Below are 259,429 nucleotides of genomic sequence, written 5' to 3'. Positions count from 1 at the left end.
TTTTTGGGATAAGTGAGAGGCATGTTTATACCACCGGGCGCTGATTTGATTTTCATAAAAGGGACAACGCAAGGTCAAATCCACTTAGGTCTGGAAAATTTACAGCTGCTAACGTCGTCATCCTGACACAATGCCATGTTTCATTTAAATGCGTATCTGTCGTCAAGACAGCAGAGAGGATGGGCTGCTTTCAAATGGTCCCATGTGACAAGTCACCTGTGTTCAAACATTAGAGTTTCCACCTTATTGTTGCCACCTTGATCTCTTCTCTCAGATTTATTCCTTGCTCTTTGCATTTTTATGTCTCCTGGGAATCTTAGCCATTACTTTGGCTGACTGCTGAGACAGCCAGATAGTATTTGACTGTAGTTGTAATCCTCATCACTGTCTTCAACTGATGGATGTTTTCCTTTAATTATAATAAGATTTGTTTTTTCCCCCTCTTCTTTCTAGTCATCATGTTGATCGTCCTACGGTACTGACTTAGAGGGGGTGAATAATACTTGTGCAAAAGTAAATTTCACTTTAGAATTTAGATTATAGCCTTTTTCATAGATATGCATTTCATTTGATCTTCAAATAGTTGTATGTGTTGGTCATTAAATCTACTTCTATTCAGTATTTTAGCACAACCGTAAACGGGAACATTTCTAAATGCGTTAAATACTTTTTATAGGCACTCATAAGGTGAAGGGCTGATACTTGGTGCAACTTACACTCACCGGCCAAACTCTCAACATTCCTCAGAGAGTTTGGTCCATATTGACATGATCGCATCATGCAGTTGCTGCAGATTTGTCGGCTGCACGTCCACGATGCGAATCTCCCGTTCCAGCACATCCCAAAGGTGCTCTATTGAATTGAGATCTGGTGACTGTGGAGGCCATTTGAGTACAGTGAACTCATTGTCATGTTCAAGAAACCAGTCTGAGAGGATTGGCGCTTTATGACATGGAAGTAGCGGCAGTTCTGTGGGCGCAAAAGCCTTGTTGAAGCCAGAGGTCAGAGGAGAATGGTCGGACGGGTTTGAGCTGATAGAAAGGCAACAGCAACTCAAATAACCACTCATTACAACAGCGCTATGCAGAAGAGCATCTGTGAACACGCATCACGCTGAACCTTGAGAGGGATGGGCTACAGCAGCAGAAGAACACACCGGGTGCCGCTCCTGTCAGCTAAGAACAGCTGGAAGTAGCCATCAGAAGATGGGTACACTGGTCATAAAGGGATGGACATGGTCAAGAACAATGCTCAGGTCGGCTGTGGCGTTGACACGATGCTCAATTGGTACTAATGGGCCCAAAGTGTGCCAAGAAAATATCCCCCACACCATTACACCACCAACACCACCACCAGTCTAAACCGTTGATACAAGGCAGGATGGATCCATGCTTTCATGTTGTTGACGCAAAATTCTGAGACTCATCAGACCAGGCAACGTTTTCCAATCTTCTATTGTCCAGTTTTAGCGAGCCTGTGCGAATTGTAGCCTCAGTTTCCTGTTTTTAGCTGACAGGAGTGGCACTCTGCGTGTTCTTCTGCTGCTGTAGCCAATCAGGTTCGATGTGTTGTGTGTTCACAGATGCTCTTCTGCATACCTCTGTTGTAACGAGTGGATATTTGAGTTACTGTTGCCTTTCTATCAGCTCGAACCAGTCTGACCATTCTCCTCTGACCTCTGGCATCAATCACTGGATATTTTCTCTTTTTGGGACCATTCTCTGTAAACCCTAGAGATGGTTGTGTGTGAAAATCCCAGTAGATCAGCAGTTTGTGAAATACTCAGACCAGCCCGTCTGGCACCAACAACCATGCCACGTTCAAAGTCACTTAAATCACCTTTCTTCCCGTTCTGATGCTCAGTTTGAACTGCAGCAGATCGTCTTCACCACGTCTACATGCCTAAATGTATTGAGTTGCTGCCATGTGATTGGCTGATTAGAAATTTGCGTTCAGTGTTTTGGGATCAAGCTTACTTTTGTGCCAGAACTATTTTACTCAGCTTCGATCAAAAGTGAGTTGCTCCTGATTCTGTCATCCAACATCATCATGCAGGTACCGCATGATTTTAAAAGGGAAAGTGAAAGGTTTTTCATACCGAATTTTAATTACGGTGCGGTATTGATGAAAGGTTACGCATAGGCTGACCTCATGCGTAACCTGGATTATTAGATCCATTCAATCAAAGGTTCAGTTGATGTATTGTGCCCCTGAGAGCTCCATTATTTGCCTCTGGAAAGTTCAGATGCTCCTGTAAATTCAAATGAGGAAAACCTGAGGGCCTGAGGTGTTTCAAGGGTTGTGTAAGGTCAAACACTGCAAACCTGTCTAGACTGAAGAAGTGTGGCCCTTTTTTTAAAAAAAATAGTGTCTCCGCAGAGGCGATAGCCGGGGTTGAAGGTGTAACGTGTTTGGGTTGTCCGCCCATCCGTCCCATTCCAACACCTGGAGGGATTTTCTTGAAATTTGGCCTAAAAAAAGGTCCACTTTCACCTAAGGATGACGTGATTAGATGTTGGTGGTCAACGGTTAAGGTCACTGTAACCTCACGTCTGTCCCATTCTTTTGAACGAGATATCACAAGAGAAAAAATCATGCATTCAAAGTTTCACTTGAGTAAAAGTACAAAAGTATGAACTTTAGAATACATGGTATAAATACCTAAGGTAACAAGTCATGCAGAATGGCCCATTTCAGTTTAATATTGTAATTATTGATGCATTAATATAAGTCACTTACTTGAGTGTTTCAGCAAGTGTAGTAGAGTAAAAAGTACGAGCCTCTGAAATGCAGTGGAGTAGAAGTTTAGAGTAAAATGGAGTACAAGAACCTCAGAATTGTGGACAGTACAGTACTAAGTAGTAAATGTACGTTAATCACTTTCTTCTCTTCAATTGAGGATTTCCCTTTGGCCCCAGCTATCAGTGATGGTGAGCATCAAGCGGCTTGAAGGGCACCGCTGAGATTTCTCTTTGAATAATTGTTAATTGTGACAGCTGTGACAGTTTTTTACGCAATGTCTTGAAATCAGTTTTGCCATATGGACTCATTTGCTCCTGTTCGACTCCAAAAGGAATAACATCTGTGGAGCTTTTTTTAATGTCCCCATTAAAAGTTATCCATCACAGTAAATGGAAAACTTGACAACACATCTGCACACTATTGCATCAGGGCGTTATGTCAGGCGGGGATTTTACATTCTGAAGATGTTCTGCTTATTGCTTTGTCATAAAATCTTTCTTCATAAATGTATTGTGTTTGTATATATATATATATATATATATATACACAAACACAATACAGAACAATTTTACTCAGCATCAGTGACTACGGAGCTATATATATATATATATATATATATATATATATATATATATATATATATATATATTTATATATATATTTATATATAAACACAATACAAAACTATTTTACTCAGCATCAGTGACTACGGAGCTATATATATATATATATATGTTTATATGTATTTATATGAAAAGCAGTTTTATTAATAATATAATAATGAAATATGAATAATTTCCATTTATTTTAAAATCCATCATACCACAGTGCATTTTTTAACCGTTCCCTACCATAAAATTATAAAAAAAAAAAAATGTTTTTATTATTATTTTAACACTTTTTAGATGGAAATGTAAAAAACCCACCATGACCATTTTGGTTCTGAGCTGTTGCCTGGCAACCAGCAGAGCCACCAGAACGCTAATTGACCCCCTAGCTAGCTGTTTCCGGTCTTTTACTAAGCTAAATTGCTTAATAGTTGACAAATATGACAACTGTCGAACTATGACTTTTATGTGTATATTTAGACTTTTTTGGGGGGTCTTAAGTCCAGCCAATAGCGTCACAACATTTCTGCCCGCTGCCCTGGGGATTTTTTAAAGTATAAACTGTGAATGAAACCTCCCCTTCTCCTCCCCTCGTCCAACTACTTCCATCACCGTCGTCGTCTTCGGCGGCTCAGTCTCCCCCTGGCTCTACCGACGAACACCGGCTTGAGTTAAAGGGAAGTATGACCGAGAAACAAGCCTGTGTGTGCGGACAGTACACTGACTGACTGACTGAGGTCATGGTGGGCGGTTCGGTCGTGAACGGTTAGTCGGGACTCCGCAGCCACTTTGTCTCCCGGTGTTCCTGAGAGGACAGCGGACCTGAATGAGCAGCTCAGCCGGGAGAGGGTAAGTGATTTAAACGCTTTAAAGAAGAGCTTGATTAAACTCTGATCCTATTCATTGTCTCTGTTGGGGGTTCACTTGCTGCTGTGACTTCTAATTATCTTTAATAAGGGGATTTGTTGGAGCTTTTTCCTGCTGGCATTTGTGGAAAGATTGAGAAGTTTCTGCTGGCATGATTGTGTCTATTCTTCTTTTTTTGGTTTTGGATCTTGCACTTTTTAAAGACTACGATCATAGTACTGCATTCAAACTGAGCATTCAAGAAAGTGAGCATATACAATGTATTATTTATCACATTTGTCATTGATAAATTGTAGTTGACCCTGATGAATATAGGCTGCAGTGTCACTGACATATTGTAGGTTCAATTCTCAAGCTGATGCCAAAACATAGACAATAAATACCTAAATGAACCCATAACCTAGATAAAAACAGCATAAGCCCATATTCTCCATAATAAAACAATGCTTAACAAACATTTAAACAGCTAGTATATGTTATATTAATGCAGTGTAGAACAGATGTCACTGACATATTGTAGGTTCAATTCTCAAAGCTGATGCCAAAACATAGACAATAAATACCTAAATGAAACCATAAGCTAGATAAAAACAGCACAAACCCATATTCCATAATAAAACAATACTTAACAAACATTTCAACAGCTAGTATATGTTATAGTTTATTTAATGCAGTGTAGAACAGATGTCACTGACATATTGTAGCTTCAATTCTCAAATCAACCAAAGCTGATGCCAAAACATAGACAATAAATACCTAAATGAAACCATAAGCTAGGTAAAAACAGCACAAACCCATATTCTCCATAATAAAACAATGCTTAACAAACATTTAAACAGCTAGTATATATTATATTTAATGCAGTGTAGAACAGATGTCATTGACATATTGTAGGTTTACTTCTCAAACCAACCAAAGCTGATGCCAAAACATAGACAATAAATACCCAAATGAACCCATAAGCTAGGTAAAAACAGCACAAACCCATATTCTCCATGATAAAACAAGGTTACCAAACATTTAAACAGTTAGTATATGTTATATTTTATTGAATGCAGTGTAGAACAGATATCATTAACATATTGTAGGTTCAATTCTCAAAGCTGATGCCAAAACATAGACAATAAATATCTAAATGAAACCATAATCTAGGTAAAAACAGCATAAGCCCATATTCCATAATAAAACAAGAGGCAACAAACATTTAAACAGCTAGTATATGTTATGTTATATTTAATGCAGTGTAGAACAGATGTCACTGACATATTGTTGCTTCAATTCTCAAATCAACCAAAGCTGATGCCAAAACATAGACAATAAATACCTAAATGAAACCATAACCTAGATAATAACAGCATAAATCCATATTCCATGGTAAAACATTGCTTAACAAACATTTAAACAGCTAGTATATGTTATATTTATGATACAGACTGAGGTGGATATGAGCAGTGCACCTCATTTTTCTGCTCAAATGTGTGCAGAGGATGTGTAGAGGGGTTTCCAAATGTTTATTATTCGACCTATGAACCAAAAGTATTATATTTAACCTCTGTCCCTGAAATTCCTCAAGAGTTTTTTATTTTATTTTATCACTCGCCTTGATCTGATTATGTTCCTGTAGAGAGGCTTTTAAAGGCGTTTCCATCTTATAGCCTGATTTTGTTTTGAGGAAAAGTATCCATCGGGACTCCTTTATGAAATAAAAGCCTCTTAAAATCGAAGAAACCGCTAATACAATGTATTTTTATGAAGTTCTCATTTGTGATACCCTCTTGTGGCAACAGCTGCAAAGTGTCATTGTGTTTGGAGGCGTTCTGATAATGAAGTGCAGTTAAATGAAACAATGAAACCCCCTGAATAGACTGAAATGTGCGCTTTAGGGGAAAAATTAACTTACTTGGTAGTGAGATGTGTGTAAATAGCAGCCAAGCCTGATCATACCGACATCTTGAATGTTCTACCATCTGTGCTATGTGATAAATTCTTCAGGAAAAAAAGACAGAATTACACCGGCTTTGCTGTTATTTATCTCTTATCAGACAAACCGCACTGAAGCTCTTTTTCCTCGACGGTCTGCGTGTTGGTTTAATTCCTACGGTGATTTCATTTCAAGCCTGTGCACTCATCACTCATTACTTCGGAAACTGATTTCCAAAAGCTGCAAGTCGCTCATTTGAAATAGAAGATGGAGACGATGCAAACATTGCTTCTTGAATTAAAGATGTTTGTGGTTGGTCGCCCCCGGGTGGAGGTGTCCTCCTGTGACTCTGTGTTGGAAGGATTCCCTCTCTGCTCTGTTAATCAGTTGCTGGTGCTTTTTAATTAATTTTTACATGTTATTATAAAATAAAACACCATGTCAGAGAGTGGATCCTCGCTCCCGCTCTGCATTCCTCTGTATTTAATCATCTTTGATTAAATTGGTGTGCCTGGCTCAACACAACATTTTAACTTTATTTTTTGTGTTTAATTTCTGTCTCCTTCTCACTCACTTAGCGCTCGACTGATACGGGTTTTTTCTTTTGCTGATGCCGATCTTTAGAAATCAGGGCAGAGGATATAGCATGCCGATTGTTTATTAACATTTTTTCCTATGTCCTTCGATCTGATAAAATATAACAGTTTAATGATAACAAATGATCCAAAATTACATGACATGACATTTCTCAACCACCTTAGCCCTAAACTTAACTAGTAAAAACAACAAAATTGTAATTAATACGTAAATTGTAAGTCATTTATTCTATAATTTATTACAATCTAATATATTTTTGAACAAAGAAACCACAAAAGATTGATGAATTATGGGGAAATGTTTATCAGCGTAAGGTACATGATGTTCAATACTATCAAAAGCATCTTCCCAAAACTGCATGCACTCTGTTTTTTGTTTGTTTGTGACACTGTCACGAGGCAAATGGCCCTAATCCAAAAAATAACAATCAACTTGTTTACTCATATTACACATCTAAGTGTGCAGACACCTGCTCTATGTGTTAAATATACTCAGTCTACCTTACTGAGATTAGAAGTCAAGTACTGTAGGTGTAGTATGAGGTGTCCCAAAGCACAGCATAAGTCATTGGGGGGGGCATCATTCAGCAGCTGTTCTGATTACCTGCTCGTGATCCAAATGTCTGTCTTGCTCTTACATGACAAAATATTTCAGCCATGAGGAGACGTCGCTGTCTCCCATTGCTTGGTTGATTGCTCAGCAAAACAGGCCCATTGCCATCTTTTTTTTTTGGGGGGGGGCAAAATAAACTTGCGACGTCTTGTGCATTTCCCAGAATATACAGCCCTGTTATTACATTTCTATGTGAAAGTCACTGGCTGCTCATTAAAAACTGTCAAAAAGGGGAACATGAGGTGTTCTGGGAGTGATAGAGAGTGGAAATGGGGTTGAGAAGTGTGAGGCAACCGTGAATAAATTTGGTCCTAAACTCAGCAGAGAGCTGATTATACTGCAGCTGAACATCCACATCATTCCCAGTGGCCGCGACTCATTCCTGCTTCTCAGTGAAAGATATGAAAGATTTATCACAGGGCAACACGTAGCCTTAGTGGAGACGGGGCAAAATTTAAAATCCTGTGTTGTTCTCCTTTTTTCCCCCAGTGGTGTTCGGGGGCAAAGGAGCCATAGCGCATAATAGACCTGTCAAGTGTCTCCCAAGAGGAGCTTTAGAAGAGGAGAAACCGTGGACTAGACAAGGGGAGAAGGAGATGAGAGGAAAGGACAGAGGGGTGGAGGCTGGAGGATGATATTGAAGGGAGATTTGTGACAGATGACAACACAGGATCACAGGAATCAGTTCATAATCAAATCAAATAAGACAAGAAACTGTGATGCTGTTACACAAAGCGAGGTGATAAGCTTGTTCCTCGCAGGTTAAAAAAAGAGAAGATTACTTCTTAATATTAGAAAAATCACAATGCATGACGTCAATATGATCCCGGGGCATAGCTTTGTTGTTTTCTTTTCATTCTTGGGCAAGTGTGCACAGCATTCTTTCAATTTACACTCTTATCTTTGGCAGACATATTTTTTCATCCAGGAGTGCACAATATAGAGAAACACATTTCCAACAAAGACCAACTTGTGTCATTTCTAAATTAAAATCAGATTTGTGGTCCAGAATGACAAATGATGAAGCAGAGGTACAACTTGAGGCAGTAGTTGGTGTGATGAAGTGACTATTGACCTTCTGACTGAGCTCTTTGTTTCCAGACAAAGGTCATCTAGAGTTCAAAACGACTTATTAAAGCACGAGTGGCTGTTTCCCGACAAAACATCGGGAGTAATAGCTGCTGCAGAATCACTAGAATGAATAGAATCGATTACAAAGCTTGACCGATGTGCCGCTTTCAGAGATTTCTTTAATTAAAAATAAGCAGAAGAGTATCTGCGTAATTAAACATTTGTCAGTTTCTGTTTAGGACGTCTGTGTCTTCCAAGTTTTTCCATCTCTCAAAATACGACCTCGCTTTTGCATGCAACCTCATTTCCTCAACTTCAATTAGTTTCTTTCTCTGTGAGTTCCTGAGTGATGTTATTGCTCTCCGTAGCTCAGACTCAAATTAGACTTTGCTAATGAATGTGAATCTGTACAAAGTAAATTAAGGCTGTAATGAGCAACAGCGCCAGTGGAGTTGCATCCGAATTACTGCTTTAAGCATGGAGCGATACAGTGTCTCACTATGTCGCCTGTTGCTTGGACGAGACAGTGTCGTGAAAGTTTGATAAGTGAACTCAGAAATGCAGGGGACATATTGTGGACACGCTCCCGCGGCACAAAGTGGATACTTTCTTAAAGCTTTTCCTTAACTGCCTTGCAATGTAATTACGATTTAATATGTTTAGTTAGGGTACGGCAACTTGTGCTCGGATTAAAGTTAGTCAAGTAGAAAAATCTTTAATTAGCACTCCGCTTTGTTGGTAACAAGAAAATAATAATTTCCAACCCTGCCTCCATCCGCTGGTCTTCCACCACATTACCTCACTGAGAAGGTTTTTGTCTTTTTGTACATTTGCAGTTTAACACATTCGGTTCCTTCCATAATAGTTTGGGAGCATCTCATCCATGTTTCTCCAAAACTTTATTTTCCTTAATCATGCATGTAAGGGAATAAATTACATTAATGATAACTGAACATATGAAACGCTTGGATGCACTAATACAGCTTTATTTTGGTGCGCATGTGTGGAACTCAATTGACTTCTCACAGCAGGGATCATCGCACCTGTTTTTTTAAAGGAAATCAATAAACTGATATTAAATACATCATTCCCCTTCCAATCAATAAAACCCCAGGTGTCACTCTGCTAATCGAGTGAAACAGTATGTTTATAATGGGAACCACCTTCCAGGAATACTTCACCCTTTAAAATGATCATTTATGGGCAGAGACATCGAGTGCACAAATGTGGTGGACTGGAAACACTGACCAAGAGACCAGCACTAAATATGCCAAGTCTGGCAAGACCAACAGATTTAAATACAGTATCCAGTTAATTTATAAAAAAACAAAATATCAAAGGACGACACTGTTTATTTGTGCAAGGTCCCTTTTCTGAGAGACTGTTTGCCAACCACTTCTTTATAACCTTGTCTCTGCTTCAATGAGCGTCAGAGTTACTGGCATTTTATCCCATTCAGTTGGATCCGTGTGTGTATTTCTGTTCATTGAATGATTGAATATAAAGAGGACAAAATCTTTTGAGCTGCCTATGAAGTATTTTGGCAGATATTTAAAAAGGGAACTGCACTGAGCCGTAAACTAAATGATACAACTGAACTGTGATGAAACATACTAATGCTGGTGTTGATATGTCAACATTTCGTGGGTAGAAATTGGCTCAAATGGCTAACTTGATTTATAATGAAGTTATAATGAAATAAAGTTTCTTAGTTTTATTTTTTATGCCAAAACATTTATATCTAAGGTGTTTATTTACCTTATTATTGAGCACGATATCTCACAAATTAGTGAACATTTCAATTTAATTTAGTTGTGCAACTCAGGATAAATGTCAAAAGTCTTCTATTATCCGACCAACAGTGCAAAACCGAAAGATATATGTGTGTTGTATAAAAGAAACACAATGACTCAAGCAGCTTATCCATCATCAAATAGACATTGATTTCTATCGATCAACTAATCCATTTATCCACTAATAATTTCAGCTCTAATTCAGTTTCGATGAACACATTTTTTGACAATTTTCTCACGAATGACCGTCCTTTAAAAGCTCTGGATTTCCTGTTGTCTGTAGATTTGATTTGAGCAGATCCAGATTACAGTTCACAAGAATTTGCATCCTGGCTGAGTTTTCCCACTCAGAGGACTTTCTAGTTCATTTATTCGAGTTTTTAAAGCAACACACATAAGCCGTTAGCTGCCCAACGATTCAGTGAGGGACACTCCAGTGGCCGCACACTTCCCTTCACAGAGAAACGAAACGAGCTTCTCCATGTGGACCCCGTCCCTCCCCTTCAAGCTGCTGCCTCCTATAGCGCTTGGCCTCACCTCGCAATCCCCTTGATAATGTCTGTGTAAGTCACCCACTGAATCAAATCAATATTTAACCCTGTGAAATCATTATATGTGTCACTAGGGATAACGTGAGGTGCTGTGGCCGCTGTTGCGAGCTCAACGGGCGGTGATGGATTATTGATTTGTTAGGCTCAACTCATCTTGCACATGTGTTGAACAGCAATGCAGATCACAGGTCAGGGCCAGAAGAAGACGGATGATGTTTACTGTAAGGGTGTGATGCACATGGTGGTTAGTATGGCGTGATTGGTGGCGGCAAAATCCTTACTGAATTTATTCATGACCTTGCGACTGACAGGCAAGTTCATACAGGAGAGATACCGCCAGTCCGTTTCAACTTCCTGTCGCTGATAAATATTGTATGCCGCTTTTTGCATGCTGTTATGCAGCCTGGTTGTTGGAGTGTGTTGGAGGGAGCAGAGGGATGGAGAGATAAGAGAGGGGAAGAAAAGTTCTCACATATCCTCATCATGTCTCCTCTCTGCAGAAACATGAATGCCCTTCAGTAGTGGCTTAAGCAGGAATTTGATGTGTTCCTCTGATGGTTTATTATAAATCATGGGTTTTTGGTGTTTCTCTCTATATATCATCTGTCTTACCTCCCTAAGTAAATCTTTGTGAATGCTGCATCAAAAGCAACCTCACACATTTTGCTTTACTTGTGGTCTGACAAATATCAAGAGATGTATGTTTTGGACAAGAAGAGGTTGTACAAAAGATGCTGTACTCTCAAACGAACACCTCCTCATTGTTTGCTCTTTGCTCAGGGTGTACAGTATTGTCCTTTGATTGCAGGGTTGGCTGTTCGATCCCCAGCTCCTCCTGTCCACACGTCGAAGTGTCCTTGATTGCTGCCGTTGATTGGCCATAGGTTGCATCAGTCAAATCAAATCAAATCAATCTTTGTTTTTAAGGCACTTTTTATACTTTTACAGTAGCACAAAGTGCACAACAGAAAATCAAAGCAAAACAAAAAACAAAACAAAACATGAACAACAACAACCTCCCACCCCCACAAATATACACACAGAGATACACAAAGACATACACATACACTAACACACTAACACTACATGAGAGGCAAAAATTGTAGTCCATTTGGTTTTAGATGTTCAAAAAACACAAAAAAAAGCATGTCTGCAGTTCTCTAAATGTCCTATATCTCCTAAATTTTCCACAGAAATCTAAAATGATACTTCATTTAAAATCAACTCTTGTGAGTATCACGCACTTCCCCCCTCGGCAGACTTCACACGTTGCTGTAAATGTTTGTACTTTGCTTCTTCATGCAGAACAGAGGCTGTGGTCAGCCTGGGTTTGACGCTCGTTTTTAGAATCAAAAAGTTGTCATGGTGAAGAAAAGAAGGTTTTAATATGTCAGGGAAAAAATGATTAAACAGCTCCTCCAGTGTAATCAATTTCTCCACGGCCCATCTGTATTCTCAAACGCTTGTTTACCCCCAAAACTACTCTGTAAAAAACCTGCCTTCTGCTTTTTTATTAGCCAGGAGAACTGATTGTCCTTAGCTCACTATTCAAATTGAGTTAAACCGATTATTTGGCATCAATTGCCACATGTAACCCGTGGATTAGAGTTAAGCTTTAATAGCCCCAAGTGACAATTTGGCAAACAGACAGTAGTCAGTGAATAATAAATGCAATAAAGCACAGAGATTAATAAAAAGTGATAGATACAAAGAACTAAGTATGCAGGTTAAAGGTACCCTTAAGTTTAATCAATGAAACAGACTTTGTGAAAAGGTAGTAAATGGACTTGTACTTATATAGCGCCTTTCTAGTCTTCTGACTACTCAAAGCGGTTTCAAGGTGTTTGTCACATTCACCCATTCACACGGGCATTCACACTGATGGCAGTGGATATCTACCATCTAATCTAATGTAACCATTCACACCACATTTACACACCCATGCGCAGCACGGGGAGCAATTCAGGGTTCAGTGTCTTGCCCAAGGACACTTCGACATGTGGACCGGGAGAGGCGGGGATCAAACCGCCAATCTTTCGAATGGAGGACGACCCACTCTTCCACTGATCCCACACACACAGTCGTAGTGACAGTGACAGTAGTTCCATCTCATGAATATGAGTGAGCTCCTTTGAATCCCAGAGCCCCAGGTGCCAAGAAGACCCTGTAGAGATATTTAATCTCTGCTTCAGTCAGTGATACTGTATCTTTCTCCGTTGTCGGACGCCAATCTTTGTTGAATCTATTGTGAAAAGCTAGATTGGGTACACAGCGAGCCATGAACGGGCCCAGGGTCATTAATTTTCTTTCTTGTGTTTGTTTCATCAATTTCCAGCCTGACCATGTCCACTGGAGCAAGATCATGACTTCGCTCAACGAGACAGATGAGACCTCCCATCCCTCCTTCCTTCTCTCCTCCTCTGAGCAAAACATCTCCTTCTTTGTCACACATGACCCTTCATACTCCCCCATATCCTTCCCCACGTCCTCCTCCTCACTGGCGTCCTCTAACTGCTCCAGCTTTTCATCAGCCTCCTCTCCTCCGTACAACTTCTATGCGGTGCTGCTGGTGCTCCTGATCTTCTGCGTGGTGTTCGGTAACGTGCTGGTATGCATAGCGGTATCGCGGGAACGGGCTCTGCAAACCACCACCAACTACCTAATCGTCTCGCTGGCTGTGTCCGACCTGCTGCTGGCCACGCTCGTCATGCCCTGGGGCGTCTACCTGGAGGTGTGTGTGCTCTCCTTATTTATTTTGTTTCTGCATAATCAATTCTCTGACAAAATAAACACCCTCAGCTTGATGCAGTTGGAACTAAAAGCGGATAACATTATGCATTATTGTTGTTTCTCTAAATATTCAATTGAATCACATGCAACCTACTACTACCCCAAAGTTGATACTTGATTATATTGTGCATGCAACATAATTTACTATACGTTTATGAGTTTAAAACCAATTCAGATGTACACAGCCACTATATAATGGAGAGAATTCAGCTTTAGTGTTATTTTCCATAGAGCCCCTTTAGTCCTGACGGGGATGTTCTCATTAATGTGCACAAGATAAAAAAGTGTCTATTGCACTCAGGGGGAGAAGAGCCAAAAGGCAGTGATTGGGATATTTACACCAGACCCCTTATCCAGCGCCTTCTAGTAGTACAAAGAGCAGCAATGGAAAGTACCGTAACTATGGGTGAGTCGGTTAAAAACTGGACTTACACCAAAGAGGCCTGGGTTTTCAAATCCCACATGAAACTTTAGTATTTTCACAGTTTGGTTAAGTTTAGGCATCCAAAACTTCATGGTGAAGCTCGGGCAACAAATCTGCTTGGTTAGTTTTAGGCAACAAAACTACTTGGTTAGGTTTAAGCAACAAATCTACTTGGTTAGGTTTAGGCAACATTTTTTACTCTTTTCTGACATTTCTTAATCAATTACACTACAAAACAATCAGGAGATTAATTAATGGTGAAAAACACAGTTGGTTGTTTTGTCAGTCGAAAACCCAAAGATTTTTTCATCTACCAAACCACACAGCTTGAAGACGGACCAGGAGAAACGTGTCGAGTTGAGGCGTTAAATGTGCTGTATTTGACACTGTTTAAGGCATATGGTTACAGGAAGACAGTGCATTTATTGCAAGGTTGAATTAAATTATAAACAGCCAGCACAATTTTATGTATACATGTATATAATATAATATAATAGTTCTGCAATAATGATCTTAACTGCCAGCTTGTTGTCTGCATTATAATGAATCGTTCCTGTGCCCTGTGCTGTATCCTGCACATTATCGTATCTACTCCCACAGCAACTCACAGTTTCCCAGAGCCTCAGGCGACGTACTCAGATAATCATTTTGTCAAACAGACCAAAACCCAGAGATGATTAGTTTACTCTCACATAAGACGGAGGAAAGCAGCAAGTCATCGCCTTTTAGGAGATGGAGCGAGCCACTGTTTGGCATTCTTTGCACAATAAATGCTTCAAATTATTAATCACTTATCAAAATGCTGCAGACTCATTTAAAATATGTTTATTAGTCTTAATTACTAATTATTTGAGCTCTGTAAAGGCCTTTAGGTGGCTTTCTAATAAAAACAATATCTCATAGACTGAATATTTCATGTTTTTTATACATAAACCCATTATCTTTATGTAATATTGAAGATAACATAAAATATTTAAATTATTTGGGGGTTAATGGAGTCGCCTCAGAAACAAATCATTATAGCCTACAGTGAAGAAGAAATTTAATTAATTATGAAGGTCGCCTGAGTTAACCAGCCTGGTTAATATTAATGCTGCTCCACCAGTAATAAAACATCTTATATCGAACAAAATGAGTGTCAAAATTAAAGCCATTGGAAAGTACAGAGGTTTTGAATGAAAACGTGAAAAGGTGTTTGTTTTGTTGAAGGTGGTGGGAGAGTGGCGCTTCAGCCTCATCCACTGTGACATACTGCTCACTCTGGACGTCATGATGTGCACCGCCAGCATCCTCAACCTCTGCGCCATCAGCATCGACAGGTTCTTCCTCTTCCCTTTTACTTCACCCTTTAGTTTACTCACTTTTACTGAGCGTATTTCTCTTTTCTTCTATTCTGTCCTTTTATTTATTGAACTTATAACACACTCCTACTCAGAGCGTCTTTCTCTATTTTCTTCCAATTTGAGAAAAGTTGTGATTTCTTTACTTCTCCTGACTTTGATCTGGATGGTCAGGCGAAACAAATGAGCCTGCAATAACACTAATAACCCCTTAAAAATGTAAAAATGCATCCGTCACCCAGCTGTCACAAAGCAGCAGGACAGAAACCCTGCATACTGTAGTCATCTGTTTGTCCTTCAGCAGGAAATGACAGGCTTCCACTGTGTCTTTTATGACAACGTCCTCTGCCGTCATTAAAGTTTGTCCTTCATGGATCAGGGAGACTGTGTTGGATGAGTGTTCCACCTGATGCCCTCTTCAAGGGTCCAGGGGGAGTTGACCAGACACCCAGCGGGCAGGCCGTCTGCAGTTGCACCCTAATTACTCGGATAAAGTGACACATTGAGGCTAGACCAGTTTAGACTCTTGTAGTTTGGTGCAATAACTAAAGAGAATAGAGTCTAATTGCTCTGTCAAGCTGCAGACAATAAAATACACAATGCCGTTAGAGAGTTGTCTTGGCTTCATGCTCGAGCAATTTAAAATAAAATTGTGACAAGGTTAAAGTGCTGACAACTCTAATGTGAGGGTGATTACGTTCACAACAGTGTAGAAGTCTTAGTCCTTTTTATCCACAGTCCTCCAACTCTGGGTGCTAAAAAATAATTGGATAAATTAGCATAAACCCAAATAAAATCCTCTCATTTAGTGTTTCTACTGTATAATTAATCTCCAGTATTTATCAGTAAATATGTTTTCATGTGGTTTGACACAAACAGAACATGAACTAACACTGCTCCCTAATGTTTGTCCAGATAGCTCCTAGTCCTGTTTTTTTATTTAAATGATTTAAATATTTAAGTTTTATTTAGTCTCAAGTTTATTCCAGTGTCTTTAAAAACAGCCCACATTAAGTTTTTTTTTTAATTAGAGGTATGGATTTAGATGCATATTGATGAGAGAAAGTAATCTCATCTCATCTCATCTCATCTTCATCCGCTTATCCGGGGTCGGGTCGCGAGAAAAAGTCATAATAGCTGATAATTAAGCCAGTGAGAATAAGGTAAGTTTAGCTTGGTAATACATTTTTTTAAATCTCGTTTAGAAACAGAAGCATTGTCATCGTGACCATGTTAGTCCACTGATGTTAGCATTTATGTGCTGTACGGTAGAGCCTCACAGAGCCGCGTCACTGTCTTTTTGTCCTGTAGCTGTAAACGTCTACAAAATAGAAATCTGTACCTTTTTAGAACAAAAAGTCCTGTATTAGTGTCACAATTACTCCTACAGGACTCAGCTGATATATTCTTAACAGACATGTGACTCAAGTCTCAAGGAAGTCGAGTCGGAGTCATTTTTTCTTGGTCAAGTCGAAGTTTTAGTTGAAGTCAAGTCACCTACCTTACCTTTTAGGAAAAGTCAAGGTATTTGCACCCGTCTAATAATAGGATATTATTTTCCAATTGATCAAATTTCTGTTCTCTTCAAAACGTTCCACAGTGAATGTGTGTTGTAATTATTGATATATTGATATTGAGTGTAATAAACATACTATATGTATTTACTATATATATATATATATATATATATATATATATATATATTTATTAATACAACTACAGTATACGCACCTGCACTTTAAGCAGACGAATCTAATTGGTTTTGACACACTGGTTTGTGCTTTGTGTCCTTGTGAGATGTGAAATAGGAAGTGACAGCGTCTGTCTGTTTGAGGGGAAACTGGGGATTTGTTTGTCTGGGTCTGTATCAGGTGCGTGAGTTTACTTTGAAATATGTGTGAACATGTCGACGGGATAATGAAGTCTGAAGAAGCATCAGTATGTCTGCTCTCTACTTGGCACCATGACTGAGTGTGAGAGAGGCATGCTAATGTTTTGTATGCTTTATTCATCTTTGTTTGTAATTGTGTGTGTGTGTGTGTTTGTGTGTGTGTGTGTGTGTGTGTGTGTGTGTGTGTGTGTGTGTGTGTGTGTGTGTGTGTGTGTGTGTGTGTGTGTGTGTGTGTGTGTGTGTGTGTGTGTGTGTGTGTGTGTGTGTGTGTGTGTGTGTGTGTGTGTGTGTGTGTGTGTGTGTGTGTGTGTGTGTGTGTGTGTGTGTGTGTGTGTGTGTGTGTGTGTGTGTACTATTGTAGATACACAGCTGTGGCCATGCCGATGCTCTACAACACCAGATACAGTTCGAGGAGGAGGGTGGCAGTGATGATTTCTGTTGTGTGGTTCCTCTCTTTCGCCATCTCCTGCCCTTTACTGTTTGGACTCAACAATTCTGGTAACAGCTACATCTGATCCCTCCTCTCATCTCACTCCACACTTAATAGTTCAGGTGATGTGCATGACACATGTCCGTCCTCCACAGAGCTGGGTCTGTCTGACATTCCTGTCTGTTATAGGGAAGGTTTTCATTGCCACCGTACTCTACGGGGGAATTGTTGGGTCTATGTAAATCATAAATAAGTCATAGAGTGTGGTCTTGACTCTTTACCTACTCTGTAAAGTGTCCTGAGATAACTTTTGTTATGATTTGGCCCTTTAAATAAAATTGAATTCAATTCAATTGAATGCACTTCACTCAATAGTCCTCACTGTCTACTTTTAAATGCACATTAATATTGCACTATTATTCCAATATGGCAATACTGTGAACTGAATATGGGTCAGGTACACAGCATATTCCAAATGTAGCATCTCCCAATTAAGACCTGTGGGACATGCCGACATTATTCAGGTTTTAAGAGCATACTTTGGACATGTACATATTGCAATATGTGTCTCAACTGACATTTTTAATGCAGTTTGAACTCAGGAAAATGTCACGTGACTAGCGGAGTATGATCCTTAATTGTCTTTTAACGAACAATGCCACCAATAATTACTAAACAACCACACAAGAGTTTTTTGGGGGGGAAGGATTTTTTATTCAAGAAATAATTTTTGGATCCTCCTTTTCACTTACATTAAAGAGTCTTGTTGCAGCATCTACTATAAGAAAAATGTATTTGGTTTCAGCCTGTATTTAGCGTTGCTGTATGGTATTAAATAGCGCCTTTTGGCCTGTTTCACACTAATGCATGTTAAGTTAATTAATGCTAATTTGGAAATGCAAGATTGGGTCCCTCATTGCTAGTTAAGGACGCAGCTGTTAGGATGTTTTCTTAACTTAGTATTCTGCTAAGCAAGGTGCAATTTAACTCACTAACAGAGCAGCATACACCTTTTTTTATATATATACCACACTTACTTATACATGTACTCTGCAATGTCTTGATCCATCAGTGCCCGAATATGATTATAAGTCTTTGATGAGACAGTAAACAAATCCCACGCTTCTAGTCATTCAACAGACCTGAACATGCACCAAGTCAGCAGACTTCAGATTTAAATAACCCTTAGCATAGATAAACAGACCATTGGGTAATATTCCCAAACAAGAAGTTATTTGAGAGTTTACAGCCTCAGTTGTGGGTCCCAAACATGGCAAGACACTGAATGACTGGAACTGTTTCACTCGTCTCAGTAAGGGCCTGCTTATAGTAAAATTGTGTAATGGTCATTTTCCTCTCTGCATTAGCCACCTGGGAAGGCACCACGTGCAGCTTTGCCGATCCGGCCTTCGTGGTGTACTCATCTGTGGCCTCCTTCTATGTTCCCTTCATTGTAACGTTGCTGGTGTACGCGCAGATCTGCTTGGTGCTGCGCAAGCGAGGCAGGCGCACCGCCCCGCCTCGCAGACACTGCCCGCACGCACAAGGTGGAGCCGAGGCGGGAGAAGGTCACCGTCACAGGAAGGTAGACTCGTAAATTTGGACGTCGACTGAAGTGTTCTGATGATTCATTTTACAGACTTTTTGTCTGTGTTCTCCCTTTTCCCTTAGAGAGATGATGACCCACTGACCTGCACCAACATTGATTTTACCACCCTAAAAGTTGAGATGAAGTCCATAATCAATCAAAATTGAGTGTTTGCTTTCATATATTCCATGTCAGCTTGTTTCCAGCTCTTCTTTGAATCTATAAGATGTTTACACTGAATTAAATACTCAGATCCAAGTCTCAGTTCCGTGAACCACAAATAGTCTAGATGTCTTGTGTGTAATTTCTCCAAAATCCAGTTGAACATATGGTGTTTTGAGAAACTTCAGGATCTCTTCTAGAATCTAAAATACAGTGATGTGGTTTTGAACAAAGTTTGGCTGCACACAATTGGTTAGTAGATCCCTATTTCAAGTAGTGGACACAAAAGGACAAAACAAATATGAGTCTTTTGTTGAATTTATAGCAAACTCTGTTCATTAAGGTCATTAAGAACAGAGATATCTTGACATGTCTTTTCACTGCTGTCCTCATGTCCACATGTTCACCATATTAGCTGTTTTAAGTTAATAACAGATGTCTTGATATTGGTGTATTTTGGCTTAAATGTAACAAAAAAAAACTAATTTAAGGGACTCTTATTTAAAATGTTTGTTTGTGTTCATGCTTTAAAAGAGATGCAGCAAATGTATTTAAATCCCTTTTCTTTTTTGCCCAGCGATATCGGCTGCAACTTCAAAAATTCAGTCCCTGGTGGGCTTTTCCAAAGAAGTTATTTAATGTGCTGCCTCTTTCCCTTTCAGAATAAGTGTACACAACCAGAGGATGTGAAGCTGTGCACTCTGATCCTGAGGCCAGCCACCGCAGGCCCACAGCGCAAGAAAGTGGTGAGTTTCTCAGCATCACAAATGGCCACTCTCTCTTCACTGTCACTTGGTTGTTGTTGTTTTTACAATCTGTTGCCTCTCAAGAGATGATCTGCTTGCTCCCTGTTATCCTTTCTCCTTCTCACATCCTTGTTTCTTTGCTTTTGTTTCGTCTTTACAACGCTTACCTCCCTCTCTGTATGTCAGACCCTGGTGAAAGAGGCGGTGGTTCACCCCCTCGAAGTGGAGCCCGGTCAGTTCCTGCCACAGACCGAGCAGAGCCTAGCTCCTCCTCCTGCTCCCCAAACCTCCTCCCACTCGGGACGGGGCAGGATCTCCCTGGCTATTTCAGTCGGACCTGCTCCGGTTCTTCCCTCCACCGTGACACGATCGGCCCTGATGCCTCGCCCCCCTACCCTCGAGGGCGGCATGAAGGGCCGTGAGGGATGGAGGGAGCGCAGCGAAGGGAGAGAGAAATGGAGCATCACCAAGGAGAGGGTGAGGGGGAGGCTGTCACAGCAGAAGGAGCGGAAGGCGACACAGATGCTCGCTATTGTGCTCGGTGAGCAGAGGGTAGTACAGGGTGACTGATGAGGTCCTCATCTTTAGACCATGTACACATACGTACATAAACAAACAGATCATTTTTATAATATTCACGCCGGTCTTATATTATGTGGGGATGTTTCATATATCTCTGTGCACATATATTGACATAACTGTAATTTGTTAAATCCACCTCACATTACCTTCCACATTTGATACAAAAATCTGAGTTATTAAGATCTTTGATAAGAAAACACTTCAGTAGAGGTTCTTCTTTTCTATCTATTTTTAACTTTTTTTTATAATCCAACACACTTTGTAAGCTGTGCTCACAAGGGCATCCTGTGTTTTATTGTCAGTGTCTTCTTGTAGCAAGGAACACAACAACCTTTGGCTAAATAAGGACAAACACATTTTTACTTGTTTTTTTGTGTTTTCACAAGCATGTTTACGTACTTTAATGTTCAAAAAACTCTTTATTATACTGTCTGTCTGAATAAACCTGTATTCACCCTCTGTCTGAAACGCTGCGTTTAAGTGCCTGTCTCTTTAAGACCCCCCGTTTGAAAAAGCCCAGTCTGCTCTGATTGGTCAGCGTTTTTAAGGGTCCGCAACATGAGACAAACACATGAGGCCTGCCCACATATACTTAACAGGTGTGTTCAGGGTCTTCCACATCTGCGGTCTCTCCGTCTCTGCAACATCATTGTAGCAGGGAATGACTGTAACATCACTGTAGCAGCACTTTCTATCTCTATATAGTACAGCTATGACATCACAACCGTACAGAAGTCCCGACAGCTCGTTTAAAGGCACAGTTTCTGAATATGGACTGTGGGCATTCCTCTGTGGCTCGGATGTTTTGATAGTTTTGCAGTATTTATACAACACCTCGACTGCTTTATAATTAAAAAATACATGGAGAGCTCATTTTTTACAATGTGGGAGCTTTAAAATTATATTCCTGTAAAAAATGGTAAAAGATTAAAACAATGAGCCTATTCTAGATGAATGTTTTACTTTCAGTGAGACTTTCAGTCAAGAGACACATAGTCATATCTGTCAAATCATCAATAGCACCATAATTTATGGCTTTTCACCTCGCTGTATTGTGTTTCTCACGTACCCCAACTGATCTATGATTAATGTGCTGCTGTTACACTTAAGTTGGAATTGACTGAAGCTCTCTATCGATTGATTTATGTATTTTTTTGAGCAGTGTCATGGTTCTGTGCAAATGTAGAAGGCAGAATATTTCACTAATCACACCCCTATAGACATTGTATATGTAGCGCTATATACCATTCATCCTCTAATCCACTGCCTGTCCTTGTTTCCAAGGTGTTTTCATCATCTGCTGGCTGCCTTTCTTCCTGACCCACGTGCTGAAGGCCCACTGCAGGAGCTGCTGCATCTCGCCGTCGCTGTACAGCGCTGTTACCTGGCTGGGATACCTCAACAGCGCCGTCAACCCTGTCATCTATACCACTTTCAACATCGAGTTTCGCAAAGCTTTCATCAAGATCCTGCACTGCTGAGAGCTGAAAAACATCCTGACGTTTACAGACGCTGGTTTGAGATCAGAGGTGAGAGACATAAGTTTGAGTATGAGACAACAGAGTGGATGACTGATGAGTTGAGTAGTCAAAACTTCCTGGGAAATTAAAGACGAGAGAAATGTTACCAGCCACTCAGAGAAAACTGAAGGACAGAAAACATGGCATACAGCAGACAAAAACATTTCCAGACGATCAAAAGAAAAGGGTGTGTGACAAGTAAAAGACAGCTGCAAGAGCACAAACAAACCGGGCTGGAGATATTTGTGGAAAAGAAGACGTGCACTGCGTTGTGTACATACAGTAAAAGGGAAAATGTGAGGACTGATGTCTCCACAACACCCAGACTGAAAGACTCCCTGAGACGTGACTGTTTTTCCAATACTTGTGTCAGACTTTCTCTGTTGTGTTTTCTTGTAATCTTGACAAACAGCATCTCGTTATTGGTGCGCATGTGCTCATCTTTCAAAGAAGGACTGGAGCGAGTCAAGGCAAAGAGAAAAAGAGACGTTGATGAAAGTTTTTTGTTGTTTTTACTCTCATGCCCAGGGCTCGAGCGTTCTCATAGTGAAACCCACTGAAACCCACAAAACCCCACTGAAGTTACATCAAGAGGAATTTTTGATCTGGTGATTGAGCGCACATTCAAAATCAGCCGACAGTGAAGACACCTTTTAACCAACCTGACGTGTACTTTATGTTGCTTGAAATAAGTGTGCATGCTTGTAAAATGTGGTATTGTAAATAATCGTTCTAATGGGCTAGAAGAGCGATTGCAAGCATTGTACAAACCACTGATAATAATAATAATAAACATTTCACTGATTTTGTTAACTTTGTTAAATGCATTCATCCCAAAGGAGTTCTCTTTTTACCCAAAATGCTCAGGATATATATATGTATTTCTACAAATATAGTACAAATTAGTGCAATGCATGAATGAAGTACAACTACAAGTTAGTGCAATGCATGAATGAATGAAAGCACAACCAGCTTTAAAAAACAAGCAATTAACAAATCATTATTTAAAGGTACAAAAGAATGTTTTGCTGAACATAAAGTAATGAAGACAATATAAATAAAAATACAAGGCACTCTGTTTATAAGCTAAATGATATAAGTTTATATTTCAAGCCTACAGGGAACAAACAGTCATATCAAATAACGTATGTAGTATATACAAAAATGCACGCATAGACACACATATATGTAACCATGCATACAGTGTGTCAATGCCCTCCTGAAAAGAAATATCAATGAAATTTAATAACGGACTTAATATATGCAGAGATAACTAAGTTCATTTCAGTTATCAAGTTGGTTATCTAATTCCCATTATGGTCTCATAATGATACAGATAAGTAATGATTTCAGATTACCGGTTTGCAATGTGCATTTTACTCACCCTCTGACGTGGTGCAGAGGTTGTCAAAAAGCATCAAGAGTTACGCAGGTGTTGCACACGTGCGCGCAGTTACAGTAGTATTCAGAAAGAACTCCACTGAGTCTTGTTTTAGCCTCCATCCCTACGATCAAATATCAATATGGTGAAGGATCTCTCCAAGGGTTTTGTTTATACTGAGTTTAATAGATGGTGTGTGTGTGTGTGTGTGTGTGTGTGTGTGTGTGTGTGTGTGTGTGTGTGTGTGTGTGTGTGTGTGTGTGTGTGTGTGTGTGTGTGTGTGTGTGTGTGTGTGTGTGTGTGTGTGTGTGTGTGTGTGTGTGTGTGTGTGTGTGTGTGTGTGTGTGTGTGTGTGTGTGTGTGTGTGTGTGTGTGTGTGTGTGTGTGTGTGTGTGTGTGTGTGTGTGTGTGTGTGTGTGTGTGTGTGTGTGCGCGTGCGTGCGTGCGTTTATCATTCCCCAAAAGATAAAGGCAGGTTGTGTTAAAAATGTATGTTAGAAGATTTGAAATACCTGAAATACCTTTTTATCCCTTTAATGATTACCTTTATGTTCATATCTACAGTAAAAACACATCCTGCCACTGACCATTGATACAAGTTCATGTTTATCCTGTGATACCAATCAATACAAACATAGGGCTGTGGGAACATAGGCATGGACCCATAAATATGAAGCTGTAGCCAGGACATGCTTAGCTTAAGTTAGCTTAGCTTAGCTTAGCTTAAAGACTTGAATCAAGGGAAACAGGTACTGTCTCTGAAGGTGATGCTGCCTTTGCAGGAATATAGAGATATTTCTAGGAACTAGATTTGAAGAGTTTTGAAGGAAGTTTTGTTGCATTAATTATTGATTCAAGCACTCAAGCCCCCAGAAAGTTTGACTACCAAAGGGAAAGGATACAAAAGTTTGGTAACCTGTCTGCGACACCTGACTGACACCTTCCTCACACTGCCGTCCTGTCAGCAAACCCCACTGATGCGCCTGTCGGCACAGGATGAAACAGACGCGATTAAGCTGCAAATACAGCTGCACCTTGTGAGCTGCTGTGGAGAAGTCGAGGTCCTCCTCTCCTCCTCTGACTGTTACCAAAGGGAAGGGAAGCTGGCAGATGAAGCCGAAGAGTTCAGATTGATTGCGAGTTTCCAGTCAGCCCGTACGGAGTAAACAAGAACTCTGACACCAATATGGCAGCAAATGAAGCCTGCACGCTTTATTTATTCATTCATTCAGTCCTGTGCAGATCGGGAAGGTGCTTAAAACTTCAGCATAGGAATGTTTGTGTGCGGTAGTTGTTTTATAGACCATTTATGTGAGGCAACTCTGTAGTGCACAGAAAAGCATTTGACAGAGTGGATAACAAAAATGACACAACAGCAGCTCGGGATCGGCTTAGCAAGGATGAAAACACCGTGCCTGCGAGAAAACAGAAAACTATTGACAGTTTACACAGCTGAATAAAACCTAGAACATTTTGCAAACATTTGTGAAACAGAAAGCGATGACATCTCACAAGAGAGAAGCCGTTTTTACCTATTTTTCTAGTTTGTTAATTCAATTCAATTCAATTCAATTCAATTCAAAGAACTTTATTTGTCCCCGGAGGGCAATTCAGGGCACACAGAGCAGCAAATAACGACAGTGCAACTATACAAAAACATTTTAACCTTTTTAACACAAGAATAAAGTGTAAAAGAAGAATAAGTGTCAGGTTACCATTTAGACAAACCTATGTTAATGTTTCTTTGCTGTTATTGTTTTATTTTTACACTTGATACAAGGCATGACTGCATGTCTTTCAGTCTGTCAAATATTAGCATGCTAACAATGTAAACTAAGATGGTGAACATGATAAACATGTTAGCATTTTCATTGTGGAATAGAAATCCAAGCACGATGTACATACTGTCTTAACTGATCTCCACCTACCTCATGTTTATAAAGCAACCTGTCATTTATTCTTATTCATTCATTAATCTTCAACCGCTTGTCCCTGTCAGGGACCCGGGGAGGGGGGGGGGAGCTGGAGCCTATCTCGAGCGTGAGGCGGGGTCCACCCTGGACAGGACGCCGGTCTATCGCAGGGCACATAGAGACAAACAGAGACAGACAACCATTCACACCTACGGGCAATTTTAGAGTCATCAATCATCACCACGTGCATGTCTTTGGACTGGCGGAGGAAACCGGAGAACCCGGAGAAAACCCACTCATACACGGGGAGAACATGCAAACTCCACACAGAAGGGCCCCAGCTGGGATGCGAACTTGGAACCTTCTTGCTGTGAGGCGACACCGTCGTTTATCTTAATTAACTCATTTTTATGCCTGCACCCTTTGCACTCGCATCAGTGTCAACAATTGTCATTATTGTTGATGGTGTTTTTTCTTATATATGTATTTTTATCTGTACATAGTAGTTCAATGTTTTACCTCTATTCAGCTTTGTCGCCCTGTGTTTTTAGCTGTTAGTCTATTTCTATGTTTGTACATAGAGAGCGACAGAAGTCAAATTCCTTGTATGTGTTCACATTCAAACACTCAGTCAATAAAGCTGATGCTGATCGTGATTTGTGAGCAGGTTAGCATGCTGAAGGTTACCCTTACCTAACGGAGCCGATAGACACTTATTTTCCTTCTTGTAAAAATGTATAAAATGTGTCTTCTGGTGTGTATTTCTGTTTTTTATGTTTTTTATGGAAGCCCCGAGCAGCGAGAGAGAAAAACGAGATTCTGGTTATCCGTTTTCTAAATCAGATCTAAATTGTTCATTCCTATATTTTTGACCACAACTGTTGATAAATATGTTATTCTTTTTTTTCTTTTTGTTTATGGTATACTTTTAACTGGCAACACAGTTTAATTATATCAAGTGAATTATATTATATTACCTGCAGATTAGCGAAGATAAAAAAAAAAATGACAGCCATGTTACACAACATGCTAACACGCACGTGTACCTTGTGTTTAGATTGCATGGAGAGATTAAAACTCACCTAAAACCATTCATGTTTTCATTCTGTGTCGAGGTCTAGATGGTTACCCTAGATTTATAAAAACCTTAACCATTCAAGTTTGATTCCCAACCTTAACCATCTTGCGAGACTTTTGCAAATCTTAGGTAACCATTTAAACATTAGTTCTAACATGAGGTAGTGGTAGCCTCTTTTGGTCAAAATTAGCATAACGTCAACAACAACAAACACTTTAAAAATCAGACTTAGAAAATAGATTTCTTTCTCTCTTGACTACCAGGGCTTCCGTACTTATATATAATGTCTTATTTTTGTTTTATTTATTTGGTTTTTGACATTTTACCCTTTCATTTTGTTTTTGTTTTTTAGTAAATTGTATATTTTTCTTTTATGGTAAGCTTTCAGTTCGTTTGTTGTTGTTGTTTTTTGTAAAATGTTGTTGGTTTGTGTAGTGAAATGTGTTTTGCCATGCTGCAGACAAAGTGACCTACCTGTCCACAGGTAACACGGTCATGTGAACTCCACCATGTTTGATTTTTGAAGAGTGACTCAGCGGTGAAACCTAGAAGAGGCTAAGTAACACCACCACTGTTGTTGCAGCCAGCACCTCGCACTATCTGAGGCAGTAATACGATAGGACAAACAAAATACCACACACGCACACGCACACGCACACGCACACACACACACACACACACACACACGCACACAGACTCCTACACACATTAGGCCTTGTTAGATTCATAAGAGTATGATTATTGTATCTTTCAACTATGAGAAATTGAACCCCTTGACTCTGTGAATGTGCTTCTGTCTGAGCCGTCATTATGTTCCTCAGTACTTGTGAGTGGGAGCAACTCATTGGTTTGGTGTACATTACCCTCTGTTGTTAAACTCTGACCCAGGCTCACAATTATCCCCATGCATATTTCATAGACGCCCGATGACAAGAGTGCACATATCCGTTACTGACCGGACTGCTACAGCCTCGCCTGCTCTGACTAGAGAAGAAAGATTAAGTTGGATAGGGAAGAAGAGTAGACTGGAAGGATAAGGAGGAAGATGATGAAGGGGGTGACACGCTGAAAGGATTAGGTGGTAACTGAAGAGAGGAGGAGGAGAGCCGTAGAAGAGGTGACAAACCGCAGGAACCTGTGCCATCTGAAGAGGAGAGATCGACAGTAACGAATGGAATAAAGCTGCACCAGAGCAGGCGGACGTCAGTGAGGATGCAGCACCGATGCATTTATTTCCCCCACTGTGGTACAAAGGTGGTTTAATAAGTGGAGGAGACACTCGGATGGATAATCCCACGCATGCAAATGAAGCGGAAACATGAAAATCTGTACGCCTGACATTCAGGTGAGAGCGCTTGAAAACATGTTTGAGTTCACTGGTGTGATGGATTTTTTAAACAAAAGTGTGTGAAATCACAGATGTCCTTTCTTTACGTTATTAGACTAAAAATATAACTTTACTGGGGCCTTATTTTGCATTTGCTTGTGAAATACTTTTAGTTTTTTTAGGATCTATAAGTATTTTCCTCAGAACAACCATTTTTTTTTATCTAATCCCAGTCAGACGTTTAATATCTTTTGGGGGGGGAAATCAAATTAATTCCATCTCATTATTTAACCAGGTTTAATCATCAAGATACAATCATACTTTCTCCTTGACAACACTTGAATTTTACAGTGGTGTTTTCAAGATCTGAAAAGTACTTGGAATTTTAATTTAGTACTTGAAACTGTGTAGGTTATATGGAGTCCGAGTCTACTTATAGACAGGTGACACATTTTGAAACATGAAACTTTGTTTGTCGCCCTTCTGTAGAAAGTTCTCCCTAAACATAATTTGGGTTGTTAATACTACACTAACATCTGATTTAATGTGACGAAGAAGTGCAACAATCCCTATACTGTATATAATTTTGCAACGCGTCACAGCTTTAAGGTGCTGGAAAAGCTTGAAAATGCATGAAAAGTGCTTGAATTTGAAAAAAAGTGTAGGAACCTTGAATTTGACTTTTCCTTAAAAAGAAGCAGTTTACAACTCTTTTTTTAGTAAGATAATCTTTTTTTTTTTAATGCAAGATATTAAAATGCACCTTTAAAAGGTCATATTAAACTTGTTCTATATCATGTAAGAATATCAGCACCCAATATCATAAAGTTACTCACTGAAGCATTATTCCAAACCAATGATTTGTTGCCGCTGTTGTTTCTTTTGCAGGTTTCAGGGTTTCCTTCCATGTCCATGTGCCTCCCTTCAGCTCAGCAGATCTTATCTAGACTAACGTGCTGATAATCACACCCCACACGCCAAAGAACATGAACTCTAACTTCAGACAGACTCTGCCTTTTGTAACACCTACCAGCGACTTTACAAGTATGGATAACCAGGTCCAAGCAGGCAGCACCTGCACTTCTGATGCACAGCAGCCAGTTGTTGAGTCAATCTATCCGTCCCTAGAGCACTGGTCATCCACATCTTTCCAAAGTCCAACCAGTCATGAAGTATTGAGTGTATCGTCTCTGGTCCCTTCTACAGTCCTCACACTCATGCCTCACTATGAACCTCCAGCTAATGGAAACTTATACCCAGAGCTTTCATCTTTTTATGGCATCATATCAGAGCCTCAGCTTCCAGGAAGTTCATATTCACCCTCTAGTTGTTTGGAGGCCCAAGATCAAAAAACCCTACCTTCGCAACTTCCTTGCTGTGATAATTCCCAGGACGTTCAGCAGAGGAAACCGTCAGATGGAGCCCCGGTGGAGGCGGGATCAGTAGGTCTCATGTTACCCAAAGATCTCCCTGATGAAGAACCAGGTATGCAAATAATTCAGGGAATTCAATGTGATGTGTTTTCATGCTTTAAATCAACACCAAACCACCGACCTTGTCTCCTAGAAAATTATGTTCCCATACAACAAAACTGCATTCGCCGTAAAACGTATTTGCAACTGCCGCAAGTCATAAAAAAGGTTTTAATGTTTTAAACTTGGTTAATGTTCTTAATTTGAACAAAACTGTTTGCTTAGGTTAAGAAAATATATTATGGTTTAAAAAAGTATGTTTTCTTGCATCATTTAAATGACATACTTAAGTAGGTTACGTAAACAAGTCTACATTGAGTTTTGGTTTCTCATGGGACTCAATCATCGGCTTTGTAGGTGTAAGTCCTCTCTTTGTTTGATCTCACTTCGAATTCCTCTGTAAAAGGGCTTTGGTAGACTTTGACTTTGATAAGAAGCGTTTTTACATCACAGACAAACGTAATCCAGAACAAAATCCCTTTAAAACATAATTGGAGCGCAGTTGTGTTGTAGGCGTACACCATTTTTGCCTTGCACAGCTGCTGAATTTCAATAACACAGGAAAATCCATCTTGTCAGGGATCGTGTTCTAAATGGTAACCCTAGATTTGGGAAAACTTGCAAAAACTCTTGCGAGACTCACAAAAACAGCTAACAACTACTAAACTAACTAAACAGCACGATTTCACCACCAACTATATAATAAAGTCATTAGCTGCCGTGTCAGTTCTTCAAAGTTGTTACTGACCCATCTGATTCATCTCCTCTCAAGAGCTGTTGATAAAGTGTGTTGCCAGCATTTTCCCTCATGGATAAATCATTGTTCCTGTCCCTTTAGGATTGTTTCCATTGTGCACTGGTCTCACACTTCTGTAAATGTCTGCAGTTTCCTTGTGTAAGCTATTTTTCAGCCTCTCAGCCTTGACCCATTGCTTCCACGAAATAACAGTCATTCGTAAGTTACTGACTCCTATTCCCTCTTCTATCAGAGCAGTTTCTTATCAGCTCTCAGATTAGATAAATACAACAACACTTCTCAGTTTCTCCAAAACACAGAGTGCTGAGGAAGCTGCATAGCCTCAGTAATAACACCGTCGTGTAAAAGAGGGCTGGTGTGCAATCTGTTTCATTAAGATAAGATAAGATATTCCTTTATTAGTCCTACAAAGGGGAAACCTCTCTATTACAGCAGCAAAGTGGATAGCACACATAGAAGAAGCATTGATAAGAAACAATAAATTGTAGAAAATATGAATTTTTTCATCATTCATCTTCAACTGCTTGTCCCTGTTGGGGTCACGGGGGGGCTGGAGCCGATCCCAGCTGACATCGGGCGGGAGGCGGGGTCCACCCTGGACAGGACGCCAGTCTATCGCAGGGCACATAGAGACGAACAGAGACAGACAACCATTCACACCTACGGGCAATTTTAGATTCATCAGTTAACCGAACACGTGCATGTTTTTTTAGATGGTGGGAGGAAACCCACGCAGACTATATATATAAAATATAACAGGAACAATATATACAATATTTCTAACATATTTTAAATGTACACTAAGGCAGAGAGGAAACATAAGTATTGCACATATTGCTGTTTGACCTCAAAATGGCCTTTGATATGATTGGTCGTGGTTCCTTTAAAAGGACTCGTGGTGAAGTATTTCTCGCCCTGTTGAATTGCATCACATCTAACAAACAGAAACAAATTGATTTTCTATTGTAAAACGATTTCACCATTTCCCAGAGGTCTATGCTCTGACCACCTGAGGTCCATAATATGTCATTTAAACTGTGCCAATACCATGTCAGCCGTATGGACATGTTTGATTTATGATATAGTTTATAACTAAAGATCTAGGCAGGGTTTGGAAAGGTTGTGGATAGATGGAACAATATTGTTTTGCAATTTTACCTTCAAAATGGGTTAAATTGGCACCATGCTGCATGTGAAGCAGCTCTTCGACAGTTCTGCCCTAACACGATCTGTTAATCTCTTCGTTATATGGAAAAACTTTCATGCTGTCAACTCATTGTCTCTTATTGACACAAAGTGGAGGATAAACCCAGCTTATCCCCCAATTTCATTTGAGGAACAGTGTCTGTCACATTTTTGTTAGTTTGGTATATAAGGGGTCAGAACCAGAGAGGCTTAAGTGAGATTTTATAAATAGATGTTTTTATCTTTGTTAGTGCACTTAGGCCCTTTTGACAGAAACATCAGAATGGGTTTCCACATGTAGGAAATATAGAATAGAAAATTTAACATACAATATGATAAATATACAATAAAATACTTTTACAAATAGTATAACCAAACATGTAAAATATGACTTCCTGTACAGCTTTGTGCAGGATGTGTCAGGTCTTTGGGTTTCTGATTAATAACCATGGATTGGTCAGAATATAACCTTTTAGCAGTAGAAAGAGCTCCTCAAGAGCTTTAATTTAATATAAAAACATTTTTCACCCAAAATGTCACTTATGCCCCTCTGGTTCTCACTCCTCTATATGTTGTTATTAGCAATAACTCTGCTGGTTTGCAGCCTTATTGTTGAGTGCACTTATTGGAAGTCGCTTTGGACAAAAGCGTCAGTGAAATGAAATAATGAAATGTAACTGGAGAGTTTTTCTTCATCAAAAGAAGAGAACGGCTCTGAAGTTTTCTTGATTGAAAAGATGTTTCCTCTCTTCTCGTGATCGGCGATGGTGACAGTTTGATTGACAGATAGATCATCCAGAGAAAGTCACTGTAGGCTATACTCGGTGGAAAAGATGTTTTCTCTCTTCTCAAAACTTTGTTGAGAGTTTGATAGACAGATAGTTCATCCAATCACCTGACGTATGAGGTAAATCACCTCAATCACGTGACATGTACGTTTTGAAAGTGCCTGCCCTTTGCCAAATCAGTTTCTAATGACGCCTTCTCAGATGATTCTGTGAAACGAGTCACTTTACACCATTTTGGGGTTGTAACCACTGTAGCGTGAACTCAAATGTGATTAAAACAGTACATTTGGGTGTCACTGCTATATGGCCAAAAGTATGACACTTTCCGCATACTTTTGTTTATTTTTTCTGTACTTTTGTGTACTTTTGGTCTGTCTGACAGGAGCTAGATCCTCCGGACCTTTCCTCCAGCACCACCATCAGGTTGACATTTGTGATTTTGACGTGAAATGTGTTGACATCTGTTGGACGGATCGCCCTGAGCTTTGGCACAGACATTCATGTTCCCCTCAGGATGAATTGTAATACATCACGATCTCTTGAAGTTTATATGACCAAACAAAGTGACATTCCCATCATCCTCAGCTAATTATTACATTATGTGCTAGCGTTTAGCTCAAACCACCACTTTACGTCCTGAGCCCAGGCCCAGACTTGTCTTCAGTCTGAACCCAGTGCTTCTCAAGTATCACTCCATTATCAATGAATAGTTTTAAATACAGAAGAGATTAAGTAGATGGTGTTCTCCACCTCCACTAGTCTTTCCTGTCATAAAGACTCTTAATGTTACCCATATCACTCTTGTAGAGTCATACAGATATCTAATGGTTCGACAGCAGACTATCACTCAAGTTCTATATTCAACAGTTCAACTTAAAAATAAAAATTGAAAAGTCAAACTTGGCTTTGAGAATTAATGGTCGCCTGTCTTCTTCCGACTGTAAAACTACCGTGCAGTCGACCTTCATGTCTGTGCTTGACTGCGGTTATATTCTGTATCACAAAACTTACGCTGTTGCACGTTGGCACGGTTAGATGGAGCTCGTACAGTCAAGAAGAAATAGCCATCTCATGTTATTCATTCACAAAGCCCTACTTTTATAAATTACATCACATTTCTTCTGTCATTTAGATCTTGGACTGTGGGCGACTGTGGGTCAGTGGTAGAATGGGTCGTCCTCCAATTGAGAGATTGGCGTTCTGATCCCCAACCCACCCCAAACCCCCGTCCACATGTCCTTAGGCAAGACATTGAACCCCGAATTGCTCCCCGTGCTGTGCATGGGTGTGTAAATGTGGTGTGCATGGTTAGATTAGATTAGATGGTCTGTAGATGTCCACTGCCATCAGTGTGAATGTCAGTGTGAATGGGTGAATGTGACAAACACTGTGAAAGCGCCTTGAGTAGTCAGAAGACTAGAAAGGCGCTATATAAGTACAAGTCCATTTACCATTTAGATTTCATAACCGCAGTAGACAACCCACTAATTACTTAACCTTAAATATCCCTCACTGACACTAATGCTGGCAGAACTGGTTTCAGGTACTTTGAACCGTTTAGATGGAGTGACCTACAAACTTCCTTCTGATTCTTGCAACAGTTTCTAATCATTTGCTTTTGTGTGATTGTGTTTTTTCTGTTCTTGTGAATGAATCTTGTTCCCGGGTCTCTCTTGAAAAAGAGATCCCAATCTTAATGAGACTGATTAAATAAAGATTAAATCAATATTGCCTACCCGGCCTTACAAAGCCACTAGATTGGCTGTAGACCCTTAGTGGTGTTTTTCTATACTCTCACATTAAAACACCCATCTGCATCTCTAATACTCAGTTGAAAGCAGCAACATTATTGATCTTCAGTCAGCCTCTATACAGATAATAAATGATCTGGCTAAATTATTCAATGTGCATCTTCATCAAGAATACATAGCCAAGAGCTATGAACTATGAAAAACATAAGAAAGTAAAAGATGAGGTGGTTATGAACTTCATCCGCACAGACAGGTCCGTATATGCTGCTCCCTCCTGGCTGTTCCTGTCTTTTTAACTAATGACATATCAGATGTTTTATCTTTTATAGTCCCAATAGTAAACAGCACGATTTCACCACCAACTATATAATAAAGTCATTAGCTGCCGTGTCAGTTCTTCAAAGTTGTTACGGACCCATCTGATTCATCTCCTCTCAAGAGCTGTTGATAAAGTGTGTTGCCAGCATTTTCCCTCATGGATAAATCATTGTTCCTGTCCCTTTAGGATTGTTTCCATTGTCTCACTTCTGCAGTTTCCTTATGTAATCTATTTTTCAGTCTCTCCTTAGAAAGCAGCCTTGACCAATTGCTTCAACTAAATTACAGTCAGTCATAAGTTACCTATTCCCTCTTCTATCAGAGCAGTTTCTTATCAGCTCTCAGATTAGATAAATACAACAACACTTCTCAGTTTCTCCAAAACGCAGAGTGCTGAGGAAGCTTCATAGCCTCAGTAATAACACTGTCGTGTAAAAGAGGGCTGGTGTGAAATCTGTTTTATTGATGTTTGACCTCAAAATGGCCTTTGATACGATTGGTCGTGGTACTTTTAAAAGGACTCGTGGTGAAGTATTTCTCGCCCTGTTGAATTGCATCACATCTAACAAACAGAAACAAATTGATTTTCTATTGTAAAACGATTTCACCATTTCCCAGAGGTCTATTCTCTGACCACCTGAGGTCTATGATATGTCATTTAAACTATGCCAATACCATGTCAGCCGTATGGACATGTTTGATTTATGATATAGTTTATAACCAAAGATCTAGGCAGGGTTTTGGAAAGGTTGTGAATAGATGGCAAAATATTATCTTGCAATTTTACCTTCAAAATGGTAATTGGCACCATGTTGCATGTGAAGCAGCTCTTCGACAGTTCTGCCCTAACACGATCTGTTAATCTCTTCGTTATATGGAAAAACTTCCATGCTGTCAACTCATTGTCTCTCATTGACACAAAGTGGAGGATAAACCCAGCTTATCCCCCATTTTCATTTAAGGAATAGTGTCTGTCACATTTTTGTTTGGCTTACAGGGATGAGAACCGGAGAGGCTTAAGTGACATTATATAAATAGATTTTGTTTTTGCCTTTGTTAGTGCACTAAGGCTCTTTATTGACACGTAAGTTTTCACATGCAAGGAAATATAGAGTACAAAAATGACCACCCGATATGATAAATACAAATTTACAAATAGTATAACCAAACATAACGCAAATATAACTCACTGTTAAGATGTGTGCAGGATGTGAAGAAAACACCTCAGTGTGCTTTTTTGTCAGGTCTTTTGGTTTCTGATTAATAACCATGGATTGGTTCAAAATATACCCTTTCAGCAGTAGAAAGAGCTCCTGAAGAGCTTTAATTTGATAAATTTTTTACCCAAAATGTCACTTATGCCCCTCTGGTTCTCACCCCTTGATATATTGTTATTGGCATATTCATAGTATACAATTTGTCACAGCAGCAAAGCATCAAACTGATTTAAGTTCCAAAAGCCTGTATTACCTCCCGGAGTTCACTCACTGAAACATTTACCACATCACCGTCAGTCCCCGCCACTGCCGCTGCTTTTGTAAGAGGTTCTGCATCACGCCGAGCTCGTCTGCCTCAGGTGGCATCATCAGTCAAGTGGAATGGATTCAACAATTTTTTACCTATAAGACATTGCAGGCAGGTCATGCGTTAGCTCATTTCATAGATGTGCTCTGTCCTCAATTTACCCAGGTCATCTGAACGGAGCCTTTTGATGAAGTTAAACAGTGTTTGACCCTGGGGCAACTTGCATTTGAACGCTCTCTTGTCTTGAAAAATGACTTCCAACACACCTTTACTGTCAGGAATTATCTTCCTCTGTGTTGTGTGTTATGTATGTGTACCTATTGATGCTGTTATATTGTGTAAATGTGCTTGAATATGATGTACAAATCATTTTAACACTGTTTGCGGCTCCCCTCTGCTTTATGGCGCCTTAGCGATTTTCAGACCAGTTTAGTCTGCTCTGTAAATGTACGCCTACTGTTTTCAGTGAAAAAGCTTTAAAACACACCACTGTACGCAAGCCTACCTGCTCAGCACGGACAGCAGTAAGAGACTAGCTGTTGAGTGGCGCATGGATTAGCTAAAGAGCCAGATATTTGCCTCAGGAGTTGGTAGAGACCAAAAACAGAGCTAAAAACATGACTCGATGAAGTATAATGTCGCACTGTAACTACTGGATGTGGAAATACAAAACTGTTTGCCATATCAACTCAGAAGGGTGATGATATGTCAGTACTTTGTTCACAGCTTCTGTGGCCAAAAGAAATCTCCTACGCAGGTTTGAGATGTTTCGAAAGTTTTACAAGTATAGCTACATTTAATGTTGAAGCTGTACATCTAGAGCCGTTAGTACATTAAAACTTAGCCTATTTGTACCTTTAAAGTTTTTTAATACCATATTTATCACTAAATATTTATGCCGTCGTGTAACTAGCTTAGCCCACTGAAATTAGCCTACAGAAGTTAGCCTACTGAAGTTAGCCCACTGAAGTTAGCCTACTGAAGTTAGCCCACTGAAGTTAGCCTAGCTTGCTGTGACCCCTAAGCTGTGTTATATTGTTATATGTCAGATACTTCCATTACATTTACATGTGTAGTGCGTGAATATTGACAGTCTACAACTTTTTAATGGTGCATTACCGCCACATATTTTCGCCCACCTAAATATCTGCCAGCTTGTTTTCTTACTATCTGTCTTTAGCATAGTGGTAGTTAGTATTAGTTGGCCGGCATAAGAACAACCAGTTTACTGATATTTCTTAGTAAATCATTTTGAACGTCACTGGTAGTTACTAAGACTTGTGTAGTTCAATCCTGTGCCTAGAAATTAGGAGGTTAATCTGGTTGTCTTGAAGCTGAGGACCTTCCATGTGTTTTAAAGTTTTCTTTATTTGTTTATGTATCTATTTGTAGATTTGGAGCCTCAAACCTGTTCATCTCGCGAGCTGCTACCGATTCTGAGCCTCCTTATCATCGTCAAACTGGTCATCACTTCCGCTCTCTTAGGTAATGTACTGCACCTCATATTCAGGTGAAAGGAAACCCAATGTAATTTGTTTTACAATACACCTCAGCAGCTTTCTGGTGTGAATGTATTTAAATGATTCATCAGGGATATATGGAGTCTCCGGTTATTTTATTCATGTGGACAGGGAATCTGTGTATTTGGAGTTTCAATCTTTTAAATTCTGTAATAATTCTCTGATTTATTATTTTAGTTAGTAGTTAACTCTTTTTTTCTGTCATTACATCAGTCAAGTACCTGGTGTTCCCCTCGGAGCTGGATGACTCACCTCCGCTCTGTGGTGTGAAGGGGAACTGCAGTGTCCCAACTCTGCTGTCTTTTCCGTCCAAGAATCCAGTGAACCAGACTGAGAACATCACTGCAGGTAAAATGTAGAAATGACACTGGTTTAGGGCTGTAGGGACTGTAATATTAATGTCATCAATTCTCTTCTTATCTATCATGGACAGAAGATTATTACACTCTCTGACCCGCCTGGCAGTTATGACCATTTGTATGATAGACTCATCATGGAAGTATATTATCGTTCACTATATTAAACTGATAACATACTGAATTCATCTATCTTTGTAGATTGTTATGAAGGTAATTATCTCAACTGTTATTGCATGTATTAGATTTTTCCATCTTTGACTCTTTTCACTTTGCATTCATCCCTTCTCACACCCAGATTGCCCGGCTCTGCTCAGTGATGGCCGACGCATTGTTGGGGGGACGCTGGCGGACGAGGACAAGTGGGGCTGGCAGGTCAGCATGCACTGGAGAGGGAGACACGTCTGTGGAGGAGCCATCATCTCCCCTCGCTGGGTCATCACTGCAGCCCACTGCTTTGTTGAGTAAGACATGGACATTGGGAGTATAATATGTAGCTCCAGGGCCTTGATCAGTGAAGCCAATGCAGATGTGCCTTATATCTGCATTCTCACTAATGCCCAGCAGGGGGCGACTCCACCAGCTACAAACACAAGTCAGATTTCACTTGATTTATTAGCTCAGTAAAGATGTTACTAATGTGAGTTTAGGGTCTCAATCTCTAGTTTCAAGTCTTCTTCAATAGAGTATAATGTTCATGCACTACATGTTGACCTGTCAATCAGGATAGAGTCTCAGTCTCATATCCACGGCACAGTTTGAATTAAAGCTATGGGCTACGTTCTGAAAAGCAGTTGAGCCTCTGAGACAAATTTGAAATCCCCCCCGATGTTGACTCTTCTTTGGTTCCTACGTAGGTCACATTTCTGCCTTTTCCTCGGTCGACTTGCATTGTCTCTAACCTTCGCTGTTTGGGCGAGCAGAGGCCGCTTTCTGCTCTTTTCTTTCTCCATGGTAGCAAAAGCTCTGGTAGCTGAGCTGCTAAGCTAATCACTCACTGCTCAGAGTTTACAGAGAGGGAGGGCGAGAGGAAGGGGACGAGGAGGAGCAGGTGAGACGAGGAGAGACGAGAAGATTGGAAGGAGGGCACGAGCCAAAGGGAACATTTCGAACCGGTTGTGTCTCTTTGGTCAATTTCTATGCAGGCCTACGGCTGATCCACTGAGTGGATTTTTTTGTTTCTTTTTGCTGTTCATATTGTGTAGATCGGGCTACAGCACCATAATCGCTGTATAAACTATGTTATTAATAATTACCAATATCCCAAATCTTAGACCATAGCTTTAAATGGTCTACGATTGAACTTGTTTGCAGTCTTGGTCGCATCACTGCGACTGAGACACACGGTCCTATGGGAGAATACCTCTACAATAAACACACTCTTTAAAGGTCACACCAGTACAGTGAAATAAGCTCCAGGTTTTAAAAAAGATACATGGAGTCACACTACATTCTTCTCTGTTAAGAAAACTCAATTCTTTATACTTGTTTGTGTTATTTCTTCGGACTTTGACCCCCTCACAGCCAGTTTTTTTCACTGCATCAGAATTGATTGCAATGACGCCTAATAAATGTCTTGATCAGCATTCATTGGTTGCACCAAGGTAGTGCTAGTATTATAGATCACCCCCCCCCCCCCCCCCAAACCTCGCCCTTATATCCAAATATGGTCATTTCTGGTTCCAAAATACAGAGATTGCCATGGCCAAATAATCTTGTGGATTCAAAACGGTTGTCCAAAAACCATCAGTAAAGGGGGGGTGGATGTAGTTCTACATGAGGAAGGGCTGTACTCAAGAACAAATTAGTCAAGTCAAATTAATTCTGCTCTCAAGTCAGGAGCAGATAAACTGAGGGCAATGAAATCCTCCATTAGTGCACTTTGCACATTTTGCACAACAACAGAGTTTCTTGAACATGACAGATCTGTCTGCAGGGGCTCTGTACTACACTTGAACATTTAATTTGGACTCTGGGCAATCACTGCACAGATATTTTTTAACACCAGTACCAACTCTAAGCAGCTCATTAAATTGTTTGCAGCACTGAAGCAGACATAAATCACTGTTGACTATAATTGAGTGCAGTGTGGGTATGACTGGCCAGCAGGATTTACTTGCATGAATTAAACAGTTAAAGTAACTGCAATAACTTCCTATTGTAATGATATATTGTAGTAATATTTTAAAGTTAAACTTAATGATTAGAAGTGTAATTTTCTGCTTTGCGACACTCTTTAAACGCTCAGTTTATTATACTTCTATACCTCACAAAGAGCAAATTTGGTTAGAGGAAGCCGTACAGCGGTGCGTGCTTGTCATGCAGAAATTACACTTTCCTTTTCCATTCAGCATCTCGACATGAAAAATGTGTTTGTGTGTGTTGCACACTAATTTATAGCAACGTTTCAAGTACTAATTTATGTCAATATCACATATAGCATATTATAAAGGTTGATTTTAGTTTATAGTGCGATAAAGTCCCACTGCAATTCTTATCTGACAGTCAGCAGCAGTCGACATATCCAGAGTCATCACCATAATCTGTCACAGTATGTTGAAGACAGGCATTGATTCGTGCACACTGGGGCACTTAACTTGAATTCAGTCCACAAACGTCTGTGTCTCACTGCTGTCTCTGCAGGAACAACATGCTTGATGCGGCTGATTGGCTTGTGGTGGTGGGCACTGTCCACATCGCAGTCAGCTCTCTGGGGGAACGTTACAGAGCACTGCAGGTCCTCTACCACCCTCGCTTCAACAGATACAACAACGATTATGATGTGGGCCTGCTGCGCACCATCACTGACATGGACATGAAAGGTAAGAGGAGGGGGATCTATCTGTCGGCAGGGCCAGGGGAAAAACACATTTCTGTTACACTTTATGAATAATGTAGGATAATTGCCCTTTATACATAACACATGTGAAGTGTTTTTTGTTCAAAGGGATGGTTCTGAGTTTGAGCAATGTTCTGCTGTGGGTGGGGGCTGCAAAGGTATTTTAGCCATCTAATAGAAGGTTAAGTGTAGACTATATTTAGGAAGATTTTCACGGCTTTACCTTGCTGTCACAGCACAGCCCTTTCCAACAGGGAACTGAAGCCATTATATCCATCTATGCTCTCATCGAAGCCACCAGACTCCATTGACAAAAACAGTTATTTCATCTTGCAGGACACAGGAGTTGCTGATCTCCTGCTGCCTCAATCGATTGGTTTGTTTGTGTGACTTTGTTGTTTTAAAAGGGTTAGGTTTAATACTTTCTTTTGTGTTTTTCTCAAAGGAGTCTGGGGGCAAGAAATGTTTTATGGAAGCGATAAGGTCTTGAAATTCTGTTTTGAGGAAAAAAAGGGAGTTAAAAGCAATTGAAAATGTGCTATTAAAGACTAAACTAAACATGTCGAACACTGTTACAGCTAAGATTCACAATTCAGTTCACAATATATACAGTTGAGACTAACATGCTTTTAAAAACAAATAAGGTACATACACAATAAAGGTAATGGTGCAACAACTTCCTTAACCCAACTAGTAACTTGTCAGTCTGTTAAATGTATTTAATTTATTCTTACCCAGATTAATGTTAAATACATCAATCGATAAGCCTATCTTGGGAAAAATGAGCTACAGATTGCTCATTGTTTTCACTGGTCTGTATTATCAAGGACCTGGGTGGTGTTGTACCACATTTTTATATCACCGTATTTGCCACCAATGTAGTATTTCCAAATGAAATATTTAATACATAATTAATTTGATACATTGTAGATTTTTTTGATGTACAAATTCTTCAAAAAGGGCCTTTATGCAACTTAATCTACACATTTAAACTTCCACAAATAAATGAGTATGTAGTTTTAAATGCATTTGTATTTCAAACACATCTGGTTAAAAGTATCTCATCTGTGTTGATTATTGATTTGATTGTAACACAATTTCTGTGTTATATGTATAATATCTACAATCTACAGTCCAACTAGCAAAAACAGAATAGAAAACGCCAAAATCTGCTGTAAAAATGTTACGCACCTGTAAGGAAAGCAAGAAAAGTGACACTTAATAAGTATAGCGGAACTTAAAAACTCAACACGTGCGATAACCTTTATATCTTTACTACTTTGCTTGTAAATGTGAGATTACGTTACAGTCAGATTGCTGTGTGTGGTTTGTAGGTGCGGTGCGACCCGTCTGTTTACCCAGCCCGAGCGAGTCCTTCCCTCCTGGAGCGGCCTGTTGGATCACAGGCTGGGGGTATATTCACGAAGGAGGTGTGTAACCCAGACACAGACGCCCTCTGATTGTGCTTTTTGACCCTTTTCACTGTGATAAGTTACTCCTGTCATCAAATTAGGAGTGCAAAAATAAGTTATCAACTGATCCTGGCTGACCCAAACTCTTTGGAGATCTTAAAATGAACCAGCCACCTTTCACAACTTAAACTGGAACAAATCAAATAATGTCCCATTGACCTTAAAGTTACTGTCCTTACGTCTTTCACAACAACTTGCAAACATTAAGAGCAACAGTCAACTAAAATATAAACCAAGGGAGCAAAATTAGATATTCTAAACACAATTCCCTTAATTTTTCTGACACAAAGATACTTGAGAAGAAACTTAAACGATGATACAAACTGACGAGCAGACTTCATCCTTGTAATTTGCTCCTGGCAGCCACAGGGCCTGAAGCAGCTGCTGCTTATAGGAGGGCTCTGTCAGGCCTGTTGGCTGCTGTCTGTCTCATATTGAAAATAAACCCCGGACAAAGAAAATGACCATCCTCAAGCCCCCAGAAATGAGTCCTGGTCTAAGATTTGATACATACTTTAAATCTGGACCCAAAATGAGTTGTTTCTCTTTTGCAGGTTCCATAAATAAACTGCAACAAGTTTGTCTGGGGACTGAATCCCCACATGGCCTCTTTCCGTTTCTGCGCCTTAAAAGTTGTCTCATGGTCCGTCAAGACCCACTGGGGAAACAGCCCTCCCCTCTTTTTCCCCCTCTTATTCTCTCCCCTCAAGCAGACAGACTCCTTTCTTTTCAATCCATCACATCCCCCCCCCCCCATTTTTTATTCCCGCCCTTAACCTGAATCTCCCCTTGCTGTTTATTCCTACTTCTCTCTTTCTCCATCTTCGCTCTCTCAGTTTGCCAGCAAAGTCTATGGGATTCTTTGTAGCAGGGAAAAGGAGTTTGCTGCCGACAGCGTGGGAGATAAAGCATGCAGAGAAACAGGACATTGGCTACCCGTAATTTAGCCTCAGGGATAAGTGAATTAGAAACTGCAGCCTTTAGTCCACTGTTGTGCCAGCCCCAACAGCTTCAGGTGGCGGGGAGTGATGTATTAATCAATGGACAAAGGGTAGAAGCAGGGTGCTTCAATCCATCAGTGTGATTCTACACAAATTAAAAGGCATCCTCTTTACCTCGCTTTGCTTCATTCACACTCACATCACAATTACAATTACAATTACAGCCAAGACTTTCTTTACCCGTCTCCCTTCTTCTTTATGCGCTCTGTCAGGTTATGTGTCAGACGAGCTAAGGCAGGCTCGGGTCAAGGTAATAGCTCAACCCGCCTGCTCCCACCCCAGCGTCTACGGCATGTACCTTACTCCTCGAATGATTTGTGCTGGCACCATGGACGGAGGAGTGGACTCCTGCCAGGTATACACCACCGAGTGTTATAAAAAAATCCATACGAACAGGTTAATGAAGAATAGCTTTATTGTTGGAAACCTTGTGTATATATGTTTGATGCATGAGTCGGTCCTGTTTCAGGGAGACAGTGGTGGACCCCTGGTGTGTGAGACAGCCAGTGGGTCCTGGAGGCTGGCAGGGGTGGTGAGCTGGGGAGAAGGCTGCGGACGGCGCAATAAACCAGGCGTCTACAGTAGAGTTACCCAACTCATCCACTGGGTTAGAAGATATACGGAGGTACGGTATAAAGTGAGGTCCCTCTCTGTCTTTGAATGAATGAATTAAGCTTTCGTTTAGTGATGGTTTGATTCAGTTATAGCTGTGTCAGATGGATCGTTTTTTTGCGCTGCTCTCAAATTTTAAAAGCAAATTAAATCAGCCTCTGAAGCGACCATAAACGAGCTGTGCCCAAAATGTCTTGTTTTTATTTTTGAACCATGAACTCGGGCGGCAGAGCAGTTTGACTTTATCTATCGTGCGTGCTCCCATAAAGCACGTTATCTCATAACTCCTGGGACTGTCAGACAAAATGTACTATCTTTTATGTGCTCGTCCTTCCCGAGCCACTACTCCAAGCAAGGTTAATTCTGAAGTGGGGGCAAAAAAAAACAAACACTTTCCTTGCAAAAACAAATAAACAGAGGGGGCAATAAACAGACATGCTGGATGAGAGGATGTGCTTTACAGACAGGGGCTAACTTTTTGTGTATTGCTGGATTTAAATTCATTCATATATTTAATACATTTCCTCATATAAAAACTATATTTTAGTTTAATGATGACATTTTAACTGCTCTATTTTTTTCACCGCAGGACAAACCAGATGAACTGGAGCAGACCACGACAGCCACGACCGACACCACGCAAGAAACTGACACAAACTGACAATAAAGGCTAATATCACCTGTATCCGCTTGCATGTTTGTTTTTTATGAAATAAAAAAAAAGAAATACAGTCATTACGCTCTCATGGTGATAGAGAACGCGTCCCACAATCAGGGCCTGACCGATATTTGACTTTTGAGACCATTACTGATTTTGAAGGGAATGAAACTAGACCTTTTTTCTGTCCGGATTATGCAAATATGACTCTGCAAAGGTGCTCAGGAGGCCACTTTCCTGAATTTTATTAAAGGTTATTTAACATTATATATACAACATATTACATTTTCAATCAGGATCGCAAACTTCATTTCACCCAGTGCCAGCCTACAGTAGCTGCACCCAACAACAGACAAACCTGGCAACCAGCAATGTCGGCTGCTATTGGCTAGTACAATGTAAAGAGAACGTGACAGAAAGTCTTTGTCAAACCCCTAAAAAAAGAAACATCAATTCAGACTAAATGTTTGTTTTTTTTTATCAAAAAGCAATACTTTCATTCTGAACCCCTCAGAACGACCCATTGGTGTATTATTTTAAAATATAGATTTAGCTTTTTTAGCTAAGACTCTACTTATTCAACCTTTAACTCTCAAATATCAATATATCCACAATAACCCAGTATTAGTTGGACTTTTTCTTCTTCTGAATACTGAATAAAGGTTATTTACTTAGGCTAATTATAGAGATTTTTACATCATTAATACAAATGATCACCTGTGGTCTTTTTGCATGTCAGCACTTTCTTTGGCTGGTATGAGACTTCCTGATCCAAGTGAATGACAACAGTCACGTAGGCCACTGCAGCACAGTCTATGTAGTGTGTGTGTGCGTGCATGCGTGCGTTTATGAGCGCGCGTGGCTGATGCTCGTGCACAGTAATGACCGTCGTCTATGGTAATGACCGTTGTGACCGTGGTGTAACCACCCATGGGTGTAACTGTCATCTGATCCACTGAGACGTGAGGGAGGAGGAAGTATCTATTTTTTATGTATTTATGTCGATGAGTAATATTTATTTATTCATTCATTTTAATTAGTAACATTTATTTATTTTATAATTTATTTTTTATTTTATTTTAACTTATGTCACCAAAGTGCTGTTTGTACACCTTGTAGTTTTGTACATTTAAATTGTTTAATAAAAAAGAGTAGGAAGTTGACCAACTGCCCATTTTTTATTAATACATTTATTTATTTATTTTTGATTATTATTATTTATTTGTTTTTATCATTATTATTATTGTTTTATTTGTACTTTATCTTTTATTTATTTATTAATTATGCCACCCGTTTGTTGTTTGTTATTGTATACCTTGTAATTTTGTACATTTGTTCAATTGAAAAAGAGGAAGTTGACCGTCCATTTTTTATTTATTTATTATTTTTAATAGTATTATTTATTCATTTTAATTTACATTATTTATTTATTTTATTTTATTTGTATTAATTATGTCACAATGTGCTGTTTCTTTTCCTTGTAGTTTTGTACATTTAAATTCAATAAAAAAAGAGGAGGAAGTTGACCAACTATCTATTTTTAATTAATTCATTTATTTTCAATTAGTATTATTTATTCATTCATTAATTTTAATTTGTAATATTTATTTATCTTAATTAGCATTATTTAATACTTTTTGTACCTCTATCATTTATTTATTTATTAATTATGTCACCATGTGGTGTTTGTTTACCTTGTAGTTTTGTACATTTAAAATGTTGGTTTAAAGAAAAGAGGTGGAAGTTGACCAACTATCTATTATTTATTTATTCATTATTTTAATTTTTTTAAAATTTGCATTATTTATTTTATTATTATATTTTTTAATATAATTTGTACTCTATCTTTTATTTATTTATTAATTATGTCACCAATGTGCTTTGTTATTGTATACCTTGTAGCTTTGCACATTTAAATTGTTCAATAAATTAAAAATAAATAAATAAATAAAAAGAGGAGGAGGAGGAGGAGGAGGTTGTCCTGCTGGACTAAGGGGGACTGGGACGGACACGTGTGGTTGCTCAATAACCCAAACACCGATTATGGAAGTTACAGCGGCTGTAAAACAACACTTTTACCTCTGGGTTCATCCAGGGTGACCGCTTCCAGAGGAGCCTGAGCTGCGAGTTTTATCCCCTTAACCTCGAGGGAAACTCGGCTACATTACAGCCCCGCACAGCCTCTCGGGTGACGAGACACTTGTCCCGCTTAGACAGATAACGATCTCAGGAAACGAGGATGTGCTCGGTGATGATGAGCAGCAGGGCGACGCCGCTCAAACGGGCTCTGGCTGCCACGCTTCGCCTCGGAGCAGCAAACACCGAGGGCTCGAGTAGAGCAACGGCCGAGAACAGGCGCTTCTGTCCCGGCGTGAGTGCGGCCGGTGTCCCGCTACGAGCAACCAGCAGGTCGTACTGCTCCAGGATGGCGTTGACCGAAGGACTGCTCTTCAGACAAGTATGTTAATGTTAATAAATGTTGTTAAAGGTTGTGTTGTCAGGTAGAAATGTGTTTTAGATGTAATGTTTGTAAATAAGCTAGCTAACAGGTGAGCTAGCCGGAGTTAGCTAGCCGTTAGCTGCATTATCCTGCTGGTGCACAAACATTCAAAGTATTAATTTGGTTTAAATTTGAACAAAACTATGTTCAGGGTTCGTACAGGTGCTGGAAATCCTTGTAAACACGACAAAAAAGGTTTGAAAGGTGCTTTGATTTTGAATAAAGTCCTTGAAAGTGCTTTGAATGTTCTGTTTTATGGGATTGCATGTTTGATATAGCACAGAGAAAGAAGATTTCCATATTTGAGAGACTGAAAACAGCATTTTCTGACATTTTTGCATTAAAAAATTACTTTTGAAGTTTAACAGATGTTCAAAATAGTTTATTAGGTTTCTGTTGAGTTAGTTTTCCTTTCATCCGTCGTCCTTGTGTAGAAAGCTTTCTCAAATTGTTTATAGGACAATAACATCACATTTAATATGCTGAACAAGTGCAATAATAAGTTTAATGAACACTGAGTGTTGTACTGTATACACAGCTGTAAGGTGCTGGAAAAGAAAGGAAATGCACCTTGAAAGGTTTGAAAAGTGCTTTGATTCTGAATAAGTGCTTGAAAGTGCTTTAAATGTTATGTTTTATGGGATTGCATATTTAATATAATACAGAGAAAGAAGATTTCCATATTTGAGAGACTGAAAACAGCGTTTTCTGACATTTTTGCATTAAAAAATGACTTTTGAAGATTAACAGATGATCCAAATCGTTGATTATGTTTCTGTTGAGTTAGTTTTCCTTTCATTTGTCGTGCTTGTGTAGAAAGCTCTCTCAAACCATCATGTTGGTTGTTTACAGGACAATAACCTCTAATTTAATGTGATGAACGAGTGCAATAATAAGTATAAAGAACACTGAGTGCTGTACTGTATACACAGCTCTAAAGGGCTGGAAAAGAATGAAAATGCACCTTGAAATGTTTGAAAAGTGCTTGAATTTTACTTTGGAAAAGGTGTATGAAAATGTAAATTATTGGATTAATCTTCGGGGATTGTGGTAATGATTTATCTTACTTTACCTCGCTCACTAACGCAATAACGACGCAAAACTTCACTGTAACTAATGTAATGTGAAATAATATTTAAGCGTTGTAGTTGATAAGAGAACAGAATAAAATCCATATCTTGTTATAAAATAAAGTAAAGTGGTGATTTAATATCTTATACATTATATATATATATATATATATATATATATATATATATATATATATATATATTTAATACTAATTATGGAGAAGCTGGGATTATATACTTTTTACGACTTCCCACTCCTTTTCGAATATGTGCGTTTTTTTTATTTTGTATGTTTTCTATTTTTTACATTTTATTGTAAAAAATGCATTTTTGTCTGCCTGCAATGGTGCAATCATTTTTGCTTTATTATTAATTTTACATTTTTTTGTTTTCTTTTTTAATTTTTATTTAAAATTCTAAATAAACATTTCATTACATGAATAATGTAACATAAGCTTCATGTAATTTAATGACTATAACACGATGACACTGCAGTGGACATGAACATGCCTGCTGTTCAGCCTGATGAAGCATTACAGCAGAGGAAAGATTATTTTTTTAGTTGTTTATTGTTGAACTTGGATGCAGCGAAACAAACTGAACTCAAAGTCCACTTAATAAAAGTTTGAACATTTACAACTAAACAAACTCAATCCACAGCTTCAGCACAAGCGAATGAGAGGACCTCGAGTTGATATTGTTTTGTCAGCTAGATGTTTTTAGTTTAGGTTTTCTTAGTAGGTTTTTAACACAAAAGGCGTATTTCTTTGTAACACGTTCCAGGCACGTCCAGCTGGGAGGAGGCCTCGGGGAAGACCCAGGACCAGGTGGAGAGATTATATCTCCACGCTGGCCTGGGAACGCCTCGGGATCCCCCAGTTAGAGCTGGTTAATGTGGCCCGGGAAAGGGAAGTTTGGGGTCCCCTGCTAAAGCTGTTGCCCCCGCGACCCGACCCGGATAAGCGGATGAAGATGAGATGAGATGAGATGTTCCAAATACTTCAGAAACACAAACTCTGCATTAAAAAGACACTCAAGATCATAATCTGCTCACTTTCTTTCTTTCTCTCCATATCACAAACACACTATCAAAAGGACAACATGGCAGACGTGCAGCTTTACCACCTGTAGTTAATCATTTTTTTGCTGAGTCACTCCTGTGCCCTCACCCGTTTGTTTGTTTGTCTTTCCTGTTCAGCTGTTTGAGTCGGAGAGCAGCACCTACACCTACCTGCTGGCAGACAGAGACACCAAGGAGGCGATCGTCATCGATCCTGTACTGGAGACCATCGACAGGGACCTGAAGCTCATACATGAACTGGGGCTCAATCTAAAAGTGGCAGGTATCCGGACGTCCTGTGTTACATATCAGTGTGCCATCTTTGTCATCGTTATATACAAACCTCTTTGGCCTTACTCTTCCCTTTCCTACGCACGTCTAAAGTTACGGATGTGCTAAGAATCCTTCTGTTTTATATAAAAAATAATAAAAAACATCAAATATGTACTAGTGCACTGTCACAACCGACTAAACACATATTCAAAGTTTTAATAAACTATATTCAACATATTCCAGTCAGTAACTCAGCGGGAAACGGGCAAAAGCGCCCCGCCGTAAAGGAACGTGGTGCACTGGATTTATAACACAAGACAAAAAGAGTCCATTATTGTGAAACTGATCGCGGCACAATAATCTATATATCTGGATTTTCTCGTTTTCATAATAGTTTGAAACCAACATCATAAATGAAAATAAAATTCAAATAATTGCCCAGGCAACACGATGACCTCTGTTAAGCCAGGCTCACAGACATCTGTACACTGTAGGGAACTAAAGCTGCAATCAATATCACAATATTAATAATACTGTTTTATGAAACATGACAATAATCAAACAGGTGTTTCAGTGTCTTTTAAAGGTCTTGCCTATTCTTTTTGATGCTTTTAATGTTAAATTATTTCTTCACTTTAAGGGATTGTCCTGTAAATTTAGTTGTAATGGTAAAATAACAATAAAGACAATTCAATTCAATACAATGGCCTTTTTGAACTTGATATTCTTGATTTGTTGCAAGTTCCTACGGTGATCCACGCTATTTTATTGTTCCATTTTCCACAGTAAACTCTCACTGCCATGCGGACCACATCACCAGCACTGGGCTGATGAAGAAAAGGTTGGTGGGGCTGAAGAGCGCGATCTCCAAACTAAGCGGAGCCTCTGCGGACATCCTCCTGTCAGAGGGAGATAAGATCACCTTTGGGAAACATGTAAGAACATATTACTTATTGTATTGTTTGAAATGAATCCATACATATCTATATTTTAGAAAATAGAAAGGAAGGATGCCTGCATCATAGTAGATTTTTCTCAGCATTCTGCATCTTGATTTTGACTTTAGCTTGGTACGGTATATCGACACACACACACACACACACACACACACGCGTATACTTTTTTATTTTGTATCTGAACCAGTAATTTGGATATTTTGGGTCTGTATATGAACTGGGACCTTTAAGTTGGAATGGCAGAATAAAGTAATTTTGACATGCCTCTGTCTCTTGTCCCCCTGTAGTATGTGACGGTGAGAGAGACACCGGGTCACACTGATGGGTGTATGGCGCTGGTGTCAGGAGATGAGCGCATGGTTTTTACTGGGGACGCTCTGCTCATCAGAGGCTGTGGCAGAACAGACTTCCAGCAAGGTAGGCGTGCACTTTACCTTTGTTTTAATAATCTCCCATCACATGCCTCGTTTTGCTTGTTTCCCTGAGGCACTGGCCGAAAGAGAAAGCATTTATTTTTGTAATGCTGCTAGAGGAACACAAGGGGGCAGTATTGTAGCTTTTATTCGTTTGAAATTGACACATCTTTGCAAATACGGTGTCTCTTATTCAGGCTGCGCTAAGAGGCTCTACAAGTCGGTCCATGAGAAGATCTTTACTCTGCCCGACCAGTGCCTCGTCTACCCAGCACATGACTACTTAGGTTGGTTGAAATCTCACACATCTGAATGTTTATGTCATACCTCATCGGTCACTGGTGTGAAAACTGGTTATGCAACTTAACAGATAAGCACCAGCATAGTGTCAAAAAGCAGTTGCCAGTAAGTTCCCACGGATTGCAACCAATTCTGATATGACACACAGAGAGTTTGTGCCAATGCAAGTGCAAACAGGTCAAGCCTTTCAGACATGCCTCTCATAATGATACTTAACCTTTTAACAGTATTCAGCTCTTTTAATGAGGTAAGTAGCAACATTACAGTTTAAAAACACTCTGTTACAACAAGTAAAAGTCCAGCATTCAACAACTTAATTAAAGTACAAAAGTATCCGCATCAAACTTTACTTAAAGTACCAAAACTAAAAGTACTCATTGGGCATAATGGCACTTTTTAAAGTACCGTATTTTCCGCACTATAAGGCGCACCTAAAAACCTTCAAATTACTCAAAAGCCGACAGTGCACCTTATAATCCGGTGCGCCTTATATATGGACCAATATTGAGCCACAACAGGTTTCACAACTATGGTAAGCAGCCGCCGACTCTATTTTCCCCCGTAGAAGAAGTAACGTGCGGTGCATGTTGAGATATACGACTGTGCGAAGCGTGCCGTTTCATTTCCATTTGTGTGTTTGTGCAAACACCCCAAAATGGCTCCTGTTAAGAGACACGCTTACGACGCAGAGTTTCAACTCAAGGCCATTAGTCACGCAGTAGAACACGGGAATAGAGCAGCAGCCAGAGAGTTTAACATGAACGAATCAATGGTGCGGAAGTGGAGGAAGCAACAAGATGACCTCCCCTGACTGTTTTGTTGACATTCCCTTTAGTGCAGCTCCATCTAATGGATGCAGAACGTAACTCCAGCCTCGACTGTAGCGTCTATTCTATGTGCCTTATAATGTGGTGCGCCTTATATATGAAAACATTTTCAAAATAAGCAATTCATTGAAGGTGCGCCTTATAATGTGGTGCGCCTTTTAGTGCGGAAAATACGGTAATTAAAGTAATATATTATTGGGTTAAAAATATTGATGCATTAATATGAACATCAATTTAATGTTGCAGCAGGTAACGGTTAGACTTATTTTAATTCTATACACTGCTAAGTAGCATAACCTATGATAATATGATCCTCATTTATTAGTTGATTTATGTTATATACATCTGGAAAGTTACTAGTAACTAAAGTTATAGGAAATACTCAAGTACCTCAAAACTTTATTCAAGTCCTTGAGGAAATGTAACCAGTTACTCTCCATCAGTACCTTGTAACAGTTTCTTTTTGTTTTTAGTTTGATACTTGTATTAAACTGAAAATAGATCAGAAAAATGCCGTTCCGCAATTTGTGTATCACTTGTTTGCACAATCTGCCAGCACCAAAGGATTTCTCTTCATTTACAGAAAATGATATTGTTCCTCTTAGTGATCCGTGATGTTCAACATCTCTTAAATGTTAAAACTACAGTTACCAACGACGACATAATGGGCAGTATCTGTCTTTGTGTATCAGGTCAGACGGTGTCCACGGTTGGTGAGGAGCGCAATTTTAACCCACGCTTGACCAAGAACCTGGAAGAGTTTGTGAATATCATGAATAACCTGAATCTCTCCAAGCCGAAGAAAATAGGTATCTATAACCGTTTCATGTTGTCCGACCTCCACACATGCATGTTTGTGAACATAATTCCTGGGCCAAAAAATTACATTTTCAAGGTTGTAACACCTCAGTGCAGATTTGTGCTTCTGTTCCTGAAAGGGTTTGCGTCTCTTCTTCCTTTGCAGATATTTCCGTGCCTGCTAATCTGGTTTGCGGAGTACACGAAGTCTGAATGTCCAGAAAAAGGGAGGATTTTGATCAAATCAACTCTATCACAGAATCAGATTCAGCTTTATTGGCCAGGTTTGTGTGTACGCAAACACACAAGGATTTTGAGTTCGCTGTTTGCACATCGCAAAGTGATCAACATTTTTATGTTTGTATCTGAGCAGGATTAACCAAAAACTGCTTACCATAAAGTGCTTTATTGTATGTATTTATGTAAATGTGAAGACGTATATGTGCACCTACTGACGTCATTGTGATCATGCTTAATAAAAATGCAATCCATTCTATTTTAGAAATGAGTGCTAAAGATCTGTACATGATGAAAAACCACTATTTTTATTATCTATTTTGATTAAATCTTAATGTGACTCACTCTCAGCTGTGTTGTTATGAATCAGGAAGATACTTTACGAGAAGGAGAGCTCAGATAGAAATGTTCCATTCAAGGTGTGGTTTAGTATTCATGAATGTTTAACTGGGACGATTGAGTTCTTCCACATGGCCTTTCCAGTGATTCTGGACACACACACACACACACACACGCGCACGCACGCACGCACGCACGCATATACACGCATATACGCACACACTGCTTTCAACCTCAGCCTTTTTGCATAGCAGGAAAATGAAATGATGCTATTTGCATTCAGAGTCTTTGAGGGCCAAGTTTCCACTGACATGTCACTGCCACCATGTGTTTGTGCTCTCATGTGTTCCTCTAGATGTCTTAATAACAAAGGTGTCTACTGACATGTGTATCAATTTCTCAGTATGATGTGAAGGAGAGCATCCATGACAAGTATCAACAAAATGAGGTCTGCTTCTGCGTGTCCAGATGTTCTGTACGTGCAGCGTGCAGCTCGCAGCCTGCGTTTAACGGCTCATCAGCCAGAAAGACAGGTTGGTTTGGGAGTGTCTGCCGCTGACTCAGCCACATGCCTCTGCCAGAAACTTGTATCCTGCATGATGCTGTCAGACTGATCATGAGCTTTCACAGGATGGTATCAAAATGTTTATATTGAGTTTTCAATTTAATCTAAATATTTTCTCCTTGCCAGGAGTTCAAATGAGCTCTCCACTGAGTGTTCACAGTCCACTCATCCTGGGGAATATCGCTCGCCATGTGAAAGCAATTTTGAAGCTTCAAGGTGTGGCGTGTGAATTTAGGATGTGGGTGTTAAATCAACCGCAGAGGAGCTAACAAAGGAAGCTTTTAGTTTATGTATGTGAGACGTCGGTTTCAACAACGCTTTAGGAACTTCACTCACAATGACATGAGGATATTTCTGCCTTTGCTAAGAAGATTTTGACCCTTCTTTTTTTCCTGTCTCAAGTGAATCCCACATCTTTATGGAAGTACAATAATAACCTTTAACTTTAGCAGCAATCCCTAATATCATGTTACCTTGCATATTTACAGATGGGTGGCAAAGGATAAACCAACATAAAGGACTCCTGTATGGAGTCTGGCCACCACAAGCCTCCAGAACAGCTTCAGTGATCCTTCTGAAGTCTTTGAAACTCTTTAGGAGGGATGAAAGTCATTCCTTCACAAGATATTCCCTCATTTATCTGTACAACCTTTGTCTTATGGAGATGGTGATGGAGAGCATTGTCCCACACACTGGTCCAGTATCTTCCCAGGTGTTCAACTGGGTTGAGATTGTCACTGTAAAGGCTGTGGCATTTTAGTCACGTCATTTTCATACTCTCCAAACAGGCTGCACTTTAAATGCATATAACAATGAAAAGTAACGTGCAGGAATTTGTGCGTTTTACACTTGTTTTGTGTGTATTTCTCATGTTTGTTAGTGAAGAAAGCAATGCACTGTAAATCATGTGTATTCCACGTATTAAAAGCATGGGACGTAGTATAAGATGGCAAAGGTTTGGGTGGTGGATGGGTCCCAAAATACAGGACTTTCAACCGGGCAAACAGGGTTCTTTTCCCCGTTGCCGTTCGTGTTCGTGTAATCAGGATTGTACCTAACCAAGTTGTATTAATGCCTAACCCTAACTGACACCAAAAACAACCGCTGTAGTCTATTTCTTATCTGTCGGCTTCTTACAGTTGGCTTCCGTTCAGTGTGTTGTAAGATATATGAATTTTTGTGCGGAACTTTTCGTACAATATCGTACGAACCTGTTGATGAGCATACGTTGCATCAGGTATTGAGCCCTGGTGCATGGAAGCATCTGCATTTGATTCACTCTTAAATGTATCCAGGTTTTCTCCTTTAATTCAGCCCCTGTCTCTCTCTCTCTATATATATATGACTATATATTTATATGTACAAATGACCCTGAGTTTTACACAGATTTTAAATTTGGGGAAAAATAGAGCAGTTATCAGATCGATATATAGTTTCTGCAGAGTTGAGGTATATTAGGAGTGAAGTGTTGGATCCCTGAAGAATAAAAGGCCGGGATTGTCCTCATACACAGTATATCGGTCTGCTGTATTTCAGTTGATCCAGTTCCTCTCAACTTGTTATTGTTATTTGGATGGGTCATTACGTGAATGTCTCTGATGTTTTGGTAGTGAAATGCCTGGAAGGTCGTACAGAGATGTTATAAAGAAGAAGACTTACGAATAAAGTAGAATGTAGGCTGAAGGAAAGGTTATCTGTCGGCTGGTGTTGATCACATGCAAGTTAAAACTACACACACACACACACACACACACACACACACACACACACACACACACACACAGTATCTACCAGCTGTCTCTGTCAGCACTTGCGACAAACAACATGATTTAGTCAGCCTCACCTAGTGTCCGCGCCGACAGACACCTGCATTGTTTTTGCATTCAAAAAAGGTGTGTTTGTGTGACCGTTGTCACTATCATGCTGAAGATATGTTGCTTTAGAGACAGTGGTTTCCATGCAAAATGGTCCTTTTCTCTTGGTCCCTCTGCTGCTGTGAAGCCAAGGTGCCAGCTGTCCTTTCACCCAGTCTGTGTCACCCATCTGCCAGCCCTCTTTCATTCTCGCCCTCCGCCCACTTCCACTGCGCCACCGTGAACCTGCTGCCCATTCTCTCTCACACGTCCACATGTCACCGGAGAGAATCTATTACACTATCAGCTCATTCAGAAAAAGCAGTAAAGAGGCCAGTCGGGGCGATAAAGCCCTCAGAGTGAAGAGCAGATCCTATACCCAACAGACCCTAAAGAAAATACTCCTACAGGGACTTACAGTGTGTTTATGGAAGTACTGAGCCCAGAGTGGTCTCACACTTCTGGAAAACATCTCCTACAATATCAATAACAAGGGAAGAGTTTTTGGGTAAAAAAAAGTATCACTGCATTTGCTACAGGAATTCACGTTGCTCTGGTACTCAGTGGTAAGTTTACAGTGACTGTGTAATACTTTATGGTATTTTAATCTCCAAGACTGCTGTAGGGACTTACAGTGTTACTCATATATGCATGTGTACATACTCTCAGTCATCTAAATCATGGGATTTCTAATAGTAAGTCACACTGCCTTGATGGTCATGTATATCTCATAGTATATTTTACTATGTTTATATTACACTTTAATATCCTAGGGGCACTGTGGTGTGGTTAGCACTGTCGCCTCACAGCAAGAGGGTCCCTGGTGTGAATGGTTGTGCCCTGTGATAGACTGGCGTCCTGTCCAGGGTGTACCCCGCCTCACGCCCGATGTCAGCTGGGATCGGCTCCAGCCCCCCCGCGATCCCCGATAGGGACAAGCGGTTGAAGATGAACAGAGACACAGATATATCTGGGAGAGTCGCTAACAGCCAGATATGGCTAAAACTGATTAGCTTGGGGCAGCACGGTAAAGGTATTATAACGTCTTTTTTAACCACTAATTCTGCTCCAAATAACACCAAACCTCTGCAGTAGCATGAAAAGAGTCCCTACAAATTAACCGAAGCACCAAAAACTTAGTTAGTGAACCCAGAGTTTATTAAAAGAGTGTATTAAAGACTTACCAACTGGCCCCTGTACCAGCTCTCATAGTAAAGTCCATTCAAGTCGTTTACCAAAGTCAATCCAAAAGGAAGGAGCCAGTGGTGCTTCGTTTTCTTTGAAGGGACTCTTCTCCTGCTGCTGCAGAGGTTTGTTTGTGTTATTTTGAGCAGTATTAGTGGTTAAAAAAGCTGTTTTAATGCCTTCACTCTACTGCCCCGAGCTAATCAGTGTTAGCCACGTCCCGGCTGTTAGCTACTCTACAGTATTTCTCCGTTTATAGTTTATACACGAAAAAAAAAAACATCTCCATGGCTTATTTGGTTGGTTATTTGGTACATTATGCATTATCATCAGTTACAATAATGTACCTGTAGGAATAAGTAAAAGAGTACACTACTGATATCAAACCATGTTATAATATAGGCTCCCTTTAATGTTTGGTGACTGTTTCAGCTCAGGACCGGACCAAATGACTTAAAAATATGAAAATATGTACAGTGACCCTGGGCCCTGAGACTCTATTTTGACTCATAAGGTCACCCTCCCACTATATCATTATAATATTAGGCTAAAACATTCCCCTGGGAGCTTGTCATGAAAAGCATTGAAGTGGCCTTTTACTTCCCAGCGTACTGGCAACACGCCTGGATGACTCTTCAGCGGAGCCGCTCCACAGTGAGGAAGCCCCGTCACCGTCCCAGAATAGAAATCCCATTTCGGTGCGGGACTTGAACGGGACAGGAACCGGCGGAGGTGAAGTTTGCTCGGACCAAACGAGGGTACGGCGCCTTTGCTTTCCTTTCCTTTCTTTCACAACACAACACAAAACGCCGCCTCCTCGTCGCCCTCCTACGCGCGCTCTCAGTTCAGACTCACCTGTTGACGCCGACACCAGCGCGTGCAACGCTTCTCTGACAGGTTTTTGTTTGTTTGTTTGTTTTTTTCCTGTGAGGGGTTGAATTAAACCAGGTGGAGGTAAAAGAAAACAGCAGGGACAAACAGTTAGGTAACGTGGCTGTCAGCCTCACGGAAAACAGTCGGGGAGCTCGAGGGAACTTGCTCGTGCGTCTGAAAGTGAAAGCGTTTAAAAAAAAAAAAGTTTGTGACGTTTCGCTACGGTTTGAGTTTCGCGTTTCCTCTTTTTGAATCCGTCTCAGCTTCGCCACTATGTTGTGAAGCGGAGGACCCGCCGCTGTTGGAGCACGTTTCCCAGGTAGGAGCTGTTGTTTGCTCTCATTCCTCTCTTCTTCTTCTTCTTCTTCTTCTTCTACTTCTTCTTCTTCTTCCTCCAAACAACTCACACAAAGCTCGTGCAGTTCATGTGGTAAATAATTCTTCCCACACTGAGACAAAATGCTGAAGTATGCTTGAATGATAGCCATGACATGTATGTGTTCCTGACGTGGGAAAGTTAGGAGTCCCTCTGTTGTAAACTACTTTTATGCACTTGGCTGGGAACTGTAGGGTTGCTGGTTCAAGTCCCTGTGTGAACCATGTATGGAGCGTGGACTGGTGGCTGGAGAGGTGCCAGTTCATCTCCTGGGCACTGCCGAGGTGCTATTGAGCAAGGCACTGAAGCCCCAACTGCTCGGGGTGCTGGTCGCTGGCAGCCCCCTCGCTTCTAACATGTATATAGGTCCTGTGTGTGTGTGTGTGTGTGTGTGTGTGTGTGTGTGTGTGTGTGTGTGTGTGTGTGTGTGTGTGTGTGTGTGTGTGTGTGTGTGTGTGTAACATGATTAATAAGAGTGAAAAAATTCAATTTCCCGGTCGCGGGATAAATAAAGTAATTCTTCATATTGTTTTTACTTTATACAGTCTATGCTCTGCACCCGTAACAACAGGGTACAGCTTCCTGGCGTTCAATGCATTCATAATTATGCTGCTGTGACTGTAAAACAGTTAATTGATCCATGCTTTACTTTTGTCTTGCCCTTTGACCTGAATAATTCACTTTATTCCTTCTTTATCTTTGACTTTCTCTGAGCTAAACTGCTGTTTCTCTGTCAAACCCTGTCCCATGACAATTACTCCCAGCTTACATAAATCCGCCCTTTTGTTTACAGGGACCCTGAGATATCTCGCCCTTTTATCCCTCCATCAGCGCGCACAGGGTAAACAGAGCGGGTGGGAGTGTGAGGTTGAGGCAGGGTTGTGAGGGGGAGATTGCCTTGGGTTGGGAGGGTTTGCTGTCTGGGGAGTTCTGCCTTTAGTTATTGTCCGTCTCTCTCTCACACACACACACACATGCACACATACCTTGTTATGACTGGCTTTGGACAAATCTGTGTCTGAGCCCTGCGTCCCAGGCTGTCATTAATGGATCACTCTTGTCTTGCATCACAATTCCCAGAGATTTGCTCAGGCCGAAGGAATCTGTCAGTGCAGTTGCACCGGCGCTAATGCGGGGAGTTATACACAGAAGCAAGATGGGAATTTAATGAGTTCCTTTAGTGACTTCAGTGAGCTAATTGCATGATACAGAATGCGCTGGTGTATGTCTTCTGTATTTGTCTTTCGCGTGACACCGAGTTTAACTAGCTGCATCGGTGGTGCTTTGTCATACGCTTTGCCACCCAGGTGTCAGGCAGGGTTTGTCACTTTTTCTCTCACAGTGACAGCTGGGTGACAGCCAAGACTCGCTCCTCTCACCTGCTTTTCCTGCTCACAAACTTGTACTGTGACGACAGCTTCCTGGCCCTTGGCGCCGAGCCAGCAGGAGCCACATGCAAGCAGGTCCAGAGGTCGCTTCTGGGTAGTCCACGGCATTTAATCAGTCAAATGACATCGCGCCCTTTGCCAGAACGCAAGAGCAGGTTCGTAAAAATGTCAGCTTGTATCCGTTTTAAGGAAGCATAATTAGTGCAACAGGTTTACACGTGCACACATATAGACGCGCAGCTGTCATTCATTCCCCTTTCATACAACCCTGTGGAGACCAATTAGAAACAATTAGTTTGCTGTAACACAAAGCAAAAGGCTTGCATCCTTGTAAAATGAAAGTGAGATTTTGTGGGGGGTTTTTGAGCCAAAGTGTGGCACGACCAGAGCAAGGAAATGGCAAAACGAAGGGGACTTTGGTGTCTTGATTTTGACAATAAAAATAGGAAAATGACTTATTCTCTGTGGAAACATTGTGTGCATAAGATACGAATGTGATGATGTCAGGCCTGTTTTACAGACTGGAGACTTTGTCTGTGTGATTGAAGCCACAGCCTGTAATTGTGGCCAATAAAAAGACTATGCAACTTCCTAGTAGCTCACAAGGCTTAATAGCTGGTTTGGTCTTATGCCTTCAACAGATGAGAGGATGCCACTCACATACAGCAACCAAAGAGGCATTTTGTCATCTGGATTACAGAGGCCCCTCTAGTCTGTGTCTTGCCTTGTCTTGTGCTTTAACATCCCACTTTATGCTAATTTAGAGGTTTATACTCCACTACATACATGTTTGCATGCTTTAATGTTCAAAACACATCTTTTTTCCTGTACTGTATTTCTGAATATACCTGCATGTGACATCACGACCGCACAGAAGTCCTGACCGCTCGTTTAAAGGCACAGTTTTGTATTCAGTTTCTCAATACAGCCTGTTTGCATTCCTTCATAGACTGAGCATTTTGATACTTTTACACTTTTGTTCAACTTAAGAACATATCTAGAATTAAGTGTTTTATGTCCCAAACGGATCAGGAGAAGCTGATTCATGCTTTCATCTCCAATAGACTCGACTACTGTAACTTCTGACAGGACCCTGCTGCAGCTCGAGTTATAACCACAACAGAGAGATCAGATCACATCTCCCCAGTTCTTAAGACCTTACCTCGGCTCCCAGTCAGCTACAGAACAGATTTTAAAGTTCTGCTACTGGTTTACAAACCGCTGAAACAGTCCAGAATACATGAATGACATGTTAGTAGAGCATAAACCAAGCAGAGCTCTGAGATCTACAGACTCAGGTCAGATAGTGGAGCACAGAGTTCAGACTATGGTGAAGCAGCATTTAGCTGTGATGCTGCACACAACTGGAACAAACTACCAGCAGATCTGAAATCAGCCTCAACTGTGAGCACTTTGAAATCCAGGTTAAAAACGTTTCTCTTTTCATGTGCTTATAGCTGAGCTCTTTTTAATAACTTTAAACATTATCTATTTTCTTTTCTTTTACCTTTTTTATTCTTCTTTGCTACAGCTTTTAACTGTTTTTTTTTCTTTATGTAAAGCACATTGAGTTGCCTTGGTATATGAATAAAGATGCCTTGCTTTGCCTTAGAGTATTTATGTAGCACCAAGACCTTCTGTATAATCAAAAAATCACTTTTCCTGTGTGGGACCTTTAAGGCAATGCAGCGCTTGTACAGTAGAGTTAATGCAGTTAATGTATGTTGTGGTCAGTACGACCGATTTCACAACCTGCTAATCCTCTGAACATATTTGAGTCTGTGTATATAACATGACAGTCAGGTTGAGTAGAGGTTTACAGTTTTATTGTTCAGTCTTTTCAAGGTATGCAGCCAGGACAGGATCTGCACTTGGTCGGTTAAATTCATTTATTACTCTAGAAAATCTTATAGACAGTTGTGCTTCTGATTGTGAAAGAACCAAAAACTTCCTGCACACTGTGCATGACTTTTACTCTTTACTTTATTTTCAAAGTTTCTGTCCTTAGACCTTCATCAGGTGAAATCCATGTAGGTGTTGTTTGCCCGTACCAGTTTTACCAGATGAAATGTCGTAAATAATGTGAGTACAAGTGCATGACACTGTGTAGGATTTAAGGGACAACAAAATGGAGTTTGTGGCGAGATCAATTTCTCATATCGTGTTTGGGAAATTCTGCTCCAGCCTGCAGAGCTAATCACCTATCTGCTGTTTACACTGCAGTGCAGAGTAACCCAGATAGCAGTCCGTTGTCAAAGCTGTGTCAGGTCATCTGTGTTACACGGGCCTACATGTTTCCACATTATTACATGATCCAGTTCTACAAAAAACTCCATTAATAGGTAATAAATAGTAATTTCAGTCATTGATATGAGTGAACTGAGAGCGGCTAGACCTCCAAGCCCGGTATCTGTAGATCTCTTTGACGTTGAACATTGCCTCCCCTCTATCCGGGGCGGTTCTGCTCGCATGCTCCACCTGTGACATGTGTTCTCTACGCTGCCCTGGCATTGAAAGCATCGTGACAAGCTGTAATCGGCTTTCACACCCACACCTAGCATGCCACCGTCAGAGCTCTTTTGTCCTGTGTGGTGATGGTGGAATATAGCTGTTGTCAGTGTTGACTTTATGGTTTTGTGTACACAATGCTTAGCCCCGCTTTTCCTTTCAGCCGGTCGCCAACGAGGGGTCCTGACGGGGACGAGGTCATTTCAGAGTGTGTTTTGTTTTCCTCATCTGGGAGCAGCAGTTTCTGTTCATTGTTAGGTTTATTAGTCAAACTTTAGATATGCTTAGGCCCAGCTCTTACTGCTGATCTACAAACTTCTAACTAGCAACACACAGTGGCTCAGTGGTTGGCACTGTCCCCTCACAGAAAGAAGGACCAGGGTCGAGGCCGGGGTTGTTTGTGTGGAGTTTGCATGCTCTCCACATGTCCGTGTGGGTTTTAGAGCCGTGATTATCTAATTTCTCAAAATTCCGTCTGGCTTGAATCGTCCAGTTTGCGCAAATTTCCCAGTGATTTTTACTTTTTTTAGATGCAGACCTTGTAATCTGTGTAATGTTTCATGAATAATGTATGGGCTGTGTACTGCCGCCATCCTCTGGATTAATAAGCAGTGGAAAATTGGGTTTTAATTGGGCTTAGGCCCAAAATTGCTGCTGTGGTTGGGCTTGGACAGAAACTATTCGGGTTCATGTAACATCGGGTCTGATCATTTTGCGCCCAATCGTAGTTTTAGTGGGTTTCCTCCCACCACCAAAACATGCATGTTAGGTTAAATTACAGTGGCTGCCCACTGTTCCTGACAGGATGGGTCAAAGTCTGATTCTGCATGTTCTGCTATGCTTACATGTATGTGACAATAAATATTAACTTGGGCTTGAGTAGTTGGCACTCCACCAGTGAAAAACAGCTAAACAATGTGTTTTGGATAGAGATGCGACGATCCATTGACTAATCAGCTGGATCGGATATCGACTGAATGAGGCCGATCCAGCTTTCATCAAGTCATTTCTTTATTATGAATATCACACACAGCAATAGAGTTCCAGCGATCTAGTCCCTACAATTCAATGTTTGCAACACCGTTAAAGGTTTTGTATTACATTTAAAATATCTCTGTTTGCAGTGCACTTTACATGGAAGTGTTATTTACTTTATTTCTTAATAAATAATATTAAGTACATTTATATCTGTGTTCATTTGTTAACTTTTTTTTAACACGGCTAAATGTTTATAAGAAGTCTGATGCCTTCACTCACATGGCAAAGTATACGCTTCATTCATTCAACAGTAGTATCGCGTATCGGCCGATACTCTCAGCCCAGGTATCAGATTGGATTGGAAAAACCTGGATCGGTGCATCTTGGGTTTTGGAGAAGGAAATTTAAAACATAACTCTGATGACATATTCAGGTTATTAAGGCGAGACATTAGCTGCTACCAGCATAATGGCACGGTCACACATATCCAAATGGTGACAGACCATCACCTGCTGAGGTGATATTTCATGCTGGTCAAAGTTCGCCAAAGTTTAACTCCACGTGAATTTGCTTTGACACCGGAATTGTGGGTAATGTAGAGAGAAGGTTTTTTACAAGGAAGAAGAATATATGGAATAGGCCCGTGAATGTTCTCATTTGTCCAGGTCATCGTTATCCTCAAAGCAATTTCAGTCAAAAGCAACTGGACTTGGTTATTTGTCTAGGAAGACGTTTCACCTCTCATCCAAGAGGCTTCATTAGTTCATGTACGCATCTGACCAGGCTGGGACTGGACCAGGACCAGGACCAGGACCAGGACCAGGACCAGGCTGGGACTGGACCAGGACCAGGACCAGGACCAGGCTGGGACTGGTCCAACTAACTGGTGTGGAGATCCAGGTATTTAACCTCTCACAAGGCCGATGATGTCACTGGACCCCTTTGTGCTCCAAGTGCCAGCGGCCGTCGTTGGAGTGACAGTCGTTGGAGGGAAGTTGGTTTGGACTTCGTTAGTGCTCTATTGGGTCATAATGACAAGTAGTTGGAGTCACAGGAGGCCATGTGTGAACAGTTCTTCTTTGAGGTTGTTGAATCTCCTGGGAAGGGATGAAAGGGCAGCATTTTAAATATATGGAATGAAAATTTGATTCCTGTTAAGTCTGTTTAATCTCTTAAGTTGGAAACAAAAGTAGTTTCCTTACTTCTAAAAAGCGTTTTGTACAGACAACAGGCAGTTTACCACAAGATATTGCTGTCACGCCAAAGAAAAAGTTTAACATTATATTTTCTTATTAAAAAAAGATTTTCTCCGTATGCCACGCTTTTCTGACGTGCCAACCGATTTCATTGGCATGTGTCACATCGAAAATGATGGTGACAAATCAAAGCTTTCTCGCTCTAACTTTTGTGTCACCATCTTGTTCTGGATCTTGTTATAATTTACTGTATGTGGGAAAGTAACAAACAACATGGCAGCTTAATGTAATGTTCTGGAGATAATCCATCAGTGTGTCTGTATGTGAACACTGTCTCTGTAGAACGTGGGGATTTCTATCTTTGCTATCAACGAGCAGCAGCAGGATTGAAAAGTGCTGGTAAATCTACTGGATCAGTGAGTTGGTTGATTAGTTTTTCTGACTTTGATCTGGTCCATTAAAGCTCAAACACACAGGTGAGATGAATGGAGATGAGTGAAACTTCAGAGTGAAAGAGAGAGTGATGAGCCTTTGCTGGTTTGAGCACATGGCGCGACAATATGACGCACTATATTGATGAACACACACAACTCTCTCACACTGGTCTGACTGTGTTTGTGTTAAGGTGGATCAGCTGTTGCCGGCTATTGCTGATCTGTGGTTGATAAATAACAGTGTGGACTGTTACACGGCCGAGTCGTGAACTCTTAGATTCCAGTTTGAGAGTCGAGGGTTATGTCTTGTTTCACCTCTGGGCAGTCGTTGCATAACTCGTACACATAAATACGCACAAACACACGCACACTGTTCACTCCCTCTGCTATCTTATTCTCCAGAGGCGCTCCCCTCCCCACAATCACGTCCAATTATTTTGGGTACAGAACTGTGTTTTGTTCTCTGATCTGACTCTCAGAATGAACTTTGCCCTCTTTTCTTTTTTTCTGCATGTACTTATTTTTTTGTCCATCGTTGGTGCCTTTATTACTGTCTCCTATACTGTCTCACTCTCTCTTGTTCTGTCATTGCATTGTGTTTGTTTAGCCCTTTGTTTGTTGCAGTTTGACAAACCACTGTGCTGACATGAAAGCATGGACTTTCCTCTCTCTGTTTGTCTCTGTCTCTCTCTCCCTCTCTCTCTCTTTCTCTGTTTGGACTTTAGCTGAAGGCCAGATAGGGAATGCTTGCGCTGATGTTTGTTTGGATGATAATGTAACTCGGTATGAAGCTCTCTCTGCTTTGTTTTCCCCAGAATTTGACATATTTTACTGAACAGCAGAAGGTTGGACAGAATACTGTGGTGACAGTAGCAGTAGCTCTGTCTGTGGGGACTTTGCTTGGGAACCACAGGGTTGCTGGTTCAAGTCCCCATGCAGCCCTAGTATTGAGTGTGGACTGGTACTAGCTGGAGAGGTGCCTTGAAGCGAGGCGCTACATGTGTGTGTATTTTTGACCGGGGTGTGTGTGTGTGGGCATTCCCCTCAGGGATCAATACATTTGCAGAACTGATTTTCCCCTATGATACAGGAGCTGAGGTACATTTGACCTCTGAACTCCTCTGCTTTCTGTCAGTTCAACATTTTACAGATGGACATGTTGCTGTGTATCTGTAAACTTTGTTACAATCCATTTTATTTCAGTCTTTTATAACATTTGGTGAAACCTGAAGAACTTAATTAGACCATAAAAAAACAAAACATTTTGTGCTGTTTTTGACATTTTAGGGTTGTTTTCTCTGACAGTAACACTGCAAAAGAAGATAAAAAGATAAAATACTTATTTAATACAGTATATTGTTATTGAACGGCTGGCATCTGTTTGGTAAAATCATATAAATTCTCATTTGTGTCTGTTTTTAATGCATAAAACCTGCAATTTATTCGGTTTAAACTGAACAGCTCCTTTATAAAAATCTGGGTATTTCTCTGTGGCAAACTATAAAACCAAAAATTACGTCAGTACAAGAGTTAATTCTACTACTGTAGGTCGGTCACACCAGTCGCTCGCTTTATTATTCAGAGCTTTTCCCATAAAGATATATATTTATTTATCTTCCATGGAAAATTAAAGTTATTTGTTTGTCGTGAGGCCCTGTGTATCAGAATCATTTACTGTTACTTCATAGACTATGGAAAATTGCATTAGTCATGGACATTAATGAGGTTTTTCCCCTTTAATGTCACAGTGGCAATGTTTTTAACACCTTCTCTCGGTTTGATTTCAGTACGAGTCATAGTGCGGAAATAATATGTATATAATAGTCTCATTAGAAACAGAGAAGATCAGATAAGTTCTTTATTCTTAGTCCCACCTCACAGCCTATTATATCCGTATGAAGGCAGACATTTCACAAACAGTCAGCCCATGCTCATTTTAAAGGTGCAGAGCGTGGCGCCTGGATGGAGCTAAGGCCCGTACAGTTACCATGAACCTACCAGGCTATATACAGGTTTAAAGTTGAGCGTTTTAACATTGCGGTCTATGGGGGATGGACACCCTATTGGAGCCAGCCTCACTGGCTTCACGAGGAAATGCAGTTTTTGGCACTTCTGTCTTGGCTTCATTTATCAACAGTGGAAGTTGCTGCTGATTGACCTGGACCCATGTTTATGGATCTTAAGGATGCTATTTTTCCTCTGTGGACATTATTGTATTTTCTATCCATGGACGCCTCTGTTTTTTTTAAATATGTTATTAACCTTTAGTTATACAGGTAAAATCTCATTGAGACCCAGGGTCTCATTTGCAAGAGAGACCTGTTCATGTCGGCAGCAGCAAAACACAAAGTTACAGACTAACTGAACATACAGGAGACACAACACAAAACACAAACAGTAAAACAGTAAAATATTACAGTGCAAACTGCAAAGGGCAAAGAACAAGTTAAGTTCAAGTTGAGTTATGTACAAGTGCAGACCCCCACAGCCTGTCTCAACAGCTAAAGCTGCATGTTGCACATTTGGTGCATCCTTAGAAACAAGATTTCCACGTTGACATTTTGCAGTCCACTTCCTGCTGTTTTCTCTTTCCTCTGTCTGTCCATGCCTCCCCCTCTCGCCCCAACCTCTCTCTCTCTCCGTGTCAGTGTGCCAGTCGTTGTTTGGAAGCCCTCACTCATATCTCAGCTGTATATTTATCTCTGTGCTTCTGCATTCCCTGCAGCCTAATAAGGTCTGGATACAAGGGGGAGAGGGAGGGCACAGAGGGCGAGGGAAGATGGTGGGAAAAGGTTCAACAATAGGAATCAGAAGTATGTTCCCACAAATCGGTTTTGGTCCGTGAATGGGTATGTGCTTCTGCTGCTGTTATTGTGTAAAGAGAGACCACACACCAGAGGAATAAAGGGCAGAATAGAATAAAGAGACCAGGACAGTATAGGTCTTTAGGTTGACATATTCCCAAATGTTGGAAAGCACTTTGATGCAGAACAGTGTAAACACACATGAACAGACAGGACAAAAACGTACTGCATAAAAGTACTTCAAAGTCCATTCTGATGTGCTCCAACAGGTTTGTAGGTGATTAATCCTTGTAGTATTTCATTGCTTGTTCTAGTTCCATTCATCATATATTGTCCCAGTGCTGATGTACATCAAAAGCCAGAGGAAGAGGAAGAACAGTCATTTATCACTCAGACTCTTTCCCTAGGAGAGAGTCGCTGAAACACAACCACAAACCATCGCCCACATCCTGAGCTCTCTTTCACTATTGCTTCCTCTTCGCTGTGAGGTGTTTTCTCCATCACTGACTGGTTTCTGGAAGCCGGGGGGATTTCTGTGTTTTAAAGTGCTTATGCAGTACTACTCAGCTGTGAAATCCTCTCTGTGAACTGTCACCTGATCCCCGATACGCCCTCAACCGTGCAGCAGATTAAATTACCACAGTACTCAACAAAGTAAGTAGCTCTCGTTAACTGCCTCCCCTGTCCCTGCCTTTTAGAAATGCCCCAACATAACATGGAGAGCCCCAGGAGCCGGTGGCAGCAGGGGCTGCCGCCGCCGTGGATCACCAGAGTTGCAGGAGGTCATAGCCCCACCTCCTCAGGGGCGGAGTCGGATACAGAGAGTAGCAGCACGGAGAGTGAGAGGGTAAGATGAAGCTAATGATGGTTGTGATGCAGTAGTTTGGCTCCGTCATGTCAAACGAGGTGGTGGTGGCGGCTCAGGAAATCCTCCTCTGTAGCTCCTCTAGCAGTTGAACGGAGGAATCATCCCACATTACAAGACTAAACTGTTTTAAAGCTTACATGTAGTTACTTTTTCTGCTTTTTTTAAATTCCCTTTCTGTCAGTCCTGCATTAAAAAACTGGAGGTGAGCTCACTGAAGGTCATGCCGTCGCCCTCGAGGCTCCAACAGCGAATCACAGAGATCGACCAACAGAAGGAGGAGCTAAAGATTGAAGTGAGCATGTCGGACGAGTGTGGTCGTAATGGTACACGGGCAAAAAAACATCTAATTGTCTCATCACATTTAAAGCTGGAGTGGACATTGTTCTGTTTTTTGCGTCATTGGGTAATAACTCCATAATAATCTTTCAGCATATTGTAATTCAATTGTTCTGAGAGAAAATTCGACTCCAGCACCTCCTCCTGGCTCTGTTTTCAGGCTTTAGAAAATCTAGTCTGTGTTGGGAGACTTTGGCCGATCACAGGTCATTTCAGAGAGAGAAGTTCCTATTGGCTGTTCTACAAATGCATGCACATGAACGTCCGTTCAGATGGTTAAAGTCTGATTAAGTGGTTGAGAATCCTGCAGAAAAAGCTGCTGTTCCAACATTTGCAACAAAGCAACCAAAACAATAAGACGGACTTATCAAAAAGGAGGAAGTCTGACAATAAACACAATAAATTAAGTGTCAATATCGGTGTCAATAACTGTTCCAGAGAAAAGTTGCTCAAAGTTAGGCCTTCTGCTAGCCGTAGTAAAAGACTCACAGCTGATTTAAGTTCATTTTTATTCAGCGAGCTAGAGCCTCCAATCACAGGATGTAGTCTCTGTAGGGGCTTTACAAGTGTGCAAGGAAAACAAGACGGTAACTCTCATAGATTTACGCTGTATAACGGTATCAGTATCACGATCGGGATGATTGACATGAATGATTAGTACTCTGTACAAAAGGGGAGGGGCTTAGGACAGAGAGGGGAGAGCTGCAGGAGGAGGGCTGTATTTTCTTTCCAGAAAACTGCCATCTCCAACTAATTTAGTCCAGTTTGGCATTAAAATGTGTTGTAAACCAATTCATGACTTAAAGCTGAAACAATTAAATAGTTAATCGACAGGAAGTTGACTGAGAGAAAATAAATTGGCAACTATTTTCTAATGACTTCAGTCAAAAAAGAATTTAAAACAGAAATGCAAAACCTTTGCTGGTGCCAGCTTTTCAAATGCAAGTTACTCTGTTCCTTTTTTATTATTGTTTATTTTAACATATATCATTTGGACTGTTTATTGGACAAAACAAGCTAGATCTGAGAAACTGTGTTGGCTTTTTTTCACTGCACACTTTTTTGACATTTCATAGATTTAAGGTTTAAATTAGAAAATAATCTGCAGGTGAATAAATATAAAAACCAAACAAATTGTAGAGGGAAAACTCTAAAATCTTCACCTTTTACTTCATTTAGGGTTCTTTTGACTCACTGTGACTCCTGTAACAAATTAACAGCCAAGACAGTGCGTTCAAGAAAACACAAAAAGGATTTAGTTTGTGTCTCTGCTGAAGTCTGCACATTTTTATCTCCAAGCCGTCTCCAAACGTCGACACAGTCACGGTAAAGGAATGCATATCTGTGACGTGCTCGAGCCCTAGTCAATATGATCCAGCTCAGCAGTGTCTCCTGTCCTTTCAGCTGCAGCTGGAGATCGCCCTGCTGCAGGGAGAGCTGCAGACGGAGAGGGACCATCTCCATAGACACACAGAGAAGCTGCAGGCTCTACAGCAGGAGGCCAGACGGAAGAAGCAGCCCAAACAACAAACCGACAGACAAAAGGTACCATGTGATACACTTAATATCTAAGCTTTCTTTTTTATTCATTACAGACACTGTAAGTTACATTTGTTTAAGTAAGTTTAGATGTTTTATATGATTGTGATCTTCTGTCATGATGCGTGACCAACAGACTAATAGTGTTGATTAAAAAGGAGTTTTACAATCACAACAGAAAAAGGTGGTTTTAGGAGTTTCACATGTAGAAATGGGTGGGCCCAGTAACGTTCCAGTTACATAAACACAAGATCATGCAATGATAAGTCACTTCCCATGAAATAATTGTTTGAGTAGAACTTGTTGGAAGTTTGATGTCTGCTGTCATTCATAACAAACTCTGTAAACAGGGCTGAGAAAGTGACTTGTTACTGTGTCATTTTCTTCTCTTTTGAAACAGTTTTGCTTTGAAAAGTTAAGTGATGACTTTACTCGTGTTTCACTCTTTTCTTTCTTGCCATGCGTATAACCGCAGGAGCGAGAGAGCCTGGAGGAGGAAAGACGCAGGGTGGAGGAACTGAAGGGGAGTTACGCAGAGAAGGCTAAACTGATCCCCGGTCAGCCAGAGAGCCAGAGAGAACAGCTAACACTGCAGCTGCAGCGGGTGAGTGGCTGAGCTGCACACAGCCTCGTAAGGAATGAAGCAACGTCAAAATGAACTTTTGACATAAATCGATGATGTTTTGAACATATCCAAAAGTTAAGCTTTTTTCTTTTCAGTATTTCAGAACTTGCACCATGTCACATTAATATGATGGAAATTTAACATGTCTGAATAATCACCCTGCTCAAGCTACATTTCACATCCTAGTAATCTTTCTATGACCTTGTGAGGTTTCTTAATCACTTTTAGTACATCACAAGTCTGGACTGAATCAATGTAAAGGCTGCAGCAGCAGCAGCACAGGGTAACCCGTGCAGAGATAGAGAAGGAAATGCACGTTTTGTTCTGCCTTCTACGGTCGCTGCAAAAAAAATGTCTCACCTCAGATGCTTCTATAAAAACTATTATCCCCGTGGCAGTGCGAGTTGGGCAAAAAGGTGAAAAACACGTACTACGAGTTTTAACTGGATCAATATCACGCTGCTCTTTCTGTAAATGTGCGGCCAAGTCGAAATAAAACCATTGATGTTAAAAAAAAAACATCTTTATGTCTGAATGACAAAAACACATCACTTTCACAGAGGGATGATGTTCGGCATTCCATGTCTGACTTTACTTGTACAACAATACAAACTACTCATTAAAAATGTAAATTCAACACAAAAAGACTGACAACACAGCGGATCAGTAGAGCTGTATCGTGTGTCTGTTTCCTAGAAATGGTGATAATCAAACTGAGAAAGTGACGTTATCTAAATGCAAAATATATTAGATTAGAAGAACCTCTATTTACTGCTTTTGAGGGGGTTTAGTGTGTGAATCTTGTATTTAACAAGACAACCAATGCGTAACCTTCTTAATATGTCTAAAAACATGTAGGACTTTTTGTGATTTCAAATAGCAGTTGACATTTTTAGCATCAGCTCGTCAGTCTCTATGACATGTGGTGGAGTATCGAATCTTACTGAACTTGTTCATTGAAGCAGAGATGTAATAAACGATGTTGCAGCTATCCGTATGAAATCTAAAACTGAAACTGATACCTGGATCGCTGCTTTGGCTCACGACAGTTTGTGTCCGACACAGGGTGTGTTGGCAAACGACTCCTCTTCATGATGTTTGTTTTTTTTAGTCGCTCAAAGTGGGATTGTTCACTACCTGTTGGACCTGATGTGTCAGTGTGTCAGACATTTACACACAGGTAGTTTGTGCGTTTTTCTTTGTAAATGTGACGGAACAAGACAGGAGACCTATTTGTTTTTAAAGCAGTGTTGACAGATGCGGTGCAGTCCAGCAGCAGGTTGTTACCTTTTGTTGCGACATGCCAGATTTATTTGAAGAGAAAGACCTTTTTCAGAAACTGGTTTGTTACAATTTGCGCAACAGAGAAAACCCACACACGTGCTCAAGAACAAGAGTGCAGGTGTTTCAGTTATGAGACTTTGATGTACTAAAAAGGTTTTGACTCTTTCTAAAACATTAAAACATTACGGCCAGTGCTTATACGGACAAAGCACCAAAATAATACAAATTCCCAAAAGTTGTTTTCTGAATAATAAAAATGACTAAGTCATATCTGATGTCTTCTATCACGTATGCAGTGAAGCCTTTGATTGTGTAGTGAGATAGCTGCCACCTTGAGGCAACATCTGCACGGTGCTGCACGCAAACACATCTGGAATGAAAGACAAACAAAACCTAGAGATTTTCCTGCTATTTGAATAAAGGAAGGAATTAAAGTAACAATATTGGCAAATACAGGAACCAACTTCTCAAATGAAGGTGTAACATATTTGAATTAGTGCTATTTCTATACAAAATTTCCACACCATGGAAATTATAACCTGAACACAGAAAAAATATTTTCACAGTTTTTAATTAAATTTAATTCAATTTTATTTATAGTGTCAAATCATAACAAAAGTTATCTCAGGACACTTTACAGACTAGGTATAGACCACACTCTATGACTTATTTATGATTTACATAGACCCAACAATTCCCCCGTAGAGTACAGTGGCAACGAAAACCTTCACTATAACAGGCAGGAACGTCAGACAGACCCAGCTCTGTGGAGGACGGACATCTGTCTGCACCGGAGAGAGGAAGAAAAGGAGAGAGAGAGAGAGAAAAGACGCACAGATGGACAGAGAGAGACAAAGACAGACACAAAGATAGAGACAGACACACTTCCAGTAACTATAATAATATCTATAGTAATGTGAATATGACTTATATGTTATTGCAGTTAATACAGCAGAATAGTAGAAACAAGCACAGCTAAGGTGATAGATTATAATAGCAGCAGGAAGCGTCATGCAGGACCACGGCAGCAGGCACCACCACGCTCAGCAGAGACCTCCGAGACGACAAAGCACAAACAACTTTTAGAGATTAAATTATTAGTTACATGTTAGATGTTGCTTATCAAAATCTGAGCACAGACCATAACCCATTGGAGTTTGTTAATTTGTTATTCAGAATTTAAAAAAAGTTTACCTAGAGTACAAATTGTAAACAAAGTCTTATTCAAACCGTTAATTTAAGACTAATCGCTCTGTCCTAAATGCAGGAGAAAGAGGTGATGGAGGCGGCAGTTCGGGCCTTCGAGGACTGGGAGTTTCGTGTTCTGGAGCAAGAGAGCGGCATCGATGAGGAGGACGAGAGCACGGTGGGGGAGGAGGAGGAAGAGGAGGAGAGTGAAGGGGAGGTGGAGAAGGAAATCTCGCGTCAGCAGCATGTGATCAACACTGCGCAGGTAATGGGAGGAATTTCTCAGATAATTTCACAGCTGCTCCTGACGTGTTATATGGGTTCGCAGTTTATCTGCTGGTCATGTGCTTCATGTCAGCGTTTACGCCCGCAGTCTGACGTGGGATTAAGCTTCACACAAACTTCCCCTCCAATACAGACTTGTGCTTAGAGCAGGTGGACAAAATAACAGGAACATCCCTCAATCTAAAAAACGTCCCATGAATGAACCTTCAGGCTCTACATGAATAAAGTTAGTAATGTTGTTTGTCAGAGACATGTGGCGCATTTGTTTGGAAGGTGTTCCTGTTATTTTGTCTACCCCCTGAACATGCATACAATGCTATAAAAGATCGCATTTTGTCTTAATAGCCGTGTAAATGTTCACCTCATCTAAAAACACATTCATGATTTTCTGTTTTTTTTTACGTAACAACCAATAATATTGTGGCGTTCATAACCTAAAGATAACTAGAACCTTTTAACAACCTCTACTTCTACAGTTATCTTCTTGCAGTCATCCATCCATCATGTATTCTGATTGAACATGCTATACAAGTGAACGTCCGAGGTGCAAATTTGAGCGTAGCAACGATGTGGATCAACAACGGCTCAGCACAAAGCAATTCTGTCCATGGTCCTGTGAAGACAGCCTGAGAATGTTTTAATCCTCTAAAGAGCAGTCTGCAAAGGGTAAAATTTTGGGTTATTGCTCTGTTGCATTTTGTTTTCTAATAAAACGCTTTTACAAAAAAATAAATAAATAAATAAAGCCTCCACAGAGCTGGGTCTGTCTGACGTTCCTGCCTGTAATAGGGAAGGTTTTGGTTGCCACCGTACTCTACGGGGGAATTGTTGGGTCTATGTAAATCATAAATAAGTCATAGAGTGTGGTTTTTACCTAGTCTGTAAAGTGTCCTGAGATAACTTTTGTTATGATTTGGCACTACAAATAAAGTTGAAATTGAAAATTGAAATCCACCTCTATTACCGTTTTTTGTAACCAGTAACATACAAAAGTATGCACATTCACGACCCAAGAGTGAACCGTCAGAGCAGAGATCCAACAGAAACCTTTACTCAAGCTGCTTTCTTTCTTTATTTTGTGACCTTTAAAAAAAAGTTTTTCTTTCTGCAATGCTTTTGCACCATCCCCCAGTTGTGAGATTAATCTTCTTCGTTTGAGAGTTAAAATAAGGCGAGGGCAGAACTTTGAAGCCACAGAGCTGAGCTCCTTCTAAAAATAATCACAGAGTTGCTTGGATTGATCAACAAAGCCATACATCTTGTTTAGCTTCTATATTTTGCACCAGAGCACTGTAAAAATCAAGGTTTTTTTGGCTTATTGGCCCTGAAGGCCTCATTCTCACATTATTTACAGTATCCTCACGCACACTTACACACACTCTCCTCTCCGGTCACAGTCCATGGTTGTTGTCGCAGGTTAAAGCTTGCGCTCCCTCCGTTAAATCGTGACATGAGAATGAACTCATTGCCTCAGCATCACCCCTGACACTGTCACATGACTGTACAGCAGGCTTAATGACATCAGAGGCCACCATGAGAGAGAAATCAAAAGAGCGACACAGAACAAAAGCAGAGCTGCCCACTCATTTATCCCCTTACATGTCACATAAACGGTGCTGCCTCAGCTTCCAGCGCTTCATGACTCTCTCCGTCCCCTCTGTCTAGCATGGTTCCCATAGGGGATTTTAAATGACTTTTAATAAATCTGGAGAGAGTGTCTGTGGGGGCAAGCTCTTGTTCTTGTTTATAGGTTTAAACAACCACTTTGGCACTTTTGCACTTGTCACTTTATGACGTCTCTGTTTGTATGAATGTCCTGTCTGTCACTTAGTGTGTTATTGCTGCTCCTCTGAGAATGAGACCCCTTGTCTCTATGAGGCATTACCTGTATTTAAGGCAAATAGAAATAAAAAGAGCAGCGACAGCAGTGGAGAGAATGGAAAGATAACACACGGGGGGATTTGGAGCAAGGCTACATCATCATGGCTAAAATTATTTTTGTTTAACGTCGACATCATGAGCATTGAGCATTTTGAATTGGCAGAAAAGTTCCCTGATTATTATTCACAGGTTAATTTTAAATGTTTAAATCAAAAGAAATATTCTTGGCAAGAAATATGTGTCTTCCCAAATACAAAACAATTAAAACTGCCATTTCATGATCGAAAGAACGAGGTTGTGGGTACAAGCGGACGAAATGTTTTCTCGGAGTAGAGCCGCTGCTCCTTTGCGTTGAAAGGAGCCAGTTGAGGTGGTTCGAGCATCTACTAAGGATGCCCCCTGGGCGCCTCCCTAGGGAGGTGTTCCAGGCACGTCCAGCTGGAAGGAGGCATCGGGGAAGACCCAGGACCAGGTGGAGAGATTAGATCTCCACACTGGCCTGGGAATGCCTCAGGATCCCCCAGTTAGAGCTGGTTAATGTGGCCCGGGAAAGGGAAGTTTGGGGTCCCCTGCTAAAGCTGCAGCCCCCGCGACCCGACTCCGGATAAGAGGTTGAAGATGAGATGAGATGAGAGATAAAACTGCCATATCTGCAAACCAATCAAAAGGAATAATTCAAGGCATTCACCTTAAACTCGAATATTTCTGGGAAGCAGGGCCGCGATTGGCCCGACAGTACGTTTTTGAATAGAGCGGGCTCGATATTATTTCTCTACTCTTTCCATGTTTTCCTGACAGCAAGTTAGAGCAGTGTTTGCATTCTGACATATAGAGTTCCCATAAGGCTGTTCACTGATTCCACAAAAACACATGGACAATAGGTTAGATGTTGAAAATAATATCGAATTGTTCCTCAATTAGCTGTAGTATGTAAGAGGAGGAGTGCCGAGGGAGAGAACAAGAGAGGGATTGTGTGAGAGGAATGGTAGTTGACTCAGCTGCAGTGTGGCCAGATGACAGCTCATCTCTATACCCTCCGTCTATCTGTCTGTCTGTCTGTCTGTCCGAATCTATCAAATTTGCTGTTTTAAAGTGCTGATTTAGTCCATAACTTCCTTGCGTTAAGCCCTGCTGACACATGCCCCTCACGTGCCTCTCATTAACTTGCAAAATGGATGTTTGATTTGCATTGTGTCTCTGGCCGAGGAGATCACATCAGGGGTGTTTACCCAGCATTACACCACGACATAATGAAAAGATTAAGTCAACTCGGGCCGGCCAGATGAATCAGATACAGCACATGCCATTTCTTTTGTGGAGGAGAAACCGCACGGCCGTCCACGCTGATGGGAATTGTGTTGTGAATTTTCAGGAGCGAGTCCAGCAGTTGGACAGACAGCTGAAGGAGATGGAGAGGGAGAAAGAGAGGGAGCTGAACGCTTTGAGGAAAGAGAGGAGAGATCTCGTCCACACAAATCAAACGGTAAGAGGGATTCACAACATCGTGGGCTGTCACTATAACCACCATGACTGCTGCTTAACCAAGAGGAAAATTACATTCTGGTGGTTCATTCCTTCGTTCGTCAATCTTTGATATTTGCTAAAAGAAGGGAACCTGGACATTTTACTGAAGATGGCAACTGAAATCTCCCTAGTTTATTTAAGTATTCGCATTCAAAGTATGAAATGGATCCACATCTCCTGTCCTCAGAAATTCACACAATGGAACAAATGTGGTGTTGGTTTGCAGCAGATACAGTAGATGTGTACATTTACTGTTTTTTTAGTCTGCACCTGTCAGTGATGCTTCAAAATGATGATGTATAACAACTAGAATCCACAGTCAACACTTAGATTTACAAGTTGCAGTGTCCAAAATCACTCTATTTACACTTTATTTCATTTCCGCATTGTGTCTGATGTTATAAGTGTGGGCTAGAGGTAGGGTAGTGTATGAAATGTCAGTTCACTCTAAAGTAAACTATATATACGCAAACACATTTACAAGATAATGTTGTTAGTATTTCCTCATCTCGTTAACAATTTTACTTAAAAATGAACGAAACGTGCGAGGATCAGAATGTGAAGCGTCATCCAGATGTCTTGTCTCCAGATATTTGGCGTCACGCAGTTCAGCCACTGTTTTTTCTACATCCTGATATGAATTATATAGAAGAAAAGACAGACATATTCATATCGTTTGACAACATGTATTTGGGCGCACTACAAGTGGATGTGAGGATTTTGATTATAACCGGATTTTGGTGTAGTGGTTAGCACTGTCGCCTCACAGCAAGAAGGTTCCAGGTTCGCATCCCAGCTGGGGCCTTTCTGTGTGTAGTTTGCTTGTTCTCCCCGTGTCTGCATGGGTTTTCTCCGGGTTCTCCGGTTTCCTCCCACAGTCCAAAAGACATGCACGTGTTAGGTTAATTGAGGACTCTAAATTGCCCGTAGGTGTGAGTGTGGATGGTTGTCTGTCTCTGTTCGTCTCTATGTGCCCTGCGATAGACTGGCGTCAGACCCGCCTCACGCCCGATGTCAGCTGGGATCGGCTCCAGCGCCCCGCGACCCTGATAGGGACACGGGTGAAGATGAATGAATGAAAGTTTACTTTACAGTAGATATTCCCTCAGGTATTTTAGATATTTTCTGAGAAGTTAATGTGCCTGTTACTCTCAAGTATTCATAATTTCATCACGATGCAATTTAATTGAAACACAATTTATCATATATTCGATGCTGATCTGCCTCTACAATTTTCCACATTAGGCTATTTTTAAGAAATGTTGATTTTCTGGCAAGTTGTCCTGATGGATTTATGTTTGGTGTTTTGATATCTGCACGTAAAAAATACTACAAGCCGCTGGTTGCTAAAGAAAGATGATGAATTATCGTATTGAGCCCTGTACAGCAAACCTGACCAAATTCTGTTTAAATGATAAACCTTTTGAGATGCATCATCTTGTTCTCAAGAGGGTCCTGATTTACATTTTTACAGCTCCTCATAAAAATGAGTTTAAAATGAATGGCCACTACCTGAGATAGATCTCCATGTTGCTTTCAGCAGTGATTGATTTCAGACTCAAACATAACGTAACCGCGGACAACCCACCCTGCCGTATGTATTATCAGTGTTTATTATGAACACTTGCTGCTCCAAAGTATATGATCTACTCAGTCACTGATTAAACTGTGCTGTGACTTATCACACAGCCAGTGGTTTTCCTTCAATCAGAATTATGACGACACAAGTTAGAATGAGGAGATGAGATCTGGACGAGGAAAAAAGCAAATCAGACATGGAGAGAGAGAGAGGGAGAAAGAGGGAGGGAGCCAGAGGGAGAGGGAGGGAAGGAAAGGGATAGAGGGAGGAGTAAGCAGTGTGAGGGAGGGTTGCTGCTTTTGTGAATGTGTGGGGACATGTGAGTGTGTGTGGATGTGTGTGTGTGTGTGAGAGGGAGAGGGAGAGAAGGCACGCTGGGAGAAGTTCCACATCCTTTCAACAAGCGGTAAGCCCCAAAAAGAAGCTCTCAAATCGATCCGAACGAGTGTTGAAACTGTGTTGTTTCAGCAAACTGCCTTAATGTTTAGTTCATCTGCTCTTCTGAAGGAGAGAGTGGGAACAGCTGGAGGGAGGGCAGAAGGGAGTGGCAGTGTAGAGGAGGAGAGAGGGACAAGACCGTGTCAGACTAAATAACCAAGTGTGTATGACTACAGTATGACCGCGTGCAGGATGTGGATGATGACACTTTAACACTGGATGTGTCTGATGAGAAAATGACTCGCGTCGTAGATAGTGAAGACAAAATGAATATAATTGGATCTCATTGTTGTATAAAAGGGGCATGAGATGCAGAAGTAGAAGGAAACAATACTCAAGAGTCAGTAACTCTTGTATAAATCTTCACTGTCCGCACATTTCCTGTGGGCATGTACCGGTGTAGATTAGTGAAAGAGACAGATAAGGGTTGAACCGGACTGCATGTGGAGACTGAATTGCTCATGTGTTCATGAGTCAAGCAGGGAGGGAGGGAGGGTTAGAGGGAAAGATAGAGAGGCAATGATCATTTTTTTTAACTCATTACGATCCCTGCTGGAAGTGGAGTGTTCATTCTCAGACACGTGTGGTATGTCGAACACAGCAGCGTTCATCAGTCGCCGTGGTTGTCACATTCCCTGCCGCTCCACTTTAAACTTTAAACTGTTTTTTTTTTTAGTATTTGTGCCTTGCAGCCAGTTTTCATCACATAAACGTTACTGGATTTCAAAATAAAAAACTGAATCTTGTCCGACAGGTTCTCAAAGAGAAGAAGCCGTTCAACGATTGGTCGAACATCACTGGCTCGGCCCCCTGCATGATGTCACTGTCCCCTCTGACGGTTCACAAGCCTCCTCAGGTATGCAGCATGTCACCATGGATACGGCATGTGTTTACAACCTAGTTACATTCATACGCTTTCATTTTGTCGTAGTCTAAGGGGACCTTTTTTTTAAGTGCTTGTTTTAAAACTCAAAGATCCAAGAAAACCAGCAAAATTTCACATTTTGGAGGCTGAAAACTGTGTATTTTTGGTACTGGTGCTTAAAAAAAAGACATTTCTGATGAGAAAGTAATTGCTTCGGCTCCCTTTTGTCACACAGCTCATGCTCCCTTGGTTTTATTTTATTTTGTAGGAACCATACAAAGAATCCGCCAGTTTGCCCAGAAGACGGAGCTCGCATCGCAACAGCAAACTCACTGACAGGCCGCTGTCAGCACAGGGTGAGCTTCTACCAGCCCTTTTTTTTCCTGCTTTCTATTGTGTGCTTGATTGTTTAAGACAAGAGCACCGGGATATAGCGTTAGCACAATAAACGAACCCTCTCTGCACTCATGTCCTCATTTTGTCTGACTGTTTGTTCAGTTCCCTCCCTTTTAGTCAAATCAAAGGTGTGTCGCAGAGTTGGCAGGTTGTTTTTACGTTGGTAGAAAGCAGGATTTACCTGTATAGACTGGACGAGCCAGAGAAGAGCCTATAGACTCAGTCTCCTCGGTAGTAACTATTTTACACACACACACACACACACACACACACACTCCTATCTGTGTACAAATTTCCTAGCGGCATGATCTATCCTTGCTTAGTCTGTTTCTGAAAGCTGAAACTGAAAACTCTTGCTCTGATGTGATTCATCATCTCGATACGCAGCCGCCACTAATTCTCTCAAACGTCACATCTCGTAAACAGCTATCCGCGCTGACCGATGCGTGTTGTTCTTGTGTGTCTTTCTCTATCTCCTTCCTCTCTCAGGGTTGGTGAGGATGCTTCCAGACGGCCAGTCTCCAGGGGCCTTCACTTCCCCTGTCCCCTCCCATAGGCTCAGCAACGGGCACAGACATGGGACCAGCAACAGCGGCGGGCTCCTCACTCCGTGCAACAGTGCAACAAGCTCCCGTGCTGCCAGGTCAGCTACTTCACTGCTTATCATGTAGCAGACAGGCATTTTTACAGGTCATACCTTTGCTCACAGGATGGAGAGATCTGCAGTGTGTGACGGGTTTATTTCACTGTGAGGAGGGCGACTTTTTATGTAAGGTGCACCATAAAATATCATTCCATTCAGTGTAGGGTATGTTGTCATAGTTTTGGCCAGCATTGGTTAACAACAACGTAGTCATCACAGGAAGATCTTGGAACAAGGCGACATCGCTATAACAGAGTCTGACAGGGCAACAAACATGATCAGACAGGTAGTGAACAACACTTTTAACAAGATCATCTAATGCACTTTATTTGTAGGTAAAATTAAAGATGAAAAGAAAACAAATACTGTTTCAGTGGTGAAAACATTTTTCAGACATGAACTTTTTACATTATACTGCAAACAAAGAACTGTCTCCTGTCCTGGGCTCTAGGAACAAAATCTGCCACAAAAAAGTCTTCCTTCCTAAAACACCAACTCGTGTTTTATATAATCATCTACAGGTATCCGGAGGAATGACGTGCATTTTACGATGAACACAGTTTAATGTAAATAAAGCCTAAATAATTATCAGTAGGAACAATGAAAGAACTAAAAAAAGGTGATCATACGTAGAGCTGTACATGCTTCTATGAATGACAATGTTGGTTTGTTAGTACTGTACAGTGAACATTGCAGTGTCACGTAAAACTGTCGACATATGTTGAGTGTTTGCCTCTTTGGAGTAGTATTTGTTGTCGCATTTGAAAAAGTCACACACTGATTTGCCTCTTTGCTAGCAAACACATTAACTTCTGGTCTGGATGAAGATTCAACGATTGGTTCCTTTTGCCTGCACTATACTGAATATTAATACAAAGCTAATACGCAAAACTTTGGACTGACTTTTTGCTTTTGAGGGTTTACCATCCTTCTACACTCAACAGCCTTAGCCTGTCTTTGTCCTGTATTTGTGATGACGTTATTCTGATTAATTGATGAATATAACTCGTCTTCCTCTCACAGCCCGTCTCTGTTGGATCTCGTCGAGATCGAGAAGAAACTCCGGGAAGCCAAGGCTGAGAGAGAGAGGCTGCTCAGAGAGAGGGTGAGTCACCTGCCGTGGGAAACACTCGCTGACACTTCTAATCACTCACAGCACACCGCATTAGACACGGCTGTCTGATCCCTGACACCCACTCAGCTCACACATGATGGTCCGAGAAAACGGCCAGCACATGTGTGGATCTTTGAAATGCATGTTTGCAGCACTGGTGAATGCCTAGACTGGAACATGTGTAGCCATATGATTGTGAGCTTTTGTGTTTTGGATGCATGTGTGAAGGAACGCATCGTTAAAACAACTCTGTTAGAGCAGCATCATCATTGTTTTATCATGTGTTACCCTGAAAGGGGTTATCGCATCAATTGGAAGATGGCTGCTAATTTTCAGTGACACACGTGTACACCCAGGAAGAGCGACGGTGGTTGTTGTTGGAGGAGAAAAAGCAGAAGGAGCTACACTGTCCCAAAACAGAACCAGAGGATCCAGAGACCCCACAAAGGCCAGAGACAGAACCAAAGGAGCAACCAAAACCCAGTTCTCCCCCAAACTCCCCAGAGGTATGTATGAGATGACGACCATGCGGCAGGGTTAAAGACTCTGCATACATGTTTTCTCAGTCACCGTCTTCCTCTGAGTTATGGGCAGTTAAATAGAAAAATCTGAATTGATGGACCAGAACCTGAGACTCCACACATTCTTACTCCTACGTTACCCATAATGCAACACGACTGCTGACAGTTCAGTTGAGCTTTAGGTGTGATCTGATAGTAGCGGCTGGTGTGGCAGAGAGGAGGAGCGAGCTACAGAGGTCCTGTAAACGCTCTTCTTTCTAACTCCACAGATTTTTATTATTTCTAACTCGGAGTCTTAAGCCCCACATTGGGATTTGATTTAACCATAAGTATAATAATATTTTGTCTTTTGACAGTTAATAACAATACACCATGTCCACTTCAACAGTTAAATGTTAAATATATAATCTACACTTGACTCACAATGGCATTATTTATATGTGAAAAAGAATTTGAGTTATTTAGTGTTCCAGTTACAGGAGATGGATTAAAACAAAAATTAAAAAATAATGCACAATGCAGCAGAGGCTGAGGAGTCCTGACTTCAGAAACACTGAATCCTACATTTCCCATAACTGTATAGTCAATATGCTCCTGTTTTTCTGTTTTTGAGCCTTCAAATGTCATAAATATTACAATAAATCAGATTTTAACACAGTCTGCTCATGTATATATGTAATATTATAGTATAAATATATAAGTGCTGTACTGTGTGTGGGACCAGGGTCAAGTAAAGCAGACGCACATTTAAGTTCATGTACAGGAAAAGCACAATAAATCTTTTCAAACAGACATGCTCAGTATCGTGATCCCATAAAATCATATTTTTATCATCTGATGGCTCTCCAGCAGCGCAGCCTGCCGCTCTTTCTCTCTCCCGACTTTGACCTCCGGGCCCACGTGGAGTCTCTGGGCCACGGAGTGACTGGCTGCAAAGACTTGCGCCTGACGCCTCGGCGCTGCGCGGGCTTCCTGACCAAACGAGGGGGAAGGGTCAAGACCTGGAAGAAGAGGTGGTTCCTGTTTGACATCGATCACAGACGACTGGCCTACTATACAGGTTAGACTGGCTGGGAGAGCGGGGTGTGCACATACTGACTGCTTGTTTGCATGAATATGTGTCACACTAGCTCACGGAAAGGAAGTCATGCGTGAAAAAATATTGCATCAAGAACATTATTTTCTAACCTTTATCCTTCACTTATTCTGCTGTAAATTCTGTTGTTTTTACACCAAACGTGGTTTACATTATGAAAAATCAAGCACTTTATGCAGTCAAAAGAATGAGGACGTAAAATGACAATAATCATTTTTAAATCCATAATAATATCCCAGAGTATTTATGACTTTTATAACTGAAATAGATCCATGGAGTCCTAATTACTTTGTTGTCATCACATGTTTTCTAAGTTGCTTCTCCCTTTGCTGCAGACTGCGATGAGAGGAAGCTAAAGGGAGTCATCTACTTCCAGGCCATAGAAGAAGTTTACCTCGACCACCTACGAACAGCCACTTCCGTGAGTTCGCAAACACCAGAAAAAGGGTTTCATCCGGCTCCGAGTCTGTGCCAAATCTCTGGACTTCTGACCAAAATGATAAATTCAGTTTGAACTAAACAACTACAGTCTTATACATGTACAGGCCAGTTTAGCCATGTCACGAATCCCACTCAAAATTGTGTAAGTGCCTTGAAACATACTGGTAAAGAAATCGTCATGGCAGTCAAGGTCGCTTTAATGTCTATGAACATATTCTGCAAAAGGACAAGACGAAGGAAGCAGAAAGGGTCTGGTGTCAGTTTGTAATCTGAGTGTTATTTACCAATCGTGTTTGAGCAGGATTTGATTGCATGCAGGTAAACAGTCCGCGTGGAGAGCAAACGCGGCAGAACGCATTGGCCGAAATGCAATCTTGGAACCCATCAGGTGTTGTCTGACCACGATTAAGCTTTTCGTTAGCTTTTTGTTATTATTTATCTGGTTTTTAAACAGATATGTGTTTATATCTGTTTATTTAACTCCATTCTTGCATCTCAAGTTGCTAATCGACTGTTAACAATGGCCGCCGCTCGGAAAAGGAAGTCTTGGCCTGGATATCTGCTGGTTACACCGAAAAGCCTGAAATATCAGCCAAGGCTAAATTGTCGTTAGACAGATAGCCGATTGGTTTCCAGATTGAGGTTACTTTAATCTTTGTCGTGTTGTTGTTAGTTGGAGCTACTGAACTAGAATTACCTTGGGATCTCTTGTGATTTGGGCATTTACTCCCCATGTCTCTGTCCCTGTGGTGTATTCACATGACATAATATTTATTGAGGCTGCTCCTTTTCCAGATTTGTCAATGCATTGGATTATAGACATGGACGATTTGCATGGGATTAAAGACACAGACCTCTGCAGATCTCTGCTATAATTGTAGTAGAAAGGGCAGGTGTCAGGTAACAGGAGTCCTGATGAGTAGAGCTTTGTTTGTTCCTGCAGGTCTCAGCTCTTAAAAACGTGTCACATGACACTCTAGCTTTTACAAGGACATAACAATCAACACTGCAAAACATGTATTTATATCTTAACATCAATCAACAAGAGGAGTTCTCTTCGCATAAGGACAATTGCAGTGCATTCACTCAAGTCCTGTATTATTCACATGTACATTTTTGAGCCGCTTTTGACTTATTTCTATTTTATGCTACTACTTCTTTTTCTGCTCCACTGCCTTCCAGAGTGAAATATTGTACTTTTTACTCCACTACATTTAGTAGACAGCTATAGTTAGGTTTAAAATCTAAATTTTACATTTACATTAAGAAAATGCTTGATAATGGTATGAAATGCTATGCATAAAGATTGAACCAGTGTCTCACCAATGAGACATCCCCCCTCTCAACTTCACAGATTTAAATAACAATCTTAGGCCCGATGAGGGGAAAACATCCTATGTCTCTCGAAAAAACTAATATAAATCTACATCTAGTTGGACTTTTTTTTTTCTTTACCGCATTATTAATCATCTCATGAACACTCACACATTTGTCTTGTGACCTTTCGGAGAGGCCTGGACCTTAGGTTGGGAACCAGTGGACTAAACTACCTTCTACTGTATATACTGTACGCCGTAGTTAAAACTAGCTTCACCTGGATGATAAATTATCAGTGACGGAGGCCATTTTTTTGCAATACGGATATTACCTGATTATACTTCTTTTACTTTGTTAGGAACTTTAACACACAACTTTTACGTGTAATTGAGAATGTCAACATTGTTGTATTTGTGCCTTTACTTAAAGGATCTCAGTGTTTCTTATTGGATGCAAAATGTCACAGTTTTAGTGTCTTCTCATTAACACAGTGCCTTCTCTAATGCGATAAACTTTCCTTCACAACCTGTGAAATATCTGCTTCTACTTGTTTATAAAAAAACATTTTGAGTTTCGCTGCATTCAAGTGAAAAAACAAAGAATTATTTCACACTAAAGCGACAACGGCCGGTTCTTCTGCTTCTGAGAAAAGTAAAGACACAACTGTGAGAGCAGTGACCAAACATTGTTTTATCATCCGGATCATAGTGATTTTATTTGTTTCATAACCCCGCCCCCCCCCCCCCCTTCATCGTGACTTATCACATTGTTACTGTCTCTTCAGTCTCCGCGGCCCAGTCTGACGTTCTGCGTGAAGACATACGACCGCCTTTTCTTTCTGGTGGCTACCAATCCGGTATCGATGCGGATTTGGATGGATGTTATCGTCACGGCAACAGATGAGCACAGCCGGTATTGACTAACTGAGTGACTGTGAAACCCTTGAGGGAAGCTGCTGAGGGGACAATGCAGTGAGTCATTTCTCACTGTCCGAGGGGCCCGTTTGGACGAGATCCACCTCAGGGGCTGTTTCTGTACCTGGACTCGCAAGTGTGAGACGAGGAGGTGCAGTGGATCGTGATGTTCGAGCACGTGTCCCCGAACACAGCGGAGGGAGCTGTTACTTGATGCCCAATGGCGGCAGAGGTTCACCCACTGCTGAACCAGCTGCAAAACACAAGCAGCTCTAACACGCCGGCCTGCACGCTGGGAGTCTGTTACTGGGAGGGTTCACTCTTTGAGCCTGACCTCCCCCTGCTGGTCAGAGTCCAGCATTACAGGACTGGAGTACACTACAACACACTACAGTACACCTGTACAGTATAAGGCAATCCAATATAACAACCCAGCAATAAATATACCTTATCAGACCGTCAGAGAGGTATAGATTTGTGTGTGTGATCATTTTTTTATAATTTGTGTTGGATTGTTTTATATTGTCAACTGTTTCCACTAATACGTCCATCTCCTGTATCTTCTCTTTTTCATAAATTACATTTTCATGAATTAAGTTATTTGGAGATTTATATGGGTTGATATGCAAATGAATGAAGACCTACACTGTTATGAATGCACTATTAAACGGATGTTCATTAAAAATGTTTGCTCTAATTTATTTCCAATTTTAATCTCAGATAGATTATAGAGAAGTACAATTATGAACAAAACACGTCACGTGAGCAATAAACATAAGAAATCAAATAGAATAAGAGTATAATTTAAACATAAGTACATCCTGCTGCAGAAAAAAAGACTAAATTGGAGTAAGAAAGGGGTTTTATGGACGAAAATGAAAATATGTGCATTACATTACCATAGCAACGGTATGTGGGGAGACAGAGGTAGGAAGTGTGTACAACAATATGATACTTTATATACAGTTTAAATCATAATAGTGCTGAACTGAAAATACAATACAGTACAATTGTGCAGTATAAGTTAATGCATTGTTTATATTTCTAACCAAGTGTAATTTAAGCGAACAACACTGAATATTAACTTAATTTTCTTTAAGTTCCACCATTGATGCAGTTTGATGGATTCACATGTAACTGCACTGCGATGTCGCCATTTTGACTCTTGTCAATGTCAGTTTTTCATCCAGTTTTGCGTCTTGTATTCCCCATTTTTCCCTCCTAATTGCTTTTTAAATAATGTTTCAACCAATGTTTTATTGTACAAATTAGAAAGATAGACCACCACACAACTCATGGGGACGTAGCACTTTAAATACCATGCCAACAAAACATGTGAGCGATCTTAATCTAATGACACTCTCCAACATATCTGTGTAAGAAGAAGAAGAAGAATTCCTTTATTTGTCCCGCAATGGGGAAATTCAATTTTCCCTCTATTATTATATATTATTATCATTATCGTATATTATCGTTACACACACACACAGGCCTGAAATACACACACAGGACCAATATACATGCAATTAATGGAGAGATAGCTGCCGCCGCCTGGTAGAATTTGTGTTTTATTCACACGCAACACAAATCTCTTCCTCCTGGGAAGTTGTTTTTTGTAGAGCCGTTGAAAGATTGTGTGGTTTTATTATGACGCAGCTGACACCACATCCAATATAACTGTGGTAAGTTGTAATGTTTTGTATTGTATGTATTGTGTTGTAATGTCTAATTTCCTGCTTTTTTAAATGTTTACTGTAACGGAACAATGTCTGTCTGTATTTGGCTTTTAACTTCCTGCCTCAGACACTTAACCACTTAAACATTTTCTGTATTTCATACCAACATTTGAACTCCTGTCAGTGTCAGCTTCAGCTTCAGCTTCAGCGTACGACGCTGAAACAGGTCCTGTGGTGTGTTCAAGTGATTGTGGAAAAATTCAAACCGTCGACACTTGTACAGCCTTCAAAGAGCAATCTTTTAATATAAGAAGCAACCAGAGTCACATGATCGTTTTCATGATGTTCATGTTGGCTTGGGTTTATCTGTTGACTCTAATGACTTGTTTTAATTTTAATTGAATATCAGTTCATTTTATTTCCCCTCAACTTGACTGTTTCTCAGAGTAATCCATTTTTATTCATTTTTATAATGAGATTATTCCTGTATGCAATTAGAGAAGTGTTTTTCCTTTTGATATATTGCATTTTATTTTAATTTGATTCTTTCCTTCCCTTTATTTCGAAAGTACAAAATGTTACGTTGAAACTGTGAGTATGTGTGGAAGCTTTTTCCACATTTTAGTCGGGGGTTGAGTCAATTATGGAAATCAACAGACGACCGTTGAAATTGCATTTATGGTTTATTTTTAAATTCTGTTTAGAGAACATTTCACATTGACTTATGCTTTTGATTCCCAGAAAACAACTGAAGAGACCTGAAATAGTGTAATAGAGAGAGAGAGAGAGAGAGAGAGAGAGAGAGAGAGAGAGAGAGAGAGAGAGAGAGAGAGAGAGAGAGAGAGAGAGAGAGAGAGAGAGAGAGAGAGAGAGAGAGAGAGAGAGAGAGAGAGAGAGAGAGAGAGAGAGAGAGAGAGAGAGAGAGAGAGAGAGAGAGAGAGAGAGAGAGAGAGAGAGAGAGAGAGAGAGAGAGTGAGAGTGAGAGTGAGAGTGAGGGAGTGAGGGAGTGAGAGTGAGTGAGTGTGTGTGTCAGGACCCTGTTGTGCTGAAAGCCACTCCCCAGACAAACCTTTCAAGAGCTCAGCTTGCCACACAGACCTGCCACCAGTCTGACATGACTCAGTTGTTGGATTATCACCACTGACCCTTCAATGCTGGTAAAACCTTTATTTCTCTTTTTAAATTAATATTCAGATAATTTAATCCGGTATCAGTGCCGTATATACTTTATGATCAAGTTAGGAATTTTGTATTTAAATATCAAATATGTGTTTCCCTCACCCCCCAGAAAATACCGTATGCTGAACATCATTGTTGGCTGTAAGGTAAGACTTAACTTTAAGAAGAATCATCTTGTTTGTAGTTTTTTACAGAACTAAATCCTTATTTCTTTGTCCTTTAAGGACATCAAGCTTCTCTGATAAATTCATCCCATTATACTGCATGACTGTAGCTGTTTGTTACTCTCCCACATATAGGTTTGCAAAACATATTCAAATAGGTTATGCCTGTCACAATCAGTAGTTAACATCTTCATGTTTCCTTCCTCTTTTAATAACTTGAGAGAAGCGCTTTAGACCAGCTGCAGTAATATTATACAGCACTAGAAATGAGCTTGAAGGGATTCAATACATTTACCTGTAATACATTTGTCTTAAATACAATTCTGGATGTTTTTTTATTTCTCTAAAAGAAGTAGAAGTAGAAGAACGCTGTATTGATGTGAGAAGCTAGTTCTTCTCACCTTTGTGTCAAACCAACAAAGTATCATGTTTTACTCAAAACAGGATATCTTCTCTCCTGGCTGTTCATATTACCTGTAAATAACAGTAGATTGATAGATTATTTTGTGTGTCTGGTACCTCTTTATAGGACATCGACCTAACAGAAAAGCATGACAGGTGCTCTAAAGGTTTTCCTCATATGCTGTCTACTTCCAGGTGAGCTTTTCCACACGTGAATTATTTTCAGATATCTGACAAATGTGTACAATAACTCACAACTAGCACCATAAACTGCTGTAATTTTGGATGTTTTTTCCCTTTTAAGATGAGATAAAAAAAAAAGAACTTTTTTTAATCCTGCAGGAAGTTCTTGTGCCCGAGGTTCCCCTTAAAAATGAAAGAATAAAAAAAATAAAAGCAAAGTAGTAGATGTAATGTGTATATAATGCTAACACCAGTGTGAATAACACAGACGTAAGATACATTTGGTAAAGTAATACTGGCAATGATATTGAACAGCAATAAATATTAATAGGAAAATGTGCCATTTACTACTCATGTGTTCTTCTGTGTTATCCTTTGCTGATATTTATGTTTATTGCTATGGTTTCACCTCAGGTAGCTTATGCCAAAACTGGGCAGTGTTCCTGCCTCAGACAGTCGAGGCGCTAAGTGGATCCTGCGTGATGGTCCCCTGCACTTTCCGCTTGCTCACAGGCTGGGATCAGCACCTGGACAATACGTGTAAGGTCATTTGGAAGAAAGGCTGGAGACGCACTCCGGTGTTTGATTCCAGCCACACTGGAGAACAGGCGAGCTTAAACATCCTGCAAGGAAACCTAACGAGGAACCTGCGTGAGAAGGACTGCACCACCATTTTCACCGACATGCCAACGGACAGCTATTACGTCAGACTGCAGTGTGACAACGATCTGAAGTTCAACTTTGAACCGGGTGTCCTTGTCACCACTCAAAGTTTGTGCCATGTCCTGTAACTCTTACACAACCCACATCTTTTGGTACCTCTCTTCCCATTTCCTCATTGTTTTTACTCCTCAGATTCGCTGCCCAAGCCTACTATAACTCCATCCAGGCTGGACGTAGAAGAAGGGACTCCAGTGAGGTTGAACTGCTCTGCTGTGGCTCCCTGTCCCATTCTTCCCCCAACTCTGACTTGGACCCCCAGTATAGGTGACATTGAGGAACACATAGACACTAAATTTGTGACCTCTGTTATGAACTTCACCGCTTCTTACCTCCACAACGGACAGAGGCTTTTGTGCGGCGCGCTCTACAACAGACAAGCTGGCAACAGCGACCTTCTGTATGAAAAACGTGTGACCCTCCGTGTTCTTTGTGAGTATGTTTCTCTTTGTCTTGTTGTTGTGTTCGCTGTTGTTTCAGATCACATCATATCGTGTCATTTTATTTAATATAATGTGATGTTATGACATGTTGTGAAAAATTGTGGATGTTTATCCTCCTTCAGGATTAAGGCTGGGTAACAAACTTCAATACTTTTAGGGACCAACAAAATTACCTCCAAAGTTTACATAAAGAATCGAAAAATGTCATCCAATACCTAAATTCGATACCTAAGGAGTAAATCTCATCAGCGTCAGTGATCTAATAAAGCGGGTGATGGAGTGTCCAATGTTAAGTTGTTGAGGCATGCAGGATCACAGGTTCATGTGTGTGTGTGTGTTGGATTTTCAGAGGCTTGTAAAGTTAGCCTGGCATCACTAGACTAATTGCAAATATGTATTAGTCTGCGCCCTGTTAGGTAATTTTCCGTTTCCAAAGCTCCTTATCAATGGTGCATAGCTATTGGAATAGACTGACCACCAATCAGAGCCGCAGAACAGCGGAGCTTGGTCAGTAGAAAACAATGGCGACCAGGTCAAAAACCGTCTTAAGTTACAGCTACACTAAAATCCGTCTCTGAAAACATTTTACTCAAGAGGTAGACAACACAGTAACAGGATATTGAGTCATATTTGATCAGCGTTGTCTAGTCTGACGGTTTGGTTTGAGTTGCGTGAGCCTGAAAAACTGCGCCGAACGGACCTGTGCGGACTAGACGATGACGTTTGCAGTCATCGCGTTCAACCCGCCCACATGAGATGAATGTTGGTGATTCGTCTGTAAAGGGCCAGGATGACTGGAAAAGTATGGGAGAGGGGCCAGACCTATGTGCCAGAACAAATTAAACATGAGTGTGGCAGATTCATCTCGTTTCCAGGCTAGAAAAAGCTGAAAAATGACCATTTGTACCGTGTTGATGTAACTTGCTTTTGTTAAAATAGATTTCACAAAAGTGGTATCGAACTGGGTTCAACAATTGACCACTAACCCTTTTTAACTGCAGACAGAGAAAGTGGTTAATACCAAATCCATAGTTAAACACTCACTAACATTTATAATCTCACTGACGTACTAGATTTTACAAACACCATAGGGATTTTTTTGCCATCTGGAAACCCAAAAGTTGTTCTTAGTATTGTTTATTACTGATTCATAAAGTCTTAATAAATGCTTTACTAATATTAAAAACCCAAGTTGTTACAACTATAAAGCATTCATTGATACAAAGTGGTTGACGTGTGCTACAAAAGGGTGTGTTGTTATATATATCATAGCATATTATCTATCTTAAAAGGGGTAGTTTGACACTGACTAAAGAGATGAGGAACTAGACAACGCCGTCAAAAGGTCTGTGAAATATGAAGCTGGTTAACAGACAGGGAACTGGGGCAAATAATTAGCATTGCTCTGTTCAAAATCTGCCTACCAGCAATTTTAAGCTCACTATATTTTCAATATTATCTCCCAGATCCTCCAAATAACACATCAGTCACCTACTCTGGTCCTGTAAAAGAGGGCAGCTCAGTGTCTCTGACCTGCAACGCCAATGCAAATCCAGCTGTGGCCAGCTACATCTGGTACAAAGTGGACGGGGATCAGGTGACAGCTGTGGGTTCAAAGAACCAGCTTTCAACTACGGTCTCAGAAGTGGACAGACAATTTTACTGCAGGGTCAGTAACGAATATGGATCCCAGAACTCATCCATCACTCAGATAGACGTACAATGTAAGTGAAACAGAAACACAGATCATGAATCCTGACCAGCAACTGGACTGAACCCATACTTGTATTTGTTGTTTCAGTTCCTCCCAAGGAAACCACAGTAATCGTGGACCCTAATGGTCCAATACTGGAGGGCAGCTCCGTTACTCTGCTCTGTACAAGCCGTGCCAACCCACCGGTGACAAACTACACCTGGTACAAAGATGACGAAGAGGATAATGAGCCTGGATCGAGCTTGGTTATAAACGGTGTGGACTCGAGCCACAGTGGTGACTACCACTGTGCAGCAAAAAGTGATCTGGGAGAGGAAATTTCAGCGCAGATTCAGCTGGACATTCAGTGTAAGTTCATTTTCCACAGAGAGGACTTTTACATAGATACCACACAACAAAACTGTATGTTCCCAGTGTGTTCATTGGCTGAATATGGTTCCACTGTATATCCAGCTGTGGTCACCCAAACATGATCTGAAGCCAAGACTCGGTCACAGGGCAACACCACAGTGTCTGGACTGTGGACAGTAATGCATTGTCGGACTGCGTGACAACCTCAAAATCCTTTCTATGTCAGAGGTCCATCATGACTGAGCTCTGTTGTGCGTCCACACGTGTGCCAGTGTGTTAATTCATCTATAGATGTCTTGTTTAGTTTTTGTCCTTATTAAAATGTATTTTCCAGCTACAGAGAGACAACTCAAAATTTAGATTAAGTTTATATAGACCATGGAAACATTTCTAAACATTTATATTACTCTTTTTATGACATGTTTTCTCTTTATGCTTACTGATGATACTCATTATTTAAATGTACCGTAGCCTCCATGATCCATCATTCATGGCTGAAAGATCGGCTGGTTCAGTTCATTGAAAATCCATGAAAATGTTGCATAACTTGAGGGAATGCAATATCGCGTTGTTTTACTGCTCAGTGTTTCACGAGTTTAAGAATTCAGTCTTCACCTCGGGAACAGAAGATGAACTGTTTTGGAGGTTTTGATCATTTCACAGGATTATCGTCCAAGCCGTTGTCATGATTTGTTGACGCTCAGATGACAAAATAAATATTCACTGACCACTTTAGGGTCAGTGCTGGCTTAAAATGAGTGAATCAAAGTGAATTTCGACCTTGGAAAAGGAGTTTCAATTAGCTGTGCAGTGCTGCAGTTATCGCAAGAGATCTGAGATGTCTGTCACGACGTATGGTTGCTTTTGTAATATTGTAAATCTGCCTCTGTGCTGCCAGCATGCTGTTCCAAATGGATCAAGAAAAGTCCCATCAAAAACAAAAAATGTGAAAACTGCCATGATCTCAGGGTGAAAATGTAAGGCTCATCCATATTGAACAGTATCACGTTGTTTGACACCAACCTAATGTGCCGAATTAAACCATAAATTCACTAATTGTGAGAACCTGCCGTGAATCGACCCTCAAAATCATTTATTGGGAAAATGTATCAAGCATTCCCAACAGATAGGTAATAACCTTGAACACATGATTAACACAAACGCTATCTTTTTCAGACCCCCCTAAGAACACTTCAGTGTCAGTCGACCCCTCTGGTCCGGTGCTAGATGGCAAATCTGTTACTCTGACCTGCGAAAGCATCGCCAATCCAGCAGCGCTTCACATCACCTGGTTCAGAGTGTCTGGAAAAGAAAAAGAGGTCGTGGGCTCTGAGCGAGACTTCACCTTCAATGTGACCAAACTCTCAGAGGATCGCTATTACTGTGAAGCTCTGAATGTCCACGGAGCTGGATACTCAGAGCCTGCCAGTATTGACGTCACGTGTGAGATTTCTTTATCTTTTTATTAAATTATAAACCAAGCAGGTACCAGTAGCCAATTACGTTCTCTGCTTCAGTTGCTCCAGAGATCCTGCCTACTTCCCGCTGTGTCAAGATTTTATCTCTGATCCGATGTTCCTGCGACAGCCAGGGGAACCCGCTTCCCGCCCTGGTTTGGGAATTGGCTGGGGAGCCTGTCAATCACTCTGCCGCCATCCCGATCAGGGAAGTTCCTCTGGGGAGCGTGAGCATGAGGAGCCTCATCACCCTGCACCATCTGGACGAAGACATGCCCTCTCTCGTCTGCATGAGCATCAACTCACTGGGCTCTGATAGTTTTGCATTCAATGTGTCCTCCAGTGAAAATCAGCTAGGTATGGGAATTTGCAGGCTTTTGCATTTCTATTTAGGTTTTCTTTTGCATAATCTGCTTCTCTCTGGTTTCGCTGACTGATAATGGGTTGTGGGGACTTTTCAGGCCTCCATGCTTTGTCTCTTGTCATTGGCTCTGCATTGGGAGCACTGGGGATGATGCTCGTGTGCGTCCCCCTGCTGCTATTTTCGAGGTGAGAAACATGAAAAGACAACTTTAAACCCAGGAGCTTACACCCTTAATATTCTACTGTTAACAGTCAGAAACACGTTTTAAGTTGTCTGTTGTTGGATGGTAACCAGGCTGGTATTCAATTTCAGCGGGCAACCATGGCTGCCCCAGAACATCGCTAAATATGACCATGAAGAGACTGAATAAAAAATACATTTCTGTGTATATATATATATGCATGTAACAAATGCTTTTTTGTGCTGGATGTAGAAAAAGGAAAAACAGATTTTCACGTGACAAGGGATTGGTGGACCCTGACTTTCCCCTTACTAATGGGGTAAGTATGCAGCCTTACACTCACGTAGGAATGCATGTAGGTGAGAACTTACACATGCATAAAACAGATACCTTCAAAGTATGCCATTAAGAACCATTGTATTGTATGTCATAATATGGTATAGTATAGTATGTCAAAACAATTTGTAGGATTGTTTTTTGTATGTGGAAAAGAACCCTCGATATAGTTTGTTGAAAAATGTGAAAAAATTCAACTTATATTTTGAAAAAAATCCTAGTTGTTAAACCCAAAAAAAGTGATATTATAGCATGTAAAAAAAACTCAGTCATATGTTGAAAAAAAATCATAGTTGTTAAAAAAGCTTTAAAAAAGTGATATTATAGCATGTAAAAAAAGTCATAGTCATATGTTGAAAAAAAGTGAAACAGTCATGTTAAAAAAAAGTCATAGTATGCTTAAAAAGGTGAAAAAGTCATAAAGTACGTTGAAACATTTTTAAAAAAATCATATGTGTAGTATGATTATAGTATGTGTGTCATAGTATGTTGAGAAAAGGGGGAAAAAAGTCAAAATATAATATGTCCAAGAAAATGCTTAAATCAGTGAAAGGCTGTCTAAAGCAGTCATTGCATCATTTCTTGAAAAAAAAAAAAAGTCAGGAAAAGTGTGTCCCAAAATAAGTCCCAAAAAGGTCATATTATAGTGTAACAGACTGTTCTGTGTGTATGTGTGGAAAGGAGGTGTGTCCCTCTGAGTTGCCGTAGGGCGGAAGTTTAGCGGGGTTTCACCGCAGGTGTTGTGCGTCTCTCGGTCTGAGGTATAAAGTGGAGCAGAGCTGCATCGCTGGACACGCTATCCCGTCTCCTGCCTCGTTTATGGTTTTGTTACCTCACTACAGTATAGGCGAACCCCTAACGCTCGGCTACATTGGTGGCAGCAGTGGGACAGCGTGTCCAGCGATGCAACTCTGCTCCACTTTATACCTTAGACAGAGAGACGCACAACACCTGCTGAGTACGGCAACTCAGAGGGAGTATCATGGAAAAAAGTCATTGTATGGTATATCAAACAAAAGTTGTAGTATAGTATGTTGGAAAAAGTCATAGTATGTTGAAAGGTAAAAAAAAAAAAAATTGTATAGTTTGTCGAACAGAATGGAAAAAAGTAAAAAATAATATGTCATAGGATTAAAGCCAGTTATGGCATCATTTCAGAAAAAATCATAGAAAAGTGTGTCCAAAAAAAAACCTGTCATAGTATAAGTATGTTCATAAAAGTGTGAGATAGACAACCATTCACACCTACGGCTAGTTTAGAGTCATCCATGAACCTAACACGTGCACGTCTATGGATCGTGGGAGGAAACCGGAGAACACCCACGCAGACACGGGGAGGAACATGCAAACTCCAAACTGAAGGGCTGGGATCCGAACCTGTAACCATCGTGCTGTGAGGCGACAGTGCTACCCACTACACCACCGTGTAGCGATGATTGTATATTACGTCAAAAAAAAAGTCATAGTGCAGTATGTTGAAAAAGTGAAGTCATAGTATAGTGTGTTGAAAAAAGTGAAAAAAACTCCATAGTATAAAATGCCGAAAAAAAAACAAAAAGAGTCTATATATATTATGTCCAAAAAATGCTTAAATCAGTCACAGGACAGCCTGTCTAAAGCAGTCATGGCATCATTTCCTATATCAATCCACCAAGTGCAGCAAACCCTCGTCAGTCCGTATGTTCAGCATCATCCACGTTTTTCTGATTGATAGCTCAATACATTTCAATTCAAACTCAATTTTATTTATAGTGCCAAATCATAACAAAAGTGATCTCAGGACACTTTACAGAGTAGGTAAAGACCACACTCTATGACTTATTTATGATTTACATAGACCCAACAATTCCCCCGTAGAGTGCGGTGGCAACGAAAACCTTCCCTTCAACAGACAGGAACATCGGACAGACCCAGCTCTGTGGAGGACGGACATCTGTCTGCACCGGAGAGAGGAAGACAAGGAGAGAGAGAGAGAGAGGAAAGACGGACAGATGGACAGAGAGAGACAAAGATAGACACACTTCCAGAAACTATAAGAAGAAGAAGAATTACTTTATTTATCCCTCAACGGGGAAATTGAATTTTTTCACTCTTATTATTAATCATGTTACACACACAGGCCCAAAAATACACACACATGCAGGACCTATACATGCAATTAAGGAGAGATGTTAGAGCGAGGGGGCTGTCAGTGATCAGTGCCCCAGGTGGTTGGGGGTTCAGTTTTGTGCTCAATAGCACCTCAACTAGATAAACTGGCACATCTCCAGTCACCAGTCCACACTCCATAGATGGTCCACACAGGGATTTGAACCAGCGACTTTGCGGTTGCCAGCCAAGTCACCTATGGACTGAGCTACTGCCGCCCCAAATAATAGTATCTATAGTAATGTAAATATCCGTCTCTGGTACAAAACTAAGTGAGAGAGGCTTAAAATAATAAGAAATAATCCATGATCATTTTTGGGAATATATTCCATCTACTGTGAATACAATCTGGGCCACTCTTGCATTTTGGTGGAGTCCGGTTTGGGAGATAACGTGTTGCGTATAATCTTAAAAAGTGCTCTTTCAGCAATGGTACGGATGTTATTTAAATGGGCCAGTGTGTGTTTCCATTCAATTACCGAAGCAAATCCTCTTTTTCTGTAGACCAACTCTGCAAAAGTCAATGTGATTTATGACAATAAAGCCATTCTGGAAGAGGAAGGAGCAGTTGAGGAAGACCTCCTCCACTACGCCAATGTGGACTTTGCCAAACTCCAGGCCAAATCGGAGGGGAAGGTTGGGGAAGGAGAGATCAGAGGCCTGGCTTCCAAGACAGCGGAGTATGCTGAGATCCGTCTGCACGCCAGGGGAAGCAATGGAGGAGATGCAAAGACAGAAGAGACAGTTGCTGACGCTCATGTGGGACAAGGGAAAGACACTGACGGTCTCATAGGACATGCCAATGAAAAGGTTATGGCTTAACTTTAGAGGGGAACGATTGCTGAAACGCAGAATTCTGGGATTCAAACACCTTCTGGACTTTACACTGTCCCACTTCAGTTTTCCAGTTGAACTTAAAAAGTCTGTGGCTTCCAGTTTAGCTTTTTAACTTTTGTCACTAACTCTTTTTTTTATTGTCTCTTTACTGGAGAACCTGTTGCACTAATTGTCGCTCTTCTGGGTTTGTACCCTCGTGGTCGAATGCACATGTTGGAAGTCGCTTTGGATGAAAAGCGATCGCTAAATGAAATGTAAAATATGTCATCTATGCGTACACGTTGTTGTGGGAATTTTGGATATTTGTAATTCATAATCATCGTTTTGTCAGGTCAGACACAGTTCAGTGTCTCCTCTGTCTCACCTTCTTAATGGACAATGAAAATAGCTAACTCATGATGATATAATGGCACATTTGTGCATCTGTACCCTGTGTTAGAGACCTTGTGATGAGTGAGGTTCAGAGTGTTCAGAATTGTAATGTCTAAGGCAGGTTTGTGTTTGGTCTAAAGACGTCACCCAACCAAGGCTTATTGGCGTCCTGTCCCTCTCCCTAAAAGACTGTGCGAGATTTGGCAGGCCGTCATTTTCTACTAGACTCTAACTTTGTGAGGATGTAGGGACGAACGTATTTTTGTCTGCAGAGGAAAATGCTTTGGCAAAATAAACCACGGAGAAAAAGCTGATCCTGTTTGTTGATCTTTATTGAAGAATTCATTTCCACAACAACGTCTACAGATAAAAGGCATCACATGTAACATGCTACTGGTTAGGTTTAATACTTCAATGCTTACTTTTGTCCTACACATCTGTTTATCGTTTAAAACCTTCGCGCAGAGTTAAAAGGAGCACTCACAGAGAGTTCGCCACACTTATTTTTAATGATGGTTTTGTACGTTTTCAGCACTTCAGCTGACGGTTGTAAAAGAGCTGTTTTAACCCTCCTGGTGCCCTCAAATTTTACTAACACCATTTATTTTAGGGGTCAATTTGACCGTAGCAATTTAAACATCTCGAAAACGATCATAATCAATGTGTTACTCAAGTTAAGTCGGGTACTTTATGTATTTATTTCACAAAATGAAAAATATCACTGATCTTAAATTGCATTGAGGGATTTCTTAAAGTAAGTCTGTTATTTTAAGTGCTATTTTGTGTTATTTGTAACATCTGGAATGAAAGTAACGGCCGTTATCAAGGACAGCAGCATGAATTTGACCTCATATAATAATTGAATTGTAAAATAGACGATAATAATAATGATTAAATCATCCAGATTATCAAACTGACCCAAAGGAACACCGATGCGACGAGTACATGTACGATAAGAACAATAAAAAATATATATATATCATGAGAATTTTAGTTTTTTTATGAGTTGTCCCCATAAAATTAGGAAAAGTCATAAATATAAAGCAAAAAAAAAAAAATGACATTATTCAGAGATGTTAAACATTAAATGGGGTCAAATTGACCCTTAGGATAACAGGAGGGTTAAAAGCGTCTTATGAAATAGGGGAATACTGCATGTGTCCGCATGGTTCCAACATGAATACTTCAGAAACAAGCCTCAATACAAAAAAATCTGCACAGCGTTACAACATTTAAGCGATTTCACAAATGTAACAGTGATGTACTTTTTTAAAAAAACAACAAATATATACATTTGCCCACGCCTACTTTCTTTTATAATTCCGACGGAAATGTTATTTATATTCTTTGTACCATGAGTTTGGGCTAAGCATATCACTTTGGTCACTCCCCTCCCTTTGTTTGGTACTTATTTCTGCTCACTCTGTCATTCAGAGACACACTAAACACAACAATAGATATTGGTTGCACCTTTAAGGTCGGGTAATAGTTTACGTAACTCAGATTTTAACCTCCGAGTACTGCGTCTCCTCTTCATCAGACGTGCTGGAGTCTCTGTGGACTCTCTGACACCCAGGCTTTGCCTTGAAGTCCACCTCCGTATAATTTATCTCGGTTTCATCCTCACTGGTGTCCGTGTCGCAGCTCCATGGATTTGGAGCTTTGGCTGCGTCTGCTGTGCTGATGTTTTCATAGTCCTTCAGTCCTTCTTCATTCTAGGAGGATGACAGAGACAGTCCCCACAGAATTGGTCACGTAACTTCTGAACGTATCACGTGCACAGCGAAACCAATATTAACACATTGTAATGCTCGTGAGGATGTTTTTTGGATTATTATGTTTTTTACAAGTACAGTAAACATCTTTGCTACAGTGTTGTCTGCACAGAACACTTTTTTCTACATTAAAAAAGTAGCATTACTGTAATTTACTATAAACACAAGTTCCATAAAGATCAACCTTTGAAGTGATTTAGACAAACACATCTGCCACCAATGCTATAACGTAATAAACTGAACATGACTCATAAAAAGAGTGTGGTCTGACCTTCTTAGGTAGCTTTTGCTTGGACACCATAGCATACACATCTTCACCTTTTGCATGTTTCTTCCTAGAAAAACAGTAAAAAAAAGTATCATCAGACATTTGCCAGGTGATAACACAGTTCTGGTATTATATGAAAAAACACAGTCGCACTTTTGCTTATTTCCAAAGTGCAGAGAGGCGTAGTTGAGAGAATCCTCCTGTGTGCCTCCACCTTGCTGTCTGATTGGCGTTTGTGCCGAAGAACCCTGAGGAGTTGCAGACAGGAGACATCAGTATAGTCGCATATGAATCAGTTCATTCATGCCTTTAAATGGAAGCTGGTCTTTTATTGCTCCATAAGACTGAATACTGAATGATTGCTGTTCTGAAACAAACAGTGAGGACAGAGCTACAGCTGGATCATTGAAAGACACATCCGCCTGTCTGAAGTAGAGCTACACAAGTGACAAGTCAATGCACATGTTTGCATAGTGTTTTTTCAAATACAAATATCTTTTTGTAAGCGTTAAACGGAAATTACATGATGTCCTTAGAAATGTCATACTATCTCATCTCATCTCATCTTCAGCCTCTTATCCGGGTCGGGTCGCGGGGGCAGCAGCTTTAGCAGGGGACCCCAAACTTCCCTTTCCTGGGCCACATTAACCAGCTCTAACTGGGGGATCCCGAGGCGTTCCCAGGCCAGTGTGGAGATACAATCTCTCCACCTGGTCCTGGGTCTTCCCCGAGGCCTCCTCCCTAGGGAGGCGCCCAGGGGGCATCCTTACTAGATGCCCGAACCACCTCAACTGGCTCCTTTCAACGCAAAGCATGTCATACTATGTTATGTCAAAAAAAGTACAGTATGTTGATATAAGTGTAATGCCGTAGGGCAAAAAAGTTCATATTAAGTATGTCGTAAAAACTCAATGTAGTATACTGAAAAATGATAAGTCTCTATGTCAAAAATAAGTAATAGTAAATTATTGTAAAAATCCTAAAAAGTGATACTATAGTATGTTTAAAGGAGTCGTACTTAAGAATGCAAGAATACAATTATGAAAAAAAATAGTAGGTGGAAAAAAGTTTTTAAAAAGTCCGTATAGTGTGTCAACAGAAGTGAATAATACATCATAATGTTGAAAAAGTGATATAAATAACATATTGTAGTTAATCCTAATAATTCATAGTAGTGTGTTGAATAAAGTTAAAAGTTATACTATACTTTGGTCCCACATTAGGATTTGTTAAAAGCTTTGTTTTAGTAGTTGTTTTATAATTTGGTTTTGTTAGGTAGGGAGGGGGGCAGCTCCGACGTCCCTATATGGGGTGGCCTGGTCCCCCTCCATTTTTGCTGAGTTTGGCCCCCATCTCCAGGCCCCCTTTTGGGTTTGCCGATTTCTTTTTTGGTAAGATCCTCATTTGTATTTTGCTAGTTTTCCTTCAGGAATGTTTGTTTCCTGTTGGGATGAGTTGATTAATAAAAAACGTTAAAAGTTCCATCTTCTTTGGTGTCCTCCTCTTATGTTTCGGTCTCCAGTTTGAGCCACTAGTCAATTTATTCAATTGTTTGGAGGCCGTAACAGTAGACAGAATAAAAGTAAAGTATGTCTGAAATCAGTTATAGTATAGCGTGTGTGTGTGTGTGTGTGTGTGTGTGTGTGTGTGTGGGGGGGGGGGTAGTCATAGTTTAGAGTGTAGAATTAATTCATATGCTAATGCTCCACCTCTTTACCCATTTGTGAATGAGCTGGGAGCAGACAGAGACATTAGGCACTGCCAAGATAGTGGCAGCTGGAGCCACTAGGAGCAGCCCACTTTGAGCTTTATCGTCATCCTTTGGCTCTTAAGCAACTTTGTCCATATTTTAAACAGTCTGAGTAGTACTCATGAAAAGTATTCGTACTTACAACCCTGTAATGAAGACCAGTTAACAGTAATCCTGTAAATAATTTTCTCTGTAAAACTGCTTCGATGCATTGTTCTCTTAACTAAGTTGTGAAATTGGAAGTGCTTGACTCACTTGTTTTGCAGCGGGGTGATTCACGGTACAGTACACAGTGTTGATGTTGGATGCAGGGCTGTGGAACAACAATGACGAGGAGAAAAAAAAAACATGACTACTCAATGACTGTATAACAGATGACAGGGAAGACTGTTAGTGTGCAGTTTGTGTCTGAAGGAATTAAATGGATGCTTTGACTCCAGCATGCAGCAGCAGGATCCAGCTTTCTGTACTACAGAGTGCGCCTTGTCATGGGTGGGGACAGTGTGTGCGGCTACTGTCTTACGTGCTGTCTGGACGAGGCTGGCATCGTTGGGCCTTCGGTTGGCGCGGCTGGTCTGGCAAGAGGTCATCTCTGCTTCTGAAAGGCTCTGCCGTACCGGAGTTGATCATCTGATTCCTCCTCCTGGAGCCATTCCACCAACCCTGAATTGGTTTCACACAGAAACACGAAGATCTGTCAGTTGTTTTGTCTAAATCTGTTCAATCAAAAAGCAGAAAATGCTGCACAAAAAAGTAAATGACCAGAAAACCAAAACAGGGCCGAGTGTTCGTAGTTCCTTGTTGAATCGAATGTTTTCTCTTGCGTCTGAAAACATAAATGTGACATGAGTGGTCACGCGTCAAGTCTTCTCGGAAAATCTATTGGTTTTATTTTTTGTTTTTGTACTTTACCTGTAGATGAAGACAATTAAGAAAATGAGCAGAATAATGAAGATAAAAAAGATGCACAGGACCTTCTTCCAGCTTCCTGTGGTCAGAAGAGACCGAGCATCAGTATATAGGCACATATTTGTTAACAAGTAGAATAGTTTCAAACCAAATACCTCCAACATGTCTCCCATATGAAAGCAATATACAGTACACACACAGACACGTGGCCTTGAAACGCACTCACGTTCAAACACAGGGATTGGGTCAGAAGATCTTTGATTTATTTCATTCTTTGCAATGCAGTAATAGCGTCCCGGTTGGTCTGAATACACTGTGTAGTTCTGACGGTCAGACACTTCTTTGTCCCTTCCCTCAGCCGCTATCTTGTACCATGTATATTGCGTGACTAGGGGATAGCTGTGACTGCTGCAGCTCAGCGTCACAAATCCCGTCCCGTCAGGCTGCTGCTGCTCTGCTGATCTTGTGATCTTTGTGTGCTTTGGAGCATCTAAGCAGGAGCATTTAGGAGAAAGCACAAAACAGTTAACTTGATACCTTAGTGTGCACAACATCTATGTGAGGGATGCTACAAAACAAGTACAAGTACTTAAAAGTGACTGTGTAGAATTTAAAGATTTCCATTTGGGTTAACAGAGGGCTTAAGTAAGTGACAGTTTAAGTAGTTTTCTCTGTTGCTAAAATTGTAATAATTAAAAGACAGCATGCTTCACATGTTCTGGTAACAGGATTGTTGGCCATAATAGTGACATGTGTACTGCATATACGTTATGCATGTTATGTGTTATCTTATTCTTATGTGGTTTGGCGGTTATACAGAATTAAAACTAATCTAAGGACTTCTGTGTATGTTTTTGCTGTTGGACAGCCCAATCTGTATTTCCAGTATTTCCAATAATGTTCTGTATTTTCTTGTAGTTCATTTATACACCATCCTGAGTGCATCGGTCTACTTACACATGACTTTAACATCAGCTTGCTTTGAGTGTCCAGTTCCAATTTCATTAATGGCTGCACAGCTGTAGGGTCCGCTGTCAGAAGGACTGACAGACTTTAAAATTAAAGTCTGCGTCTCCTGAATTATTTTACTCTTCCCCTTCATCCAGGTGAAAGCGGTCACTGGTGGGTGGGACTGGGCCCTGCAACGGAGTGTCAACGACTGGTTTTCTTTCACAACAAGGGCGGGCTCAGCTTGTACGGTCACTTGTTTGGGACGATCTGCATTTGCCAAGTGAAAAAGAGAAGAGGCAGAGCTAAACATTGTCAGTTACTATGACTTGTATAGTAATTACTATCATTATTAACATATTTAATAACTGGTTATTAGTGATAGACCAATACATCGGCCGGCTGATATTTGCGTTTTTTAGGTGTATCGTATCGGCCGATGCGAGCTGTTGCGTTCGCCGATTTTCCCAGCATTATTTGCAGACAGGCGTCCACAGGCAGCTGTGTGTTGCTGAAGACGCCTTTTTTAAGTTCAATAAACGTTCCTTTCTTTAAAGTTAAGACTCATAACATTTGTCATCATTGTGTATTTTTAAGATGTAAATCGAGGGAGCAAAAGTAATATCGGCTCCAAATAATCCACTCGAGAAAATTCGCAGGCTGTAATAACTTCATATGGAGAGAATAGACAAAGATTGATCTTTGCCAACTGAAATCAAGTTTTTTTTCTTTTCTTGCTGAGATTAAATAACGTTATGGAAAGTTTTGGTTTCGATTATTTGTTTGATAAGCAGACAGACTATGCACTGCTGAATCACTCACACTTCACCACCAACTTCCTTTCTTTGCTTTTCTTTGAACCTTCACTGTTGGTGGCGGTGCAGGTGTAAACGCCTGCATGGGTTGAAGTTGCATTAAATTTGAATGTGAGAGTGTTGGGGGGCCAATGTTTATTGGGTTGAGGGGAAATCCATTCTGAAGACTGAGGATTTGCAGTCCTTGTCAAGGTGAGCTCTGACACTGGGAAGCTTTCAACAGTGCAGGTGATGGTGATGTCGTGATCCTCCCTGACCTCAGCATCCATAGACAGCTTGGGTTCTGTTGGAGCATCTGTAGGGAGAAAGCAGCTGTGTGATTTTCAAGAGGATTCATTCATAATGTTACCATGTTGCATTATATTACGGAGCAGTCCATAAACAGGAAGTTAACTACTATCCTGAAAGCCTAAACACTTTTAAATCTTTCTTGAAATGCCTTTATTTTCTCTCTGGCTCAGTTAGATAAAAAGATTGCTTCTTCTCTCATGTATGTCTGTTGAATATGAGGCTACAACCAGCAGGATAATAGCTTAGCACAAAGACTAGAAACAGATGGAAGAAGCTAGCCTGGCTATGTCCAAAGGCAACAAAGTCCACCAATCAGCATCTTTAAAGTTCACTAATTAACACGTTACATCTTGTTTGTTAAATCCGTTTAGAGACTAAGGTCTAAAACATCCTTCTTCTAAAATTTATTTTGATTTTTTTTGCCTTTTAGTGCATTCATTTGAAAGTAGAGCTGACGGTTGATAGAAAATGGGCAGAGGCATGGGGCACGGGGCTTGGGCTATGTGGGGGAGATAGAGCAAATTGCAGCATTGGGCCATGGGTTGCGGTGAGCTTGTGTATATGGGGCCCCCGTGACAATTTGCCACTTCAGGTGTGGTTATGTCCCGCACAAGCCAGGCTAGCTGTTTCAAGTCTTATGCTAAATGGCTGTTGGCTTAGCTTCATATTTAGCATACAGATATGAAAATTGATTCCATCTTTTCATCCAACTCTGCCAGACGGCAAAAGAAATACAATTACAAACGGATGATTATTTTGGTAATGCAGATATTTCTAACACTCATTCTTCTCACACATTTGATGTTAAAGTTGAAAAAAACAAATATCACAGAACATTTTTCAGCATAACACAATTACTCACAGAGTACGTTTATGCACAAATGCTCGCTATCCTCTCCTGTGTTGATGCTGTTGGTTGCGTTGCACTTGTAACATGCTTCATCAGCTCTTTGTACCCTGTCCAAAAGTAGTTTGTTTTCAACAGTTTTCTTGGATTTCCACTGTGAGGTATTAATCTGTTTATCGTTGTATCGGTACCAGGAGTATCTATATGGGGCAGGATTGGCATCAGTGATACAGGTGAATGTAAAGGGTTTGCCAACTCTCGCCAATGCATCTTTACTGATGGAGATGTTAGTTTTCCTTGGGCCGTCTGGAAGGAAGAAAAAAACTTTTAGTACACTTAATGTGGGGTGGTGATACTTCCTGTGGGGTGGTGAGTGTGGATTTATTAACTTCTCTCTGTCATCAACTCTTTGACATACTGTACATGCAGTACAAGGAGCTGTGAAACTTACATTTAACCTCAATTTGAAGTTGGTTTGATTTTCCGATACCCACAGTGTTAGTGGCACTACATGCATAGAGGCCACTGTCCTCAGGCTTGATTCTTTCAACAACATACTTTGTATGCTTTGTGCTAATAGTTTTCCCATTTCTAAACCAATCATAGGTGTAAGGCATTGGGTTGCTTCTCTTCACAACACATGACAAACTCATTTTATCGTCTTGTTGAACTACAGAGACAGAGGAAGTCACCGTAACTTCAGGCTTATCTGAAAGAGAAAATCTCATTATTTCTTTGGAACTGATTCAAAACAATACTCCACTAAGAATGCTATAGTGAAAGTCAAATGAAAAATATAACATAAAACAAGAAAGTACATTAGTATTACAGGAGTTAAAACTACTGAGAACCCCGTACAAACCAAATACAATTACTTTAAGTTAGACATTTGAAGCACTCACATGTGACATCAATAACGACTAGGTTAGATCTTATTGCGCCATGTATGTTTTTAGCTTCACAATGGTATTTTCCAGTCTGTGACTCCCCAATTGATGGGATCTTCCATACTGGTCCTTCCCCCGCTACTGCTCCTGTTTCATATCTAAACCAGGTAAAGGAGGGTTCAGGTCGTCCTTTGGCAGAGCAAGTGAGAGTAGCAGATTGTCCTTCCACAATGTTTTTAGGGCTTATATCAACCAATATGTCTTGGGGAGCATCTGTGTAAACAAATTTAGTAAAGTCAGGAGAAATCAGTCAAGAGAAAGCATGCATAGGTGGATTGCATTAGGAAATCAACTAAGCATAAGATCAGACCCAAAGTGTATTTGAACTGAGTCCAAGTAAAAGGTCATCTCAAAGTAGTCTAAGGAACAGCCAGTAACAGTATGGGTTTAGCAATTTACCTTCAAATCAGTAGTAAATATAAGTACAGTAATGGTAGAGAAAAAAAACTTACATTCAACAGTTACACCGACACTCCGAACCAAATATTTGTCTTTATTATCTTCTGTTTGGCATGAAAACTCCTTGCCATCATCCTGCCAGTTGGCTGTAAAACTGACCTGTTTTTTATTCCTGTTAGTTTGTCGAGACCATGAGAGCTGGGTTGAGATTTGTGTCAAACCTTTAATTTGTAGGCCTGAAGTACATTTACTTGAAGTGGTGCATGTGAGACTTATCGTGCCAGTTTTAGTTAAAACAGGTGGTTGCAGCCCAAAAGTGATCAGGCATGGATTTTCTGCAAATATGAAAGTGAGACAATGTCAGCAAAAATATAATGAATGACTGAATTACTGGCTTACAGAAGTAAAACTGCTCTATGTTATTGGCTGAGTTCAACTTCAAGGAGCTACAAAAAACAGAGTTCAAATTAAATCTGGAGACATAGATATTTTCTTGTTATAGTGACTGAAAAAAAGATCTTAGTTTGAGATCCATGAGAGAGTTTCAACAGAATTGTAAGATACAGAGAGGAAATTTTGGGCTTTTACGACAATTGGCTGCACTTATTTGGGTATGTTGGGTCAGTCAAATCTCTTAACGCTGTCTACACAACAGCATATTCTCATCAACTGGGTCGTAGGATATATTACGAACAGTAATGCACAAAAATATGTACTGTATGATATCTTATGAAATAACCTGCCAACCTCTGTGAAGTTTAGTTATGTTTAGGAAACAGAAGGTGACGGTTAGGTTCAGGCATCAAAACTACTTGCTTAATGTTAGAAAAAAGTACTACTACTTAGTACTACCATGGGACCTTAGGACATGAAAACTCATCCCCCAGGTGAAAATCCTGTGTTTTCGGACCCATCCACCACCCCAACCTTCCTCCCTATGTGGGGATCAGAAGTCTTATACTACAACACCTCATTTTGTGTGGAATACGGACAGTATCACTTCTAGTTATATATATACTTCTAGTGAAATACACAAAAAAATATTACGTGGAATACACACATTTCTGTGCATTCAGGTCGTACAATAACATACAAATGAGAACAGCCTCTTTTATACTCAATATAGACCCAAATATTTCCATAAAGGGCATCGGAAACCCACTGACATGCAGGAGAGATAGAGAGCTGTCCCCATTCTGATTCTTTTTGTAAAATCATGACTTCAACTTGACTTGTATTGTTTTCACATACTATTACAACTTGCTGTCCAATTCTCGTTCTTCTTAACTCTTGTCTCACATTATGACTGACTATTAGACATACATGACATACAGCATAGCGTTATAAAAACAAGACTTAATTCCTGTATGACTTTTTCTTACAAGGTATTCTCTGACCCTTCAGCCATTTCTACCTCCAGACTAGCTCATCTCTTATTGTTTGAAAAACTAATTTTATTGTCATGTATTTTCAGAAAATATATTGCAGTATTCTGAATTTCATATTTACTTGTAACTGTGAGGATCACGGATGGTTCAGTTATCCATTTAAATGTTCCATTAAATCTAAAAGCATAGGGTCCGCTGTCGGTTTCGGTCAGGTTGCAGATTAAAATACTGCACAGCTTTGGTGAGGAACTATCATAATTGTTCCAACTTGAAGGTGGAGAGCCAATATATTTCACTCTGTCTGCAAAGTCTCGACTGACACGACCTTCTGCATTATTTGAGCTGTAAACGACAGGGCCAGTCAAATCTTTTCCAACCCAAGATGGATTTTTTATCCAAAACCAGTGTCCACCAACATCTGTAACATCACCAGTGACTCTGCATTTGATTTCAATGCAGGACCCCTCTTTAGCTGTCAGCTGACTATCTTCTAGTGTGAAGTGGGCGGGTTCGGCACAAGAAAAATCTGTGGTGGCGAAAGCACAAGTGGAAAAGTCAGAAAATGTACATGACTTTAATGGACATCTTGTTAAAAGCAAACATCGTTAGCATAGCAGAGTAATAAAACTCATACTTTTTGCAAGAACCAGAAATACCAACCACCCTACTGTCTGAGCATCCATTTTTGTGTGGCACTAAAGCTTGATATCTGAAACAAAAAAAGAAGAGTGTGTGTACATTACTATTTACATCATACTTACATCATATCATACGATATTTTTTAACTAGTCCTGTTACCGGGTAGGTTTTTAATCATTCATTTAATGCAATTCAGCCACACGATTGTTGTTGTTCTGCTTTTTTCCCCTGAAAGATGTTTGAGTTGGCTGTGCTTTCATTCTCATTTCAGGATTGTTGGGAAAACTCCAGCTTTGGAAAAATATGTTATTTCCTCTAAAACTAAAACTCTAAACATTTTTTTAAAAATTTAAAAATGTGAGAAAAAAGCTGAAGTTGTTAAATCCCTGTGATGTTTGTTTCATATTTCCTGAAACTGTCACTTCATCCTATTGATGTATGTTTTCCTCAATCTTCTGTTCCAGTCTGCCTCCAGAGCCCTCTCTGTGCACTCCTAATGGCTTCTGCTAGTATCCACTGTGCCCGAAGAAAAATAACCCCTGTTGAATCACATTTCTGTTATTCTGTTGAGTATTGATTTCTATCTGATCAGCGCTGCCTAGTTCCACAGTTTGATCAGAGTTTAGAGCGGTTATTGACACTGCGTCAGAGTCTCCGGATTGTTGGTTGTGTGCAGTGGAGCACACAGAGAGAGGTAGAGCAACATTACTTTTTCACACACGGTCTGTCTCATTCTGTTTTCAGAGTATAGGGACAACTCCAGAAAATATGAAAAATTAAAAATGTTACCAGAAAATTACCAGCTTTTGGCTACGCAGAACAAACACTGAGGCTAAAGCTTTGTTGTAAAACCTAGTGTAGTAATAATTGTCTCATCGTCGACTTGTAGAAACACTGGCTGTATTTGACATTAACTGTTGATTTAAATCACTTGTGTCTGCTACATCATACATGCATTCCAGGTAGACCCATTATACAGAAAACACTTTATTTTAGAGAGCAGACAGTACAGTAAAAAAATTTTTTTTTAATGAAAATTTAAAATAGTCAAAAATGTTATGTTGGTTTCCAAGGCTCCATACAGTATACACTTCACTTATAGCACTAATGCCACTGTATATGTGGATACAACATGACTTTTTTTCCTTGGGAAGTATTTTAAAAACGAAAGATACAAAAAAATGCTTGTTCTTACCTCGGAGGATACACAGCAGACTTAAGCACACACCATCCCTCCTAAAGTAAGAGTAAGATTTAAAAAAAGGAAGTTTTCACAGTTGAACTAAAATCTTGTAAAATTTGCATGCCTAATCATGCAAGCCAGTGAACACTATATTTTATAGATGCACTGATAAAAGGTGATACAGTATTTTCTCCTTCAACTTGCCCGCTACAGTATGCATGCAGCGTCCTCTCACTTCCTCTATTCAATGCTTTTGTTAATAGTGAAACCCTCTGTTCGGGAAGGATGAAGTCTTTCAAACAGAAACTGAGCAGTTTACAGTAGTTGAGATCTATTTCTGTAGAATGTATTTTTTAACACAGTATTTGCAGTGTCCTCTACCACTTCAACTTCATCAAAAAGAGTAAAAAAACGTATCAAAAGATTTCTGAAGTATTGTACAAATAGTGCGTTTCACACACAAACAGGAAACCTTGCACAAAGAGAAAAAAAACTTTTTTTTTTTTCACTTCCCCTCCCCAAGAGCAGCAGCCGCTATCTTCTCAGCATCAGCCGCCATTTCATCCATGGCGCCATTTAAGGCTTGCAGCATGGCAGTGAAAGAGCGGCTGGCAGAACGGGCATGTCTGGGCATCGCCATCTCTACCAGCTTTGACGAAACTGTGGCCAAGTCTTTTTCTGCCGCCGCCAGACGCTTTTTCACTTCACCTTTAGTGACCTCCACTGACAGTACACACGTCCGCAGCCCTTTAAGACTTGTGGGTTCCATGCCTCGCTGTCTGGCCAGTCGGTCGACCGATTCATCATCCAGGCACAGTGATAATTGAGCTTTGGTAAGAATCCGCACTGCTACACTCGAGTCCACCATGGAGGCCACAAAGGGAACAGGGATCGTAGACACCCCACCAGATAGTGAGGCAGCTGCCCATATGAGTGCTTTGAATGCCTCCTTTTTCTGAGTGACCAGGGTGGAGGTAAGTGCCGGCAGAGCCAGAAGAAGGGCATGAGCTCGAATCTCTGGAAGGTCTCCTCCCATATCTTCCAAAAGGCCAGGAAAGTCATACTTCTCCAGGGTGGAGGGTCTCACCAGGTAGACTTTAGGCAGAGTCAAACCCTGTGACTTCAGCACTTCCAGACTGGCTTTCCTCTTGTCTTCTAGGTTTTTTTCTGTGTCTTTTGCTGAAGCTAAGAGAACAAAGTAAACTGTTTGTTGCTGCTGTGACCGGGCCTCCAGGAACACCTTCACACTGTTGGGTTGCGGTGTCTGTGCATATGTCATGAAGACGGCATTGTAGCGGGAAAACTTAACTCTATCCATGTATCCCTCGGGTTCAAATGGAGAGGTGGCTGGAACAGGGGGCAAATCCCACAGGCGAAAGTCAGGGTGTTTAGGATTTGGGTAGCCAGCCACTTCCTCCGGGGCAACAGGGGATGGAGAGGGAGCTGCTCCATTGTCTTCAGGACTGAGGCCAAGGAGGGAGTTTATGAAGGCGGCTTTTTCACCCCCACGGTCCCCCATCACAGCTAAGTTGATCCTGCTGATCAGGAGGTCTTCCACTGTATCTTTGACATCTGACAATTTATTGAGCTCTATGGACTCTTTGAGGGTCTCAAGGAGGTTCAGGCTTCTGAAAACATCTGCCATGTCTGTGAAAAGATAGAGACAGTAATTATTTAATAAAGAACAGACCAGACAATCATATGGATACTAAAGGATATTTGCAAACAAAGCATTGAGTTTGATCTACATACCATGCTGGTAACATAACAAACATGATTACATCTAGAATATTAATACATTCATCTAATATAACCCTAGAATGAACGTCAGAGCAAATTACATTATATATTTACTAGTGTCACGGGAAAACTGCTCATTCAGCACTGGTTTACATCATGTTTACTCCTAAATGTTTTACATGGTCCAGTAATAAAAACAATCATAAGAGAAGGTTTTTGTAAAAATCCTAAAATGCTTTTCCATTTCTGTCAGTTGAAAAATATGGCATTTTTTTTTTCAAACCAATCAAATATTGACTTTCTTGTAATGCAAAGTTTCGATTCATCATAAACTGCACACACTTACCAACAGATCTGGAGGAGAAGCGGCCCTGTGGAACCTGGGGTTGAAATATTTGTTCTCAGCTGTCAAATGTTTTTGTCTTCTGCAGCTCTGAAGGAGCAGCGGCGTCAGGTTGATCTATTTAAAGATGTTCGTCCAGCTAGCGGAGCAGTCTAATCCTGTTAGCTCAGTCTTAATCCAAAATCACCTTAAGAACATGCACACTGTGTGTATGTAAAGCTATTTTCATTCATGCATACGCCTTCAAAAGGCATATGAATAAAAATACAAACGTGTTTTGATATGAAGTATCATTTATGTTACATTATTAACTTTTTAAAAAAGCTTCTCACCGTATTATTATTATTACATGACGGAGTAAAACTTGTCATCCAGACAAGAAAAAATGGTAAAAACGTCTCTCTCGACTTTCAGCTTTCAAAAATAAATCCATAACCAAGTATTTTTACTTTACTTGTAAATTACTACCTATTTTGTAGTTTAGGTATAAAATATTGGTGGGTAATTTTAATTGGATTTTTTTTGGATGTGGTTCCTCCCTTCTTTAATTTTAATACACAGAAAACACACACGTTTCATTTTCTTTTCATTTACTATGAAAGCTGTTCTCCAAAATACTGTATGCCTTATAAAGACAAATACCAATAAAGAAGAAAGTAATATTAATAAAGCTAAGAGATGTATGTACCATACACTGTATGAAACTAGAATTTGCCATTGCAAAAATCTGCAGTTTTACTTTTATCTCTTTAAAGAAGAATTCAGTATGCAAAATGTCTGACACCTGGTTGGTGTTGCAGATGCTATTTTAGCCTCACATCCTCTCACACGATGATTTCCTGTCTTTGTGACCGCTGACAGTAACCAATGCCAAGTTCCCACAACACAAGACTTTCAAAGTTGTCAGTATGCTGTATTGTTACACAATTCATTTTGTGTCAGGAGGCGTGAAGTTGCGTGTCTGTCTGTGCTCTGATATCTACAGTAACATTGCCACGGAATAGTTTACAATTTGAGTCTTTTACGTATGTTTTAAATGTTAACATTGGTCGTAGGGAATTATACATAAATAATAATTCTTTAGGACGTTTCCAGGAGTATTTCTTGCAAATACAGGACTTGTTCACAAACAGTCATAGAATCTATCCAGTAGGCCCAGTACTGACACATTTAACTCGCTGGAGCCTCGATTTTTGTTACCACGTTGTTACTCACCTACTGTTTTAAATCAGCCCTAACCTTGCAAGTCCATTGCTGGTTGGGATGCCTCCGTCATCAAATTAAAAAATGTTAACACCCTCTAATGTGAGGTGGGCACTCCCCTCAGGTGAGCACACATGAAGGTTATTGTTGATTCCAAGTAGTACTAAAATACTGTTGTAATTTACTCTGCTTAATATTTCAAAGGGGAAAAAAGTACAACCACATTTCTGATGAAGTTGGGACATTGTGAAAAACGTAAATAAAAACAGTATACAATGATTTGCAAATCCTTTTCAATTTATACTAATTGAATACACTACAAAGACAAGATATCTAATGCTCAAACTGATAAACTTTGTGTTTTCGCAAAAATTCACTGGTAATGAATTAGATGCCTACAACACGTCTTTACCACTGTGTTTCATCACCTTTCCTTTTACCAACACTCAATAAGCGTTTGGGAACTGAGGACACTAATTGTTGAAGCTTTGCAGTGGAATTCTTTCGTTTCTTGCTTGATGTACGACTTCAGTAGTTAAACAGTATTAGTTTGCGTCTATCCATCTCAGATGAGTTAGGCCAAGAAAAGCATACGGTGTTTCTGGCTATTTTTGATATATGGCTTTTACTTTGCATGGTAGAGTTTTAACTTGCACTTGTAGATGTAGCAATGAACTGTGTTAACTGACAATGGTTTTCCGAAGTGTTCCTGAGCCCCTGTGGTAATATCCTTTACAGAATGATGTTGGTTTTTAATGGATGCTTACATGCAGAGATTTATCCTGTTCCTGTGAATATTTTGATGATATTATGGAGAGTAGATGATGAAATCCCTAAATTCCTTAGATTTGGTGACATGGTAGTTCACAAAGTGATGAACATTGCCCTATCCTTGCTTGTGAATGACTGAGCCTTTCAGGGATGCTCATTGTATACCAAATTGGAAATGGACTTGTACTTATATAGCGCCTTTCTAGTCTTCTGACTACTTAAGGTACTTTCACAGTGTTTGTCACATTCACCCGTTCACACAGATGGCAGTGGACATCTACATACCATCTAATCTAATCATTCACACCACATTTACACACCCATGCGCAGCATGAGGAGCAATTCGGGGTTGAGTGTCTTGCCCAAGAACACTTCGACATGTGGCCCGGGGAGGTGGGGATTGAACTGCCGATCTCTCGAGTGGAGGACGACCCTCTCTGACACTAAGCCACAGTCGCCCAAATCATGACACTCACCTGTTTCCACCTAACTTGTTCATGTTTATTTACATTTTACACAACTTCCCAACTTCTTCGGAATTGGGGCAGTAGAAGGTATGGCAGGAGTAACATGAAGAGTTATAAGTGCAAGATTTCCCAGCCTTTTATAGCTTTACATAGTTTAAAGATTATGTTTTAGTTACACCAATAAACATCTCTCCTTCGATGTGGTTCTTCATATCTTTTCTCTAAAGAGCTGAATGACTGAGATTTATTAGCAATGACAATAGTTTAATTCCTGATGTTGAAGATGCCTTCAGCTGCTTTAAAATATGAATATTGACATGTTGGAGTCACAACAAGATTACAATAAAGCTGCACATTACACCTGCATTTGCACTGTTGCTTCTCATAGCGGAGTCACCCAGATGAGAACAAACTGATTCAATGATAGAGAAGAAAAAGTGCAACAAACACACAGGAAGTTTGGTTCATCAAACTCCACAGATGGCAGCACAGATGTTAATACAGGATGTTGCATGTTTACCTATTCTGTACTGATGAGAAAAGATTTGACTACCTCTTTCTCCAGGGCCTCATATTAAATCAGCAGCTCAACAGTTCTGAACAATAAACATCTGGGGTCTCTGTGCCGTCCAACAGACGAAAATAATGGAAAGCAATGTATTTAGTTAGTTCTTGCCTCATCATTGACTTGAATAGATTTCACCGCTTGCACCGCTTTACCTCTTCCCTTTGTAGGTATTGACGCTCCTCCCATCAGGCAACCACAATTTCATGCAGTAATTATCACATAACATATATCATTTGGGGAATTCGTACCTCCAACACTGATATTGAAATATATTTTACAATTTTTTATTTCATACTTTTTGTACCATTTTCATGGTTGTGAACTAATAAAAAAAAAATTTTAGAAAGAGGCATTTATGGAAGTTGCACAAAACAATTAATACCAGAATATTTTTTGTTTCTCCATTTCAGCTCAAGGCTCTTGGGATGTACTTCTGTATTTTCATATTGTGCAACTGATCTAAGCAAAGTCACACGAAGTATCAATTTAAGCATTTACAAATATGGCAGCACTTTATTTTCAGTGTCTCCGATAACTTCCTGTTTTCACATTGTGGTCCTCGACCAGAGCTATCTTCAGCTAATGAGCTGCAATTCTGTCACAATTGTAAAAAAGTTGTTCGTGTATATGCCTGTGGTTATAAACAGTATATTGGACATGCACTGCAGAACCTGTTCTAGAGAGTGTCAGAGGTTGAGGCCCCTTCTGTCACAGGAGTTTTCAGTGACAGAAGTTTATTCTTATTCCTACAAACTGTTTTCTGTGCTAGAAACTTCCTGCTCACTCTTTGCACTTTAAGGTTAATTCCGGTTACACCTTTTTTAAAAGAGAAAAAGGGAAGTAATCCATTACTTGTCAAATAGAAACAAGAAATAGTACTGATCTGGAGAGTATTTTTAAAATTCCCTTTTTTGTCTGTTTGGTTCGTCCTTTTTTACATTGAAAGTTGTGTGAATTGACGCAAATGTAAGTTGCCTCACCAAAGAAACTTGTTAAGAACAGCTCAAAAAAACAAAAGAAAACAAAACTAACAGTTGAACAATGACATTCTGTACAAGAGACCTACTTCAATGTTATAGTAATGACTTAGATCATAGTTTATTTAGAAACTATTTCTTCTGTATGTATTTCTTAAATAACAATAGCAACATGTCTATATGTAATTAAAAGCTTACCTGCTACATAAAGCTGTTAATTCTAGATGATACGGTGTAACTAGGCTTATGTGTTGAGTGTGTTTTGATCGGCTTGATGGGGTATCGCCCACGTAAAGCTGCGACTGTGCGGATTAAATACGTTTTGTACATTAAATATATTATATTGTGTTAAGGATGGACTATTGGTAGTTGAATTAATGAAATAACATGATCCCTTACATGTGTAGGTGTTGACATGATTTGATAGTTTTAGTCAATCCTTGGCTAAAAAAAGGATGGTCATAGATGTACCCCTGGAAATGTGGTCCAAGCAAGGGCACTAGAAGTAGGGGCATAGGAAGTGGGGAAGGGCCATTGCCCTAACACTTTACGCACTTGCCTGGATTTGGTTGCACAGCTGGTGTGAGCCCATCGTAGGCTGGTGTCTAGATTGTTTTATTTTCATTGTGCACGCATGCTTTCTTTTCTGTAAAAGGAAATCTAAATCAGCCTCAGAAACACAAGCATTGCACCTAAACATTAATTACTACACTACATCCACCCCCATCTCGCTGTCAGGTTTGCCTCACTCTATGCATGTTTTGCCAGGTCTACCTATGTTAAATCGTCTGGAGTGTGTTGTTTCGCTTCAACAACTAAAACTGAATTGTTAAGTGGCTCCAGTTTTCCAATCTCATTCATTATTTCATTCACATTGGAGTACACTGCCACATCCGCAACTCCCTCTTCCTCGGGATACACACCCTGTTTTGTCTCATCTTCCCCTGCAATCACCTCCACCTCCTCAATGCCCTCCACCATTTCACTGTCATCTCCACCATTCTCTTGTCGCTCTTCTGTTTCTTTGTTCTTTATTTCAGCATACTCTGTCTCTATGGTATCTTGAGTATCCTCTGCCCCTGTGGGACTTTTCTGTTTTAACAAGGAGAAGTCAATGTCAGAGTATTCCACATCACCACCAGGGGCTGATTGCCCAGCAGCATCAGCTCCTCCTTCAGCCGCCTCTTGATCATGGGTCCCATTTTCCACTGCTTGACAAGGATCAATCTGTACGGTAGAATTCAGAAGTTATGAATCATAAACCAGCTGATACAAGCCAGATAACTGTACATTATACATGACTCCCTCAGTGACATTTAATATTTTTAGCCATCACTCAACTGCCAGCTCATTACAAGTCACACATTCTTAACATTCACTGCCAACAAATTTCCAAGTCATTACATAATCTATACATTTCTTTATGTATTTTTTCAGACCTTTCAGGCTGCAACTGGCTCTCACTCATTTCAATTTTTGAACTGAAGATATTGTTGGTAAGCCAAATTATTATTATTTTTTAGTTATAGTTAAGTAATTGTTAAGATAGCCGTTGAGTGATTAAGCAGTATACTCTTCTTTAATCGGTCTACACTCACCAGCCACTTTATTGGGTGCACCTGGTGCTTAATAAAGTGTCAGTGTGGTCCTCTGCTGCTGTTCCCTATCTGCTAGAAAGTAGGTGGTGTTGTGTGTTCACAGATGCTCTCCTGTATTCCTTGGTTGTAACCAGTGGTTATTTGAGTTACTGTTGCCTTTCTATCAGCTCCAACCAGTCTGGCCCTTCTCCTCTGACCTCTGGCATCAACAAGGCTTTTGCGCCCACAGAACTGCCGCTCACTGGATATTTTCTCTTTTTCAACCATTCTCTGTAAACTCTAGAGATGGTTGTGTGAGAAAATCCCAGTAGATCAGCAGTTTCTGAAATACTCAGACCAGCCAGTCAACAACCATGCCACATTCAAAGTCACTTCAATCACCTTTCTTCCCCGTTCTGATGCTGCTTTGAACTGCAGCACATCGTCTTGACCATGTCTACATGCCTAAATGCATTGAATTGCTGCCATGTGATTGGCTGATTAGAAATTAATGTTAATAAGCAGTTGGACAGGTGTACTTAATAAAGTGGCCGGTGAGTGTATAATTACAACTGCATTAAAGTTCAACAATAAGAGAACTCTTACAGTGTTCAAGTCTCTGCAAGTTGATTTTCATAGTGTAAACAAAAGAAAACCCATGGCAGTGCAAGTCCCTTCACAAGACTAATATTTTAGTAAATAATAAATTAACATTTAACTAATAAATAATAACTAGCGGTGTTAATATACATACTAGTGGAACCACTTGAGTTGTCGACATCTCGAGATTCTCGGTCAGCTTTTCAGAGCTCTTCTGTTTTTTTCTGAGGAAAGAATTAATCAAATGTGAACAAATATTAATGATTAACAAACAATTTATTTAAAGCCACTCGTGAAACAGTTTTTAGGGGCCGCACTTTTGATTTACTATTGTTTGATTTGCTATTTACCAGGTTACAACTGGTATGTACGGTATTTATTGCTTAAGTATAGCATAAGACAGGAAATTTAGCAGTGTCGCTAAAACAACAACAAAAAGATTTAATGTTCACTGTAGTAGACAACCAAATTCAAGTTTCTAGTCTCTACTCCATCTATCTGACATACTACATGTAAGAACACATTCAGCGATGTTAGTGGTAATGTGAGTTTGAAAATGGTTATCATTAATGTCGGGTATTTGTGATTTGCTGGCACATGGTGTCAAAACACTGGTGTGGTCCTTTATGATTGATCCATCTACATGTCACGTGTCAAGTATAAGCAGTGATGCAAGTAAAGCGTACCTGCTGCATATTCTAGCCAAACAGCAGATGGTTGATGAAAGAAGTATCCCAATCAAAAAGGCAATGATGACTTGCAGCTCTTTAAAATGTATCAAAAATGCCTTCAGCAGATCTGGAATCAAGAGGAAACAATTGTAAAAGCGCCAAAACATATTTTGTGTGATCACTGGTGCTTCATGTTAACTATCTGTTGTAAACACTCACCCTTTTGTTTGAACTCAGTTTTTATGATCTTGAGGTCCTCCTTAGCTTCCCCAATGTCGCTGCTGCTGACACACTCAACAGAGGTGTAGTTGCGATCTTTTACAGATACAGTAACAGTGCTGTTGGCTGTGTGGTCTGACACAGTGGTACCGACATAGTATTTAGCGTGGTTCTTCAACAGCGGCCATTTGATGGTGGGTGAAGGAAACCCCTCACCGATACACACACAGGTCAGGACCTCCGACTGAACCTGACATCCAGAGCTGCTTAAGATCTTTGGAAAAACTGCAAACATTAAAGAAGAATCTCAACAACACAGCAAACACATTCTTCCAAAGGGTCTCCTTAGTACTGGCTACGTACATGACACGGTTACCACAGCATGTGTAGTGAACTGGTGTTCTGCTGTACAGATTTACTGTCCTAAATATTCTGCTGACACATTAAGGATGACAAGAGTAGCTGTTCCTGTGCCGTTCTGCAAGATGACTCTAATTTCTTTTTGCAGGTTTTTGTTGGAACTAAGTTTAGTCCACGTGATAACATATGGACCAAACCTTTCAACACTGCAGGTCAGATTTAGAGCATCACCCTCTTTAACTCAATTCAATTCAATTCAAAAAACTTTATTTGTCCCCGGGGGGCAATTCAGGGCACACAGAGCAGCAAATCACGACAGTGCAATTATACAAAAAACATTTTAACCTAACACAAGAATAAAGTGTAAAAGAAGAGTAAGTGTCAGGATGTTAGTGTGTTAGTACAGGTTAGATACGGAGAACATCGTCTGCGTGAGATGTAGAAAGACGTGTGTATCAGATGTAAGCAGACATGTGAATGGGTGTATATGGGCAGACATGTAAACGGGTGTAACAGTCGCATATTCAGAGATAAACAGTTTATTTCCATCTTTAAGACAAATTTACAAAACTATTAGAAGTTCTGTGATGAAACTATTCCTTGTTATTCTTCATATGTGGCTCCAACCTAAGGCTGAACACCTGGATGTCCTAAAATTTGTATTTTTTGTTGGTTAGAGCCCAAAACGATCTTTAAAATCTTTCTATAATCTTTTGTCTTTATATAAAAATATATTTTTAAAATATGTATTTATCTTTATACATAACTATAAGCAAATACACTGACAGCTGACATGAGGAGTCCTAATAATGAACAGAACTATACATTTCCTCTCCAAGAATATTCGCAAAATGTACTCACCTAATCTTACATTAACTTTTTTCACGAGGGTGTTGTTCAGATGTGTCGCTGTACAGATGTACTGTCCAGAATGTTCTGCCGTCATATTATGGAGAATGAGAAAGGCTGGTCCATCGGGTTTTTGCAGTTCATTTTCATTGTTTTCATGCAGGCTTTTGTTGGAGCCATATTTAGTCCATGTAATACGGGACGCAGGGAAACTATCAACACTGCAGGTGAGATTAAGAGCATCTCCTTTCTTCACAGTTGTATTTCCAGTAATTACCAGTTCCTTAACATCTGAGGAAATATGATACAATATTAAAGAAATGGACAAATAGTGATAATAAATTCATCAAGGAGGCACGTGAGTTTCCTAAACCAGTTAGAGATTTTGATCCCAGCTTGGTACAAGACGTAAGAGGCCTCAGAGAGTCAAATCACTTCAAATAACATTTATGACAAACAATTTGTTACAATAAAGGCAGAAAATTATGAAAGTTGAGACATTTATAGTTGACTTTTAGGATATCTACACTGAGCTATGAGAGCCTTTTACAGCATTCTGCAAAGATAAAATAATGTACAGTATAATTTATACTCACAGGTCACATTCAGAGTCACTGTCTCCTCTGTGGTGATGTTGTTTGTGAAGCTGACCTTACAGGTGACCTCAGTGCCGTGGTGTTGGGTAGTTGAAGGGTTAAAGGTCAAAGTTGAGCTGTGTCTCTTAGTGACAGCAGTCAGATTCTCCGTCTTGAAAGCAGTGATGTTTCCTGTGATGTGAGAGTCCTTCTCTCCTGCTCCTCTCCAGCTCCAGGTGATTTCAGGATCAGATCCAGAGCAGAGACCAGGAGCAGTGCAGGTCAGTGTGGTCTGCTGTCCCTCTGTCAGAGGAGGAATCATCACTGAGGGCTTCTGAGTCAGATCTAAAGGGAGAGGAGTCCATGAGTGGAGTCAGGGGAGCAGCCTGGAAGTCATCATTTACTTCAATTTGGGCTAAAATAATCAGATACTTAATTTGACATTTCAAAAGGGCAATAAGTAGGAGTAACATCGGGAACAGCTGTGGTCCTGTTTGCCCACAGAGGTCGACATACGTAGTACATGTAAACTCTAAATACACCAATTATGTTGGTGCAGTTCATAGGCACAGCAATAAACATCATCACTATATACTGTATCTATTTTAGCTCTTCATACCTTTAACAGACACAGTTGCTCTCGGAGTGAATATGAATTCACCCTTTGTCCCATTCTTGATACCACTAACTCTGAGTTGATAGGATCCAGAGTCTGACTCAGTGAGGTCGTTGATGATGATGCTACAGTTTTTCCCCTGATTGTCGGGCTCCAACGGCGACACTCGTCCTCTAAACTCAGACTGGATTTTGTTGTTCTCCTTGTCAGTGTGGAATATGATGTCTGTATCAGCACATCTTTCTTTGGATGGTTCACATTTGTACCAAACTATATGTTGAGGTGTAAAGTCTTTACTAGTGGTGAAAGAACACAGTATTGCACCACAGAGTCCCGCCTCTGCTGTCATTTCTTGAAGATTCAAACAGAATCCCTCTTCACAGCCTCCCTTCACCGATGCACCTGTTGAATATGAATAGTAAAGGAATCAGGGACAGAGGATATTCAAACTTTGACAATACACTATTTAATAAATGATGCAGATACACAAGTAATTCTTATATATAACTATTATTCCAGAGTTTCCAATTGAGACAATAGATGCTGCGTGGAACACAAATATTACGCACATTTATCAAGGCAAATGATTGCTACAAATTGTATTAATATTATGACATTATAATAAAGATACATACCTGTGTCAACTTTGTGGCCTCTCACAGAGAAGAGCAGAATCGTCCAGATGAGAAAAGACATCCTGATTCGATGAATGACAGTACTTTCCTTTCAGAGGCAAATCGTTGAAACGTTTCAGTTGTAACAACTGGACCTGAAACACCTCAGCGGTTGACAGCACATATTTAAATACAGGATGTGGCACCTTTTTCTTTTTTTGCCACAGATAAATATGTAATTTCTGTAACACAAGCTAATAAATAAATAATCTTAAATCATATGTAGCAAAAAGAAATATCACCAAAACCCCATACTTATCCAGTAAAGTTCACACCTAAGTTTACAAGCAAGAGTTTCTAAAAACGCATTCTATGCATAGTGAATAATGAGTGATATGAGAATGACTTCTTCTGCTTCCTAAAATAATTTAAAAGACAAAATCATAATTACCTGTTTGTGTCTTGTACTCTTGCCCTCCCCATCCACAGTGATCTCTGCGGAGTGTCTCTGCACTGAACTGACTCTTCCTCTTCCTTTGTGCTTCTTCCCTCTTTGCGCTACAAGTTTCCAGGAAGCTTTCTACACATTTGCTTAGACTACCCCGCAAAAGTCCCTAAAACTTCAACATTGTATACATAGATACACATAAGCTAATGAGCATTTTTAACTGTAATCAATGAAATAAAACAAGTCATAGATCACGATTATGAAGGAGGGAAAAAACCTTTAGAAAGGGGAAGTACCGAATATACTGTACAGTTTGTGTGCATTACGAAAACCTTGTCATTTTAAGAAAGCAACTATCTTATCTACCAACTATCCAGCTACATTGTAACGCATAATAACCTTTGTGCATGAATTTGAGTGTGTGTTTCGCTGGTTAATATCTTCAGAGGCAGTTAAATAAGCATGGTCAACTGTCATTAGTCAAATCATTTATTTATGTAAGAAAAAAAGCACCTTCCATCACTGATCAAGTGCATAAAATACCTGCAGATAAAAAGTATTAAGTGTTTAAATACTAGTTCTAAATTCAATTGCAGTCCCTTAGAAAGGGCAGCTATATTTTCTATATTTACAGAAGATGTTTTTATGGTTAAATGGTTTACTGTGCAACATCTTTAAGTTGTGTTCTCAGAAAAGTCCCTGAAGGGTTTGTTCATGTAACATCGCCTTATATGGCATCACTGTATTGTCTCTAATAAGTTCCTGTTTACACTGTAAGGTGCTAGATTATAACAACAAACTGGCTGCAATTTTGTTGCAATCACTTACTATATGCCTGCATATTGTACACATATATTATATACACTCCTGAGAACATTTGTTGTAACTGAGAACAGAATGATTTCATCCCTAACATAAAGAAACACATGTGCAAGATACTGTTCACTCTTAGTACTGTCAAGCTAAGTCAAGTTAATTCCTGTAACACATCAAAAAAGGAAGTACTCTATGACTTCACCAGAACATAAAGAGCTAAAGGGCTAAAGAGACAAACAGGTCATAATGTCAGATAAAAAGCCAAGCATCAAAATAAATAAGACAGCATACTTATCTGTGATTTGTAATTTAAGAAATCTTCATGTTTCATATAAAAATGAACACATTCACACTAGTTTAAAGAGAGAGAGCTTCCCATTCTTCCCAAGTTAGTGGATTACCAACGTTTATAACAATCACTCCTGAGGGAAACATAAATGTATGTACCAGATGTCAAAGCAGTCCATCCAATTGTTGCGCAGTGTGGCTTCGTTCACATCCTTTACTGGACAGTCGGAGAAAACAACAATATTGCACACAACGTTTTATTTCATTGATTTATTCTGTGTGGGCCTGAGTATGTATTGTGCGGTATGTCTTGTCGCTTCTATTTGTATTTTATTTATTTATTCAGTAGTATTTGTATTTGTTCTATTTTTTTTAGCAGGGACTACGGATGCAAATTAGCATCTTTGCTATAATCCGGCACTTTTACAGTGATATGTTGTATTGTTGTTCATTAATGTGCACTGTCACTAACAAATAAAGTATTGATTGATTGATTGATTGAAAACGCATTGCAATAGTTATGCTTCTGTCCAGCCGGAAGCAGAATATACACCGCTCACATTAACATTCAACCGCTTTTACTCTAACATATATACAGACAAATATCAGTCTCCTTTACATTAACACCATATCTTTAGTTTGGTATAAACATATAAACACCTTACCCCCCTTAAGTTTTCTATATATCCCAGTAACTTGGCCTAGCGACTAACATGGCTCTTCGTGTGCAGTTAGCTTAGCTTTAGCTTCGGCTTTAGAGTGACAGGGATAATTGACAGAAACACAACATATAACAGTGCAGGGCTATTCGGCCAACTTCCTCGCCACCTCTATAACTCTGCGGTGTTACTCTTTATTATGTCTCTATCCATTTTCTTTCGGCTTACCTGAGGAAACACATTGAAATACAGTTATGCTTCTGTACAGCCGGATGCAGAATACACACTGAGCGCATGGGCTGTGTTTGCCCTTGACTGAGTTGCTCATTTAGGGGGATAAAGACGCCACCACATCCCTGTATTGCCTGATGGAAGAACTAGAGCACAGTGATTATTTTAGATAAAATAACACAACATGTTTATATGTAATAACAAAAAATATGATTGTCCCTTTTATAACCACCATCTGAACTTATTGTCCTCACACAATAGTTGCTTATTTGCATCATTGTGGGGCAAAGAGTAAAGTCGCGGGATGAACAAAGTCATTGGGATACAGACTCTGGGGACCATGAATTTCAGTAGAAAAAAATTCAGTGAGAATCCATCCAATAGCTGTTGTCTGTCAGTGTGTCGGACCACTTTGGTTCAGACTGAAATATCACAAGACCAACGATGCCATCCCTAGAGCCAAGCTAAAAAAGCCACACGTCTTCTCTGCAGAGGGTAAAAAAAGAAAAGTGAGCCATTCAGAAGAGCTACAGGTTGATCAAGGGGACTCTTCAGACACATACTTATCTTCGTTAAATTAAAAAAATAACAAACAAAAGTACACAGAGACGACGGAGGTGGTTGCCCCTTTACATGCCACTGCTATAATGGCATATTTTCCATGGATGCGGGTAAACTTATCCGTCAAGTTGAGAAGTAAACACATTAAAACACAATAACACTTGGAATAAAACAAAATTCTGTCCAACTTCCAGCCCCCCCTTAGCTGAATGATTGGAAATTCACAGCCCCTAACAAGTCGAGCTGTGGAGTGATTCTCTCACTTCAGGTTACCACAGGTTTGAATATCAGAGCTCTGGCAGAAACCATTAACGGGGCCTTCATTCCCCAGATTAACAATAGATAATCAGTCCATTACATAAATATCAAATATAATCACTGATGAGAACAAAGATACATTTTATCCTCAAGATACTCCAACATGCAACAGTTCTCAAGTACCACCCATGATATCCTTCACATTGGAGTAAACTGCCATGTCCTCCCCTTCCTCCTCTTCAGGAGCACATTGTTTTGTCTCATCCTCCTCCTTGAACACTACCTCCTCCTCCTCGAACACTACCTCCTCCTCTGTGCCCTCCAACACATCACCTTCCTCCCCGCCGTTGTCTTCCCTTTCCTCTTTTACCTCTTTCTTAATTTCAGCGTACTCTGTCTCTGTGGTCTCTTTTGCTGCCTCCATTGGATTCTTTCTTTTCAGTACGGAGAAATCAATGCTGGCGTACTCCACATCTTTCGGTCCACCATTGAGGTCAGTGGCTGCTTGCTCTGCTGCCACACATTTTTCTTCTTCTTCAGCTGTCTCTTGGTAGAAGATCTGATCATTTCCCACTGCTTGATCAGCGTCTATCTGTCAGGTACAAGGTAAAGTTTGACTCAATCAGGAGCTGCTACACGCATCAAAACTTTGTATGACATACATTTCTCTACTGTACCCCAGCATGAAACAAGACTTAAAACTTGCTGTAATCCATAACAATGTGTATCTGGGTTTATCATCGGATAGGGTGAGATTACCGTTACATGTAGTAATGCAGTCTTTTTAGATTAGTCTATATCAGGGGTCGGCAATTCCGGTCCTGGAGGGCCACTGTCCTGCATGTTTTAGGTTTCTCTCTGCTCTACCACACCTGATTCTAGTGATTTGCTCGTTATCAAGCAGCTGATGCTCATCACAGTTTGATTATTGTCAGACTCAGGTGTGTTAGGGTAGGGAGAAACCTAAAACATGCAGGACAGTGGCTCTCCAGGACCGGAATTGCCCACCCCTGGTCTATACATACAACTGCACTGCAAAGCAACTCAGGGGCTCTGACTATTAAAGCAGACATTGCGTTGACTTTGATAGAATATAAACAGCATCTCAAGTTTACAAGTTGATTTTCATGCTGTGATGAAATAAATGGAGCATTGACTTAGTTCAGACGAAGCAGTTTGCCTGAGTTGACTGGCAGCAGCTGCTTCAGTCACACTTCATTCATGCCTTAAAAAGAGTATTTTCTGCCAAATCTAGCTTTATAATGATTTGTTATTTACAGTCAAATACTTGAATTAAGTGTATCTGACTGAAAGGTGAAACAATGAAAGCCACATTCACACAACTGAAATACAAAATGTTATATTGCTGACAATTCTGAGGAAAATTTATATTTATATTTATATAAATTGAATAATATATATATATACCAGTGGATCCTCTTGACCGGTAACCATCTCCACCGTCTCATCCAGATTTCCAAAGCTCTTCTGTTTCTTTCTGGATAAATGTTTATAAGAAGAGCAATACATTTACATATGAGTATGAAGATGACCCACAAACAAAAGCAGGAGTTAATTACTGGATTTTATGGTGTACCTGAGGCATTTTACTGCCAAACAGCAAAGGACTGCCGAAAGAAGTACCCCAATCAAAAAGGCAACGATGACTTCCAGCCATGAAACTATTTTAAAGACTTCTTTAGACTGATCTGCAATCACAAGGAACACAAGAAAGAACGTCTGTCCAAAACATTCTCAACCCTAATATACAAGTGTTTTTCCTTTTGACAGACTGCCTAATGGTTTGTCCAAAAACAAAATGGCACAGTGAATTAGGTACTAAAGACGCTGGAAAGCTGTAGCACTTTAGTAGCTAAAGTGTTTACCACTTACCCGCTTCTTCCAACGTGTTTATTTGGATGGTGAGTTTCTCTTTGGCTTCCCCATTTTCATTGCTACTGTAACACTCAACAGAAGTGTTGCTGTGGTATTTTACAATTAGGGTGGCGGTGCTGTTGACTGTGTGGCTTGACACAGTGGTAATGACAGAGTACTCAGTGTGGTTCTCCAAAAGCGGCCATTTGATGGTGGGTAAAGGAAACCCCTCGCTGATACACACACAAGTCAGGACCTCCAACTGAACCACACACTTGGAGCCCTTTAAGATCTTTGAAAACCCTGAAAACACACAAGCAGGATCGCACCGTCAAAACAAAATGCTAAAAGTGTGAAATGTGAACATAAGACATCCTTTTCAAGAATAGTAGTGCACTTACAAGTCACTGTCACATCAGCATACGTAGTCACAGTCGTGCCCAGGTGTTGTGCGGTACAGACGTACTGTCCAGAATGTTCTACTGTCACATTATGGATGACAAGTGTGGCTGATCCAGTGTCATTCGTCAGGGCAAGATCGGATTCACCGTGCAGGTTCGTGTTGGAGCCAGGTACAGTCCATGTGATGTGAGACTGAGGGAAACTTTCAACACTGCAGGTCAGATTCAGAGCTTCTCCCTCTTTAACAGTTGAAGCCCCAGTGATTAAAGGTTTCTCCATATCTGTGCAGCAAATTCCAAGCAAAATATTCAAAGTGAAGATACAATCAAGGAGGTTGGAAACAGATACAAGATTTTTTTGGGGATTGCATTCATGCATTGTTTGCCAGTGTGTTCTTTATTAAATACTGCCACTGGAGGGTGCCAACATATAAGTTTTTATTATTCCAAACTATACAGAGATGGACAATGCGTCTCCACTTCCCCCCACTTCAGCTTTATATACAGTCTATGCTTTAATTGGGTCTCCGGTAAGGCTGAGAATCACCTTAGAAGCCTTTGACTCCATAGATCAAAGACGTTTCATAACCAAATAATATTAAAATATAATAATAATAATAACAAATTGCCATTACAAACTAAAGGAAAGACAGTTAATTTCTTCTGCAGTCAAAAATTGTATTTAATTGCACATTGAGGTGGTCCTACATTTGAAGTTGTGGGGTTATTCTGTAGGAATTTGGTGGGTTTATTAAAGTTGCTCCCTGCTCTAAACTCATAATTTCCATTTGGTAGAAAGAGGAAAATATTACAAGAAACGTTCTGTCTTAGCATAGTTGTACTTACATATCACTGTAACGTCAACTTTATCCATCAACACGTTGTTCAGATGTTTTGCTGTGCAGATGTACCGTCCAGAATCTTCTTTTGTCACGTTAGAGAGGGAAAAAGTCCCCTTTCCAGTTTCTCCCTGCAGGACAGTCTCAGTGTCATTGTGCAGGTCAGTTAACGTGTTGCTCTGCGGATTGGTTTCTGTTCCATTTTGAATGTTTTTGGCAGAAAATTTAGTCCAGGTGATGATGGACGGAGGGAAGCTTTCAACACTGCAGATCAGATTCAGGGTCTCCCCCTCCTTCAAATTTGTATTCCCAGTGATTTTAACTTCTGTCACATCTATGTAGACAAAAATGAATCAAAAAAGACAGAAGAGCACATTTCTTAGTAAACATTTTAAATGACATGAGAATAAAGAACAGTATGTTTTACTCACAGGTCACATTCAGAGTCACCGTCTCCTCTGTTATGATGTTGTTTGTGAAGCTGACCTTACAGGTGACATTGGTGCCGTGGTGTTCAGCTGAGGAGTAAAAGGTCAAAGTTGAGCTGTGTCTCTTAGTGACAGCAGTCAGACCCTCCGTCTTGAAAGCAGTGATGTTTCCTGTGATGTGAGAGTCGTTCTCTCCTGCTCCTCTCCAGCTCCAGGTGATTTCAGGATCAGATCCAGAGCAGAGACCAGGAGCAGTGCAGGTCAGTGTGGTCTGCTGTCCCTCTGTCAGAGGAGGAATCATCACTGAGGGCTTCTGAGTCAGATCTAAAGGGAGAGGAGTCAAGGAGTGGAGTCAGGGGAGCAGCCTGGATGTCATCATTTACTTCAATTTGGGCTAAAATAATCAGATAACATTTGAGTAGGAGTTACATCAGGAAGTGCTGCAGTTCCTACTGTTTGCCTTTAGAGGTCAGCATATGATAAAACATTTCTTCATGCTCCGTTAAGACTCTAACTACACCAATTATGTTGGTGCAGTTCATAGGCACAGCAATGAACATCTTCACTGTATATATTTGTTGTTGCTCTTCATACCTTTAACAGACACAGTTGCTCTTGTAGAGAATGTAAATCCACTCGTCCTCCCATAATGCGTGAAACCATTAACTCTGAGCTGATAGGATCCAGAGTCTGACTCAGTGAGGTCATTGATGATGATGCTGCAAATCCTCTGATTCATGGCGGGCTCCAACAGCGACACTCGTCCTATAAACCCAGGCTGAATTTTGTTGTTGTTGTTGTTAGTGTGGAATATGATGTCTGAATCACCACATCTTTGTTTGTATGGTTCACATTTGTACCAAACTATATGTTGGGGAGTAAAGCTATAACTAGTGGTGAAAGAACACGGTATCACAACACAGAGTCCAGCCTCTGCTGTTATTTCTCCTTCACTGAGAGTGATACAGTATTCACCAAGACAGTGTGTTCTTCCTCCCACTGATGCACCTGAGAGAAAAACAGGGTTAGAGGATATTTAAATGTTGACAATACACCAGAATATTTAAAAAATGATGAAGAAAGGCTACTGCTATGGCTTTGTTTTACAGTATATAACTGCTGACAACAGGATTTCAGCATTAAATATATTTCCTATTCAATACATTTTTGATAACCAAAATAGTAACTTAAATAAATATACTTGACTTAATATGAAATTTGGAAGCATGTCAGGAAAACATTTATAAGAATATTTATCTTGGTAGCAAGATTATAATAAAGATGCATACCACAGAAAAGCAGAGTCATCCAGATGAAAGCAAACATCCTGATTTGATGCTTGTGAAAGTCCGTCTCCCCCTCCACAGGACTAACTTTAAACTGAAAGTGCAGTAAACACAGAGGAACTGAGCCAAAGGAAGCTCCAAAGTTGACATCACAGGTCTTAACACAGTATGTTGCAGCTTCAGTTATTCCGTAGTTGCGAGATCAGCACACTTTACCCAGGGTGGGACTGCCCCTGACATTTGTTATGGTAAAAGATCTTTCCTATACTGTAAGTAAGGGCGCACTCACGTGCTCTGTGCTTTGGGGTACTTGTCCCCCCTCCCTCTCCCCCCGCGCACCAGGCCCGTTTGTACTCACACTACCTGGGCCTCGCAGGAATGCTTCTTGCTGCGTATATGTCATCACGCAGTAAGTCACACGCATTGATTGACGTCATCGCGATGCGTCGCTTTGTTTACAAATCTTTCTATAGACCTCAGAGTTTTTGTGCGTCTTGTCGACTGTTTTTGAATATTTTCACCCGACCAAATCTGCAGTAAACACTCCACCTCCGCATCACACCAACGTGAACCTTTCGCCCCATTGTTTTAAATGTCTGTGCATGGTCCACCTCTCCCAAACGGGCCGTGGTTGGCAAGTGTACCGCTCCTAGGCGCGGTAAGGTTGCACTCACACTGGTCAAATGAACTAGACTTTACTCGTGAAACGTGCTTGGGCACGGTACGGATGGGTGTGAGTTTTAAGTAACTTTTCAACAGTTATATTTTATTATGTATGTGTATGTATATATATATACACTCACACACACACACACACACACACACCCACACACATAAAAGAAAGGGCGACTATATGGCGCCCAATTTTTCTCAAAGAAAGTTGGGTGAAGTCTGTGAACAGTGAATATTTAGCGGACATACAAAGAAATAGGTCAACTGCAGTAATTATATTGAATGAGTTGATCCTCTGGCACGTACCCGACCTTCACACTGCGCCTCTGCATATATAGCATAAATAGAAGGTGCCCGGAGACACGCACACAATCCATGCGCCATACATCTTGTGGAAGGGTGCATTTAATTTATTATTTACACACTTTTTTTTCTCATATATGTTCTGTGGGATTTTATTTTTCAATATTATGAAAGATGATTAAATGAACATTCAAATGTTAAGAAATCAAAGAGTGGAATTATTTTCCCCACATGTATGGTCTGTTTTGGGGAAATTCATTAACGGGATATCTTTTCACAGATACAATTTAACAGGAGTATAAAAATAATTCCCCCGTGCCCAAGTACTCTCTCTCTCAAGCAGAGTTCACTTTTGCCCGAAGACCCGAGAATGTTAGAGGCACTTTTATATTTGTGAGAGAAGAATTAGGCCAACCTGTGCAATTTACAGTTCAAACTTATATTTTAAACAAAAATGTATAAGCTGGGATTTACCTCTTTCCGTCTTGCTCTCCTGCTCTCTTCTCTGTGCTGAATGCTGAGCTGACTCTCCCTCTCCTCACTTTTCTACTTCTTCTCTCTTTGTGCAACAACAAAGTTTCAGGAAGTTTCCCCACGAACCGATGAACAACATTTCTCCTCTCCTGAGACGAACAGACTTTTATGCACTTATAATCTCATTATATCACAGTGTGTGTATTATATATCTTATTTGACATTTTCACCCTTAACATTAAATGATAAAAAGCATTTTTTGTTAGTGTGTTTTATGTTGTTCCTCTACGTTGCTATGGGGTAATTTTGAAGTTTTTGAAAAGGGAAGTACTAAATGTGGGATTTTTTTTTAAGGAATCGTGTAACCTTGAGAAACCGACAAACCAGTACAAGCACTGAACACACATTTGTTTTATGTGAAGTTTTTTAAGTGTTAATATTGTATGTTTTATATAGTCACTAACATTGCTTGGTCAATGCACAACACTTACAGCTGTAAATGGTCTGCAACACTAGCTAATATCTGCAGTGACAGTTGAGTGTTGGTTGTCAGATGAACATTGTTTTAGTAATTTCACTTCATGACTTAAAAAAATGTTCAGGATAACTCCATACTTAACAGATAAAGTGCACCAAATGGTAAGAGATTCACCAAGAAAGCTAAGCTTCCCTCAGCATTTCCCCATTTCAACTGAATGCAGCCTTTTGGACAGCACTTCTGCATTTGGTGTTTTTTTTCTGGTTTGTATTGTGCAATATCTGTAGGTGCTGTTGGAAGCAAAGTTACTGTAGTGTTTATTCATGTGAACTTTCTCTTAGGGCACCCCCGTCTGAATGTCAAAAACGTCTTGTTTGCACTTTAAGGCAGGGCTGCATGATGAAGCAAATCACGATTTTGGCTTCCGAAACTGAGATCTGCCGAAATCTACAGACTTAAATACACATCATTTGGTAGATTTTGGCTCATCTCCCATGCTTGGTTCCATGGGGACGTCCCCCACGGAGACAGGCCAAACACTTCATCCGAACACAATGCCCACATTGCCATGACACAGATCTGGGTCTCTTTAAATTCACATAATCAGCTGCAATGTTGACATTTGAAATGAGTGCTCTGCTGCATATTAAATCAAGTGCTTCCTATGCTAACAGCATGACTAGTATTCAGTATCCAGCCAGCGCCGTGCTAGCAGGGCCATTACACGTGGCCATTCATTGTGTTAACCTTCATTAAACTGCCTGAAAACAACACCAGGCTGCTACAGTACAACCATTTGTTCAGATGGTGAAGGCAAAAAGGGATGCCTCATTCACACATGTTCAACCTGCACAGAATAATCATACACCAAAGTTTTAAGATTAGTATCACCAATTTGGTATCTTCTCCAGTTATGGCATTGAATAATGGACAGCAACAATATAATGTGAAGCTGATCTTTTGGATATACAATGTAATCACTTCATCATTTTATCTGATTAGACTTTTTTGTGATCTGTCACAATAAGTGTAGGAATTCTTGAGTTATGGGGGGAAAAAAGGCTCACAGTTGACCTGCCAAAGCTAATGAGTTCATCCATCCCAATGGGCAATTGGGCCAAATTTGAAGACATTCCCTCCAGGGGTTCCTGGGTGGGACAGACGGACGGACAACCAGAAAATATAATTCTTCCAGGTCACAGCTGTCACCAGCGGGGAGGCATGAAAATATATTACATTTAAAAGTTTATATCAAAATGTGCAGTATCATCAAATACACGACTTACACACCCCTCATATCTATGGAATACAATGCCCTTTTTAGTGCATTGATCGCTTCATCAGATAACAGAATACAAACAATACAAATAGGCACAAAAACACAGAATATGGCATTTTTAATGCCATAAAAAACTGCTTTCCCGTGCACTTTGGCCAAGTCGGGCACCCGTACCGTAAGTGCAGTAATAGACACGCAACAGATACTAAGTGGCGGCTGGCATTACCGCAGTCCATTAAGTTGGGTGTGTTTGAGTTGAAGGTTACTCACCCAGTGTTTGAAATGCGACCTCTCACGTTGGCGAAATATCCACCAACCACATAATATTAAGACCCACTGCATTTATAGCCGTCAAATACAGAAGCTCCATGATTATTTTAGGCTAATTTATCCAAGTGCGAGTCCTCTTTTTACACCCGGGGCCAGGTTAGCATCGACGGCTATCGCTGCTAGCTAGCTGTAGGATTTTTACAGTTGTTAGCATTAGCAAGACAAATGTTTCGGTAACTGTCTTGACTGCTTGACTTGGAGGATATTTCTATCTGTAAACGTTTTTTTAAAGTTTTAAAAAAAAATTTAAAAAGCCACAATAGCTAAGCTTCCCCTCAGAGCTTCTTCCGCGGTCCTGAACACCCACACCTGGACGTGGAGTTACTCATCAACGGACACCTGATCGGTACGGTGGCCCTGACGGGTCAACTCCCCACAGCTTATGAAAACTCATACAAACAAACAGAGAAATATGAGCAAATTAAAAAATACTTATTCACCAATTTACATAATTTACAATGAATTTACAATTTGCATGTAAAGTGAGAAATCAAAACCATATATAATATTTTCATCTAATTTCAATTTTATTTTATTTATAGTGCCAAATCATAACAAAAGTTATCTCAGGACACTTTACAAACTAGGTAAAGACCACACTCTATGACTTATTTATGATAAATATAGACCCAACATCTCTATGAAAAAAAAACACTCAATGATTACTTTATATTTACAGTATTATCTTTATTAAAACTGCCAATGCATTCATACAAATTGAAGATAGATAGATATATAGATAGATAGATAGATAGATAGATAGATAGATAGATAGATAGATAGATACATAGATAGATAGATAGATAGATAGATAGATAGATAGATAGATAGATAGATAGATACATGCATAGATAGATAGGTAGATAAATACATGCATAGAGAGATAGATAGATAGATAGATAGATACATAGATAGATACATCGATAGATAGATAGATAGATAGATAGATAGATAGATAGATAGATAGATAGATACATAGATACATAGATACATAGATAGATAGATCATTCCAGAGACTAACACCCTCTGTTGTAACGCAATGGAGTTTTCCATTTGTTCTTATCGAGGAGGTTTTTCTGAATATACTTGTGTTTGCTTTCTCTCAGTTGGAGCAATAATTGTTTTGACTCAGTTGTCCTGATGAAATTCAGTACAACATTAGATAACATTAGACATGTGTAATCACACTTGATTTCAGACTATTTATAATTCCTTATTCTATCTGAAAAATAAAAAATAATGTTGTAATACCGATGCATACCTGTGTCAGCATTGCTGCCTCTCACAGAGAAAAGCATGAGATGAGAACAAACATCCTGAGCTCAGTCTCTCCCTTCAGAACAAACTCACAAACTCTTTATATAAAAAGGGCAAAAGACAAAAGGGAAGTTCAGAGGATTAACGGGTTCAGAAACAGTTCTTGGTTGCTATGAACAAACTTTACAACAACTACCTTTTCAACATCAATGCAATATCTGTAGGTGCTGTTGGAAGCAAAGTTACTGTAGTGTTTATTCATGTGAACTTTTCTCTGTATCTCAAAAAACAGCTTGTTTGCACTTTAAGGCAGGGCTGCATGATGAATCAAATCACGATTTTGGCTTCCGAAACTGAGATCTGCCAAAATCTGCAGACTGAAATACACATCATTTGGTAGATGTTGGCTCATCTCCGATGCTTGGTTCCACGGGGACGTCCCCCACGGAGACAGGCCAAACACTTCATCCGAACACAATGCCCACATTGCCATGACACAGATCTTTAAATTCACATAATCGACTGCAATGTTGATATTTGAAATGAGTGCTCTGCTGCATATTAAATTAAGTGCTTCCTATCTCAACAACAGCACTGGTTAGCATTTTCATGATATAATTCAGGGAAGAATGAATCACTAAAGAATATAGGCAATATGGGCAATCTTTAATGGGATGCTCATCTCTAAAACGTTCATTCATTCATTCATCTTCAACCGCTTATCCCGGGGTCGGGGGGGGGGGGGATCCCAGCTGACACCGGGCGTGAGGCGGGGTACACCCTGGACAGGATGCCAGTCTATCACAGGGCACATAGAGACGAACAGAGACAGACAACCATTCACACCTAAGGGCAATTTAGAGTAATCATTTAACCTAACACGTGCATGTCTTTGGATTGTGGGAGGAAATAGGAGTACCCGGAGAAAACCCACGCAGACACGGGGAGAACATGCAAACTCCACACAGAAAGGTCCAGGCCGGGATGCGAACCTGGAACCTTCTCGCTGTGAGGCGACAGTGCTTACCACTATGTCCTTTATTATCAAAAACAATTTGCCTATACACACACATAGTGCAAAGGTAATATTGTCATTTTTAGGTCGACCTTAATAAAGTTGCAATCACAGTTGCATCTCTTGAACATTGTCACAATCAAATTTAAAGTACCAATTCTGTTTACTTGAAAATGACTGTTTTCAGATCTCCAGACTGGTTTAGAAATCTGCAAAGCACTTGAATACAACAGATGACTGATTACACTGAGATAATGCATGCTCAGGGGACTTATGACAGTTTATTAAAATAGAAAACAGTTTAATGCAATATATAATTTACTGTTAAATGAGGAATAACTTCCAGAAATGCTATTTTCATACAATCTTAGACACGTTGAATGGAAGTGTGCATTGTCTTCTACTACACTCAGAGGAAGTCCACACTCTTTAGTTCGCAGGTCGGGCAATGACGTCATACTCTGATGATGGGTCTCTTTTCTTCAGTGACATGTACGTTCGGTCCTCTGGGTTTGGGCTCACCTTTTTTCTTGTGATCCTTTGGAGGGAAGCAAGAGTGACACATAAAGTAAAAGTCTCCACTGCATTAACAGAGTCTTCAAAGCATGAAATGCTGGCGTAGTAACATACCAAAGGACCATCAAGAGGATGATGCAGATGACATTCACGATGAGAGATACAACAGCGACGACAGCCCAGAGAAGCGCTGCACTGGATCCATCTGTTATTAGAGATGACACACAGTAATGTAGATTGTTTGACTGTTCAAGTGTTAATGCTGTGCACTCAGTGCTTCTGTGTTAAGTATATGATAAATAGCAATGTAATAAATCTTTAGATGGAATTATTCAAAAAATATCCAAATGAGTGGGGTTTGTATGACAGCTGACGTCTGAGGAGAAGCAAGAGGAAACTTTGCATCATAAGGTACATTTTCATATAGAATCAGCTCATCATATTTTTTAAAAATGTATTGTGTCTTAGTGCGGGCAGCATAGTGGTGTGGTGGTTTCCACTGTCTCCTCACAGCAAGGGGTTCCTGGTTCGAATCCCAGCTGGGGCCCTTCTGCGTGGAGTTTGCATGTTCTCCCTGTGTCTGCGTGGGTTTTCTCCGGCTTTCTCCCACAGTCCAAAGACGTGCACATGTAAGGTTAACTGATGACTCTAAATCGCCCGTAGGTGTGAATGTGAGTGTGTTTGTCTCTATGTGCCCTGCGATAGGGTCCAGGGTGTACCCCGCCTAACGCCCGATATCAGCTGGGATCGGCCCCAGCAACCCCGATCGGCACAAGCGGTTGAAGATGGATGGATGGATGGATGTCTCTTAGTGGGCATATTCATTAAGCTGATATTAATTAAACCTAACACTTCCTGTAAAGCTTCACAATAAAAGCCTTAAGGTAACGGGGTTTTGCTTAAGACTTCCTGAACAGTGTACGTTAACATCAAGAAACAGCAAATTAACATATATGTATATCAATCATGTTAACCTATATTATACTAAAACCCTTTTCAAGAGGTCAGGTGGGGTTGGTTGTCACAAAAAAAAAATAGTTACGGGTATTAGTGATGTTTTTATTGTTTGTTTTTTTTTGCTTCTTTGTTGGCAAATGCGGAGGAACTTTAAAAAAACACACACGGCAGGACACCCCCTAGGCATTATGCTCTTTAGCTTAAAAACAAATCTTTTACTGAAACCCCGTTAAAAACGACACATCCCAGGGCTCGTTGTTACAATGTGTCAGAGTGTCTTTGGTGGTAAATAAAACTTTAAAAAAAAAGGTAGGTAAAACCGTTTCAACTCAAGACCTTAAAGTCGCAGTTGGCAACATTTGTTTGATCATATTCACTGATGCCGACAATATGCTCCGATAGAACAACATAAATCATCCGGTTTTAGAAAAAAAAACGCCTCTACGTGCACTTAGAGCTTGTTGCTTCATCTTCATCTTCAACCTCTTGTCCCTGTCGGGGTCGCGGGGGGCTGGAGCCGATCGGTCGTGAGGCGGGGTACACCCTGGACAGGACGCCAGTCTATCACAGGGCACATAGAGACGAACAGAGACAGACAACCATTCACACCTACAGGCAATTTTAGAGTCATCTATTAACCAAACACGTGCATGTCTTTGGACTGTGGGAGGAAACCGGAGAAAACCCACTTGTTTTGCAAAAATCCATTGCGCCTGTATCATCCTGTCCACTCAGCGGAGTTCCCAATTTGTGAACACGCCCCAGATCCCACCTCTCCCTTTGCGCATGTTACAATATCACAGGCACAAGCCTCAAGCTAGGTAGATGCTAAATGATGTTAGCAGTTGCTATCTATGAGTAAGCTAGCGTGTACCCCATGCTGTTTATCAATGAGAGAAGACACGGGCGCATTCACAGGAATCTGGTGCACGTGCACTGACGAGCAATCGATGGGAGGGAGCAGAGGAGCTCAGTAGTAGAGGAGGAGGGGCGTGAGAGTAAACATTTGAAATTTGACCGAGTCAACTCGATCTGCCAGACTTGCCAACCACAGCTTTAATCTTCCCTCTAATGCAGGAGTGACTTATGTCAGACGTGTTAATGAAGAAAAATTCACGCAGGAGTACAAGATTAAAACATGGGACAATCAACCCCGATCTCCCCTACTTGAAAACATGGACAGAAACGCCCCAAACATTCCTGTATTTCCTGGAGGAAAAACTCTGTTGTTAGATATAGGGTATTATTAGGTGTGAGGAGTGCAGTTCAATGTGCAAAAGTTTGGGACTGTTTCCTCCACTCTGTTGAATCTACACTCTGAAGAGGCAAAGCTGTTGTGAAAGAAAATGTGCCTCTAACTCAAGACTTGTTCAACTTCTCTAATACAGTGACCACTGACTGCATGTCACTACCTTCTCTTTTTTTAACACATATTATGTTATCAAGACATTCATATTGAATGGTTGGTTGTGTGTTCACCTTTTTGTCTCTCTGAAGTCATGATGGTGAGGTTTTCTTTTGCTTCCCCAACTACATTGCTGCTGACGCACTCAACAACAGTGTTGCTGTAGTCCTTTAGGGTGACGATGCTGTTGACTGTGTTGTTTGACGCAGAGGTCGTAACAGAGTACTGAGCGTGGCTATCCAACAGCGGCCATTTGATGTTGGGGAAAGGAAACCCCTCACTGATGCAAACACAGGTCAGGACCTCCGACTGAACCTCACAATTAGAGCCCTTTAGGATTTTTGGATGTGCTGTGGACACACAAGCAGAGTTTTAAGATCACATATTTTTAAGTATACTTAATAATTTCCCCTTTTATTAAGTACACATATTCCTGTCACCTTTAATTTAAGTCATACAAGTAATCTGCACATGCCCGCCTATATCTAATGAATTTTACTAGATGAAAAACAAGGAGCGAATCAGATTTTGTTTTTTATTTTATAATATATATTTTTTTCCTTCATGTATAATGCGCATTTTATAAGGTATAAGATAAATGGGGAGAGAGCGCAGAATGCGCTATACTCACAGGTCACATTCAGAGTCACTGTCCTCTCTGTGGTGATGTTGTTTGTGAAGCTGACCTTACAGGTGACCTCAGTGCCGTGGTGTTGGGTAGTTGAAGGGTTAAAGGTCAAAGTTGAGCTGTGTCTCTTAGTGACAGCAGTCAGACCCTCCGTCTTGAAAGCAGTGATGTTTCCTGTGATGTGAGAGTCCTTCTCTCCTGCTCCTCTCCAGCTCCAGGTGATTTCAGGATCAGATCCAGAGCAGAGACCAGGAGCAGTGCAGGTCAGTGTGGTCTGCTGTCCCTCTGTCAGAGGAGGAATCATCACTGAGGGCTTCTGAGTCAGATCTAAAGGGAGAGGAGTCAAGGAGTGGAGTCAGGGGAGCAGCCTGGAAGTCATCATTTACTTCAATTTGGGCTAAAATAATCAGATAACATTTGAGTAGGAGTTACATCAGGAAGTGCTGCAGTTCCTGCTGTTTGCCTTTAGAGGTCAGCATATGATAAAACATTTCTTCATGCTCCGTTAAGACTCTAACTACACCAATTATGTTGGTGCAGTTCATAGGCACAGCAATGAACATCTTCACTGTATATATTTGTTGTAGCTCTTCATACCTTTAACAGACACAGTTGCTGTTGAAGAGAATGGAAATCCATTCAACCTCACAAACCGGCTGAAACCATTAACTCTGAGCTGATAGGATCCAGAGTCTGACTCAGTGAGGTCATTGATGATGATGCTGCAGTTCCTCTGATTCACGTCAGGCTCCAACAGCGACACTCGTCCTATAAACCCAGGCTGAATTCTGTAGTTGTTGTTGTCAGTGTGGAATATGATGTCTGAATCACCACATCTTTGTTTGTACGGTTCACATTTGTACCAAACTAAATGTTGGGGAGCAAAGCTATAACTAGTGGGGGAAGAACACGGTATCACAACACAGAGTCCAGCCTCTGCTGTTATTTCTCCTTCATCGAAAGGGATACAGTATTCACCAAGACAGGGTGTTCTTCCTCCCACTGATGCACCTGTTAATGTTAACAAAGAGAGAAAAACAGGGTTAGAGGATATTGAAATGTTGACAATACACGAATATTTAATAAATGATGAAGAGAGGCTACTGCCCCTGACAGAGAGCACAGCGACTTTTGCTTTGTACAACTGCTGCTGTCAACAGCGTTGAGCAAATAACATCACAGAATAGCAGTACTGAAATATTTCTTTACACATTATATCTTTGGTAAACAAAGGTTTCATTTAAGCAAGAATCTTTCCCAGATTTTCCAAGTGAATAAGTGTTTCGATGCCTCCAATTAATGTGCTGCTATATTGGAAGTGCAGAAGTCGTTTTATTTCTTTAGTTATAATCCTGAAGAAATTCATTACAATATCTACATTAGGCATTTATAACCACAATTGATTTTAGAGTATTTATCATTCCTAATTTCATCTGAAAAATAAAAAATAATGTTATAACAATGATGCATACCTGTGTCCGCATTGCTGCCTCTCATAGAGAAAAGCAGAGTCGCCCCGATGAGAACAAACATCCTGAGTTCAGTCTCTCCCTTCAGAACAAACTCACAAACTCTTTATATAAAAAGGACAGAAGACAAAAGGGAAGTTCAGAGGATGAAACTGGTTCAGAAACAGTTCCTCAGCTGACGTACGACTTTCTGTGATGAAATGTAACTACCAACTATAATCACTACTAATACAACTACAACATTATTCCATAGTCGTGTGAATAAATGTTACTACCATTTTACTATGTTTGTTCGTGTGTGTGTGTGTGTGTGTGTGTGTGTGTGTGTGTGTGTGTGTGTGTGTGTGTGTGCGTGTGTGTGATCTGTTATAGAAAGTTATTGGAACACACTCTACTACAGCTCAACAACAGCACTGGTTAGCATTTCTATAAACACGGTGGACTCACTCGTGCGTTATACAAGACAGATGCTGTTTTACCTTGTTCTCTTGTCTCCCCAGTGATCTCTGCTGAGTGACTCTTAACTGACTCTTCCTTCTCCTTTTCTGCTCGTCTCCTCTCTGCATTTAGAAATTATAAGTGTGAACATGCACGGCACGAAACATTTAGAAAGAGGAAGTGTAATCTATTAATTTAAAAAAAAAAAAAACTTGCATATTGAACAATTTTTCTCATTAAGTTTTTGTGTTTGTTTTATTGAATTCTCTAAATGTAGTGTAGTTAGAGTGTCTTTCATTAGGGCCCCAGCACGAAAGTGCCAGAACGGTCCCTGGTACTGAAAGTGCGAGGAAACCTATTCCTAAAACCTAACTCCTCCTAGAGAGATTATCGGATTCATTTGATCATTTCTTGGTATAATCCTCCCACTATGTGACGAAACGTGTGAAGGAAAAGTCTGTACCTTGAACGATGATCTCATAATTCATGTGACAACCCGCCATTTTAGGCAGGTATGGTGCTTTTCAAACCTTCTTCTAGGGATTTCAACAGTTTAATCTCAAATGTGGTCAGTGGAATCACAAGACCTCCACGGTGTCAGATTGTAAAGCTATTGTGTTTGACTGGAACGGGGTTGCCGTGGCGAGGTAGGCAAATTGTATGTTTCGCCATGACACAGTAAACTGTTGTAAGATGACTTTACATCGTCTATTCTGCCCCAGATTTCACGCTCTGTATGAGAGGCCAGACCTGAAGTCCTCTACACGCCCATATTGAGTCAGAGTCACAGCATCTCCTTCTGACAACAGCAAGTAGTATGTGTGACATTGTCTGATTTACATTCAAATGTATATATTGTGCCCTACATCTGATATACAGCAACATGGTTAGTGTGTGTTCTCTGGTGCCACACAGTGGTTATCGGAAGACATACAAAAATTTTAATTCACAATTTGCAGTGCCCAATGGCTGATGCAGAAAAGAATGTCTTGGGTCATGCATGCAGGGTGTGACGGTTGCAGGAATGTATGGTTGGGTCTGCCAACGTCCCGCAGCAGCTCCCCGACGCATGTGGGGTGCGAGGGCCCGTTCAATGCTGCTCGCAGCTTTAATTTCATTTATTTTTCATTTATATTCTTATATTCTATTCTATGTGTGGCATGCACGACTGTAAATGTCTATTGGTTTATACCTGTATCTGCAGTGGTAGTTGAGTATTGTATTTATCAAGTGAGCGATTCAATTAGCATCCATTGTAGTTCTCTGTAACATATCTATCCTCTCAGCAGGAAGCTCTGCATTTGTATTTTTATGGATTATGAGTAATATGTGATGGTATTAGTTATCATTAAAAGTATTATACAGTACATGAAATCAAGAACTTCACCTTTACTGCTGAAAAATGAATGTAAAGGAAACTCTTTGTTGTTGTTTTTTAAAGTTGTCTCCATCTTTTAAGCATCTCTTCAAGAAGATGCATCTTTTTAAAAACAGACAAACAGCTTTGACATGATTTCACTTCTTAAAATATGTTATATTTAAATATGTTGTTATGTTATGTTATTACCGAATACAAATTAAACTTTGCAACACCTAATTTGAGAGGGTTTGTGCTACAGTTTGCCCATGTAAAACTCCATTTTAGGAGGAAGTCACTTTACCAAAGAAATGAAACTAAAAAGACCACACAGTTTCATCCTCAGTTTGCTTTTCAAAAAGAAAAAAAGAACAGAGACAACATGAGAAACAAAAGGTTCACAGTTTGTTTTCTATCAATAATCAACTGTTTCCAGTTTGTGTTGTTTTTATTTTATTTTTGTTTGCGCGGGACTGAAGACAGATGAATTTGCTTGAGGCCTGAAAGACTTGTTTAAAATAAAAGAGCAAGCGAACAACATCATTGCAGAAATCCTACTGTCATTAAGTAACCCTGATCTGAATTATTGTGTCAATCATACAGTATATGTGAGGGAAAAAATGATAATTATGATACCACAAAGTAGGCCTATAGGACATACAAATTTGCTTTACAACACACTGTGACAAAAGATTAGGTAAGACACATTTGATATTTCTGCTTTTTCAAAAGAAATTAAATAAAAAAGAAACGGCCCCTTTGAGGCATTCAAAGACAGGAAATGGTTATTGACTTTGTGCATACAGGCAAATTAAGAACGTGAGCCAGCATACCCATCATTCAATCAACAGAACAATGTCTTGATAAAAGGCTAATGTGAGTCGGAATAGCTGGTTGACATTAGCTTTGTTTACGTGCACAGAGAACCACATTTTTGGCTTGGAGTGTATAAATAACGGTATAAACCCTGGAACAAAACTTTTCGTGTTACGTACCAATACATTTTGTAGATCTGTTCAGCTTTTGAAACAAATCTACAGTACTGAATTCTGACTTTTTCAATCAAATCTAATACAAAGTTGTCTGCACTACAGCTGTTTAAGTTTAACACTTCAAACTTAAGTTGAGGCAGGAAAAGACAAAAGACTTACTTCCCAACATACTGCGCCAATAAAGAGGATGAGAATTAAAAAACCTACAGCAACTCGTATGTTACAACAGTGTGACTGAACTTGGAAAAAATGATACATGCAACAATACATTTCATATCAACACCGATGAGCATCAGGTGAGCGAGATCGCACTCACACACGCAGGCCTGCACTGCAAATTATGGGTGTGAAAAATGATCCCATACCTCTTATCCTTCTCTTTCTTATCCCTGTGTCGTTGATAACCCGAGGCCTCATCAACACAGTTTATTCAGACTGGGCTTTCGGCAAAGATAGATTTATTACAGATTACCCATATATGTAATTGCCACAGTGAGAGGCGTTTGCTGTATTTCATACTGATTGTAAAACCAATTAGAAAGAGCTCACAGAGACACGCTGCTGCTGCCTCGATGATCTTAATCCGTTATTTTAAATGTGACTGCCTCCATGTGGCGCTGTTTCATAACATATGTTTAGAGCATGTGTATCAGAACCTTTCTATCTTCAAGAGGAGCTCTTTGCATGTCACTAGCTAGATTTTACTTTAGATTTTCCACTTCAGCCGTCTACCAACATCACTCCATGCACAGTGTAAGAAAACCAGTGGCTACTCAATGTTCAACACACTTAAGCAGATCATTTTTGGAAAGTCAAACTGCAGCGGTTACTTTTAATATTTTAGAAATCATTTCTTGCAGAGAAAACGGAAAATTGGTCAGTGTTTGGCATGATTCACTTAGACGACAACATTGTTTATCATTACTTACACTGTTAAAACAATCCAACATACAATACACAGGAAATATCAATTGGCATTTTCACTACATATGTAATTGAATGAAAAGTGAGAATGGACGCATTAAAAGTATCAATCAACGTGTTGTCTTATTTAAAATGTAGCTCTGTGTTAGTCAGTTAAGGCTGCAGTGTGTAGATGAGTTCTTTCAGGGCACTTTTTGGGACAAACGGAGACGTATAACCTGTAAGACGGGATGCAAAGTTTGGAGACGTGGACAAGTTGAGCCTTTAGGGTCTGTCTGGCGTTCCTGCCTGTTAAAAGGGAGGGTTTTTTGTCACCACTGTTGCTGTTGCTCTTTGCTAATGGGGGTGTTGTTGGGTCGCTGTAAATTATTAATAAATCCCAGAGTATGGTCTAAACAAGGGGTCTCCGGTCCTGGAGGGCCACTGTCCTGCGTGTTTTAGGTTTCTCCCTGCTCTCCTGATTTTCAAACCTGTGACCAGCTTCAGGTGCTTGATAATGAGCACCTCGTTTAAATCAAGTGTGTAAGAGCAGGGAGAAGCCTGAAACATGCAGGACGTGGCCCTCCAGGACCAGAATTGGGCGCCCGTGGTCTAGACCAACTCGATATAGAAAAAGTGAATGGAATTTAAGACGTGGAGTGAAGTAGACAAAGCAAAGTTGTGGCTTCACGGGTTGGTTGAGACTATTTGCATTACTTTAGAGGTAACTCCACTGACTTGGTTTCAGCATGTGCAGTACAGCTCAGTGTGTGTAAACAGTTCTATAATGTCATTGGATAATGTTGCTCAGGAGAAGCTTTGTAAAGTGTCTGAAATAATCTAGGTGTTTGAAAGACATTGGCGATTACCAGGTAGGGAAAGTCTACCAAAGAGATGCATTGTGGGTAATGTAGGATCCAGTGGGTTGGGAAGTTGACCCATACTATCGATCAAAAGTCAGGACATCTCGGCCTCTGCTGCTTTGGTTTTGACTCTTCTTTTATAGACTTTGTCTCTAGTGAGTCACTCAATTTAATCAATGTGCAATACTTAATTATCAAAGTTCCCTTTCAAGGGTTGATAAAAAAAAATGCTAAACACAGCAGGTATTCTTTAAATGAACACCAATCACTGTCAATAACAAGGTCACTCCCTGCATGTAAACGTAGCCTCTGATCTGACTTTGTGCACTGTAGGTAGAGGTTGGAAAAATTCCCTAAGCTCATATTAAGACAATGTTTTGTCAAAAGTATTTGAATGATGTGTGACAAGACCGTTTTTACTTCTCACACTGGCTTTGATCCATCATTGAAGTGCCTGCTGGCGAAACGGTCAAGCAGTGTAATTACTGTACATACTGGCATCCATTCAATATCAATATACATCTTATTAATATACATTACTGACACCATTAGCATCAAGTTAGGCTATTAGTGTGCTTTGATATTACATCACAGGTTCATCAAATGTCTATGAATAGCACAACCAGCGGGCTAGTCAGCATCACTTTTTGTCATTCAAACATCTGATGTAATCCTGTGAGGAGAAAGCATCAACTTCTCACGTGAAGTGATGCTCCAACTTCCCAAAGACCCCAGTGATCAACGATACTTCAGCACAATTTGAACACACACACACACACACACTCATACACACACACATTGTCTAAAAGAGATAACACTCTGGCCACTTGCGCGCAAATATGTTGTGCTTTAGGTCTGTGTTTTCCAGATCAATCAGAGAGCTAGGACCCAGACTTCAGGGAGAAGAAGTAGAAGATGAGACGGACAGTTTGGCCACAGTGCAGGAAATTCCCCTCAAACTATTAACATATTCTACAGTTTACTGGAAAATGCTGGAAAGATGCTATGGTATGTTTCAGAACTGGACAGTGAACCACTTGAATTTACAAAACCTCTTCAATTATTATCAAAAGTGATGGTGACGAATAGTGTTTTTCATTTATTCCAAGAGGCTACCGATTCACAGCACTCATTAAATACAATTATGTGGAAACAAGCTGAGATGCGCTTCCATCTCTCGCCTCAGCCGGTTATCTTCTCTGGGTTTTAATTAACCAAAGGAAAGAGAGCAGAGAGGTTTGCTCCCTTTGCTGATGGACACGCATAAATATAAGAAAACAAAAAGGGCGCAGTTACTCCTTGCCCTGATGCTTCGACTGGCAGCAGTCACAGTGACAGTTATAAGAGACAGATGTAGAGCAAAGAGTGAGACCGATGCGAGCACGTAGACGTGATTTGACAGTAACATTGACAATCACAGAGAAGAGAAAGCAACGTAAACATGGTCACTGGTTAACACTGCATGTTTTAGAACTCATGTACTACAACTGAGGCTTAAATCATTTCTTATACATTGTCCAGTGGGTCATGCTCTGACCCAAAAAAAGTACCAGTTTTCCCAAATGATGGCATGTGAAGGGGCGTCCAATGGAGGAGGGGCAGCAGGAGGGAGGGGGGGAGTGGCGGCATTGACATTATATGTGACAAATCTGAAGAAGTGAGAAACAAGGAGTCATCATATGCAGGGTGAAATCCAGTAGAGGAAGGGGGGTTATTTAACAGTTTTTGGGGCAGAACATGTGTTGGGGCTGCCACTGCGTCTCGCATAGCCGAGGGATCAGGGAAGGATCGCGATTCATTTGGCTTTGATTTCCGTGTAGTTGCTGCCATCATCCCCCCTCCCTGAGGCCCCCTCCCTGGACCTGGCCCCGATAAACTCCAGTGCAGCGTAATTCAGCTCTTGCCTCTCCAGTCCTGCCATAGAGCCCACAGGTTGATAATCCCCGTCTTCTCCCTGCAGACAAAAGGACCGATCAGCGGCACAAATCACTGGCAAGGTGCCGGTGACACCTCAGATGACAGAGGAGCGCGACAGACGACATAAATAAAAAATGTTAGTGGTTACTGGTCGACAACTGACAAGGAGACTGAGATGTTTCTTGTTAGTTTGGCAATTTGTGTTAGCAATGAGCCATGCAGAAGGCAGTTTCAGAAACAAACGGCAGTGTACAGAACACAGAAGCTGATATGCGAAAGGATGCATCTGTCACTGAGGCTTGTGTCTTTAATGGGGGTTTGTTTAGGAACCTTACCGTAGTCTCCTCTAGAATGGAGTTAAACTTTGAGCCCAACAGCTCTGTCTTAAGCTGTGCAAGAGTTAGGGAAGAGAAAAACAGACAGAAAAACGCAGAGAAGCGATGAAAGCAAGAGAAAACAGTGTTTGGAAAGGTCATGGTTGGAGCTACTGGACTGCTAGTGGGAGAGACTCCTTCTGTCACCTCGTTTTCAGAGGTCAAAATGGGGTCTCATGATTGATCACTTGTTGCATTACACAAAACTGTAACCCCAAACACTCTGAGAATGGTCATCCAACCCATCCTCCATCATAATCATAATCATTGACAGCAGCATGTCTCACCACTTTCTTCCTCAGATTTTGTTTGTCCTTCTTGACTGCGCTGTAGTACAAAGCTGGGTTCTCCAGGACCACGTCCTGCCTAGGGTTGCCATTCTCTCTGGGGGACGGAGTCACATAATCAGACTCGGTCTCGACTGCCACTAACGCAGGGCGACACGCCAAGCCTGGGCATCCATTTTAAAACAAGAAGCTCTGTAAGGTTATGCTGGAGGCCAACTGTGGGTGTGAGAGACGTGGTTATTTCATGGGTTTAGTCGCTGAGTTCACACCCACTTCAGGGGTGATTTGTCAGAGAAAGCTTGCAAATTCGGGGGTCCAAATATGCCTTGAGGCTAAAATAAAGCACCTTGGTTAAGAGGGCTACCTGGGTTTAATTTAGCATAGCGGGTCAAGGATACAGAAGCAGTGTCAGAGCAGGGAATCGAGCCTGCAAAATATAAGGTTAGTCCAGCTTGCTAACCCACTCCACAGGGCAGCCAATGTGGAACTCCAAGGATTTCAATGGGGCACTTGTCGTGGCAAAGAAACTGCGAAATTGCTCTGGAGAAATGATTCCTTCGTCCACATCAATCCCACATTCACTCATACACAATGTGCATCAAGGTGTTTTAGAATGGATGGCTAGGCTTAAGTGTTTCCTTGGATTTCAGAAAATGCTTAGTGAGTAAAAATGACAATTTCTGCCTCGCAGCAGCCGCTCCATTAGTTTGTCATTTATACTCACTTCTTGTTGTTGTGGCCAACATATCGCACTGCTGCAATGATGAAGGCTATGACCGCCACTCCTCCGATGGTGCCAACAATAACTGCCATCATGTACTTTTCTGAAAACAAAGGTGATAAGAATGACGGCATACCAGTCAATAATTGTTCAGCATGTTGAACTGTACAGAGAAAAACTGTGTGCCAAGCCAACAAGAAGACACCAGCCACAGGTTGCAGCAATTTAGGGAAAGAAGCTGTTTGCTTTACAAATGAGGAGACAATACATAGAACGTGTGAAGCGAGTTGGAAACCTGATTTTAAGGATAAGTCGGTCACTGATGTATATTTGTCTTATTGTCATGATCGCATGAATCAGACATCAGACAGTGGAATGAACTAAGCAGCGAGGTCAAAAAAACAGCAAAACGTAGTGTCTTCAAAAAGAAGTATGTAAATTTAACTTTGAATCATTACAGAATGACCCAGGATATAGGATATAGGTAAAAGGCAGGGGTCAGCAGGGGTCAGCAGGGGTCAGCAGACACCGTGTTGAGACAGGATGGGAGACAAAACAAAAACCACTTGGACCAAAACAATTGCTGACTCTGAAAAGCACAGTAAGAGGCAAAGGTCAACTAGTGCGTAAGCGTAAGTTTTGTGTTGGCTGTCCTCCGATTTATTTTAGTCTTTTCTTTTTAATTAAGTTATTTTTTTCAGGTCAAAGGACACAAGGAAAATAATATGATGAAGATAATGTTTACTGCAGGTAACAGGGACGGGACTAGATGAGCTTTTGCTTGTCCCGCTTTCCCTTTCGCTCATGTGAATTGTAAACCAAGATAATGTGCGATGATGCTTTATCCATCTGACATGCCCGAAATAAATAAATAAATAAATAAATCCCACGAGGAGACCAAAGCCAACAATGTGTTGAGCACGTTTAAGAGCAAACAGTTTGCACGAGGTAATGTGTAAAAATGAAAAGTAGCACATAATCTGTTATGCAAAGCAGCCAACAAGGATGCTATGGAGTACATAGTGGGAAGGAGGCCTAAATAACCACCATATGAATTTTAAATCCTGGATCGATCAGAGAATAGAGTTACTTGAGGGAATTCAGAGATGCACCGAATTTTCATCATTCCTCTATCTCCTCGTCTCCATAATATTTCCCTCTTGCAAATGCCAGAGTTCCTCTTGGATGCACATTGTAGCTTACCTTCAGCGTGTTTGGAGTTGATTCAGTTAAACTTTGGTTGTAAAACCGGGTGAAAAATCAGGGTTGTGCTCACTGCTACAGCGTGTGCAACTGCCCGAGAGAGCACAGCCACTTTCTCCGGAGGAAACAATGCCCTTTCTCTGCATAATCATCATAGTATCAACTGGTGCTTTTGGTGTGAATGCCCCTTTTACATCCATTCCTACTTAAGATGTACATAATGCCCTAAATCATCTGGTCACTCTCGTCATTTTTAGCAAACGTCATTTGAACAAGAGGAAATAGTATATTTGTTGGGGACTATTTTCTGCTGCGTATCAAAACATAATTGTTTCATTTACAGCAACTCGCAACACAGACAATACTTTCTAGGAATAATTTACTGCTGGTTTTTCATGGGATTTGTTGACGATAAGAACTAAAAAGCACCAGACTTACTGCATAGGAATGTTATTAGAAAGATAGCAAAGAAAAGGCAGAATGAGTAAATTCTGATATGACTTCTCTTCTTAGTCTCCACTCACTCTCCTGCTGTAGCTCCAGGTGTACGCTCTCTCTTCCGTACATGTTGTAGATGCTGCAGTGAACGTTGACCGCAGGGCCGCCGTTGTCGACCCGCTCACCTTTCTCCCGCAGCTTGATCATACCCGTGGAGGTGTGTCCGTCTGTGTGCGTGTAGAAGTTGTATCGGTTGTCTGTTTCGTTGATGGTGATGTTCAGGTCGGGCAGGTAGAACTCGATGGTGGGTTCAGGGTTTCCTGTGGCCATGCAGACACACTGGACGCCCTCCCTCACCACTGTGCACTTTGACTCCTCCAGGAGGACCGGGGCGTCTATTGAAGGAGGCAGCAGAGTGAAGAGATACAATAACATCATTAAATATAAATATATATGAATATGAAAGTTTTTCTTACAGTTATGCTTCATATTTTAGTCTGGCCAAGGGAATTGGTTTTAAAAAAATGCCTATTTTCTCAATAGAAGTAGTGTAAATCATACCTGAAAAATAGCGACTTTAGAAATGATATAGGATCCAAGTATTGCAATGATCCTTTTGACCTGTAGATCATTATCATGTCCTACTTTTTTACAATGTTGGGTTAAATGCAGGAGAGTGAAGCACTCACACTCAACAGTGATGTTGAAGGAGCTGCTGGCTCTTCCGTGCTCGTTCTCGGCCAGGCAGCGGTACTGTCCGTCTCCCTGCGGTGTGATCTCTACGATCTCCAGCACTGAGAGCTCGTCAGCGGTGATGGTGCCCACCAGCTCCCCGTCCTTCAGCCAGGTGAGGGTTGGGGCGGGGCTGCCCTGGGTGCTACAGTGCAGGGCCAGTGAGGATCCCTCTTGTACTGTCATAGAGTCATTTACCAAGGGCTCGCGGGGAGGGTCTGCAAACAACATGTAAAGAAATTCAGGTTACTTTTTCCGTAGTTCAGATTTGGGAAAGGTCCCATTGTATCACCTTATTTAATATCAGAAGATAAAATGTTGTTGAACTTGTAATAAGAGATTTTTCTGGCCACTCGGGGACAGCCAAAACAAGTAGTGAACATTGACACGTCATCATCAGAGCATGTGAGCATGAGAAAGCGGGGGGATTTTGGAGGAGCGCTGAGCAGATTTTTTAAAAGTTGGAGCGTCGCCTACATCACTACAGCTCACACCATGAGCTGGAAGCAGGCCTAAGCTCGTCTCTGTATTAGTGCAGTGCGGCAGAACATGCAGATGGACAGAGCTCCAGCCCTCCCTCAGGGTAGGTGCTATTCATCTGATAAATACAACATAGCTTTTTTTCTTTTTTGGTTAGTTATTTGTGCGGAGCGGGGGAAATCTAGTTGAGCGTAGTCGATTCGACAAACTCCTGAGTAAACAGTTTCTTATTTACACATCAAGCAATAACATAACCATTCATTTGGAGTTGTGTTTTTGGCCTCCGATATTCACGGTCTGTTTTAGGTCTCTACCAACTTCTGTGGGAAATATCCGGCTCTTTGGCTAAATGCTCCACTGTGTTCACCAGCTAGTCACTAACTGCGTGCTGTAGTTAAAACGCCGCTTTGAGAGCAGTGGGAGTAAACTAAAACCGAACGAAAAGAGTAACAAAACAGCACATTTACAGATCAGAGGCTAAAGAATGAGTCGTATTCATCGTTGTCACCATGAGCAATCCATTTCACATTTTCATTTGATACAATAATATTACAAAAATTATCCTTTTATATGTTGATCATCTTACAAAGAGAGTCTCAGTATAATGTGAGTTTTAATGAATGCATGATTACAGAGCTCTCTGGCTCTCGAAACACACTCCCCCAACCTACTCACATTTTGTGAACAGCTGTGTCCCAGTTCCATGCTACATACTGATGATCTGCAGGTTAATGCAGGATACAACAGAAGTATACTCAATGATATATGCACACTAAATCTATTTTTTAAGGTGCAATTGAACACTACGGACGCTGCGCTCGTCTCACAATGAAATGCAAAAAGAAACTCACAGAAGCAAAAAGTTGTGGATTAAAAACAAACAGTGCAGTATAAAATCTTTAGTTGCTCTTTCTTGTCTTGTATCCCTTTGTGTATGTACATAAAAAAAGTACATTGATTTATGACGCTATTAATATTCATTAATTCATTCATTCATTCATTCATCTTCAACCGCTTATCCCGGGGTCGGGGTCGCGGGGTGCTGGAGCCGATCCCAGCTGACATCGGGCGTGAGGCGGGGTACACCTATCACAGGGCACATAGAGATGTACAGAGACAGACAACCATTCACACCTACGGGCAATTTTAGAGTCATCAATGAACCTAACACGTGCATGTCTTTGGACTGTGGGAGGAAACCGGAGAACCCGGAGAAAACCCACGCAGACACGGGGAGAACATGCAAACTCCACACAGAAGGGCCCAGGCCGGGATGCGAACCTGGAACCTTCTTGCCACTACACCACCGCTATTAACATGTTGTATGGATTCGAGACAGCTGTTTTTCCACTATATTGCTCTATACATTTACTTGTTGTTCCACCATTGCCTCCTCTTGGCTCTAAGCTCTGCACAGTGCATATTGATTTATTGGTGAAGAAAGCACATACTGAGCATCAGCAGCAGCTACAGTGGAGGGGTGAAGTGAGAAGTTTCTATGATTGTTTTGAGGCTTTTTTTTATCTGTTGCCTGTTGAAAGCCAGTGGATCTGAATGCAGGTCGACAACAGCCGCCGTCCTTTAACCCAGACGCAGTATTTGATGCATTTTCAAGGGGCTATTCCTTGATTCACGGTTCCTACGGGCACTTTTAAAGCAGCTACTTGCAGTTGTGATAAGTCACACATTTATATACAGTACATACTGTAATACTGATTGTTTCACTTCTTCATCACGTTAAATTAGATGCAACTATGCTATAAACAACCAAAAGGATGTGTCACTTGTTTGTAAGTAGAGTTAGCATCCTATATAACACAAATTTTTAAAGCAGTTTCAAGCTCTATTCAAAATCTGCGCACTTTTAAAACCTTGACAACATTAAAAAAGGTGTTTTTGGGGATTTCCATCACCTGTACGAACCCTGTTTATTGCTTCTCATTGAAAATTCAACCTACCTGTACAATCCAAACTCATTTTAAATCATCATCTAAACTCCCAAATGCAATGTAACTTGCAAGTACCCGATCCCCTACGACATACTAATAGTATGCGGTGTGTAAAATGTGTTTGTCGAAACTGGAACACAGCGACCGTCTTAGAGACTTACACTTAACAGCCAGGTACAGTGAAGTGTTCATCATCCCGTAGCCATTGTCCCCGACGCAGGTGTAGATCCCCTCCTGCGCAGGCGTCACATCGTCCAGGGGGAGGGAGATGTTGGACGCCGTGTCCCATAGTAGCTCCTGGTCTCCGAACATCCAGGAGATCCTGGAAGGAGGGTTACTGTCTACCTCACAGTGCAACATCACAGAGCTGCCCTCCATCACCTCGGAGGACACGTTCACCCACACAGAGCGTGGAGCGTCTGGGAGACAAAGCACGACGGATGATTTAATGTCTAAAGACTCATGTGTCTGGACAATACTGAATGACTTTATCGCTCCTACTTACACTTGACGTCCAGAGAGATGAGTCTCTCATAGACCAGTGTAGTGTTGGGGAAGTAGACTCTGCAGCCCAGGAGCTGCCCGTTGTGCATTGGTCTAGGTGTGAAGGTGAGGGTGCTGGAGAGTACCGCTGTGTTGCTCTCCTCCAGGTAGTCAGAGCTGAACTCCGGGTCAGGCAGGTAGTCAGTGTACATCCACTGGATCTCTGGAGTCATGTCGGGGCAGTTGTCTGGAGCGTAGCACGTCAGCTCCAGACTCTCGTCGCTGACAATCTCCTCTGGGACGTCGATGTTGGGTTGATCTGGTGGACAGGACCACAAAGACTGGATTTCTTAATAATGGGCTAATGAGAGGAATTTTATTTGTAAAACAGAGCTGTATCTTCATGCAGAGATGCAACACATTTAGGTAAAAAAAAATTAAAAGATCCAAAACAATAACACAAAATAAAAAGAAGCTAAGATTACCACCTCTCGATTATAAGCCTCCACAAACCAGTCAAGTGAATCAAAACTGTCTAGACTATCAAAATATATCTAGTGAAGACTATGAAGGAATTTAATAAATTGTATTTTGGTGTAAATTGGTGTATTTTTCTTCAGATCTCTACAATCAGCACAGTTTCAAGATTAGTGTCACCAATTCAGGTTCATAAATGTCTCCCCCTTCTGTTCCTGAGTCATGGCGTTGAATGATTGAAAGAAGTATTATGATGTTACAGTGAAGTTGACCTTAGACCTACTGGATATTTAATGTATTAGACATTTGTGTGAAATGTCATAGTTAGCGTAGGAATCCTTGATTTATGGTCCAGCCCGCGTTTTGTGAGGTCACATGGATTTTGACCTCCAAAATCTAATAATCTAAGTGTATGTTTGTGCCAAATTTAAAGAAAATCCCTCCAGAACAAGAAAGAAACAGAAGGACATGCGGACAACCCAAAAACAAAATGCTTGTCAGGTATATTCCACTGTGATCGGTGACTTACCCAGAACTTTGAGCTCAGAGAAGTCTGGGTACGTGTACATGTTGGCTCCACCGAGGTCAGCGCGAAAGTAGTATCTCCCCGAGTGCTCAGTGCCAATGTTGTTGATGAGCAGAGTGCAGTTCCTCTGGTGCAGGTCACCCAGCAGCTTGGTGCGGCCCTTGTAGCTCTCGTGCACGACGTCTGTGCGTGATTTGAAGACTACGGGAGGGAAGAGTTGAGGGTACGGCTGTCCGAAGTACCAGATACCGTGAGTGCCACGGTACGGCCTGATACCAGACGGATACATGAAGGTGCAGGGGATGACCACGCAAGAGTTTGTCATGGCCGAGATGTCCCGAGGTACCCAAACGTTCCACTGGCAGCTGACATCTGAGAGAGGATTTACAGGGTGTTAAGATCACTGCATGCACAGTGGTAAGCTTGAAGTCCAATAGGAGATCATGTAGACCGTCAAACAAGGAACAGGGACAGGAATGTATTACCGTTGATGATCAGCAGCAGTGGTAAGATCAGCTCCAAACACCACATGGTCTCTGCTCAACGCTGGACCATAGACCTCTGAAACACATCAGATCCTGTCAGTCACGTGCATCATCCAATGAAAAAAACTGAAATGTCTCTCTATGAATGAATGCATGAAACAAATACATAAATGTTTCTGGGATTTGACGGTTTCATTTCTGAGTTTTAAGTACAGCACACCACCAAACCTCCACCAAAGACCTTTCAGAGTGGAACTGTTCTTTTAAACTACTTTTGGAAACCGAAAAGAAAAACAAAGCCAATTCCAATTTGCTCAGCCCACAGAGGAAAATCCAGTCTTTTTACTGAATCACTCATCACCGAAACTGGAGTTGGCCGATGTTCGCCTGACAATATGTTCCTCTGCAAAATGAAACATTTTCATAATTGCCAGTAAGCTATTCCAATTTCATATTTGTATAACTCATCACAGATGGCCCCGTATCAGTATTTGCCTTAGAACAACAGCACATTTCATGCCCCAGAAGAAAGAAAACTGATAATAAGACGGGTGTAACACAACATCCATGATCCAAAGACGTATTTATCTACAAAAAACACCACGATGCACTTTTTTTCCCAGCATTAACCCTAACAACGGGTAGAAAAACAGCGCACACGCATAATGTTAAGTCAAAGTTTGACGCTTTAAATCCCCCTTTCTTACTTTGTTATAATCAATTAGAAATGTTCTATACGTTTGTTTTATATGCTGTGAATATTCTCATTTTCCCAGGTCATCGTTATCCTCATTGTTATCTGACCAGGCTGGGACGGGACCAGTCAGATGCATACATGAACTGTTGAAGCCTCTTTGATGAGAGGTGAAACGTCTTCCCAGACAAATAACCAAGTCCAGTTGCTTTTGACTGAAATTGCTTTGAGGATTCGTTTTATATCCAAAATCCTATGACAAAACAGAACAGCACATAATGGAGCGCCTTACATACTAAATAACTCTTAAACTCAGAGGTGAGAAGGGGTGGTTACTCATCAAACCTATTTCTACGCATCTTAAAATATGTACTGTACAGGGTTTTGAATGCATTGCAGCAACTTTAAGCTGTATTTCTGAACTTGAACTGATCTATTTGCTGTTTCAGTGAAGTAGCTGTTACTCTAAGGAGTTTTTAAAAAACATTTCAGTGAATAGTTCGTTGTATATTTTGCTGATTTCATTCTCATTCACATTTTGAAAACTGTTCACTCAATGTGTTTTGTGTCAAAGCCATACAAAAATCACAGGTAGTTAATTCAGTGCACTTGTTTTGTCATTTTATTCATATGTATGCATCTATATATGTATGCATCATAATAATAATAATAATTATACATTTTATCTTCATAGTGGTTTTCAAAAAACTCAAAGGCCCTCACATATACACTGCAGATCAAAATTTAATCCAATTATAAATACTTTAATTATACAAATCTGTTCAAACATTAAACAAAAAATATGGCTTTTAAAGCCATAAATGCAGCTACACACATTGTTTTAAAGTATTGACTGCATTGAGCGATACTGTTTTCTGCAGGTTTGTTCAGTGTCCATCACAAAATGCTCCACTCTGTACTTTAGGATTGGCTGGTGGCTCTGCAGATTACATTCATGGTATTCACATGTTATTTGTATGCAGTATAATAAATACAATTGAAATTCAAATCCCAGCAATAATCAGAGGTGAGCTCCGATTAGGGATTTTATATTTGTTCTGTTAAAATACTGGAAATGTGTAAGTATGCATACATAACATGTATTATTAATATTAGTATCAGTATTTTATTTAAATAAAATGTTGAAAACTCAATACACACATTGTTGGAAACAAAAGTCTTGGTTCTTTTACCTTGAAAAGCTGAAGGTTAGAAACAGACAGAAGCTCTGCAGGACAGCTTGTGAGCAGCTCCACTAGAGGGCGTTCACTCACACCCGGACAGCTTCACGGCCTTCCTCTCTGAAAAATAGTGACATCAGCATCACCGAGCAATGACATCAGCAGCCCCCTCGCTCTCACAGAGTTGCAGTAAATGACACCAACTCAGCGTCAGCCGGCACCTGCTTGCTCCCCCTCAGTGGAGTTCCAGGCGCCACACGTAAGCCCGTCCGATGAATGACACTCACTGTTGACTGAGCTCTGACACAACTCCAGTAGCCACACGCACCATGTCAACAGCATCTAACTGATCTGTGCTGTGGCAGTGATGAATCAAAGGAGAGACTGATAACGATGTTCAGCGATGACAAACCAAATGCCACTGCATTTATTTAAGAAACAGAAGCAGGAGAGGCTCATAAATCAATTAGTATCACATCAGCCTTAAAATGCTGTTCTCGCTCTGGATGATTATGCTCTCTTTATATCTTTCTTAAAGGGGAAAACTGCAAATCGTGTCTTTTCTGGGTTGTTTTTGTTGATTTTCTCCTCTCTCTCTGTTTATAGTAATATCAGCTCATTGATGCTCTTTATACACCATAAGTGCAGTAGCTACAAAATCCATAGTACCATGAGTTCTGCACAGTTTTGGGCCTGAAAGTAAGGAGGTTAGGATTCATTTGGATAAAAAATGCACTATGGCAAACCAGTAAACCACAATCTATGATAGCGTAGATGTGCCAACAATTAATTTGTTGGGACAGTAAACAGCCATGGTGTTCACCTACTTGAATGTACATAATGGTTCCATATTTATTTATTTTTTACCTATCTTTGTTCAGATTTGCTGTCCTATGCATATTTCTATCTTCATTGTCCTTGTATGTGGACACACACTTGACCAATGAAGCTCAACCAAGCTAGTGTGGCTGTACGACATGACCATAGATCTGGTCAAAACTACATAAAAATGTCTATTGTTTTATTTTTCTATATTGTTTCTATCGCAATGTAAAAAAAAACGCGGCTTAACTGCCTTACGGAAATATTTACATCATTTGGACGCCACTTTACGTTCTGATCCTTCCTTCTTAATAAAATAAGAACAATCGCAGTACTTTGTCACAGGAGTACAGAAGAAATAGGCTTTGGCATGTGGTTATTTTATATAGACTATTTATCTATTATTTAAAAACATGATATTTGATGCTGTAAAACTACATCAGGATAGAAGATTTTGACCTTACATTGGTCCTACTGCTGTGGAAGTTATGGTTGTTGGTTTTTGAGTGCACCTCATTACAATGACTTTGAAATATTTACATAACTTCTTTACTTCAACAGGTGAACAGTCATGTTGTCATTCATGTCTGATAATGCACACACACTAGTCCGTCCTACAGGGGCATTTATTATGTGATGTGGAATTATCATTTTTGTATTGTTATATACAGCAGCAGAAGACTGAAGGTAGTTTAGTGGCTTCACATGGTCATCGCAGCCTTCTAACAAACATATAGTTGCTCAATCCATAGGTGACTTGGCTGGGAACCGGAGGGTCGCCGGTTTGAGTCCCTGTGTGGACCATGAATGGAGTGTGGACTGGTGGCTGGAGAGGTGCCAGTTCATCTCCTAGGCACTGCAGAAGTGCTGGTGACCAATGCAACGAACCCCCAACTTCTCGGGGCGCTGGTCACTGGCAGCCCCCTCGCTCTAACATCTCTCCATTAATTGCATGAATATAGGTCCTGTCTGTGCATGTGTGTGTATTTTGGGCCTGTGTGTGTGTGTGTGTGTGTGTAACATGAATAATAATAATAGAGTGAAAAAATCGGATTTACCCATTGCGGGACTAATAAAGGAATTCTTCTTCTTCTTCTTCTTCAATCATAGTGAAACAATCCTTATTCCCTGTTTGACAGTTTATCATGAATTGCATCATAAACTCATATTTATAGTGGCAACAAACATTCATAGTTTTCAGATAAATTCCACCCATTAATGATCATAATGATCGTAATAAGGACACAGGAATACCTCTCCGGCTCCCTCTGACTGAACAAACACTAAACGCATCATCACTCTCTCATTCAAGTCATTCACTTAGCATTAACTGCTCACACAATAATATCAAAGACATTTACAAACGTTTGGATGTTTGACAGATTTCTCACAATGACTTTTGCTGTGAGGGCTGTTAAACCTCTGCAGGCTGAGGCAGAACACCAGTGCAACACCAGAAAACACTGCTTCATCAAATAGAACGTAGTTTTTAAAGACGTGCAACCGTTTAAATGCTCTGTAAATAAATGCAAACTATTATCCTGATGACTGTTACTTGTGCAGTGGGTGTAGAATTAGTACACACAGAAGTAGAAGCAGAGGATTGAGCTTCATGCCGCAGCAGCCGGTGTGTGCAGATGGCGGGCCTAAGAGTGGATTCTGTATTAAAGCTTTGTGATTAACACGTCCCAACATCCCCCGGAGAATCCGTGGCCAATATTAGCCCTGTTTGTGGAGAGGAAGGAAGGATGCTGTTGTTTTAGACATCGCAGAAGAAGCAGCGTTGTGCCATACAGTCACAAACGCACAGATATTTGCCACTCTTCTCTGAATCTTGTTGTTTCTAAAATGTACAATAGCACTTGAAGCAGGTTTGCTTATGTGGTGAATTTTCTTGCAATATTTGGGTGGTGCCTTCATTGTTAAATGTACTTATTGTAAGTCGCTTTGGATGAAGCTAAATGAATGTAATGTCATGTAATATTGGAACTTATTATTAATAGATCAGACAACGATATAGCCTGAAACGTTAGCCGCAGACATTATTTCTGGGGTTCTGGTTTAGGTAGCAGGACGGATTACTGGGCCAAGACTTCCTCTTCTGTGTGCCAGTCACTGTTTTTGTAGTCTAGGTCCTTTTGTCTCTATAAACAGATATCTTTATATGAATGCAGAGTTTTAAAAAACTAAATCGTCATCAGACTATAGCCAGTGGGTACCCAGATTGAGTTTCGGCGGACAAATTCTGCCTCTTTTGTCTACCTGCACGCAATCAAAGCCCGCTCAAATGTGAGGGGTCAATACTACTCAGACAACAAACAGAAACCAGAACACATCCGATACCAAAATCTTGTCCCTTTGCCTACAGGTTCTGCATTCATCCGCAGATATGCGTTTATAGAGATTACTTTTCTTGACACCTGCAATAGCCACCTGTTTGGCCACCTGGGGGGAACATCTTGCTCCTCACCTGCTAAACGCTCCACTATGTTCCCAGCTAGCTATGTCTGTCTGCTGTTTGCTGCTGCCATATTAATTGAAAGAGGTCACATTTCGAGACGTCTTGGCCCATAATGACACAACTGATGGCTGTGACAATCTTAACTTCTCTCCACTGTTGCGTCAAGCTCCACCATCTGCACTGCAACAAAAGGCCAAGGGCCGGGTGAGTGTGTGCGGGCAGAGAGGCCTCACATCAGCAACGGCAGGAGAGAATGGAGCTGAGCAGCCAGGCAGGGCCACTGACACCACCAACTACCCAAACAACGGCCTCATTGATGGGGCAGACAAATGGCTGACACAGAGCACACAGCATACGTGTGCACACTTAGACATACACACACGCGCGCGACACGCACACAAAACACTTGCCTCATACCAGCCTCAGCACCAGGCTCCTGCTCCCTCTCAGTCCTGACTTCTTCTTCTTCGTCTTCTCCTTGTGTTTTTTCTCCCAGAGTTGGTCGTCTTGTCAAATGCAATATGTCAAATTCTGTGGGAAAGGATAGAAAAGGGAGATAAAGAGAGATGTTAGAGGGAGACAAGGGGATGGGGAAGAGAAGGAGTCTGTGTGAGCTCTGGTTTACATGTGTCGTGGGCAGCTCTGAATATGCGTTCAGGCATTTCTGGAGCTGTTCTTTGGCCCACTCAGCATTCCTTCCCTCATTTCCACCATTTCCCTAATCTGTCCAGTGTTTCTTGATGCCTTGAACATACTTCCCTCTGAGGTCAGAACAAATGATGGCTAGATTAGATGAAGTTTCCTGCAAGTGGTCTGCAAGACACAAGGGCAAACCAAACGCTGCTCGGTGAGGGAACGATGACTCAATAGCACTTATGAGAAAGGCTGCGTTAGAGCAACATACGGAGAGTGGGAGGAACACTGAACTTGTGAGATGGTTATGTAAATTAAGATTTAAATTAGTTTGATACAGGTTTTGATCTTAGAAAGGATCGTTTTTTTAAAAAGCACCACCTAAAAGGGCCTAAATCACACAGTTAAACTCAAGAAAGTGTCTCAAGAAAACTCAATACTTAACTTAACTACTTTAAATTTCAGAAATATAAAAAAAAAAAGACTTCAAGGCATGATCATTGATCTTTCCAGCAGTATGCAGATCTAATTTTTTCCCTGCTGAGGAATGTCTGTAGGCAGGGAGCACAAGCATGAGTCCACTCGGAGGTCCAACTGCTTTACATATATAATTAACAAAGGCAACTTGTCTTTCCAAGTGGCACATTTTTTCTCACTCTCATTGTTACATGTGGGGTGAGTCACTAGTTCCAAAAGCCTTTAGGCCACCGGCCAAGTGATGGCATCGACCGAGCCGTGGATAACCTCAGGGGAATCCCTCTGTAAACAGTCTGCAGAAGAGCTGAAGAGGAGAATGCTGCATTGACGCTGTGAAGCCGAGTACAAACGAATACGCTGCATGCCATACCCCCCCTACACACACACACGCAGTATAAGGCGAGCCAACACACTCGTCAGTGTGGGGTGTGCAGATATGTGACCTTCCTCTGCATCCCTTATGTGCTGCATGTAATCTCAGCCTGCTCCATTGTGCTGCTCGGACTAAAGTCTTTAGTGTGTATACATTAAATGTATGAGAGCAGAATCATCTTTGTTTCTGTCACAAAGAGAGAAGCAAAAAGGACAAAAGAAATGTCTTGTGGAAAGGTATAATAAGGCTTTTGCCTCAGTTTAGGCTTGAAGATGTGTAATCTAAAAGTGCATCAGTGCATCTTTGTCTTCATCTGATCTTTTGCTGCCCTGGGCACATACTCCTCTCATAGTATCTAAGGTAATCAAACCTCAACACAATCACTTATTCAACATCACGCTTCAGGGATACGGACGCTATCTGAACAATCAGCTCTGCTAAATCAGGCCACGGCACCTTTTATGAGTCCTCTTACATTATTGAAATTGCTCACACAAACTAAAAGGCTCACACAAACAATCAACAGTGCCAAGAAGAACATTTTCATTGTGAATATGGTCTGCGGCCCCTGTACGAGAGCTTCGCCATGGCTCTCGGACAGGGGGGGAAAAAAAGAATGGGAACCTTGTATGCAGAACACTGCCCATTGTGCGAGGCAGAAACTGGAGGAATTTTTCCGGAACAGGCCCGCTCACAGCTTGCACTTTGCTGCTTGCCTGTGACGCCAGTTGCTCCACCACAAGCTAGGGCCCCCACTAAAATACTCAGAGGAGCAGATGGTCTTAAAACATGACTGCTCCCCCTCCCACACATGCCGCGCTGAGCTGCGATGAGCGCAGCGCACACACACACACACTCTTGCACACGAGATGCAAACATAAACAGAGAGACATGCCAACATCCAGTCACACAGTCTGTCCAAGGTACTGCAGAAAGTGCTGGCATAAATAAGAATTCAGTGGACTTTGAGCTAATCAAAGAAAATGCTTGCCTCTTTCAGTAGATACTTTGAAGTGTATGTAAGGCGCAGGAAGAACCTCTATTTTATTTCTCTTGTCCATAATGTATTTGAGTGTTTTACAGTACTTAAAAAATCTAAATCTGTATTTTGTATTTACTTGTGCTGCTGTGACAATCAAGGTTGTCTTTTTTTCATTATCTGAAGTCTTTTTGGTTTTAGGCGGTTTTGTCAGAAACCACAGAAAACAACTTCAGGATGTCGAAGAGTGTCTTTCTTGGTATTTGAACGGGTCTGCGGCGTGTTTCATTCCCTACCTACATTTATGTCGAAGAGCCTTAAAACGCAGAGTTTTACTTTTACTTTCTATTTCAAGATAATCCCTAGAGAGATAGATCCCATCACATGAAGAGAGTATGAGTATGGAGTGAGCTTCAGTTGGCAGATCACCAGCATAACAAGAAACCAGGAGCACCGATAGTTTATTTCCATCTTTTTCTACCTGGCAAAGCCTGTGACTCTGGCAATTCCCAGCCCAGTGGGCAGATGGTGAGCCACAGGCCTCCTCCCTCCTTTCCGCTCTGAACAAAAAGGGGGCGACAAACAGAGCCGTCACCTGTTTCGGCCACACAGAAAGAATAAAGTGCGGCTCCATCCCGGTCCTCGCTAAAACCATCCATTTGAAATCCAAACTGGGACAGTGAGTAGAAAATCTGCCATCTGATTGTGTTGAAATTTGGAGGGATGACACATCTTTGCACTGAGAAAATGATGGTGGGAGGCATTTACTTTTTTGAAGGAGTTATTCAAAATGAGAGTTATCGACTGTTACATTCCAAAAAGTCAATGCATTATAATTAAAAATGCGCTAAATCTTCCACTGAAAGTCTAATTGGCTAGAGCAACTTGCTACACACGTCCAATCAATTCTTACAAAATACTTTAATTGGCCTAAAGGGGAAGCTAATTAAAGGTCAAAATCTAAAACTTAAATGTGTCACCACTAATGTGATAAGCCTAACCTGGAGGGAATATGGTCTGTGGTACTTGATGTAGTTCAAAATTCACCAATTTGGCCATAATTAAGAATTAAAATGACACTGCTACAACATCACTACTGACATTAAAGGAAACACATCTTTCACTTGTTTTCCTAACGCAGACCGCTGCGGTTAAATTACTTGTAAAACTGTTTTGGTTGGCTGTATAATCAGAGGCTCTTCTACCTGGCATCATGTCTGTATGGATGTGGTAACACGCTCTGGTAATTACAGGAGCGGCTCATCGCTAATGGCAACGAAATCTGTCCAGTAATGATTGGCTGGGCTTTTAGCAGCCCCCGCTTACACCCAACACACACACACACACACGCACGCACACACACACACACACACACCACAGAACATGTTCGCTCATGCACGCATTCATTAAGGCACAGGCACACACACACACACACACACACACACACACTTATTCATTACCTAACTCAGCCTAACTTATGACTCATCCAACTCGTTCACTCGCTCACTCATCACCTCATCAACAAACGCTCACGCAAACAAGTGCACACTCACCCGGACTGTAGGTGTTTGACCATAAAGAACAAAAATAACAAAATGAGATAGATAGAAAGACAAAACACAACAAATCCTCAATGATATGAATGAATACAAATACACCATAAACACCCCTACAATGTGTAGCATTGGAAAGCAAAGATCATCACGAGAAATTATTCCTTATTGCAGATTGATTCTTTCATCCATTCGTCCTCCCATATATGCACAAATCTGCATCTTCTTTATGACTATAAGAAATCCTCCCAAGGGCTTCAAATAAAAAAAAATCCGAACACACTGCAGGTGCTCACCTGTGTAGGTGACTGTGGCCGACCTCCAAGTGTTCAGCAGCTTCTGTACGAGCACCTGCAGCAGCCTTCCCTCAGACACTCACACGCAAAGCGTCACACCAGCCTGTTGCCAGCAAGACCTCTCGCCACTCTCTGTACCAAGCCCCAACAGTGGGGAATAAACTGTCCGCCCCACCACCACTGCCGCCACCATCATCATCACCACCATCATCACCATTACCATCACCCCTCCCATATGAAAACCAGTCCTTCAGTGTAGCGGCATTGTTCGCCCAGGGCTCAGCCATTCATAAATACACTCGCGGCCACAAAGGGCCACACTGTTTCTCCCCTCGCCCCAACAAATATGGGTGAGGCTTTGAGCTCCGAGGCCTTTCTAGGCATCACTGCTGTACACTGGATGGAACTGAGCATATTTTATTATTTTGGATTGATGGAGAGGGCACATCCACATTTTTTGAGGTCAGCGTTAACAAAAGGCAGGAAGTGAGCTTGGGAGCGGGGGAGATGCAGATAATGATGACTAATATGAGGGAAAGTAAAGCAGAGAAGCCTTTTAGAGAAATCTGTTAGTGTTGTGAATCTAAAAAACTCAAGTCAATGCTTCAGAGGCTTGAGAAAATGAAAAAGCAGAAGAGTGTTCTTGCATGTTAAGTGACGACGCCTCTCAGAGCATGACAGTGGTTAATATCTCTGGTGTATTCCCACCTTCCAGGCAGCCACAGATTTCCACTTCACTACCAAAGAACAATCAACTTGAAGAGACTTGCCATGAGCTGCTGCAGGTAAAAGTGTAGACTGATTTAAAAAATCTGGACTAAGTTATGTTAAAGTAATCTAAGTTAGACAAGAAATAAAAACACCGTGATACTGATGATGATGGTAGTAATCCCAATGATTTTCACAAAACCACTGATGAAAAATGGAGGCTAGTGAAAACATCTTGAAAACGGAGCTATGCCCTGATAGAGACCCAGGAAAACATAGAGAGGTATAGATAACTTGTAGAAAAATGGGCCGCTAAGAGTTGCCTTAAGTCTAATAGCGCTGCACGAATTAGTCCTAAAACCCAGACATTTCAGTAAGAAATGCTGCTACACTTAACGCTGTTATCACTTATCGCTCCTCATCACTTATTTAGTTTGTACTTATTTTATTTCAATCTGCTGCTAAACTGCACGCTGCGTATTGTTGTATATTGTATATACCTACGTTTAACCACAATGTCCCTTGCACTCTGTCAAAAACTGTTACTTTCTATGTTTAATATAGTGCACAACTTTGTATGAAATTAGTCGCAAGTTGTTGAAGTCCTGTGTCACAGTGAAGCTGATGTTGCTTAATATGTATTATGGGGGTAGGATTAAATAAGTGTTCTTCTACCTACTCCCTTTCAGGCAACTATTTTGGTTTATTTTAATTTTTTTTCCTCTTATGAATGTTAGCAATATTTTACGTATTTATTGTTGGAAACTATGATGGACAAGAGGTGACTTGTGCCCAATGTTTAATGTGTGTCTGAAATGAATAAACAAACAAACAACCATTAGTTATTGTTTGATTTATTTTATGTTAGCTTTCTTTTGATTCGATTTACGTTTTTATGCTTATTGTCACTCTTTGTAAACTGCAAACTGTTGCAAATTAATTTCCCTCGGGATAAATAAAGCTTCTTGAATCTTGAATCTTGAAATGAATCAGCATTTTTATACTTCCAGGTTCCTTTGAAAGCCAGTAAATGTTCTTTTTTAGTTAGATACTTGCAATGAAGTATATGGTTAACACAGGCTTAAGGATTTCCACATTGTGTTCTCATACGTCAGTAAATATCCCACTTTTACTTGTCTTTAAAATAATAAATGGGCGCGGTGACTTAAGGTCATGTTAAAGCCTTAATGTTAGCTTTTAACTTCATGGTGAGTACATTTACGTTTCAAACACCATAAAAGTGGTGTTCGTTTGCGAAGAGTCTCTTGCTGTAAGTATCCAACTTTTTGTTTGCCACAGATGTTTTTTTGTTTATTTCCAATAATCCAAAATCCAATGGAATATTCAGATTGGCTTTTTGCGGAGGGAACTTCATCCCTGCAACACTCTATATGGTTCCTAACACAAGGTCACAATCGTTGTCTCGGACACCAAGCTGAAAGAGTTCAATGTCACACATCAATACAGCAATGTATGTTATACAACAGACTGAAAATCATCACCTGCTCTGATGTACAGCATGGGCTGGATGGCAGGGATAAGAACGGTTCTCATTTTTGTTTCAACATAATTTAATGATGCTGAAGATGTCATTAGGAAACATCTGTGTCTTCAAACTGTCATTGTCTTTGTCACGATTATTTCAAAAGTCATGATTCAACGTATTCTCATCAACAGGTTTGCATGACATATGAGATGTTACACGCACACGTTGGTATGATATTTTACGAAATGTTCTATTTAACCGCGTCTTCTTTGCTCGAGACGTAATTTCTACAGCAATACATGGATTACACACAAATTACTTTGTGTAGTTATGTACGGTGGATGAGGACAGCCTGCATAATTAACTAGACTAAAATAATTGTTTTATCTTAAAGGATCCTCAAAGCAATTTCAGTCAAAAGCAGCTGGACTTGGTTCCAGTGACATAATCGGCCTTGTGAGAGGTTAAATACCGGGATCTCCACACCAGATAGTTGGACCAGTCCCAGCCTGGTCCTGGTCCTGGTCCAGTCCCAGCCTGGTCAGATGCGTACATGACCTGATGAAGCCTCTTGGATGAGAGGTGAAACGTCTTCATAGACAAATAACCAAGTCCAGTTGCTTCTGACTGAAATTGCTTTGGGGGTAACGATGACAAATGGACAAATGAGAGCATCCACAGGCATCTTAAAGGATACTTCACCCTCAAATTGATCGTTTGCATCCAAGTTACTCGCATCATGTTACCTTGAATTCTTGAAAAATAAAAAACTGGCATGCAAAAAAACAATTGTTCTTCAAGAGTTCAAGGTAACGAACGGGGTGTGTAATTTATATGTAGCTTATAATTAGGGTGAAGTGTCCCTATAATAATATTCTTTGCGCTGATATAACTGGGCTACTGGGCTTTGTCCCCCTAACTATAACGCTGGAGCTGGCACACACGAGAGCTGTGTAAGAAACATCTCCACTGCCTCTGATAGTGAAGACACTACAGACTCCTCCTTGATGTCCTTTGATTGAACCACTCAGTGAACTGAGGTCACTCAAGCTGCTTTTAAACACACAACACGCATTCGGTTTTTCTACGGTCTGCGTAATAGTTCCACTTTGTAACTGGTAATCTGGATAATCTAATTCAAATGATGATATTGTGGTTGTTCAACTGGTGAGTTTGAAGCCTTTTTAAAAGGGATTTATAACTTCCTCACATTGTTGTTTGGTTGTTTAAAGCCAATTTTACGTCACACCGGGGAGTATGCCTGCATCAACCTGTCAACTCATCCTTCCTCAGCTACCATTGATAAAAACACAACACATTATTAAGCTTAAATGTGAGTGTTCAATCAGTTGCATGGTGCAGGGACCGTGTCATGAAACCCCAAGACTTGTAAACGCACCCCCTCGCTCCTCCTGACACAGTAGCCATTGTCTCCCGAGGCCTTCTGGGAGAGAACAGCTCAGCTCGAGCCTGACACCGCACAACACTGGGAAGTCGATGTGCACAGATAATTGTCTTTTAATCACAACAATCCCCTTTTCTCTGGCCTCGCTCGTTTGTTTCTGTCTCTTGTTCAACCTTTCTGTCCTGGTTGTAATTCGTGTGGCTTCGACCGGCCACATCGAGCTTGTGAGCCGAGGCTCTTGTGAAGGAAGCAGGGCTTGAACTACAGCAGAAATGATACAAGATTATTAAATCTATCAAAAACGTCAATTACAAAGCCCCTCACGGATTGAATGAAATGCATTAACTGAGTGATACAAACAGATCTCCACCTGTTTAATATCTGCTCATAAAAATTTTTTGTTGCGGTGTGTGTAAAGTGTTACTTCGTCTCAACACTTCTGTCATACAGACTTTACTGGAAAAATCAGTCATTTGTTAAAATGGTAATGTTTGGGGGCGACACCTCCACTGGTTTGTAAAAAGGCTAATTCCCTCAATTGACTCTGATCCGTGGTCCTATGCTGCATGTCACCCGCGCTCTCTCCCCCCTTTCCTGTCTATCTTGAGCTGCGGAGGGTTTGAATTTACCTCTGTCTCTCTCTTTAGGAGTGCAACACCGTGAATACCTTAACGAAAAGACTGTCTGTGCTTTTAGCCCCATTTAAACTATTATTGCATGTCCCGTCTTGCAGATGGCATTTCATCCTGCCTTCGTTTGTAGTCTTTCGGAACAGCTAAGAGCCTTAAGACAGTTCAACTAAATCATTTCAAGTGGCAACTTTCAGGGCTGAAAAAAATGAATCTCCAGAAACTGCAGTTCCACAAATGACCACTTGGGGCTGACTCCACGAGCAAAGTCCATCATCATAGAGAGGCACAGCCAAGATGGTGACGCCCTGAGGCCCCCACACTGAGCTTCATTTTGACTTTTCAGAAACCTAAAAAAATTGCTTCATTTGTGGCGCCTCATGAGATCGTGGCCACACTTGTTACAAGCCACAAACACTGAAAAGCTTCACCCTGGAAAGAGTTTTCAAAAAGATTCGTTTTCAGCGACCTACAATGCCGTTTGTATGTGAACGGAGGACCAAAACTCATGGAACAAGCTATGTAAAAAACGTTTTTCCAAAAATACCCGTGTTCGTGGGGACTAGGCTAGAGTCTTGACATCCTGTTATAGCACCATAGCTCTGCCCACCTTCAATCTGAGCAGACGTGTAACCAGTCAGAGTAAATTAAAACACCTGCTGGGGTGTGCAGGACCTTTAGTTTAGTGCAGTTCAATGTTTTATTAAGAAATCCATTGTCACACAGGATCAAACACAAAGTAGCTGAGTGAGAAATATGTGGAATCAGCCACCTTTTGGCAGTGGTGGAAAACGTATCATTGTCTACTTACACCCAGGTGAAAATAGCCTTTGCTGCACGATCTGGCTTTTTACACCGACCCCCATCCATTGCCACAAAGTGTGGTATTGAGGTAGCTAACTGTGGGTGAGTGGGTTAAGCATCAGGCTTTCAGGAGAACATGGCTTGAATCCTACCTGGGATGCAAGTGAAAATGTAGTTGACTTATTTTTGCACTTTGGTTCAATTTAGACAACAAACCTTGGTGAAAAAGTATTGTTGGTTGCCAACACCTGGGTACAAATAGTATATTGATATCTGTAACCACCTGTAAACAGCCTTTGCCAAAAAGTATTTAGATCTTTAATAGTAAAAGTAGCAAAACCACAGTATTAGCAAAAGCTGTGAATTTATAATCTTACTCAAGTAAAAGTATTTGCATCAAAATCCACTTAAAGTGCCAAAAGTAAAAGTACTCATTTTCATGTGTACTTCACATTACTTCAGTGTTGAAGCTGTTAAAGGAGGGGCTAATTCAGCTATACTGAATTATCTTAATCTAGACCAGATCGTGATGATCTTTAATTTATTAGTGGAGTTAAACTGTATTTTGTATTAATCAGAATCTTCAAACTAAATGTATAACATACATGAAGTAAAGTAAAAAGTAAAAGTATATCTCCCTCCAAGAGAAAATACAATGGAAATACCCAAGTAAAGTAGCCTAAAGGTAGATAATTAAGTACAACACTGGAGTTAAAGTTACATTTCACCACTGCACACCAGAATCCACACAGTGTTAACATGCACACACGCATGCTTTTACAGTGTTATGGCGTAGACACGGAAGGTAGGTGGTGTGGGTGGGTGAGGGGGTTGTAGGGATTGTGCTGGACAGAGACGGGTGACAGAACAACACACTGAGAATGGATCCATTGTCCCTCTGTTCACTTCACTGGACAGCAGCAGTGGGTGGCTGCCATGTGCAGAACTGCTAGAGACGATTGCATTTTGTGTTTTCATCATTCCACCTAGAAGGTGTTTCCCCAAATCATGTTACACTTTGGCCTTTTATTGGATGCAAAAATAGATAAATGCTAACTAAGCTGCTTTGGTCTGCTGCTCTGAGTTTTAAATTGAGTTTTTTCTAATTTTGCAGAAAGAAAAGGAAACTATTTTCATTTGAAAGTCAAGTTCCCAAGTTAAATAACAAAGTCAACACTCAAACTTTGACATTTCCAAAGTTCAACTCAGTCAAAGTGTCACAGATCAACCTGTCCCAACTCGACGCATACTTCCGTTTTGCACGTGGTTAACGTTGTGAACTCACATTTAACTATGTGGTTAGGTTTAGGCAGCAAAGATCCTTTGTTAGAGTTAGGGAAACATCGTGGGTGAGCTTTAAATAAGTGCATTTGTAACGTAACTACTGTAACACACGGCATGAATAGGACACGAACTACAGTCTACCTGATGAATGTCTGGTGTTTGTCTGTCCACCAACATCCCAACCTGCCTCCTTACGTGGAGTTTGGCGCTCACATCTATTATCACCACAGACGGGTTTCCAGTTAAAAAAGCCTGGTGCTTTGGCAAGGATGCACAAGAGCCAAACGCAGAGGGCCACAACTGACTGCCCAGACACAATTTGAGATTCAATAAAACATTAGGGTTGTCATGTATTTACTTCTTAGGTTAATGCTGTATATTTACATCTGCCAAGGATGTCATGTGTTCAGTTTGTTTGTTTGTTTGTTTGTTTGTCAGCAGCACAGAAAAGGTTCTGTCCTGATTTGCATGAAGCTTGGTGGAAGGGTGCAGCACGGGCCGAGGAAGAACCCAGTACATTTTGACCCAATCACGGGGCGAATACACATTATTTGTCTCTTTCGTTTAACGTTGCAAGATTGGACATTTGTGCTGCATTCAAGTGGTGTCGGAATAATCTGAAAAATTTGTTCCTGAGGGTGCCTTTCTAGTTCAATGAGCGATTACTGACCCAGTTCAGCCCTGACATGCTGCTCTCCCTGTGTTACATGGGATTTTTATTCCCAAAGGTGCAACTGATCTCCAATGCATCCTACTTGGCAAAAAGTTCCCATACAGCGATCCAACTGTCGTGGTGCAGCTTGGATTTGGTGTGTGTTTTATATGCAGGATGTTTTTATAGCTAGTTTAGTTTAGGTTTTTATAGAGATTGAGCTTGTTGACAGCCATTTTGTAGAAGTCGACACTCAACTCAAAATGTATCACCACTGGTCTTAAAAAATTTGTTTTTGTGTTTTAATGTTACGTTGTCGCTATTTGTCCAATGATACCAAAAACATTGTATTTGCACAAGATGGAAGTTGACGTGGCTGTGATGATAATGTGTAATGTGTCATGGCGAAAACAACATGAAACGTGTTTTTTTTAAAGAATATTTAAGAAGTGGCAAGTTTTTCTATTCACAGTCTCCAGTTTTCAATACATACTCAGTTACATAATGTATAGAATCAAACAGGCCATTCATTATTTCCCTGTATTCTTCTTTTTAGTTGTAATTCATGAAAACATCTCACAGCATCAAACGCAAACATACTGTAATCATAAAACATGATGTGGAGAAGCTACATAATTAACTTCACATGTATGCTGTGAGATATCTGCCCCTTTGGTGTTGCCACTGAATGATCACATTAGTCCACTAGCTGCCGTTGTGTTGCAGCAAGGGATTTTCAGGTGAGACATTTAAACCCACAAGAGAAAAGAAATAGAAAGAGTTATGACTCAGAGTGAAGCAAATCCCAGCAGCGTGTTTAGGATTTAAATCTAAAAGTATTGAACAATAATTGTAGATTAGAGAGCAGCAGAGCACTTACCTTATCAGCTGATCTGAAGCCAGTGAGGAGCTCAGAGTTGTCTTCGCTCTTCCAGCATTTGCCTTCTCTCCTGCTCTCTCTCCTCTCCTCTCCTCTCTCTCTCTCTCTCTCCTCTCCCTGTCAGCAGATTGGGTCTTTGGCATACAGAACCTGTGATTGCAAGTGGGGGTGCAGCTCTCAGGTTTTAGATTAACACATTATTTGTATTTCATTAAAGGATCATTTCGTTTTTTTTTACAATTTGAGTCTTATTTTTATGATTTTGGCCATCGTTTCTATCGTTATGATCTTTATCAAACTGAGCAAAGTAGTTAGGCAGTAGTCAAAGTTGAAATTTTTTAATAATTTTATAATCAAGGACGTAAACACATCAGATCATCCGTCCACTAGTTTGACTTCTTTTGAAAAGGATTTTGCAGAAGATCTTAGCAATAACTTTTATTGAGTAAAATGTTATTAAAACTAATAGACAGCAATCGATTATTTCAATTAAAGGTTATTTACAGTGATAAAATAAAACTAAAGTTATCTCAGGACACTTTGCATATAGAGTAGGTCTAGACCACACTCTATGACTAGTTTATGATTTACGGAGACTCAACAATTCCTCCATGAGCAACTGCAAGTTGCAAAATCTACATATATGTCCAGCAATCTTGCAAAAAAAAAAACTTCCGCGTCGAACAGACCCGAGGTGAATTCTCAAGACAAAACAAGATCACGCACGAATTGCAGGTTTACATGTTACGTTGAAATCCATCTCGTCAGGCAAGTGTTCGGAGCAAAGTTGACAGACGGCCAATCAGCGCTCTGTGAGGAGCTACTGGCAGTTGAAGGGGGATTTTTTTTTTCTTTAAAATGTGACCATACATGTTGACAAACCGAGTATCCCTGAGGATTCTGCACCTCACAGTATCAATATACAAAGTGCTCAGAAAGTGTGTACTGCAGGACAGATATATGGCCCCTGGAAAGGGCACCATGGAGGAAATGTTTCTCAAATGGGGGTACTAGTACCCATAGGGGTACTTTGGAGTACTGCAGGGGGGTACTTGGTATTTTTTCAAAGTGCTAGTTTAAAAAATATCCATTGTGCATAATTGTTAAAGCAATTATACTTATAATCAATTAATGCACTTAGGATGGATTCTAAACATTTGAAATGTAGCATTTAAGTGTTTTTCAGCTACAGGCTTGTTGTTTAGTAAATCAGACACTGATGGTTCACTCGATTATTCCTTTTAATAAAGTCTTTTAGCAGTGGTCGGGGGGGAGTTGGCTGAAAAATAGGGGACATATTATTTAAAGCTGCAGTCAGCAAGTCTGGCAGATCAAGTCAAATTTCAAATGTTTACAACTCTCATGCCCCTCCCTCACTACCACAGAGCCACAACGCTCCCTCCCATCGAGTGCTCGTCAGTGCGTGTGCACCAGAGGGGGAAGGGGGTCTGTGGCGTGTGCACAAACTGTGCTCACAGTCAGCTCACACACAGCCATGCACTGGCGCGGGAGATTTTTTGCAAAACAAACAAAAAGCTCTAGGTGCACGTAGAGGCGAGTTTCTTTTCTAAACCTGGATGATTTATGTCGGTTTTAGTGAATATGATCTAAAAAATGTTGCCGACTGCGACTTTAAGAGAGCGATAGTTAGAAAACCACTGCCATAGAGGACAGTTTCAAAGTGTTCTTCCTCCAGTCCACCAATGGCGAGGTGTGGAAGACATTCATAAATATTTTTTAGTCTGGCATTTGACTCAGTCAGTCTTGTCACAGTCATGCAGATAGGTTGTAGAAATTACTATTATAACTGAAAGGATTTTTTTTTACAATTTATCCAACATTAATATTCTTGTCTGGAGATAAGGGTGTGACAAACACCCACTTGGTGGTTCACTGGTGCAGATGTCTATTAACAGCCTGTTTTCATTCCAGCCGTTTGGGGAAGCTCACATTAGCACCATTCGTTCCTGCTACTTCAGGTGTGGCTGATGTGGGTGTGACATGAATATCCTGCTGACGGTGATGAGCTGAGTGGGCAAAATATAAGAAATAGCTACAAAATACTCACCTTTTAGTAGATAAGAGCAAGTATATTAACTTTTTAAAACATTATGTTAGACATTAGAAGTATGTAAAAAGGTCACTTAAGGTTGGGGGAGGCAGTTTTTTGCATCACTCGGCAAAAGCTCTATAACAACCTTTCAGCATGTCGTAATTCAAGTGTTCTGAGAGAAACCCAGACTTCTGCCCCTCCTCTTGGCTCTGTTTTCAGGCTTTAGAAAATCTAGTGTGTGACGGGAGAGTTTGGCCAATCACAGGTCATTTCAGAGAGCTTGTGTAAAAATGCAAGTGCACGTCTCTTCAGATGGTTAAAGCCTGACTCACCAGTGGAAAATCCTGCAGATAAAGCAACAACTGCCTTCACTGCAAAGCAAAGAAGAGAGTCTGACAATAATAATAAAAAATAAAACGGGTCATTAAGTGTTTTAGAGATGGAGAGAGAACATGTTGATAATAGTTTAGCATGAGTTTATTGCTGTACTGTATATTATTATATGTATTATTGCAGATACTGCACATCAATAACTGCAGACATGTCGGCAAATACGTAACAAGTTGTACTACAGTCATGGGTTCATTTTGAAAAAACACATCAGGATTTACTAGACTGCTCTATGATTGTTCATTTTATTTAATGAGCAAAACTAAAATCTTCACCATGCATTTATTGTCATACTACTGTACTTTACTGTCTTTTTCTTTAATTGTGAGAAATGCAACACTAAAGGAAAATAAACATGTTTACCTGTGTATACTTTATATATAGAGAGGGAATGACAATCTATTGTAAGCTAAAAAAAACACAGGGTTTGAAATAATGAACAAAAGTGTTCTCATTTGCATAATTGTAGCATCTAATACACTTAAGCAGCAGGCTGTTAATTTGCTGACATCTCTTGTTTGTTTCTGTAGAAGCATCACAAGAGGGTTAATGGTTACATGTTTTATTTTTTTAAGGGGAACTCCACTCATTTCCAACATAAAAGGTGAGTACACACATACATCGTCCGCCATCGTGAGGAAACTTCCAGTAAAACGCAGAAAGCTGAAACCACAGCACATACCTCTGGTTTTTCAGTGTGAAAGAGACTTTAGGGGCTGGAGTTTCCATTTTGACACAATTCCACAGAACTCACCAGTCACCACTGACATTGCACAAACCCTGTAATGCATCCTTTAATGTCAAAAACCCGCCAAATACCTCAGCTGTTGACTGAAAGCAAGATCTGTGAGATGGAAACAGACGCACAAACTGCCAGGAATCAAGACATCTGAAGCAGAGGATCATGGGGGTTCTGAAAACGAAACAGTGGCATTTTATTTAATTATAATCTGAGTGATAATTAAACAACGTGGGATACATTATTTGCTCATGTACTCTTACCTGTTAAGGAACTTGAAATTTCTGTAGGGGCCAAGCGACACATGAGCTGCTGCTTCTTATGCTGTACACCCAGAGCACTAGGTATGTACAAGTATACCACTATATAAAACATAACAATTATGCTAATGTTTTGTGTAAAATCACATGTATCTATAAAAGCAACTACAATGAGGACAAACTATAAATATACAGTACAGGAGTGAGTGGAGACCTCTGGAAAATATGAAGTAATCTTTGCAATGAAACTTCAAGTCAATGCTGAGATTGGGTCAGACAGGCGTTGATTGAACTCTAGATTCATTTTTGGAGATTTAATTAATGGTGTTGTTTTATAATAATAATGGTCCCACGTGCAAGCTGCCATTTAACCAGGAAAGTCCCATTTAGATTAATAATCTCATCTCATCTTCATCCGCTTATCCGGGGTCGGATCGTGGGGGCAGCAGCTTTAGCAGGGGACCCCAAACTTCCCTTTCCCGGGCCACATTAACCAGCTCTAACTGGGGGATCCTGAGGCGTTCCCAGGCCAGTGTGGAGATATAATCTCTCCACCTGGTCCTGGGTCTTCCCCGAGGCCTCCTCCCAGCTGGACGTGGCTGGAACACCTCCCTAGGGAGGCGCCCAGGGTTCATCCTTACCAGATGATCCTGAACCACCTCAACTGGCTCCTTTCAACACTAAGGAGCAGCGGCTCTACTCCGAGTTCCTCACCGATGGCTGAACTTCTCACCCTCTCTCTAAGGGAGAGTAACCTCTTTCTTAATGGAGTCCCGGCAAAGACTTTCTAATGAAACTGAGTAAAGTGAAAGTAAAACAGAAACTTAAAAGAAAATAAGCAGTGAAAATATTTGTAGTACTCTGAAACAAAATTAAAAGTAAAACTAAACTGGAAACACTTGAAAATTAAGACTTTTACTGAAGTAGGAAAGTTTGAAGTGTTTTTCAAGGGTCTGGCAACAGATTTAAACAGATCAACATAAATCATTAAGTTTGTGGTGAACTTCAAATAAAAAACAAGTAACCAATCAGTAAATAAAGTTGTTTTTAGTTTTAAACACAGTGCTTTTCCAAATCCAACACCAATGAACGACTACTGTTATTAATACGTCCCAGTATCCAGGTGAACACATTTACTGTGCCATTACATTACAGACTAACACTATAGTGTCATCTAGTGGTGAAACTCTGCAAGTCAGATAAAGGACCTGGAAATAGAGACCTTTATTGTAAAATTATCATCACATCACAATAAACATTTGTGTTTTCGGAAAATTACTGGTCGGCTGTACAAACATACTGAAACTGAAAAAAACAAAACAATTAGTACTCAAACACAAACTCTAACCAAGACTGTTTTGTCCACCAGGTCTCTAAATACACTGAGCACACTCAAACAACTAAAAGCAACAAGCAAGGGCAAAATAAATCCCTTTAAATGTACATAGTTTTTCTTATAAAAACACATTTTACACAAGTGAAAAGCCAGAAGAATCTAAAGACCCCTACAAAACTACATAAAAAGTTGAAACTACATAAAAAGTTGTTAAAACCGTTAAAAGTTGAAACCAATCGGAACGTGTTTCCTCGTCAAGATGTAAACACGTTTACGGAGAAGTATTCATCGACTGGACTCTCACATCTACGAGTATAACTCTGTACACTCTAAGGCACTTGTGGCAGCCACAATGTTCTGTACACGAAAGGGCACATGGACATTTTATCTGTGCACCTCTTCCCCGTTTAGAAACATATACAAACACATTCAGCATCAATTGGTGATAAGTTTACGGCAAATTATGCATTATAAAAATCAGCACGGCGGGTTACAGTGCGACTAATATTTACAGTAAAAGTCGACGGGTCCTGAGCTGCGTTGTTGGACAGGTTGCTCACGTCGATGTTGGTTCTACACCACGAGGCTCTCGCGACTCACAGCTCCATTCTGCAAGACAAGAGAAGTCGTGTCAACTTTCAATTCAATTTTATTTATAGTGTCAAATCATGGACTTGTACTTAAATAGCGCCTTTCTAATCTTCTGACTACTCAAGGCGCTTTCACAGTGTTTGTCACATTCACCCTTTCACACAGACATTCACACTGATTGGTGGTGGACATCTACAGACCATCTAATCCATGGGTGTCAAAGTCAAGGCCCGCGGGCCAGATTCGGCCCGCCAATGAATTATCTTGGCCCCCGGGATGATATTTGATTAGTATCAGAACCGGCCCGCACGCCACAGCCGCCTGCTGGCGTTTTTCACGCAAAAAAACACATTACCCACAATGCAACGGTAGCCCGCAAACCCACTGTAGCGCCGTAAGTGGGCGATGAGAACAGGGTGTTTCAAGCTCGGTGGGAGGCAGAGCACATGTTCACGGAGGTAAAGGGCAAAGCTGTGTGTCTTTATCTTGATATTAAGGAACACATTTTCTTTTTGAAGGACATTTTCTTTTTTTGCTGTTTGCCTGTTGAAAATGTTTTCCTTGAAATAACTAAGGTCGTAAGAAAATATTGCTTTATTCATTTAATGTACAGGACAAGTTTGTTTTTGTCTGTGAGCCTGTTGAAAAATGTTTTCACCTGAAATTACTGCTGGAGCCATACAAAAATATTGGATTATTTATTTAATTATTATATATAATACGGTACACTGTGTTAGGTCTTGGTTCAAAAGGTTATATGCAATCAGTTTAATATGTTTTAATAAACATTGACCCAGTCCGGCCCTCGGCTTGTAGCAAATTTGTTTTTTTGGCCCTCTGATGTATTTGACTTTGACATCCCTGATCTAATCTAATCATTCGCACCACATTCACACACCCATGCGCAGCAAGGGGAGCAATTCGGAGTTCAGTGTCTTGCCCAAGGACACTTTCGACATGTGGACCGGGGGAGGTGGGGATCGAACCGCTAATCTCTCAAGTGGAGGACGACCCACTCTCTACCACTGAGCCACAGTCACCCACAAATCATAACAAAAGTTATTTCAGGACAGTAAGCCTGTGAATGTTCTCATTCGTCCAGGTCATCGTTATCCTCAAAGCAATTTCAGTCAAAAACAACTGGACTTGGTTATTTGTCTAGGAAGACGTTTCACCTCTCATCCAAGAGGCTTCATCAGGTCATGTACGCATCTGACCAGGCTGGGACTCGGCCAACTAACTGGTGTGGAGATCCAGGTATTTAACCTCTCACAAGGCCGATGATGTCACTGACACCCTTTGTGCTCCAAGTGCCCACGCCCGGGTTATTTCAGGACACTTTACAGAGTAGGTATAGACACTACCCTATGACTTATTTATGATTTACAGAGACCTTTCCCCGTAGAGTGTGGTGGCAACGAAATCCTTCACTATAAGCGTAACAGTAACTATAATAATATCTATAGTAATGTGAATATGACTCATGTGTTATGGCAGTTAATACAGCAGAAACTTAACAAAGGACTTTTCAGAATAAGGCTGTTGATATTATACAGTAGATGAACACAGTGTCCATGTTGACAGAATCTGAAACAGCCTCTCTCTCATGTGGTCGCTCTATGGCACAGAGGGAAAACCTTTAAAAGATCTGGGTTTTTTTTTTTAGTGCTGCAGGAATTAGTCCCACAACCCACAAGTGAAGTTTTGCACTCACTGCTCCCTTGTTCAATATTTTGAATGGGTTTGATGCTTTAGATAAGGTCCTGGGCGTTAACACAGACTAGTTTTTTTTTAAATGTGCGTTACTTTATTATTTATCCATTTTTTTCTTCATTGTATCATGTGATTATGACGGTCTATGGGACGCTCACATGTGGTAGTATTTATGGGAAAACTGAGATATTAACATGTTTATGAATACGCATCAAATGGGAATTAGATCTAAAAGTTATGTTACGTAATCAATTAAAAAATGAAATTCAATACCTGACATCGTGACGTAACTCCTACTCCTTTTCTAAACTGGTCAAATATTTTGTTGGTTCATTTTTCTACTCACAAAATTTCTCTCTTTCTTCTTCCGTCTTATTCAAGTTTCTTTTTCTCACATGTTTCGAAATGATTGAGTGATTTATTGTTGCAGCTGCAAAGGGATTTTTTATCCACCAGTATGAAGTGGAGGAATGACTAAAGTAAGACAAACCTGTTTCAGTTTTCATATGATCTAAAACATCAGTGTTTCATTGAACTATTTAAAAAAAGTTCTTGAGGTATCGATACAACAACATATTACAAGTACAATAATCACTGCATCCACTCCGTGATCCCTCCCTCGTGCCCACCCTTAGCCAGACTATCCCATAAATTAAACAGAAAGTAAGAAGTAGACACAAAATACAAGTTTAAGAGCAACAACCACAGCAAAGAGCGAAAATAAACAAACATAAACAAGTAAGTAAATAAATAAAGAGGGGGAGGCATCTAATATTTTTAGCGTAGTGGGCTTTGTATGCTCTCAGAGTAAGTCAAGAAAGGGCTCCAGGTACTCTAAAAACTCTGTATAGAACCTTTCAGTGTGTTGCTGATTTTCTCTAATTTCAGAAATGACATGTGGGTGGTGTTTGTTCCTTCCACATGAGAAGTATCCGACGTCTAGCCGGCAAAGAGGTGAAAGCTATGACAACGTGGAATTTACCTTTAAGAGAGCGAGTTTCATCAGTCAAGCCAAATATTGTAGATATTGGTTTTGGGGGGGATGCTCACACCACACATTGTAGAATAGGCCCGAAAGATGTCTGCCCAGTGTGTTCCAAGAAGCGGGCAGGACCAAAACATGTGTATGTGATGATCAGCTGAATGACTTTTACAACGGGGACAAGAGGGCTCGACATGAGGAAAGGTCTTGGCCAATTCGGTCCTTGTCCAGTGTACATTAAAAGTATTTTAAGTTGAATCAGGCTGTGTCTAAACATCACATCACAACATTGTTTGTTTGTGAATGCACGGTGCTGTGACTCACCTTGCGGAGGTTGCTTTTCTTTGACGATGACAGACTTTCATCATCACTGTACGGTGGTGGTGGAGGAGGTGGGTAGTCACTACGGTGACCGGGGTGTCCAGAGGGCGGGATCTGAGGAAGTGGCGGAGGACCACGTGGCGCCCTGCCCCGATCTGAGCGGTCGCTCTCGCTCTCAAGTCGCTCTCGGCTTCGTGCTCTCTGCTGCTCGCCCATCTTCTTCTTCTCCATGGCTTCTCGCAGGAAGCTGTCATCATAATCATCTCGCCTGCCTCTGGCATCACCAGGACGACGATCCCTCTCCAGGTCCATCAGATCGTCACGGCTGCGACTGCGTCTCCCCGGGAGGCCGCCGTAGTCCCTTCCATTTTCTCTCCGGCGACCATCAGGGGAGTAGTCACGGCGCCTGAAGTCGTCCCGGTCATTACCGCTGCGGGCGCTACTGCTCCACCCATCATCGGAGCTAAAGAGACAGACATAAAATATTTAAGTTATATATAGATATCAGCAGTTTCAAATATCTGGGCCAGAATAACTTAACTTCAGCGAAGCAGCACACTTGCAAAAATGGAAGAGGTGCATAAAAGTTTCAGAGAGCAGGAGCAAAAACATATATAAAGTATATCACGCACAGACCAGAGCAGACTGGTATCGTACTGGCAGTGTCTCCCCTCTATGAACAGGTTAGACATACTGTATATGATGTAAATAACATTTTGATTCAAAGTTAAAGTAAATAAATATTTCTGATATAATATGTGAATACAATGAATATAATCTGCAAAGAGCCACCAGCGAATCCTAATGTACAGAGTGGAGCTTTTTGAAATGGCAACTGAACAAACCTGCAGAAAACTACTTTGATTAATGCAGTCAATATTTGAAAACAGTTAGTGAATAACTGCATTTATGGCTTTAAAAGTCATGTTGTTTGTTTATGCCCACATGCATTTGGTGTGCTACGGTAATAAAAAAAAAAAAAAACCACTGCTTGAACCTGTGCCCAGAGAAGGATTGCCAGGCAGCAGGCGCGTATTAGTATTTGAAGCTGCACCCAGTGAAAAAACTTAACTGAAAGGGCACTGTTACGAGCAGCGCCCGTATGGCTTAACCACATCTTGCGGCAACGTGCGCAGCTGGTTTTGACGGTTACTTAAAGAGCGTGCACGTTTCGACTCTCGCGCACGCGCATATACCACAAAATATAGAATGAATATACACTGAAATATATTAATGTAGCGGGCTTTAAGTTTGTAATTTGGGGTCATTTTTAGATATACCAGCAGAATGATTTGTTCCTTTTGTACGATGTGAAATTACGTTGTTTGTTTTGGAATTAAACCCCTAACAGAACATTTTTCAATAATTTCATTAAATTAAATTTCTCAGGGATATAAGGCTCACCCTCTCCTGCCTCTGGGCTCTTCTGGGCGCCGGTAGTCATCTCGGTCATAGCGGCGTCCAATGTCGTCAAGGTTGTCCATGGAGCGGGCACGTACCCGATTCTCCATGTACCCTCCACCATGACGCGGGTAATCGTCACGGCGGTGACCTTGCTGGGAAACACTGCTGATGGTGCTCATCGCTTCATCCCGGTCATAGACCGTGGCCAGAGGCGGCGGTTGGGAGCGACCCCCGCGGCCTCGTGCCTCCACGCTATCGTGCAGGGAACTGACTTCAGTCATATTATCCACTGAGGAGGGAAAAACAGAAATGGTAAGTAACAGAGAAAATAAAATGGTGCGTCGTTGAATCACGAGGAAACTAAAGCGCCATTGGGACGAGAGGAAGGTGGGAATGAAATATTCACTGTGCCCCTCAGTTATCTAAGTCATCGTTCTGGATAGATTTAACAGGAAATGACAGGATATGATCGGAAATAGACATTAAACATGAAAAAGGACAAAGTCTCCACAGGGTGGTGCATGAGAGTTGAAGGGGAGGCAAAGATATCGTATGAGCTGAGTTTTGGGTCAAAAACCAAACCCCTTTCTCAGAGTCATGAAAATTAAATCTTACCACACGGACATGAAACTTCGTATTAATTTATTAATATCATTCACTGTAACGTTCACAAACAAATGTCCATAAATCAATTTAGAAGCTTGCAAAGCCAATAATATTATTCATTTTCAGCCTAACAGGCAGTGAAGTCAAACACATTAGCACCAACGTCCATTCACTGTCCGTTAAGTGCAGGTGATTCATTTAAGTTCCTGCAGGTGATTCATTCAAGTTCACTGCGGGTGATTCATTCAATGAACTGTCAAATTACTTCAGCTGCTCTTCATTAGAAGAACAAAAGCTGCAGGAGTTCATTTTGTAATGTTGTGGGAGTTTGTGTGTGTCAGCTGAGAAGAGAGAGAGAGAGAGAGAGAGAGAGAGAGAGAGAGAGAGAGACATCTGTTTTTCGACTTTCAGTTACATCATGTTATGTTTAAATGAGTGTGAATCTGATATGCCTGTGCTGTACCCCTCTTCCTTGAAGTCACTCCTCTTTACGGAAATAAAAACCTGAATAAAATGAGATGAACTGAAAGTAAATTTGATACAGGCTGTTATCATTTAGTTGTGCCTTAACTTTGGACATCTGTGACTGGAAGTTGATTCATTTTCTCCCACAGTAGTCTGGGGCAGAGTAATTGATGACCTGGATTAGCAGGAAGTGATGAGTCACTCACAGCGGTTGTAATTGCCCGGCCTGGATGGGTCCATGTTGGCCAGCTCCCTCTCCATATAGTATATGGCACGTGTGGCGTTCCCATCCGGGTCCACCTGGATACGATACCCGCTGCGAGCTGGTAAGGAGGAGAAGATAGGAAGTCAGATTTAAGCTTCATGCGGATACACTGACTCAATGTGCTTGTTCCCATCTACTGATGCAGATCTGACTTATGTTGGGTATCTACTGATTCCTACTGTGAGTGTAGTACAGGGGTCCACGGCTCTTAAGCCCTTTTTCAGTGGCTCCCTGTAGCTTTGCCAAAAAATAACATGGAAATCAATAACACTTTTTTTTTGCACAGTGGACATAGACACAGAATTTTTAAATAGTACGTGAAATTGGCCCCTTTCCCTGCAGGTGGCTAATCTTGAGTTTGTGACCTGCGCTGCTGGTATGCTAACCATTGATAAATCCCCACAAAAAATGATCGGAGAAAATAGTATTGCATAGACATATTCATTTGCTTCCACATTATAATTTTTTAACCTGTATGCTTGATATGTGGTGAGAAATTAGCGGACAATATAATTTTCTAACAGGTAACAAAAAGAATAAAAATGTTATAACTATATACCTGTATAAACCTCAAGTTAGGACATATTTTCAAATATCTTATAACTTTTATACATTCTAGTTTTCACTTTTATTTGCAGAGAAATGATCGGACAATAGAGCTGCGAAGGTCAAGGAAGAAAAAACACAGCAGAGTAAAGAAGGGAGTGGATTTTTAGCAGTGTCCAGAGAAAGATAATCATCTAACTAACTCCTTATTAAATGAAAAAGATTAATATGACAAGACATACAAGCATAATTAAAGAGATTCCTGCACAAAAGATACAAGGAAAGCTCAAAGTAATATTATTGTCAGCAATAAGGTGTGTGTCATCGATTACAAGATAGTAGGGGGCAAGAAGAGTGATTAAACACTATATATAACACGTCAAATAGTCATAACTTTAAACTAAGCAGAATATATTAACTAGAGACTGTTTTTCAGGCCATAGGTACGTGTTGCTACTAGATAGGAATCATATAAAATACTTGGGCGAGGACGATTTTAAACATATTGAACCACAAAAACAAATCTGATTTAATAAGTCACTAAATCTTTTCTTTAATAAAAAGAAAAAAAGTAGTCAGTGGGTGCAATTTTACTCCCCCGGCTAGCTCCTAGCATTTGCACGCAAAGGTGAGAGGCAGGTGCCTCCCCAAACCACACACATGTAAAGTCAGGTGTGTTTTCTGGTTTTGTAGTGAAATGACGAGGTGAGAGGCAGGTGCCTCCCCAAACCACACACACACGTAAAGTCAAGTGTGTGGGCTGGTTTTGTAGTGAAATGACAAGGTGAGAGGCAGGTGCCTCCCCAAACCGCACACACACGTAAAGTCAGGTGTGTGGGCTGGTTTTGTAGTGAAATGACGAGGTGAGAGGCAGGTGCCTCCCCAAACCACACACACACGTAAGGTCAAGTGTGTGGGCTGGTTTTGTAGTGAAATGACGAGGTGAGAGGCAGGTGCCTCCCCAAACCACACACACACGTAAGGTCAAGTGTGTGGGCTGGTTTTGTAGTGAAATGACGAGGTGAGAGGCAGGTGCCTCCCCAAACCACACACACACGTAAGGTCAAGTGTGTGGGCTGGTTTTGTAGTGAAATGACGAGGTGAGAGGCAGGTGCCTCCCCAAACCGCACACACACGTAAAGTCAGGTGTGTGGGCTGGTTTTGTAGTGAAATGGCGAGGTGAGAGGCAGGTGCCTCCCCAAACCGCACACACACATAAAGTCAGGTGTGTGGGCTGGTTTTGTAGTGAAATGAAGAGGTGAGAAGCAGGTGCCTCCCCAAAACACACACACACGTAAAGTCAAGTGTGTTTTCTGGTTTTGTAGTGAAATGACGAGGTGAGAGGCAGGTGCCTCCTCAAACCGCACACACGTAAAGTCAGGTGTGTTTTCTGGTTTTGTAGTGAAATGACGAAGTGAGAAGCAGGTGCCTCCCCAAACCACACATATACGTAAAGTCAGGTGTGTTTTCTGGTGTTGTAGTGAAATGAGCAGGTCTAATTTAGATTATTCATCATTTAAACTGCTTCTGTGCTCTTGAGACACTGTGTAAATTGGCAGGTCTTACATAAACACCGACTGTTTTTTCCCCTTCATTTTACTCACTGTGGTCTCCTCCACCGTCTTGCAGCAGAGGCACCTGGGAGCCCTGTCCAACTTCACAGAGAGGAGAAAACAAATTTAAACAAGGATTCAACAAAGATCAACATAAGAAAAGATAAGATATCCCTTTAATAGTCCCACAAAGGGGACATTTCCTTTTTTTCAGCAGAACATGAAACAAATGAGGTAATGTAGGGGATCTCATGCCAGTACATTAAAAACGTTTCAGTTTCTGCAAACACATTCAGAAAGCACTTTTCAGCTGACGTTCAACCAGGGCTGAAAAAGAAACTCTCACCTGAGCTGGCGCCGTCATATTCACGGCCATAACCATTCTGGGGCGGTGGGGCTCCACCTCCGTTTGGTAGAGGGAGCAGAGGCATCCCGGGCTGGCCGTATGCCGGCTGAGCATACATGCTGGGAGCATAGAGGGTGGGAGCGTACTGACTCATTGGAACACCCCCTTTCTTCACTGCTTTTCCTGCCTCGTACACTGTGACATGGTGGGAGAGAACCAGTTAAAGTGGAAAGAAAACATGACTGCATGGAACAGGTTTAAAGGGACAGAAACTGTTGGTACTTGACAGTTTTTTCCGATACTCGGTGCTACAGACTGCACGTTATGATGTAATATCTCATCTAAACCATTTTAAAACGTCTATCATGTTTTTTTTTTCTATATCGTTTCTATTGCGTTTTATGTTACGGAAATAATTGCGTCGTTTGGTCGACGCTTTACGTTCTGACCTTTATCACGTTATGCTCATAACACAATGAGACAATCTTTTATATGTCAAGTATTAAATCTGCAAAAAGTGGTTATTTAATTTAGACTATATGTGCCCTGCGATGGACTGGCGTCCTGTCCAGGGTGTACCCCGCCTCACGCCCGATGTCAGCTGGGATCGGCTCCAGCCCCCGCGACCACGACAGGGACAAGCGGTTGAAGATGAATGATGATGATGTTATCATGACGACCTACCGTATATCAGGACAGCAGATTTTGGCCGTATCAGTCGGCCCTACTACAGTCACATTTTAATCCAAAAAAGTATTTAGTTCAATACCCAGCCCTACTTACATGCTCGTGGGCAGCAGCAGCGGTCTGGGCAGCACGGGCAGCTGATATAGCAACAGCAGGTGTGTGGACAACACTGACACCAGCAGATCCCGATCAGGAGCAACAGCAACAGGAAGCCCAAAACCACCAGGACAACCAGGAGCCAGTCTGTGTGCGACAGCAAGGGATGCATTAGATACGTTTAAATTAAAGATGCATATCTTTAATCCACAATACTTGATTTTCCTCGTGACACAAGTCCAGCAAAATAAGGAGGCTTTTTTCATACAAACGGGAGATTTAGACATTAAACTCAAATTTGTTTGCAGCCCTGAACAACATATACATTTGTCTACAGTTTATGTAGATATACAATATAATCAATCACTGGAGTAGAACACCAGAAGCTGAGATTTGGTTAAATTTAATTTGAACTGAAAATCTCCATATAGTGACGTAAATTCATCTCTGAACCCTAACAGTCAAACAAAAACAGGCGGATCTAATCATTGTAGCCTGTGCTGCCTTTTGTTTAAACTTGCAGACAACTCTCAGATTTCTTTTCTAGTATTGAATTTTCAGACAACAAAAGCATGATAGCTACAGATGTAGTTTGGTTATTTTCAAGGTATGGTCCAACCGGTAAAGCCGGTTCGTCCTTGTACCTGGAGCATGATTTCACTCTGCAAGTCAGTTCAGGCAGCACATGCCACTTAGCAAAGAGACAAAAACAGCAAAGAGAGGGGAGAGAAATGCCCCTTTAAATGAACTTAAATGGATTGCTGGAAGTGTAAAAACATTTTTTGGCTGTGTACACTGATAAGGAAATGTGTGCTGAATTTCCGTTGGGTTGCAGCAACGGACTGCAGAAAGTCAAACATGGGAGCTGAGTTATATTAAAGACAGAAAAACAGACGTAGTTAAGGACAGAGTGTGCGGTAGAGAAAGCTTAGGATGCAAGTGTTGTGTACAAAAGAAGCAGAAAAGGTTGGCTTAACATATAATTACATTGTTACAATTTCACCTGCCACAGGATGCCGTGGCCTGATTTAAAAATGAGTCATAGGTTGCTTTCTTGTCCGTAATTGTTACATGTTGAGCAGTTCTCCAGAATATCTATTTTATGACTTACACGTGGTTTAAAACACCCTCAGGTTACAGCACGAGTCATAAGGCACTGCAGCCAGGGTGTTGTTTGCAGAAACGTTTGCAAATCTCACCTCCTTTACAGTAAATCTAATCCTCCCTCGTACACTTCTAAACATGACTGAGCTCTATCAAGGAGCTTGTACTACCTTCCATAACCAGTAAGTCAATGCCAGGCAGGAGGTCAGTAGTATTTGACTTTCTCTCTGTGAAAGAAAGATAAAGCCACAATTACTTTAAAGTGGTATCGGTCTGCTTTTACTGCCTAGAACCAATGACTCTAAAGACTCATTTAGAACGTTCCCCGTAGTTTGTTTTCCTCTTTGTTGATTGTATCTGCTTACACACACAACTTTTGACACTTAAAACCCGTATGTGCAATCATGTGTTTGAGTCAGAGGATGAAGGAAGCAAAGGAAAGAAAACGCACATTGTGCGTGTGAGTGTTCAGTGCACGTGTGACCACATACGCCGACGAATGTGACTTACCGAGTACAATTAGCTCTGTGAAGTCTTCACTGTTTCCTGAAAGGTCCTGGGCAGAGATCACAGAGCAGACGTAGACGCCGCTGTCTCCCCATGCCGTCTGCGCTATATTCAGGTCTGCATCTGTGAGAGACAATAGATCCACAGGTTTGCATTTTGTTTTGAAGTGGTTACAGTATTATGAGTTACTATCAGTGGGATTGTTTTAATAATCCCTTTTCTGCAGTCATTTGACATTTCAAACTAGAAAAAAATGTATTCCACAATATGTCTGCCCATGCCTTCTGTCCGTCTTCACAACTGATTAATCGGTCTATCCCCGTCCCTGATCTTAAAGACCTTTCCCTTAAATCGCACACATTTCCAAGACGGAACACATTTTAATTGAAACAGTAGCGTCTTTGTCAAACCCTAGGCTGATCCGGTGGATCATTAACAGAGAGAAAAATGTGTATTTGTAAAGAAAACTGAAGTAGGAAAAGATGGTCAGGATAGCCAAAGCAATGCACAGCTGTGTGTGTGCATCCTTGTGTGTTCCTAGGAAATTAGGAAGCAGGCCGTGTGAGATACAGGCTGGAGTGTGGAGTTGAGTTACACTCTATAACGAGCACCAGATGTCAACTCACAGCAGCCTGAATTAACCCCTGGCACATTCCAGTTCTGGGAGATCTGGTAGCCAAATCTGTCCGAAGCCACCACCCAAATCGTGCAGAGTGAGTACCATCGGCAGTGCTGCTGAATAAATTTTAATTATAAAACTTTACACGACCCAAGTCACGTCTTGGCCTAGATGGCAGGTGATAGGCTACTGTGTCATGACGCGCTTATGCCCGAGGCTGAAACAGACCCCAGGCACCTGCCACCTTCATCCAAGCATTATTCAGCCCACTGCAGACATCTTGTCTCACCACCTTCTCCCCCATCGGAAATTTGCAAAGAATAATTTGTCATTTCCGGACTGACGGCCTCGCCTTCGTTTGAGCCTGCTAGCCTGTGGACGGACGCTGCCTTCCCAACCCTCCCTCCCCCTGGTACACCCGCTCAGGCCTGCCTCCTACCGTATCTGGAAGAAAAGGCAACCAAGGAGGCCTATATGGAGCTCAGGAGGGCTACTGACTTTTCCTTGCGCATGGTTACAGGTGCATCTCAGAACGCTGGGAGGATCATGCTTCTTGGTAGTCACCTATCGTCATCTCTGGCTGAATCTCACTCAGGTGTCCGACAGGGAGAAAGAGGTTCTTCAATGCCCCTGTTTCAACTGCGGGCCTATTAGGCCCAGCAGTACAGGACATTGCACATAAGTTTGAGAGGCAGCAGAAAGACTCAGCAGCCTTCGCATCACTGATGCCGTGGCACGAGTGGACGAGAGTGGACCTAAAAGCACCCGGTCCTCATGATGTTGGTGAAGGTCATGACCAAGAGAGGGGACTGGGTCAGTGCCCTAAATAATCTAGCCTCCGATAGTAACTATATCACCAACCGAGCAGCAGAGAGGCTTGGCTTGGAAGGTGAGCCATCGCACTGGTTGTATACGGTGTAGGTGGTTTGGAGGCGAGGGTTGAGACTAAGAGGTACTGTGTGAGCATAAAAGCAGCCACGAAAAAGGGGACATGGCGGCTCCATGAGATGCTCTGCTATGGACTAGAGGAGATCGCCAGAGTGGATCATGCAGCGGACTCAGAGCACCTGGAGAAATTCTTCCCAGGTGTTGTCAAACAGGGGGGAGTTTCCCGCCCGGAGAAAGTTGAGTTACTGATCAGTATTCGGGAAGGCCGCCTTGCCATGATGAGGATCTGGTGTTGTGGGATGGTCCACTTGGTAAGACTGGCGTGGTCCAGGAGAGTCAAGGTTCTCCATAACTTCTGCCTTGAGCGTAAGAACAGTGTGGAAGTCAGAACCACAGCTGATATCATCAAGTGGCTGCAGTGGGACAGCATTGGGGCCGCCTGTAACCCTCTGTGTGGTGGTTGTCATTGTGGAAAATGCACTCCTGGGGGAAAGGAGATGTCACTTGCTGACAAGCGAGAGTTATAGATCATCAGGGGAGGTCTGACCCCCCTTATATTACTGAGCCAAGTTGCCGGGCTTTATGACCCCCTTGGTCTGGCGACGCCTCTGAAACATAAGGGCGCCATTCTTGTAAGGAGGGCCTTTCAAGAGGCGGGGACATTGACGAAGGATACATGGGACAAGCCACTGTCTGGTGAGCTGCGCGGGAGGGCAATCGAGCTCTTCAAAGAGTATGCCCAGCTGAGTACCATCACTTTCCCCAGGAGTATGACACCTCTCGGCTGGCTGGGTAAACCCTTGGGAAATCACATTTTTCTACCTGCGCTGGGAGACTTCGGGGAGGGTTGAAACCCTTTTCGGTCCATAGACAGTCAGGAACACTGTGAGGCGGCGCACAAAGAAAAAGGTCTGGGGCCTCTTCTTTAGTTGTATTTGGTTGAGGACCTGTCGACTGAGGGCTTTCTCAAAACCTACCGATTTACCGCCCTGAGGGGCCATCCCAAAAAGCTCTGTTCCGACCAGGGCACCAACTTCGTTGGGGCCAGACCTGCACTAGAGGATGTGTATCTGTGTATATTTATTTTGTCACCCGAGAGATTTTGCATATTATGTGTAGTACATTGTTGTATTAGCAATAGTTATTGTGGCCTACTTGGTCTAGGACAAGTAGCCTAAGTGGGAGTTGTTGAGGTATCCCACATTTATTGTAATGTCATAGCAACCTCTTGTGGTAGCAATCCCCCTCTTTAGGTTATGTGGGGCAGATCCCTTTTTTTTCTGTATTCATGCCGTTGTTTTGACTGATGAAGGTGAGCTAGTGAATTAAGAGATGTAATGTGATTACACCTTATGTTGAATATTATAAGCATGTCCAAGTATGCCGATTATATAGTAGATATGTCCGTGTTATTAATATTTCTTTTTTTTGTGTCATTTCAGTTGATTACCTGGCGAACGGCACCGTTACTGTTCAGGTGCTAGTTAGCATAGCCTGTGTGTAATGGAATGCTTATGCAAATAAACAAGTGGAAGATAGTAATCGGATGTCCGAGTGTGACACTGTTCCACCCATTGAAAACATCCTTTACGGTGGGAGTTATTAGCTTAATGTAGGTAGTTTAATAAAACCGTAAAGTTAGGGTTGTGCTACAACCCAGGTGCTGCTATGAATGAAGATGGCAGGTGCCCGGGGTCTGTTATAGCCTTGGGCATAGGCGCGTCATGACGCAATAGCCCATCACCTGCCATCCGGGCCACGACGTGACTTGGGGGGTGTTAAGTTTTATAAATAAAATGTATTCAGCAGCCCTGCCGATGACAGCTTGGTAGCATGAGTAAGAACTCTTGTTCTTCAAAACCTGGAAATTTCTAACCTGAATCATCAGATGGTTTGTTACACGGAACGATCTGAGAAGGCTTCGTTGGAAACTGTGAGTGAGTGAGTGAGTGAGTGAGTGAGTTCACCACAAAACCAGAAAACACACCTGACTTTAGTGTGTGTGTGTGTGTCTCATCATGGAAAAAGTTGGTTATGGGGATTTCTAACCTGAATCATCAGATGGTTGGTTACACAGAATGATCTGAGAAGGCGACATTAGAAACTGTGAGTGAGTGATTGAGTGAGTGAGTGAGTGAGTGAGTGAGTGAGTGAGTGAGTGAGTGAGTAAGTAAGTAAGTAAGTAAGTGAGTGTGTGAGTGTGTCATCATGGAAAAAGTTGGTTATGGGGATTTCTAACCTGAATCATCAGATGGTTGGTTACACAGAATGATCTGAGAAGGCGACATTAGAAACTGTGAGTGAGTGAGTGAGTGAGTGAGTGAGTGAGTGAGTGAGTGAGTGAGTGAGTGAGTGAGTGAGTGAGTGAGTGAGTGAGTGAGTGAGTGAGTGAGTGAGTGAGTGAGTGAGTGAGTGAGTGAGTGAGTAAGTAAGTAAGTGAGTGTGTGAGTGTGTCATCATGGAAAAAGTTGGTTATGGGGATTTCTAACCTGAATCATCAGATGGTTGGTTACACAGAATGATCTGAGAAGGCGACATTAGAAACTGTGAGTGAGTGATTGAGTGAGTGAGTGAGTGAGTGAGTGAGTGAGTGAGTAAGTAAGTAAGTAAGTAAGTGAGTGTGTGAGTGTGTCATCATGGAAAAAGTTGGTTATGGGGATTTCTAACCTGAATCATCAGATGGTTGGTTACACAGAATGATCTGAGAAGGCGACATTAGAAACTGTGAGTGAGTGATTGAGTGAGTGAGTGAGTGAGTGAGTGAGTAAGTAAGTAAGTAAGTAAGTGAGTGTGTGAGTGTGTCATCATGGAAAAAGTTGGTTATGGGGATTTCTAACCTGAATCATCAGATGGTTGGTTACACAGAATGATCTGAGAAGGCGACATTAGAAACTGTGAGTGAGTGATTGAGTGAGTGAGTGAGTGAGTGAGTGAGTGAGTGAGTGAGTGAGTGAGTGAGTGAGTGAGTGAGTGAGTGAGTGAGTGAGTGAGTGAGTGAGTGAGTGAGTGAGTGAGTGAGTGAGTGAGTGAGTGAGTGAGTGAGTGAGTGAGTGAGTGAGTGAGTGAGTGAGTGAGTGAGTGAGTGAGTAAGTAAGTAAGTAAGTGAGTGTGTGAGTGTGTCATCATGGAAAAAGTTGGTTATGGGGATTTCTAACCTGAATCATCAGATGGTTGGTTACACAGAATGATCTGAGAAGGCGACATTAGAAACTGTGAGTGAGTGAGTGAGTGAGTGAGTGAGTGAGTGAGTGAGTGAGTGAGTGAGTAAGTAAGTAACTGAGTGTGTGAGTGTGTCATCATGGAAAAAGTTGGTTATGGGGATTTCTAACCTGAATCATCAGATGGTTGGTTACACAGAATGATCTGAGAAGGCGACATTAGAAACTGTGAGTGAGTGAGTGAGTGAGTGAGTGAGTAAGTGAGTGTGTGAGTGTGTGAGTGTGGGAGTGAGTGAGTGAGTGTGGAAGTGAGTGAGTGAGTGAGTGAGTGAGTGAGTGAGTGTGTGAGTGTGTGAGTGTGTGAGTGAGTGTGTGAGTGAGTGAGTGAGTGAGTGTGGAAGTGAGTGAGTGAGTGTGGAAGTGAGTGTGGGAGTGAGTGAGTGAGTGAGTGAGTGTGGAAGTGAGGTGAGTGAGGTGAGTGAGTGAGTGAGTGAGTGAGTGAGTGAGTGAGTGAGTGAGTGTGTGTGTCATCATGGAAAAAGTTGGTTATGAGGATTTCTAACCTGAATCATCAGATGGTTTGTAACACAGAATGATCTGAGAAGGCGACATTAGAAACTATGAGTGAGTGAGTGAGTGAGTGAGTGAATGAGTGAGTGAGTTCACCACAAAACCAGAAAACACACCTGACTTTAGTGTGTGTGTGTGTGTCTCATCATGGAAAAAGTTGGTTATGGGGATTTCTAACCTGAATCGTCAGATGGTTTGTTACACGGAATGATCTGAGAAGGCTTCGTTGGAAACTGTGAGTGAGTGAGTGAGTTCACCACAAAACCAGAAAACACACCTGACTTTAGTGTGTGTGTGTGTGTGTCTCATCATGGAAAAAGTTGGTTATGGGGATTTCTAACCTGAATCATCAGATGGTTGGTTACACAGAATGATCTGAGAAGGCGACATTAGAAACTGTGAGTGAGTGATTGAGTGAGTGAGTGAGTGAGTGAGTGAGTAAGTAAGTAAGTAAGTGAGTGTGTGAGTGTGTCATCATGGAAAAAGTTGGTTATGGGGATTTCTAACCTGAATCATCAGATGGTTGGTTACACAGAATGATCTGAGAAGGCGACATTAGAAACTGTGAGTGAGTGAGTGAGTGAGTGAGTAAGTGAGTGTGTGAGTGTGTGAGTGTGTGAGTGTGGGAGTGAGTGAGTGAGTGTGGAAGTGAGTGAGTGAGTGAGTGAGTGAGTGTGTGAGTGAGTGAGTGTGGAAGTGAGTGAGTGAGTGTGGAAGTGAGTGAGTGTGGAAGTGAGTGAGTGTGGGAGTGTGGGAGTGAGTGAGTGAGTGTGGAAGTGAGGTGAGTGAGTGAGTGAGTGAGTGAGTGAGTGAGTGAGTGAGTGAGTGAGTGAGTGAGTGAGTGTGTGTGTCATCATGGAAAAAGTTGGTTATGAGGATTTCTAACCTGAATCATCAGATGGTTTGTAACACAGAATGATCTGAGAAGGCGACATTAGAAACTATGAGTGAGTGAGTGTGGGAGTGAGTGAGTGAGTGAGTGAGTGAGTGAGTGAGGGAGTGTGTGAGTGAGTGTGTCATCATGGAAAAAGTTGGTAATGGAGGTACCTAAACAGACTAATCAGATGGTTTGTTACACAGAATGATCTGAGAAGGGCTTCATTGCAAACTGATTGGGAAAGTTAGGGGCTTTTAAAACCTACCTGGCAGAGGATTGAATGAACCATCTGTCAAACGATGTTTTCTTCCCTCAATGAGGAAGAACTCTCCAGTTCTGATAAAACTGATACGACAGTGCAGGATATGGTCACGAAACTCAAAATGAAGGCCGAGTCTGAGAATGGTTGTGATATGAGTAAGAGGTCTGAAAGTGGGGAAGGAGCCCTCCCATTTTACGGCCTTGGCCCAAATAAACTTGCAAGATACAGTCATGAAACTTTACAGGTGTGAAGTTTAGATCAAAATGAAGGATGTGTTCAAAGATGGATGTGGTCTGAGTAAGGGTGCCGGAAGCAGGGGCCATCGCCACGCGACTTCACGCACCCGGTTGGATTTAGCATCACGACTTGTGTGATCCCATCGCATGTTGGTCTCTAGTTTTAAAGATTTTTTAGATTTACTTTACTGTACATCTGAACGGGATTTCACAGTGAAAGGTTTGATCAACTCACTGTTTATGATGCTGATCTTGCGACCCTGGTATTCCCCGCCGAGTGTAACAGCACTGCTTTGCTTGGAGGCCACTATGCGCACCGTCCTCTGGGAGTCGGCACACTCGATGTTGGGGTCGTAGTTGGGGTTGTTCTGAGACAGGATGTTCTCGGCACTGCTGGGATTCAACGCAGCCTGGATGGGGTCCCGGCAGTATGACTTGTACCTCCATGTGATGACAGGAGGCTGAGTGGAGGTTGTCTGGTAGTTGCAGGTGAGGGTGACGGGCTGGAAGAGGATGACGATGTACCTCTTGGTGGGGCACTGGACCGAGATGGCCATGGTGGACTCTAGAAACAAATAAGAGATTTAAATTAAATGAGACCGTATAAATATTACTCACATTTTATCCATTACTGGATAAAGGTTTATAAATACACCACAATATTCCTAGGGCGGTTAAATAACAAGTGTTTCCTCACTGCTGGTATAACTATGAGGAGAGTAATGAGTCACCTCAGAAGAGCTGGGTGTTTTCAGTCCGACTGTTACAGCAGTAGGACAGAACAGCACAGTCAAGACGTGCTCTTTGAACTGGATGTGTTCAGATTATTAAAGTGTTTGTGAATACATTGCTGGGTTTTATCCCGCCTGCTTGGCCATTTTATATATTTTAAACTCTATTGTATCCTTTTTTCTGGTTTCTAGCATTAACAGGAAACTACAACTAAACTCAAACTTTACATTAAAAAAAAAACCAGTTCATTATGAAACCCCGTTAGTTTGAATAAAAATAATATCACTGAAACTGCTTTTCTTTTTTTTTATAAGCATACAATTGCAGTATTGTTTGTAGACATTATAGCATACATAGAATAACTTTTTCAAAAGCACACCAGTGTCAAAGAACATTAAATATATCAGTGGGATTGAAAAGGAGCCCAACCTCCTTGTTATTTTATTACAACAAGTTGTTTAATTCTTCAAGTGTGTGGTTTGAATCTTCGGCAGCTCCAGTTCGCCCACTCCACCCCCTTAAAACTTCCCCTCATGCAGCCCTGTGTTCACTTGGATGTGAAAGAGGCCTTCAGGCCTTCACACAGCAGCAAAACGTGTGTTCACAGATGGCAACTTCAGCATAAACATTTCTGAGCAACATTTCCCCCTGAATTAATTTGTGCATTGAGGAAATATGTCACCTCATTCCTTTACATCAAATCATAACGCTGTAAAAACATTCAACACCTCTGTAACACATATCTAATTTTATAAACTGTAAAATCTCACATTCTCATTGTAGGTTTTGTCTGTAGGCATCATTTTCTCCCATTAAAACACAGAATATAGAAAGTACAAAAATTATAATAAGGACTATTAGTAGCTCAGTCCATAGGTGACTTGGCTGGGAACTGGAGGGTTGCTGGATCGAGTCCCTGTGTGGACCATGAATGGAGCATGGACTGGTGGCTGGAGAGGTGCCAGTTCATCTCCTGGGCACTGCTGACGTGCTGTTGAGCAAGGCACCCCCAACTGCTCGGGCGCTGGTCACTGGCAGCCCCCTCGCTCTAACATCTCTCCATTGGTTGCATATATATAGGTCCTGTCTGTGCATGTGTGTGTATTTCGGGCCTGTGTATGTGTAAAAATGAAAAAATAGAGTGAAAATTGAATTTCCCCAATAAAGGAATTCTTCTTCTTCTTCTTCTTCTATATAAGATCTCTGTAGGACAAACTGAAAAAGTTCTCAAGTTAAGATACCACAGTTTAATAATTCCCCACTAGGGCAAATTCCTGAAAATGTAGGTAAGTTATCAAAAACAAAACAAAAGTATTCAATATACAGAATGTCTCCTTTCTCCTTGTTATTTTGGTCAACTTAAGTAGGGTACATTTGAATGTGGAGCCAATTTGACATCCTGCTGGGTGGATGAGTAACATAGCACTGGTTCATATCAATTGTTGTTTTATGTAAAAAGGAAATTGAGACTAGAGCTAGGCCTAAAGGTCAAATGTGGTGGGGGGGAAAGGTGCATTTCCCCCCTGAAATGCAGTGGAGTGGAAGAAGTTAAGTATTAACATTAAAATAAAGTGTGTCAAACGGATTGCTTCATGGTTCAAACACATCGTTAGATAAACCGTAATAATCATCATTTAATACGAAATTCGTTCAACATAATCCCCAACATGAAAACAAACAGTGCTAAAACTGTGAAAGCACTAAAAAAATACTGTACATATTACAAACTAAGACTCGAGTATCTACGGAAATATGTATCCACTGACTTTTCACACGGAAGAGGGCCCACCCTGTTCAGCAACAGAAAAAAACACAGGCCAACATACCTGTTGCCATGAAGGCGGCGATGATTAACGCCCAGAACATGTTTAATCCACTTTTCCCTCGAGGTTTCGGTCGACTTCGGTTATTATTATTTCCTCAAACACACAAATTTAACTTTAGGTTAACGCGTAATATATACGCCGAAACTGCGCTTTCCCTCAGCCAGGTAGTTCCAGCTCCATTTTGTGTCTTTTGTGCGCTGTGGACGAAGGGGAGTACCTGAACGCCTCACGTCAGCCGCGCAGCAGACAGGTGAGCCTCTTCCAGACAGGTTGCGAAACACGGGGGTGTACAAAGAGTTTGGGTCTGCTTTTTTTTGCGTGATATCGGGCGGATTAGACCTTTAAAAAAACAAGTAATGAGACCAGGATAATCTTTTCAATTACAAAATGTTTAAATAAAAATAAACAATCTTTGCCAACATAGTTTTATTAGCTAAGGTATACATTTGACCGAATAATAATGTTGAACCAACCCACCAGTTGGTACGACCCAAACACTGATAACGATATGAAAGCACCACTGTGTGTTAATGTTCAACCCGTTTGCGCGCGGCGTGCTCGTGCGCGCGTAGGAGTGAATGCTTAGTGTGTGGGTCAAAACCCACTTCCTGTGTGTGCGTGTGCGTGCGTGTGCGTGCGTGTGTGTGTGTGATTTTGCAGTTCTGATCATTATTGCTCAGGTGTACCGTACTAAACACTTGATCACGGTATCGTAGGACTCAGTAGTGTAAAATAAAGTGAAGTTCATTACACTATTCCGCCCTACAGAGCCTTAGTGCAGCAACTAAATCACTCATCACGTGATTTCTGCACAATTTTGGGCCTGAATGTCTGGAGGTTGGGATTTATTACGATACACATGATTAAATGTCAAACTAGTAAATCATAAACCATCATCAGAAGGGGAAATTCTTTTGTCACAGCAGCAACAGAATATTACAAAGCAAAAACATATTACAAAATAAGATAAAATAAGATTTAAAAAAAAAGCAAAAAATAAGCAATAAAGTTAAATCTAAAAAGGGAAGAAATAGAAATAGACATATTGTACATATTCACATGATATAGTCTAGTTGTTCTTGCTCTAACATCTCTCCTTAATTGCATGTATAGGTCCTGTCTTTGCATGTGTGTGTATTTTGGGCCTGTGTGTGTAACATGATTAATAATAAGAGTGAAAAAATTCAATTTCCCCGTTGCGGGATAAATAAAGTAATTCTTCTTCTTCTTCTTCTCCTTCTTCTTGTTTTGTTTGTTTTGTAATAATATAATATGGAGTAAATAAATATGATTAAATATGTCCAAATAGTGCAAAAGCAGAAGTGACCATAGTACAGGCATGTTGCACAGTGCAGGGTACAGGAGGAGGTCAATAGTCTATTGGGAGCAGTGCTGATTGTAAAGTCTGACAGCAGCAGGGAGGAAGGACCTGCGATACCTAATGTGCCATATATTCATTTCTTGAGACAGTAAAGCCACTATTTCTCTTTTTTCCACTTTGTTGTGGCTTAAATTGCTTTGAGATTACTGCGCTAAGGCTTTGGAGGCCTCCCACAACTTCAAGGAGTATTTTTATATTATGCGTCCTTACCTTACTGGTTGCAGTGAGGTTTTTGTTTACTTAACGACTTCCCGCTCACAAAGGCCCTGAAGAAACCATACAACACAAAGCAAAGAAAATGTGGTTTCTAGCATTAACAGGATACTACAACTAAACTGATATTTTACACGCCATTAAAACTTCCCCTCGTGCATTATGCGTCTGATTATGAATACAGAAATAAAGGATGATCAGCAAGTTCTTTATTTATGATAGTAGAGCAGCAAAGATTAATTGTTTTGTTGTCAGTATGAAATGAATCGCCTATTTTTTTCTGTTTGAGTAATATTTTAAGATACAACGGTCAAAATGATCTGTTCCAATTCAATTCAATTTTATTTACAGTGCCAAATCATAACGAAAGTTATCTCAGGACACTTTACGGACTAGGTAAAAACCACACTCTATGACTTATTTATGATAAACATAGACCCAACAATTCCCCCGTAGAGTACGGTGGCAACGAAAACCTTCACTATTACAGGCAGGAACGTCAGACAGACCCAGCTCTGTGGAGGACGGACATCTGTCTGCACCGGTTGGGGAGGAAGAAAAGGAGCGAGAAAGAGAGAAAAGACGGACAGATGGACAGAGAGAGACAAAGAAAGACATAAAGACAGAGACAGACACACTTCCAGTAACTATAATAACATCTATGTTCCCAGCTTCTTAAATGTGTTTTTCTGCTTTTCTCTCCTCCTATATGACAGTGAAGTGGATATCCTTCGGTTGTGGATAAAACAAGACATTTAAGGACGTCAACTGGGAAACACCGATCGATATTTTTTACAATTTTCTGACATTTTATAGAAAAAACAACAACGAATCATTTAATCAAGGAAACAGTCGACAGAGGAAAGTCATTTTTGCTGCAGCCCTCCGAACTACCCAGCAGTAAAAAGATTCAACCTGCAGCATTAAAACGATGCTTTCTCATTTTTTGCATGGAAATTAAATTAAATTAAACGTGTAGTGACGTGAGATATTTCTGAGGATGAGCACGCCCACTTCAAACCCAATACCAGGAGAGTTAGAGATAACTTAAATGACAATGTTTGGAATTTGACTTTAAACTATTTGTTAATATTTTCTATATGCTTTATCTATTCACATACATACGCTCCCAAAAATATATATCTATAGGGGTATTGTGGATTTGGGTTTCCAGGGCCTTTAAGTGGGCAATTCTGTATAACGGGCACTTTTACTTTTGGTATATTTTGTTGGTTGTGTGCCTGAATTTGTGCTTTTAAATCTGCAAAAAATAGATTTTAACTTGCATTGTAGTATTATTATGTTGATTTATTTAAGTAATACAGTATCTTAGTACTTTGTCCACCATTCATTGTTCACCAAAACACTACACTAACAATAAAAACTATATTTCCTGAGTTATAAATAATGACAGAACCATATTAAATTTTGTTTTATTCATTAATCAACAACAGGTGCACATATGCATGAGGATTTTTTTTGCAGCAAGCACATTAGTTTCAAACATAGCATGATTTATCAAAGGTCAACACCAGATGAATCATTGCTGGTTTTTATATGTATCTGATATGTGAAGTGTAGGTGCGGCACACTATGCACAATGTCGTGGTCTTCAGTGTTCTTCATTGACGCCCACTTTCAGCCCTTTTTTGAAAAACAACAAAACAAAACATGTCAAGAGTGAATATGTTTGGTCAAAACTATTCCACTAGGGGGCATAATTCATATTTAAAAAGTTCAAGTGAGATTTTTGTTGAAATCCTGTTGAGAAGTATAAATGATCTTGTGCCAAAACTGTGTGTTCAACTATGCAACAATGAAAAATGGGATGATTAAAAAGATCAAATTGAACCTAAATCTCTTTTTCTGGCAGTAAAAACAGATTTAAATGTGACATCTTATCTGTTGAGTGGTGTTGAATAGATTTAATCTGCAGTATGTCAGCCCTAGAATATAATGACTCGAGCAGAAACCTGATTTAAGATTATTATTATTATTAATATTCTGTTTCTAAATTGAAGTTGTGGTATCAGTGATCAGGTTGAGCCACACTTACACTGTAGGTCAACAGCGCTCCCATCACCATCACGGAGAGAACTGAAAAATGTAAACACATAGCTGTCACCTTCTTTAGTTATTTTTTCATATCACATGCAGTTCATCAATGACGGTATTAACCTGACATTCAGCGCTTGTGTTAAATACATACGTCCAACAACGCTTAAATTCGAGCCAACATTCGCACGTCCAGGGATCTGCGGCTGCTGAACACCTAAAGAAAAAGAAGGAAATTTAAATAGCATCAGAAACTAAATGTCGTGTAATAGGGGAGATCGGGGCGCACTCACACTTTCCATCCGTACCGCGCCCCGTGCTTTAGGGTGATTGTCCCCCCTTCCTCCTCCCCCGCGGCCCAGGCCACTTTGAACTCAAGCTGCTTGAAATGATCCGGGCCGCAGCTCGAATGCTTCTTGCTTATACGTCATCACCCCTCGGAGATTTAGTTTTGTCGGACTATTCCTAATCTGCAGTAAACACAACTCCACATCAAACCACCGCAAAAACCATTCGGCGGCATCTTTTTAAATGTCCGTCGTGAGGAACAGACGCATATTAATAGTCTCAGGACCACCGTCAATGCTTGTGCTCATGCTCGTACATGTGCATCTATGCTTTACTGCCTGGGCACGGTACAGTTGCACTCAAACTGGTCAAACAAACCAGACTCTAGCGGTGAAGCATGCTTGGGCACGGTTTTAACGGACAGTGTGACTGCGCCATGAGGCTAAGAGTAGGTCCCAATTTGCGGATTTAGGAGTAAATCTTAAAAATATTGGCCGTTTCACTCCTAATTTTAGGACTCCTCACTTTAAGATAACTGTCATTCACAAAGCATTTTAGCGCTAAAAGTAGCTCCCAAATCTATAAAAACGTAGGAGTCCTCTCTGGCTGTGCAACGCAGACGGACTTGCAGTGTGGAGGCACAGAAAAGTTATATATCTACTATAAAAGATATAAACTGCACAAGGAATTAATTTACTGAGCTTACCGCCAACATATCACTGCTTACTTAACAGCTATATTAGTAAATCATGCTCTTAAGGGTCTCAACTTACCCCCAATTGTTCTCAGCATCTTCTTTGTGTATGGAACTACTTTATGCATGATTAACTGATATGGATCCAGAACCAAACCACACCAGGACCCACCTACTTGTCAAATCTGGACTGCATTATACTAAAGAGGCTAAAGTTGCTTTATAACACAGTTTTTAAATTTGTCAAAAATGCAAAGAAGCCAGCATTCACTGCTTTTTTCCCACATGTTGCCCACATTGGACCGGGCTCTGCATCAAAAACCACCATCCCTTAGGGCGCATTCACACTTGTCGACTGTTTTTGAATATTTTCATGGACTGAATCTGCAGTAAACACTCCACCTCCATCCCACCAACGTGAACCTTTCGCCGCCATTGTTTTAAATGTCAGCGCATGGTCCGTCTTTTTTTCTATGTCAAAACAGGCGCACATAAAATGACATCAGAACCGCCATAGGCCTCGTGCATGTGCTTGTACACGTGCACACGATCGTGCTCGTAAATGTGCAAACGTGCTTTACAAAAGCCCACCAGCCCTACCGTGGCCGGTGCGGTATGGTTGCACTCACACTGGTCAAACGAGCTAGACTTTACCCGTGGAACCTGTTTGGTCACAGTACGGATGGACAGTGTGAGTGCGCCCTTAGTTATGCTGCTACAGACCTGGCCTGCTGGGGGACTTTCTGTGACCTTCTCTCTCCCTTTATCAGTATTATTAATGCCCTTCATAAATGTAGTTAATGCCAGTGGTAGAAGTGTATGGGGGGAAAAGCAGAGGTAGATTTTCAAAGACGATAAGCCTGTAATTGTGACTATTGTTGAGTCCCTCATCTGAGAACTGATCATGAGATGCAGCCCTTTAGGTGGCTACTCTGTTGCTTCAACATTGTTCACTCTATGGCCCTCATTTATCAAACGAAGGTACGGCAGAAAAACGTGTGTACCATTTCCTGGCACACTTCGACATTTATCAATTTGGACGTGAGCGGGAGCTACGATCAAATCTCACGTCAGGTCTGAGATCGTGTACGCACATTTGAGCCTGTGTATCTGCAGCACAGCAAAACCTGTCTGAAAATAATGAACAAACCTCAGCTGTCATTAAGCAGAAGCAGTCACATGTTAAAAACAGATCAAAACGGATTCTTAAAACGAATAAAAAATGTTTTAATTGTGGTTGGAGCGATTGATTGTACTCATGTGCGTCTGAAGGCACCATCCATGAATGATTACGCATTCATCAATCGCAAAGACTACCACTCGATAAATGTACAGGGGGTTTGTGATGCCAAGCTGTTGCTTTTCAACGTGGTGGCCAGGTGGTCAGGTGGCCAGGGGGGGGGGGGCACACGATTCTTTTATATTTCAAAACAGCTCGGCTCCAGCCCCCCGCGACCCCGACAATGAATTAATGAATGTGTAGGCGCCCGGCGCAGCAAGACGCACTGCAGAGCCAAAGTCATCTCCTCGGTTCGTGGCTACCCTCGATAAATTGCATTAAATCAAACAAGGTATCAGATGATTAACATCTTGTTATGGTTCTAGGTGACAAAGGTATCCTAACGGAATACCTAATAACCCCGCTGGCAAACCACCCCGCTACAGAGCAAGAGCGCAGGTGTTGTGCCGTATCCAGCACCCCTGCCGTGAAATGCACCCCTGGCTTTATAGGTGATGTTTATAGGTGATATTCTGGATCAGAAGGCTGTTGTTTCCACCTAAAGGAGTAGTTTATATACAGCTACCCCACAACGGTCAGAGCATTGGTTACTTACAGTCTTTAAACTATTTGAAAGAGTTTAAAATCACAAACTTGGATAAAAGCGAACACAAAACAACACCTTTTTGCATGTTCTGTGTAAATATTCTGCAGCCATAATTATAAAATGAATGAAATGGATCTTTTGAGCAAGTTGAATGTATTTGACTCAGCGTTTCCTAAATATAATCCCAGCTTTTCTTGCAATTCATAGGTTCAAAAGTGTGCTTTTAATGTGGTTACCTGTATATAAACTACTCCTATAGGTGGAAACAACAGCCTTCTGATCCAGAATATCACCTATAATGCGAGGGGGTGCATTTCACGGCAGGGGTGTTGAATACGGCACAACACCGGCGCTCTTGCTCTGTAGCGGGGCGGTTTGCCAGCGGGGTTATTAGGTATTCCGTAAGAGAATACCTTTGTCACCTAGAACCATACCAAGATGTTAATCATCTGATATCTTGTTTGATTTAATGCAATTTATCGAGGGTAGCCACGAACCGAGGAGATGACCTGCTGAGTACGGCACTACACCTGTCCAACAGTGCGCACAGGCGCACACGGGTCACAGTGGAGCGCTGCCGTTATTCTTTTGCATACAGCGTTTTTATGGGCCCCTTTTATTCCACTCTTAAGACAAAAAGCACGTCTCTATTTAGCTCCATCTCGGATGTCAGGATGCCGATCTGTGTGTCGGAAAAGTTTATTTTCTAACCAGCGTTCTTCCTCTCCGTGTCTGACCTCCGAACCAGGAATATTTAAGGGCGTAACATGTTAAAGACGATCGAGTTCAACCGCAGCATTTATCAAGGCCCGCTCACTCATACCCTGAGATTGGTCAGATACGAATGTTTCATAAATCACACATGGGTCCTGTCATACGACCAATTCTGCGCTCAGATCTGCACCGTTTTCACGCAAGATTGATAAATGAGGCCCAATAAGCCTGTAATTGTGACTATCGTTGAGTCCATCATCTGAGAACTGAACATGAGATGCAGCCCTATAGGTGGCTAATCTGTTGCTTCAACATTGTTCACTCTATGTGTGATTTGGAGGTTCTGCTCGATTAACATATTTCCATTTCAATGCTGCCAAGTTTTTGTAAGCCCCAAGGTTTGAAACACTTTCTCTTTTTAGCCCAGTTTTAAGATATAGATGCCTGGTGGACAAACAGCAGAGATTCATGTTTGATGCATTTGTGCAGTACGTACATTCTGAGATGGGGACATCCGGTCTTCCGTCACTGTCTTCCATGTCCAGTTTTTCGTCGTCCACTAAACAGTAGATGGTGATGTTGGATTGTTTCCGGCACACAGCACAACTATCAGGCTTAAGCCGAGGGTTTCCAGAGCAGGGTGGAAACGTTTGATCTAAGCCTCTGTGGTACAGAGGGTAAAGAGTGTTGCTCTTGGAGTAATATATTGTCATCAGTTTGGAGCATCTGTCCTTGTCCTCGCAGGTAAAACACTTCACTGAGGTCAAAACAGAGAGAAACACTGATGAGTAAAAGTGGTGGTGTAAATGTGTGTGAATTTAAATTTAAGAGTTCTTAAAACCTTCTTGTTTTTATATTATTTCGAAACATCAAAAATCACTTAACTTACGTTTTTGGTTTCCTGCAAGTTGAGCACAAAGCAGATCATTTAGGGAAAACGTTCAGAAGCTTAAGAAAACACTGCTCAAGACAATGTTCAAATAACTCTCAGCTCGTATTCAAGACGAACCGAAATAAAGAAACACGCACATACAGGGACGCACTGCGCATTGGGTGATACTGTACTCAGTTCACCTACCGGGAGAGCCCCGAGAGACCTGAACGCACACGAATGCCACCAGACATAGGAGGTAGACTAGAAACACAGAGAGCACAAATTAAAGACGTATTATCATCCTTATGAAGAAGAAGAATTACTTTCTTTATCCCGCACGTGGAAATTTAATTTTTTTCACTCTTATTATTAGTCATGTTACACACACACACACACACACACACACACACACACACACACACGCGCGCGCGCGCGCGCAGGCCCGAAATACACACACGCACAAACAGGACCTATACATGCAATTAAGGAGAGATGTCAGAGCGAGGGGGCTGCCAGTGACCAGCGCCCCGAGCAGTTGGGGGTTCGGTGCCTTGCTCAACAGCACCTCGGCAGTGCCCAGGAGATGAACTGGCACCTGTCCACGCTCCATACATGGTCCACACAGGGACTTTAGTATTACACTCAAAAGTAGTGTAAACAACTACGACTTCGATCAATAAAACATATAAAAAATACATAAATAAAAACTTGGCTACACGGTGATGTGGTGGTTAGCACTGTCTCCTCACAGCAAGAAGGATCCAGGTTCGCATCCCGGCCTGGGCCCTTCTGTGTGTAGTTTGCATGTTGTCTACGTGGGTTTTTGTCCGGTTTCCTCCCACAGTCTAAAGACGTGCAGGTGTTCGGTTCATTGATGACTCTAAATCACCCGTAGGTGTGAATGGTTGTCTGTCTCTGTTCGTCTCTATGTGTCCTGTGATAGACTGGCGTCCTGTCCAGGGTGTACCCCGCCTCACGACCAATGTCAGCTGGGATCGGCTCCAGCAACCCCCGCGACCCCGACCCCGGGATAAGCGGCTGAAGATGAATGAATGAATGAATGAATAAATAAAAACTGCTCTCTAAAATGTAGCACTTCAAATGAATTTAAGTGTGGTCATTTTTCATCATTGCACAGATCTTGCACTTTTGTGTCTTCGTGGTTAAATGCACTGATGTGGGGCGGCAGTAGCTCAGTCCATAGGTGAGTTGGCAGGGTAACCGTAGGGTCGCCGGTTCGACGAGTCCCTGTGTGGATCATGAATGGAGCGTGGACTGGTGGCTGTTGAGCAGGGCACCGAAACCCCCAACTGCTCGGGGCGCTGATCCACTGGCAGCCCCCTCGCTCTGACATCTCTATTAATTGCATGTATATAGGTCCTGTTTGTGCGTGTTTGTGTATTTGGTAAATGGTAAATGGACTTGTACTTATATAGCTACTTTCTAGTCATCTGACTACTCAAGGCTGACTACTGTCACATTCACCCATGTAAATTCTTCCTTCTTCTTCCTTTCTTTGGATAAAAGTGGCAGCTAAATTAATGTAATGAAATGTTATGTAATAATACACACACAGTGGCCACTTTATGAGGTACACCAGTGCAATCCAATGTTTAAACTGCTCTGCCATATACTTGTTGTTTTTCTTACACATAGATGTGTCCATTTAGTTTTAGGTTTAAGGTGATGGTGTTGCACCGAACTGCAGCATTTTGAAAGGTGCTTCTAATTTTTTACCCCCATGCAGGTTAATAGAAAAAGTACAACACCACCTTGCTACACTTCACACTGTCACTTTATATCACCACTACATCACTTTATTTAGGGGTACTGTAACTTACTGCTGCTACACTTTACAATTTCACTTTATACCACCACTATATCACTTTATTTAGGGGTACTGTAAGGTACTGCTGCTACATTTCACTGTGGTTTACTGTGGTTTACTGTAACATATCTCAGTAAAATGCTGCTACACTGTACTTTACTGTAACTGACTGTAACTTACTTTAGTAAGAAAGGCTGCTACACTTCACTGTACTTTACTGTAACTTACTGTAACTTACTTTAGTAAGAAAGGCTGCGTCACTTCACTGTACTTTACTGTAACTTACTGTAACTTACTTACTTCAGTAAGAAGTGCTGCTACATTTCACTGTGGTTTACTGTAACGTATCTCAGTAAAATGCTGCTACACTGTACTTTACTGTAACTGACTGTAACTTACTTCAGTAAGAAAGGCTGCGTCACTTCACTGTACTTTACTGTAACTTACTGTAACTTACTTACTTCAGTAAGAAGTGCTGCTACATTTCACTGTGGTTTACTGTAACGTATCTCAGTAAAATGCTGCTACACTGTACTTTACTGTAACTGACTGTAACTTACTTCAGTAAGAAAGGCTGCGTCACTTCACTGTACTTTACTGTAACTTACTGTAACTTACTTACTTTAGTAAGAAAGGCTGCTACACTTCACTGTACTTTACTGTAACTTAGTTCTGTAGGAAATGCTGCTACACTTTTAACACTGTTATCACTTATCGCTCCTTCTCACTTATTTAATTTGTACTTACTTATTTCAATCTGCTGCTAAACTGCACGCTGTGTATAGCTGTATATTGTAAACACCTACGCTTAACCTCAATGTCTGTTGCACTCTGTCACATTAGTTATTGTTTGATTTATTTTACGTTAGCTTTATTTTGATTTGATTTATGTTTTTATGCTTATTGTTACTCTGATCCTTTTCCATCTTTGTATTGAAACTGTTGCACAATAATTTCCCTCGGGATAAATAAATAAAGCTTCTTGAATCTTGAAACTATGACCTCATTAATTATCACATTTAAGTTACACATTTCCGACAAGGTAAAAAAAAACCACTATAAGCTTTGTAAATGCTGAATGTGGCAGAGCTGTTGGGTTGGACTGCACTAAAGTGAACAGGTGTACCTAATAAAGTGACCACTGAGTGTGTATCCCTCTAAAAAAATATTACATGAATGTGTTTATTATAAATTAGGGACAATTTAAAATGAATTGAAATTGAATTACTTTTGCAGTTCTTCCCCGCAGCTGTTTTGCGGCGCTGGTTGCCATTTCTCCTTTCTCCAGGAACCAGTGGTGGACATTTTGGTTTTGGGTTTTCCCCAGCATCCATTTTGCTGCAGCTTTCGTCGACGTCTTCCTTCACCTCCGTTTTGGCTGTTGTTCTGCATAAAACCATTAATTCATTCTCTGTGCTGTTCTCTAACAGAGTGGATGGTTTGAAAACCCCCTCCACAGCAGACACTGGGTGTGCCTCTGCCTTTGGACCAATAGCAAACACTGAGGGCTGTGACCAGATCTTTCCTGCCATTACTGGTTTGATATCTAGCTCCCCTTCAGGAATGAGCTCCACAAAACTGCCTTTATCTTCCACAGGAAAAACACTTTCAGTGTACTTATCGTCAAACTTGTGCTCCATGTTGGAGGAGAGGCCGGCGTAGCTGGGAAAAAAGATAAAGAATGTGAAATAAATAAAAACAAATGATCATACTTTACCCACATTGATGGAGACAAATACACATAAAACAAACATACCCGCTCTCTTGGGTGTGTACGCCGTCGTCACCTTCAAGAGTGAAACAAAATCAATAGTACCAGTAGGTTATTATTTACATAACATTCTTTTTTTATAGTCTTCATGATCCCATTCTGTTAACTGTCCTGTGTAACGTTTGTTTACTTTTATAAATTATTGCTTCAGCTGATAAAAAGTTGTATAAACTGTAAAGGAATGTAATTACAACTGCGTCACTCGGTGCTCCTCGTGTTGTTTCTTTCACTGTCACATTTGTTGCTTTTCCTTTAGAAGACCTATCCACATATCACTTTAATTACTGCCACTTGGTTAAGAAAGTGATAAGATACATATATAAGATAAATAACTGTTGTGGATTGTTGCGTATGGTGTGTGTTGTCTTTTAAACCGGTGCCAAAGACAAATTTCCACTTTATATAAATATAATAGACAACAAAAGTAGTCTTTATCTGAATCTGTCACGATATCAGCCTTAAAATTATGAACAAATTTATTTCTATGGTCACTGAAGTTTAAAAAAATCTACATTAATTACATTAATGTCTGTTAAAGCCTTTGATTTGGTCAAAAGCTATGCTAGTTTGTGTCAGACCGAAACCCTGTCAGAGCCGGTTTGCAGGCTTAGAATGAATGAAGCAGGCCCTTAAAGATGGAAACAGGAAAAAAAAACGTCTTTACTTCCCCCCCAAAGTAATCAGAGGACAGAATTCAAAGAAACAAACTTACTTGTTGGCAGAGGAGGGCAAAAAAAGTCGGTTAAATTAGTCATTTTTGTGAAAACGAACAAACAAACACAATGATTTGTTGCCAGCAATCTGTCCCGTGTAGAAATGAAAAACCCAGGAAATGAATGCAGCAATAAATCTTCCCCATAACTGATACTGTTACAATAACTCCATCTAGTGGACAGGCACAGGACAAATATTATTGTCTGTGTATTTGATTCTTTAACATTCACATTAAGATAAGATCAAATAAGATATTCCTTTATTTGTCCCACACATTTCCTTATTACAGCAGCAAAGTGGAAATAGCAAACATAGAAGAAGCATCAATAAGAAACAATACATTGTAGAAAAATACAGAACAAGATATAAACACAGGAAAATATAAGAATAACAGGAACAACATATACAATATTTTTGAGTATTTTACCTTTACACCAAGGCTCCGAGGAATATATTGGAATTGCACCATGAGATTGAAATTCACCTGAGCTAAGTATGTAACACTGTGAAGTGATCCCAGTTGGTAAACGATGTAGTGCAGTTATTGTCAGTTCTGGTGTGTGTGGTCTACTGGGAGCAGTGCTGGTTTGACACTCTGACAGCTGCAGGAAGGAAAGACCAACTATACTACTCCTACACACACTTTGGGCGATGCAGTCGACCCCTGAAGGGGTGCTCCACTGCTGTTAAAGTTTCCTGCAGTCATTCTCCATCATGGATGACAGCTTTGCCATCATCCTCCTCTCTCCCACCACCTCCATAGAGCAGAGGGGGCATCCCAGGACAGAGCTCGCCTCCCCCATCTTTCCCCTCTATCTGCACTGTCCTGGCCTAGTTAGTTGTTTTCTCTGCTTGTACATTTTCCTTTTGCCTTTGACAGCCAAGTGGTTTCTCCGTCACCTTTGAGAAAAAAAAACCCCGCATCAGAACTTCCTATTGCGTCGTGAAAAATAGTTTCTATTTTACAGACCGTGTACATCTGAGCTGCTGATCTCATGACTTTACTGAAACTGTTCTGCCAGGCAGCGCCGTAGCCAGGCTTTAAAAGTCATATAAAAAACACTTATGAATTAATAAAAATGAATGAATAATAAAAAAGGGAACGAAAAGGTTATGAAAGAGGCTGATTCCAAGTCCCCCTAATGCACTCCTAAAGCAACAAAGTCTCTGAAGTGAAAGAACAAGCAGCCACACTAATACATACTGGTTTGTTTTCTTATTTGTGACGCGATCAAGTCTTCACTTCAACCTTAACCAACACAAGCACAAAGATCCTAAAACGGCTGTGCAGTTGATCATTTGATCTCATAAGTGCTAATTAAAAACAGGGGGGTGGGGGGTAAAAAGGCAAGAGTAAACTGGATTTAGTAGCATTTGTACAATATTATTATGACATTTATATACTAGGATGTCAGAACAATGGAAAGATTATCACTAGACTTGTCTGGACTTGTCTAGCTTTTTTTAGATTTAGGCGCTGTGGTTACCAGATTGAGGAAGCTGGTCACATCAACGGTTTGATGAGATGAAACTGCACCTCTTGACTCTTCTCTGTAAAATAGATACGACATCTTGAAACAAGATTAAAGAGCAACATCGGCAGCCAGTCACAGTAGCATTCACAGTTTGTCAATAACACTACCAGCTTGTTTTATTGTGTGAAGAAATCACACCCATGTGATTCATACTGTACACATACAGATGAATGAATGAACTGCAAAAATCTGAAGGAAAAATGATAACTCTAACCCTAACCCCTAACCCCTAACCCCTAACCCTAACCTCAACCACCTAACTCTAATCCTAACCCTAACCCTAACCCCTAACCCCTAACCTTAACCCCTAACCCCTAACCCTAACCCTAACCCCCTAACCCTAACCCCTAACCCTAACCCCCTAAACCTAACCCCTAACCCTAACCTCAACCACCTAACTCTAATCCTAACCCTAACCCTAACCCCCTAACCCCTAACCCTAACCTCAACCACCTAACTCTAATCCTAACCCTTACCCTAACCCCTAACCCCTAACCTTAACCCCTAACCCCCTAACCCTAACCCTAACCCCCTAACCCTAACCCCTAACCCTAACCCCTAACCCTAAACCCTAACCCTAACCCCTAACCCCTAACCCTGGCTCCAGTCTGGCTCTCTCTGGATGTACCTACAGAGATCGGATAAAGCCTGACATCCTGCCTCCTCATACCGGATGTCAGACCCCTTCAGCTATCTCTGCTATCTATTTTGCAAGGAGACCGTTGGCTTTGCACCGTCCAAGACGATTGTGATTGGTTTAAAGAAAAGCAAACAAGCCAGAGCGTTTCTCTCCCTATCCCATAATAAAGGCTGGTGTAGCCAGACAATACTCTGACAGACAGGTCGGGCAATGCAAGACCACCTTTGCTCTGAGCTTGGGTGTATCACTGCACAGATCAACCAGGCACGGGCCAGGTGCCCAGTGGGTCAGGGCCGGGGGCCCCTAAAGCACAGCCTCTGTTTAAAGTGTCTGCAAGTAATGCTTGTATGGAAGTCATCAAGCCGTTCTCATTCACTGTTACCGTACATATAATTACGAAAACGTGATTTGTGTGTAATACACGTTTTTATCACTGTAGAAATGACGTCCGGAGCAAAGAAGGAAATCAGTTATCTGCGAGCACAGTTCTGGTGTAAAATCATCCCAGGGTCTTCTTCGGCAAATTCGGTCATCAAATAGGCCATCGGGAGAATTTGTTTCATGTTTGAACGATTAACAGAAATATTTGGTAGTCGCTAAAAGCCAGAAGTGGCTAACACTGATTAGCTCGGGGCAATACAGTGAAGGCATTCAAATGTCTTTTTTAACCACTAATACTGCTCAAAATAACACCAAACCTCTGCAATAGCATGAGAAGAGTCCCTACAAAACAAAGCACCAATGGGCTGCTTCCTGTTGGATTGACTTTGGTAATTGACTTGAATTGACTTTACTATGAGAGGAGCAGGTACAGGGGCCGGTTGGTAAGTCTTTCGAAAGACTGATTAAACTCCAGGTTCACTAACTACGTTGTTGGTACTTCGGTAAATGTGCCAGGACTCTTAGAGGTTTGGTGTTATCATGAGCAGTATTAGTGGTTTAAAAATAACTGTTTTAATGCCTTCACCGTGTCGCCCCGAGCTAATTAGTGTTAGCTAACAGCCAGCCACTGCCGGTGTTGTAGTGACTCTCCGGGATATCTCTGTTAATCGTTCATACGGGAATAAAATTCTCTCGATGGCTTATTTGAAGACTGAATTTGCCGAAAAAGACCCTGGGATGATTTTACATCGGAATTAACGCTTTATTCAAAATCAGAATCAGAAATACTTTAAAAATCCCAGGTGGAAATTATTTAAGACCGTTACACAGGCAGGTAGGTAGTTGGGTCCCAAAACACAGGATTTTCACCCAGGGGGACCGGTGTTCATGGCCCCTCGGTGTTTGTGTCATTAAAAAGTACTACGCTTTTTTACTAATCCCTAAAATGTAATTTTGATGCCTAACCTTAACCGTCACTTCTAAATTTTACTGGTCACGTGACGGTAGTTTTGGGGCCTGACCCTGGCCGTTACCTTTTGTTGCCTGAAGAAAATCGGTCCACTTCCAGTTGACGTTACACGGTGTTGAGTAGAATGCTTCAATTCGTAAAGTATCACCCAAACGCGTTCTTGTCGTATTTCATAAGATATCATATGAACCCATTTCGTGGAATTAAATGGAACTTCATATTTCGTGAGTTATCACTCGAACTTTTGTGCGTAACTTTTCATTAGCTATGATTCGAACACATTGAACACATTTTTGTGGGAATTTTGGATATTTGTAATTCATAATCATAGTTTTGTCAGGTCAGACACAGTTCAGTGTCTCCTCTGTTTAACCTTATAGTATGACTAGTACATAGCTTGTTTGTGCTAAATGGATAACGTAAATAACTCTCTGTACATCCTGTTTCTTGACTGTTTTTATGGCCTATGTGGACCCTGTTTTAGAGACCTTGGCCTATGTGGACCCTGTGTTAGAGACCTTGGCCTATGTGGACCCTGTGTTAGAGACCTTGTGATGAGAGACGTTCAGAGAGAGATTGGAATGTCTAAGGCATGTTTTGTTTGGTCTAAACACGTCACCCAATCAAAGCTTAGCTCGTTCTATCTATTACCACATGACCCTGTCCGTCTGGATGGGGCGTCTCCTCCTCTAAAAGGCTGAGCACCAGTGGGTTCGGGGTCATTCCTGCTAAACTCTGGGCCTTGTGAGGAAGCAGGGGTGAACGTTTTTTTGCCTGCTGAGTAAAATACCTTGTCAAAATAAACCACGGAGAAAAAGCTGATCCTGTTTGTTGACATTTATTGGAGGAATCCATTTCCACAACAGCATACATTGAAGTCACAGGGCCCAGTCAAAAGCAGGGAAGTCCCAATTAAGCTTTTAGATCACAGTCCTTTGATATTGAACACCTGCTGATATCCAGTCAGACATGTTTATGCCGCAGTGGAGCTACATCAAAATTAGTGAAGTCATTTAATATATGTTTGATTACAGAACAGCTGTGCTAGAAGAAATCTGCTTTTTTTTTTCCTGTTAACATTACAGAAACTGCTGTAGCCTTGAAACACTGTGGAAATACCCCCTCCCACTCAGCGCTGCCTCATCCACAGAGCCTGTCTATCAGACTCTCATTGGTTTAGTTTACGATGTGTGTGTCATGCCTTACCTGCAGCGCTCAGGTGTGACTGCTTCGCTGAAGGCCCTGGGCCGGATACAAGAAGGCGTGGAAACAGGAATAAAGAGAGGCAACTATGTCAACTCGTGTTCAGACCTGACACAGCTGCTTTCCCTCCACAGCAAAAAGGTAGGCACCCGAGATCATAGGATAACGTACAGTAGATTCATCAGTTAACACTGGTTTAAAATTGACCAATAACATCTTTCATGTTTCCTTCATGTTTTAAACCCAGTGTTCCGGCTCTGGATCAATAAAATTTACTATATTAACACTTCAGGAGGTTGTAATCGTAGCAAACATACTTTAATCAAACAGAATGTGTTTGCCGCTGACGAGCCATTCATGTATTCATGGTTATGATGCTTTTTTTCTCAGTCTCAGTCACCCTCAGCCTGTCCTTTGTGTGAATATTAATTGATTGTAGTCATGGACAGATTTTTTAGAGATAGACATGTAAGAGGCCCCCCACTCTGTCTAGGAACAAGACAACCAAATTCAGTCTACTTGTAGTCGTTTTGTAGTAATTTGGGGTCTCATTTTGTTTCTCTTTTTAGTCATTTTGTGTCCATTTTTAGTTGTTTTATATATCTTTGTAATGTTTTGCATCTATTTTTACGTCATTTTGCATCTTTTTTGGGTGGTTTCTAATCGATTTGTAGACATTTTACGTTTCTATGTCATCGTTTGGTTTCTCTCTCCCTCTCTGTGGTCATTTTACATCTATTTTTAATCATTTCACATGTCTTTGTCGTCATGTCTTTGTCTCTATGTGGTCGTTTTGTATCTATTTTTACTCCCTTAGCATCTCTTTGTGGTCGTTTTGCATCCCTATAGTCGTTTTTTGTCTCTATTTGGTCATTTATGGTTGTTTTGTGTAAACTTGTGGTCATGTAGCATCTCTTTGTGATCATTTTGTGTGTTAAGGTCAAGATTATATGAGTCAGGGCCCCTGACCTCTTGCCTCTGGGCCTGTGCCCGGTAGGCCCGTTCAGTAATCCATCCATGACTGTTGTTCATCAGATACTATGAGTACGGCTGGAACTTACAAACATGACGGTGTGTTTTTTTTATGTGCTGTCTACTTGGTCCTTCGGCTAATGCAAAGACAAACGTTCCTCCTGCTTGTGGACTTACCAGTTTGTCAGCTTTTTAATCTCCTTGTTATACAACACACAGCTTAAAGTGTGTGCGAAATGTGCTGCCGAGTGCTGAGTGGGGGCCACTCTCCGGTTAAAGTTCTTACAACAATAAACATGTCTGTTTAGATCAGCACATGGGAGCTGCTATTTACACAACAGGCTCAGTTATGGTTCACTTATGCGGCCACTGAGGTGAGCCGCGGCGTTATTTATTCATGGTTTTCTGGTTACCTCAGGATTCATGATATCCTGGTTCAAGGAGTTTTTTGGATCATCACCAACACCATATCTCTAATTCCAACTAAATGACAGTTCAGTGGAATTATCGTGCTGTGACACTTCTTTAAAAAATGTCTTTGAACTCATGATCAGTCATACTCGAAAGAGGCACTCCCTTACTGAGTATCCTTATTTACATACATACGAACATAATCGCTCAGACAGATGGTTGACAGGTTCTCTCGTGCTGAAGGAAATCTTGTATGACGGATACATGTAGAAGCATTTGACAATCGAACATAGTGGCTTTGTGCTGCAGTAGAAAAGTGGTGAATCTCACAATGTGTTGATTTCACTGAGACTGTCACTGGTGGAAGAAGCTGGAAGTTGTTAAAGTTAAGTAAACAAAAAATACTCCACATCAAATAACAGTCTTGCAGCAAAGTACAGCAGCGAAATGCAGGCCACTACTATAGGCTCCTGTCAGTGTTATACTTTAGTATAAGATCATTAATACTGATGCATTCGTGCGTATGAAGTATCGTCTAACTAAAACGAATTATAACTTATTTATATTCTATTGGATAGTTTAATGAACAACCATGTATATTCCATTAGCTACCTTATTTAAATGTAATGTAAATGTAATGTATTACAATATAAACCCCTGGAGCAGAGTTGAAGTACAGAGTAGCATAAATGTTGAAATAGTCAATACTATTTGATTCAGTTTAGCAGTTAAATAACGTTACGCTGAGAAATACAACTGATGCACGCTGATAATTTTGTTTTGGCTTATTATGAGTTGCCTGTTTGGTCGTCTTTATAACCATGAACCATCATATAGCTTCTGTTTGAATTGTTCTTGGACCACAGCCACAAACAAGTTAGTATTGTGCAGGGTGACAAAGATAAAAGTCCCCCCCAAAAAATCATAGCAGCAATTATAAAAACAGGAAACCTGCATTGACAAACAGGAAACCCCCCCTGCGGTTTAGTTCAATGCAGTTACGTGGTTTGGTTTGAGCCTCATGATTATTAAAATGACCTCACCTTCACATTCCAGTCTCAACGTGGCCTAGATGGCGTACTCCACCGAAACTCTCGCACAGGGCTGTTTTGGGAAGGTGTACAAGCAGAAGTACAACGATACCTGGGCTGCTATTAAGAAGGTCCCTCAACAGCTCATCAGCAGGAAAGACCTGGAGAGAGAGTGTAAAGTATACAAGTAAGTACACGTGGTTTTGTCAAGTTAAAGTTTGGTTAGTTAGGTTAAACTCAAAAACAGCTGCGGAAGAAAACCCAGTTTTGAAATCAATAAATACATTTAAAAAACAACCGCTGAGGGAAGCAGTGTATACGTTGCAGATACGTCATAACTTCCTCTGCAAATTCCAGCATGTTCAGCATCAATGGACACAACTTGATATATATATAATCATAATCTAAGTGGTTGGGTTTTTATTGTGGATGATAATAAACTCTGTGTTCTTTTATCTTATGGCGATTTGTCAATTTCTCTCGGATCTGCAGCAAAGTAAATCATCCCAACATAGTGAAGCTTCTGGGCAACATGAATCTCAAAGCCGGACACTGGATTATTCCTTTGGAGTTTATCTTCGGAGAGGACTTAGAGACGACCATCTTCAAAGCATCAAAGTCTAAAATACAGGTAACGTTTATATATATGATGGTTTGCACTTTTCTTTTGAACAGATGTTTGGTATGAATTTCAGTGCCTGCTCTACACTGAAAAAGAAAACGCTTCTATTCAACATGGTTGACAGCAATGTTAATATTTATCTGTGATATTTGCAGATAAATAGCAACCTCAGCTGATATTTGAAGATGAATAGCAACCTCCACCCCTTAAAATAAATAATTAAAAAAGAAAAACAGTGACTCTAAGAAAGGATCAGAGCCCTGAGATCCGGCTTCCATCAAAGAGCCGTAATTTCCTATCACTGTTCATGATAACAGACAAAAGGCACACGATTCAAGGTGAAATTAAGGATTATTTTATCTACAAACAAGTAGTAAAACCCCATTTGCTTTTCCTGACACCGTAAAAACAGAAACACAACACATGATTTAAAGTCTGAAGCCCGATTTGGCCAAGATGACACTTTTTCTATTTAATCTTGAGGAGTCTGCATGGTTTGCACAAACGAAGACAGCTCGCCGTGAACATTTGGGACACATCCTGTTCTTGTTGTGTGAATTGGTTACGGTAGAATAAACGCAAACCTCAGACTCATCAAATCGACTCATGCTTGACATCTGAATATGAGTTTGCGGTTCCTGTCACACCCTGTGAACTTCAGAGAAGTGGTTTCATTCAGGCCTGAAACAAAAAGCAGCAGAATGAAGAAATGGGTTTGAATACTATGTGGGTGACACTCGATGCCAACACAGCTGAACTTGATCTCAAATTTCCTCCTCTGCAGTTGACTCCGTCTATTAAAGGCACTATCATTACGGGCATGTGTGAAGGGCTGAATCACCTCCACTCCAAAGATATTGTCCATCAAGACCTCAAGCCTGAAAACATCATGGTGAGTGGAGGCCTGTACGAAGGGTATATGTGCAAAACATTTCTTACATGTATTCTTTTATGATAATGAGCTCTAAAAACAGCAGTTCATAAAAAAAAAACCTCCTCTCTCTGTGTCAAGTTAATAATGTTGCTGCAAGTTTTAACCTGATGGTGTTATCTGGGGTTAGCAGGGTTGTTTTCAGTATCACTGTGTACAGTTTAGATACGGCACAATGAACACTTTTAACCTTTATTTCTCTGAATAACAAACTACTGTTCATTCTGCTGTCAAAGGGAATGAAATGATATTGTTACATTGTGCCATGAAGATCCGTCTGGGCACCTGATGAATGCAGACAATGAGGGGGCTCAATGCAAAGCTTAAGATCACACACGTTAATGCACAAAATACAAGCAATGGAAAAAAGATTTTCACCACTCTAGGATCACAAAGTTTAGCACAACACAATTGAGATATACAGGTCCTTTGGTCCAGAATGAATTATGTCAATTATTCATGGGGTTGCCATTGAATTTCGGTCCAGATATCTATGGAGGCCAGATGATGAATTCTAATGATTTCGCTGATTCCCAGACCCTTCCTCCAGCGCCAACATTGCATTGATTTCTACGAAATCTTTTAGACATGTTTATGTTTCCCCTTAGCATGAATTATAATTGTTGGTTTTAATCTAGTGCCATCATCAGGTCAGTTTAACAATAGATCCAAAACTGTGGCATTTCCATCAGCCTCAGCTGTACTTTGTGTTTAGTGCTAACTAGCAAATGCTATCATGCTAACACGCTAAGCTAAGATGGTGCATATTCCTTTATGGTGAAGTATTGGTTCTTTCTATTATGAATTTTTAACACATGGACTTTTTATATTGGTAAAACTCTCCTTGAGCCAAGAAATGCAATTTTAAAAAGTTATGAAATCATCCTAATGTACAGTCTACAAGTCGAGCAGGAACTCGTGGGCGGGGCCAGCAGAGGAGGCCCTACTGTGCATATTCAGTGGGTCGCATTTCGCTGAAGTAAACCCAGAAGCCCAGAAATGTTATTTTGCCATATGCACCGAGGCACGGCTGTATGACAACCTGGTTGTACATTATCCCACATTTAAAGATCTGAATTATTTTGTAAGACAATATTTCAAACATAAACATAATTTGTCCTCCAGGTGGAGCATAACACAAACAGAGCCGTCATCATCGACCTGGGACTGGCCAAGTTCTTCCGATTCGGTCTCAGCTCTGCCATGGACATGGGGAATGAGGCCTACTCAGCCCCTGAGGTGCTGCAGAAGGGCATCCAGAGGGACCAGCGCTCAGATGTGTGGGCTATGGGTAAAATCATCGCTGAGCTCCTTGCCCGGGTTCGGCTGTACACGCCCAGCGTCTGTCCTGCAAAGATCAAGGAGACCCTGACAGATCAGCCATACTGCCACTCTGTGTGTAGGATGGTGGAAACCGACCCTTCTCTGAGGGCCTCCATGGGTGGGGTCATCAGTGAGATAAGAAGGGCCGCAGGTGCAGGCATCGTCATCAATACACCTGTTGAAAAAGATCACCTTAAGCCACCTGTAGCTCACATCAATGCCAAAAACCGCTCCCCGTCGCCTGCACGCAGAGGTGCATCCCCAGTGAAAAGAGATCAATCGCCCAAGAAGAGGGCGCCATCCCCTTTTAACAGGGATCTATCACCAATGAACAGGGCGCCATCACCTTTTAACAGGGACCCATCACCAAAGAACAGGGCGCCATCACCTTTTAACAGGGATCCATCACCAATGAACAGGGCACCATCCCCTTTTAACAGGGATCCATCACCAATGAACAGGGCACCATCACCGTTAAACAGGGATCCATTACAACACAAGAGTTCTTCATCGCCACTGGCATGGGAGCGCTCACCCAAACCAGACCTCAATGCTGGGCGTCCTAAATCCACAATGTACCTCTCTCCTTCCCCTCAGAGGACAGAGGACAAGAACAAACCCCAGGGTCTGGTCCCGGCCGGCAGATCTGAGCTCACAGAAGACTTCATGAAAATGAAGTTGTACCAAGAGGCTGCCAAGGATCTGCCCTGCAGCCTGCCCACAACAGGGCGGGTGGTGGTTCGGCGTTTTGAAGAGAAAAACGGGGAGGTTGAAACATGGGAGCAGAAGGAGGTGGTGACTCGTGACGGGAAGATAGTCAAGTTTGATGATATCAAGTTTAATAGCAAGTAAGAATAAGAGTTAAAAGGACTCTGGCGTCTTCTTAGGAGAGCATGTAAAATACATTTCCACAGAGCCACAGAGTAAACTGAGATTAAGCTACAGCGCGTGTTTTTCGCACACACAACAATGGATTTGAGACCTTTTGTAAACTTTTACCGTACGGCAGTTTGAAGTGGTAATAAGACGACTTCATGAAATGGCTTTGGTTGTGCTGCAACATGATATTCAGCCATGTTAGGAATTTGATTGATGGCTCATTTATTTGCCAAGAAAGAAATATCTGCAGGCACCAACCAACAACCATGTGTTAATATTTTTCAGCATCTGAATGCATGAGACTGTGAACGTGGCTCAAGTTATGTTTATTTTTATGTACATAAATAAAATCTGAAACATTAAATTGCAATTCATTACACCTCATTTCATTAGATTGTCATCACTTTAGCTGTATTAATAATGAGGAAATCTGAGTAATGTAAAGAAGCGGACATTATAGTTGATAGTTTCTGATGTGGTGGCCAAAATAGTCATTTTTACACTGGAATGAAAATAGAAACTTGTCTATGTGGTTCCTGCTTCCTGGTTCCTGGTAGTCGTTTTCTTCAACAAATAACATGATTTAACATAATTACCGGTTACAATATAAAAATATAAGTATAACATTACTAAAGAAATAAACAGCTGAATGAACGTGTTTAGCATCCGTCAATTGCTGACCACTTAAATAAAGAATACATGACAAATGAAACAAATAGCTACTGTATATGACACCACGTCTAAATCACCGTGAGCATTTTCTGCAGAGCATGTTGAGTAAAAACGGTTTTCGTATCGCCCCGTACTGGAAGGTCTAGATCACACTCAACCCAACAATGCCCCCATGAGCAAACTACAGCAGCAAATAGGAAACAATGGCAATGAAAACCTTCCTTTTAACAGGCAGGAGCATCCAAAATGACCCGTCTCCATGGTGGACGGCCATCTGTGCTGTCCTGTAGGGAGGGACAGAAAAAGAGAGAAATGCAAAACAACCACAATTATAACATTAACAACTATGAACAGAAATATGACAATAATCGGTGGTTAGCACTGTCGCCTCACAGCGAGAGGGTTTCTGGTTCGAAACCAGGCTGGGCCCTTCTGTGTGGAGTTTGCATGTTCTCCCCCGTGTCTGCGTGGGTTTTCTCCGGGTTCTCCGGTTTCCTCCCACAGTCCAAAGACATGCAGGGGTTGGGTTAATTGGTGACTCTAAAATTGCCCTTAGGTGTGAATGGTTGTCTGTCTCTGTTCGTCTCTATGTGCCCTGTGATAGACTGGCGTCCTGTCCAGGGTGGACCCCACCTCATGCCCGATGTCAGCTGGGATCGGCTCCAGCACTCCCGCGGCCCCGACAGGGACAAGCAGTTGAAGATGAATGAATGACTTAATGAATACTAGAACGATATGACAAGTAGCAGTAATAACAGAAGTGTACATGCTGACAGTGATGTGTCTGTGATAGGCCAGCATCGGCCGATAATATCAGCTTATTGGTCTGGCTCTTGTCAGAAGCACAGAACAAACAAACTACAGTTTAATACAATATTGGTTTTACTGGTTTCCACTACAGCTCCAGAATTGGTGACTTCCACGGCTGAATTAACGAGTTACATGCTTCTTTAATTTCCCATTGACTGAACAATGAAAATATGGTGATAAGGCGACTTTAAGTATAAAACTAAAGGTATTCGCTCTACCGCGACCAAAAAACAACAGAATGCAGCTAATCTTTATATTTGAGATGCTGAAACAAGCAGTTTTCGCTTGAAAATGTACTCATTACAAACTGTTTAAGTAACCATCTTGATAATCATTTAATAAATTATTAGAGCTCAAAATCACAACCAAGGGCACTGTTTTTATTCCACTCAGCCTTTTGAGAAACCAGAAGATCTTGTTTCACATTCCACCAGTTTGTTTTTGTTGAACACCGCTACTATAATCTTTGTCACGAGTTCAAAAGCTTCAGCGCTCACGTGTCACAAATGATTTGAGGCTTTAGCTTGTCGGATCTGTGGGATGTGTGGTTTCCCCTGCAGTACCGAAGAGTTACATGTTTGGGATCAAAGACTTCCTCGTTACAGTGTGTTTGGCAGAGACGGTCTTGAAGAACACTAAATGGCAGTTAAGAGGGTGACACTACAAAGTAATGATGACTAGCTTTCAAAACAAGCAACAAACAACGTATTTATAATTTTAAATATAGGATTTATAACATTAAAAGAAAAGTGGCAGGTTGAAAGAAAAGAAAATGTCACTTTGTCACCGTTGTCACAGGCTGTGATCTATTTATAGAAGATATGAATGTTGTGCTATTTTTAAAACACGGTCTTCAGCTTTAAGAATCTGCAAACCGACTGTAAACGATGTCCTATGATGAGGTATTTAAACAACAACCTCGTACAAATAAAATCGTCATAAACATACGAGCGAGTCTCGATCTCATCAGCCTTCTGTGACCGCGGACTGTCGACGGTCTGAGACTCGCTTGGAGTCGCCTGAAACTAGAAATTCCGGTGAATCCAGAGATTCAGATCTGCAGCGAGTCGAAACTGTCTCAGATTTCATCCGGTGGCTGCGAACCAAGATGGCTGCAGGAAGTGACACGTTGGATCAGACAAAAGTAGTTTCATTGAGAGCTCTTTATTTCCTCCTGCTGGCTGTTTGGGGTACTGACACCAATGTGCCGTAGATCGTTCTCTTCTGGTTCAGATCAACCTGTTGGTGTGGTGTTACAGTCCTGCGGGCAGGGGCGGATTATGAGGCAATGGGCCCCCGGGCACAGACATATTCGAGGCCCCCCTGTCGGTCTATGTAAGAACAAGACACCCGAATTCAAAGAGTCTACTTTTAGTCGTTTTGTGGTCATTGTGCATTTATTTGTAGACGGTTTTCTGTGGTCATTTTGTTTCTTTGTTGTCATTTTACGTTCTTTTTAGTTGTTTTGTTGGTCCTTGTAATTGTTTTGCATTTATTTGAAGTCCTTTTGCATCTTTTTTGTGAGTCAGGGCCCCTTGACCTTAGGGCCTTCCACTCCACTTGTATCTGGGTTATTTATGGAATATTTGTAATTTCATGACAATACATCCAATATTTGCCGAGACCTTCGACTTACAAGTCAACCTCATGGCTTCTTTGATAGTTACAACTCGTTAATGTGGTTCGATAACTATTTTTATTCCAGTTTTAGTAATTTCTATCATTCTAATGTTCATTTCCAATATGCTGCTTTGAGTTTTGTTCTTTTCCTGCATCAATGTTTATTTGTCCAAATCAACTGAATTCGACATCCATTAAAAAGTCTAGTCAGCTTCAGTTCTTTTTATTTTTTAATAACATCATTGAAAAGGGTTCTACGGCACCCAGTTAAATGTATCTCAATATCCCTTTTATTAGGAAGCCGACATGTAGGTAAATGTAGAAACTCCAATGTTTTATAATCATGACCCTCTGGTGCATGGGTGTCAAAGTGATCCAGTAAAGGGCCGTTTGGCTGCAGGTTTTCATTCCAACCAATCAAAAACACACCTGGTCCAACAAATCAACTGTGTGAAGACAGTTCAGGTGATTGAGTAAGTAGAGTCAGGTGTGTTCCTGCTTGGTTGGAATGAAAACCTGCAGCCACACGGCCCTTTACTGGATCAGTTTGACACCCCTGCTCTGGTGGCTTCTGTTTCCTACATCTTAGTACATTTTGAGATAAGATGGTCTGCTTAGATTGCAGGAGAAGTTACGAAATTCAACTACAAGTACTTAGATCTGTTGAACTAATTGATATTGCCTACTGCATTTTTTTTAAAACATACACACATTTGTATTTGCTTCACTTGCACTTAGCCTGTGCAGATATGCTTCCGACCCATTTTGTTTTGACATACAAGAGAACAGAAACATATTTTGAATAATCGGTTTATTAATGAATTTAAGGCCACTCTGGACTGTGCAGAATTCATAAAGAGAGCAGAAATAACTCACAAAGTCACATTGCTCTTGGTTGCTTCGGTTCTACCCTGTGATGACTGCTTTCTATTGCTGCTGACCTTATCCACATCCGAACAGAGTCAAATCAAACAAAGTAGCTCTAAATAAAAAAAACAAAAGAAACAAAAACATCAGGTCGAGTGTTACAGAGTAAATAATGGAGACTGCACGTTGTGACTTTGGGACTATAAGCTTCCTCTGTACATTTTGCTCAAAAATGTCTCAAACAAAAGATGGAAACTTGCATTTACAGTCACAACGAGACAGTTTCCAGTTCACAACATAGACACTTCAGCATGCTTCATATATTCTAGATAAGCACCGATATGTTTCATCTTCACACGGTGCTCAGCACATTCCCTCACTAATAGATTCGTTGCCATGCATATTAAGTCTTGATATAATCATCATCATATTAGTGACCGAGTGTTGAAATATTACTATTGTGTCTGTTGCTAAGGCCATAGGAGTTGAATATGAATTCACATCAAAATGACAACGACGGTATATCGCCATCTGTTACGGAAAATCACAGGCAACCACTCTCAGAGCTCGTCGCGTCCACGTCGGCAGACAAATACCACAATGATAAAAAATAAATTTTCAGTACATTTGAAACAAAAAAAAAAGAAGAAATCACTCATAATCATCATGAACTATCCTCATCCCTTCGCTGAAAAAAAAAAAAGGTTCTTCATCTGTAGTTTGTGGGAAATGTGAATACATGCGACTTTGATTATTTGAAGACAGAGTTGAAAGATGCCGCTCATATTGATAGGAAGAGATGACAGGCATGCCCATTAAGATCAGAATAATAGTGTTACAGAAAGCATTCATAACATATGAAGTATACTGTACACACACACACACACACGCACACACACACACGCTTTCCATCATCACAGCTTTCCACACAGTCGTCTTTGGTTTCAGCCCGTTCACCAGCCAGCACAGCCACTCTCACTGGACAAAAGGGCCGTTTCTTTTTCTCGTGTTTACAATCAAATCTGTCAAGAGCGGAGACGAGGGCGAAGAGTTGACATGCAGTTAACGGACACAAGGGGAAAGGAAATGGCAGACGTCTCCGTGTGATAACGTGTTAAAGAACTGGCTTTCAGAGTCGCGTCATGGAGAAACTGGGTTAATATTGAAGATTACACCAAGCGACAAATACGTATCGTCTAATGTTTTTGAATTTAACAAAAAAAAGTCAACTCGTTGCGAAAAATGAAAGAAACCGCCTATTTCCTGATTGGGAAGCCTCTCACTTGCATACTAAAAATAAATATTGCTAAAGATACCGTGAACGTATCGCAGATTTTGAGTCCAAAATATCCAGGATGTTCAATGTTCAGTGTCAACTTCACAGCGATGCATTTAGACATTATTTTGTAGGTTTTTAAATGATCAAATCCTCCCATGATTTCACAGAATCAAACAACATAATCACTCCACTGAACTAACCTAAAAACATGCTAAATCACAATGTTCTCGTGATAACAGCGGAACAACAACGTCCTGCTCCATCATCAGCAATCACAGAGTTTTGTCATGTTGTGCTTCGGGCTCAAGCTACTGAACTAACGTGTTTGTCGTTTCTACGCGGATACATTTGGCTACTGTACATTGAGCTCGGAAATGGCAGCGTTTACTCATCTCTACTCCTAGACCCGATGATTTACTCCGAGCAAATGCTTCTTCTAGTGTCTCAGAAATATAATTGCAGGGCAGGGGCAGAATTATAAAGATTGACTGCATATTAAGTGTTAAGTGAGGAAGCCAGCACTCTTACATAAGGTGATATATAGCACACCGCACATAATCAACACATATCTAAAGAAAGGTTAAGCAGCACAGACTCCATTTAGAATCTCAAGCTCATCTGAAGGCAGAAGACTGATAACCGTCACCAAGACCTGCTCTATCTGATAAAGGCAAATACACGAAAAAAAACCCGCCAAAATAAAAGAAAATTCTATCAAATGTTGTAGATATCGGATATGCTGAAATTTGAAAAGGCATAACTGAATGCACTGACGCTACACAGAGGAACTGTACCGTGGCCACTCTGCTCTCGTTCATGCTGGTAATTCCACTGACGAGAAAACAAGGTGCAGAGCATCCATAACTTTGAGAACATTAGAAAGATGAAGTCCATCTTTTGATACACAAGCCAAAAGGATATGATCAGCATCTCTTTGCAGGAACCCTTTCTAAACAAGGTTTGCAGACAGCTGAGATATGTGCGCGGTTACGTCAGAAGCAGTAATAGTTGAACAGAAACACACAAATCTGTCAGGTTCCTTCATTCAGTACTCACTGTAGCAGCTTCAAGGAACTGGGCTCCTTCACTCATGTATTCATTGGTGTTGAGACAACAAACAAGTATGACTGCTGGAAATTGCAGCTACTGCTCTATTATACCCAATATCATCCAAAGAATGTAAGGTACGAGTGAAAAGACCAAAAAAAAAAAGAAGGAAAGAACAAGCTTCTAAGGCATCACAAGGTTTAACCAGCGACCACAGTGCTGTAGATATATAAACTCATAGAGTCCAACTTTTACCCTTCACTCTTCACTGTGACTCCATGGAAGAAGAATCACTGATGTAACAGGAACCGAGGTGGAGAGCCGTCACCTAAGGGTTGGGAAACTCAGGTCAGTTGTTTTTGTTTTTTTTAAGAAATCAGGTGTTGTAATCACCCAAGTGAGCGTACTGTCCGCAGGCAGCACAAACTAGTTCCTTCACCAACTGACGAAATAGGGGAAAAACTCCAGGCGACTGACGAGAAGAAAACGCCACCCTACAGCACGTACTTATAGGATTCTCCCATTGAAGTTATGGCAGAGTGAAATATGATTAGCGGCCTCTTAGGGTAGACTGTTTCTCTGAGTGGCTCTCTTTGAGTTTGGCAGGGGTTTTGGCTGGGACTTCGGCAGGTGCTTTGACTGCAGCTTTGGCCGGAGGAGGTGGCGTTGGGGGAGTTGAATGTAGCCCGGCCTCAGTACCGATGTTGACAGTGATGTTGGTGTAGAGGGGCAGGTATTGCCGTGAGATTGTCTCATATTCAGCGGTGTTCATCCCATCCAACTTCCAGGTCTGACGTGTCTTCGCCAGCATGTTGAACCTTTACATGGAGAGAAAAGACAGAGCAGTGAAGATTGTAGGCTGCATGTCTTTACATTTTACTTGCATAATAAAAACAAAAACATAGCAAACTGTATAGTTTCTGCCATTTCCATTTACAGTTTGTCCTTGACCTCAACACATTTTAGAGTTTTTGAGTATTTATGCAAACTCAATTCATCCGCTACAAACTTCCGACATGCCACTAAATGCATCAACTTGTTATCTGTACCTCTTTGGGTTCACATCATTGCCTTTGTCCAGCTTGTGTTTGATCATCTTGTAACGGCCGACCTTCAGCGATGGACGACTGATGTACATCCCCCCCAGAGACACTCTGAGAAGATGAGAAATACATGTCAGTCACTTACACCGTACAACTGGGTCACACACATCTGTGTGTTCAAGAGGACATGATCGGATCATTTATCTTATATCCCTAACAGAATTGGAATGTGATAATTGTATTTTTGACCTACAATACAGTTTAGTAGTGTTTAGTATCAATGATTTATCAGAGATCTCTTAATGGCTAGGGATGCATTATCACCACAGTGGAACCTCCCATCTGGTCCAAACTATTCTCACCGGACTCCAATATCGTCGTCCTCTCCACCCCAGCCCCAGTAGTTGTTGGGAAAGCCGTTCATCTTGAGGTAGTGCAGTGGCGTCAGAGCCGACACTCCTCCAAAGTACATCTTGTACGGAAGCCTGGAGAGAAATAAAGTATATAAAATAAACATGGAGCTCAGAATAGTCTTATGACTGCGTCTGTGAAGAGCGAACCATTAAATGGACATTCACAGACGAGGACGGACGTACTTGTAGCCAAACTTGTCCATGGCGATGGCTGCGTGCTTGGGGTTGGAGTCGCAGATGTATGTGTTGCGATCGTCCTCTGGAATGAGGTCCACGTCATGGAAGAAGAGACAGTCCCAGTCTTCCTCCCTCATGGCCTCACGGAAACCCACGTTCATCAACTTGGCTCTGTTGAAAGTGTAGTTCCCGGCCTGCGGAGGAAACACAGACACTCAATGTCAGACTGTGTGTTACAATGATGTCACTTTACACACCAGTTTAAAGAATTTAACTGGCAGGTAAAATAATGATATTTAGCACATAAAAATGACAAATCAGTCTATAATGAAGTGCAAACTTTTGATTTTTCATCTCACTGCTAATATTGTATAATATTTTTCAGGCTTTATTCAGACTCATTCCTTCTGTAAAAGCAACTTAGCATCTGATGCTTCGTTTGTCAACCTACTAGACTTATTTTAAGTTGTTCTCCAAGCAGGGACAAGACGAATCATTGGAAGCCAGATTCAACAATACGACCATTGTGCAATGACAAATCCAGCTCAAGAAGTGTAAGAGATAAAGTGCAGAGGAGTCAACATGAATGAATTGTTACACACAGCTAAGAAGATTAAACCCTTTAAGCCACTTGAGTGTTCTCATTCTCTTCCCTTTTAACGTGTACATGCAGCTACAGCCCACTAGAGGGCCCTCTTCATCTAGCCTGGACCGCGGTGGAGACCAACCCACTGTGCACACAGACCAAACTTCCTAGACTGAGCTGGAAATATCAAAACAAATGAGCCCTCTTTGTTTCCAACAAATGTGACATCTATATTAATGAAAACACCAAGTACATTTCACTTGTTCTGCCACTATGCATTGCATTAACACAGATTTTGAACTACTGTTCTGTACTGTGAACTTTTGCACATCTTGCACAAGCTGTACAGCTTTTCTAATGTATTCTAATCTATTTTACACATTTGGTTATAGTTTGTTTTAAATAGTCGCATTTGTTCTATTCTATAATTATCCTGCTGTACTTTGCTTTATTGTTTATTTACTTTTAATATTTGTATTGTGCAAATCCAACACCAAGGTAAAATCCTTGTATGAGAAAACCTACTTGGCAATAAACCCCGTTTTGATTCAGAGTTAAATCCTCTATTCACCCTCGACTCTTAACATGCCTGGATTGTGCGTATTTCACCTGGTGAATGACGTAAATTCCGTAGTTGAGCTGTTGCCGCTGCAGAAAGGGATGCAGGTAATAGAGCAGGAACTTAAGGTGGTGTTCTCTGTGCCTGTGGGGAATGATGATGGCTGTTCGGTGCTTCGCCTCACAGTCAGGCGGTCTGTAGCGTCCTCCGCGCACCACCAGAGGATTTTTCCTCTGAACCTCTGCTAGAGTGAGCCCTGACGGAAAGCTGACATGGATTGGCCCACCTGTAATCAGAAAAATGATCCACTGTCATTACCGGTAGGAAACGAGATTATTTAATGGAGTCGAGGCAAATAATCTGGTTAGCGTATGAGAGCCTCTGATTTGAATGTGACATTTAAAATGACCAGACATGCTGAAATCGTGATGCTGGCACAGAGCTGGTTTGAGTTTGTAAATATACCGAGACAAGTTTTTGCTCTTTATAGATTTAAGCAACACAGTTCATTTGAGTATGGAGAAAATGTAAATTATTTCTGTACATGCTTCCTGCTCATCTCACTGGAAATGCACACTAACAAGAAACCCCCCTATGAATTCAACATTTTCAAGATGTAGCACAATCTGTGGATACATGCCAATATATTTTCCAATACTACACTGATGATCTAGGTAACTCAAAGATAGTCACAGTACAAGCCTGTCATAAACAGTCTCTGATCTGCTTTTATACTGGGTAAATACAATGGGTTTGATGTTTCCGGTAGATAAATAGACACACTGTCAAAAAAGAGACTTGTTACAAAGCTGAGTTTGGATTTTTTCCTGCACAAAACAATAACTGAGAATGTGAAAACAAGGTACACGTCGATGCCTCGCCTATCTAGTTTAGCTATACAGTATAGGCTAGCTAAGGTCAGCTAGCCAACCTTGTATAATGAGCGTTACGCTAAAGCAATTAATCAAGTCAGCAATTTAGCAGATAAAATGAATTGGAAGCCATATAAACTGTCAAATAATAATTTTGATAAAAGGCTAAACGTTTGCTAGAATGGACTCGCTACAATTATTCAATATTTTTTTTACAGTACAGGGCTCGACAGCAACTTTTAAAAGTGGTTGCCAGGTTGGGAACCAGGCACCTGCTCTTGGTTGCCGAAACTAAAAATGTTTTTAGTCACCTGTTATGAGTAATACATATTCTATATATTCTGTTCTATATATTCTGTCAGCCTAATGTGACCCAAAGGATCAAAACAATTTACAAAATCCCTTTCCGAATTTTTGTTCAGGTTCATCGGGTTCTTTATCAGTTGCATCAGTTTGCACATTTATTTGTAACTTAATCGAGCGTTTCACATTCAGTGTTGTCTTTTTCCAGTTCTGACTTTGTCAAAGCAATACATAAATATCCACCAATGCAACAAATATCAAAAATACATTTATTTTGGGCTACATGCTTTGCTGTTTGGTGTTGCTATTTATTCTATGCAAAATGAGACTGCCACTGATTTCAGTCAGGCAACTGTAACTGTGGAGCCCTGCAATACTTCCCAACATCAGATACTAATAATTCCTAATTATAAAGTTCATTAAATAAACTGATTCCGGACCCAGATAAGGAGCAGAAAATGGAGGGATAGATGAATTTATATTAAAAAAAAGAATAATCAATTTGCTGAAAATTGACACTTGCCCATTATGACACGATGAGCTTCCTAACGACTGACTCGCTTCAGGTTTGAGGGTGCTGAATGAAATGAAATTAAACCAGTTAAACCGCTTCCTGCTTGCACAAACCACTGTCGCAACAATCCCACTTTCAGTTTATAGATGTATCCCAAAAGCTCACATTCAGAAACGGAAGAACTTTATAAGTGACATTACTGCAGGCGAGAGAAAATATTTAGATTTAATACTTAAATACCGTCATATGTATATTTTTAAAAGGAAACGTTTTCAAATCTGTTTTATACAATTAAATGTTCTTAAAATGGTTTCGTGTTCAATGACATTTTATAGATTAAAGTAGTTGTCTCCCTATTCCATAAGTAACTGCAGTCCTAGTGGAGTTGTCTCTACACAGGCCAAGCAACCTGCAACAGGATTTACAGTATATGAGTAAAAAAAACAAGAATTTCCTTCAAACTGTGGCTGTGACACTGGAACTGAACCTGTTTAAACTGTGACTGTAAAAAAAAAATACCTGTCATTCTCCCCTATTCTAACGCCTTTCAGTGGCCCTCCAGGTGGTTTCTGCTCACTTCCGGCTGCCTGACAGAATGTTAAGTAATGCCTCAATGACCTTTATCAATTATTTTCTTCTAGGAAAGTAGTCAAAGCCTTCTGCCTCAGTTATCAGCGTGTAGTTTCAAACAACTGGCAATAATGTGGGAACAAAGGGGCAGAGGGCAGAGCCTGGAAAACAGAAAATTAAGCCTGCTTTGACAGTGCATCTTAGTCATGCTGAATAAACATTACCCAGGATCAGACTGTCTAGTTAACGTGTACCGAATCAAAAAGTACCACTTCCTACCTTTATTTCCCCAGAACACTGTGCTGTGTCACCTTTATAAAGTTACATTTAAAGTCAATTCATTCTGTGTGAAGATGAACAAAAACAAATGGCCGCCTGAAAATGTGGTAACCAAGTAAGGGAATGCAAGCTTTCCAAGAACAGTGATCATGATCATTTTGTGTCTGCGTTAACTATGATTGGGCACTGTTCTGTGGAAACTGATTTTAAAAAAAACTAACCATTTTCTATTTCAACTGACAGATTTACAACAACCCTAAAAACTGACAGAGGCAGGGACAGAGGCAGGGACATCACAACAGATAATCTTGACTTATAATTGTGGCCACAATATGAACCATTTGATGTACCTGCTTGATTGCTAATTTACCCTCACATCACTGTCATGGATGGACATTTGCAGTTTGTTTGCCTGTCGTCGTGTGCGTTTTATATCATGTGTGGATCCCCATTGCCGTATGTTTACACATCCCTGTTTGCCAGGAGTTTTATCTACCTGGCCTCTTTTCTTCATTTCTAAAATCAATGTTAATCGAATGACAAACAAATCAAATTACACATCTGGTGCAACAGTCGTACTCTAATGCTAAACCAGTTTCAGTGAAACTCCAGAAGGTTTCTGTACTCTGGTATTATATTCAGTAATACCTCAATGACCTTTTTAAGAAGTAATACAGATGCAGCCGATGCCCTTTGGCTCAGTTATCAGCATGTAGTTCAAAATAGCTGGCAAAGTCTTCCCCATACTAAATATTCAGAGCTTCAGTGCTATATTCATACTTCATTCAGTGTTTTCACTTTGGCATCACTTATGTATCACAACTCACCGTACATCCACTGAAACTAAACTGTTTTTATTTATTAGTTATGTTGCGTAACCTGCACTCAATACACCTCCATCACAACAGAACTTTTTGTGCACGCTGTAAGCTTTATAAAGTATATCAGATTGAGCAGAAGATGAAAACTACATCAGTCTACCACAAAACCAAACCACCAAGCTGCAGCTGATTTGGTCTGACTCCATTTCCAGTAATGCAGTGGCCAACCAGCTATCATTACAAAAGTGACGACTCAATTTCATTGTGCTAAATGTCTAACAGCTGTACCACTGTGATTCATTTAGGTAGAAGTGCCCCTTTTGAACAAGAGCAAGAATGAAAATGTAGTTTGCAGCTCATAATAGATGTAGAAAAATGAGATTTAGAACAAAAAAAATGCACTTCAAGTAGAAACAAGTGGCCCCCGGGTAGTGCCTCTAAACAAAAGCAGATGCACAACACAACTACTGAAGTGGAGAAGTCTTCAAGATCACGAACCTTCAAATAAACAGTAATGAGCTTCACAATCCCTTAAAATTTGCTTTTCAGTTGTGAAGATGATGGTTGACAGAATGGAAACTATATTCGCAGTTAGACCCCATCAACTGTTATCGTTAACTCATAGCCAAGGTAACGTTTAAGGGAAGGGTCACGATTTGATGAATGACAACAAAATGTAATTCTGGAAAATTGCCAGGCAAGTTTCATAAATCAATATTGTATTCAGAGATTTAGACATGTGAATGAGAGTGATTTACCTTCAGTGACTTAGTCTAATGAGGCACTAAGGAATGACACAGAAGCAGGCAAGACCACTTACCTATAAGAGGGGACGTCTTAGGGCAGAAGGGCATGTCATCTCCACGGCTATGAGGTTTGGACAGGTGGGAGAGGTTGGCATAAACATCCCCTCCGCCGATGCCTGCTGCTGTGTGGTTGCGGCTTGATAAACCAGTGGTGTCAGGTTTGCGGAAGATGCGGATGAAGTAGGAGACTCGCTTCTGGTATCCCTCTCGAGACAGAAGTGCCATGACCACCAGCTGGATGCCCAGGAACATGAACAGGTAGCGCCATTTGGACTGGATACTGAGCATGGCGACAGCTCTCCGTCGTCAAAGCAACAAAGTTTGGGAAGAGGCCAAGCAGAAAGTCACGGTCTGGCACGACCTGACACTGTGATTTAATGCTGGGACTATATAAGCTCTCCCAAAGAAGAAGCAGAAATTCAGAAAAGTGATGATTGTCAACTGTTTGATGGAGGCTGTGTTGTGGCCTACACACACAAAGTCAAATATACTATGTACTAAATATACTATGTACCTTCTTCAAAATATGGCAGGACACGTTGAATGTGACAGATACTGTATGTTAGGTTACATGCAATAATCTGTGGCAAGATGGAGCATGAATACAGAGCAAGATGAGTAAGAAAATGGACAAAAAGTAACACAAAAAAGGCACTTTTGGTAGGCTGAATTTGAAAAAGACCACCAAGGAGAGGGAAATAGAAAAATATTCTAAACCAAGAAAAAAAAAAAGCTTGTCTACTTTTGTCTATTTCACTGCATTCCTTGCTGCAGGCCACTATGTGGCAAATATCTCCAAAGTTAACTGTTGGTCCAATTTGTGATTGGCGTGGGGTGATAATGCCAGTCCCACATCATGTAGTTTCACACCCATTGAATTCCATCCGTTGCCTTGTGAAGCTCATTCTCCTCTGGTCAAATAAATGGCAGCGTCAGTGTCCCTCACTCTCTCGCTCTCTTCCTCCTTTTGTGAGCTTTATGTTGCCTTCTGTTCTCCCTCGTGTGCTCTCCTGAGGGAGGCCTCAGCAACAACAACAGCGGCCATGACAAAAGAGAGCATATGCAGCCGTATAGGCCTTATACTTTACAGGGGATTACACAGCCTCCATCGACTCACTGCCTGACTGGGTGGAGAGACAGGGGGAGTTGACCATAACCAGCGTGGGAGGAGTGGTCACAGGGTTGTGTGTGTATAGAGTCAGGCTGAAAGAAAGAAATGGAGGAAGAGGAGGAGGGAGAGCTTCGATTCCAATTGCAATTGTCGTATAATGATGCAATCCACAGCTCTGAGACACCTCAAGCAGGTCACTGGGCTGACAGCCACTGGATGGTCAGGAAATGGACCAGTCACTCCAGCACAGCTCTGAAAGACAAAAAACAGAAGAGGAGGAGGGGCAGTTACATCGACTGACCCCTTTTAGTTCAAACTGTTGACATCAGCGATTTTGTACTTACAGCAGAATGCTTTCCCCATACAAACAATGACTGATTGTGTGCAATACAGGCCCAACAAATGGATTGTGTTTGTTTACATGGGTACTCAACAGCACAGTTGGGTAGCCTTGATTAATCAGGCCCAGCATGGGCTCCAGTGCAGATGCCTCCCCAGAGAGAGGCTTGCTGCCCACAGCGGATGGCAGAGGGGGAGCCATGTAACTGCCGTGTGGATGAAACTTCCTCGTTCTAGAGCCAACTAACTCAAAAGCCCTACGACCACAGGCTGCTGCAATGTGGTGTTTGCCGACCCTGCATAACCCCTGCTGCAGTGTCCAACACATCCTCAGTCACAAATCAATTAGTGCTTGTTAAAGAAGCCAGCCTCAGACCACTAATCCTAATCCCACTGAATGCTAGGAGTCTGGTGGAGAGATTCAGACAGAAAGAAGTGTAACTATAGCAGCTTCCAGTGTCTCACCTACACACAATACCCTTACTGATTTTACAGCTTAGATTTCATTTCAAAAAGTCAAGGTTTGTTTAAGTCTGTTGGACTGGATGAAAGGTCTAAAACCATACTGCAATGTCTCCCAATCCACTTGGACTTAACAGCTAATGTTTTAAATAATAAAGTCCAATATCATCTCAGGGGTGAAGGAAGGCTCGTTCCCACACATTTTATTTTAATTTTAGCTTGGCTAATGTGTGCTTTATAAGCCCAAAGTTCAGGGTTTTAATGCCAGTTAAGTTAATTCCTACAGAATCATTAGTACGTTGTTGACATATTCAGCCCTTAGAGCTTGTCTTGTCAATTACCCGGGCTGGGGGGGAATGCATTAGTTTGCAGGAGTCTGTCAGTCACTCTTTACAAAAACAGGTACAATACACACACATCTTGTTAGGTGGGATTGACAGAGGAAAAGGAAAAAAGACATCTAGGATGAAAAATCAAAGAACGGACTGAGCGCTCTGACAAGAGATGAGATGTCTGCTTAATCTTTAAGTTGCATTAAGTTTTCAACACACAAGTGATTTATAACCATTACTAGTCTTGATCATTCGACCAAAACGTGTTCTGCTATATTTCATATTAAGTTGACATCTAGTTTTTAAGACTAGATCTGCAATGCAATGTAGTTTTAAAAATAATCATATCGATAATAAATTGGACTAAATTGGACTGTTGAAGTCTAGAAGTATCATCAGAATCCTGTGTTTCCTCAGTGACGATGGTGAAAAAACCCTGAAATGTTATTAGTGACAGGAAATAGGTACATCTACAAACCAGGTTTGCATTTTTTGTGAAAACTACGACCGACACATACGACCTACTTGATCAACTACGCAGATAGACGGATGACATCTGACAGACTCGTGCTTACTTAACTGTAGTGTTTATGTACTTCTGCATTTTGCTTTGACAGCTGACTGCGAGGATTTTCAGTTCAAGGATAATAAAGGGCTTGTTTCTCTGAGGGGATATGTGGATCAAAAAGGAGAGGAAAGCCTCTGCTTGCTGCTGCAGATGATTTTTATCCATCTTTATCAACTGTGAGCAGATGGGAGATTGACCCCTATCACTTTGCCTCCATAATAACCATAAAGATTATGGATATGGTTTATAAAGATCATGCCGTAAAGACTTAATCCCACGGGGGGGAATTAAACTCCACCACTCAGAGATGTGATGTAGAACAACCTGGAAAATAGGCATCTTTTTAGAAATAATGACTACAGACTTCTTAGCTAGCGCATGGGTCTTTCAGGATGACTAGTTAAGTATAAATGCTCTCAGGTTTGCAAGAACAAAACATGGCTGATCAATGTGGTGTGCACGTTTGAGCATGACTAAGCATTATGCATTATGAAACCCACAAGGACTGAATTAAAACTTTCTATGACACCTCTTCCTATTTCCCCATGTTCCAGTGTCATATTCATCTGTTATGGGATACACAAGTCTTAACAATGGGGAGAAACCATAGACTGTTTGGGAGAAACTAGTCCGGTTTGCTGTAATGCTTGCAGGCCATATTGTGATTCAGCTGTTTTAAATACAGTGAGAGAACTTGGCAGCAGGCCCCTCCTTCAACAAAGCACAGGCCCTGACTTAACACGCATATAAAGGAGATCCAGTGACTAGACCTAGAGCAATCTTTCTGTGTATAAGTGAAAAGGCTGAGGATTGAACCAAAGAGGGAGAAGGACAAAGCAAACTAAGAGGAGCTGGAGGGGGAGAGGGAGAGCAGCCAACAGTCTGGTTACACTATGTTCTTCTGACTTCATTGTCTCTCCTGTGTTGATATCCTTCCTTTCTACATTTAGCATTTAAAAAGAGGCAGGTTTGGCATGAAGTAACATACTTCAGCTCACCAAAGGTTCCCTTTTCTGGTCTTGTTCCCAGCACCCCCACTCTCCTCTTATAATTCATACATCACTGTGTAATATGCACTTTAAAGAGTGATGCCACACGACAGCCGACAAATGGGATCTTTTCGTTTCTGACCATGGGGCATTAATATTGCATATATATGGTATGTCCACATGGATGCTTGCATACATGAGTGAATGCAAGAGGCACCGAGACGGCTAGCATCAGGGCTAGAATAAAGAGCCGACAAGAAAATAAAAAGGGGATGGGGGTAGAGTACAGGAGTTATATTTAGATCATCATCTAGGGACTAATGCACGATTATGCACTGCTGTTTAAATCCTATGAGAACAGCATAGCACTCACGCAGGGCCCATCGACAGCCGTACAAGCCCCGGAGGGAGAAAAAAAAAATGAGCAGCCAAACCAAATCACAGTGGGCTTAACCGCAAAAGAGGTTTACCTAACCAGACATTCCTAGCGAGTCTCTTTCTACCCCCCTTTCTTTTCGTCCTACAACTGTCAAGGCAGCCCATTCCCTGGTCCAGAACTGATCAGCAGCATTTTTGCACAAATCATCATATTTTCAACAGCAACAGCCGTGTATTACCTATCATGGGCTATTTTACAGTTGGTAGTTAACTGAGCCAGAAATTCCAGGCGCAGCTGGTTCACATCAAAGTAGCTGTGAGTACACAGGCGAAACGTGGCTCATGCAGGCTTGAGCACAAGGCTATTGTACTATTATATGAAAATCAGCTGCTGACATGAAAGAGAGAAATGCTCCGAATCTTTTAATAACGTAGAAAGTAGGACAATAGAGAATAGAATAACGTTCCACAAAACCTGGACTACACTCGTGTGTGTGTGTGTGGTAAGGGCCCTAATCTCTTCACCCCACTAAAGGAGATAGAAAAAGGTTCTGCATTAGAGGATGCTTTCACATCTGTGAGTGTGTCATCTATATGTGCCAGCCCATTGAGGATGAGTGAGTCCTATCCAGCATGAAATGTGTGACGTTCCTGTTAAACCCTTACTACTGTTAGCGCGGGGAAAGTGCATCAAATCCCACTCGCCTTTGGAGATTCACTTCAAGCTTTGATTTGTGGATGCAGCATAAGACTCCTGCATGCTATAAAGGACCTGTCTATCTCTCTCAACATCATGTGTCTAACTATGGAAAGCAGATCAAGGCGACAGGACACTACAAACATTTATACACATCTAACAAGGAAATAACAGGAGCTGGCATTAAACATGACAGTCGAAAGGAGAAGTTGCTGAAATGTTCAGTCCCCCGGGGCTCTTTCAAAATGAAGACGATTGCATGGTAGAAAAACAGGTGCTCTTTCAAAATAAATGGCTACACTACAGTACATTTATTCACTTTCTACTGGAAATTATAGTGATGTTTATCTAATATTCACTGGAGCTGAAAAATGAAAATGAATTTCTTTCTACACCACCCCTGTTATAAGATTCAACTTATAAGCATTCAGTCGAATAACACTATATACTGGGCTCAGACTCCTACAACTGCAACTGATATCACTGATGGGCATCTGCTACCAGAGAAAAAGAACTACATCCTTAAAATTAGATTCATGGATGACAATGGGGCGGCTGTGGCTCAGGGCGAGTGGGTATTCCCCATACCAAGGATCAGCTGTTCGATTATCGAGCTCCCCCGACTCTTCTGGTCCACATGTCAAAGTGTCCTTGGGCAAGACACTGAACCCCCCAAATTTCTCCCTGTGCTGTGCATGATTGTGAATGGAAGTCGCTTTGGATAAAGGCGTCAGCTAAATGAAATGTAATGTAATGACAAAGACATCTTTATACTGTGATCAACTGAAATAATGTCTGCAGGAAGAGCAGAGGAGGAAAGGAGATGAAACGTGAAAAATCAGGTAGTTACAGACCTGTAGCCTGATTAGACTGACTTGAATCGGATTCGTGGGCAGCATTTCAGAGGTGTGGAACGAGGCTCCAGCGGATATGTTGGAGACTAAAGGAATGATTTTATAGGAGACAATTGTTTGAGTAGTGCCTGAAGTGTTTCATGAAACAAATAATGTAATTTCTTGATCCTAATCCACTTCAAATTCTGTCTTCGGCGGGAGATGCCATAAAACATTGATAGCATTAGCGGTTGTTAGCTTTATAACTAGCTCTAACTTCTCAAGATCTCAAAGAACCAGAAACACACATAATGATTCACAGGCAGTAAAATCTGACCTCATTCTAGGTTGTCAAAGTCAGAATATAAACCCTGATGCCAACCAATAAGCAAACTCAGAGAGAGAGCTGGGCAACATCTACCAGGCGAGCCGTGAAAATAAACTTTTTTCTCTCCTTGATTGAGAGAGGTTTCATGTTAGCTGGTACATTTTTGTTTTGCATATTTTCTATTTTGTCCCTTCCATGTATACACAAGCCCAGGAGATATGCAGCGACAGCATGCAAAGGGGAGAACATAAGCAGGATAATGTGAATACGCACATTGTGTGTTACTAATAGAATTAAAGGGGGGAAAAACAAGCTAATTCGAATAAAAAAATCACCCATAGATATTTTGTTAATACAAAAAAACTGACTATTTGTTGACCAAACAGTAAATACTTCTAAAAACATAGGCTATTTAGAGAATATATTATATTTATATACCAGATCCAAGTATTTAGTGGTGACCAATTTTACAAGTAAACATTACCGGAGCAAGGTTGCCCATAGTGACTTCTGACTATATCCATTACTGAGAAAAACAAAAACAATCTGTGCCAAGCAGCATCAGGGCGTCGTTTTGTCATCATGACCTCACATGATTAAAAACATACTAATAGGTGCGCTCAGAAACATGTTTGGCATCATGTTGGCATCACAGCAGAGTTATGGTACAAAGTCTGGAATGAAAGCATTGATATGCTCCCCTGGAGACGTAACCTTGTCCTCAGTGTACTCTTTCACTGGCAGCCGTCAATATTGTGTCATTCTCTGCACAACATCTCCTGCAAATTGTACAAACAGACATTTAACATACTGAAAGACTGATTTGTGGTGTTGAAATAATATCTTTCCCATTAGGATTGTCCACAGAAATGGACACATTGAGCTTTATCATCTGTGTCTCATTACACTCAGCCGTGAAACATCAAGTAATAACTCCAGGGTTTCCTCGGTGTGCGTTTAGGAGCGGAGCACTGCCGCTATTAAATTATACCCGCTGCGGCTTCAGAATTTTATGAAATGTCATGAAGTCGCAATTACATGACTTAGCGAGGGCTTTTAATTTGACACGACAGTGAAGACACATCTGTGCAGCGCTCTAGAAATTGTGAAACACACCGAGGAGAGAAAGGGAGAGAGACGGGTAAGGCCTTTACAAACCGGGGGCGTGTTTTTTCGTAAGATTAATTGCACGTCAATATGTTTGTTTTTTTAAACTGTTATTTTTTCCACCACTACATTCACACAAAACACAATTTTTACAAGGCAAAAAAGGTGTAGTTTTTATTACGATCAATGCCGATTTTTCGGAGCTATTGCACTGCGAATAAAGACATCAACCAATCACATTATTTCTTTAGTTATGAGGATTATAAGACAACATCACAGAGGTCTGCTGCTAGACCTCACCATAGATTATGTTGGCCTGCCACAGCTGCTGACAAAAATCCTAGAGGAAACACTGGAAGAAATTAATGATTGAATTATGTTGTCATTTCCTCATTCTCAAAACAAAGTATATGCAGGAATCCTGAAGATAAATTTATACTCTTTAAGACCTTTTTTAAAGACCCTTTTCCAAATATATAAAGACCTCATTGCCACTTTGAGTACTAAACGACAACTAAACTTAGTTTGTAAGAACTCCTTGGACCGCTGTATCAATGCTACAGGATTCAGATAGACAAGGTGACGCACAAGAGAATGAATAGAGTGACTAATCCAATGGTAAATTGATATTATTCCATTGAAGTCCTCCAACCATTTGTCTGAAAACTTGCATTTGCCCCTTTTAGTTCAACATCCGTGCATAAAGGGACCTTTGCGTAAAGTCATCAAGCTGCGTCAGTGAGCAGCAAGCACGCAAACACACACGTCCACACAATGATTCAATTGATGCAAACTTTAGTGTACAATCTCTTTAGACAAAAATCTAATACCTCGCAAAATGGGGTTTAAGAGTTTTGAGTCATTTTTCAGGGCCTTAATTGTTGCACGCAGAAACCCTGCAAAAAACGCAGATAAGGCTTAGGAATTCAGACCTTAACTTTACAGGGTTAAATTCCTTATGATGGATTTTAAAAAGGAGCACTGATTGGGGTCCTGTACTGGGCTACATTTAAAACAGCTGGACAATGCCATTCTTCAAAACTTGTATTGAGGATCTGTCAGTGTACGCTAATTAACAGGAGTATTTCAACTGGTTTAGGAACTGGTGTTTAATACCGCACATAGGAGTGAAAGGGATCTGAACAGGTGTCGTCAGCAGACCGCAAACAGCTCTTACACAACAGCTTCGGTTTTCATTAGTAGGCTACCAAGACATTATGGAAATATTCTTTACAAAAAACAAAATAAGCCTGCAAAATACAACAACAGGGTCAAGGTAAAAACGTTATTAGGATCCTGCAGTTGCAAGCAGGCCTTTTCTCTCAAGCACCAACGAAGCAAGACCAGGCAATGAAATGATGTGCAAACATGCCCGGAGAAAAGTGATGTCTGCACAACAACACGTGCCAGCGTCCTTGTCATGGCAACCCATCCTGAGCCCTGACCATTCATCGCGGGTGCAGCTGGTACATGTCTCTATGGCTGTTCCCTCGAGTCCGACTCTGCTGGGACAGACTGCTGAGGAGAGGAGGGGGAAAAAACACATCATCCTCCTCCTTCCTCCCACGTTCTCATCTCATCTCTCTGCCTTTGGTTGCTGTTTCCATAGTGTAGTTTGCACCTCCAACTATAACCAACCCACCAGGGATAGCCACTTATCCAGTCACCTGCAGTGGGTCGCATACTTAGCAATGGCAACCATGGAGCTCAGTAGAATCCTGTGTGGCCAGAAAAACCACAACAAAACTGGAGCGACAAGTAACACAAGAAAGAAGAGAGCTGACGCCTCAGATCCTATATGGCTGTAAAGTCGTGATGCAACGCCCATTCAAAATATGATTTCCGAGTCCAAGCCTTGTATTTCTACATCGCCGCAGTGCCGTGTCCCCGTTGTTTGAACAGATCTGAGGTTTTTTGAGAAAAAAAAACATAATTGTCATTTTACCTCTTTCTTATGTAAAAGGTGTCTAACTGACGAAAGAGGTGATCGTAATTGTTCACGTTCGGCCGGTGTTGTCGGATAGCATTTAGCTCAAGAAAGTACAGTAAAAGGGCAACTTTGGCTCAGAGGAAGAGTGGGTCGTCCTCCATTCGAGAGATTGGCGGTTCAACCCCCAGCTCTCCCGGTCCACAAGTCAAAGTGTCCTTGGGCAAGACACTAAACCCCAAATTGCTCCCCGTGCTGCGCATGGATGTGTAAATGTGATGTGAATGGTTAGATTAGTTGGTATGTAGATGTCCACCGCCATCAGTGTGAATGTCTGTGTGAATGGGTGAATGTGACAAACACTGTGAAAGTGCCTTGAGTAGTCAGAAGACTAGAAAGGCGCTATATAAGTACAAGTCCATTTAAAAGATTGTACATAGACGTACATACATCTAACTTAGCAGTCAGTTTATTTTAAAACTGGCCAACACTGCTTTTACATTGAAGCTATATTACATAGATCAAATCAGTGGATTACCGTCACTGGTTATTGTGTGCATTTGTAGTTTAAGTTTCGAGAAAGATACGTCTGGTGGTAAAAATCAATGTATGCCATAAAAGGTAGAGTGTGTTTTCATTCATGCCTAGTTGATTATAATAAACAAGCTTGTCACTTGCTTAATACGTGCAGAAGATTGCATATGTAACTCACACAGAGGGCCAGGTGTGCAGAGCGAATCCTCCTGACCGCACAGAGACTACGTCACATTAAGACACATGACATTACAGCTGGTTAAACTTTTGGTCCACTTTCTTGTGGAGAACAACAGGAGTCCTTCTTTCTGCCTTCCGCACTGCTCTTCTCTCAAGTGTTGACTCAATCAATCTGACAGTTCAGAGGGGGAGGGGGCCGCCATGCCGAGCCTTTTGTTCTGCTGAGGAATGTAACTTTACACATGAAAATATAAGGGGAAAGAGTAGCTACGCAACTGTATTTTAGCTGAAAGTTCAAACAACTTCAGGAGAACGTAACCGTAGCATGAAATGGCATCATCCATGTTTTTTTGTTTTCAACAGTCCCTGTTATCTTAACAGTGACAGTCCAAAGCTTCAGCCAACTCTGGAGCAGTTAGCTATTAATAAAGTTGATTGCAATTCCGGTTTGTCATTAAAGTTATTACCTCTGATAACCTCTGATTGTGTCGTCATTGTGCTCGAAGCTGTGACGGTGAAGCTATTTTGAGTGTATCCAAGTATATGTGTATCCAGCTAATATACTACAATCCATGTCCAAAAAATGGGATTATATAGCTTACCTTTCATTCTTTTTGTGTTTATTTCGTTTGTATTGGTTTTATTTTTCACTTCCTTTTATCTAAATGTGTATTTATGTACTCTTTCTTCTTAAATGTACTTGTGTCATCATGATGGAAGACTGTAATGTTCATTGAAAGGGAAAATTAATGCCTTTTTTTTGCATATTTTTCAAAGTATGATGCTGTTTGTGTCATGATGTGTGTGAGAACTTGCAAATAAAGTTACTAAAAAATTTTCTTTGGTAACTAAAACCTAAAAGCTGCCCAAGCATATTGGGATTAATGTAAATTCATCTGATATTAACTAAAAAAATCCCCTTTAACAATGTTTGTGTAGCTGCTCGACTGTCCAACAACAACGCACACTTTTAACAAAAGAGGAAACGTGTGTCTCCTACAACAACAGTTGAGATGTTTCAGCCGTTTATTAACCGTTTTGTACCGTTTGGGGTCCTACTTTGTTAGTTAACTCATGTTTCTAACCGTGGTGTGGCTGAACATGTTAACCCGGGACAAAAGAAAAACCTGGCACGCTTTTAAAACACCATCCCGTAAACTCAGTAAACGCAAACACTTCTCACCCGAACTCCAACTGCCGAGCCGAGCCGAGCCGAGCTAACGTTAACCGCTGCGGGTTAACTGACGTTAGTTAGCTGGCTAAGCTAGCCTAGCAACCATACACACACACACACACGCACACACACACACACACACGGTGGTGTTTTCGGTTTCTTTTACCGATAAATGAAACACTTTTATTCTTACCGGACGGGCTGCCTTTGTCCCTCGGCAGGTTAGGCAGCTGTTAGGCGTCGAGGTCCCCGACAGTAACCCTCCCTCCTCCGTTAATTCCGATATGTTTGGAAGTTGGTGCTGTTGTGTGGTCGCCGATGGTCCAAGAGCGAATGAACAGTGTCGCACAGCCGCTCTGCCCTCCCCTTCACTGGAAACATCACATTACATTACGTGCCTATAAAAAGCCCCGCTTTCGCTTTTTTTACATGACAAAATGATTAACACGGTGTGGTCATTCTACTAGTAACTAGTTTTAACGTTAGTTCAACAACAATGGTAGTGTTTCTGTTAATTAACTGTGTAATTTCCGTAGTTTAGTTTCCTTGATGTAAGGCAACAGGAGTGAGTTATGTTAGGCATGACCACGGGCGTAGCAGGGGGGGCACTAATGTTTTGTAATTAGTGTTTTCTAAGTTTTAATTTCATAACATAACTTAAACATGGTCTGAATACATTGGTTGAGAGACTGAACTTTGTATTTAAAAATAAGAAGAAGATTCCTGGTTGGTCCAATGAGGAAGTGCCACAAACTGCAGTTCTCAGAGTGTCCACTAGGAGCAGTTTGCACAACAGAGCAGTTTCTCATTGACCCCCATGTTAAACAGGCTGCTTTCACAGCATGATTAAACCTATTTAAGGGCGCACTCACACTGTCCTTCCGCACCGCGGACTTTATGAAGTGTGCCCAAGCACACTTCATAAAGTCTAGTTAGTTTGAAAAGTGTGAGTACAACTGCACCCCCCAAAGTCACGGCACGCTTGCCGGTCGTGGCCCTGTTGAGAGAGGTGGGCTTCTGTAAAGCACGTATGCACATGAACGAGCACCAGAGTGAGCATTAACGGCAGTATTAATGTCTGTTTATATGCGTCTGTTCCCCGCGACGGACATTTCAAAAGATGTCGCCAAACGGTTTGCGGTGGTTTGATGCGAAGGTGGAGTGTTTACTGAAGATTAGATCAGATGAAATGTTCAAAAACAGTCAGACAAAACTAAATCTCCAAGGGGTGATGGCGTATAAGCAAGAAGCCCCTGAACAATTCAAGTATTGTGAGTACAAATGAGTCTGGGCCGCGGTGGGGGGGGGTTACTCTAAGGGTGCACTCACACTGTCCATCCGTACCGTGCCCAAACAGGTTTCACGGGTAAAATCTAGTTTGTTTGACCATTGTGACTGCAACCGTACCGCGCCTAGGAGCGGCTAGTTTGCCGCCCACAGTCCGTTTGGGAGAGGTGGGCTCTTGTAAAGCACGTTTGCACATGTACGGGCACGAGCGTGCTCACGTGTACGAGCACGAGGCCTATGGCAGCTCGGACGTCATATCAAGTCGTATTTATTTTTCAAATACAATTAACTTGAAAATGTTGTACAAAGGCTATAAATACACAACCAACACCCTTTTAGATTAAAGAAAAACGGCACTATGAACTAAGCGTCATGAATAACGGAGTGATTAGCAGTAAAAGGAGGTTTTAGCATAGAGCAGAGATATTCACCAGGGGGTCCTCAGAGTTACTGCAGGGGGTCCGCCAAAGTGTTTCATAACCTTCCAATGTTTGTTTTTTTTAAATATGTGTGAAAATAAATATTAACATGAATGCAACCAATTATTAGCAAAGATACATGTGTGAATAAATAAACAACAACCTTGATGACAGGCTTAGCCACTAAGGTAGCTTCAATGTGCCTTCCAAATGTATGTTTAACACTAACGTATGATGAATATGCTAATAAGGATCATTGTAATATCTTAGTATTGTATGCACCATAAAAAGCTGAGTGTATAGGCTTAAGGCCACTCTAGCTGTTAGACCAGTTTAATAAGTAACTCAATTTAATACAGTTGTAGTAGAGGGTCCCTGCTTTGTCTCTCTTGCAGCTAAGATACGTTGAAGGCCTCTGGCATATAAGTTAGTCTACAAGAAGAAGAAGTCCTTTATTAGTCCCGCAACGGGGAAATTCGATTTTCACTCTATTATTATTGTTCATGTTACACACATACACACACACACATGCACACACACAGGACCTATATACATGCAATTAATGGAGAGATGTTAGAGTGAGGGGGCTGCCAGTGACCGGCACCCTGAGCAGTTGGGGGTTCTGTGCCTTGCTCAACAGCACCTCAGCAGTGCCCAGGAGATGAATTGGCACCTCTCCAGCCACCAGTCCACGCTCCATTCATGGTCCACACAGGGACTCAAACCGGCGACCCTCCAGTTCCCAGCCAAGTCACCTATGGACTGAACCCCACCCCAAAAATGGACCATATGAGACTTTAAAGTGTTGAAAATGTGTGACCATGTTGGCTGGTTAGACTTCATTTGAGGCTGCCTGAAGACTTGACATGACCTGAGAGTTTAAAGCCCAAACACGATCCGTTTTGACCTGTAAAATCCTCGAGAAACAAGAAAATGAGTGTTGTGAACGCTGCATGCGGAAGAGTTGCATTGCTGTCTTGAGGTGAAGTAAAAGGAATATTTGGAAAACTGGGAGTGGGTTCATCACCATGGGTTTCTTTAACTCTCTCCTTTAACCTATAATGTGATTTTATGTTGAACAAAATAAGGGAAAATAAACTAACACAACAAATAACTATTTGTCTCCCCAAAATTAAGAACAAATGTTAACCAAGCCTAAAGGTGATGTGTTGCTTTAAGTTGTAGCACTTGTATTTGTGCATTGGTGGATTCCTCTTGATTAACTTGACGATTGTCATTTTTTAAATAAAGCCACATATTCCAGAACAGGGCACCAGAATAAAAGTAAACAAACTTAACAAAGTAACTTACAAAGGTTACATTTCATACAGGAGATCACATTTCACAGTAAAGGTAAGTAACAATCATTTAGCACCAGTGGTTGAAAGAAACTGAGTACACTGAATCAAATACTGTGTTTTTGTACTACTCGTACTTGAGTATTTTTAATTTCTGCTACAATTCAGGGGCAAATGTACTTTTTTCTCCTGATAATTCAAATTACTTTGCAGATTCAGATTAATGATAACAACGGGTTTTGATAAACAAATCAACTATGATGTAACATTTATGTTATAATAAGTAATTATTTTGTACTTTTGTCCAAGTGAAAATTTGAATGCATGGATTTTACTAGATTATTTCTACACTGTGGAATTGCTACTTAGCTATGTAAGTAGCTTCTTCCATGATCGTCCTCATCATAATCAAAATAAAATACTTTCTTTATTTCAAAAGACGACGCCAGGTCCGATTAATAAAAGCCAAACAGAAATACAGTGTTATTACATGAAAATATCAATAGATAAGATAAGATAAGAAAAACTTTATTGTCCGTCACAAGTGACAGACACTCATCTTTGACTGGGCAGGTTCAATTTACACAAAATAAATAAATACAAAACAGACAGGGTTTTCTCAGGAGGGGGGCTGGAGTCTCCCTTAGAGAGAGGGGGAGAAGTTCGGCCATCCGTGAGGAACTCGGAGTAGAGCCTCTGCTCCTTAGCGTTGAAAGGAGCCAGTTGAGGTGGTTCGGGTCTATAGTAAGGATGAACCCTGGGCGCCTCCCTAGGGAGGTGTTCCAGGCACGTCCAGTTGGGAGGAGGCCTCGGGGAAGACCCAGGACCAGGTGGAGAGATTATATCTCCACACTGGCCTGGGAACGCCTCAGGATCCCCCAGTTAGAGCTGGTTAATGTGGCCCGGGAAAGGGAAGTTTGGGGTCCCCTGTTAAAGCTGCTGCCCCCGCGACCTGACCCCGGATAAGCGGATGAAGATGAGATGAGATGAAAACAGACAGTCCCAAACAATGACAACACATTAAAGCCAAAAGATGCAAGCAGTGCAAAGGGGTGACCGAGTGGAGTGAGATATGTTGCCTATGTGTGACTTCATAAATACATAATCCCTGTATTTTGTGGCTGCCAGTACACTGAATCTGCTCTTGTCTATGTTTTTGATGAGACAGAGCGAGCAGAATGGCCGTCCAACCACAGCTGTACCAGTTATTTCATCACAGGGCCTCAGCTGCTCAAACCAGTATGGATACTTTGGTGTCAGCCTTGTGGTGTAGACTCCTCCCTGGACAGGATTTTGGACAAAACCACACGCTGGATCAAAGCTTTGTCAGGATGTCCCAATGGCCAGAACTGGCAACCCTGCAACTCTGTCCCTACTATTTTGACCAGGTCACTTACAGCCTTCCTACCAGAGACCAAGTGAAACACGAGTGGGTACCACTACTTTGATTTCCACTCTAATTTCTACCCAAACTTTCACAGACCCCAAGATTGTGTTTGTTCTTTATTTACGTTGTAGCTTGGGATGTAACAGCAGGTTACCTTGAAGTTTCTGCTCAGAATAGTCATGTTAAGAATTAAATTCACTTCAGTCCGAGCCAGTTCTTCAAGCTTCAAAGGTCCTATTTGCCGTGCAGCTTGGTGTGCATTTGTTTAACAGACAATGCAGCTGGGATGTTAAAATTAATGATCTTACACCCACTTGTGGCCTAAAGGGAGAGCTACAACCTCAGGCTGCGCTGCTTTGACTCATGGGCAGACTTCAAACAAGAGAGGCAGAGGGCCACAGAGCAGCGTGGAAAACGGCACTCAAGCAGTAACCGAGAGGCCTGTTCCAGCGCCGCCATCCCCTTGAGTTCACTGTGTCAACTCCAAGATCAAAACACTGGCAGGAGTATATCCACAAACCAGTATATTTACATGATGTATGGCTACCACTGCTAACTGCCAACTACCTCAGGTTTTTGTCTTGTAACTGCTACTAAAGTCTTATTGCAGATAAGAATGTTGAGTTTGATGTGATATCAGCATAATAACACTTATTTTGCTTATGTTGGAGGTGTGGTTTGACCAATTATTTTAAAGCTAATGCATTTTATTCACATTGATGTTGTCCAAGTAATTAATTCTACCGTTAAGGTCGATTTTTCCCATTTACCTTGCCTCAAAAATATTGGGCAACAACTCTGGAGTGGGTGGCAGAAGCTCTCAAAAGAACATTTCACTAGTGGGAAACATGGCACCACTACTGAACAGTGCAAAAGTAGCATGTATAAAAAGTCAGGCAATGTATAGTTGAGGTAATTACTGCATCTACAATGACAACCAGGGCTTCGGTGATTAATCCTGTGGTCTGTAAAATGCCAAAAATAATGAAAAGCTATACAACATAATTTTCAAAAAGCCTTAATACATATTCAAATTTCTACTTTAGTCCGACCAACAGTCCAAAACCATAATGCGTTTAATTTTATATCATAGACAATGAATATTTTTGCTTTAAAAATCATTTGAGCAATGAATCCGTCTATCAAGATATCTGTGGGTTTAATGCAAGAAAAATCACAACACTGCTAGTTTTATAAAAGGCAGAAAAACAAAAGACCATCATTCATTTTTTTATGGAAAACATCTTTAATGGATTTTTATGTAATGTCCTGTTGAGCGAGTACATATAGATAAACGTTCAATCCTAGCTACAGTCAGGGCAGATATTTTTTTAGAGTGCCTGTATAAAAAAAACACTCCTTCACATGGTAGTGTGTCTTCAGGGCTGGGGACACAGGGCTGATCTGACGTCAGACCCTGCGCTGCACTGAATAAATTTAGTCCAAAAACCAATGCAAGTCAGATTGACTGCGAATCCACAAAAGACACACTGTAGATACAGACACACGGACGTAAATCAATAATAAACTTTTGTGTCTGGACACCTTTTTTTTGTCAGGATGTATTTTTTTCTCTCTCTCTACTTGTAGAACTCGTGCTCCTGCTCGTCCTTTTTGATGACGGTCTTGTACGCTTTTTCGAAGTCCTTGGCCAGGACGATATACCTGTTCTCACGCACTGCCAACATGCCAGCCTGAGACAGAACAAGAAATAAACAAAGAATAAAATATTTATATATATATATTATTTATGCACACATTTATCAGCCAAAAATGGGTACCAGCGAATATTTGCTTTGTTGACTGTAATCAGCAAATTAGACGATATTCACAGATTGCAGTGGCAGATGTTTATCCGATGTGTTGCATCAACTTTGTGCCGGCTAAATATTGTGTTAAAAGGTTAAAAAGGCTTTTGAACTAGTTAACTTTTATGTGAAAGAAGGTTATATTAAATTTGTGGTCCTTCAAAGATAGTGTAACAGGTTCTTATTTGAAACATTGGTAATTTAATAGACAAAGTATTATATCGTTTTTTTTCAATCATTTTCATTTTGCACTGCACAAAGAAAAGAACGGTTTGGGGTTAAATCAAGAGATTATTAAATCTTTCGCTCACCTCCTGGCAGATGGAGTTGATATCAGCTCCAGAGATCTTGTCTGGTCTGGCCACATCTGCACATCCATTAAGGACAACTGAACAACACAGCAGTGCCAAAATACAAGCAACACACATCAGGAGTATCAAAGCTGAGTTTAAACTTAAAGAAATGATGCGGTGTAAACCGACTATCAACTCGCTCAAAGTCTAACTGGCAAAAGAACCAGCTGTTGTGTGGTTTGTGTTTGTGATTCAGAGTTCATTTTAGAAGCCATTTTGAGTAAAAGATTAAAAAGGGTGCAAGCCCATACTTGTAACACTGGAAGGTAAACACTTAAAAAGGTAATTCTTACATCTAGTTTCCAACTGACTGACTCTGAAATATTAGAAATTGTAGCTTTACCATTATGAACATACCAGCTTCATCATAACACAGGCTCTACCCTGTTGGATGATTTACAGTGGCACTGGCAATGATATGCTTCTAGCATCGCTGACATTAAGCCAACTTAATGAGCTTCTTGAGTTATGCATCTACCTATCAACTTATTTAACCACCCAACTATGCCCTTTTCACAGTGCATATTCATTCATATTCAGGACTATTCCTTGTCCCTTGTTAAACCAGGGTTACCCTTATCGATTCACATTGCACATCTCACACTACCTGGGCCTCGGCGGAATGCTTCTTGCTGCCTATACGGCATCGCGCCGTAACACGTATTGATGGTCATTACATCGCGATGCGTTGCTTTGTTTACAAATCTTTACATAGACCTCAGAGTTTTTGTGCATTTGTCCGACTGTTTTTGAATATTTTAATCCGATCAAATCTGCAGTAAACACTCCACCTCCGCATCACACCAACGTGAACCTTTTGCCGCCATTGTTTTAAATCTCTGCGCATGGTCCATCCGTCTTTTTTCTATGTCCGAACAGGCGTACTTAAAATTACGTCAGAACCGTCAAACAAACTAGACTTTAGCCGTGAAACGTGCTTGGGCACCGTACGGATGGACTGTGTGAGTGCCCTTAAGCACCAGGCTAACAGCTCTCTTAGCCCGGTGCAGTGTGAAAAGCCCTATTGACTGACTAGACTTACACAGTACCACAAAGGATACACAAACAAGGTCAGAAAAAGCCAAAAGGAAGCGTGGGGCAAAAACGTTTGTATACGTTTTGGAATACTATATAACAGAATACCCAGCCAGAAAGAGGAAACATTTAACAAATTATAACTTACTATATTTTCCTGGCACAAACTGTAAGTAAAACAAATGTGTGTTTTTGTACTATGCAAATCCAGCAGGGAGCACAATGCCCTCAAAAATCACTCTGTAATACACACAGACACACTTACAACTTAAACACACTGTTACTGAACAAAAGGGATACAGTCCTCCAGGTCGACCTCCTCAGAGAGGTTCATTTTACTGGTGATGGTGGAGAAAACGAGACGTTTCTGCCTGCGATCAGGCAGGGGGAACTCAATCTTTCGGTCCAGACGACCAGGACGTAGCAGGGCTGGGTCCAGAGTATCTGCTCTGTTGGTGGCCATGATGACCTAAGGGGGAGTCAAATGTGAGCATGATCCCATCATGATATAAGGGAGTGCATTTGGTTACACAAAATGTTTGCTACTGGACTTAATGCACCTATGGTATCAAAGGCAATGGTTCTGACAATTATTTGAAGGTGGTCAGCACATGCAGAGATGGTGCGGTCACAAGGGGAAAGGTAAGAGCTTCCTCAGACAGGTGGACTCACCTTGACATTGACATTCTGGTCAAAACCGTCCATTTGATTAAGCAGCTCGAGTAAGATTCTCTGCACCTCCCTATCAGCTGCAGAAGAAGAAAAACAAGGTCAGAGGAAACAAAAACATGATAACAACCTTGACTTCAATAAGATAAACTAGAGTGATGCTTGTCCCTAAAAAACTGAAACCTACAACAAAAATGTAGTTTGTATACAGCAAGTCTACATGTGAGCAACACATGTTCATACCTCCAGTCTGTGCATCAAAACGCTTAGTGGCGATGGCATCTATCTCATCAATAAATATGATGGCCGGGGCATTTTCCTTCGCCAGTCGGAAGACATCGCGCACCATACGAGGGCCTTCACCCAAATACTTCTGAACAAACTCGGAGCCCACCACACGGATGAACGCCGCTGAGGACAGAGAGATTGTACAAAGATGAATTTTTCAGTAATCCATGACTAAAACACAGGGTCTACACTACTTGTAGACAGTGGTAATCAGTGTTGTTTAAAATAAAATTACATAATTAATGTTTTAAAGTGTTTGAGTCAATCTCAAGTTGTCAACATAAAAAGGGGGAAATTGATTTTTACCTTAAATTAACATAAACAGTTCACCGATGGAGGACTTACCTGTAGTGTGGTGTGCCACAGCCTTGGCCAACATGGTTTTACCACAACCTGGAGGTCCGTACATAAGGACACCCCTGGGTGGGTCAATGCCAATCTGAGAAAGTAGAGAAATAGGTCAGTTATTATGTAGAGAGTGAATCCATGTTATTTCACTCACTGCGACAAGTGAGTTTGTAAAATCAGAAAAAAGTTTGTTGACCATATACAAATATCACATTTCTCTTCAATGTCTGACCTGTTTGTAGAGCTCAAAGTGTGTGAGTGGCAACTCTACAGCTTCTCGGACTTCCTGCTTCTGAATGTCCATACCACCAATGTCAGCATACATCACATCTGGCTTTTGGTCTGGGAGCAAAAAACATAGCAAAAAGGAAAGTTAGCTTTGTTACAAACATTGTAAACTTTATACAACATCCCTGATCTTCAACAGCTTCAAAGAAATGTCAAATATTTATTTTTGAAAGATATAATTAATGGCCAACAGATCAAGACATATATTAAGTCTTATTTCATAGTCCATATTTGACTGTTTGACAGTAAAAATCATGATACAATGTTTAGTGACAATAATAGAAAGTGTCTCAAGATATGAGCATGGCTGTCTTTGTTAGGGAGCTGGTTGTCCATAAAACCTCAGGGAGAAAGTGGTACTGAGCGTTTTACCCGACGTCAGCATCATGATGCTGCTGTCAGCTTCAGGAGGGAGCACATCCACCAGGGCGTTGCTGTGCTTATGCAAGGCCACTGAGGCGTTGGGCTTCAGCAGCTCTCTGTCAATGGTGCTCAGGATGCGCACATAGTAGTTGGACCCTGAGTGCAGAACGAACAGGAATAAAAGGAGAAAGAGCACAGGAACAGAACTCATTACACATTTAAAACATGTACTCCACACTGAATAATTTAAATTTGACAGTACACAGTACATCTCTTTAGGTTTCTCTCTTAAGCCTCTGAAAGCCCAAACATGATAAAGCATTCAAATATATATAGCATGTACGCATCATCTGTCATTTCATTAATTTTTTATTCTCAGCCTAAATCTTTATTTATTTCACAGTCATTATTTGGGTTTTTTAGTACATACTAGTTCGTTTTCTATTCCTGTCTTGGAATTTTAATGCTAGTAAGAACCGGATTGTTCCTTGGTGCATAAAATGCCACTTTAATATTAAGCTTGACATTAAGTTGTGACACACACCAAAACAAATTCTATTTCAATTATTTTTGAATGCGAATTAGAGGTGTAAACTCTTTTAAAAGATTCTGCAGAGGAATGTAGAATCTCTCTAGGCAACGAGACAAGTTTTGGGTTACTAAAGCGGTCTGGTTTCTGTTTCAATCTGAGCAGCATTTACAAATCACATTTGAGCAGGCAGGTATGGCTGCATGCAGGTAAACAGTGCGTGTGGAGCATAAGAGAGGCGAAAAGCATTGGCTGAAATGCAATCGCGGACTCCATCTGCTATTGTCTGACGACGATGTATCTTTTTAATAGCTCTTTGATATTATTTGATCTGTATTCATATATACATATCTGTTTACAGGGATACCATGGACCTCTGGACCTTAAGTTGCTAATCGGGCCATAAACAATGACTGCTGCTCAAAAGAGGAAGTCGGTCCAGATACCAGCTGGCTTCATCGAAAAACCTGAAATATTAGCAATTGACTGTAGAGGCTAGAGCCAATGAGTTCAAAAAACGGGGCTGGTTTAACAACTAAACTCTACCCTTGCAAAACCCTCAGGACGATTCAGGCCCAGTTCCAAAACTTGTGACATTATTTCGAAAATTTCCCACTGGACTGTAACATCTTTTTATACATAAACCACTTGGTCACTGTTTTGAGCATAGCCGACTATGTTTTTCTATTGGCAGCACATAATTGTTCATAGTCTGTGTATGTATTTTATATTAAGGCAGTTTTTTGTTGTTGAAGGTACCCGTAGTAGAGCCGACAATGGCTGTGTTCTGGTCAACAGCTTCCAGGAACTGGCCAATGACAAGTGGGATGCTCTGTATCCTCTTCACCTCCTCCTGGGCATGGAGGAATTCTTTTTTCAGGTTCTTCTGTTCATCTTTAATGTACTCCTCCTGCACCTCCAGGAACTCCAGCTCCTGCTGCAGCTTCTGCAAACACACAACAAAAGGATGGGGAGAAAGAAAGAAAGATGAGAGCCTGCTGGAGGTTAAAGCACCACAAACCTGCTTGCTTCTTTCCTGGTATAAATATGACCTGTGCGAAATGTACGTCTATTCCTCTGTAAGTTTATCCAGATAATCAGACTGAATGGACATTCACGTATCACTTGAAATGACACGTTTCAGATGATTAAAACCATGCATGAGAATAACTTGTACAAGTTAGCTTTAAGTGTTTATGTTTCATATTTGTCGTTATCGAAAATAATTATAACCACAGCTCTGTTATACAATACATGGCATATACTTTTGAAGCCTACGCGTTGTCATAATCATAAATAGATGCTTTTTGGGTAGATTATAACTTAACACACACACACACGTATAATCATGTATCATACCTTGTATCTGCTATAAAGGTCCTCTATATCTTCTGGTTCTGGTGCCAGGAAGGACAGGCCTGTCTGAGGTCTGGAGGTCAGTATTGCCGGCATTTCGTCCTTTGAATGACAAACAAAAACATTTAGCATGAATAAACTATTACTCAACATCAGGCATTAGTAAATAGTTTGTCCTGTATTTCAAACAAACAAGAAGACTACTCGTGTCAGGAAAAGATGACAGCAAAAAAATGTACCTTTACAAAAATGAGCTGATAAACAACATCTCGTTTATTATCTTGCACTCAACAGAGACAAACACTAGCTTCACGTTAGCTTCCCTTTAGCTCCGTAACAGCGAGCTTAAACCGGCTCACAAAAGCTAAACTGAATTACGTTAAAGTTGTAAAAAAACACCTCAGCTAATCACTCTTTGGTGGATATAGTTTTAAACCCTCGTCTATTTGATAGTAAATCCATTTTCTCGATGGTTACAAACACCATGCTAAAGCTAGCAGCTAGCTTGAATGACATAGCAACTAAACCGAGAAGAGAATGAATTGGCAGGTTTATATTTCGGCATTGTTCACGAACTAAAACATCGTAAAATATGTTGCAACAAACACCCACGGACAGTCAACACTCAAACGTTTAAATTTACAAAAGCCTACCACAGAAACTCTGTCGATTTTAACAGGAAAACACAGGAAACAATCTCACTAAATCATACCGGGCTCTTTTCTACAGATACGATATCCTCCATGTTGAAATTTGCCAACCGAGTGACGTAATGACGTGGCACGTTGGCAGAAGGGTGTCTGGGTAATGTAGTTCGGCGCAGGGTAAATTTAATAGAACAGAAATACTTGATTGATCCCCAGGGGAGATTTGGTAATTGTGGAAAAAAAGACATAAATAAATCAAGTCTGAACACATACATATATATATATATATATATATATATATATATATATATATATATATATATATATATACTATATATATATAGTGTAATGCTCTGTGATGCACATTTCTGCACAAAACTTAGGCTTTTCTGATAGCCTACTATTTCATCCGTGTTGCCATTGCTGCCTTTTAATCCTTTTTATTTTTTTTCAAAATGTGTCCTATCTGTGAAAGTGGTTGTGCAGGAAGTTGCACTATTCAAATCTGTTGCAAAGCGAATGGTCTTCACACCTCTGCACTCTGTGACTGAAAGATACAAAGTGCTTATTGCACCCACCCACAGTGGTTTGCATCCAAGGGTCAATGGAAAAACACTGGGTACATATTAAAAATAGATGATTCATCTAGAATTGTATATTTTGTCTTGTGTGAGAGAACACATGGAAAAAGTACACCACTGTCTGTCAGCAATGCATAAGACTATATTTCTGGCATGTGACAAACAAGGTGAAGAATACCCTGCATGCTAAGAAACAATAAAAGATCAGCAGACAGAACAATCAAACAAACAAAGTCCACTTGTTCTTTTGTTCTGGAGCTCTCGATCTCATGGTCTTCATCAGTAGTTTTTAGTGTTGGCCTAAAAGTTGAGCGCAATGGTTCTCTCTCGATCTTGGAAACAACGTTGATCTCTACTTGTCTGCTTGTGATTCAATCAGAAGTCCCAGAAAAAAATCAAGTAAGTGGACCTTGAGTGGAGATTGTTGCGTCCGACTGCTGTTTCCAAGATTACGAATTAACTGTCAAGCTCAACTTTTAAGACAACAAGAACCAGGAGCCCTTAAAGTGCTCAGAATAAAGTGAAGTTTCATGATAACTGAGAAAACTTCATCTGCTGATTAA

General features: G+C 40.9%; 13 protein-coding genes across 22 annotated transcripts; 5 read left to right on the top strand and 8 right to left on the bottom strand.

Annotated features, from left to right (window-relative positions):
* Positions 1-4,088: 4,088 nt before the first annotated feature.
* On the top strand, positions 4,089-22,196 carry drd2l (dopamine receptor D2 like; the record flags this gene model as incomplete). The annotated part of the gene is made up of 8 exons (XM_083919025.1): positions 4,089-4,199; positions 13,098-13,493; positions 15,186-15,295; positions 17,569-17,705; positions 19,005-19,222; positions 20,050-20,133; positions 20,320-20,674; positions 22,000-22,196. Exons 2-8 carry the CDS (start codon positions 13,125-13,127, stop codon positions 22,194-22,196), a joined length of 1,470 nt encoding a protein of 489 aa, XP_083775151.1. The 5' UTR covers positions 4,089-4,199; positions 13,098-13,124.
* A 24,040-nt stretch (positions 22,197-46,236) lies between these two features.
* On the top strand, positions 46,237-52,961 carry ethe1 (ETHE1 persulfide dioxygenase). The gene is made up of 7 exons (XM_083919036.1): positions 46,237-46,645; positions 48,956-49,100; positions 49,877-50,025; positions 50,334-50,463; positions 50,657-50,746; positions 52,279-52,395; positions 52,551-52,961. Exons 1-7 carry the CDS (start codon positions 46,427-46,429, stop codon positions 52,595-52,597), a joined length of 897 nt encoding a protein of 298 aa, XP_083775162.1. The 5' UTR covers positions 46,237-46,426; the 3' UTR covers positions 52,598-52,961.
* A 4,339-nt stretch (positions 52,962-57,300) lies between these two features.
* On the top strand, positions 57,301-86,637 carry phldb3 (pleckstrin homology-like domain, family B, member 3). 2 transcript variants are annotated; one of them, XM_083919177.1, is made up of 15 exons: positions 57,301-57,321; positions 67,819-67,967; positions 68,170-68,280; positions 69,729-69,869; positions 70,339-70,467; positions 73,040-73,225; positions 76,499-76,609; positions 79,422-79,523; positions 79,801-79,888; positions 80,418-80,571; positions 81,595-81,676; positions 82,042-82,191; positions 83,056-83,266; positions 83,638-83,723; positions 85,845-86,637. In XM_083919177.1, exons 2-15 carry the CDS (start codon positions 67,821-67,823, stop codon positions 85,977-85,979), a joined length of 1,833 nt encoding a protein of 610 aa, XP_083775303.1. In that variant the 5' UTR covers positions 57,301-57,321; positions 67,819-67,820; the 3' UTR covers positions 85,980-86,637. The 2 variants fall into 2 exon arrangements, with proteins under 2 accessions (XP_083775303.1, XP_083775302.1); XM_083919176.1 differs by lacking the exon at positions 57,301-57,321 and adding an exon at positions 57,486-57,755.
* A 2,907-nt stretch (positions 86,638-89,544) lies between these two features.
* LOC310950112 (B-cell receptor CD22-like) lies at positions 89,545-98,140 on the top strand (the record flags this gene model as incomplete). The annotated part of the gene is made up of 10 exons (XM_083917774.1): positions 89,545-89,590; positions 89,993-90,349; positions 90,434-90,730; positions 92,208-92,465; positions 92,543-92,803; positions 93,983-94,249; positions 94,324-94,620; positions 94,725-94,812; positions 95,061-95,127; positions 97,797-98,140. The coding sequence occupies 10 exons, from the start codon at positions 89,545-89,547 to the stop codon at positions 98,112-98,114; spliced, it is 2,256 nt and encodes a 751-aa protein (XP_083773900.1). The 3' UTR covers positions 98,115-98,140.
* Positions 98,141-100,000: 1,860 nt separating this feature from the next.
* On the bottom strand, positions 100,001-110,751 carry LOC310950739 (B-cell receptor CD22; the record flags this gene model as incomplete). Its single annotated transcript, XM_083918714.1, has 17 exons — positions 110,673-110,751; positions 109,473-109,547; positions 108,960-109,364; positions 107,504-107,785; positions 107,007-107,264; positions 106,556-106,813; positions 106,120-106,410; positions 104,974-105,261; positions 104,161-104,421; positions 103,430-103,693; positions 103,207-103,282; positions 103,057-103,120; positions 102,818-102,957; positions 102,550-102,607; positions 100,698-100,792; positions 100,548-100,611; positions 100,001-100,216 (listed from the first exon to the last, which is right to left on the bottom strand). Exons 2-17 carry the CDS (start codon positions 109,519-109,521, stop codon positions 100,001-100,003), a joined length of 3,069 nt encoding a protein of 1,022 aa, XP_083774840.1. The 5' UTR covers positions 109,522-109,547; positions 110,673-110,751.
* A 414-nt stretch (positions 110,752-111,165) lies between these two features.
* irgq2 (immunity-related GTPase family, q2) lies at positions 111,166-112,305 on the bottom strand (the record flags this gene model as incomplete). Its single annotated transcript, XM_083918870.1, has 1 exon — positions 111,166-112,305. The coding sequence occupies one exon, from the start codon at positions 112,303-112,305 to the stop codon at positions 111,166-111,168; it is 1,140 nt and encodes a 379-aa protein (XP_083774996.1).
* A 4,690-nt stretch (positions 112,306-116,995) lies between these two features.
* Positions 116,996-123,285, bottom strand: LOC310951053 (uncharacterized protein). Its single transcript, XM_083919127.1, has 9 exons — positions 123,262-123,285; positions 122,832-122,919; positions 122,200-122,598; positions 121,602-121,925; positions 121,018-121,296; positions 119,797-120,081; positions 119,593-119,704; positions 119,061-119,130; positions 116,996-117,956 (listed from the first exon to the last, which is right to left on the bottom strand). Exons 2-9 carry the CDS (start codon positions 122,890-122,892, stop codon positions 117,504-117,506), a joined length of 1,983 nt encoding a protein of 660 aa, XP_083775253.1. The 5' UTR covers positions 122,893-122,919; positions 123,262-123,285; the 3' UTR covers positions 116,996-117,503.
* Positions 123,286-124,454: 1,169 nt separating this feature from the next.
* LOC310949966 (myelin-associated glycoprotein-like) lies at positions 124,455-141,782 on the bottom strand. 2 transcript variants are annotated; one of them, XM_083917601.1, is made up of 10 exons: positions 132,350-132,431; positions 130,904-130,994; positions 130,209-130,622; positions 129,618-129,938; positions 129,194-129,520; positions 128,348-128,629; positions 127,965-128,249; positions 127,669-127,780; positions 127,500-127,569; positions 124,455-126,663 (listed from the first exon to the last, which is right to left on the bottom strand). In XM_083917601.1, exons 2-10 carry the CDS (start codon positions 130,938-130,940, stop codon positions 126,247-126,249), a joined length of 2,265 nt encoding a protein of 754 aa, XP_083773727.1. In that variant the 5' UTR covers positions 130,941-130,994; positions 132,350-132,431; the 3' UTR covers positions 124,455-126,246. The 2 variants fall into 2 exon arrangements, with proteins under 2 accessions (XP_083773727.1, XP_083773726.1); XM_083917600.1 differs by lacking the exons at positions 130,904-130,994; positions 132,350-132,431 and adding an exon at positions 141,687-141,782.
* Positions 141,783-143,956: 2,174 nt separating this feature from the next.
* mag (myelin associated glycoprotein) lies at positions 143,957-165,916 on the bottom strand. 6 transcript variants are annotated; one of them, XM_083919246.1, is made up of 13 exons: positions 165,778-165,916; positions 161,873-161,997; positions 158,196-158,299; positions 156,309-156,384; positions 155,827-156,195; positions 154,843-155,139; positions 154,499-154,756; positions 151,866-152,126; positions 151,263-151,571; positions 149,539-149,638; positions 148,815-148,911; positions 148,489-148,542; positions 143,957-148,190 (listed from the first exon to the last, which is right to left on the bottom strand). In XM_083919246.1, exons 4-13 carry the CDS (start codon positions 156,352-156,354, stop codon positions 148,032-148,034), a joined length of 1,950 nt encoding a protein of 649 aa, XP_083775372.1. In that variant the 5' UTR covers positions 156,355-156,384; positions 158,196-158,299; positions 161,873-161,997; positions 165,778-165,916; the 3' UTR covers positions 143,957-148,031. The 6 variants fall into 6 exon arrangements, with proteins under 6 accessions (XP_083775372.1, XP_083775374.1, XP_083775373.1 ...); XM_083919248.1 differs by having other exon boundaries at positions 158,196-158,303; positions 161,884-161,997; XM_083919247.1 differs by lacking the exon at positions 165,778-165,916 and adding an exon at positions 162,092-162,187.
* Positions 165,917-178,272: 12,356 nt separating this feature from the next.
* On the bottom strand, positions 178,273-198,981 carry lsr (lipolysis stimulated lipoprotein receptor). 2 transcript variants are annotated; one of them, XM_083918832.1, is made up of 11 exons: positions 198,758-198,981; positions 196,435-196,764; positions 189,593-189,712; positions 189,253-189,309; positions 187,979-188,125; positions 187,196-187,390; positions 186,901-186,951; positions 184,692-184,808; positions 183,415-183,703; positions 182,014-182,473; positions 178,273-179,012 (listed from the first exon to the last, which is right to left on the bottom strand). In XM_083918832.1, exons 1-11 carry the CDS (start codon positions 198,795-198,797, stop codon positions 178,977-178,979), a joined length of 1,842 nt encoding a protein of 613 aa, XP_083774958.1. In that variant the 5' UTR covers positions 198,798-198,981; the 3' UTR covers positions 178,273-178,976. The 2 variants fall into 2 exon arrangements, with proteins under 2 accessions (XP_083774958.1, XP_083774959.1); XM_083918833.1 differs by lacking the exon at positions 189,253-189,309.
* A 16,869-nt stretch (positions 198,982-215,850) lies between these two features.
* Positions 215,851-222,324, top strand: LOC310950911 (putative serine/threonine-protein kinase MARK-A). Its single transcript, XM_083918942.1, has 5 exons — positions 215,851-215,985; positions 218,284-218,445; positions 218,751-218,889; positions 219,665-219,772; positions 220,937-222,324. The coding sequence occupies exons 2-5, from the start codon at positions 218,300-218,302 to the stop codon at positions 221,984-221,986; spliced, it is 1,443 nt and encodes a 480-aa protein (XP_083775068.1). The 5' UTR covers positions 215,851-215,985; positions 218,284-218,299; the 3' UTR covers positions 221,987-222,324.
* A 3,604-nt stretch (positions 222,325-225,928) lies between these two features.
* On the bottom strand, positions 225,929-246,535 carry LOC310950429 (beta-1,4-galactosyltransferase 3). Its single transcript, XM_083918236.1, has 7 exons — positions 246,404-246,535; positions 235,266-236,614; positions 231,137-231,372; positions 229,948-230,135; positions 229,714-229,836; positions 229,358-229,462; positions 225,929-229,126 (listed from the first exon to the last, which is right to left on the bottom strand). The coding sequence occupies exons 2-7, from the start codon at positions 235,537-235,539 to the stop codon at positions 228,859-228,861; spliced, it is 1,194 nt and encodes a 397-aa protein (XP_083774362.1). The 5' UTR covers positions 235,540-236,614; positions 246,404-246,535; the 3' UTR covers positions 225,929-228,858.
* Positions 246,536-251,840: 5,305 nt separating this feature from the next.
* psmc4 (proteasome 26S subunit, ATPase 4) lies at positions 251,841-258,407 on the bottom strand. 2 transcript variants are annotated; one of them, XM_083918922.1, is made up of 11 exons: positions 258,351-258,407; positions 257,642-257,740; positions 257,042-257,228; positions 255,763-255,909; positions 255,335-255,444; positions 255,100-255,193; positions 254,710-254,877; positions 254,470-254,546; positions 254,098-254,266; positions 252,721-252,776; positions 251,841-252,295 (listed from the first exon to the last, which is right to left on the bottom strand). In XM_083918922.1, exons 1-11 carry the CDS (start codon positions 258,381-258,383, stop codon positions 252,182-252,184), a joined length of 1,254 nt encoding a protein of 417 aa, XP_083775048.1. In that variant the 5' UTR covers positions 258,384-258,407; the 3' UTR covers positions 251,841-252,181. The 2 variants fall into 2 exon arrangements, with proteins under 2 accessions (XP_083775048.1, XP_083775047.1); XM_083918921.1 differs by having other exon boundaries at positions 258,292-258,381.
* Positions 258,408-259,429: the final 1,022 nt, after the last annotated feature.

The sequence above is a fragment of the Echiichthys vipera genome (genome assembly GCF_963691815.1).
Source record: "Echiichthys vipera genome assembly, chromosome: 8".
In the NCBI taxonomy this organism is placed as follows: domain Eukaryota; kingdom Metazoa; phylum Chordata; class Actinopteri; order Perciformes; family Trachinidae; genus Echiichthys; species Echiichthys vipera.
The sequence above is the reverse complement of the archived record's forward strand: the minus strand, read 5'-3'. Positions and strand labels throughout refer to the sequence as shown.

What these genes read in the sequence shown, in the direction of transcription:
- ethe1 (XM_083919036.1), top strand. Translation starts at nt 46,427, where the DNA reads ATGTGCTCGGTGATGATGAGCAGCAGGGCGACGCCGCTCAAACGGGCT. An exon ending in AAGGACTGCTCTTCAGACAA is followed by an intron (nt 46,646 to 48,955) that starts GTATGTTAATGT and finishes TTTCCTGTTCAG; the next exon opens with CTGTTTGAGTCGGAGAGCAG. An exon ending in CCCAGCACATGACTACTTAG is followed by an intron (nt 50,747 to 52,278) that starts GTTGGTTGAAAT and finishes TTTGTGTATCAG; the next exon opens with GTCAGACGGTGTCCACGGTT.
- phldb3 (XM_083919177.1), top strand. Translation starts at nt 67,821, where the DNA reads ATGCCCCAACATAACATGGAGAGCCCCAGGAGCCGGTGGCAGCAGGGG. An exon ending in AGGAGGAGCTAAAGATTGAA is followed by an intron (nt 68,281 to 69,728) that starts GTGAGCATGTCG and finishes CTGTCCTTTCAG; the next exon opens with CTGCAGCTGGAGATCGCCCT. An exon ending in CAGGCCGCTGTCAGCACAGG is followed by an intron (nt 79,889 to 80,417) that starts GTGAGCTTCTAC and finishes TTCCTCTCTCAG; the next exon opens with GGTTGGTGAGGATGCTTCCA.
- LOC310951053 (XM_083919127.1), bottom strand. Translation starts at nt 122,892, where the DNA reads ATGTCTTTTCTCATCTGGACGATTCTGCTCTTCTCTGTGAGAGGCCAC. An exon ending in AGGCCACAAAGTTGACACAG is followed by an intron (nt 122,599 to 122,831) that starts GTATGTATCTTT and finishes CATATTCAACAG; the next exon opens with GTGCATCGGTGAAGGGAGGC. An exon ending in TTGGCTAGAATATGCAGCAG is followed by an intron (nt 119,131 to 119,592) that starts GTACGCTTTACT and finishes TTCTTTCCTCAG; the next exon opens with AAAAAAACAGAAGAGCTCTG.
- LOC310949966 (XM_083917600.1), bottom strand. Translation starts at nt 141,747, where the DNA reads ATGTTTGTTCTCATCGGGGCGACTCTGCTTTTCTCTATGAGAGGCAGC. An exon ending in AAACACGTTGGAAGAAGCGG is followed by an intron (nt 127,781 to 127,964) that starts GTAAGTGGTAAA and finishes TTGTGATTGCAG; the next exon opens with ATCAGTCTAAAGAAGTCTTT. An exon ending in CCGGTCAAGAGGATCCACTG is followed by an intron (nt 126,664 to 127,499) that starts GTATATATATAT and finishes TGTACCTGACAG; the next exon opens with ATAGACGCTGATCAAGCAGT.
- mag (XM_083919246.1), bottom strand. Translation starts at nt 156,354, where the DNA reads ATGTGGTGTTTGGAGCTGATCTTACCACTGCTGCTGATCATCAACG. An exon ending in CATCTCTCTGGACGTCAAGT is followed by an intron (nt 154,757 to 154,842) that starts GTAAGTAGGAGC and finishes TTTGTCTCCCAG; the next exon opens with ACGCTCCACGCTCTGTGTGG. An exon ending in ACTGTACCTGGCTGTTAAGT is followed by an intron (nt 152,127 to 154,498) that starts GTAAGTCTCTAA and finishes TGTTGTTTGCAG; the next exon opens with ACCCTCCCCGCGAGCCCTTG.
- lsr (XM_083918832.1), bottom strand. Translation starts at nt 198,797, where the DNA reads ATGTTCTGGGCGTTAATCATCGCCGCCTTCATGGCAACAG. An exon ending in AGACGGTGGAGGAGACCACA is followed by an intron (nt 184,809 to 186,900) that starts GTGAGTAAAATG and finishes CCTCCTTACCAG; the next exon opens with CTCGCAGCGGGTATCGTATC. An exon ending in GAGCCCAGAGGCAGGAGAGG is followed by an intron (nt 182,474 to 183,414) that starts GTGAGCCTTATA and finishes CTGTCTCTTTAG; the next exon opens with CTCCGATGATGGGTGGAGCA.
- LOC310950911 (XM_083918942.1), top strand. Translation starts at nt 218,300, where the DNA reads ATGGCGTACTCCACCGAAACTCTCGCACAGGGCTGTTTTGGGAAGGTG. An exon ending in AGAGAGTGTAAAGTATACAA is followed by an intron (nt 218,446 to 218,750) that starts GTAAGTACACGT and finishes TCGGATCTGCAG; the next exon opens with CAAAGTAAATCATCCCAACA. An exon ending in CATCAAAGTCTAAAATACAG is followed by an intron (nt 218,890 to 219,664) that starts GTAACGTTTATA and finishes CCTCCTCTGCAG; the next exon opens with TTGACTCCGTCTATTAAAGG.
- LOC310950429 (XM_083918236.1), bottom strand. Translation starts at nt 235,539, where the DNA reads ATGCTCAGTATCCAGTCCAAATGGCGCTACCTGTTCATGTTCCTGGGC. An exon ending in ATGGACAAGTTTGGCTACAA is followed by an intron (nt 229,837 to 229,947) that starts GTACGTCCGTCC and finishes ATTTCTCTCCAG; the next exon opens with GCTTCCGTACAAGATGTACT. An exon ending in AATGATGTGAACCCAAAGAG is followed by an intron (nt 229,127 to 229,357) that starts GTACAGATAACA and finishes CTCCATGTAAAG; the next exon opens with GTTCAACATGCTGGCGAAGA.
- psmc4 (XM_083918922.1), bottom strand. Translation starts at nt 258,383, where the DNA reads ATGGAGGATATCGTATCTGTAGAAAAGAGCCCG. An exon ending in CATTGTCGGCTCTACTACGG is followed by an intron (nt 255,910 to 257,041) that starts GTACCTTCAACA and finishes TTCTGCACTCAG; the next exon opens with GGTCCAACTACTATGTGCGC. An exon ending in CATCATGATGCTGACGTCGG is followed by an intron (nt 255,445 to 255,762) that starts GTAAAACGCTCA and finishes TTTTGCTCCCAG; the next exon opens with ACCAAAAGCCAGATGTGATG.